Here is a 262,835-nt window from a genome sequence, read left to right as displayed (position 1 = left end):
CCCTTCGCCAAGTGGCAAAGGAGAGGCTGCGACAGAAGAGCAGGGACAGAGACTGATAATATAAAAGGCAAGGTGGAATGATCCATAGACAAAAAAAAATCTCTCTAATCATCTTTGCAGTGAAACTAGAAGGGAGGCCAAAACACTGGAGTGTCTTTCATCGGTTCATAAAGCAATTTCCTTGTCACAAAGATTTTTTAACACGGAGGGCAAGCGGAGGCAAGGCCGCAAGATTTTACATCAAAACCAAGGCCTGGGTACACTCTCACTATTGTGACTTTAATTCAGGTAGAAATCAGTGATTTGATTTAATTTAGAAAAGCTTTTACTCTGTAGCCTTGCGGATTACATTGGTCATGCATTCCGACTGTGGAAACAAACAAACAAAAAAAAACCCCCCGACAGATTTCAAACCTGATCTTTTACACTTCTTACATTATTAGGCATTAATACATACAAATGTGTGTATCAATGTTTAATGTTTTTAGAAAAGATGGAAATGTGCAAGCCTTACTTATTCAAAAACCACTTCCCTCTCTAGGCCAACATTTCGCAGGCTCTGAGCCACTTGATGGGATTTACATTTGCTCAGAAGCTGTCGCTTTTCTCCCGTTTTCCATGCCCGGCCTTGGAGTGAACGTCCTTTGTTTTTCAGATTAAATCTACTAGAGTGACCTAATGTCCCAGTGGCAGCGCGCTGGAACATTTAACGACAGCCCCTCTCCGTATCTTACTGATTGACACTAAGACACATAGGTGGCGGAACAGGAGAACGCACATTTCCCGGTCAGTTAGCCTCCCAAGGTTGCAGGGAGCCTGCAGCGGAGCGGCTGACCTTGGTGCAGCCGGAGCAGACGGAGAGAGACCTTGAGAGACAGCGGAGCGGCAGGATCAGTGCTCTCAAGGAGCTGGGAAAACATAATGTGTTCGTGTTTGACTATATATCACAGCACACTGCAGCCATGTGAATGTGGATGGCAGCAGGATGGGAAAAAATATAAATTTTATTCACATGGACCTTATTGAAAAAAAAAAACAAAACAAAAAAACAAAACCAAAACAAAACAAATAGTAATAATAAATATTTAAAAAATGACATATTTTATTAAAAACAAGCCTTCAGTCTTCATTGCAAAGTTTGAGTTGATTTTTATTATTTTATCTCTATTTATTTACTGCAAAAGAAACTCTCTGCAAATTGTATTGAAACAAAATAACAATGAATAACAACTCATGTAGATTTTCTTTTAGAATTAACTTCACTTTCAGTCAAAGCACACAAAAAGCCAATTCTCACTTACAGAGGAGGACAGGACCAGGGTTGAGAAACACTGATCTAGAAGTTACTCTATGTCTGGTGCCCTGGGCTTTCTGCTGTGCTTGAATTTCAAAGTACATGTAATTTCCCAAAATTCAATTCACACACACAATTGAATTGCGAAAGCTGCTCACTCTATGGCAATTAAGTTGTTAAAATAGTCTGCATTCTTCTGTAAAAATTCAAACATTTACATAGTTAAATAACCACAGTGTTTAATATTTCTGTTAATTGGAGTCAGTCAACTTGTTGCACCCGTCAACATGTATTAAATCCCAGGGCTAAAGATTTCACTACATTCCTCAATTTCTCTGGATTTCTTGGTTTTGCATCAATAAAAAATCTTTCTGCACTCATTCATGTCTTTTGTTAAGTTTTGGAGGGGGTGGAAAAAAAAATCAGACCAAAATGCAAAGACAGTGTGGGATAATAACTGAAAGAACATTGAACAGTCAGCACAATGGCAGGGGAAATGAATCATGTCACAGAAGGAGGCAGTACAAAAAAAACAACAACAAAAGAAACCACCGAATAACAGAATACTGTTAACAGAATACTGATGAATGACCCTGGACGCAGGTGAGGACATCAGGTGATTGGGAAAATCTGAGTAATTGAAGACACAGGCCGGATGAAGATGAAAACAGGCAGGAAATTGAAAAATAAAGGCTCAAACTAGAATCTCAAATAGAACAAAATCTAAAAGCAAAAGAACTGAACATAAAAATAAACGAGGAAACAGAATACAAAAGAATGAACCTATGTGGGAAGATCTTAAAAGTTACAATCATGAACTGAATGGTTAGAACTGATGATAGAAACATAAATGAAGCCCAAAGCTCAAACAACCACAGGCACTAAAACATTTTGGTTTGATTTCTAACACAAAGCATCTGGGATGCATTTAGCCACCTTTCATTCTGTGCACTTTACACATTTACAGTCAAATTGTTGTTTTGAACAATGTCTGGTGCAACTCATTTAAAGAAGGAGGGAAGGTCTGAGTCAGTATCAGATTGAAGTTGAAGGATATGTCTACACTTTACAGTTTGAATGTATTTAGCTATAAAATTGCATAGAGTTTATAGCTGATTTTTTTCAGAAATTATGGGTTGTTCTTTTCATTCAAGATGATCACAAAAAGCTCAATATTTCATAAGCAGTAGAAGACGTCAAAAGACCTCAGCACAAACTGCATAACCAGGTAAATAAAATCTGAAAATTAAGTTTCCCGTCGCTGCGTCAGCAGCAAACATATTTCCGTGAAAGTGGAAAGTTGGCTTTTGCGTTTGTTTGGCACGCAATAAACGTGTCGAGATTTGTTGCGTTGCTCAGTCACGTCAATTTACTCAATTCTTCCACTATTCTCTCCGGCTCCTTTGACATTCCACAGAAAGCAGCAGACAATGAGCCATGCCGACTGGAGTAAAAACTTATCCTCCACTGTGTGAAGTTCTGCACTCTGGTTAACAATACAACACTGCACGAAAAAAAGTTATTCAAAGAGAAAGACAGCAAAGAGAAGCTGGGATTCCAGATTCAGAAGTATCAAAGGAATTTTTTTTTTCCCCGCTTTGTTCGGTTAATTAAATCTAGTTTAAATCAATGAAGCAACACAAGGTCTGTCGTTGCTAGTACTTACCTTTTTTGAGTACCATAGTTGCCATGACTCATTAGGAAGAAAAGCCTTGTCTCCTAATTGAGTGTATTATGTGCGCAGTCCGTAAACAGTTTTTATTTACCTGATTTTTATTTTTTTTACAGAGAACTTATTCACTTTCAAAGATGCAAGCCTTATATAGAAGGAGAAATATTTTGTTAATTCAACTCAAATCAGTCCAATTCAGTCCAATTAAATTAAGAAATACTTTAGAAATTCCGAAGGTAAATTTAATACATCATATATATATATATATATATATATATATATATATATATATATATATATATATATATATATATATATATATATATATATATATATATAATTTTTTTTTTTTCTCGTCATTCTTTAACTTGCCTATCAATGCTTAAAAATGCTTGCAGAAGTATCCAGATGCCACATTTCGTCTAAGCCTTGAAGAAAACAGAGGGAGGGGTAATGAAGTCCAGTCTTTTTAGACCCTGCAGAGATCATGGCTGGTTTATTGAAGAGGCGATGCAGAAATGTATAAGAACAACGAAAATAATAAAAAACTCACATTCCTTTTTGCTTCTAATTGAAAGTCAAACAACAATGTAACAAGAAAAAAACAAAGTATCACACACACACACACACACACACACGCACGCACACGCACACACACACATTTGCAAACACTAAATCTGTGGGAGTCTCTTCTTTTATTTTCATTTATTTCACACACTTTAAATGATCATGTAAAATAAATAATTACTAAAGGAAAGTCACTAGCAGAAAAATATACTGAATGTTTTGATGTTGTGGTTCTTTTTACGTTTGATACAAAATAATTAAAAATTAACTTGATTTATTGTTCGGTTATATCATTAGTAGCACAAGACAAACTGTATTTATATTTTAGCTCTATAACTAAAGGACTCTGTCTGTCTGCAGGGTTTTAATTTCCAGGCTGATCTGTGCACAGTATGATGGGTTTCTTTTTTTAAGCGTCTTGAGTGAAAGATTTCTGCCAGTAAACAGAAACTACAACAACTTTTGCAGGCTTTTAATGAAGGTCTTGGCCTTGGCAACAGCAAACATGTATAGGAAAAGCACCCTGAAAAGAGAGAAAAAAGATTTACTGGTAAAAATGAATTGTGTGGAAGAGGCAGAATGATGTGCAGAAGATTTTTCTTTTAGTTAAGCAAGGTCAATGTATAAACTTGAAACGGTAAAAAAAAAAAAGTAGACGGCATAATTGGAAAGCAGTTCTTATTACAAAAGAATCAAGGATACCTTTAATAAAAGTGAAGTCTGACGTACTTTCAAATACAGTTTGTTGTTGTCGTAGACAACCCTCAGCTCTCCCATTTAGTCGAACAACACTGGTAAAAATGTCGCCCGAACTGGTCCGCACTGTCAATCGTCAAATCGCATGTATAGGTGTGATCCACTGCTCCAAATGTTCCCAACGCTAGTCGTGCTATTCACAAATGAAAAGAAATTATTCAAGGTTTGATGTGTGCTGTAATTACGGTAGGATCTTTTTTAAGCCTGCACAAGGAGCCTCGTGAGGCAGTTGTAGTTACTTTGGTGATTTAACCAGAAAATGCCAGGCAGAGATTTCAATCACCGAGCTCCAGACATGTGAAGCCAGGTCAGATTTGGGAAGTCCAAGGAGCTTACAGGAAAACCGCAGGAGTCTTAAAGTGAAGTTTACTTAAAAAAATAACATTTTAAATGCAGTAGATAACTCAACTATGGTGCCGGTTTGTCCAAATCCAGATTAGTGAGCCACCAATGATTTTCTTGTATGAAACATGAGCAGAGGATAGAATAGATAAAGCATTTGAAGCCTCTAAAATAAAAGTAAAAGTAAAGCAAAAACATAATAGCAGTTTAACTGAGTACTAATTGTCCTTGAACTGCCTTATTTTTGTATTTGTGGAGTCATCTGTCCAAAGATGCTTCCATGTTCAAATCTGTGTTTGTTTCACACAGGAAAATCATCGGTGGCGCACCACCTCCAACCTCCATTATGTGTATCAATAATTCATAATTACAGGCTTCTGTGAAGAAAACAGCCCAATCCAAACAGAGCAATGATTTAACCCATCATTAGATAAACTTCTATGATGTTTCAGAGACTGGAGTTGTTTCCACGTGTCTTTTTTGGCGTTAGCCTCCTTTGGACTTATGCAAAATACTGACGTCACTGCAAATAAGCTGAAAAAATGAAGAGGGCCACTGTATTTTTCTGACTGTCTGTCCATATTTTTGATTGAAATGGAGCTAAATGTGTTTTTTAAATATTTGTATTGCACTTATAAACATATTCTGTTTTAATATAGCCAGCAACATATGAATAATTTCCTCAAAATGTTTTTAAGTTACCAAAAACACACGTAATAATTATTTGACAGGTAATGCGCCTGTACATATTGACTTCACAGCAAAGAATAATGTGATAATAAACTTTTGCCAATGACAGTTTTAAAGTTTCTTTTTACTGCTTTTTTTTGGGTCAAAGTCTTGCATTTCCCTCTGAATTCGACTACGTTGTTGCAGATAAACATTTCTCAAGACGTTTATCTCTGCAGCCGACATCTCCTCCCCTACATTATCTGTTTCCCCTTCATGTTTGCTCTCTCCAGTTCCTCCTCCTTTTCCCTCCTCCCCACCATGCCGACATTGTTATGGGTGTCATAATTTACCTCCTTATGCAAACATGACCCTGTCCTCGATATGCTGTGAGGCAAAAATATTCATACTGTATTTATTGAGCGACCAACAAACAATGAGATCGGGGCAACATAAATTATATTTCCGCGCTCCGTGCATCGCGGTCTACCCGGCATGCATTAATGCATACGTGTCTTTGCTGTGTTTCCGGTGCAGGCCATACATACACAACAGGTGCACCGTCTGCGAATGGATCAGCGAGGACAGGCCAAGTTACCGCGAGATTACCGGAGTGAAGGAGCGCGTTGGTGAGCCGAGGCTCACAAACTGAACGCAGAGAAATCCTCGGGGTTTTGCTGAGGAGGGGAGTGATGCACTGGGTGTATTTGGTAGCACTTGTAGTCTCATGGATTTGACCTTGGTGAGCCTCTCCGTGCTTTCCGCCCTCCTACATGTCGCCCTCCCCCCCTCCTCCCTCACCCCTTCGGTCCCACTCAACCTTGGCTAATTAGCTCACATCCCAGTGGCACATGCTCACCACAACATATCCACAACAAGGACAGCACAACTCCAGAGTCCCACATCCGTGCTGCTCCTCTCATTTTTTAATTGTTATTTTGTTTACTGTTAATGGCGCTTTACATCTTGCGCTGCATTGTTCTGGAATAAATCTAGTCATTTTCTCTGAATTTCACTGCTGCGTTGCCGCAATATTGTGCTCGTATCTGAACCGCTTCGTGTCGCCGCCATTGCGTTCGCTACAAATCGGAGCAGCGCGGTGAGAAGCGGGTCATGCACAACGACGAGGAGGAGTCGTCCCTCTGACAAAGAGAGAGTTTTCAAGTTCAAGTTTAAGCGCTTTCACCTACGTTTAAATTTACCGAGAGAAAAAAATCCACTTTCGGAGTGATGTGAATAGAACTTAATAATCGTGTTAATTTAGGTTTTGGGGGCAGGGCCACACCTCATTTTAGCTTATGCAACATACTAAAATGAGCAAAAATGCTCATACTACCGTACGAGTACAGCTCAGGAAAACATGCTTCTGACTCCCCGCAGGTTATTGACTACACTGAAGCTTTCTTAAGCATGATTGCTAATTTTTACCATCGGAACGCTTTATTAAAAATCCGACGGCCACACTTTGGCATGCCCCTTTAAAATTTCTGCAGGAATTTTCTAGTTATACTCTGATCTCCTGTTGAGTGCTGTTTGTTGTGCTCTTTCTCTACCGTTCATTTTTCATGTTATCCCTCATCCCTACATCCTCAGTCATTCTCATCCCTACCTTTCCCCGTGTCCACTTCCTTTCAAGTGAAAAAAAAAACAACAACAAAAAACATGCAAACAATAACTGTGACCAATGCAGCAAGTATCTTCAGGCTTTGTGCAGATGGAGTAAGTAAAGTCAGCTGTCTGGATTTGTTCAGATTCAGCTGTTTTTGGGTGAAAACGTTTCTCAGTAAGAGCTCTGCAGGCCGAATCCACTTTCATAAATTTCTGTTGTCATGTTTCAGTGTATTACGAGTCTCAGGATTTCTTTAAGGTCTGTATTTAAAACATCACTTTTGATTTTGACACGAGTAAGAAAACAACATGGCTTTCTGCATGCTTTCTTTGTTAAAAATATCACAGTTAATGCACTATGAGTAACTTGAATAATTTGGGTTATGCTCTCTTAATATCCTGCTTGAATTGTAGATTTAACAATCAAATTACTTAGATCACAGCGAAAGCTGTCAGGTGAAGATTCAGAGGAGTTTTTATTTCTTGGAAATGAAATAAACTCAAATGTGTAACAAATAGGACAGCTATAGGTATGAAACATGGTTAAAACAAAACATACCTTGGCTAACTATTCGATTTGAATGAAATACTGAAGTCAAATGGAAACACAAGAAAAAGTGAATTTCTACTTTATATATTTGCAGGAATAAAAAAGAGAGGAGTTTTGCTGAGGGTTTTTCCAGTGGCAGCTGGTTGCCAGGAGGCCTGCAGCATCTCAACACTCCCATGCCTGAGCTCAGCCTGACGGAGCGGTTTCCAGGGCACCGTGCCCCAGAGGCATGTCACTGTGACTCAGCTCTCCTTGTATCCACCTAAACTGGAATTTACTTTATCATCTGTCCTAAGAAGGAGACAATCACTTGTTGCAAGATGAAAAGTATGCACTGTTCAGGTGTCAGACTCCTTATTTTTTCCTACATGCTATAATAAATTCCTCTTGTTGGTAAAACTCTTGCTAAGAATCTAATTAACTTGCATTTGTGATTACCTGTTTATTTTCATTAACTACTCTGGGACCTGAGTGAGTTGTTATTCTGCACAGAACTTTGCAATGGTTTTGTCTGTGAGGAGCGCTTATATAAAGAATACAATTTACTTATTTTCTTATTTCAAATTGAAGCACTAGCTTTAATCTAAAGTAAAAGCTCTTTTTCTTTGCACCAACAGCACAGGAAGAGAGTCCTTGATAACCAGAAGCTCCTGAAGGTGTGAGCTAAAAGGACTTATTGTGAGTGTTTAGTTTGAAAGTTTCTTGGTTTTGCAGACGGAATAATAATAATAATAATAATGAGGACGATGATAATAATTATCGCAGTTGCCAAGAAATCAGATGTGAAACGCCCTCCAGATTCCAAGGAAAGAATATCTCATTTATGAAGTTTACAAAATGCTGTGTCCTTGGCTTATTTTAGCTTATTGTCCTTGCTCAGTTTTGTTTTGGATGATTAAAGGGAAGTGGAGGTGATAATGGTGAGAGTTTTGTTGTATAACACAAATGTAAGCCTCAAGCTGACAAAATAAAATAAAACTGTGGAGTGTCAAATTGTAAATGTCTTCATTTACAAAGCAGTATCGAGCTTGACTGGTTTAATGAATATTTTTTAGAAGTAAGCATTTAAATGCAAAGATAAAAAATATGTAAACATATATTGTTAAGGAATTTCTTAATTTCAAACCAAAATAATCGAACAAACAAGAATCTAGCTCATGGCAGACCACTTTCAGATTTACTTTTGTGCCTTTTTTTGAGATCATCAAACAGAATTTAATATCAGACAAAGAAAACCCGAGTAAATACAAAAATCTATTTTGATGGAAAAAAAAGATTATTTCATTTTTTGGGTGGAGAAAAAGGATTCCAAACCACCCTTGCTCTTTGTGGAAAAAGTTATCAAAGAAAAGTGAAAAACCTCTTTTCTTTTATTCAGTTTCAGTCACTCACAGCCAGACCTAGTTTACCACCAGGCGTCTAGAATCAAGACATCACTTAAATTGACTTTCTCTGACAAACACAAAGCAGCATTGACGATTTCAAACACAACACATTCCTCGATCTAAAGAAATCAAAGAGCAGACGAGAAACAAAGTCATTGACCTCAGTCTATCTGAGCCTTCTCTGCGACTCCAGTGAAAGCCTTTATGCACAATGGAGAAAACATGGAACAATGGCAAAACTGGCTGGTTTAATCCAAGAGTCCAGGAACTTATCAAAGAAAAATGAACAAAAGTCAAACATTTTGAATAGTGTGTCTCCCGTTACGTTTGTTGTAAAGCTAACCCAGAATTTCAGAAAAGCTCCATCATTCTGACGGTGAAACACAGAACTGGAAGAAAACTAGGTGAAATTGACGGAAAAAGTCCACCGCTATAAAAAAGAAAAAAAGACATAAAACAAAATGACGTGCAAATTAAATTTATACCACAAAGAAGAGTCAAAATTCCTCTATAGCAGTGGTCCCCAAACTACGGCCCGTGGGCCGGATCCGGCCCGCCTCCACATTTGGTGCGGCCCCTTGAACAATACCAGAGAGCATTTAGATTTTTTTTCATATACCATATTTCCCGGACTATAAGCCTCTTCTTTTTTCCTGAGCTTTGAACCATGTGGCTTATATGTGGATTTTTCTTCAACCACCAGGGGGCTCTTTAGTAGGAAGTGAATCATTGGAAGTCAAAATTGGAAATAAAAGAAGAAAGCGCCCATTAAAACGGAATTAGGTTTTAATAGGGAATTGAAATTTGGGAATGTTGTTGATCAGTTAAATACCAGTATTTTTTTTAAATAATACTGGGATCATTATGAGAATTTGAGGCACAAATATTAGGATCCAATAGATGGCAGTAGTGCAACAATAATGGATGAAATCTAAAGAAGAAGAAAGGGCCCATCAGTTACTGTTCGGAAACTACCGTAATCAGTTCAGTTAAATCTAAACTTGGCAACTTTTTCTTTTTCAACCGTAGAAAATGTGATATTCGATTGACCTGTTATGACTCAAATGTTGGGTGTCCGCCCCCCTCTGCTGCTGCTGCATTGTTGTGGGAAACCTGGAGCGGCAGAGATATCTGCGGCTTATAGCCCGGTGCGGCTTATAGTCCAGAAAATACTGTATTTATTTAATAAATAGTGTTATTTCCTGGATTTTTTCTGCGAAGAACCCAGAGAGGGTTATTTGATTGTGCTTTCTGGAAAATAATACATTTTAACATTTAGGCACTCCTGCAATCGTCACACTTTTTCTGTTACAAACTGACTCCGGCCCCCCAGCAGAGAAGGGAAAAGTTATTTGGCCCTCACAGGAAAAAGTTTGGGGACCCCTGCTCTATAGCCTTTCAACATAAACACTTGATGCCAGAAGGGTGGCAGAATCAATTTAGGTGGCAATTAATTTTCACATGGGACCAGGCTGGTTCCTATGTCCATGTCCTCTTGCGGGGATAAAATAATTGAATCTGTGTGTCTGTGTCTAAAATCAAAGTTTGGTTGATGATCTAAAACATTTAAAGTGTGATTAGAAAAAAAGAGCAGAAGCAATCTGTCAGTGGTGTTGCCTTTTTCATTGCGCTCTAAATCCACGTATCCGGACACATTCCTGTCACTCCGGAACAGCAGCCTCCCTTGCATCTGACCTAAAAAGTTAGATATCTGTTATTTTGGTTTTTGTAATCAGGGTGACCTTGCGCGTATATAAACCAACCTTGAGCGGCGTAACGAGAGCAGAGACAAACAGATGCTGAACCGTCCTATCACAGGCGTGTATCGCATGTGCTGTTTACCCACACTCAGTGAGAGGATCACAGCTGAGGTAAACAATGAGCTCCACAGTGTTTGTTCACAGCGGAGCTGCGTGTCATTGAGCTGGTATTCAAACTGTGATTGGCTCACACCTGACACCCAGTGATGAAACTGTGCAGCCAGGATTCAACTATTGGATAAATACTGTCACAAATGATTAAAATGGATTTGGGTTTGGAAAACTGATGTTTTTTGTTTGTTTGTTTGTTTGTTTGTTTTTTCTAAATGTGCTGCCTAAAAGTGAAAAATGTGAGGGTAGAACTAGTCAACCAAAACATGACCAAAGGCAGTCATGTTGGCATGGCGCTGTTAAGGTAGGAAAACCAGAATAAAACAGAGGAAACTTTCGAGATGGCTCATGAAACAGACAGGAGAACCGGCTGGATATAGATGAGAAAAAATAAATAAATAAATGGGAACGCGTAACAGGGATGATGAAAGGAGATATCAGTAGAGGACAAATGAGAACCAATGAACTTATGTTCTGAGGGAGATGTGGGACTGACAATAACCAGAAGAATCAGTCAGAGGTGAATGGAAACAGCTGAGGGAGACTGCAGTGCAGAATTAGGTGGCAGCTAATTGGAGTTGGAAAAACTGAACGATAAACACCGGAGAAGAACAAGAACAGAACCCAAGTGCAAATAAATAATCAAACTGACATGCCACGATCTAAGGAACATAAATAAACAACAAGGAAATGATCAAAACAGGAAACCAAATAAAATGGCACATATTTACATCTTTAGATCAGCCAAGCATAAACGCCTGTCTTAGATCAGGAGTTTAACAAAAGTCACATTTTAATCCAATTACTGTTTTACTGTGATTCTTACACAACCAGAGCTACAGAGGAGTGGCTTACATCAAAACATATTCACATGTTAAAACGGCCCAGTTAAAGTCCAGTTCAGATACGGTGTAAACATCTTCAGACTGACCTTCACAGATGGTCTCCATCTCTGAGCGCAAACTACTTTTTCTCTAGTTTCTGTACAAATCTGGTAGAGACAAACCCAATCAGACTGAATACTTCACACAGAGAAATAAAAATCTGCACGATATTATTTCGTTGGCATCTTCTGAACATGACTTTGCATGTTTATCCCACATCTGGTGACTCAAACGCTGGTAGAGCTAACTCAGCCTTTTTCTGCTACGAACTGATTCATTTTACACCAACGTTACGGCTGATGGCAGCACATTTTATTTTTGTTTGTGCTGCGAGAACTTTGATTTTCATTTAAAAGATGCTGCAGACCACTGGCAAATCAGCTTCGATGAACATGTGAACATATGTATAAAAGATTGTGCTTTTTATGAAAATAAATCGCATTTACCCATTATTTGTGTTAGTGTCACGTCGGTCCGTCCCACATTATTCTCGAATGCCTCCTTTGTTTCCGTCTTTCATGCACTTTCATGCTACATCCTTCCACTGTGTTGCAGGTGATATTTGTATTTATTCTTTTACTTCCTGTGATTTATGAAAGGAGAACGTTCAAAAGCACTTTCCCTCTCATGCATCCTACACATTTTGCGGCGAAGTGAGCTTGTTTTCTGCTGCCCTTCAAGACACACAAACAACGGGCGCGCATACGCATAAACTTTCACTTTGGTGTAAGTTGGTGACATGAGTCCTTGGAAAGTGCAGTATTCAATTTGTAACTATTATGGAGACAAGGACGCAGTCCTTTATGTGAGCAGCCACAGAGAGAAAATGGAGGCAGTCACCATGGCAACCGCCAGAAGAGTGCCCAACAAATCAACAAACAATGCAGTACGAGACTTTTCCAGGGAAGCCATTTAATGTGAAGCCTTGAATCATACAAAGTTGTCCTCCTAAGTTTCTGAGACCCGTCTGTGGGTGTCTGAGCTCCAAGTGTTTTGTAAAAAAAAAAAAAAAAAAAAGACAGAAAAAACTTGAGTTTTTCTCCCCGAATGGGTTTCAAGGCCGAGGAGACTGAATGTGCCAAAGAGCTGCAGTGTTGGGTCACGGCAACCTCGGGGTTTCATTTGCCTGATCAGCCTTCAGAAAGTGCAAAAAAATAAATAAAAAGAGAAAGTGCTCACTGATGCAAAAGCACACAGCACCAGTCATCCACTAAAACCTTCTGCGTGTTTACACCAGCAACTGGCACATTTCTTTTTTTGTATATTTTGTATCAGTTGTACAGTGATAAAAAAGAGAGTTACTGAATAGCTCCCTTTGTCTTTAATCAGCCTGGTTGAGGAGGACGAAGGATAAGGGTTCAGGAGACTGAATTTTTTTTTTCTTCTTGAATATATTTTCATTTTTGCCTTTCTCGTTTAGAACATTTGAACACACACATGCACACACACGCACGCACACACACACACAAAACAAGAACGGGGGGCGGAAAAGCACTTTCATCTACATAACATTTAGCATTCCCTTGCAACGTAATCTCTGTATGTCACTCTCACTTTCCCAGGCCCCCCGTCTGAGTAAATATCCTCCTCGGTTCTGACCTTGCTCTAAATTTCACTGCTAGACACAAAACTGCAGCGCGGCTAATGCCGTCTGACACGGACTGTCTGGGTGCCACTGTAATTGCGGTTGTTTAAGAAGCACTGATGACAGCAGACGAGTGGGTGCTTGTGGGTGTGCATTCAAATACCAGCTGCTTTGTATCTTCGGATCTCATCATATATATTTAAATTAAATAACACACCAGCAACTGGTGGAGTGCCTGAGAAGGAATAACTTTATTTATATATATATATATATATATATAAAAGTAGCAGGAAAAGTATTAGCTTAGTATATTTGCTTATTGGCAGAAGCTAATACTCTGTTTAGGCACCTTTTTGAATTATTTTTGAGATTCTAACATTTTTTGGTGTCTTTCAACATGTCACATTTTAGTGTGGTAAACTTCTCTTACTCTGTCTAACGAAAGTTTTCCAAATGTATAAGTCTGTAAGGACATCTCTTGTCTACCTCTCTTTAAAGTGACCCTACAGACAGGTTCTGGACTCTGACTGGTTCTTTCTAAAAGTCCAATTTCCCTCCAATGAAGCGGCACCTGCAGGATTTCACTTAAACCTGACTCATGTAAGTGTTAAAAGTTTCATCCATCTTGACAAAAATCCCACTTCCACTCTTAAAAAGAAAACCCCACAGCATGAAGCTGCCACCGCCATGTTCTACTGTGAGCATGGTGTTCTTTAAATAAGCTTTTTTTTTGGAATAGTGACACCATTACTGATTTTATCCAGATTTTGTTGAATGTCTTCACTGTAAAATTTTCCTGACTTATATATTTGTACAATGAGATCATTTTTATCCTTTGTAGTCTCTCAGAAAACTACGGCTTTACACAAAAGACGTACATAAGCAAAAAGTAAAAAAATCTCAGAGAGCTGACCTTAATTTCTGATTGATGAGATTCCCAATAAGTGAGGATGACTGACTGATCTAATTGAATCAAAAGGTACAAAGTGTTAAACCATGAGCAATGTAATAAAGATTGAATACTCTGATGCAGAGAGACTGCTGCACCTTTTTGACTTCTGCATTTTTCACAACCACAATTACATATATTTGTAGAATTCTGTAATATTAATGGTGAGAAAAGCTATAAAATAATTTATTATGGCCTCACTTCTTTTATGTCTCAAAAACCTGGCATTTTAACAGGACTCTGTGCGCTTTTGGGATTTATTGTATGTGATGGGGCTGTGAGAGCTTTGGTAAACTGGGCTTCGGACCAGCAGGCACCAGGCCAGATAGAGAGTCTGCCGTGTATCAAAGAAATTTGACCTGTTAATGCTCAAACAAAAAAGGAAAGAGGGGAAAAAAAGAGAAGAGGCATGTTAGATATTTTATTTTTCATTAGAGTCCTCATCCCATAGATTTGCATCAAATAAAATGCATTATGACATCATTTATCAGCGCACCTTTTATTGAAGTGCAGGCCTTCCAAAGGGGATTTCAAACCAACTCAGTTGGGCAAAGTGCATTATGTTCAGAGTGATGAAAACAGAGATTTAAAACTTTAAACATTTTGGACGCCCTCAAGAGTAAAGAGAACAACTTTACAACCTCTGGACCGCTTTCATAAATAAACCGGTGGCCAGAACGACCTGATGATGTTATATTTGAGAACACACTCACAGCGTGGTTAGAGGATTTCCGTCTTGTTTAAATGACTGGTAAGCATAAAAACGGTTTGATGAATTCTTATATTGTCAAAGAAAAAATATATGATCTCGTGTTAAAAACATTTTTCTATTGTTTTGACCAAAACCTTTGGCCTTTGGTTTCATCCTGCGGAGCAACTAAAACTAATATGTGGTTTGTTCCTGTGGTTTCTTGGTCTCTCTGTCTGCAGGTGTAGAACTTCAAGGGTGTTTTCTTCTATTGTCTTTAAGTCTATATCATTCTTCATCTCCTCTATCTTTTCCTCCGTCTTTCCCTTTTAACCTTTTTCCCCACTTCTCCTCGTCTCTTTGTTCTCTTTTTCAATTTCTGTTCTTGCGTCTGCGTCCAGTGCATTTAAAATAAACCTAAGCTAATTTCAGATTAAGTTTTCAGAAAGATAATATGTGGAAACGGCTACATGAACATTTCAGAAATCACAAAAACCAAACGTGCGTTCATGACTCCCTCTGAGAAGCATTGAGATTTTGGCTCGGCAAACGAATGAACTTTTTTTCTTCACTATCTTTCCCACATCTTTACCTGCGCATACTGCTGTAATCACAGGTAAAAGTCTGCTTAACTTTTTTTTTTTTTACTCTTATTTAAGGCACAAATTTACCACCAAACATTTTAACATCTCAGTTGCATTGTTGAAAATGTTTCCTGCAGAATCAAATGGGCTTCGGTTGCACACTGTGTGCTGTGGATATGTGAGAGTTGACATAATACAGACTCCGTCCACGCTGTCTGAAGTAAAGATGGTGGAACGGAACGAAGATTAAAAAAAAAAGTAAATAAATTTAAAAAAAAAAACCTCTTGCACAAATCCGATAAATAAACAGCAAAATAAAAGAAGGAGCCAAGAGCGGAACAAAAGGAGAGACAAAGAGAGACAAAGGGTGACAGAGTGCTGTCTCTTCAGCTCTGTGCTTTTGCAACAAGACATAATGTAATCTCTCCTTGAGACGGAAAGATTTTTATAACCTGTGCAGGCTGGGCCTTGAGCAGGAGAAGAGACTAGCTGAGTGAAGGCTGTTTATCCCACAGTGTCCTTGATATAAACATGTGAAAAATCTCTCCTTTTATTCCCCACCCCACCCCCCTCTCTCTCAGCTAAATCAATACAAAGACATTTGGCCTCTGAACAATGTTACAGTGCTACAGCAAAAGTTTTTCATCTTGTCTGCATTCATAACTGTGTCCTTCAAAGCAACAGAGCAAGAGACACAGAAGTTGTACTTAATGCTCTTTCATGAAAGTAGAAATGTGCTCAATGGCAAAGAAAACCTTCTATGGAGAGCCTTACGTGACAGAACGAGGATGGGTCTGACGTGGCCCGCTCGCCACGGCAAGACAGGACATCTGCTCCAAACTTTAGCGTTCGCTTGCAGATACTTTCGCTGTTCGTGCCTGTTCTCAAACTCCTCCACAAACCCTTCGGTTTCACCTCTTCCTCCTCCTCTCAGACCTGTAATCCCTCTTAGGAGCAATTAAGATAAAACTTTAATTTATCGGCTTCACCCTAACTTGTCTTCCTGCGTCTCCTTCCTCCTTCCTCCAACCCGGCTCCTCTTCATCCTCCTTCGGCGACAGAGGCAAGCGGAGCACTGAGTCATGACATCATAATTCACAAGCTCCAGTTTTCACGGTTAAATCAATATCACCGTGTCCGAGTCAAGGATGGGGGCCGGCCTTCACAGCTCAGCTCTTCCTACTTCTTTCTCATAGAAAATCATATAAATTGTCCCTTAAATAATTATTCCTTCATATCCGACCGTGGTCTACGGGTCTATGTTTTTTTTTTTTTTTTTTTTATTGGTTCCAGTCTGATAAACAGGATTGCACAGAGATGCACCAAATTGAGAACAGTGGATGATTTCCAATCAGCTTTTTATTTCTGTGAAGATTATGAAATGCTATGCTGACTTTTCAATATAAATTCTAATTAATTGTTCAAATATTTTTTTGTAGATCATACCTTTATGAAGCTAAACATTTTACAGCATTGAGTAGCATAATTAGCGTGGCTAAGGAGGGCCCCCATGTATACAGAAAAGGTAGGTTTTTGTCTCTTAGAGAGACAGATGTTAAAAGCTCAAAAAGAAAGAACAGAGCAAGTTTGCTGTGCTCTGCTCAACCTTCTTGTCTGCTAAAGTCAGCTCCAGTTCAGTTCGTCCTTCATCAGTTTGACAAAGCGTCCCTAAGGGGTTTGTCCCTAAGGAGCCAACAAACTGAGGTCCAGTGGCAGGCAGCATGAGAACCAGCTGTGGTCGAGCTCTTCCCTGTCCCAGAACTTTCTATTTTAGTCTGGGCATGAATTGTGTTAAGAAGATGTTAAAGGCCTATTTATACTCAATGTTAAATATAAACACAGAATGCACACATTCTGTGTTTATATTGTGGATATTTCTTGTTTGCAGGTGCATATCCAAACGGAGCAGTACCTCTGGTAATTGAGGGGGGGGCGCTGTGGCGCAGAAAAGCTCATGTCCAAGTACAATCGAAGAAGAAGATGAAGGCGACGACAGGAACCTGTAGCTGTGTTTAACTGCCTCAGAGGCTAGTCAATCTACTGCGGTGCCTACTCTGGTCTTCATGTTTATTCTTTCTGAGAATATTAAGAGATTTTTTTTCCATGGTTGCCATGTTTGCTGTTGTCTGAACTTTCCTCTGCAAAGTTAGAACCGCCTTCCCTACCAACCATGCCAACTAGTAAACAGAAAGCATGACAGCAGTGACGCTCAACAATTTTGGAAACCAGGTGGACATATTTATGTGTGTGACCCTTGACCTCTTCAGATGAGTCTCGTAAATGTGTGCATACATTTGTATTACGATGGTAAACAACAATGAAATGTAAAGAGGGTTGTTGTAACTTTATGCGTACGCTCTATAAAATAAAAATAATGAATGATTTAATCTGAAAGAGAAAAAGTTAATATATACATAAAGATGAGCAAAGTCCCACCAAACCTTTAGGAAATGGGACATACATTTTGTGTCAGTGAGAAAGGAAACAAGTTCCAGTTGCCAAAATAATATTTTTGACTTTAAGCTAATAGTAAGAAAATGCTGTGATTTGTCAGCTAGTGAGATCACAGAACCTCATAAGTACAGCTAAAGAATACAGACTCTCCATAAGGCAGATTTGCCATAATTGCCCCAGTGTCATAATAGAGTAGAAACAATGGGGTAAATATATGGTCCAGAAAAACCTATAAGTTTTTCAAGGTTCAGGTTCCTGTTGCTTTAGTCACAACTTCCACACCGAACAGCGTTATTACATGGCAGAACTTCAGCGTGATAAGTTCACTGACTGGATAAAAGAGTGGATTTTTTTAAAAGTCAATTTGAAAATTATAAACTCCATACCTCTGTTGATTTCTGGTGCTAGTTACTCAAGACTTTTCCCCCATATATCATCTTTCTCAATCTTTCTTTCATCCCCAATTTAATTAAAAAATGAAAGCCAAGCTGTGACTGAAAGGCTGAGACTTTGAGGTCACATTTTTGTGTTTCGCGAACTTTTCTTTCCTTGACCTTTGAGCAGAGAGGTACAATTACATTTGTAAAAAGTAATTAATTAATTAATTTATTTCACACATACACACACTTCCCCCCCCCCATTTCTGACTAGTCTGTATCTGTGAAAGCTGTAGAGAGACAGAGAGAGAGAGACAGAGAGAGAGAGACAGAGAAAGAGAGAGAGAGAGAGAGAGAGAGAGAGAGGGAAAAGAGGAGGTGGGGAGAGAGGAGGTGCATAAGCCGGTGGAGGTGGAAATATGCAGCAACTCTGAGCAATCTCTCAAAGTGCGGGGACAGACGGGAGCTAATACAAACAGGCTGCCCTTCACTCGGGGCTATCAGGGGGTAAGGAAGCAGTTACCTCTGTCACTGACCCCCGGCGCTTCAAAGAGGCAGCTCCGGCCCATGTAGAGGTGGCCAGCGGTCATGGCCACGCTGGAGGGCTGTCGCTGTCGGAGTGCCAGCGCCCGAAACAACAGCAGCAGCATTCTCTACAGCATTCTGAAGAGCGATAGCCTTGTGACCGCCGAGGAGCCACAACAACACCAACAGCAGCATTCCCAACATCAAACCCTGCAGCATCTACTCCTCAAGGGCTCCTCCTCCTCCTCCTCCTCCTCATCCTCCTCCTCTTCCTCTTCCTCCTCCGGGCCGGGCTCGCTGCAGGAGCTCCGGCAGCAGGCGTGCTCCTGCGGATCGACGCGCCGCCGGGGCGTGCTGCGCTCCCCGCAGGTGACGTGCAAAGCCGCGTCGGCGGTGCTGGTGAAGACGCTGCGCTTCGTGAAAAACGTCCCCTGCTTCCGCGAGTTGCCGGAGGACGACCAGCTGATGCTGATCCGGAGCGGCTGGGCCCCGCTGCTGGTGCTCGGGCTTGCGCAGGACCGGGTGGACTTTGAGACGACGGAGACCGTGGAGCCCAGCATGCTGCAGCGCATCCTCACAGGTGTGCCGGACCGGCAGAGCGAGATCCTGGCCGGTCAGAGGGTGGCCGTCGGGGTGTCCGTGGTGGACATCGAGGCGATCAAAGCCTTCCTGAAGAAGTGCTGGAGTGTGGATATCAGCACGAAGGAGTACGCGTATCTCAAGGGAGCTGTGCTCTTTAATCCAGGTAAAAATCGGGAGCTTTTTAATCAGTGTGCATGGAATCAAATCTGCGAAACAGACTAGCTGTAACAGTATATGAAAGCGGATTCGGTCGATCGGAACACTGATGAGATTGACCCGGAGTGGTCTGCGTGTGAAAAACTCAACTTTTCTCTCTTCTTCTTCTCGCAGATCTGGAAGGTCTGCGCTGCCTCCACTACATCCAGGCGCTGCGTCGTGAGGCGCACCAGGCTCTCAACGAGCACGTCCGGCTGATCCACCGCGACGACTCGATGCGCTTTGCCAAGCTGCTCATCGCCCTGTCCATGCTGCGGGCCATCAGCCCGCTGGTGGTCGCACAGCTCTTCTTCAGACCCGTAATCGGGGCGGTGAACATCGAGGAGGTTCTCATGGAGATGTTCTATGGAAAGTAGGTCACAGAGCAAGGATGAATCCAGACTAAAAAGAAAAAAAAAGGATGCTCTCAACTTGTATTGTGTGGTTGGTGAAGCTGATATGGACTGGTAACAATGCATAAAAACTGAAGGACTGTGAGAACTGACCTGTGTCAAGCGCGCGCGCGTGCGTGTGTGTGTGTGTGTGTGTGTGCGTGTGCGTGTGTGTGTGTGTGTGTGTGTGTATGTGCATGTGTGTGCGTGTGTGTGTGTGTGTGTGTGTGTGTATGTGCATGTGAGAACGATAGCAACAGAGAATGTTGATGCGGAGAGATGTCATTACAAAGGAAACTTAAAGCAGCTGCTGGAATTCATAACTTATTTGTTTTTATATATATATATGTATATATATATAAAAAACTATTTTTCTAAAATAATAATAAAAAAAAAAACATTACCACATTACCTTGTGTGTGTGTGACTTTCTGGTCTCTCAAGACTGACACACTTTCAGCTGGAGAAAGTGTGTCAGGAAATCTTATGCAGGAGACAACACAAGATGACAGGTTTGTAGTCGTTAGAAATACGTCATCACACTGAACAATCAGAGTCACAGTGTTTCATGTCAGCTTCAGGTCACAGCAGAGACTGAAAGGCCTGCCACTGTCACATCAGCTGCAGATTAGCAGAGCTGTGGCCTAGAAAACATTTTGGGTGAAATGTCAAGTTGGGCCACCAGAGGGCGAAAGTGCACCACGCGCATTTCGGTTCCCATGCGAGGGATTGGTGAAAATGTTGAAGCACCAGCAGCACTTGTGGAGAAAAAAAAATCTCCTTGGACAGATGAGTCTAGTCTTTAGTTATCCAGATTACAGAGCAAAGAAGATTTTCCTCCTAAAGTAAATAGAGCATTAAAAGAAGGGAACTTCATGCCAACTTTGACGTGTCGGGGAGATGGTTTGGAGATGTTTTAAAGACGTCATCAGTCCATCATACCTCAGAGGATGCTTGAGAAAACTATCAATAACAAAAATGAAGCTGACCCCTGGACCCCGCCACCCCACAAAACAATGATCTAAAACATACCAGTAAGTCCACCATAGATTTACTGAGAATTAAAAAATAAAAGGAAAGTCCTGATTCCCCAGGCTTCCAAAACGAGGTTGAGAAAATCAAGACATCTACATATGAAGGATTTTTTTTATTTTATTTTTGTTAAAGAACTGAATATTTAATGGGTGTTGTACATTTTTCAGACAGTAGGTGTTAGGGAGTATCTAAAGAGAAAATTAGGTATGGAGAAGCTTCAAAATCTTCTCAAAGTTTAAGGACCTTTACACTGTTCAACCTAAAAAAACCCAAAACAATAGCAAATCTAATAAAAGGTATGATTTACTGAAATGAAGCATTAAATGTAAAAAAGAAAATAAAAAATGTACCAATCTTTCTGACTTCATCAGTAGAGTATTATTATCGTTCTGCCTCTCACTGTGAATAAAGTGAGACATCATCAAATCTGTTTAAATGAATATATATATTTTTTCATTTTAGCACATAATAGTTTATTTGGGTTGGATTGAAGTATTACATTGAAGAAAGTGGAAAGAGAAGCACAGACTCCTCAGATCAAACGTCTGAGCAATTCTCGTCTCGCTCCTTCTACTACAGCAACGAAAAGAGAAAGAAGCGAGAAGTAGAGCAAAAAACAGACGGATGTCAGGCTCCTTCTGCGGTCGACACAAAGTTAAAGAAGATTTTCTTTTTTTATCTAGGTCAGAGAACCAACGAACCATAAAATAGCGTCGTCTCTCCAGGTTGACCTCGAGAGAGAAATCATTTCCATCGGTTTCAGCTCAATAGCAGCAATAGTTTGTTGGGCTGCATGTATGCGTTTCGTCTGGCAGTGTATCTGTTTGTGTGTGTGTATATATATATATATATACACACATATCTAAAAGTGTGCAATCTAAAGGGGTTTTAAAATGAACCTATTTTGACACAAGTTAAAAACGACTGTTGAATTTTTTATAGGCAAGTATGATGTCTAATGAATATGGACAGATCCATCAACATGACAGGGCCAGTTTTCATCTTCGAGTACTGGGGTAGAATTTTAATGAGTTTAGACTTTTTCCACATTTTGGACATAACATTGAGCTCTTATAATGCGAGTAGCATTACATCTCTGTTGATTTCATATGTATGACAGAACATCCTGGAGATTGTTTTGTTCTTTGCTCCTGACTGATATCTTTATACAACACGATCATTTTTTATCCTTTGCAACTGGAGGCATTTGGCTGAAAGATGCAAATAATCAGACGTGATGAAAATTTAACTGGAAAAGGTGATCTTTGTTATAGATTAGATTCACATTGCAGACGAGAAATCAAGAACTGAATTAAAAGTAGCTTGAGCAAAGTCTTAGTTTAAGGGTTTTGCACACTTATACAACAAGATTATTGCATCCTTATTTTACATTTCCCCCAACAGATATTTGTTTGGTTGGATTGAGCAGGAGGTTTGTGTTTTTAAAGATTAAATATGTGAAATTATCTGTCAATGTCATATTTTTTGCATGGCAGCTACTTCAGCCGGAGTATGTAAACTTTAGAAATGCGCCGTAATCTCTGAACAATCATACATCTGAAGGCGTTTCATTTGGAAGTCTGGCAGAAATCATGTCCCCCTGTTATAGACATTTACTCATTTTTGTTTTCCTACAGAAACTTCCAGGCTTCGCAAAGTAGTTGTTTTAACAAAACAACATAAAAAATATAATCGCCTGCCATGGCTGCATTTTCTTTGTGTTTGTGCGACTGCAGTCCAATTTTCTAAGCATCCATCAGAACTGTAGGGGCTTTGTCCTTGTGTGTGTGTGTGTGTGTGTGTGTGTGTGTGTGTTTTATTCCTTCTCACAGAGGCGTGCGCTCAATCAAAACTGAACGCAACCTTCAAAGGAAGGAAGGTGATGTCAGTGATAAACTGGGATTTAAGTTCTGTTTGAAGTTCATGCGAACAACTCTCACGTACCTCCTGGTGGTCTGATAAGGCATTGCAGGATAAAAGAGATGAGGAAAAAAAAAACAACAAAAAAACGAGAGATTCATAAACTGGCAACACACACACGCACACACACACACACACACACACACACACACACACACACACGCACGCACGCACGCACGCACGCACACACACACACACACACACAGTCATTTGCACATATGCCGCCGTCTGCTTTGCTTTGATTTTGCTCTTGTTCATATCTATCTTCTTTGCATATTCGTTCTCAATAGGCCCTATTTTATCAGCAATTAAGTCCTTAATTGCTCTGGGTAATAAAGAGTCTATTAATCCTGTGACGGCTAATAAAGCTCCAGATGCCTGGCAGGAAGCGGCGAACTGGCAAGAGCCACCACGCTGTCTTGCTCTTGACAATATTTGCCTGTGTACTGGTCTATATCTATAGAAATGGTTAATTCTAGATTTTTATGATGGCAGATTTGTTTGTGCATTTCCACTGCTCAGTCTCGCCTTAACTGACAAACTCTACCTTCAACCCAGTTTCCTTATCTGTGTATTTTACTCTGTTTTCCTCGTTCTTTTTTTTCTTCCTCTGACCCAGTTATTTTTTCTTTCCGTTTTCTCCTGGGGTTGCCAGATATCAGTGGATCCGCTCTCAGCTCCTTTGTGAGCTTTCAAATACAAACGCTTGTAGTTAGAGTTTACTCCCAGGAGATGGCAGTGTTTGGCAGCGCTCACTCATCAGCTGTGAGCAGACGACGCCATAATGTTTCGAATTAGACCTTTAAGACAAAATCTTTCTTCCATCAGCACATTTCCTCTTTGTGTTTGGACACCAAAGCTGCGGTGAGAGGGGTAATGGATATTTAAAGGTACCGACACACAACAGAACATAAACAAAACCTTCACACAGTTATTCCAACCTTGGGACTTTGTTATCGTTATGTGATAATTGCACAAAATCACAAGGTTCCGTCATTAATTTTGTACATGTAAATTTAAAAGTGATCAAAGGGAAAGCGCTGTTATTTTTCAAGCTTGCTATTTGAGTCAGTGTTTATGCCAAACACGACGCCCATCCAAAGCAAAATCAGCGATAGTAATGTCTCCAGTTTCGAGGTCGTATTTGATGATTTGTCCAGTGAAGAGAAATCTATGATAATGTTGTGTAGAAGAGAGTACATTGGCGACTTAAATAACCAGCACCCTACCCAGAGATTTAAAAGCGCTCGGTCGAATCTCCACAGTGACAAAAAAACAGCTTTTAAAATGAAACATTTTGGCAGTATTCTGGTAGATGTAGTAAGATCTGCTTCATTTTGGTCGTACATCTCAAACTGTGCGATTTCAAGTTGTTTTCTAACATCAAAAAGTAATTCTGCTTATTTTCTACAATAATAGGAAATCATGATCTGCTTTTGTAGACAACACAATCACCGATATTTAGTTATTGTGTTTTACAGGGGTATTTTTTATTTTTGTTTAAACTAGTGACATAAAAATACTTTCAAAGTCAGATTGTGGTTTATTAATGTTTGATACTTTCAGAAATTTTAAGTTTTCTGCCTCTAATATATAATGACTCTTATCCTTTAACATATAACAAAATGCAAACATCTGGGACCCTGCAGTTAGTGTGCTTTGTATTTTAACAATCTATCGTAATTTTAAATAAATCTGTGGTAATGACGGCTCTCCGTTTCCTCATTCTGAGTCTTTTGTGGTCATTTGGAAACTTTCCTGCTGCACTTTTTGCTTCTCTTTGGTCATTTAACACAGTCTTTTGTAACTGTTAATGTTTGCACTTGCCTGAAATGTATTAGCGCTTTCATTCTTAGACACTGAAATTCGATTTTGTCCTTGTCTGGGTAAATGGACTGCATTTACATTCCATTTTTCTAATCTTTCCAGCCACTCAAACGGCTTTTACACCGAGTCACAGTCACCGATTCACACTCTCGAGCACAAAAACATCCATACACTGATGCACAGAATAAGTATGTAGCCTATGGTTCAATGTATTGCCCAAGGACAATATGCATAAAAGGGAAGAGGGAATTGAACTCACCCTCCTGATTGTCAGATACTTCACTCCACTGAGACACAGATGCCTTTTTTTTTATTGGAATACTTTAAAGTTGCACGACTGTGTCCCTGATATATTCATGGCACAGTTTTGTTAGTCATACCTATTTTTCATAATGTCTCCTTAGGAACATGGTGCTCATTGGTTGTTTTGAGTATTGTATTTCTGCTACAATTTTTTGTTGTGATCATTAATCATCCTCTTATGTCATGTATAGTTTTCCATCTCATTTCTTTTCTTTTACAGCAATATAATTTCTACTTCTGATACCAAAATAAACTTTGAAATGGTATCTGTATTTGCTCTGACTGGTAGGTACAGCAGCATATTTTAGATTTCCTGCCATTATTTACAGGTCTTTTATGTGAAGGGGATTTTGTCTCGTCAGGGAACCAAATAGCACAACAAATGCGGGGGGAGAGGGGGAGTGAAATATGATTCAAACCTGTCAGGAGAGCAGGTCAGGCATTACAGTGACCTTGAACCAAACTGCATTAGAGCAGATCAAAAACTAGTTCAGAGATATAATTCAATTATGCTTTATGAGGGACTTCCACATCAGGATTTACTTTTTTTTTAAAATCAATAAAAATTCAAGTCACAACTGATGCTCTGCGTTACAACTCCACTAAGGTGCAGTAAAATAATCCACTAGATTTCATCAGCATTACATGGTTCAGGTTAAAACTGTGTTCATGTCTCACTTAAACCACTCACTGTTGAGGTTTAGGACGCTCTAGTATCTCCAGTTCAACTTGATAGTGAAAGATATTTTGTCCCAAAAGGAGTTTTTGCAGGACACTCTTACTATGTTACTTCAACATAGAGTTATGGAAAGCTATTACAATGTTCTGTAAACATTGTCACAAATGTGTGATAAAGTGATGAAGCTACATCTGTGTAGCTTCATCACTTGCTTCTAAAGACATCCGACTCCATTAAGCTCCTGCTTTTCCTCTGGTGACGGCTGTTTTCAGCTAGCTTAACGCTAAGCTAATGCTTTAACTCCGTTTTTATCCAACATTGATAACTTGCCTTGTAAAATTATTTTGTTTGGTTTCAGGGAATTGTGTGTGAACATAACATTGGGAAAAATATGTAATAAAAACTTTTTTTGTTGACATTTTCTTAGAGCTACGGTAGCGTTAGCATGTTGTGACAATTCTGTAATAATTTAGCTTGTAGCATATCTCAGTGAAGTTACAATTAATAGTGTAAAGACTAGTGTATGTATCATAAATGTTTCTTAAAGAATTTACTTCATGTGACTAATGTGTTGGCTGCTCTCTGAACATCTCTCCTTCCTCCGCAGCAGAGAGCATGTCACATAACCCACAAAGACGGGGAGCAATGGCAAATACAGTCTCTTAACAATAATAACAATAATCAAATGGTTCTGGTCATGATTTCCCTGATTTTAATGCATCTCATCATAGCTTAGGAAAATATCAGCATAGAGACCATTTTGTTTTTCTATAAGCTGCAGTTTTGAAAAAGCCTTTTTGTCCTTGCCTCACACCTTACGTTTGTTTTGTATATTGAGTTGTATGTGTTAATCGGCAAGTGATCAGTTGAAGGCACAGACGTGAAACGACAAATCCATCTGGCACATTTTCCTGCAGCCTCACTGATTGAAATGCAGTAATGCTCGCAACAAGTGAAAACAAGTTATAGGAAAAACGTTTATGCCGTCTGTGAGGTTTGTAAATTGGGGGTATTATAGGCGTTATGAATTATTGGCAACAATTAGCTAAAGCTGAACACAAAAGGAAACCATCCAAAGGAAATCAATGCTTTTAATGTGCAGTGAGAAAGTAAGGGCAACTGATAATGATTGTGTTTCTATAAAGATAGACATTTCTTTCCAAGTGAAAATTGTGTTTATATATTTATATAAATATCTATATTATATATAGAATACATATCTATTTGCTATGCATACTTAAAAATCACACCTTCAAATATATTTAAAAAGTCTTTCAAAACACACCTGGTTTCTTTTTCTCTCATTAAAACGTGAACTATCTCTATGAACCAAATAAACCTGAATTTTTCCAAGATGGCAATAAAACGATGCATCAAAAACGAAAACATTTGGAAAAGTTTGTTTTTTTTCCCTCGCTTCTTTAGAACCTGGAGTAGTAAGAGGGTGTATTCGTCGGGTGGGATTCAAGAACACCGGCCTCGTCTCTCGGCGAGTCGGAAACCACTTTCACAAGAGTACAAAACCAACAGAATGCCGATACGTCGATCCCCTTTCTACATGGAAGATGATGAAATGCAAATAAGTATGACCTCTCAAGCAAACTCTTTTCTGTTATAAAAATAGAATTCTTTTCTTTTTTTTAAAATAATCTACAGATTTTCTTTTTAAGGTGAGGCATATCTCTATCAGTCTAAAACAGCCAGGCTGTTTGTTTCGATATAAAAAAAACAAAACAAAAAAAAAAAAAAACGCCGAAGCGTCGGAAAGAGATCTGCCAGTCTGTCGGTCTGATTGGAGGGGACCGGCGCTTCTCTCCAACCGCTTCCGTCATCTGTGCCCCACGCGGCTGGATGTTTCTAGCCAGCTCCTCAGTCTTTTTGCATATTCTATGATTTTTTTTTTCCCCCCAAAGGAGTTCTGTTTTAAAATAGATACACCTTGTACAGGCAAACAAAAAAAACAGGTTTCAGCTCTTCATATCTCCTGAAGATGTCCAGGTCTTTCAAAAAGTTTTTTTTTTTTCCCTTTCATAAAAAAAGTTTGCTTAAACTACAGAATGATTCAAAAAACAAACAAACAAACAAGATAAAACAAATAGAAAGAACACAACAGCGCAAGTACATGACATACTGGCTTTCCAATCAAGCGTGTTAAAGTAAGATATATAAAAAAAATACAACTGAAAGAGTAAAAAATATACAACTTTGTGTAACATTTTAAAGCAAAGTCCTACAGTAGAGAAGGCAACAGACATGATTGAATTAAACAGACTAGAGAACAAAACAGGAAAACACTGATGCTACTAATAAAATGCAAATATATGTACAGACCCTGTTTTCCTTTTGTTTGTATGTATGCACATTTCTTTTTGTGAGGATGTTGGAATTGTGTTTTGTCTTCCTTAAAGCGGAGTTCCTGCACTTTATTTGTCCGTGTAGAAAAAAAAAAAAAAAAAAAAAATCTTTTTTTTTAAATGTTTTCTTTAGTTCCACATAGAAAGTAAAATCGCTCGTTAGAAGAGACCGGTCCTCTTCAAAAACAGGGGAAATCGTCCCCCGCACCACCTCCTGCGTTTCCCCATCAAACGGCGACGCACGGACCCGAACAGATCCGACTTCTCCTTTTGGTTCTCGTCGTCTCCGACCCTGACCTCGGTTCTTCCCAAGGCCGACGTCGAGACCGCTCGTCACTACCAGATGACACTGGAGATGCTGGTTTCTCTGGGCAGCAGCGGGAGCATGGCGTTGTTGGCGTGAGCCTCTTCCAGGCTGTGCTCTCGGCTCTTCCCCGGAGGCCTCTGCCCGTTCAGCAGTGTCAACGGGATGTTGCAGTAGGTGTGCTGGTTCCCCAGAGTCGAGAGAGCTGGCAGGGTGCCCCCCGGGGGTATGTCGTACTCGTAGCTGCGGTAGTAGTGTTTCTGCCTCATGGTGGTGTGGTAGGTGTTGTGGAACGAGGAGCGCAGCTCCGGATGGGCGGTGGCCATGGCTGTGGAAGTGGCCGCCGCCATGGAGATGGCCGAGACGGTCTGCAGCTCCCCGAAGGGACCCTGCTCGCTGACGTCCAGCGCCGGCTCGTGCGTGAGCATGGGCTCCGTGCGCCTGAAGGGCATCTCGTACTGCAGCTGCTTCCAGAACTTTGAGTTGAGCTTGTTGCTTTTGGGGCCCCGCCACTTGATGACGGTGAGGGTTTTGATGGTGTGTTTGAGGGCCTCCACCTCCTGGTAGTTCATGATGCCGCGCAGCTCGGCGCACTCAATCAGGATGACTTTGATCTCGCCGCTCACCAGCATGTTGCGCAGTCGGGTCTCCAGCTCGAAGATGCTCCAGCCTCGCCGCACCACGTAGTTGGGCGTCATGACTATAATGAGGCGCTTGCTCTGGTCTACGCAACGCGCAACGTCCTCTATGTACGCTGCATGGAACAAGAGGGAAAGGTGAGTGAGAGCAGAAATTTCAAAGAAAGAAAAGATGCTTTAAGAGTTCATCCTTTCAAATCTAGAGTCCAGAACCGCAGAACTTAGTGATGGGTGAACATACAACAAAGACAGGACGATGACAGCTGACCTGTTTTGCCTGTTCAGTCTCATTTAATTTTTACTCAAAATGACTGGACTATTAGACTGACAAACAAACAACACACATGAATCTCCAAAACAGTTTTTCAAAAAGATTTTCTGCATCTGTTAGGCTACATGTGGTGCATAAGTTAAGTTTTTATCTCATCCACAAAGGCTTAAAATTATGCAGACTGGCTCAAATATATATATTAAAAAAACCCTCCACATGTTTGATTAACGAACCTTTTCAAATTGCACCCTGATCACTCACTTTTTGAAACTATTAATGAGCTCATAGCACAATTGTGGTTGAACTTTTCATCAATCTTCTTGATAGAATTGGTTGTTTATGTTACCTGATTTGTTTTTCTGGCGCAGACGAGGCTTTTAGACATATAAAAACCCATGACATTTAATTCAGGATGAGGTATGGACTTTAGACACATTGTTTGAAAACCTGAACGTACGCCTGTCTTATCAATGAAATCAGAAACAGAGACTGGAAAATTCAAAATGGGTTTCAAAGTTAAGAAAACTAAATTATCTGTAAAACTCTTGAGGACCATTGTCACCTCAAACCACCACATGAGTTGTTTTAGGTAAAACGGACAAACTACCTTGTTTAGTACCACTAATTCCCTTTTGATACACATTCAACACCAGTGACGTGCGGTGAGGTTCATTGCTGGTGAGGCATTGACTTATGACTTAGACACCATGCATGTTATTGGACCTACGGAAATTTTGCGCATGCATACAACGCTGGGGGGCAAAAAGACTAATCATTTACATTCATCCATAGCTGCGTTAACTCAGTGAAACTTAAAAATGTAGGTATTAATTTCGTGCTATGATCCACAGCAAAGTGATCTGTATTCGCCAAGCTACGCAGACTCGTTGCCATAGTAACTGACAACAATGCCACTTCATGTTTTAGGATTTAACACCAAAAAACATTCAAGAACGGTCGAGACTGGGGCCCGACTGGACGATGACCCAAAACATCCATCAACACTGGCTTTGAAATGAATACGGTAGCTTGGATGGCTCAGACTGCAAACCATTTGAAAATTAGCAGAACACAATTAAAAATCAGGCCTGTGCCCAAGAACAGCACATAAAACAGTCATTGAGAGTTATATCAGAGCTTTTAAAGGTTACTAAAATATGCAGCTAATTAATGTGCCACAAGATGCTTAAAAAGTCTAAGTTTTTTTTTTGGATATCTACTGATACGGGTGCATGTTTATATTTGAGAGTGTCTGTATAATGTTGACCCTGAGTGGGCAAGAAGAAAACAAATCAGAAGTAAAAGTTTGCACTTAATACTGTTGCTAAATGTAAATTAACTCCACCCTGAAAATGTGTTTCAGTTGAAGCTGACATGAGTGTAATGTAAACGTGAAAAAGGGGACGAATCCAGCAGTAGATGCTTTCAGTCTTTAAGGAATGATCTCTCAAAATTAAGACATTCTCTCTCAAAGTTTATTTCAGTTTTCCTGGCAGAAATGTTTAGACTCAGGCACATTAAGATGCAGAGTCTGACAGGAGACGCCTATAATATTTATAGATTTAGATTTCAACTAGGTCTGTGCAGGACTTCAGCTGAGTTTTAGTGAAGGTTGTTCCAGTTTCCTGTACGACTTCTGACTCCTCTCTCAGATGGCGCTGCTGAAAAATATCCCGACACCTCCGACACGCTCGTCAGCAGGGATGGTGTCAAATATTTCATTCACAACTCATTAAAAACTGACAGATTATTTCCTTTTTCTTTTTTGTTTAGGTTTTCTAATTAGCTGATCACATGTGAGAACTGCACAGACGTTCTGCAGAAAAGCCGGTTCTGTCACTACATTTGTCCTTCGTTTCTCTTTTCCAAAGTTTGGCTCGTTGGTTAATGGTCTGAACGAGGCCCATCGCCCCCGTCTGCTCAGTTTGACAGGTCAGACAAATGTAGAGGAGCCATCTGCCGTTTCTAAGGGTCTTTTATGTTACCAAGAGTGAGGCTTTCGGACATTTTAAACGATGTTATCCTTCCTAAAGGTTTTGTCTTGGACATAATACTACCTCCTGAGTCTAATGGAACTTCTCTCCATCTAATGGCTTAGTTTTCACTCTCAGAATCTCATTTAGCTGCAAGAGTTTGTTTTAGAAACTTGACTTCCATCTACAGTAGTTGTGTGCGCTAAACTCAGCTTGGCTCATGTGAGCTTCAATTGAAGACGTGAGATGCTAAAGGTTCAGAGCTGAATACTGGTGCAAGTTAGATGTTTTAATTAAAACAAATTCAGGATGGACTGATTTTTGGATTTTGATTTGTAACAGGTGCATCTCCGTTAATCAGAATATAAACAAAAAGTTAAATTTTTTCAGTAATTCAATTCAACAAGTAAAAACTCATATAGTACTGTTTTTTTATTAGTGTTATATTTTAAATCTGTTTTTTTTTTTTAATGTAGTTTCATTTAATGATTGTATTTCACGGCTGATAAAAACGTAAAATTCAGCTCTTCCGCCCACGTTCCTTCCGTCTCTCACCTTCCTCTCGACGGTATTTGACAGATTCTTCGCGCGGTTCAGGTCAGGAAAATTTGTCGACCAGTCAAGCCCAGAGCTATGGTAATAAAACCAAGTATTGGTACTTTTGGCAGTGTGGGCAGGTGCCAAGTCCTGCTGGAAAATGAAATCACCTTCTCCCATAAAGCTTGTCAGCAGAGGGAAGGCACACGGTGCTCTAAAACTGCCTAACAGATGGCTGCTCTGACCAAGGATATAGTTCCACAAATCACCACCAGCTGCGGACCTGCGAGTGACTGGGATTCTGAGCCTCTCCGCTCATCCTCCAGACCCTGGGATCTTGCAGCGGCCCAGTTCTGTTTCCGTTTAGCTCAGGTAAGACGACTTGGATGTTCTGGTTCAGGAGCGCATCAGCACGAGGAACTGCGACAGCTGCGGCGTCCGCGATACGTCTGTGTGTTTTCTTTCTTTAAAGCTCTGAGTCCAGCTGCAGGTCGCATACATGTGAGTCTCCCCTAAAGTCTCGCTTTGCTTCATAATCCACTGAAAGCTGGAGTTTTTCCTGTTGTTTGCGCACCTTTTTGGGCAATGCGTTTTTTTCTTCCAATCGACTTTCCTGTTTAAAAAATAAATAAATAAAATCGAGCTTGTTCAGCAGCTACTGTTTGTGGCTTTGCCTCCTTGTGCAGGGTGTCGGCGGCCATCTGCTGGAAAACCCTAACATGTCGACGTGGCCGTGACATGACTACTTTAAAATCAGTTTTTGTTTTGATTTTATATACTATTCTGCTTTTTTTGGGGGTTTTTTGAGAAAATTTATTTTTTTGGTGTTTCCCTCAGTTATATCACTCTGTGTCGTGAATCTATATAACATATGAGTTTCATTTTTTTAATAGAGTTACTGAAATAAATTAACCTTTCCATAGTAAGTACTATCAGTTGACTCAAACGGGACAAAAAAAGAAAAACATGAAACCGTTTTTGACCATAGAGTATATAGGGAACACATATTTTACTGACTCAATATAGGATATCATGTGTTACATTTACCTTTTCAGGTATGTTATATTTAACATGAATGTCTAACGCTGCATCGCAGCATCCAAAGGTAAATGAAAGCAGCTAAATGCAAGAGGAAAAGATTGAGGGCGAGTACCTCCAAAAAGTCGCGCGTCATCCTGGTAATGCTCATTGGTGAGACCTAAACATAGACATTTTAACATTCAGGTCACAGGCAGTACACAATGCAGACACAGACACACAACACGGCTGTAAAAAAAGTAAGCAGCGCTTCCTCACGCTCATCTTTTTACTTCACATGTAATTAATCACATAGCATGTTTCCCCCTGATTGGACATTCATCTGCAGCGATTCTGTTTGGCACTGATGCTGGCGGCAATTTCTTTTGATTAAAGGATAGAGGCGGCTCCGGCTCGGCGCGGCTCAGAGCCTCCCCACATTTCCCACTGATGTTTAATTCTTTCTGGACCAAGTAGGACGTGTGTTTGCGTTTCATCTGTTCCACATGAAGCCCACAGTACAAACACGCAGCATCGCTACAAAGTAGAGCACACTGTGTACCACTGGCACAAACGGACTGCTAAGCAGGCACGAGTTGGCGCGCATGAGAGTATGTTCACACAGAATTTTCGCGGATTTATTGCTGCATGGATGGAAACCAAAGGGGACGATCAATTTGCTCAATATGTCAGCGTCGAGTGCTCGCTGCATACTGTATTCCCCCCCTTCAGTAGTAGCTGGTTAGGGAAGAGCCACGGAGGAGAGCCGTGATCTCCAGCTTCAGTCCAAAGACATTTGGTACCATGCAAGAAAAAAAGATTCTTGCAGAGAGTTTTGAACTAAATATTTTGGATATTTGAAATAATAATGTACAATTAACTGAGATTAGCCATAATCTTATGACCACCGAACAGCTAAAACTGATTATTTTGTTGCAGAAGCATCTGGCTGTGGGCAGGACAAGCATGGAAACAAACAAACAAAAATAAATAAAAGTTTTTGACCTGCGAGTAGACGTGTTAGAAGAGAGTATACTGGAAACTTTATCAACACCGTTGAGGAAAAAATATGAGATGTAGTCGGCAGTGGTAAAGACTTACTCAGTAGTGAAAAGGTCACAAATGATCAAAGTTGACAGTGTAGGTCTACTCTAAAGAGTTAACAGGACCTGAATTAATAAATATTAATCTGCTAAACAGGGGTAAGCCAAACTTTGCAACTCCATTTAATTCACAAGGAGAGTCGGAATGATTATTTTTTCTTTAACTTGGGTATTATGTATGTTATTAGGAAAAAACCTGCAGATATTTGTGGATATTTATGCAACCTACAGACTGGGCAGAGAGCATCTGACCAGTGCTTTTTGTGACCCAGAGTAAACTATTATTGTCTACTTGAAGCAAATATGAATTGAAAAGTCAGGAGAAGGAAATGAAGAATGAAAGACCAGAGGATCGGGTCAGTCCTCCAGTCACTTTGTTGTTTTCTCAATCCACCACATTTGGGTCTTCTTAGCAGAATGTTGTCATATATCTGCACATTTTTAGAGGTTCTGCTCAAAAGGAAACGGTAGCTTTAAATACTGAGTGGTCATAATGTTACGGCTAAGTGGTGCAGTTGCGACAGCTTAGTTTAAATTTGTCTTAACAGCACAGAACATGAGACGGTGAAGAACACTGAAGACGAGCACAAACCAACAAGTGTAGACCAAGACGAAGCGCAAAGCAATGTGCTAAACAACAACATCATATATGCAGCACAAGCCAATGTTCTGCACACGCTACTGCAAGCTTTCAACCCACTGTCGACATGTGAGCACACACACACACACCTACACACACACACACAGTCGTACGCTACTATCCAACAGGGGACATTCCATTGACTTCCATTCATTTCTACAGCCTAACCCTAACCCTTTTCCTAACCCTAACCATCACATACCTAACCCTTTTCCTAACCCTAACCAAAAGTCAATTCACACCTTAGTCCTAACTGCAACCCCTGACCCTAAAACAGGGTCATTTCCAAGAGGGGACCTACAAAATGTCCCCTCTTCAACGGTGAGTCCCCTGTTGGTCAGTGTAAAATGACACGCATGTCCCCTGTTGGATAGTTACACATGTACACACCTACACACACACACACACACACACACACACACACAGCCAGAGCGCTTACTGCCTGTTGGAATGAGGTCTCGATCAGGGATGAAGAGCTTGTAGCCGTAATGTTTTTCCAGCACGTCGGGCAGTATTTCCAAGGCGAAGCGCTCCTCCTCCCTGGTCTCCTGACTCCACTGGTCAGGGTCCACTTTGGTGTATGAAAGGTATGCATCATAGTCTTTGTTCTCTGAAAGAGAGAGAGAAACAGACAGCGATTTGTGGAGAACGTGGAGCAGACAGCTCACGGTTGGAGTCATTTAAGGCCGCGCGAACGTACACAAGCATTCGGCCGAAACGTGCAGACATTTGGAGGGAATGTGTTTATTAAAAATGTCTGACCTTTAGAATAGTTTAAATTGTCAACATTTTCTTTCTCAGAGTTTGAGTGCTTTGGCTCATTTCATTGGAGTTTCACATTAAAACAGGCCAAAGCTGCAACGGTCTACAGAGCAAAATATAAGATCGTCTTGATTCTGACTCACAAATATGGAGGTATTGTTTTTTCTTTATTCCTGCATTTATCAGAAGATATGAAAAGAAATAGATTATGCCAGGAAAAAAAGTGGAACAGGTCACTTACAAAGTCCTCGCCTAAGCAGCTGGTATTTACATCCTGTTTGGTATGAATATGTTCTTATGCTAATACTTAGAAAAGATGTCGCTGCATACATGTTAAACTGACAATGTGAATTTTTTCATATGGAAATGACCTGTAACTTGGTGCAAACTTTCAAATCTAAGCCGACTTGTCAATCAAATTCTTAATATTTAACTAATCAGGTTGTAGAGAAGCTGCAAAAGTGGCATTTTTCTTTTATTTACTTCAACGCTTAATCAGTGTTGCAAATCTTTAGAGGACATAATCATCTGTCTCATCTCATTTTATCTTAATCACCACTTTCCATCGAACGTCAGCCGTCTTTTTTTCTCACTCCATCCATAAAACTCCACTGTGATTTTTCCCTCTTCCTTCCAGAATAGACTCTCCTTTCCCCACTTTTCTGCCTTGCTGTCCAGTCTGTCAGTCTTGAGACGTCACCCTTACATATTCATTTTGTCTCTGAATTGTACATCATAGTAGATCCAACTACCAAGCTGTAACCCGTTCCTTTCACTTGCAGATATCGTTCCATCACAAGCGGCCCACACACTCATCTCTTTCACGCCTCTCGTGTTTCTGTGGCTTTGGAGGATTGAACCTGAGTATTTAATCCCTACATCTTGCAGCTTCATTCCACCTTTCTTTCCCAGAATATTATAATCTTCCATCCTTCTACAGACTTTAATTCCTCTTCACTTCACTGCATACCTCCATCTCTTAAGCCTCTCCTTCACCTGTTTCCTGCTCTTACTGTGAATCATAATGTTGTCTGCAACATTAATACTTTCAAAGATATATATATATATATATATATATATATATATATAAAATGGAGCAGAGGTTGCTGTATGTATGCACAAAATGTAGTTTGTCTTTTTTTTTATGATGATGTGAATCTTGGCATCGAATTTGATGGCAGAGAAATTTTTGTTTGCTGTGTTTTACTTGCCGTAAGGTGAAGCGTTGACTTTATTTTGTATAAGTTTTTGCTTAAGCGTAAAAATAATGTATCAGTAAATTCTGGGCTGCTATTTAAATTTTTTTTAAATTTGTAATAGCCTATTTGCAGTAATGTCTTATTCATCGCTTTCATTGCAAGGAAGAGTTAGAAAAAATGTGTTAAATAATTTTTTTATCCTCCTGCATCTGATCAAAGAACTCGTATATCAACACTTATGATCACAAACATAACATTTTTCAAGTTATATTACTAAGTTTCTGCTGCTGTTGTCACCATGTAAATTTAACTTTAATCAAATCAGAGCACAAACAACTGAATTTGTTTGCATGATTGGATGAAGTTGATTCTGTACATCTGTATGTAATTTAGAGCCGTTTTTCTGATGTGTAAAATACCTACACTGATAAATCTGATTTTGATTAGTTCTATAAGGAAGATAAAATCATAAAAAACACTGTTTATCAAATTAGAAAATGTGAAAACACACAAAGAGGGATTTCAATTTAATTTTTTTAAACTATTTTAGGTTTGACTCTTTTTTTTTCTTATTTAACCAGGAATGAGATACAATATCTCGTCCAGCAACGTGTCCTGTTCAGGGTGAGCTGCAAACATTTCACTTTCTAAATAAAAGTTATCCATTTAATCGCAACAGATTTTCTGGTTTGTGATCTTAACTTTAACTAAAGCGTGCGAGGCTAAAACTTTCTGATAGTAAAGACAAGTCTCCTCGCACTGGACTAAGTTTAAGTGGATTTTGAACTGGAGCAACACTTCTCCAAAATAACACCTAACTATTTTCTGCTCAGCAGTTTTATTTGGAACAGAAGGGCTCGTCGTAAACAACAGAGTACAAACACTGATTCCCAGTGGCGTCACATCCATTAGGCCATGAAGTGCGCTTTGGAAAAAAAAAAAAAAAATGGGTTAGATATAAACACGACCAAATCAAGACTCAAGCAATGCACTGCTACACACCTCAAAATGATTTCTCAGAAGACAGTGAGAAGAACTGAAAAGGCAGAAAATAGAATAAAAGAAGCACAGTGGTGGCGACATGTTCAGCGAGTGCTAGTCATTATTCTCTGTAGAATGTGAATGTGGGACAGCCAAAAAAGGAGAAGAGGGGCTTTCTCAAAAAAAAAAAAAAACTCTTTGGAGAAGCAGGCGCAGCTTTGAGACTCCCTGGAAAGGGCCAGGCCCGCGCTCGATTGGATCCGAACTTCAAACACTGCCTTCAAATTAGCAACAGACGTCTCAAATTAACCACGAGCAAAGCTGGAGGAATCAAAACCGCTTGTATCAGCTGTCCCTGACAGTGTGACTTAATCATGTAGAAGTTTGAGTCAACAAAACTGCGTGTAATAGATAATTCATGTATGTGGAGGGGAGAAAAAAAAAAAAAGCAGCAAGTTTCTTGTTTCCAGAATTTTTAAGGACACAGAGAGAGAGAGAGACACTGGGACATAAACAGACAACTCTAGCTGAAGGAAAAGTTAACTATGTTGTGCAAAGAAAACAAGCCGCTGCTCCACAATTTTGGGCTAGTTTTAGCTCCTATTTGTCACTCAGGGAGGTTGTTTCTAGCCTGTCCAGTCCCCATGTGTTGCTACATGGCCTTCGTTGGTGCGGCGCGAGCATCCTTCCCTGACATATTGAGACTGATCTATTTTTAAATGGGCAACAAATTGAAAATCCTTCCCCGTCTTTCCCCCAATGGAGCCATGGTAGCAGTAGTCCCTGGCCACTTAGGAAAAAGTAGACGAAGGATTTAAAATCTGCCGTGGAGTCGGTTCAAGTCAAACACAATTGAATATATATATATATATATATATATATATATATATATATATATATATATATATATATATATATATATATATATATATATATATATAGGGACATCTTGATGGTAGAAAGCTGATGTTTTGTTTTTTCAGATGAGCTGGGTTGTCCTTACCTCCATCCACATCCTCGCTGCCGAAGTGCCTCCTATAGAAAAGCATCAGCTCAATCTTGTAGCATTTGTGCAGGGAGATGAGGAAGATGAGAAGCAGCAGAATCGCTCCCAGCCCTCCTGCCAGCTCCACTGTGTACATGAGCTCTGCTGAGGACAAGAAACACAGACCGAAAATATGAGGAAAAACTGCTGACACAGTCGCCGCTTCAGCTCCTTTCACAGTTTTGCATGTTAGCGTATTGTCTCTGCACCAAATCGGAGCCGGGGCCCGTCTCCCTTTTTGTTCGGTATTGAGCTGTTGAAGTCGGGGGATTCGATTCGGTTAGAGGGCACATTTACATTTGCCCAAAAAGCCGGACAATCCGCAGAAGTTTCGGAGCTCAACTCAGAACAAAGCAGAATCAATCTTCAAAGACACAGGGCTCATAACGAGTTTGAGAAAAATGAGAGAGCACATTGCAGAAAAAAAAAAAGAAAATCTAATGAGAAATGGGCTTCATTTCTTTTTCATGGCGCAGCAATGACACAGCTCTGCACTCTCGCCGTCATCCGTAGTGTAACAATCCCGGACATGGATGGCGGCATTTTCAAAACAACGGGTTTCAGATTACTCATCTTGCCGTCAGTCGCCTCTCCATCTGCGTTCGCTGCCGTTTTTCCTTCCCTTTTCAGTTCATTTCTCTTCTCTATTATCGCCTCCATGTCTCCCCTGAGACCTGGCTTGGGGGATGAGTTACGATGTGTATTAAAGCAGCATTTACCTGGTTGGCTCAGCTAGAACACGTTCACCTTTTATCTCTGTCACACTGTGGGCTTTAACAATGCGTGGCTGCCATGCCAGCTGCAATGCTCTCTCTATTTTATCAGACAGAGCAAAGACGCACATCTTCTCGTGCTGCAATAGAAACATTGCAAAGTAATTTTACGTTAAATCTCGTCTGCCCTCAGTTAGGCGTTCGCGTCTTGTTTAAAATGATCTAAATCCAAAGTTTATCTAAACGATATTATTTCAAGAATTTAAATAAATGTATTATTTTATGTTTTAATTTGAGATACATCATGTTTTCCAATTCTGTCAGTCTTAAAACGAGTAAAAACAAATGAGATAAGCGAGGTCTTACCAATTCATTTTATGCATCAATCACTTATTGTCACCCCTTGCAACTCTTAAAATAAATTCATCCAATATTGCTGTAGCAAAATGTCACTGATACATTGGAAATAAAACACACCTTTATGTTTCCTTCATTTCTGCAGCAAGGGAATGAGCAAATGGTTTACACAAAATGTCTCCTGCCAGATTTATTAAACCGCTGCTGTTGATAACATGTTCAGCCCACAGGTGCTCTGCAGGATGCATTTGTGGGACTGACACAAAAATAACAGACGGTTGATTTTGTATGTGATAAACCTTTTCCATGTTGCTTTGGGCATATGTTTTGGATCATCAATCTGCTATTTATTTGCTATATCTTCAGTTTACTAAGAGATTTACAGATTTTTGTATGAAAAATTCCTTTTATTTTAACACTTTCACCAAGGTCAAGTTGCAAGGAGTTTGGATAACAAAAAAAGTGTCAGATATTTATCTTTACCAACCTCAACGGCGTAAGGTGTGGGGTCGTTTGTCAATGATTCATTGTCTGTTTCATGCCAGACCCTCTTGAAGTGTTTACTGACCGAAGCGTAGAGTTCCACTTAAAGTCCAAATAGTTTTATCAAAACCCAAATGTTCGTCATGTTGGACGGAGAATTGTTTTTTCTAGTTTAACACCCAAACGACAAGTTGGCATGTAGAAAACATCCAATTGTAATGGAGACTTGGTGACTCTAATAAGGCACCATTTTAGGGAAGTTCTCCAACAGCAAGCTCACCATTTTACTCACTTTCTGTGGTGTCAAAATAAATGTGGATATTCTCATTATTTGTCACAGAGTTGCTTTAAAGCTGCAGTGTTATGTATTTTCTAGGCACGTAGAGCCATTTTATAAAACACTCAAGTAAGTATGCTACCTTAAGTTGTTATAAAAATGTTGCATGTATAAACACGACTTAAAAAAGAAATTTAACTTTGCAATTTGATTCTTTGAAATTGGCCTCTGTCTCTTTAAGAAGCTCTTACTCTTCCCAACTCGCTGCTTTCAGCACATCATCACAACAACGTTTTATTTTATTGTTAACATCCATTTGTAGGAGTTTTGGACTGAGAAGTAGTTCCTTTGGCGAGTTCAGCAGACTCACAGTTTGACCAGGTGTTTGTGGAAACAGGCTGTACAAGAGTTTATGTACCTTTTAAAAACTATTGCTCTGTATGTAAAATAGATAGTACACAAATAGTTTTCTTTGAGCTGACTTTTGGAGATGAATATTGGCTTTTTTTAAAGGCATGTTCTCTTGTGCTTTCCATTTTGTGCCATATTCCCCCAGTTGAACATTTTTTTTAGTATAAATAAAAATATTTATTAAAGGTGATTTAATAAGTGGAGAACCAGCAATTTTGTAAAAAAAAAAAGAAAAAAAGAAAAGCAAAACAAGTATTTCAAAGAAATAGGAAAAACTTTGTTAAAATTAAAGATTAGATTTGCCAAACATTTGCACAATACTGTGAAAAGCTTCTTACCCATCTTTACCATGGGTGCAATAGGTGCCCCATTGTGTTCAACAGCCCTATACACTCATGTGGTTAAAAAGTAAATCCTAGTGAAAGTATATTTAGCTATTTCTATGTGAAGATATTTTCCATATTTCTTGGAACTTTACATTTGAAAAGCAAAAATATTGTTGTTGGAAATGTGTTCAAATGTACATTCCATTGTCTTTTCCCATAATTGTAAAGCATCTGGCTGATTACCACCAATTATCTTTTCTCCTGGAGTTGTTAAAGTCCCACTGACCGACACTCGCTGTCAAATCCTTTTTAGATACACGGAAAGGCAGCCCGCCGTGTCGTTAGACCTGCTGCAGGGCTTGTAAGTGATATGCACTTCGAGAAAAAAAACAACAAAAAAACATGAAATAAACATCAAGATCTGGATGAGAGAGATGGAGAAAGCTCGACTTTGCATCCCTCTCCTTTCGCAAAGAGAGTTAAACGGAGCCGTCTGCGGTCCGCAAAGACCACTCAAACGAAACTGGGCCGTCTACAAAGGATGATCACAGAGAAAGAGATTAAAGCGGGGAAACAGACGTATAAAGACTTAAAATGTAATTGTATGCTGGATGTATTGGCCTGTTGGGAAAAGCTGCAGACCAATTTGCTGTTTAAACAGCCATCAAATTACCTCTCTTGTGGGGTGACAGCTAGAGCATGAAAACAGCTTCAGACAAGTCATGCAAGAGAGCCAAAATAGCTACAAAGCTGTTGGTGCAAACACAGAAGATAAGACTGTACCAAATGCAATCATGAAGTTTGGGTAAATATACACAGACCGATGGGGGGAAAAAAAGGAGAAAATGTTTGATGAAATGATGCAGCTGCCTTTGATTATTTTATTTATGATTCAGCTTAAAGAGAGCTGATGCAAAATATCTGGTGCAGTGAGACTGAGAGCAAAAAGAACCAGAATTGTTTGGGGGGAAAAAATTAGAAAGATATTAGTTTTTTAATTTGAAATGGGAAATAGCCAGTAGTTCTTACCCCGCCTGAAGATCTGAACGGTGGCGTTGATATGGCCGTGACTGTTTTCCACGTGACAGGAATAATTTCCTAAATCCTCCTCCTCCAAAGACTCGATAGTCAAGGAAATCGCCACTTCCTGCTCTCCGAGATGTTCCCTGACGAGCCTGCAAAAAAACACATACACAAACAGAGATCAACAATACGTCCTTCGCTTCACACTTTTGAAAACAGATGATAAAAGATTATTTAGGTAGTTTTGATTGATGGCTCAGCCTGGATGTTTAGTCCAAAGTTTACTGTAACCATGGAAGCAAAACGGAGGGGCCTCCAGATTATGAAACCTTGGGTTCATTTCCGAAGGGTGTCAAGTAAGTTTGCATGTGTTTTATACATCTGGAGGCAGCTCACAAATGTGTCCCCTCAGATATTTTTGAAGGAACTGCTGCAAGAGTATGGGACACCAGGTGTTGATAATATTGGCTGTATGAATCCAAAGTAAAAGGAGTGTCTGCAATCTTAGCATGAAGTTGCTCTTGTTCCCTGAGGTGTTAAGACTCGACCAGATCTGCCGCATGTGGCTTGTGTTGTTTGTGGTTTTCATGGGCAGGACCTCAAGATGTATTAGTTGAAAAGGCGGTCTGGTCTGGGAACCTCAGGCTCATGTCCCAAGGGTTTGAGGCTGATTTATTTATGCCTGGATCTTCAAGTCATGCATGACTTTCAGCCTGCATTGGAGCGGTAAGCAGAATGCCAAGTAACCAGAATGAGTTCGTCTAGTGCCGAGATTGAAGCAGAGCGGCCGGTCCTCGGCTCAAGTCAGCCGAGGAGGTTTTGGGGTTGGACCCCAACAGGTGAAGCCCCTGGGCAGACATAGAACCTGCTGAAGGGACTGTATGCCCCTTTCGGTCTGGGAGTGCCTCGGGATCCCATAGCTAGTGAGTGTTGCTTGGGAGAGCGACACCTTAGCATCCCTCCTCCACCTGTTGCCCATGTGACTTCAGACACTGATGGATGGATCAGTCCTGACCGCTACATGGATCTCAAGCTTTACATAATGTCTCAAGCTATGTGGCACGAAGGCATCCACTGGAAGACCCCCTTTCTGTTTTGTTTAGCACTTCATGGAATGTTAATTTCTTTCCTCTGCACTAAAAATATGTGAACAATGAAAATCAATAAGGGATCTTCCTGAGCTTGTGTGTGTGTGTGGGGGGGGTGGAATCAAATAATGGCGATGAGAAGAAATTCTTTTTATAGCGGCTGCCATGGTAACGGCAAGAAGGAGAGAAAGTAATATTCCATAAAGTAAATGAGTGCCCCACCATCCTACCCCCCTCTGCTCCCCCGCTGGGCTGCTTGAGCCTGATGGAGTAGAGAAAAGGGAGACGAAGCTCGCTCATACCTCAGACACACTACTTAGCCCACTTTTACAGCACCCTCAGCACAAATGATGCGACAAAGGAAACAAAGCACAAATGAGAAAGCGCGACTCCGCTGTTTGTGTGTGTGTGTGTGCGTGTGTACGTCTGCATCATTCGCCATGATGAGAAGGAGGAGCGGGATGAGGGCAGAGTGTTTGCGTGCCAGCTCGAGTGTATTTGGGAGGAACGGAGGGGAGAGAGGTAATGACTCTCAAGAATCTCACTTCTCTTGCCTTCGAGCCGATAAACCGCACACAAGGACGGCTTGTTGGAGAGATTTTGTCAACTGTAATTGAAAATGTATCACGGGTGAGGAGAGAGTTTAAGGCAGGGCTGCTGATCCTGAAGTTGTTGTGCTGCGGGAAGAAGGGTGGACTTAAGATGAAGACGTAGGAATAATTCATGTTTCTCTCCGGGGAGTGATGCCCACTTTGAAGCCTCTCATTTCACATAATCACACCGTGGGCCTGCAAAGGGAGTTTTCTGTTCTAGGAGCTGGTAGAAAATGACCACCTGGGCCTCAAATGGAGATCTTGTGGGGACTTGAGGTGGGAAATAGGGATGATGGACTCTGTTTATACAGAGGGGAGCTAAAACAAGTTTTGTTACTGCACAGGATGGTGGAGGCAACAGGTGCAAGTAGGATAACTAATTTGCTCTCAAATGTATTGGTCAAACCACTCTTAACTGGATAAAAGGTGTCAGAAAGTTTCAGAAACTTGCAAGAAAACATCAACCAAAGTATCAAAAAAGTCAAAGCAGGATGAAATAAACTTTGAAGCAATGATTGTAAAAATATTCAGAAGAATTTGATGAAATCAGAGATTTTATTCTGTCACACGCAGATGAGTTAAAAAAACAATAAGTTCTCCCAGAGAGGCTGAGATTCAGATTTATTCTCCTTTTTTAGTTTGGTAAACACTCTTTCTCTCATATTTCAAGGACTTCTTGGAACAGCAAATCCATAATGCTACATGAAGTGAAAGGTCCTTCCGCTGCCTCCTCCACAGCAGCAGGTGGCGAGAGCTTGAACTCCAGTGGTGGCTTTTGAATAACTTTAAATGGTTGTTGTTGTAGCAGATGTTCAAGTACCATTAGCAGCACAGACACTTTTTCACAGACGTTACCGTTGAGTCTGGGGATCTTGTCCTAATGCGACAAAAGAGTTAGAGAGCATTTCTATCAGTCTAAGCTGCAGAATTAACTGAATTGTAATAGTTACTTAAATGCAAGTTTAAATACATAATCCAAGTCATTTAGTCTTTTTTTAGAGGTAAGATAAGCTAGGGTAATTTTATTTACATAGCACATTTTTAGTGATAAGTGCTTAATATGAATTGGAAGGAAATACAGACAAAACAACAAACCCAAAATAGACAAACAGGTAAAAGTATAGAACTAAATATTGAGTTCTCCATATTTAGCAAGAATAAGAATAAGTAGGCTGTAATTTATAAACTAATAGGAGGTCCATTCTAAGTTTGTTTTAGATTTGTAATCAAAAAGGAGTTTCGATAGGTATTACAAGTTTAATGCTAAATATTGATCTAAGGTGGTTTCTCTAGATAAACTGATAGGAGTTTCTCTGGATTCTAAGTTTGCTCTGGGTTGAGTGAAGCATCCTCTGGATCTTTTTGTTCTAACTAATAGGTTTGATTCCTATTCCTTGATTACTTGTAAAAATATTCTATAGAGTACTCGATTACTAAAATATTCTTTTACAACAGCCCTATATGTTACTTTGATGTGTTGAAAATGCAGCATATTTAAAAAAATGACTAAATACATTTGACTTTGCTTCACAGCCATTTCTGAAACCTTGAAATTGGCTTCCGTCTTTTTAAAAAACTTCACCACTCACAACAACGTTTATCCTTTCTCACAACTATTTATTTCCATCCATCCAGAGGCTCATTTTCTTTATGTTGTGATTCATATCTTATAATCATAATTGAGGGCTGGAAAGTTTATGAAAACAGGTTGACTGATGCCGTAGCCTCAACAGGACGATTACATGACAAACATTTTGTCAACTTGAATTTCCTTTGTTCGAATCACAAACAATACCACAGTGCTCGCTCGCTTAGCGACGAATTTCCACTTCACCCGTTGCTTTCATGCGCTCACCTGCGAAACGCCAACACAACGTGCTCAATAATTTATCGACCACCTACTTCATTATGCTGAGCCAGATTTGTTTTGTTAATTTATTAATCTCTGCATGCTATGCTAATGTCCAGCCAACCGTGCCGCGATAACGGAGGCAGCCTTGTCCCCGTGGCACAAATGAGAATTTATGGGCTCAGGTTACCACAGAAATGAACTCCCGTCTCCAAAATCAATAGGCCCCGAGTTGGGTAAATAAACGCCTGCAGAAACCCGAAGCAGCTCAAGGTTTGACTGCTGACAAGTCAGCAATAAAACCCGACGTGTCAGACTGATGACAAGATGTTAACCCTTTAGAAAGAAACACGTTATCATATCAGGGGCACAGAGTTTAACCTCATGCAGTGTACAGATTAGTTCAGCTTTATCTTCTATCTTTTTTTTCTTCACCCCCTGTGGTTTTCCTGGCTTCATCTCTGGCTACGTGTGTATGGAAATAGAATCAAAGCAGGATCCGAGAAAGCCCAGGGTATCAGCTTCAACAACAGAGAACGGATGATTGAATATATTATTGATCTGCTGCATGAAGTCCGGGTATGAATTATTGAGCAGAGAAGCCCTCAGCCTTTGAGTGTAGGGGGGGGAGATCTTGTTGTCAGGTAGTAATAGAGGAAGAGAGAAGCAAAAGGTTCTGCTTAAACTGCAATTTGTTTCTCCTGCATGCGTGCATCAACGCAAGAGAAAACTCATCATTGCAGATGCGTCTTCGTTAACGTTGCTCCGCAGCGACTTGGAACATGTTTCCTGCATCCATCTACTTCTTCTGCTCTTAGTCTGCGTTCTCTCCTACCCTGCTGTCCTCCTCCTCAGGTCCTTAAGGCCTATCTGCAGCAATAGGTAGTGCAGAGAAGGAGAAAGTGTGTTGCGAAAAAAAAAAAAAAAGGTAGTAGCTAACAATCAGAAGGGGCTGCATCCTCTGCAAACAGCCCTGATGGGAAATATGCACCGGGACGATACACTATAGACTTCTTTACATGTTTTAAGGAGGAGGGATTGACATGAAGTTACTCTTGTGTTAAAGGAAAGAAAGTTTAGAGGCTGCACTAAAATAAAACCAAACTGTGTGAAGCTCATAAAGAGGAGCTCAGCATTATTTTTAAAGATGCGATATACCGCTAGTGGAGAGTAGCAAATGTGTTCTTGTTCTGCTTGTCAGAGAGAGACTTTATGACAAAACATTCATCAACGTATATGCTGTGGACCAAATTCACTACAAACTGCACAATGATTTTTTTTCCAGGTGAAAAAAAACACACCAAAACTTAAAATTTGGGATGATCTGCTTTCCAGTGTTATATTATGCCAAGGTTTAGAGAAATTATAGTTTCAAAACTGCCAAAATATCCCACCATATATTTCCTGCAGTTTAAAGTGTGAAGCATTTTCTCTGCAGTTTTGCCCCTCCCCCATTGCCCCTCCCCCACAATGCTAGTCAGCTGGCTTAAACGAGACAACAATATTCTGTCACTTATGAAAATGGAAGATTCGGCTGCCTTGAAATGCTTCTGGTCGCAAAAGCAAAAGAAAGTAGAAGAGTGATGAAGTAAAATCTTAAGAAAGAACATTCATCTTATTAAAGAAACACTGCTCAAAGCATCTTTGTTGAGCTGACTGCAGGGTTACACAAGCAGATAACCTGACTAATGAGCCATCTATTATCCATCTTGTTATACTAGAGCTACTATTTAAATAGAGGAATTGAAGAGACAAAATGTTCTGAACAATAAACCTGCCTGGCTTCTAATGTGCAACAAAAAATCTTGACTGCAACCATTTTATTCTTGATCATAATTCTTGCACTTTTTTTTCTGCAAAATTTCATTTATTTCTTTTTTTACTCCATGACATTGAGCTTTGGTCCCATATGCACAAAGAATCCTAAGACCAATATTATCTCTTAGTGACGTCATTTTAAGCGAGTTTCTGCAATTCTAAGATTTTTTTTCTGAATTTTACCTCAGTAGGATAAAAGTTATTCACAAAGAATCTTAAGAGAGATCCTAATGTGACAAAATGTTACGAGAAGTGACCTTTTCTGAGCCTAAGAGTTTCTTAAGCTTCCTGTAGACCCGGGGGAAAAGCAAGGTGGATATCACTGCAATGATGCAATGGGTGTTTCCCGTCAGCCTGTCAGTTCCTGAAAATACAAATAAATAAAATAATATAATAAATAAATAAAACTCGTAGAAGCGTAAGTGGAGTCAGTCCGACCCCTCCGGGACTCCTGAAGGGTTAACCGGGTGAGGTAGTGAAGAGTCTGACAGAAAGAAGAGATATTCTCTGTTACCTGGATAGAACTGAGACAACAGCAGGCTCTGCTCCTTATCCTGATTGGTTTTCATGTACTTGCCACTTTTTCTGTTGGCCGTTTCACCAGATAAACACAGTGAACTGCTGACAGATGAGTGTCACATGAATCAAATGGAAAAAAAACTGATTATGAAACAGATGATGTAGTAAAATGACCAGCATGGCGAAAAGCTGCGACAAATCACAATAATTATGAGGATATAAACAAGATGTGACCAAAAGTTTAAATGCTGTGTAGCAACTCATTTTATTTAAGTTTCACCATCATCATACTTTTCTTAGTCAACTCTATGATGGGTAAATTTCCATCTACTTTCTAATTAAAATTTAATTATTGAAAGAAAAAAAAAACACTAGTGTTAAGAAATAACTGTTTGGTTATTTCTTAGGGTAAAATTCACTCCCCACTGGAATTAAGGTTGGGATTTTCTGTGAGAAATTACGCCACATTTTAAGATGTTTGACACATTTTCATCAGGACTGCACTGCATGTGGCCTCAACGTGTAAGGATCTAAGCAGCATGTCGTCACATCAAACAGAAAGTAATTTTTCTTTCTCATTCACGACACTTTTTCAGTTGATAAAGAACCAAAAAAGAAAAAAAAGTGTCAAAACAAATGAATAATGATCCACAATGAGTTTCAAGTCTGTGCACAGGGTTCATAGCATAGAGAAACAAATTAAAAGCAGAAGCTGCTTTAAAGGAGGGGGAATAAATCTCTTGTCGGTTTACTTTGGTCTACGCAATTTAGAGCTAATGGGCTAAAACGTGCGAAAACTACCGGTATTGTCATTTAATCCTTTGTGGCAATTTTGTCCACATCTGCCTTTAATTCCTCATCACTGCTGAGCTGGGGGAGGGGGAGAGAAATGACTCGGAGCAAAGTTATGTGTTCCTTACTTGATGTCACTTTCCTGGACCCTCTCTTCGTCCAGGTCCTCTATGAACTTCTCGCCCTTCATCCAGTAGATAAGCGGGCTGGCGTCTCTGCTGTAGCCAAAAAATGCTCTGCATGTGAGGTTCAAAGCGCTTCCTGCGGAAAGAGGAGACAGGCTGTCACTTTTGAGAGTCCTGCTGTCTTGTTAAAGGTGACGTGTTTGTTGCGCAGCCTGAAAAAAAATCTAAGACAGTGCTACTAACACAGATGCTCATTGAGAGTAAGAGGTTTGACATGTTTTTTTTCTTGTTTACACCCACGCATGCTTCACAAAATTATTACACATGGAGACAAATTGGTGCACAAATGTCACACAACTTTCGGTGGAGACAATCTGTCTTTGCAAAATGTTTTGATTTTTCTGACGTAAAAAAACAAAACAAAAAACTAATAAACAGTATTGACCACACGGGGGCACTCAAGAGCCGCTCAAATTTTCCCCCTAGAGACCGGTGTCATACGAGAAAATAGGGATTTGAGAGAAGACAGACGATAACATTATTTTATTTGGAGCTGCTGCTGGGTGCGAGGGAAGGTCAAGAGTCAACAACTGCAGTTTGCAGAGAGCTGATCTGTGGAAGAGGGAGTAATTGTCTCTGGGGAGTCGATGGGATCTTTGCTCTATGAATGAACGGCTAAAAAGAGAGAGGGCAAGTATTCACGCGGACTGTCACTTCAGCTCCAATTAAAAAAGTTTCATGAAAACTCCTGGTATTGTCAAGTCATTCAGGGGAGAAGAGAGATGTTAAAATAAATAATGAGTCCAGGGTGAAGAAAATGTGATAAATTATAAAACCACATTTCACATGAAGCACCTCTGTGAGCTGATCAGAGCTGGCATTAGCAGGACTTTTTTTTTTTTTTTTTTTGCCTCCGCTCATGCTCGACTGTTAATGCACTTGAACTATGCACGGTTGAAACAGAGCATTCGCATGTTCGCCTTTTATTCCATGAAAGGGACCTGGGGTGCAGTCAGCACATGTTGCATGTAAACAGAGCATCGCCTTCTGTAACATTTTCAGTGTAACGTTTCCTGTACTCTCTCCTCTGGGAAAGAGTGAGGAATTTGAAATGCTTTTGAAAACATACGGTGCCTTGTAAATCTTGTAAAAATGAAACCATATGAGATTTCATATGGTAGACCAACACAAAACCAGCACAACTATTGCATTTTCAGACGCTGCTGTTCGCTTTTACACTGCAACATGTCAAATAAACCAAATCTTTTGTAAAGCCCGTTTACCTGCTCGCCTGGTACTGTACCAAGAACGCTAAGTGCAACTTCCTTCTTCACGAAATGTAAACATAAATGGAGTAACGTCAGTTTTGCTTTTGGCAAAAGACCACGAGCCGTTTCTCCTGCTAAACTCTAGACTGGCGTGTTTGTTTTAGTTGTGTTTTAGACGCTGCAGTCCTGCGTTTGGAGCGGTCTCTCCCGTCTTCATACGTGCATTGAAACCTCACCAGAGTTCACCTCAACCATACCAAGGCCAAGGATCCACACCTCCCCAAATTAACTTATTTCTTTTAAACGATGCCTACCTTTGTATAAATAAGCTTGCTCACACTTATCACAGGTGTTTGGATTCAGGTTTTTACAGATACACTCCATGCTGTGCTGCAATCGCCACAAAATGAATCTTGTATTGTGCTTTTCTGAAACGTACATTTGTAAGTTTGATTTCTCTGTCTTCCATTTTTTTTCTCTCTTTCTGTAAGTTTAGAAGCAGACTTGTCATATTCACTTTCATGCACTATATTCTTCCGTTTTTGCAATCATGCGCTACTTTGAGTTCAATCCCAGTACAAATACTTTAAATGTGACTAAATGTGAAGAACGTGAAGACTTGGGGAAACAATCATTTTGCAAGGCACTGAATAGACAGATTCGTTTTACTTTATTTGCTGTATGACTTAGAATCAGTCACATAAAACAATCTAGCGTGAAGACTTAATAATTATTTGCTTTTGTGTTTTATTTGAAGATCAATAGCAACACAAAGTGGAACAAAGAGGAGAGAGAAAAATAACTCAAACATTACAAAACTTAAGGAAACAGTCACAGCTTAGTTTGCAAATGTGCATATATAAATGCATAGGCATTTTCACTGTGCCGTTAATAGGGCTGCTGATTCATGATCAAGTCCAGTTGTACGTTTGCCAGAAAAAAATTTAATAAAATAGGAAGAATCGTATACCAACATCTGTAGACAACATATCAGTTTATACACAGTCTTGTGTAACAATAAAAATTGTTATGTAAACACGCCTGATGAATAATCAATAAATGTGTTCTTCAGGTCATATATTCCTTTTCATTAGTCAGTGCAGATAATCAGGCTGAATGCAGAGTCGTGTGTTCACTGAAACCTCAGGGCCCGCTGCTGTAACCTCCAAACAAAGGCAGAAACAAAGACCAGCCACCACAAGCACCGTGTGCCTGCCCTGCTCTTTGAGTTATGATCATTTCTCGACTACCGAGATTCATAAAAAAAACAAAAAAAACACGACACGCACAGTGACTGAACATGTGCACGTCATGTTACCCTTTGCTGCATAGGATATGATTTTTATTCATTTTGTTGTTCCGAGTCGTCGTAAATTAAACAACCAGAACCGCAGAGACCCCGGCCGAGATTCAAGTAAATAACACATCAGAGCGTATACCTGTGTTTAATTCGAATTATTTACACTGCAGTGAGGACTAAATGTTTAATTTCTTCATTACAAGACTGTTCCATGGCATTACATTACAAAAAGGGTCGGCACAGTGCTGACAGCAGCATCTTTTCCCCCTCACAGTGTACGCCGTGGCTGTATCGCTGGGTCAAACGCCTTCAGAGCAACACCACAGAGGTTAGTTAAAAAAAATAAATAAATAAGAGTGTTCATGTTTGAACCAAGGCCCCGTATCCTCTGAGCTTTTCCTGTCTGCGACCGGGAGGTAGCTTCAAACGACTTCAGGAGGTCACCGGCAGAGCGGGGAAAGTTTTAAGATGTGCACGGAGGACACTCAGGACCGAAGAGATAGTACTCTCTGCGAGGAGCAAGGACTGACATTTCCAAAGTTCAACAGCCACTCTCAGCTTGGTATTTGTGCACAGCCAGGCTCTACAAAGGCTACATGCAGTACCTACAGAGTAGAGGCTCCCTGCACATGAGCACAGCTGCCGAATTACTTAACCGGACAATTAAACTGCATAAAATGTCTGATGCACGAGTCGGGTCTAAAAAAACAAAAACAAAACAAAACACTGTGCATCCTCTTTGATAATAAATCTGTTTGGTTTATCGCAAATTAAGAATGTCACACTGCCAGCAGCTGCTGCCTGCAGAGGAAGTCTCCACTGAGCTGCCTGGGAATCACAGGAAGCAGCAGAAACCCTCCTGCTGCCTTATTCTAATCCATACACATCACTTTCTAAAATACCCTCATGTCAACCTGTGTTAATACCAGTGGATGGTGATCATCATTACCTCTCACGAAAAACACAATTACTGCCGGACGCTCTCTCTTCGAGAAGGTGGGTGTGCTTTCTCATACTCTCCTACTGATTCATTTCCTGTTATTCCAATTATACAGCCCAACACGAATGCCTTGTTCTTTGCATGAAGCATTTTATTAGATTTTTTTTTTACAGCATTTCAGAGCAAATGCCAACACGTTTTTCTTCAAGCTAATTGACAAAAAAAGTGCTTAGTTGTAGTTTAAGAACGGTGTGGAGAGAATACAAACTTTCATGCCTAACCATAGTGAAGACAGGAAAACAAATCACTGCGAGTGGAAACCAGTTGAAGTTGATGGCATGATTGTTAGTCCATACTACGAGACTGAAGAGAATAATTCAAGCTAAAAATGAGGAGTAAAAAAATCTCTATTGTGTCACACTGTCAAAGCCCTGCAGCGGTGTCTTTATTATCATGATCTATTTATAGCCTCAGAGCAGATTGTAACCTATAGTAACTCAGAAGAACGGAGTCTGCGTTTGCTTCGAGTGATTCTGAATTTTAATGGCTTCCTGAGACTATTGATTTTCAGACCCATAAAGTTTCAGAAAGTACGCTCGACTTTGCACAAAAAAAAAAAAAAGAAGTAAAACAGACAAGTTAGAAATGTCTACATTTGTTTCTACATAACAATCTGGAAAGGGCCTATAGTACTGGTCATGAATTTTAGTCTAAGTTTCACATGAAAAAATTTCTTGTGGTGTAAGAATAAAAAATAAAAAAAATAAAATATTTATGTTATGATTGTGTTCATCTGGATGCTTCTGTGAGCATGCTTGAGTCAAACTTTTCACAGTAATCTTCATTTTTTTTTCATTCTTGTCTTTATTTTAGGCTCACAGTCGACATCTTCTAGCCGTTTCCCTCACTGATGCTCAGAAAAATACTTGGCAGGAAAACATTGTGAAGAATTTAAATTTGTCAGCAGCTGACTAATATAGCACCCCAGCATGATTATGAGTTTTCAAGAGTTGGTTTTATTTTATTTATTTTTTTAGGTGAGTATCTTTGTGTTGTGTTTTTGCCCATCACATAAGCGGTGATGTCAAATCCAATTTGGACTTGGGGCAAAAAAAGAAAGACTTTGCTGAAAAGAAGCCATCAGACATCAGTTTGCCAAAAGGAACATGGTGGATGCAGCAAACATGAGGAGAGGCTGCTAGGATCAGATGATCAGATTTACTAAACACTAAAGATCAAAGGTGAGACGCCCTGAAAACAACATTTCCATCGCCTACATGCTGTAAGGAGCCGTTCCTACAAGAGGGACAGGAAAACTCGTCAAAGTTGATGGGAAGATCGACGAATCTAAGCTGCAATGAAATGGTTTTCTATACAATTATTTGCTACTTTGCAATAGCCTCTTGTATAAAATCCTGCTAAACACATTACAGTTTGTGTTTGCACCTTGACAATCTGCAAAAAAAAAGAAAAAAAAAAAGAAGCTATGAATACCTTTGCAGCATGAAACTATTCAAGTTATAACTAAAGCCCGAGTAAAAAAAAGTGCTTTCATGCTAAAAAATTACATTTTTATATTTGCACCTCATTCTTTCAAAAATGATAATGTTAAAAGCATTTTGCAGCATAACATTATGAGTCCCACAAGTGCGGTAAAAGCATGCCAGGATCTGATTTTACCATATGTAAAACAGAGTTAGCTTTGAGAAAAGCTTAAAGACGTCCACTTACTCACTTCCTAACAAAGTGAACAATATTAATAAGTTTCAGAACTGTAACTTTTTCCAGTCACACAATCATTGCACGGACGACTAACGAGCCTCACTCATGTTACCTGTACACATCCCCACCTGCTCCATGTTTGCAGGTATTTCAAAACGCTCTCGCACCCGATGCATCTGCAGGTGTCTTATTGCAATGAAGCTTGAAGGTTGTTTATCACAAAATAGTTTCTTTGGATAGAAAAGCTTGTTAACTGACAAGATGAAATGTAACGTTACTAAGCAACTGGCAGCGCTTTCAGGAAGTCACCTCAGCTTGCCAACAAATAATCCATCACATAACCTTTCACTGAAACAAATACAAAAAAAAGTTAGTTAATTTTTGAGTTGACAAGAAAAGATGGTACTGTTGTTTTTTTTCCCTCCTTTTTAAAAAAAAATTAAATTACAAACTATTTTACTGATAAACTGTCACATAAAATTCTTTCAGGTGACAAAACCTATTTTCTACTGGCAGTTGCTTTAGTGTAAAATCCATTAAATCGTGCCACATTTTATTTGGCAGAAGCGTATGTCTGAACGGATTTAAAAAAAGAAAAAAGGCCTGAATGAATGATGTAAACGAATTCACGGCAAACACAGACAATTTGGGCATTCATGCCAAATAAGAATCTAAACAGAGAGCCGCATTATGCGTTTTAAATAACCATAAAGACCCTTTCATCGGATGATCCACAAAGCAATGAATGCTGGTAGAAAACAAGTGACCTCTAATGTGGGGACAGGTCTTCCCTCGCTGGAAAATAAACTGATACATTCTGCTGCAGTAATTAGGGGAGCAGGCATCCCGATCAGGTTTAGAGGCACTTTAAAATGATCATCAGTTTGATATGCATGGACTCTTGCTGCATGTTCTGCTGATTTCCCTGTATTTTTGGGATAATTAGACCTCACAGAGCTGGCGCTCACATCCACACAGAGGAATACTTTGAGCCAAAGTGGAGAAAAACAAACCTTACATAGAAAAAAAGGCTCTGCAGATGCTGTCCAAACTCGGCACAGATGCACACAACACACAGTGAGATTGACAGAGAGAACACCGACAGAGAAGCAGATGAATGAACAGACTGGCAGAAAGTTAAAAAAAAATAAAATAAATCAATAAACAGTGGATAGACAAACATGAATGTAGAAGAGTCCCATGCTCACATACTGTCATTTCTTCTTTTTTTTTGGTTTTATCATTTTTTCAAAAACACTAAATAGATTTCCAGACACTTAGACTTCAGTGCTTGGAGAAGAGTTGGATTGTGTGTTGTTCTGTAGCTGCCATCGACATGTTCTTATTTGTAGACGTTTCAGCACTGAGGACATATTTTTTTTTATAAATCCTTGTACATCTAGAGTTGGACTCTGTCACTAGGGTCCAGAACTGTGTTATCCTGCAAAAAGTATAAGACATGTAGGCAAAAGTAACGCAGCTTGTCCTAGCATAGAAAACACTGAATTCCACACTGTTCATCCCAATGTACATGCATTATTCAGGACAGGAGTGTATCAAAAGCAACACACATATCTCAAAGTAGTGACAGGGTTTGATGTAGCACAAAATTCATCCAATTTCTTCAGGCTTGCTCACTTTTTAAATACAAAAACCCAGATGGCAATAGGGCTGTAGTGATACAATAATCTCACAATACGTTATTCTGCTCACGATACAATATATATTGCGATATTCAGCAAATGATACAATTCAATACACTTTTGCGATTTTCTGAAAGATTTTAGAGGGACAGAGTGATTTTGGTGACTGTTATAGAGTTGGATTTAATTAATTTAACTGAAAACTGATTAAAAGCACCGACTACACAATACCTGGCTCTGGTTGGACATGAAAACAGACTTAAAGTCGACAGCTGGACAAAATGAATCAAAGAAGTGGTGAGAAAACATGTTTATTTTAGTTGAAACAGTACAAACTGTAGCTTACATGCATTTGTAAAGTAAATAAAGTGCACCAAGTACCCTGCTCTGAATAGTTTGATACCTTTTTAACATTGACACTTAACATCAGAAGGAATCACTCTAAGCCTGATGACCTAATCACTCTCCCGGCGAAGCAAGCAGTGAGTGAGCAAGATGACAGTTGGATGTTACGATACTTGCGGATGAATATCGATTTTTTTCTAGGAAAGAAAATATCGATATATATCGCAAAATCAATATTATTACACAGCCCTAGATGGCAATACGGTGAGAAAACTGGTTAACAGTTCTGCTACTTGAGGTCCATTGAGAGCATAACAGGTTCATCAGGCAAATTTATAACCAAAAAGCCAAATCAAACTTTGTGTATTTTGTACAAAGTTATTGCTCATGTTTATTTTGTCTTTATATAGACCCAGACATGCATATTTTCTAGTTTATAGGTATCAAGAATCCCACAAGAATTTTGCATCGCCACATTCCTGCAGTTTAAACTTGTTTTTATAAGACGCCAGAGAATCCAGTGTTTTCCAGTTTAGAGACCCGAAGATTCAAACTGATTTTAAACGACTCTTGGATAAATATGTACTGTTAAAGTTGACATAAAATCACTCTAATGAACCTATGAAGTGTCGATACTTTCAAATTGTTTTGACAGTGACCGTAGCTGCATTTCTGTTTTTGAATAAGAGAGCTATTGTAAACAAAGTGGCGTGTCATATTAACCATATGGGCTTGTTTAGTCAGTGTACATAAATCCAGATGCATAATTTGAAGGAGCGTGTGTTTAATATGACCCGGTATAATCTTCTTACTTCTTACTGTTCAGTTTGATCTGTAAACTGAACAGATCAATTTTTTTTGATAATACAAAAACTAATAAAAATACTTGTGACGATTCTAACTTCCTTGTAACGTCAGACATTCAGTAGGAAAACCAGCACATGCACTGATCATTTTACATATATCAAATATAGTAATTTCATATATAATGTTTAGTTTTCACCTCAGTTGAGATATCATAAGCATGTATCCATTTGTGCATGTCCTCCCAGGTTTACAGTACCGACCTGCAGTGTGTAGACTGAATAAGATCTAAAAGAGGGAATGTAACAAGTGTTTTGGCTCTTATTTGAACTCTATATTAAAGTAAGGAATATATCAGCATTACTTTTATTACTGGATATGACTGGACCTTTCATCCTTTAGAAGGGAAACATACATTTTTAACTTCTGTTCTCATCGCAGTAATGTCAGACTACATAAAGCATGGGATATCATGTCCTTGTATCTGCAAATTGAGGACGTCTCTAATATTGTCTTTTGGAAAATGACGTGATGGCGTATGAGCGGGCCAGCCTGACCCGTAATCATAACGGTCCTCGCCGAGCTTGATAGCTGATCTTCATCAAGTCGAATAATGAACAGTGGGCCAGCAAGTTCTGTGTTCCTCATCATCAGGGAACAGATGTTGGAACAAAAATATAACATTTGTGACCATGAATACAGAGCAGTCGTAAACTGAGCGACACGGCCAGTAACAATACTCGGTTAGGTTGTGGTATAAAAGGTACTAAAAGGTCAAAATTATGCCACGCATCGCCCACGCCGTTACACCACCATTTTTTTTATCCCAAAATGTGACCCAGACATCTTAATTTTACAGCTGAAAGGAAGACTGAGTACACCAGACAACTTTTCCTAATTATTATCCTCCAAGTGTTTTTTTCTTCTTTTTTTGGTCAGCCTGGACAAATTATAACCTCAGTCTCCTGTTCTCAGCAACAACTAATTTATGCTGAAATATGAAATCAACTTTACTTCGCACTCACATGTGCAGTTTTAATTTCAGCAAGTCATCTTTGAAACGTTTATATGCACCGAATTGCTGCAACGCAATTGGCCGATTCGCTGGTTGAGTTACGGAGCCATTGAACGAGCGTTCCCAATAAAGTGACTGGTGAGCGCAGAGCTGTGGTCTGACGGAACAACCTGAGGTAAATATATGCTTCAAGAGAAAAGTAAATTTAGAGTCATATGAAGAAGACGGAGAGCACAGTGGATATATGGAGCCTCAGCAATCTGCTTTGCATAAGTGAAAGTACAGCAGCTTTGTTTGCAGGAAATTTCATAAACACCAACTCATTTCATTTTGTAGAAGACAAGCAGTCACCGGAGCTCACATCCTATGATCATCCAGTTTATTAAAGGGTTTCAGTCTACACAACCGACTTTAAGGCAAACATCAAAACAGGACGAGTTCTACTGCCGACTAGCACTGAGCTGAATCCAAAAACTCAAACACTCAATGTCCCTCAAATAAGCAGATCTCTTGATCCAAACACTTCTGTTTAAATTGTTGTTGATTTAATGCTCTGGAGAAAGAACTTAAATTGTTGGTAAAACACCAAAAGAAGGACTTAAATTTTGCCCACAGCAGAGCAACTCTCTTCAGGTAGCATGGAAAGTAGCCGGCTATGGGAGGCAGGATAGTCTTCACCTATTGTTGAATACTACCTCTGTTTGGTCAATTCTGACAAGATCATGCTGGCAAATATAATCTAGAGCTAGGATAGTGCCAGCAACTCCAGGTGATTGACTGGAAGCTTGGACTAAGCCATCATCCAATTCTCTCTTACCCCCATGCTATCGCACAAATCTCCCCCACCCCGTGAGGTAGGCATCTGTGGACGATACCTTCCAAAAAACACGCCTTCGGTTTAAGGGACTTTGTTCTGCAACAGGGCAGGTTTCACTCACAGACAGATGGATCATTTGAAGAACATGGTTATTGAAAGTTTTAAATGAAGGTGAAATAACATGTGAAGCTGGTAAGAGCAAGTTTGTAATGGTTCCTGCTGAACGGCGCTGTTAGATGATTGAGCCAATGATGGCCTTCATCTTTAAAATAATCAATTCATGAAATTTTCCTTCCAAACATGAACTCACTGAGCCAAGACTGAGTCACACCGAATCACACTGTGTTTTGTCCGGTCGACGGGCTCGACTCAAGAGCCCCCCAAAAAATACACTGAGCCCTTGAGAGAGAGAGAGAGAGAGAGAGAGAGAGAGATAGAGCGAGAGAGAGTGGGCTCTATTGTGACTGGCCAAGTAAAAGAAAAGGGACTCATGCTGTGCAACAACAGTCCATTTTAGCACCTCTCTGACAAGGTTGCACTCGTTTTTTCAAAGTTGAGTGTCAAGGCAGATGACAAAACAACAAGCCCTTGGCTCGGTCAATGTCCTGGTGAGGACAATCCCCAGACAGATGGAATGTACCCTGTTACTGGGTTGTCATAAACCATACGGTGAAGTCACTTTCTGTTGTAAAAAGGCAAAAGAAAAAAAAAGCCTTCTTCCTTTGCTTGTTTTAGCTTGGTGCTCGTTGTGAGAAACTAAGCTCGTCAGTAGAACAGAAATCTCAAAGTCAGCATCTTGAAAACAGACATGCAAACCTACTGAGGGAACAGCGACCAACATGTGCTACAAATGAGAGTGATGAACCAATGGAAGTGTAAGCAGTGGGTGATTTATGTGGCGAAGGATGGATTTACCTCTAGCATCGACCCGTCAATTATAATTAAAGATCAAACTTAAATGAGCAGTTAAAGATGGTTTTAGCAAGTACTTACAAGAGAGTGAAATCATACAAACCCTGAGCATAAGTCAGATCACTTGAGTTTTGCTTGGTGAAATTTTCACTGTCATTTTTATCTTAAGCTGTGCAAAGTACATAATTATTGCCTGCCATTGGAGATTCTTGGTAAACTATAAATTGTGTTTTCGTGTGCATCATTTAGAAAATATTTTGTTCTGGCGTTGGTGATACAGTATGGAATGAAATATGGTGCTGCCAATACAATGCAATCCAGAGAACACAAAGGGAGAAAAGTGACACAAGTGGGATAACTGCACTGCAATAATAATGGTTTAAAAAAGAATAAGAGTGGAGAAATTCAGGAGTTATAGCAGCAAGTTAAGGTAAGTGCATATTCACATCAAGGTAGCAATTATAGAAAAATAAGAATAAAAGACTGTGAAGTAAGGATGATTTTACAATAAGAAAACTAATACTGCGCTGAGCACACTCTGATTAAAAGTTATGTGCAGCTGAGTAGGTTAATTTAGAAAAGAAAAATGTACAATTTGTGCATGAATATATATGTGTGCTACAGTTACTCTACTAACTCTCTTATAATCTAGATAATTACAATCTTCTACTCTTCTTCACACAGGATGCCAAATTGTACAAACTGTGAAAGTTTTACTTAAAAAAAGAAATCCACAACTTTCGTGTCTGAGAAGACTTCGCCATTAGTTTTGGTATTTTAGTCTTTTGTTAAAACGGCCATGCAGGAAGCACTAACTCCTGCATCTATATATAAGACTGTGAGAGAGAGAAGAGAAGGAGAGTGTTTGTGAATATTTCCTGTGGATAACGCTGCAGGAGAATCAGATACAAGTCCTGTCAGTCATGATGCTTCCCCCACAAGGTGTGAAACAAGCATGAAAAAGTGCATGTTTCTGTGTAATCCTTTTTCTGCACACAGTTAGGCTCAGAGTGCGAACAAGACATGAAGCAAGCAGACATCTGTAGCAACGGAGAGAAGACTGAGGATATATTTTAAACCACAAATGGAAGTAAACCCATTTGGGTTTTTTTAGGGTATAAGATACATCAAAACAAAAAAAGGGCCAGAGACGAGAGTCCCAACGGTGCAAGTTGCTGCGTTTTTGTGTACTCCTCTACATGAAGCATGTAAAAATACACATGTGCACTGGCCAAGAGCAAGAAAGAGATGATCACTGAGGAGGCAGGAAAAGATGAAAATGGAGCAATACAAAAAAAAAAAAGAAAAAGGGGAGATGAATGACAGCTAGTTGGCATCTACAACACGAGATTCCTTGAAATTCTCATTCCCAATCCCATCGCTAAATATATTGAATCACGCTTCCTGTCCAAGCTCATCCCTCAGTGCAGGAGGAGGAATCTCCAGAGAGCCGTAAACCGTGCAGGTGTGTTTGGTGTTTTGTGGTCGTATAAGAAAGGGGGGCACTAGGCTCAGAAAAGTCCATGTCTGCCTTTTTTTTACTTTAGCTGCCTGCAGGTTACCATGACTACATCTACTGAACTGGCTAGCAGCAGCTCTGCAGGCTCTGTCAAGGCAGAAAGTGTAAAAAAACAAAACAAAAAAAAACCTATTACAGTAATAGATTAAAACAACGTTCATAAAACATAAATTGAAGCTAGCTATATGTAAAAAAAAACAAAAGGCAGAAAATCTTGTCCGAATGTACATCGTAGTTATTGTATTTTTTTTTAAATAAGAAAAGGATCCGCATACAGGTCTTGTCCCTGATACTCTTTTGTTCCCAAACTTAGAGCTGAGCTAGTGTGAAACAATGTCGACAGACGGGACTAATGAATTTCATTCTGCATTGCGGAAAAGTGCAGGTCAGGAGTGAGAGCCAGAAGGAAGGGTACAACGGCAACTGCAAAAAAAGAGAGAGTATTTGAGGATTTTCGGTATCATGGGCCAGAATGGAAGAAGAGAAAAAGGGGCAAAGAGAGCATAAAGGGAGTTGTGGACCACTCTTTCTACTATTCTAATAATGCCCCCCATTAAGAGGTAAGGTTTTAATTACCACTACAAACTAGAGAGCTTTTAACAGAGGAGAATCCTATGCGTTCTCTTTTTTGTGTGTTTTTCCTCTGTTGTTTCTTTTCCCTCATTTCATTCTGCGGCAGCTGATGATCAGACAGGGAAACGTAAGCCTTTAATTACCGGTAAAAATGATGGCCTTTGTGAACAGGTAGTTGGTGCCCTTGCTTTCATCACCCCTTTTTAGTGTGCTAATCGTTTCCTTTTGATGACATAATAGGTGCTCTGCCTTAGGCCATAGAAGACAGAGGCCTATTGTGCCACAGGATGTACTGTGGAGGCGTTATGATGATGTGATGGCGAACTTCATCTGCTTTTCTTTTTTGTTTTCTTTCTGAGGGATAAATGTAGCTTCGAGAACCAGAAACCTCATCTCTTTCTCAGCAATCATTCGTGGCTAAATACAGCGCCTTGCAAATGTACATTGAGTCACGAATTGATCCCATAATAATTGTTTTATTTAGCTCAAGTAGCTTGAGCTACTTTGTTGCAAAGTAGCTCAAGCTATTGAAAGGAGAGCATTCATATAGCACAGTATTGCTATTATTAATTAATCAGGGCTCTATTAGACATTCAAACCTCACACTGATTTAAGTTTATTATGAATACAGCATATTTCTCGGTCTTTGTTCACTGATTTTCTTGAACAAACCTCTGAAGAATTCAGAGAACATCTGGATTTAGGCTGAGATTAAAGTACACTCAGAATAACTATTGGCTTTTATTAATTATGGTGGTTCGAAAATCTGTTGTTTCCTCTTGTTTTTGGTCTTAATAGCAAACAACGCTTAATGCAAATGAATGCCACACTTACTAGTTTTTTGAAGTATTATGAAAACCATTTCACTTCACAGTTACAGTGTATTTTGCATTAATATGTCATATAAATCCCAGTTAAATACACGAGGTTTGTGTACAGCGTCACATTCCTGCCAAAAACCCAAAGAGTATGTTGAGCAAGCACAAGAGCACATAAAATAATCAAGAGAGCACCTCAATTAATCAAGAGACCACATAGCTCTGATCACGGCTGCGTTTCCATTTATTTGCAGGCCCATGAACGCCTCATGAGAAGCAGTAAAACACGGTCTGTCCACCCATCTGTGTGCTCCCGCCAGAAAACTGTACTGCCTCTCGGTTTTCAGTGGGCGTTTCAGCCAGTTGGAGTAGGTAACTCTTCTGATCTCATTGGCTGGATTTTAAGCTAATATCCGGTAAAAGCCTGCGCCGGTCTTGGTCTCACAGGGGAAGGAGAGGAGGAGCTGGAGGAAGAAGAGGAGGAGCTGGACAAAGGCAAGGAAAAGGAAAGGAATTACAAACCAGTTATTCTTTTCCTTCACCTTTTCTCCTTCCCATATTTGGACAATTACTGTGATGGTTGTTGCTGCATTTTAGCCGAAAGTCTGGTCAATTAGATTAATTAAAAAAGTTACGACCCCCAACAGACAAAGACGCCCACTAAATAAGTAGATCGTATGGGTGGAGGAGGCGTGTTTTACTGCTCACCTGTTGCATTCAGAAGCCAGCAGATAGATGAAAATATGGCCACAACCAGAGCTATACATTCTCTAAATTAATATATGCACTGCTGTGATCGTCTATACGCTCTTAATGTTTTTGGCAGTGATGTGAAGCCATAGTTGTGGGATGTGAAAACATTAAAAGCGTATTAGCACTTTTGCAGGGCACTGTATGTCACTGTGAATTAGAATTACTCAAAAATACTGCATCTCATCCATTTGCTCGACTTTCAGACAGACACTTTATAATTTACACTGCAAAAAAAAAGGTTGCATGTTCTCACCGAGTGTCTTTGTTGCTCATTTCATATCTGCTAAAAGCTCAACGCCCTGCTTTTCTTTTAAGCTTCTGTCATTTTGAAGCCCGAGGGTTTTGGGATCACTTTTCATGCTGTTCTATGGGTCCATGTAAAAATCTTCTTTTATGGCCAAAATGAGAGTACAGATAATGTAATTTTTTTCCTTATGTGCTGTGTGCTATCTGAAAGCTGCCTTTCAGGCAAAACTGACCTCTTTGAAAAGATTCGCCCCTCATTTTGAGTCCTTTGACAATCTCAATAAGCGTTCATTCAAATTACCACAAAGACAACAATGTGAAGAAAAGCGGAGGAAGTGCAACTGGCGAAGAACACGACGTAATAACATCATAACCGAAAGACAAGTGCAGGGTAAGCAAAGAAATACGGATTTGTAATTGGTTCCTGTCCAGGGGTCTGGAGGCTTATTAAATGGTGTGATCTGAACACTTGACAACAAACTCCACTTTAACAACAATTTAACAACCTAAGAGAAGCCTGGCTGCAGGCAGCAGCCAGCTGACCAGAATATCAACCCAGGTCAGACTAACGCAATAAAGACCAGTTCTGACCGCTCAGTGGATCCCAGCCATTACTACTAAATCCACATATCCCAGATGACTTCATCTAATCCTTTTCCACAACCTTGTATCGTTTAACTTGTTGAAACACATTCAATAGAGTGGTACAGTATCACACGTCTCAACTAAAATAAAGTACAGAGCTGCCAAAGATTTCTTAAACTAAGTCTATGAAAAACACTCAAATGTGGAAAAAGTTGGAAGAAATGGTAGCTCTCTTCTACAGTGTGAATTTACACTTGCCTCGTGCACACAATGCACTTATCAACATGTCAGTCACTTAAGCTCACACTTTGGGTCTCTTGAGTCTGTACTGGACTTTTGTAGAGAAATATTTTCTCCAGCTTTGCCAGTCAAATGAGCCCAATCAAGAAGTCCTAGCTGGTTTGAAAACCGCAAGTTTGCTCCAACTTGCATTAAAAATGCTGATAGTTTTACATGACCTGTGGAGTTTTACACAAACCCATAACTTACATAATGATCATTTCAGCTCATCTCCTCATGCAACATTTCCTTTTTCTCCATTACCAAAACACACGGCATGTTAGTGGGGAGGGCAGAAGTGAACTCAGCTTTGCTCCATTAGCAAACAATCAGTCTGATTATGCTTTCGGGAAGTTTAAGCATTTTAACCTATTCTGTTCCCATCGCACTGAACGTTTTATTCAACGTGCCTCTCTGAAGACGTGATGATCGGAAAAATGTCTTTATTCATTTTGATGTTTAACAGGTACAACGTTCGTTCACCTGTTAACGCTACAGTTCTCCGGTCACAGCTTGTACTGACCAGGGGCAAGAATTACATTTTGAGCTTCTACTGTTTTTTTTTTTTTTGTGTGAATTAATTATATAGATTTCTTCATGTTGGTACACATAAAAACACAGGACACTTCAATGGTTAAAACAAACATGAGTTGAAATCACATTTTCAGTAATTCACCCGGGTCAACTCACTCTGTCGGACTCAAACGTGAACACACACCCTCACTAATGGTGGCTTAAAGTTTCAGAGGAACGACACTTCTGGCATTGTTCTGGCTGAGCAGCAGAAATCATTCAAGCTGGTTGGTTTCTTGCCAAATAGCCAACGTTTAAACACAAGCCACGTAACTTCAACGAAAGCAGAGAAATATTGTTATAAAAGCAGTTTTGACACAAATGTATGTGAATGATCATACATGTGAGTTGCAACTAACTATTGTTTTAGTGACTGATTATTCTATTGATTATTTGGACGATTAGTTGAATAAAAAAATGCCACTTTCTGCAGATTTTTCATTTAACCAGTTAAGCCTTTTAAAAAAAACAAAAAAAAAAAAAAACAATATAGGATCAATAGGAAGTTATTGGGGTGAAATTTTTGGCATTTGTTTATAATGTCCTCTCAACTTTGCAACTAAAACTTTGTTTTTTGAATATGAAGCGATTTATGTTCCCCAACTAAAACTGCTGCCAAACCGTCGTTTTCACTTTTCTTCTTTTTATGTTGTCCTAAAAACAGATTTCTTCACATAAATGCCCACAGACATGAAATCTTTCATTCCTTTTGCCTTCCATCACACCACGAGACGCCCAGCCCTCTTCACCTTGACACCTCAGCCTCTTATCACACCTCGACCACTCTGTCCCCACTCACCCCTCGGTTTCAGAAGCCGACTCTCAGATCTCGGCGCACCTCTGCAGATCGACTGAAGTCTCTCAGCCCTTCTTCTCGTTTTCCTTTTTCTATGTGTTTTCCCCTTACACTTACCCTCACACATTTCAATTTCTGACACTCGCCGACGTGCGTTCAACCCTCTCTGCCCTCGTTGCAGGATCCACGGCGTGCAGGTCCGGTAAATTCTGGGCTCGTCGAGTGGGAGGGCAAGATTGAGCTCCCGCCACGGGGACTTGTATGTTGATAAATCTAAATCAAGGCTGACAAATGACTTGTGCCGGGGTGGGCTGGAGACACTGGGACGGGGTCACCAGGGAAAACAGCGATGTTTACACACTAACACAAGATGATGGCGTCCCCTGGCACTCGGCAAGCACCGGGATGATTTCACTCTCGCAAAAATACCTGTGGGAACGGCTCAGAAGCGATTCTTAGGATGAGTTTCAGCCAATCAGAGAGGTAACGAGGGAACACACTAGGATGTTAATTACCATGATGATTTCCTCTGAGATGGCAAGTGTGTTTGATTTGTGTGTGTGCGCGCGTCTCTCATGTGGTAGGTTAGCGCGAGGCATCAATCAGAGCCTCCTTGTCTCCAAAAGAGATTAAATAAGCTGCACTGCATAAATTCATGCCGGATCGACACATCCATCACTTTTCCCCAGTCGCTGTCACTTTTTGACCACAACCACAGCCTTTAATGTCCCCTAAATACAATGATGTCACATGCTCTCTCACAGAAATCTAACAGTGCCTTCGCCTGATGGTCCAATCCACAACTTCCTTGCCCAGTACTTACTTTTGAAGATATCAAAAAAGAGCATTGCATCATATACTATTTTCACTTCCCTCCTTTGCTCCCTGGGGATCATTACTTTAAAGAACACTACTGGGATCTGGTTTCTATAGAAACTGAATCATTCACTTCACATCTTATCGACAAAAAAAGAAGAAGAAGAAAAAAAAAGTATTTCAATTATCACCAGAAGATGAACGTTGCATGCTTGTGGAAGTGTGTCGTCTTGAACACACAGATGCATGCAAATTAGGTCAGGGGGGGTTAAGCAAAACAGACCGTGTTTATGCAGGTGTTGTTTTAGTGTGCACATCTACCCCAAGGTGCATTTCAACCAGGACAAAAACAAATGCAGTTAATATGCTTTCCTTTTTCACAACAATATGGAACATTTGAAGTCAGGTTTTTCTTCAGCGAGTTTTACATAAATCCGTGAATGATGGAGGTAATTACATCAATGTGCAACTGTCTGCAGTCTTTGTTTATAAAGCTCTCTCTTCTTTGTTTACCTAAAGATTTCACTGAGTGTGGAGATCGGCTTTGTGAATATGACATTTAAATAATCACACAGACATGCCTCGACACGCTGTAGCTTTAAACAGGGGTGTCGTGCAAAATCAACTTATTTAAGCTTTATAACATTATTCTCTCATCAAACATTCCCAGAGAGTCACTTTTACTCATTCATTAGATGTCGGAGAAATCTTTAAATCTCCTGTTGTAGCCTGAAAGCCCGGTCAAACAAAGCGCTGCTTATTTCCACAAAGCTCCTCCCTGTAGCTGCAGCCTCCAGCTGAGCTTCGGCCCCACAGAGCGCCTCCTCCTCGCTCTTTTCCCACACGGCTCCTTCAGACTAACACCAGCAAGACATGAACATGTTAAAGACAACTTAAGGTAACATTGTTACCTTACGGTGCCAAAAATTGACGTTATGTGCCAGGAAAATACACAGTACTGCCACTTTAATAAAAGCCATGACTTTGTGTATGAATGGTACTGATATGTTAAGTAGATAAGTGGCTTTTTAAAAAATGTACACACTATAATTTTTTGCCAAACATAGGTATCTAAAACTAACAAATAAATATGAACCTAAAGGCTGAGGCTCATGGTCAGATCTCTGCAAGCTGCAAAAGAACCTGCTGACCACAGACATTAAAACCTATCCCTAAATCTTTAATCTGTACAGTAAAAGCCTGGAAAGCCGGTCGGACTTAAAACCAGGACACATCAGCAAATTTCAGCAAATGTTTCAGAACTGTCTGCAATTTGGGCAGATAAAAGTGAAGCTGATGGGAATAACACCTGGGCAAGTTTCTGTGATAAAGGCCTGGCTGTTATGGTCAGAATATTTGTATATAATCTATTGTGGTTAGTTTATGTCTTCAGACTAAAATAAATAAAGGTAATTAGGAGGTGTTTTTAATTTCTTAAACAAATGTGGACACTTGATGTTGAATTTCTTTTTGAGCAGTCAGGAAAAATTGTAGCACAAGGTTTCTCAATAGTGACAAAATGCAAAGAAAAAAAATTTAAGTTATCCGTTTTCAATTTTGAGACTAGATTTAATGTCATAGATAGTGTTATAACTAAATGAATAAACATGTTAGAAATGTTAGAAGCTTATTGACAGCTAAAATTAAAGAATCAACAGAGTGAACTGATGTTATTGGTAAACTACAACACAAACTAATGGCTTCCAGGTTTATCTCACATTTTGTAAATGCTGAGCTCACTCACACAGGCATTACTAATCTTTACCACATAAGTAAAGATGGTCCTATTATTAGAATGTATGAACGATTGGCTCCGAATGCGAACAAATGTCTCTGCGTGACAACAGAGATTGAGCTTAATACTAGACTCCTTTTGATTGCACAAAAAAGCAGCTACCAGTGAGTCAGCTGGTAACTCATCTAAGAGACTCAGGGACACAAAGTCATCAAAAACTTCAGAGGGAATTTATGTTTAACTGAAATAAATCTTAAGATGAACACGCAGAAAAAAATGTTACCTTGGATTGAGTGGATATCGCCTTTGGTACTTTGTGTTTTCTACTTTTTCGGCCATTAATGGTCAGTACTTCTGTGGTATAAAACCATAGATCTGACAAGAGTGAATCAGCCGTTAAAGAACATATTGTGAATTTTCATGTTTCTGTTTGTTGTTCAGTATTTCTAATGAGTTCCATATGTTTTTATATTCTTACAATAATTAGAGAATAACTTTTCCCAACACAATTTACATGGGAGCTCCAGTTGTACTGTAGTTCTGATTAAAGATCAAATACATATGGTATATATATCAAATATTTTGTAATTCCTGTTAGATGTTATAACCTATTACGAGGCCATAGCCACAGTGTAACCTAAATCTAAAAGCAAGCTTGAGAAGGAAATGCAATAAAGACTTTTACTGCAGTAAGCTTCATTAGGAAACCGATAGAAATGCAGATGTGATTGTGTCAGAGGAGGATGCTAGGGGCAGGGTGGGATGAAAGCAGATGATTCGCTGAAGCAAACCCTGAAGGGAGAAGCTGAGCGAGGAATATCTGAAGTAAACAAGTTCGGTCCCTAAACCTTCGACGTCATCGTCTAAATCTGAGCGTGTTGGTCTTTAAACACGAAGAGGGAAAACAAAGAAAGTTGTTAGTTCTGTAATTACAGAAGCTGAGCTACAAATGAATCCATAACACACTGACAAGAGGGCTCGTCTTATGCCAGAAAGTGGTCATACAGCAGACATGGCACATGTATAAAAACAGACTTCTCCCCTCATATTATTGCATTTCTTCAACACACTCCATATTCTAGCTTCCCTTCTTCCTTCCCATGCACTCTGATGCAGCTTCTCGTCGGTAAGGAATGCTGCTGCGAGCCTGTCTTTAGAATGCTAATATGCTCGGCTGATGTAGGTCAGGACTTAATCCTGTAGAAATGATTATCGGCATACAACTGGAACTTCTGTTGCAGGATATCATTAACATTCAGCGCCTTTCCCACTGTACTCCGCAATCATCTTTGCCAAGACAAGAACATCACCGCAGAGGAACTGCAACAACCTAAATGAAAATTATATGTTGTGGCACCCAGCTAGGAAACATTTTTCACTCCGATTGTGTATTTATGGATGAAAAGGGTGTTTGCGTGTATGTGTGGGCGTGCCTCTGTTTCAACTCTTTAAGAATCAAGTTAAACTCACAGCAAATACTTAAAAAAAAAAAAAAAAAGCATTTATCCCAAAATAAGTCACATAAAACACATTAAACATATAGAACATTTATTCAACACAGAAAGTGTTGAATAAAATTAAGACAGAAATTGCTTTGTGTCGATTTCAGGGTGAGGTATAATTCAATCCAACCTTGATTGCTGCACTGTGAAACTGAGAAAAACAAACATATGTTTTGACATAAAATATATGCAAAAAATTGGTGAAGAAATGTTAAACTGGCGTAGGAACAATCATCTTTTTGTATCATGGGATATCGTTAAAAAGAAAATTACATTTTCAAGAATCTTTGAGAGTTAAATACAGGATTTAAATGCTGTAATGAGCCTCTGTATTTTGTTAACAGTAAATGTAGTACAGTTATAAAACGCTTTTCAAGTCAGAGGACTACAAAGCGTCTTAACACTACAGTCATTCGCCCATTCATCCACTGATGGCTGTTAAGCTACATTTTAGCCACAGCTGCCCTGACAGAAGTGGGGCTACCTGTCAGTCGGCGCCACCAAGCATCCAGACCTCCACCAGCAGGCAAAGTGGGTGAAGAGTTTCGCCCAAGAACATAAAGGCATCGTAACTGAGACGGTGGAGCAGGGGTTTGAACTGGCAACCCGTCGATTACAGGATGAACCCGTACCTCTGGAGGTACTTCAAAGAGAATCCACATCTTATGATGAACCAAAAGTTTTTCCATAGTACCTACATAAACCTTCCCCACAGAATTTAAAATAGAGTGTTTCAATGTACAAGTCTCCTGATAAGACACAAACCCAATCTTTGTTAGTATGAGTTTTTAAACCAGAGGTGGTTTTGCAACCTTTAAATGATTTATTTTCTCTGCCCTACAGACGCCCTGGAGAGTGTGGTGGTGTGGAGAAATGGTATGTTTAAAAAAAAAACCCACAAACATAAACCCTGTAATCAGGCAGTGAGTGTCTGCCAGCACACACATTGGCTTTCCTCTATGCTTACCAGCTTTTTTTTTTTTTTGCAGTCAAATAGGGGAAAAGCCAAGCTACCTGCAGAGCATGGGGAATCCTTACAGTAATGGAAAAGTTGAAGCCAAATGGCAGTAGTGTTGTTCTGTTGGAAATAACATGAGTGCAGAGGGAGCTTGGAGGGAAAAAAAAGAAACGACTAAACAGTGCAGACATGGTGGAAACTGCAATTTTCAATTCACCTGCTTAATGGAAACAGCACTCGTGAAGACTAGCCTTGCGCATATTAAAATACGTGCTTGCTTTCAACATGTTTTCAACGTAAGTGACTGTATGCAGCAGGAAGGGCAGATTCCTCTGTTAAATGCATTGAAATATTCACCTAAATTCACAAAGCTGTGAAAAAAACAACCTCTTAAACAGATTGGCTACGTGAATGGCAGCAACAACTGGTATCAAGAATTTACTGTAACTTGGAATTATCCTTGAAGAAATTTAACCCACTGTAACTTTGTGTGGATGTGAATCTTAACTCAATTTTAACTTATCCAGACATTCAGACGATATAAATGTCCATTTCATCTCCCTGCATATTAATTAACAGCCATTTATTTATACTTATTTTAATCATAACCGAATGAGTAAACATATTGGGAATTTCATAAGGTACTAAACTTTTACTCGTCAAATAAAAATCCATTAGAGCTGGTCTGCACTGGGAAATCTAAGTCTGATTTAATGGATTTACCTCGGTTAAGAAATGCTGCGTCCGTTTCCCTTTGCATGTTTGTGTGGGAGTGCATTTCTATTTGTCAGCTAAGTCCGTCAGACGTGAAGACGTCCCGGCGCTTTTCAGTAAACTAAAAACAGAAGGCCTACCCAGTGCAATCAGAGAAAGACTAGCAAAGTCTTCATCAGGATGGATGAAGTTCTGTTGGGAAAAAAAAAAGATGGTTTTTTTTGATAATGTTGTGAAAAAGCAACTCAGAGCTGAACTCAAAAAGGCAGAGCCAGCAACAAAGAACCCTTTCACATTTAGAGTTCGACAAACATAAAAGCAACAGCCTTTCTGTTGTGCTGAATAATTTGTCTCAGTTCAGGAAACAGACAGAAACAACTTTTTTTTTCCTCAAAGAGACTGTGCTCAGCGTAGTGAGAAACGTTCAGAGATCAGACTCTGAACGAAAAAAAAAAATACTTGAGACTTAAAACCACAACAAAAAGGACAGGAGCAATTTATATAATGATACCCCTGTAAAATATGCTTCAGAAAAAAAAAAAATCAGTGAAACAAATTCAAATACTTCACTTTAAATACAAAGCTGAAACCAAACATGTACACATAACACACTCCCACACTGTCTGACATTAAAATAACCTAAAGCTTTCCGTTTTAAGTCAGAATTACCACCACTAAAAGAGACCAAATAGAGAAATGCGGACCTCAAAGTGTTAGGATTATCATTGGGTATGACCTCCAGATACCTGGAGGAGGCCATTTCATCTGTTCAGACAGTAAAAAGACAATGGGGATGCCCAGCCATCAGATTGTTCAAGAACGAGTTCTGTGTCTCAGAGATTGAAGTGTTTTAGTGCAAAGTTTGCCCAGAATCAGCCCCAGAACAAAGATAGTGGCTGCGGCTGGTACGAGTGTCATCAAAGTCATCAAAAGGAGGCAGCTGTCTTAGTTATCAGACAGCCTCTCCTGTAGGAACTTGTTCAGCATTTAAGTCCGTGAGGTAGACATACATGCTTTGTCTGTTTAACATCGTCTATGTATTTTCATGTCGTTTTGCATGTTTGAAATGCCCGACTGCAAAACAAATTTCCCAACAATAAAGGAAGTGAACTGAGCCGACACTCTGTCTACTCTTAATGCTCAAGAATTTCCCTTTTCTTAATTATTATAGTTAAGAGCAGCTCAGGTTATCCTGACCTGTCTTTGTAATTATACTGTTGTAAGATTAGGCTGCTGGAGGACAAACTGACTGCTTCTTGCTTTGCTACATTGTTTTTCTTCTCTCCGATTTTGCATGGTCTGCTGTTATTTTGAATTTTAACATCATGTTCTCTTCATTATTTTACACTTCCCTGAAGCTACAGCTGGTCTAGAGGCATCAGCTGATATAAAGCTGCTGACAAATAAATGTACTTCTTCTATGGATGATGCACTTGGCCCTGTTTTTCAGTGTTTAACCCCATATCTCTCCGTCACACAAAGGTATAGAGTAATCTTTGGTTCTTTTAAAGAGCCTTGAGATGACGAATAGGTGCCATATAAATAAACTAAATTCAATTTAGCTTATGATTCAAAGTGAAACAAGACATGTACCAACATTATATAGTTATTAAAGAAATGAAGGTCAATTTTAAGAAATATTTGCTCTCTTTTTATTTTGTCATTTACCAAACAGAAATAAGCTTCAAAATGTAGCCTGATTTTTTTTTTATTATAAAATGTAAAGGAATAACTGCTTCAACTCTGCCCAGGTATCATTTTCTCAGTGATTAAAGTGCATTAAGAAAACTAAAATACATTTTCCCCTTCAAAATAAAACATAAAAGAAGAAATCAAGTCTGTTTGCCTGCACTGAAAGAAAGCTTGCAACTCTTCAATTTCAGTGGAGCGAAAAAAAAAATAAAAATTTAAAATTGACTTGACAGATTTACTTAGAAAAGTTGACTCTCTAAAGGAAGAGTGAAAAAAAAAAACTGGTGGAAGCAGTGAGAAAAAACCCGGAGGAGACCAAAGCTGACGATGGAAAAGGAAAGTGATGAGGATGAATACTAAGAACGAGCGAAAGTGACAGATTATTTGTGAAACACGACGCGATCTGGTCGGCCTGTTCCGGTGAACGGGACGACGGATGAAGTCAGAGGTGCTTGACTACACTTGCGTGTGCGTAAAGGTGACTAATCTTCTCATTTTCCAGCTCAGGACAAAATGTTGTAACGGCCCGCTCCGTCTGAGTCGGTGACGGGGACCACTTCAGCAACATATTAAACTCCACTCAAACCACATCTGTTCTCAGTCAGCGCCACTCTTAAAGGTCATGCAGGAAACTGCCAACACATAAAAGGTCACGTTATCTCTAATAGGGGAATGCATGCGATTAGAAAAGCCACTGGGTGGAAATCGGAATTAAACGAGAAGCCAGGCAGGAAATGCGTACAGTTGCAACTCAGCAAAGTTGAGCTTTGTGCTTGAAAGGTATAACGTACGTCAGCATTACCTAAAATTAAGCAGATGCTTGAAATAGAAGAGTGATACTCTGCCTTGTGGTACAAACACCGCGAGACATAGAAAGGGCTGCTCCTCCTCGGTTTAACACAAACACAGCGAGAATCAAAAGTTAATGAGTAAGTTATAAAATGATAAATAAATGTACTTTAAAGTGAGCTCCAAACTGCCTGAATTTATCTTAGTTTGTGCTTCTAAAACATACAGTACATGCTTTGGCAAAGGGCTGCAAACACATCAGTTTCAAATCGGTGCCACTGAATATCAGATGCTGTGCTTTAACACTTATTTTGAAAATCACTCGTGCCTCCTGAATCAGAGCAAACATGCTTAAAAATGATAGTTATCAAGGATTACTTTCTAGATTTCTTTTTACATGCAAGAAGACACCAAGAATCTAATCAGGATCTGAGGAAATAATATTTTTCATGAATTAAATATTTAAGATAGATGAACACTTTTGCAATTTTTTTAGACGTAGAAATTATGACTGCAACAGAAATAACCACAGAAATAATAAGTCAAAGTATGGTGTAAAATATTTATTTGTGGTTATCTGATGCAGGATTTGCTTAACTGGTGTGTTATTATCAGTGGTGGAGAAAATACTCAAAAAAATTACTTAAGTAAAAGTACAAATACACAGAAAAAAATGTACTCAAGTAAAAGTAAAACTACCACATTAACATTTGTACTTAAGTAAAAGTAAAAAAATAGTGGCTTTTAAAAATACTTAAGCATTAAAAGTAAAAGTACTTGCTGAATGCATTACCTAATCCCTAATACAATATCATTAAGTGAACCGATAATATTTAATTTGAATACATTATAAATGTGGCATTTTAATGAACAATGTCACAGATAAAGCATGTTTTATTGTGTTTACTCTGTAACATAGTTTAGACTTAGATATGTGATTCTATGCATCATAATTTCAGGGATGGAAACATTATCACCTGTCCTAACATAACATGAACTTCACTTTTTTTTGCCACAAGTGGCATTTATTTTGAAAGAAATCCAACAGAAAGGGGATGGAAAGAAGGTGGGTGGGGGAGGATATGCAACCAAGGAGCCATGTAGCAGAGTTGTAGTCAAGACCACCTAACCCAAGACCAAGACCAGCACCCCGTGCTACGTGACACACACAAAAAAAAGTTTTACCTATCAAAATTGCTTCTCAAATTGATCTGAAAGATCCACATTCCCATAAAACACCTAGATACTTAGAGCTGAAATAAATTTTATCAGTAAAGATCCATCCAGAAGAATTGGATTGTTCCTGAATGTCATATAAATGCAGACTTTGGTCACAGCGTTGTCCCATATTTGCGACACCTCAGTCAACACCTCCACACAATGCATGAGTGACAACTTTTTTTCATCACAGATGCAACATGTGTATCTCAGTCAGTACAGCTAGCTTTGCTAGCATCACGTCCACAGATCTTACCTTTCTTTAAGCTTTCCTTCCAAGTGACAGCTAAAAGTTGGACAAAGTCCCCACCGTCTGTGAAACGAAGCGCTGCTGATTTTACATGTCGCCATATCGATTTATGCAGCGCTATTATATTACTGACGATTAGACAGACATCTCCTCCTGCTCACAGAAAACCACTGCGCATGTCTGGAGCTCCGCGTGCGAGTAAAGGTGGAGGCGATGGGTGACAACAGACACGTAAATCACATTTATTGCTTGGATTTTACGGCGCCACCTTAAGTCCCTGAACTTCACATTTTAACGGACAAAAAGCGCAACGCGACTTGGATGTAACGAGTAACGCGACAGTTTTGTAGAAATGTAGTGAAGTAGAAAGTACAGATACTTACTGTAAAATGTAGTGGGGTAAAAGTAGAAAGTATCCATTGTTAAATCTACTTAAGTAAAGTACTGATACACGAAAATTGTACTTGTACTTCGTTACTTCCCACCACTGGTTATTATTGTTTATGGATGTTAGATTTTACAGATGTCTTTGGCTCCTATTTGTCTGTTGATGTCACACCAGGTAAAAACTGCAGAACAACCCATAAAATAAATCTATATTTTACAGCAGCAGCACAGCCGCATATCGAAAATGGTATATTATTCAGACTTTTCATTTCAATAAGTTTCTTCTTTAAGAGTAATATTATTTTTCCTTTTTACAAAATAGGTAAAACAGCTGGACGTGGTTGACCAGAATGCAGTTTTTCCAAAACATCTTCGTTTTTGAGGATTTTATGTGCAAGACTAAGCAAGGTTATCTGTTATCTGGGTTTCTTATCGTGTTTCCTGGAAGATCAGAAATATTTTCCACTGGGTCTTCTCCTAGTGGGATGTGACCAGAATACCTCAAAAAGGAGGCAACAGGGAGGCATCCTGGTGTTGTGGCAAATTTTATTTCAGTCTAGTGTCTTGTGACTTTGTTCCTGTATCAGGTTGTGATTTTTGTTTTAATGTTTATAAACTTTCCCAGAGGGAACTTGTCTGAGCCAACGCACTGAAGCTTATTCCTTGGAGAAATAACCTTCAGTAGAGCAAAGATCGAGACAGCCTCACAGTGTTTATGATTTCTTCCCCCTATACTCTTCCTATAAAATTGACGCGTTGCCTCGGCTTCTGTCAGAGCTTCTCGCTTTGCAGTGTATCATTTGTAAACTCTCGCATGAACAAGACAATATTTGAACTTTTCTGCTTGATGCAAAGGATGAACTCTGAGCCAGAAAGGGAAATCTACATTCTCGTGGTTGAGAACAGTGGCCTCAACCTTAAGGACCCCTGATGGTTGGGTCGACCTGCCGAAATCAGTTCTCATCGTCGCAGTTCCATGACAAAAATTGTGTCATTTTGTTCGCAGCCTCATTTAGTCCACCCGTTTTTGTAAGAAGTCCCCTGGTGAACTTTTCACACACCAATGTACATCTAAAGCTGTCATGTTATTGGTCCTGATTTCATGAGCATGTCTTGTGTACCTTGAAGGCTTTTTGCGTAACAAAAGTCCCGTAACCACGTGACCTGAAGTTGTTGACCGTTTAACTTCGGCCCGACCGTGCCGGGCCCTTCAGAAGAGCCGATTCTCATAATTCACCTCCAAACCTCTCCACTTCACACTGATTGTTTTAACATGACAAAAAAACCACATTGTCTGCAATGTGGTTTTGCAGACAAAACCACATTGTTTTGTCTGCAAAACAATTTTACTGCCAAAAAGGATCGGACCTTGAGGCCCCCAAACTCGACGTCCTCCTCATCTCAACTCCTCCTCATCTCAACCTGATATCTTGTTGTTCTTAGCGGCCCTGGAGGACTTCATCTTGCATTCGGCACAAGTTCAACTTTGCATCAAGAGATGTAGCTCTTGACTTGGCAATATAAGGAGATCAGATAGCCTATAAAACCAGTATGTGCTTTGTACTCCTGCAATACCCCAAACAATGTTCATCAGGGAATGCCATCATAAACCTTCTGTAGATTGACTAAACAGATGTGGACTGGATCAAGCTGCCAAAAACCTGTCAGGAAATCTGTGAGGGCTGAAATCTGGTCCTCTGCTCCATTGCCATGATGACGGCAGCACTTCGTCTCCTTAATTTTAGGTTCGATAATTGGTCTTAGTTCTGTTCCCAACACCCTGGAGTACAATTTCCATGGGAGGCTGAGAGGAGTGATCTGTAAATAGTTTGTATTTGGTTCATAAGTACTGGGATACGTTGTCTGCTACTCTTCAAATCAAGAAAAAAGGAAGCAAAAACATCAACTGCTAAATTACCAGATTAACTACATACATATAGGTAACATTAAATACACCCACACACACACATAACCCACTCAGGCACAGCTGCGTCCTCATTGCATGGTAATTCCAGAAGGGCTTTTTTCTTCTGTTTCAAAGGGGGGTAATTATTACAACAGAGGGTAGGTATTAAGGGACGTAAAGCTGGTACTTAAAATGCCCATTCCTCCATTGTTTAAAACTAATAACACATTGTAGAGGTTGAAGAGAGTAGTTAATGTAGGAAGGAAGAGGGTGGGAGTAAAAGACACTGACAAAGATAGAGGAAATTGGGAAGATTAGCCAAAATAGCAAAACGAGTTGTGACTTTCTTTCATTATTCTTATGAATAAACTGCAAATAAGTTCATACAGTTTTGCTTTTGGAGGAATTCACCCCAACTTAATCTTTATTACAGCAACAATCAATTTCAGCTGGACGTAAGGATAATAAAACATCCCATCAGACTAGTTTGAGCAGTGTGAAGGCATTAGGTTACTTGATAAAACTTGAATCAAAGTGATTGTTTTGTCTGTGACACTTAAAAAAATGGTTCACAAATCATATGTATGCTTTATCTGTTGTGCTCCTCGGCAGCATATTTAGACCCGTGTGCATGATTGTAGAAGCGTACAGCAAAGGCAAAGGACCAGTACAGGAAGGTAGTGGGGGGGAGCGGAGAACCGTGGAAACTAGTAAGACAAAGACAGAAAAAGTCCATTAACACACTTGTAAATGAGCTCTAGCTATTTGCCCCACGCTGGGCCTCTTGAATTACAGACTGCGCCCGGGATGCAGATTGCGGATGGCAATTAAAGATGAACCGTGCGCGCAGACACGGAGAGAGGCGCACGCGCGCTCTCTCTCCCCGAGGCAGCCGCGCGGAGCGGATCTACTGATCTCCATAGCAACATTCACTGCCGTGGGCGATGGTGGCATGAAGACTGATCGTCATCATAAAAAAAAAAAAAAGAAGCAAAAGTGGAGCGGTAAGAGAGCAGCGTTGATAAAGGTGTTTGCTAAAGTGCACCGGCGTTCCTCAGTGGGGAGAAGTCGTGGCCTGGAGCCAGGAGTCTTCTTTGGCTAATGAAGAACTGACATAACTGAAGGGCAACAGCTGGTCTCGTCTCGTCAGCGAGGATGGAAAGATCTGCTTATGTAACACGAGGAAAGTAAAGGCGAAAGAAGGACTGCAGATAGCTCTCTGGGGTTCCCTCCTCCTCTGTCTTATCTTTTTCTATCCGACCTCCTCCTCTCAACCCTTCTGTCGTCTTTTTCTGCACCAGTAACTCTTCCAACAGCCTCAACCCTCGCTGATCGCGGGAGTCTGATAAATTATGGCTGCTAAGTCCATCGTACATCCACAGTCACCCGCTTACCAGAGTTTAGAACTTCTTCCTTTCCTCCCTCCACCCTGCCTAGTTTTTTTTTTTTTGGCACTTGTTTTTCTTCATTTTTCTGTTATGTAAGGGAGACAGAAGTGGAGCAAGCTTCAAAGTGAATGGCAAAGCCGCCTTTTCCCCTGCTCACTTTGCTGTTCATGCATGTCATTCCAGTGCCAGCCGTTCCCCGCTCACACACCCCCAGTCTCTGCCTGTCCTTGTCATTATTTTATCACTTATTCATCCTTTCTCACTTCTCTTTCTTATTGCACACTCATATCTTTATGCGTAATGGGTCAATACCTAAATAGCCACTGCACCTTTTTAAATTTGGCATCTTTCTGAGTTAGCTCAGATCTTGCCATTGCCATGTTGACGATATAGAGGATTCCGTGACGGAAAAGAGTGTCAAAGAGCATGTTTTAGATTTTTTTTAAAAACCAGACACTTCTCATTATATTAGCCTCCTCCTCCTCCTCCTGTCTTCCTTTGTTGCATCAAATACAGAGTGATACAGTGATGAGCAGGGTGCTCCTTTTCTTTGATTACCTGTCAGAGAGCCTGAGCATCAGAGGCAGATGAGGTAAACGCTATCATCAACTAAATTGTCTCTTTAAAGACAGACATGGGCTCAAACATGGAGAAACTCTCATCAGCGTCTGATACAACATAAGAGCTGGCTGCATAACTGCTGAGTTAAAACCTGGGCAGACACCCGCACACACACACACACACGCACAACCACATGACTGACTGACTGCATACACACACTGACAGTAGGCATAAAGTTGAGCTCAGACCAGACAGACATGAAGCAGATCTGTTGGCCTCGTTACGGACCAGACACACCGAGTCGAAACAAAAAGCGACAGATGTGTCAGCTCGCATTGCCTCACATCCGCTAAGCAGCACTTCCACAGAGTGTGGCACATGATCACCTGCAAGTTTGTGCACACACACACGCACACACACACACGCACACCTACACCTACACACACACACGCACACACACACACAAACTGCATGTGTACATTAAAAGCGACTAGTTCGACTGATCTGCTGTGCATTTCAATAAGTTGGAATATTACCAAGAAGTGAATTCAAATTAGTTAGTCCATTCAAAAAGTGATTACATTTCGATTCATCACACATTTTGAACCAGATTCAGTTTCTCAGAAACTTATACAGCACGCAGTAGTTATTCTTGAGCAGCTTTTTTTACCACACCGTTTTCTGCCACTCAACTTTTTGTTGCTTTTCTTTGATACAACAAAATAAACAACCATCCTAGCAATGACTTGTTGACTTAAAATATAATTTACTATATAATTTAATGCATTAAATTGTGTTGATGATGGAGGAGTAACAAAATAATGTGAAGCTCAAAAGTTGATTTAACATAAAACTGCTCCTGGTCTTGGCCCTTTGTAATATATGTATAAAAAATATGATAAACTGATTGGTGTATGCTTTATTTTTAAAGCCCTTTCTATGTCTCGCGGTGTTTGTACCACAAGGCAGAGTATCACTTCTATTTCAAGCATCTGAAAAGAATACACCAATTATTTCAAAAATACACCAATTATTTCAAAATAAGCAGAAATAAACACTTAAAGATTGTGCTGTGTGTAGTAACATATAGCACGTAAGCTTCAGTTTTTAAACTGAACTATTGATATCAAGTAACTTCATTGTTGGGTCCAATCGCATTTTCAACAACAATATTTTAATTGTTTTATCAATATTTAAATTCTTTAATCATTATTCCACTTCTGCAGAATCTTAGATATTTTCTTTATAAAAGACCATTTAGAGACAAGTGTTGCAAATTAACTCGCGCTATCAGCACCATAACAAAAGAATAGGATTGCCGCTTTGCTCGGTTTGTCTTTTGAGTGCCTGCAGCAGTGTTTATTAAGGTATTTAAAAAAAAACACACACCGCTGAAATCATTGATGGTGCCACTTTTCAAAGAAATACAAAACAGAACCACAGTTATAAAACTTTTGCATTTTCCCATATTAACTCCTTATAACCCTCTGCATACAATGGAAAAACGTCACTCGGCCGTTCTGCTGCACGTTAAAGGGGTAATAGGCAATTCATCTTCAGGAAGATGCATGTACGCTGAAGGTTTAAATGTACTCAGCAAAGATTCTAAAGTTTTGAAGCTAATAGCTTATGCTCTGTGTATGCAGTGATTTTCTTGCCAAGCTGAGAAATGCTTTTACCTTAAAAGCTACACATTATAATACATGGCAGAATAGAAAACTTTTCAGTCCAAGTCATTTCGCAGATTATAATGCTCTTATTTCTCCATCATGTACACCAAACTCTTGGCTGCTTCATCTGAACAGACAGAGCGAGATTCGCTGTCGATGGCGAATGGTGGACGTCATGTCCACATCGGGGTTGAGCCCCAAAGAACAGAAGACACCAAGATTGTTTTAAAGTATATCACTAATTGTTTTTAAAATAAACTTTTTAAAGAGTCAGTGAATAATCATGAGTGTGATTGTAATAAATCAATTGTATATTTTTGCACCCAAATTTGATTTTGCTAGTTATGTATTGTGTCTTGAAATTACATTTGTTGTGAATATACGCTATATGGATAAACAAAATTTAGTTAAATTGTTCAAAAAAAAGGAGGAGAAAAACAAGTCAGCTCTAGTAAATCTGTGTTCTCTTCGTGTTCAAAAACATTTTTTTTTACAGTTCAGAATATTATTATAAATAACTCCACAATGATTTTTGGATTCAGGTCTTGCTTACAATATTAAGAGCATCAATGATAATACTTGACCTGCATATTTGCATAAATTCTTGCTCCCATATCTGCCAGTCATATATGGGAGGTCACAAAATCAACTCATGATGCACTTTGTTTCATCCCAGGCATAAAAATGGAGGTGAAAAAAGCTTTTTCGTTGTTGGCACTCAATCTGTTGAACAATTTGCTTTCGTCAAAGCTGTGCAAGCTGCTCACCTTTCTAAGCTTCTCTGAAGCATGTTTTAGGACAATTTGGGCAGAATATGTATGTTTTAATTGCACCAACTTGTCAAAATCATTCATTTTTAATAACGTATCTGTATGTATTTGAATTATTTTACTGTGTTTTATATTCTGCTTATAAAGCCAACAGATTTTATGCTTTGTGCTGTACATTGGTAAACTTTTATTTTGAATGGGCTTTGCAAAAAAGTTTGAACTTTTACTAAGATATTTTTTTAAATAAACATTTTCTAGACCATTTTTGATGAATGATTAGGTCTTTACATAATACTGATAACTAAAATGTATTAAACCCAACACAGTTTCACTCACCAGATATCTTATTTCCTCTACTCTTTTGTTTACTGCAAGTAATTTCATTACACCAGTACTCTCCATGACGAACAGCAGCTCATTGTGTTTGGCTCTTTATAGCATGCTACATTATGCGGCGCTGCTCCCATCTCTGCCGCTGTATTTCCTCTCATCTCTTCGCCTCCTTCCCTCTCTTTTATTTTTTTCTCCTGTTAGGCATGTGTACCAGCTGCAAGTTCATTCATCATTCTGCAGACTCCTGCCCTCAGCCCCAGACTCCGTGATTAATGACGACCGCTCACAGACTTAAACATTTAGCTTTGTTTCGCTGACACACTACTTACCATGCTGGTCACCATTGGTTACTTAAAGCTGGGTTACTGTGCGACTGCAGAAGCACAGTGACGTATCAGTGGAGTGACCTTTAAAGGCTCTCTGTGTGCGAATTTTATCTCCGTACGAGGATATAAACGTGTCATTCATCATAAAAAAAAAATTTGCATACAGCCAATAAGCCTGTCTTGTGGCCTTTCTCTCCATTTATTAATGCACATACATTTATTCACTGTACTTTAAAACAATTTAAAAACGTTTTCCCAATATTGTCCTGTTGCTACAAAGTTTTCCAAATATATTTAGAAACTTTAATCTTTTTTTCAGATTTTGTAGTTTTACAACCACAAACGTCAGTGTATTTTTGGTACTTTCCAGCCAGATAGTGTATTTTATAGCACAGTCAAGTACCGATGTTACCATTAATTGTTACAAAATTGCTAAAACTTAAAAACTAAAGTACGTTATTCTGGAAACAGACATTATACAATTAGATTTTCAACTTTAGAGAAATTCAGTGGGGAATATAATTCAAACCTTCACAAATATACTCACCCTGTGATTCATCTCTGAGCTGACAAAAAAGATGTGACACATACAGAGGTGAAAGGCAGTGAAAGGAACCGCAAAAGTGTGCGTGTGTGTCAGATACTGACTGACAGACAGACAGGAGGAGACAGAGAGTAATTTTTAATGAAGTGGCTCTGCGTTGACCTTTAGTAACTCTCTAGAGCAAAGTCAATTTCGCTTTCATCCTTCCCCGTGGAAAGGTGGCGTATCTGTTGTCACAGCTAGGTGTCGGAGCTTGAGATTGTCCTTGCTATTGTATAGATCTGTCGAATCCTCAAATCTCCAAGAGCACATGCAGAGGTCAGGAGGTGACATGCACAAGAGAGACGAGAGGCAAGGGATAAAAACGGATGTAGGGACAAAAGGAGGAAAAAAGGAGTACAACAAACAGATAAAAGGCCAGGCATAAAGGAGGAGCACAGAGGCATAGCACAGATAGTTAATAACTGTGGCATACCTGCAGATAAAGGCACCAATTATACAGAATATTTTCAGTAATTGGATGAATAATCAACTGAAAACAGTGTCTGGCTATTAAAAGCCCTGCATTGTTGTTGTTCCGCTTGGCAACATTGAGGTCGCAGTGTGACAGAAGTAGACTATAATCAGATATTATAAACATGATTTACATGTAAATCAAGCAGAAGGGCAGAGGCCATAGTGTCATGGCCCCTGTCGAAACAAGAGCAATATTTCTCCCATGCAATCAGCCCCAGTGACGGCTGATCAGTCCTGCTGCAAATGCGCTTCAGCTTGAAGGCAAAAGACGTTCTCCTTCAGGATTTTTCTGGTATAGAGAAATTGTATAGAGATGTTTTTTTTCCAGCCACAGCACGCCATCTATATCCTACAGCAGGAAACGCTGCGGGATATAGACCATCCCAGACCATCGCTGCCATCTCCACATTTTAATGGTTGATGTGATGTTTGTTTTTCCTGAGATGCAATGCAAGATTTACAGAACACAAATCTTTGCACTTTTGTCTTGAAGGTCAACACTTTGACCTACAAGACATCTTGAGATCATAAAGATGTTTTGTTGGCAAATGCGAGAGAGGCATTTTTTAAAATAATTTTTAATCAGAAGGGATTTTGGTCTAACCTAGATGCCATTTTACCCTGCGTTCAATCATAAACACTAAACTTGAGGAAAGTGAGGTCTGCAGTGTTTCAGAGGTGTTTCCTGGTTTTGTGTCCTCCTGAAAGAGTCATTGATGCATTCTCGGAGTAACTTTAGTCGACCAAACTCTCCTGGGAATGTTCACTGCAATTCCATGTTTTTTTAGCTTAAGACATGATGCGTTTCTGATATAGTTTTGCCTACTTCAGCTTCACAGACGGGTTTGTCTGGTAGATTTGAGTCACAAGTGTGACAAAGTGGAAATGAATTGATTGCAATTATCACGAACAATAAAAAGCAGCATAAACAAAAGGTATAGCAGTTTACAGTTTTGTTGCTAGATTTTTCTTTAGAAGACTGAAAAATACTTGGAATTAAATTTTGGCTTTCAATCTGAAGAGACATCCATCGTCTCATTTCTCTTAAGAATCAAAGAGCAGACACTGACGCAACAACCATGTGCTCTATTCACTGTAGACAGAAATCATGGCTGTCTCTGCACATAGGGTTATAGCAAAAAATAAGGTTACACTTTGGATGGGAAAAAAATAAAAGCATAATTAGCATCAATGCTGTGCGCTTAAGCGCATTTTTCTTTCGACGTCGTTGCGTCATCTAAACCACTTTTCCGCAGTCTTCACATTACACCCGGTGCTTTCTGCGTGCTTGCTCCAACAATGTACCGCACCAATAAACGAGCTTGTATTTTACCGTAATAGCCAACACTGTGTGTTTGTGGTAAGGCTTAAACTGTTGACCCTATCAGTAGATTGAAATGTGTAATGCTTATCACAGTGATCAACATAAATTTAACAGTGTGCGTAATACCTCTTTATGCTAATGCGGATCTACTGGAAGGCAATCCTCCAGGCGGATGGTGTAATATAAACCATTACAGATCCTTGGAGCCTGCAATTGTTTGCTTGAGCAGGACAGGAGGAAAATAAATGGGCCCAGAGAGGGGCGTCTGTCACACAAGCTGAGACAATTATCTATATTACAGATATTCGTGCCGGACTCAGATCAGACAGTTTATGCAGTGGCTAAATCAAAATAGCTGACTTCAATAATAAAAACAGTCCCACAAGAAGGTTATGGTATAAAACAATTTTGAGCATTAAACATATGTCATATAAGCCCCAAGCAAAAATAAAGAGGTTTTAAATCAAAGCATTTCCATAAATCATCTTTATTTTCCATCAACCACAATTATATACTACATAACAGTGTTGGTCTGACTCTCTAGTATTACATTGCAGTAAAATGGACTGTTTATCATAGTGGAAAACACGGAAATATTCAAGGGGTATTAATGGTTTTGCATGGGTCTGGTAGCTTTATAACCGTCACCAGTTTGTTGATCACAACTTTTGTCTTGCAACTTATTAATAAAGTTCCAGTGTATAACACGTCTCCTCAGGTGGGGAAGATGATGAAGAGGCCCATAGTCTGATCCTGAATAAAATACCTTCTAAACAGGTGAGCCTTCTACATACATACATACATACATCAGGCTCCACTGAGTTTATGTGTTCACTTAAACGTGAGAAAGTTTTGCACAGTTCAGGTTAGAGGCATAAAGAAATAGCCCTTCTACTGTTGCCCAGTGCATGTCTAGTCCTGCTTGCTGAAATAATGGATTTTAATTCATTTCCAGAAGAGTGCACCCATCTGGTGGCTTTGGGGGGCAGTAAAATCCACTATCAGTTACAATTATTCCAAAGGAGAGCAATGTGCTCCGAGCGTGAGTGTGACCCATCCACCCCGACCAGTGCAGGGCTGTGCAAATATCAGCTCGGGTGATTAAGAGGGAGAGCTGGCGAGATGCTCAGAGTGGTTGTGCTGCGTAAGCACGAACCGGATCCCTCAAGCACGCTTGCCGCACTGGTGCGTCCGTGACAAATCATCCCGAGGGAATCAACACCAAGCCAGTGACTCGATTTGCGTGCGATTCTGTTTTGAATTTGTCGCTGGAGTGTCTAACATTCCACTTAGTGTAAGGGTGTGTGTTTTGAGGGCTTCCATCAAATCTTCCACCCAGAGGTAGATTTCGACAGCCCGTCACTTGGGGGCAGTAGAAAAAATAAATAAAATCTAGAAAACGATAAAACTGGGGTTTTCTGGTCAAATTTCAGCCAACTCGCACAAAGGCAACCATGTTTCCTGTAGAAACAAGATTAAAAAAAATGTCAGGATGCCCTGCAAAAAAAGAGAGAGAAAAAAATAACTATTTGTGATAACAGCACATAGCCGATGATTCCTGTAACGCTCACACAGAGCACACACACAATACCTTGTTGGTGGCATTGGGGCTTGTTATGCAAAACAGAGAAAATCTTTTACTGCGGGAATTTGGCAAGACAAACATCCAAGGAGCCGAGGCTTCAGAACGGAAAGGGGGAAATCTGACAAAGTCCCTCTTAAAGGAAAGCAAACTCTGACAAACACAGCTTCAGTCTCTTTCTTTTCTAAAAAGCTCTTTAGCGATTCCCTCAAACGTCGCCCTCCTCGTGGTGCAGCTTTTTCTTTTCTACTTCACTCCTGTTTTTGTGGTCAAATCTTTGCGCCAACATCTCTGGGCTTTTATCCAGCACACCCCTGCTGAGAGTCTTCTGTGAGAGCTTATGTAACATAAGTGTTTGATTTACATCTGCCTGTGTGCGCGGACGACGCATGTGTGCGCGTTGTGTAAAGCCAAGATGGAGGCTGTCTGAGACCTGCACTGTTTGCAAGAGAAGAAGAGATAAAGTGGGTCTGTGTTTCCCGGCACTGTTGCAGATTTATCTCTCTGCTTATGGCCCTGATTTTATTGCCCATCAGTCGGCCTACGCTAGATACCATTTCTCCCTCTCTCGCTCTCTACTTTTCACTAACCATAAGGGACCGGCTTCTTTCTATGCACGTTCCGGCTCCTATAAATCTGCCACCTTGCTCCATAAAGCTGCTCAGGGCATGCCTCGACAAATATTAAGAAAGAGAGAATAAATAAATAACAGCTAAATAAATGAGAAGCTGCTGTTTAGAGGCAGAGTGCATTTCTGCACACAAAATGAAGCCCTACTGTAAAATATTTACCTCTGTCTTGGTGCTTTGGACCCTCTGTGAGGAGTCTGCGGGAGCTCACTGCACAACATCACAGACTTTCTCTTCCACTGTCCCTCATGTCTCGGCTGCTCTGCGTGCTCATCTTTTTGTTGTTGTTGTTGTTGTTGTTGACGTCGATGGGTGTGCCAATCCCTTTTACACCATATAAACAGATGAAGCTGTTCTGCTGTTCTTTTAGGATCACATAAATATAACCTTAACATGTCCAAACATTTTTATTGTCATTATAGTCAAACAGCGCAGTCTTCATCAGACCATAAACCATTTCCACACAAGGCCATTTCCTTGGTATTTTAGGGGGAAAAAAGGAGTTTCTGGGAGCTTCCTCTGAGTTCATGTTCACTATTCATGGATCCCTTCGCCGTGAATAGTGACACCAGCGTTTCAAGCAGTGTTCACTTCATAGTGTGCTTCATGCTGGATGGTTCTTGTGTTAAACTAGCTAAATCCTGTTTCCCTGTATTTGAGGGTCAGCGGAGCTTGGCTCAATCTTAGATTCATCTTCTAGTTCTTGTCTTGGCTCTTTCAGCCTTAAAGAGATTCTGGTCATCTTGCAGTCGGCCGTCCTTTCAACTCTAGCCAAGGATTTTTTTTTACTGATATTTAGGGTTCAGTCAACGTTCCTTCACTCCTGACTTTCCACATGATTTAGGATCATTATTTGGTTGTAGAAACCGACTGGTTTTATTTCTACAGCTAGTGATTTTTGCTTCCAAAGATTACCGGTGTTTAATTTAATCCATTCGTCCTTCTAACAGTGAAATGTTTCCATATTAAAAATCCCACTGTTTGACTGAGTAGGCCTATTGCTTAAGAGTTTAAAAGCTCTTCTTTTCAAAGGATACTCGAGTCTTTCTCCTACAACTTTTTCTGCTTTAAAAAGTCCTATTCTAATATCAGTCCAGAGGACTCGATAAAAAAAGATTACGTCAGATATTGATGGCTAAATGTGGTAAGGGAGTAATTACTGATTAAGAATACAAATTAATGTCACATGTAAATCTCAGAAGGACAGATGCTTAAGATAAAGAGATGTAATCACCAACTCATATAGTCACAGACAAATAAGGTTATTATTCTGCTCTCTGTTCTTTGCTTAAAGAGGAATAATATTTCATCGCAAACCAGAAACTGGTTTGTTTCCAAATGAAAACACTAAAACTTGAGAGAAGCAAAGAAAAAGTAAAACAAAAATGTTTTAGATCAAACACGCATGTACAACCACTTGGTTAATAGTTAAAAATGTTTTTTAGTTCAGTGACAGATTGAATCTTTTAGGTTTGCTTAGCTTTAACCTTTTATTTTTTTCCTAACAAGAATATAAAAAAAAAATTGACGTGAGAAGTAAAACACTTCAGTTGGAATTCTTTATGCTGTCTCTAATGAGAAGGTTACTTTTTGTCTGGGATTTTTTTTTTTAGCAATTTCTGTTCACTTAGCTTTTGCCAAAGGTCTTTTGGTATCAAACTTTTTAGATTTTTCCTTTTCAATCCAAGTTATGAAGTTGTATTTGTTTAAAACATGAGGATTTTTCCAAAAAGTTACTTATGAATTATAGTGAAACTCAGTGATCTGACAATATATTTTTGTCCACTGGGTCTTTATGCATTCTGCTAGTTTTGTTTTCCCAAAACAAATGGCTAAAGAAACTCATTACGTCTATGAAATGGGTCTAAAGAGTCAGGACTGCATGGGAGTTGGCATGCTGTGGTTTGACTTAATATTCATCAAGTTAAACCAAACAAAAAGTCTAGAACCCTTGGTAAAACTTGTGGACAAGCTCCAAAATGCTGAAAAGCGTGAAAGGTAATCCTTTGAGTTTTGAACAAACTAAACCTTTATAAAACACGTTTTTTAATTAAATGTTAAAATCATAATTATTAGTGGAAACTTTGACCTGCTGTAACCAAAAAAAGCTTCTACATGCAAGTTCACTTTGACCTCTACTACTGCTCTGTTTTCTCATTAAAAATAATTCCCAAAAAATACCCCAGTTTCACAAAAGCCCACAGCCATTTACTGCACACGTATGCAGAGCGGAACGAAAACAACACAAGCAAACAAAAACAGAGTCACGAAGCAAACAATGAGGATTTAAACAATTGTGAGACATTTTCATGGGAAAAGCCAAACCTTTCCTGAATCCCAGTGGAGTAAAGATAGAGACAAATGACACAAATAGCTTAAGGGCCCGCATTGTGCAACCTGTTCATGCATAGGTGCGAGTCGGCTGACATGTGAGGCTGTACCTGTCAGTTTATCAACAGCAGCAATTTTTCACCCTTGATCAGCCGACCATGGAGGCATTTCAAATGAACTACCTGCATTCCAGCAGCATCAGATTGAAGACAAAAGGCAGGCTCTCGGTGAATTATTGGACCTTCTTTGGGTTTTGTCTTCATACCTCCCCCTTTCTATCACAAACTCTTCCGATCCCTCTCCAATTCTCCAGACCTCTCAGTCTTGTCTGATTGGCTGCACTGTGACAGACACATTAGCCATTCACAGCGTGGCAAGCGCCATGTGGACAGAGGACTGTGCCCAGAAATCAAGCAATATGCTGTCACAGGGAAAAAAAAAAGAAAAAAGAAAAACAACAAACAAACCACTTGCACACACTCGCTCTTGCATGCGTGCCCACATGGTAGTCCCATTGTGACCTCACGTCAAAAAAGACAAACAACGGCGACAGAAAGCGGCCGCCTCTCAATGTGGCGAGCCCGAGTACGGAACCTCGGTACCATATGGGCTCTTCATTGTTGACAAAACAGCCCTAGGGATGGTAGCACCCACAATTAGCATATACAGAAACCACTTTTTCATTTTCACCCTCTCCCCAACAAATAAGTGCCATCACCGATCTGCATGTATTGCCCAGAGATGCGTGGAAGACGATTTGTAAAGTCATCAATTTCCTTTAATTTGTGAACAATAGTGACAGCAGCAGGGAAAAAAAAGAAAGAAAGAAGAAAAATAAAACATCCTAAGATGGTCTTACCGAGTTGTGTCTCCATGTTTGTCGTCTTATTTTCTGCCGGAAACAGGATCTTTGGCGGGTCGACGGTTATAGGAGCTGAAAAATAAGGAAACAGATACAAACTGAGGCCAAAAGTAAAAAATAAAAAAAACACGTTTGTCTTTCAAAACATAGCCGTGGGCATCTTTATTGCAACAGTTCAAGCTTCTGCAGGTATAATGTTTCATTCACCTGACCTACTTGTAATTAATGCATCAGCACTTTACTAAAAACATGGCAGCATTTATTCTGTCTAAGTGTTATGTACGTGAAGAGCCCTCGTAGAGTGTGCCTCGGAGAGAGGGAGCAGCTGATGCTCTAATGATGCTAATCATCCATACGGTGGATGTCAGACCTGCTGCTTAAGTCTCTACTCTGGGGAATGCCAGAGCACGCTGCAGTTTTATGGTTTGTACAGAGGTGGCGGCACTCTTTAGGGTTAAAAGGATTTAAACATTGTCTTGTATTTACAAAGAGGAAGATAAATAAGAAAAGGGGAGGCCATGATTTGACACAACACAATTAGGATTAATATTGTGAATATTTCTGAACATTGTGATCCAGATGCCAATTAGAATCAATATTTTGATTCTAATCAAATATTGATTAGAATATTCACCATTAACTTTAACATCTTAGTCACTGAAATCTATTTCAACTGTAAGCATCACAGTTACTGTAGAACATCTTGAAGTGCTTTTGTAGAACTTTGAGTAGTTATGGAAGAAACAACATTTATTCTCAGCATCATTATTATCAAGGGCAGTGAGTCCATACAACTCAATAAATATGCAATTGGCAAACAAAGTGGCACTTAAAATGTAACACCAAATACTGGATTCAAGTCCTTTGCAATTGCAAAATTGCACAAACTGATACATGTTTAATGACTACAATATCGTGCAGAGAGCAGCTTTATTCATGCAGGTACACAATTTGTCACTTAAAACCACAAAAACAGTAAGTCACAGGTTTGGAACCGAGTTACACCATTTCCCATTTGATAGCTAATTACCATGTCTGCAACACCAAGATTCAGTGTTTACAAGTCAGGGACACTTTCACGTTCATGTAGTGTTTATACATTCACTTCAGGACGCAGTGCTGGATGTTTTAAAACCTTGAGTTTGAAATCATGAATCGTAATTATTATCATAATAATCATGTTTTGTGTGTGTGCACAATAGTCATAGTAAATAGAGTGTAGTAAATTAATTGAGGAATGCTAAACTTTTCCTCAGCATTCTGGAGGAGTATTAACTCCATTTCCTGTTATACTACAATTAATACTTCCCATTGTTCACCAAACACAAGACACACTCTTTACATCACTAATAGAACTAAATTAATTAATATGTGTTAGGTAATAACATCATGTTTTTAAATACATCATCAGAAGCTACAATGAGCGAATGATTGAATATAGCTTTAATGCTGAAAATCAGAGTTTTTTTGTTTTTTTTTGAGACCTTCCGCGTAGTTTTTGGAAGTTAGATGATAATTATAGCTGAAGAACTGATACAGGTCTTTGTTTATGTTACACTTAAGCTCCCTTGGGTAAAGTATCTTGCCCAAGCTGCACCTTAAATTCAATTCAATCAGTCTGATCTCTAGCTGGTGAAGTAACTGAGCACATCTGGAAGCAAGACAAACTGTATGATGATGTTCTTATTTCTTATAAGCAATGGTATTTCAACATAGGGCCACAGTGTGGACCAGTGGCACACAGGCAAGTTTCAAATTTTTGAAGTGTGGGCACCAACGACCAGCATATTAGCCTAAAACTCCCAAAAAGCCATTTAAATTTGATCAAGCATTTTTAATAACAAATGTAGCAACTTAAAAAAAAAAAAAATCCATTTTATTTTCTGCATTTCTGCAAAACAAACTATTCCAAATATGTTAAATCTTTATGAATAGGAAAGCTCTTGTCTTAGCACTTCCCTAAAACATAATTCACTGCAACCAGAGATGATTTTCTGAAAACCTTTTCATCCATCCATTTTCTGTACACCCTTGTCCATCAGTGGGGTCGTGAGGATTGCTGGTGCCTATCTCCAGCTAACGTTCCGGGCGAGAGGCAGGGTCACCCTGGACAGGTCGCCAGTCTGTCGCAGGGCAACACAGAGACACACAGGACACACAACCATGCACACACACTCACACCTAGGGACAATTTGGAGAGGCCAATTAACCTGACAGTCATGTTTTTGGACTATGGGAGGAAACCAGAGTACCCAGAGAAAACCCATGCATGCACAGGAAGAACATGCAAACTCCATGCAGAAAGACCGGGGCCGGGAATCGAACCCAGAACCTTCTTGCTGCAAGGCAGCAGCTCTACCAACTGCGCCACTGTGCAGCCCGAAAACCTTTTCAGTTTCATAATATCAGATCGATAAGATGTCACAACTGCTGGTATGTAAATAGTGACTGAAGCTCAGTGATATCTGTGAGAGGGGCGGTCACGGGTGTTTAGTCACGACTGTTTGCACCGTTAATAGGTAATCAGCACAAATTACACTAGATACGGAGGCAATTTTAATTACATATCAAACTGCTATACATAATTACACAATGGGTGATCCTATAGCTAATTATGAACCAGGCAAACAAATGAGGGCAATCTGTGTATGCAACACAAGAGGGGAAGCAGACGTGGTAAAGAGATGGACGATAGGAAAAAGTTGAAATTCTTCTAAAGATCAAATTAACAAGCTGCAAGAGCATAACCCACATTCCCTTGCCCTACTTTTGACATACTGTGGTTACTTTAGAAAGTCTCATCATCTCAATTATCACTCTTTTATGAAGGATACATCAATTATCCTGGTTGGGAGGGACCACCATTTAAAAAGTGACGGACTCGAATCTGCTCTAGACAAAAAGACTCTGCTTACATTGATAAGCACCCATTGACTATAAATGCAATTAAATATGCAAATATACCTGGGAAAGTGTAATAAAATGGTTTAGTGCCTCACAAGAAAATAATGGTAACCTCATGCGTCTTGTATTTATACTGGATTTTATGATTGTGTGTTATGTTTGTAAGGTAGAACTTAACCATGAACACGATCTAGCATTTTTAACAAGTAAATTTAAGTAAAAATAAAGCATTAAATCAGCACAAGCTTTTGGAAAAGTTTCTGCTACTCAGAAAATGTTTTTGCATTCCAATTTAATGCTACAGAAAATCCCATCTTATCTGACAGTTCTGTGGGTGAAATGTGGGAATTATTTAAGCTTCACAATTCTGATGGCGTCCTGGATTTGCATCTTTTGAGGGATCTGATTGGCTCATTTGGGATATCTAGGCACATTTTAAGCTTTTAGATCACTTTAAACATCACTGTAAAACACAGTTTTTTAGTAGCCTAAGGGCAGAGAGATGCTGTATTCTCTGTGCTGAAAAAGCAGAATACATTTCAAGAGCTGATACAAAAAATAAACTATTCCGCTTCATAATAAAATACAGTGTATTCAACCCTTCAAAGCACAACCTTTTGAGTAACACAAGAGCTAAAAACAGACAAACTAGAGTCACCGAGCCAGAGCTTTCATGCCCTGTTATTTTTCTGTGTAAACCAGAGAACATACATAATCATATTTTTTTCCCTTAACAGTTTTTTTTTCTAACTCCAGCTAGACAAAAATGTATCTCCTGTTTATACTATTTTGCTATTTTTCACTTGTAAAAAGTAAAAACATGTCATACAAGTACATTTACCAAGTATAATTTGATTTATGATTTGATTGATTCATTTCATATAAAAGCCCCTATATATATATATATATATATATATATATATATAACCTATAAAAGCTGGGACAGTTTTAGAGGTAGTTTTACCACATTAACCTGGTAGTTTTCTTCACTGCAGCATGGTGTAGGTATTTTACTTCAACCACTGTCACGCATTTGAACAATTCCATTCATATTAAACTATCCATATGTGACCAGAATACAGGCCCAGTTACACATATTTTAAATAAACTGCTTTTATGCTCCAGTTACTAAAAGGTCTCAGCCAATTTCCAAATTCTGCATCTAAGCACTTAAGAAACTTGTGAATGACCAGTTAAAGAAATAGTTTGAATTAAAAGTATTTCAACTGTAATTTATTTCTCTAAAGCAGCTGACCTGTTTATAGCCTTATTGTAATTATTTGACGATGACATATTCTGCCACAGCCTTTCGGATATCATTTAGAACAAGTTATCAAAATAATTTTTTAAATCTTAATTTCATTTTGCCTGTTTGTGACAAAATGTGTTTCTCAGGGAGTGGGATTTCCTTGTAGCAGAAATTTGAGGTCTGCTCCAGTTTGATGTGGCGAAGAGTAAAAAAAAAACAACAAAAAAAACAACAAAGCTCTATCTGATAATCTGTCATAATCTGACAGACAGTGTCGCCTGAACATACATTTTAATTGCACTCAGCATATCTTGCAATAAAGTACAACAGGACCTTATGTTGTCCAGTTAAATTCAACTGAAGCATTTTATATATATTTCAATCACAAATGTTTATTTTCTTATTTGATAAATTGTATTGTTTTCCATTTGTTGTTTTCAATTGAAAACCATGTAATGAATACAGTCTGATTTGATACATTATCTGTTTAAAGGAGGCCCATTTTCAAACTGATATTATGCCTCTCAAAGATTTTCTCTTAAATTAAGGTATGATAATAATTCAACAGACGTTAAGGGCTTATGTTTGTGCTAAAAAAAAAAAAAAGTAAAATCCAGTGATTTCATTGCATTTAAGTAGGTTTTAAGTGAGACTAAAGAGCAGCTAGCTTGTGCTCTGTATGTTTGGATGTGTGCGAACTGGACTACATGTCGGACATATGAACAGAGCGTGGGACTGTGTGGGCGTAAGCTTTGTGATCAGTCATCCAGAATCCCAATTCTGCTTGGTGGCAAAGCTCAGTGGACTTTCCAGATGGATTATTCCGGGTGACCGACTAGGCAAACAGCAAATTAATGAATTAAGGATAGAGCTAAGATACTTGGATCACTGGGGTTTTTCTGTCACTGTTCTCATTTGCGGGGCTGCTGTCTGGGATTTGCATTAAAGATGTTAGAAAATTGGTTATAAAGGTGAAAGTGAGAACAAATCGGATGAATGAACTACTCTAGCAGACACATCAACACACGCATAAAGCATTTAGACTCACTACAGATTTTTAAAAAATGTATTTTTAACCACGAAAGGGAGTTAAGCTTGAGAAATAAAGAAAGAAAAAATAGGGGAAAGGAGACGTGAGCAAATATAAAGTCCTTGTATGTCCCTAAAGACGACTTCTCCTCTATGGCTGATAGACTCCTGTACTATACTGAAGGAGATCTCCATATATTAAGAGTGACCTTCCTTTGTTTTATACTCACCTTTCAGCCAGTTTCATTTCAAACCTGATGGCGCAATAACCTCCCTGTATGATTTTCTTATAAAGTCACCTTATTGCATAGAGAATTTCGTTGCAGACCAAACTATTTCCCGCATGAAAGCAGCTGAGCAGTGAATTTGTTGGTGTCATCTGTGGGGAAGATAATAACAGCACTTATATTCATTCTTAACCATATCACACAGCATCACTGTTCAGCTCTGTTGCTCTCTCAAAAAGCCATGGAAGAGCCAAAACATTTCAACATATAAAAAGAGAGTGAAATTCACTCCCCCAGAACAGCTTTGACAAGTTTTTGCATCAATATCAGAAAAAAACAAACACAAAAAACATATCTATTGTCACAAAAAGAGAGAGAAACTACCCACTTTTGAACCAAATGGTCATTTTAGGTTTTATTACCGCGCTCAGATTGTCTAAAGATGAAATATGTCAATAATCAAGCTGCTCAAAGTGGAGTTCCAGCTGTGGGACTTTAATAATACACACTTTTGTGAAACACGAATAAAAAAGAAAATTAAATGTCTCCCCGTCAGCTCACTGCTCATTTCGAGGCTACGCTAACAAACGACTAGAAGCTACATTCAAGAATTCATTACCTAATAACTACGACAGAGAGAGCAATTAAAAATATATCTGTTGATGGATGAAAGTGACAGAAAAGCCAGAAGATAAAAGACCAATGAGAAGTGACAAAGACAGGAAGGCTGGGAAAATGTAGGATTGATTACAGCGTTACTGTTACTGCTGTCTTCTCTGCATGCGAGTGTGAGCGTGTGTATGCGTGTGCGTGTGTGTGTGTGTGTGTGTGTGTGTGTGTGTGTGTGTGTGCGTGTGTGTGTGTGTGTGTGTGTTTGTGCACCACAGGTTCTTTGGTTGAGTCATGTATCTAAATTCTGCATGTAAAACTCAATTGGAGACTCTAAGCCCTGGAGTTGGGGAGGAAACAAGGATCGTCATATAAAATGTGAAAAGAAAAGCTCCTTTTTGTGCAGCCACACAATCAGCGCCACCGGGTCCTCTGACCACCACCAGCAGCAGGCAAGGCGGGTAAAGGACACAACAGAGGCAGATGGAGCACATCAGGAGTAGAGATAGGGATGATGGTATTTTAATAATATTCCAAATCATGGAATATGACTGTACATTTTATGCTATAGCCATGAAAAGGGTGGACAGTCGCTTTTTTCTTCTTCTGTTCATCATTTCAATCCCTTTTTTGATGTATGTTGGGGTCACCGTTTGAACGTGATATTAATTATTTCACACCTCGAGTGCATTGAGAAACGTCTGGACTGAGCAGAGACGCTCACAAGAAGTTCCTGGAGATCTGTAACTTGACACAGCCAGACATGTAGAATGTTAAAATGATAGACAAGTGCAATATCTCTGGTAACTCTCCTGTCTGCAGGCTTACGCCCTGTCCATACTTAAATAAAGAAAAAAAGAAAAAAAAAAAGAAAAAGAAATCTTAAAACATGAAATTACTTGGCTTGTACAGTCAGTAAATGGCTAATGATATAAATGTTTTCAATGTCACTTAATACATAAGAAAAATCTTATAACCTAAAAGTAGTTCAAAAGGCAACCTCATTCAGTCAGCTTTTCAACCTTCAAAAATAATTACATTTTATGAATAATGATGCAACACCTTGTATTCAGTCTAAGCAGTTCAATAAACGCACATCAAAATGTGAACATTGTCTTTAAAAAGAAATGAGCACAAAGTATCTTTCATCTGCAAAAGAGTTAAGAGTAAACAGGGAAGGAAAACAGAGAAAAATAAAGATTCATGGGAAATCTCTGCAGAATTTAATGGACTCCCTTGTGTGTCATAGCTGAGCAGATAAATGAAAACATTACAAACTCACTTGCATATTAGCACATAAGACTATGTCGAAACTCTGATTCGAATTAGATGAAAAGATACAAACATTGTTTTTTCTCTTTTCAAGTGGCAATAATGAACTGAAATCTAGACTTTCAAAAGTGAGAAAAAAACCCAAACATTAAATAGTTAGTGTGCATACAACTGATGTTACAACTGCAGTTGCCGTTTTTCTGATCTCATTCGCCCGCACAGCCAAATACAAAGCTACTACACAGCACACATGCCAAAGACTTCAATCATCTTTTCTTTTGGTCCATACTGCTGTGGTGTGCGTGACGTACAATATGCAGCACTCAGATGTGGTACAGTTAACACATGCTTTACGCCAAGTAATTTACCTTTTAAGCAAAGACCAAGAGTAAAATGAATGAGACTTTAAATTGTTTTCAGGAGCTTTGATTGCAGAGTGTTTATACTACAATAATATCCAATATAAACGGTCCACTTTTCTGAATTCAAGAGGGAATTCTTTGCTGCCAGACTTGTGAGAGTGAATTCAAAAGAAAGAACATATCACAATGTTATGGAGAAAGACTGTGAACCTATATATGTAAAATACGACTAAAGGTGGGAGAGAAATAACTAGCAAGACAGGATAATGTCCATAAAGGGTTACATGAGAGTAAATCGAACATAGAACTAGGGCAGAATTTGAACTTGAAATATGTCTAAATAATGGTAGAGCTTATTGTGAGTCAGTCTTCAGATTCCATTCATGTTTTTCTTTGCATATTTTAAGTGCAACTAGACCCCAAATCAATGTTTTTTGTCATTTTGTCTGTGTTGATAATCTATCTAAATAAGTTATTTGTGGTTCTATTTTTATGGTTCAGTGCAAATTTGTTTACTTCAGCCAAAGTTTCCCAAAAACTGCCTCAGCGCATTAATTCACCATCACAGACTTTGTAATTCCTCCTTATGTCGAACGGTGGCTACTGAAGTTGAATTCTTCCTTTGTTTACAACAATACAGCTTTACACCGCAGCTCAGTTTGGGTATAAAAGCGTCTTTCTCAGACGCATGGCCCCACATGGTGGCAAGTCAGGAGTGGGAATGTGGTAGCGGCACTTTGCACATGTGATTTATTTGCAATGTGGTGAGTTGAGCAGGTCTTCTCTGCTCTGACTGCAGGTGATGGCATGCTGCAGGATGGATGCCTGTCGTAAGACTGTTTGCTGTGGTTAGGATGCAAAAGGGGCACACACAAATTTACCGTTTGTCAATTTCATACAGATTTAACCCCTCAAAAGTCTAATTTAGTCAAGATGAAGGACTGTAGCCTCTCTTGCAATGAATAAAATCTGCTAGTCTTTGTTTTTTTTGTTTTTTTTAACTCGGTGTCTTTGTTTTAAACCACTGTCCATGCAATTGTCTTTACAGAAGTGGACAGGTGGCAAACACAATCCCAGAGTGCTCTACGGTGCGACGTCTGGGCATTCCTTGCTGTCACATTTCTGTAATTCCCTCCGTGTTTTCAACATCACAGAAACCATTTGGCAGTAACTTTGGTCAGGCACGGAGAAGAAGAAACAGAACACAAAAAGTGAAGAGGTGGATTTAATATCACTTCCTCGCTTGCACCTTGCAATCAAAGTCTGTCTAGACGATGATGAGTTCAGCTCGGTTTTTGATGAAATATAAACACACGGGGTGTGAAGTGTGTTTGGCACCCTTTTTGAGGTAAACCTCTAACTTGATCATTTTCACTGCTCACTGTATTTTCTTTTTGGTTTCCGTGAGAAAATGTTTTCTTCTCACACCGTCATTTTTTCCTCATCTTTGGCCCTGGCACTTTCACTTTTACATCTCAGTGAGCTTGGCCTTTCTCAGCTTCTCTTTGCCTCCACTGAACCCAGCCGGTGCCCTCAGCCCTCCTTGGCAGCGTGCACAATGCAGTCCGTGTACCTGTGGGGTGCATCTCGGAAAATATCAGTCTTGAACTTTAATGTTTTATAATGGTTAGAGATTGCGCTACAGTGTTCTTCCATTACGGCACAGCTTACAGACAGAGCGCTCAGATTCAATAATGCAGGTCAGTGCTCTTGTACGACTGCCAGACTGTAACCTTAGTGCAAACCCGAGTATAACACATGCTTCCCGAACACACACACAAACATCTGCACATCCCGGGAATCCACGCATACACCGCAGAGAAACATGTTGTCTTGCAGGCCGGCATGCCACACACCCAAGCAGCGCAAAACACCTTCCTGTTAGCCTCAGATAAGAAAACCCAGTGGGGTTAGCAGTGAGAAAGGAGACATTTCTACTAAATAAAAGACCAAAATGTTAAATTGATCCCCACATGGAGTTTATGCAGATAAGCGAGCAAAAAACAAGGGAAACGTGACACAGGCATTAAAGAAAAAAGAAAAAAAAAAACAACTGACCACTAAAGCGTCCAGTAGCTACTCTTACAGAGGATTAGCTCGTAATCAGCTCTGATCTCAATGGGTGATTCAGAGGAAAACCCTAGTGACCTGGTATCCATTCTGTCACTCTGTTGGAGCAGTAGCATAAGGCCAACCCAGTCAACTGCAGCCGAGAGCCAAGGCAGGTGATACAAACCTGAGGGACGGGATTAACACAATCTTGGCACATTACAGCCAGAATGCCCCGTGCAAAATCCCTCTGGAAGGTTACATTTATTTGTCCTTTTTTTCCCTCTCCTTTGTTGCTATTCTGCCCACCAGCCTCAGGTCTGTCCAGGTGTGTAAACACAGTGGCAGTGCCAGTGGGCTACCTGAATATGAGGCAGAGCTTTCCATGAAGCAGCAGAGGAACAGACACTCAGGCTGCGGGGTCACCTCACCACCATCTGCTCCCTCGGCTCCCTTTGACCCGTCTCCACAACAACCTCAGCAGCTCAACTGCACCTCCCAGCCCCCCTTCCCTCAGCTGTACACATTAACGCTGCAATAAAAAAGTACAAAATTGCCTCGGATATGAAAAAAATAACCCTGAATTTTAAATTCATTGAATTATTGTCTAATGCAATTTCAGTCCTGGAGTAACTGGAATACGAAAAGGAGATTATCTAAATTGCTCTTCTGGAAAACCAGTGCTGCATGTGTGTGTGTTTTAAGAATCTCCACTAACACATCTAATTTGTCTACATTTCTACCCATTCGGCTATTAAAGTGTCCATAAAAAGTAACATTTTTCATTCAGTTTCAGATTTACCGTCTACAAATTATTTCTATTCAGTGTCTGTTATTATACAGTAACATTTAAATCTTACCATAATGTCTGCAACAATGATTTTATTGGGAATTTAGAGGGAGGCAATGTCTTTGTCTCTTTTTTATAGCCCATTTAATAAAGAAATAACAGTTTTCAAGCAAAACCAAACATAAATTAGGCTTTGCTATAGTACTTCAGATTTTAGCAGCTATGCACCAAAAATAACGAGACAAAAAAGTACAAACCAACAAATGAGAAACTACACAGATAATAAAATATCTGCAGGGAAGTTTGTGGTTGTTTTATATTTTTCTGTTTGAAATTATGATCACTGATTTACCTGAAACTCCTCTTTTAATTATGTATTTGACTGCACTGCACACTGATTGAGTTTTTCTATGAACAGCATTTCCCGCTGTCCGTTTAAATAGTAGATTTAAAGTTAAGGGCTCTACAGCTACATATTTTTATATTTATACATGCCTGTATTTTAGGTGCTTGCTATAACTCTAGGGAGTGGCTTGGCAAGAAAAAAATCATGTTGCTTTGAATGAATGTGGGCAGTTCATTACATTGATGACGAATTATACTAATTTGGTAATATTTCATCACTTAAAAAAACTGTGAACTAAGTTTATATTTCCAACTTGAGCAAGTTGGCATTCAGTGTTGACTGAAAATCAGACAGGACATATTTCCAATAAAGTTGCTTGTATTCAAATATATTTCTGCCAATAGGGACAGAGAGCAAGAAAAGTTTGAATTTCAGACACAACAGACTTATTTTAAGTCACTTTCAAAGCATGTGATAACTTTATGCTCCAATTCAATATAATCTTGACTTTATTTACATATAATGTCAGAACCTAAGCATAAATTTCACCTGGATACAATGTATCCAGCAGTCTGCTAGGATCATTTCAAGCTTCCCAGTTTAAAAACAAAATCCTTAATGCTAAAGTTCACAGAAAATGTTTTTTTTTTTTTTTCTGGTAACCCATTTCCACAGAAAATTCTTTCTTCTGAAAGTTAGCGTTGTTGCACTCAAACAGCAAAGGTAAGAAAAAAATAAATAAATAAAGCAGCTGAAAACTTTAGTTGGAGAAAGGCAAAGAGAAGACATTAAACACATACCGAGTTCTGGCATGAGAAGTCCCACTAATGCTACAGCACGTCTGGCCTGTGCCAAATTCTAATTAAAGATTCATTAGTCTTATCTGTGAATATGCCCACAAGATGTTCACATACATGCTCGCTCATAACACTCCAAGTTATAAATACACAGTCACACTTACATAGACAAACGCATACTAAAACATATAATATGCTCTGGTATTTAGACAGTGTAATTGCGTACCGTTTCACAAACACTGGATGGGGAGAAGCGATCATTAGGGTGACACTTCTAATGGACTAAGCTGACCTTGAGAGATGTTTCACCAGCTGCCTTAAGTGAAGCTCTTCACGTAACACACAGTGCCCGACAAAGGTCTGCGAATCATGTGTTTGTTTTCTGCCCCTTATTCAAAAGCCTAACAATGTTCTTCTGTCTCAGCCTTCAAAGATAGATGGAGATCATTAGCTTTTCTCTCCCCTCTCCGCGCTACGATCTGTCAAGTCTAAACCACCGGTGCTCTTCATCTTGCCTTTTCATTCATCCACCTTCCAAGTTCGTCCCTCACTCACCGTCTCTGTCCATCCTGCTCTGCACAGATTTATATCCAGAGGTTTCAAACTCCGCCGGAATCTTACAAGTTTAACAAGTACTTCATCACTCTTGTCAGAAGTAGTTACAGGAGTCATGACACACACTTCTCCAGACAGCAGGAATTGATGAGAAGCCATTAGACTCTGCTGATCCCACAGTGAATGAGGAGGCCTCCATCAAGGCTTTGCTCTGTGCCGTGACATCGAACCTCTGAGGCTAACCAGATTTTCCATCTCTACAATATTTTTTCATGTATTTTTACTTGTAAGCCAAGAGAAAGTATGTTAATTTCTTCTGACCAAAAACGGTTCAGTCTGATCACATTTCCTAAGGTACTGAGTCTGTCAATGTCTGTTAATGAATCTCTGTCCTTGTTTATAAAATTAGGAGGCACAAGAAACAAGAACTATATCATGTCATCGGTGTGAGTACTTGATCAACAGTGTCCCATCTGCATCACACAGACCTCTGTGTGTTTGCCAAATGTCATACTGATTGGTTGTGGTTGGTTCATTGTTTCTACATATTTTAGATTTAATTTCAGTGTGCTCTGTTTTCCGTACCGGTCCTCATTACTGAAAACACAACAGAACGTAGCTTCCTGTAGCGATAAAAACAACATCCTGTTGTCACTGCTCAAAAATGGGAGCATTTTATTATATAAATTGTGCAAATATCTTCCTCATATATTATCATGTGTATGCAGACAACGAAGTGCACACATCTACTAGACCCCACACTTGACTGCATTATTTGAGCAGCTAAAAGTAGAAGAGTTGATTTAGTGCTTTGACCTCCCTGCGGTGGATGAGGTTAAACGAGAGCAGAGCTCGGTTCTCTTTCTTTGCTTTTAAAAACTTCGCTTGCTCCCTGGAGGATGTCTAATCCTCTCAGACCACAAATCAAGTGGCAATTACATCCCTGTAAAAACCTACAGACGTACACTTTTAGAAAATAAACCTATATAAGCTATACAGCGCTGCTGTACTCTCTGAGAAAGCTGCGATATGAACCAGAAATGAGGAAAAAGTAAACAGAATTTTCTTCAGGGTGTGAAGAAAGTGTGATATGAGGAAAATCTAAACAAGGCATGGCTAGTAGGGGGAATAACAGAGATGAAGCATACTTATGTGCAATTTTTTAAATTTTCTTATGCAATAAATAGTCTGTTCCAACTGGAGTTCATCCCTCAATATGCTGCTGGTTAACTATGTTAAGAGAAACTAATATTTAGTTTTAGTTTTTTTATTTTTATTTGACAGATTGTTTCATTTTCCACAAGTACCATCAGATAAATAGTAGAATCCATCGCAATGACAGTGAGTTTTCTGAGCTTTTCTTCATTAAAACATTGCTAAACCATGACACTTCCACCTCCAGACTTCTCATAGGCTGTCCACGTTTTTCCTCATGACTGTATGTTTTTCACATTTGGTTCAACTCTAATCACTCTAAACCATGTTTAATAGGCATTTAGCCCATTATGCAAGTTTTAGATATTCAAACTGATTTAAAAAAACAAACAGGAATTCAAGCAAATTTCATTCTAACAACGTCATACCTTTGATTTCCTAATAAGCGTCTTAAAGAGATTTTAGGCTCACATTTTCCGAAAATTTCTAATAACCACATTATCTATTTAAGTATAAAATATTCATCAAAAGCCTCATATAAAGACCTTCGGCTCGAATAAAAGAGAATCGGCTGACAGGTAATTCGTTCAAAAGCGTCTCAAACCGGACAACTGGCACCGTACTTTCACATTCCCTTGGAATGCTAGAGGATGTACGGCTATCGTGAATATTTGCATTTCGGATTCAACCACCTGTTCGTTTGAAAGCATAGCAGCAGAAGGAAACACAGAGGCTTTGACAGTAATGACTAATCATGGACCAGTGATACAAAGCGAGTCTCTGCACAGGGAGTGCTTGCTGCAGGTGAGTCACATCCTAAATGCACTTATTAGCAGGAGTGAGGGAGGAGAGTGTGGGAGACAGGGTGAAGAAAGAGGGGGGGGAGAGAAATTTGTTCCGCACGTTAGCTGGCATGCTTGGGTGCACGACAACAGAAGGCTGGCATAATGAATTTTGGCACGCAAACGGCTGTTAATGAAATAAAGAACCCCACCCCGACAGAGGTGCGAATGTGTGTGTAACATTTATGTGCAAAAAGACAGAGGAGGGAGAAGACAGAAAAAGTTGAGGTGTCATGCCAGAGCACTGTTACTGTAGACAGAAAAAAAACTTAATCATTCATTATGATTAGGTTTTGCCTTGTATAAAACAATACAAGGCAAAAAGACTGCAGTTAAGTTTGCCTCTCCTCGCAACAGTGTCTGAACTCACGATGACTTGTAGAAACAAGAGCTTAAAATGCCATCAAATTATAGCTCCAGAAGAGTGAAAACACTGTAAACTTAAGGAATAAAGATTGGACTCATAAAAGCTGTATTTTCTTTTTCAGTGATATTACAGTAACTCTTGAACTAAGCGGCTCTTATACATCTGCTTTCCTGGAAATGAACAATGTGTAGAGAGCACCATATGTATAGAAGATGGGGTGCCAGAGGGGCAATCAAATAAATGACTTCTCCTCTGGGAAATATGGCCTTAGAAGATAGTAAGTCTAAAAACCTGACTAGAAAAAATGTATCATAAGTCAAGAGAGATTGTTTCCAACTGGTTCTGCTGGAGAAGGTCATTGCTGCGCCTGAACTGTGCTAGCTGCAGTCGATTTTGTCACATGGTTGTGTTACTTATTGGAGGCAACAGTTGATGCAGTTCTGCAGCCAAACTTGTGCTCAAGGGAGTCGGCGAAAAGCCCCTGAGGTAAGAGAGTCATAGCAGCTCTGGACTGAAACAACAAACATCTCAGAAATCACAACCGGAGAGAAGAAGAAAACCACAACGTTTTGACATTCACTATAACAAGCAAAAAGTATCACAACTCAAAAAGAATTAGAAAACTTAGAAATGGAGGCCAGCATTACATCATACTGTTTTGATTTTCTCTTTTCTTCCATTTGCATACTTTTCAAGGAATTTTAAAATACTACATTAAGTAAAGATGAACTATTTCATACTTGCGTACTAAATCGTTGTGCTCCTTTTTTTTGTTAGTTAAGTACACGGAAAACTTATTCAAATAATCCCGGCGGTGGAGGAAAAAGCGATGCATTGTTGCATATGGCTCCTTTTTGGTCTCAAGACAATCCAAAAATACAAAATGGTTGCAGAAGGGCAAAATGAGCATCCATCCATCTTCTATACCCATTTATCCCTGTAGAGCCACAGGGGGTTGGTGCCAGCGGTAATTGGGCAAGAGGCAGGGGACACCCTAGACAGGACGTCAGTCCATCACAGAGCAACACAGGCGCACAGGACAACACTCACAGAAACGATCATTCGAATAGACAATTTAAAGAGACAAATTAATCTAGCATGCATGTATTTTGGACTGGAGGGGAAGTAAGTATACCTGGAGAGAAGCTGAAAAGCAGCACAAAAGAAAACAAAATTACCAAAAAACTATAACAAAAAGTGTTAGAGATGAATAATTCTCAGCATAAATGTTTTTAGTAGTAAAATATTAATATCCATTTAGATTAATTGCATGCGTTAAGATGTAAAAGTTGACTGCTTTAGTTTATACCCAAACCAAGTCCACATAAGTGACGTTTTTGCATCTGTCTTTTTAATGAGTTCTTAGCTTGCGCTGTCCACCATGCTGCTTCCAGCTTGTTCTGCTTTTATGCTAGCCGATCACATTGTCAAGAAGCATTACTGCAGTTAGCCAACAGACTGCAGATCTCTGTCACAGGCCAAATTTCTATCATTTCAACAGTGTACCATATATATTGTGTATTACAAGTAACCAATGAAAAAGCCGACTATATACAGCAAGAAAAATAAGTATTTAACTTATGAAAATTTTTTCTCAGAGAAGAAAAAACAAAACACACAAGTTAAAATTGTGTAATGCTAAATAGGCTATAAAAAGGTTTCTCATTATTAGTCTTTAGCAGAAGAAACATTGATAGACATATTATCCAGTGAACCCCCAATTGGGTCATGATCTGGAATTGGAAAGAACATTTAGTCATTAAACAACATCAATCACAAGATTTCTGACAGAGGAGTCAAAAAAATAATCTTGAGTTGTCAAAGAACCAAGGTTCACTTAAAGAAAGATGTGGAATTAGCAGGTACAGTTTTTACAAAATGAAGCAATCAACTCAGCAACAATAAATGTTTACCTCGTAAAACTCCACTGACGAAGAAAAAGAATGTTAAAGCTTGCATAAAATGTGTAGCAGAAAATTTGGACAAGGCAATTAGAAACATAGTCTGGTAACAAAAGAAATGTGTATTTTTTCTTTTTTAATCATTGCTCACAAAACAGTACATCACCAGCAAAGTAGGAAGATCATAAAGCAGGGTTATACATCAGCCTATGCTAACAGCAGAGTTCATCTCCACTTTTTGTTACCCACAACTTAATTTAGACCCTCAATTTGGATTTGAATTCCTTTGTGTGTCTGGATTGTTTGAGTTGTTACCAACATCTGGTGTGGATTTCATGTCAAGAGTCCCATTAGAAATATATTTAATGACAAAATATTAAAGCTCGTTTTTCACTTTGTAAATATTCAGGATTTTGGAAATTTTATGATCTAATTAGATTTTATGCAGTTTACATAAACTGTGTTCTCAGCAGAACAGGTGGTGGATGTGGCTCTGATGTGATTTATAAATCCTCTAAAGATAAGTCTACCCTCACCCTCTCAACACGAAATGCCTAATTGACTGTTAATTTGGTGCTAATTATGTAACATGTTATCCCAGTGAGACATCCCAGATGCCACGAGACGAAGGTGTTTAGAAGAGTGTTCAGGGCTGCAACGCAAAGGAGGGCTTTATGGAAACACTTTACGTGGGAGCCATCCTGCATCCGTCTCCTCAAGTTAGTATAGAATGAGTTGGAAAACATGCAAACCAAGAAATGATCACGCTACGATAAAGTTAAATAGGAAAACTTTTAACAGATATGAATGGCACAAAAATGACCTGCAACTTAGTTAGAAAAATATGCTAATTTTCTTTTTCTTACATCAAGACTTTGTATAAATCATTCAACAATTTGCAGAGAAACTTGGCATATTAAAAATTAAGCACCTATTTTTTTATTATTACTGGGAAAACGATAAACATCGAAACCCTGACTGTGCCTTTGAGTGGTTGAGCCAGGGGCATTTTTGTGGAGTTAAGCTCTCTTCTTTATCTGTTGTCACTGTGCTTTTGTATCGACTCTAAAATTGTAGGTTAGATGTTTACCTATTGATAATATTCCCTGCATCAAGGAACTGGGAGTGGAATTCAAAACAAATGATCCTGTAGTAAATCAAGTGCAGCATATTTTAGAAGTAATTTGCAAAAAACAGAATTTTCTTGTACAACCTGAAAATGGTGAGCGGCTTTGCATTCAGAAAAAAAAAAATCTTATTTCTGACAGTTGGGCATTAATATTTATTATGTGCTTTGTAAAAATGCTCGTTTTAACATTGAAAATCAAAGTGAAAACAATAACAAAAACGATAAAAAAAATTTTTGTTTTTGGACCATCTTTGGCTTTTATTGCAAAATGCATCAGCTTCTCCACATGGATTCTCGATAAGCTCAAAAGTGGAATAACTTCCTTGCTTTTGAATGTTTGAGACTGATTGATCTTTAGCTTGATGACATATTCCAAATAGTTCAAAAATACTCAGGGGAAAAAAACCCGGAAATATTGACAGACAGACTTCATAGCGTGATGTAACCTTAAGATGTTTATTCTATCCATATAAACATTAGAACTCCAAATACGTAAAGCTGCGATCAGGTCATGGGGTTGACAGGTTCATCCTGGAGGATGCCAAGGCATTACCAGAAGAAATATCTACACAGTGATGCTGTTGGTAGCACTTTTGCCAAACACCAAGAAGGTTTTTGAGAAGCAGTTTCTTTTCCTTGTATCAGTGAAAAGCAACACGCACACATCTGCCTCACCTGACTGTCTTTTCTTTGCTCGTCTGAAAAGGCTGAGAGAAATCAGCCTCCAGTGTTTACTCAGAGCTGATTGTGAGCTAGCTTGTTCAACACTTGCAGAACTTTTCAATTCCTTGTTCAACTGTGAGCCTCGACTGAACCCACTAATAGATTTCCTATTCTTGTCTAATTAAAAAGGGAAGCCTTTTCCCCCTGAAAGGCTCCCAGAGCTATATTGGGAGTGGGGGGCGAGAGGAGGGTCATCAGATGTGATGCAGTTAATCAGCATAATGCCTGCTTCAGTGGACTGCTAAATAACAACTGCAAGAATGAACCTAGAGCTTACAGTGAGTCACATACTTGCCCTGTGAGAAAACTTTAGGGAAATCACAACAGATAGACCAGTTTTCTTTTCCCAACTGGTTCATTAGACAGGACAGTTTCACACTTCCACGCAAAAGTATTCACATCCCTAAAACTTTCTCATATTTTGTAACATTATAATAACACACTTCGACGTGTTTCTGGGGAAATTATGAACGTGTAGCTGCTTTGTGTTGGCTTTATTGTGAAGTTATGGGCAAAATGAGACATTCTTTTTAATAATAGAAATCTGAAAATCCTGTCAAAAGTAAATGCATCTGTCCAACTGTGTTCAATCTCTAAGTTGTTCTGCAAAGACGGCTGAGACTTTATGGAGAACATTAATGAACACTCATCAAGGAGCTCAAGGAGGTCAGTGATAAAGCTAAAACCAAGTTTACATTTATGAATTGTTCATACAACAATATCCAAAGGTTTGAACATCCCACTGAGTGGTGTTCAATCCATCATCCTAAATTGAGCATCACTAGTCTACAGATTCTTGTAGACAAAACCAGTACAAGGTCTAAACTTCACCAATTTGAAACTTGTGGAAAAGTGACAAAAAGCCAGTTTACCACAGGCCATGTAGGAAACAAAGCAAAGAGGTGAAAAGTAAGGCGTTCTAGTGAAAGGAGACTTAAACTGAACAGCTTGGCCTGTTTGTAAAACACATTGTGTGAGGACAAAACTAACAGCAATCCACCCAGAAGACACCACCTGCCACATAAATAAACATAGTGGTAGGATGAAGGGTGAGGGTGTTTTTCTTCAGCAGGAACAAGAAACTTGGACTGAGTTGATAGGAAGCTGGGTGGAGCTGATAACAGGTCAATCCTGGAGAAAAAGATGTTTAAAGGCTACAAAAGTCTTCAGATTTGGATTGAGATTCACCTTTCAGCAAAACAACCACCTCACATTCTGGATAAAAGTTTGATTCTGTTATATTTTACAAACAGCACTGCAGACACAAACTAAAGCCTCACCAAATGTTATTACTCAACATTTTGAGAAACTCTGAAGTTGAATTTCTGTAATATTATAAGAACTATGCATACAGGACTTGTTAGCCTAAGAGAATCCATGAAAAAAGTTTAGAGGGAGAAAAACATTAAACAAGTGGGGAGGAGAAACATGTCTAAAGAATGGCAATAATTACAGAAAACCACCAAGAATTATAACCCTGTACCAAATGTTTCATGACTGGATTAATGACGTTTACTATGACTGCATAAAAGTATCGTCTGAGCATAACATCCAGTCTATAAAACATCTCAGGAAAACACAGGACCTTCCAAAGGAAGCAACGAAGGTGCCAAAAACCTAAAAAAAACCAAAAAACAAACAAAAAAAAAAAACTAAACATTTTCAACAGTCTATATTTCTGTCAAGAAGCTTCACAGCAGCAAAAGCGCTGAGACACTTCCAGGACACGGTGCTAAAAGGTGTGCAAAGATTGGTGAGGAGTGTGGAAAAATACCACACAAGACATCCAACTAGCTTCAGGGTATAAAGCTAAGGCAAACAGAATAGGTCGAGGTTTCATTCTGCATCATCTGCTGCTCTCTAAAACAAGGAAAGGGTAAGATACTAACACTTCCAAATATTTATATCCATCTGTTAATGCAAAACGGATGGAAAATTACCAAATAAGACCTTACGTTAAAAACTGCATCACTACACCAAGGATCTCTTACTTGCGTACTCTTATAAGATCTTTGCTAACCAATGTATTACATTTTATTTACCATAAATATATTCTGATGATGTATTTGTGGTGCATTTTGAATACTTGAGATACCCAAATTCAGAACAATTTTATCTGACAACTATTGGAGGGAAGAAAATATAAAACTGGATGGAAATGGCCTGCAAATCAATCATTAACCTTTAAATCCTGCCTGTTTTGCTCAAAGCAAATGAATGGATAAAAAAAATAAATAAATAAACAGTGGAAAGAGAAATAATGGAATCCAAAAAAGTGGAAACAAAAAGGTGGGAAGAAGCAGAATACTGGTGGGCATTTCCTGAGAGGAAGAAAGGAAATGACATTTCTCACACCCCCGTCTTTTTAAAAGCAAGCTAGAAGTCAGTTAACAGAATGACCTCGTCTCCATCAGTTCACATTTCTTCTGGGGCTTTCCTTTTTCCATGCACCTTTGATTACAGCAGACAAGGTATCCGACAGGAGCAAAAACTCTCTGAAGATGAATCATCGCGATGGAAATCTGAGTTAAAGCTCACTAAGGTGAACGTGTCAATCAGAGACAATAATTAGCATAATCTCACCCACATTTGTCAGCCTACATATCCACCAGCCACCTGTGTCTTGGCCATCTGTAATTGCAGCAAATAACACTGGTATGTGGGTGCCGCTGACAAACCCCGGCAATCATCAGCCTTGTTGGCGTACTGCCTGTGTCAGGGAAATCAGCTTGGCAAACAGGAGACCTTCACCTGTTTCGCCAGACTTTTTAGAGGAGCAAGAGGAAGGCAAGCAACTTCACGTATCAAAAGCTCAACGGTACAGTGGATGTAGCTCACGCAATGAGACTTTGTCAAATGAAGGACCAGGCAGTGCAGATGAGGTAAAGGTTGCCATCAAAACAACCTGGGCTTCCTCAGCTGTGCCACAGGTCGATCATTTCCAGGCCTTCCTGCTTTGATTTTATATTGCAAAAGGATCTGTGTCTAAGTGTTGATTCCATACTGTACAGTGGATGGACAGCATTAAAAATCATTTTTAATTTTATGGTGATATTCATGCTTTTTGAGAACCAGAATATTGGGTTTTCATTATCCGCAAGTTTTATTTGTCAAATCAGCAGAATCGATGGCTTGTGTGTGTGTGAAATGAATCCATATATACGATATAAACTTTTCATTACTCTCAAAATTGCTTGAAATTCACCTGTAAATGTTCGTACAGTTTCGCTTTAGGAGAAGCGCAGGACACACTTTATTTTCCCCCTTCACCTTACACGCACACACACACACACACACACACACACACACACACACACACACACACACACACACACACACGCACGCACACACACACACTCCCTGTATATGCTGACTCTGGCTTCTTGGATAGCTTTCTATAACTGTGCAGCAATGCCAGCGGAGGAGGATGAAGAGGGAAGAGAGAGAGAGAGTGCAATGGAAGCCGAGATGCTGCTGTAAAGACATCATTTTCATTGTGTACCATGGAAAGTGGTGGCAAAGCAAAATGGTAATGACAGTTAAGGCGTTTAGTCACGGACTTACTGAAAGGTACTGAAAGAAAACACCATCAATTTGATACATTCAACATTCTGTGAGGCACTGCCATTGGGCCTATAAGAACAATATAAGACAGCACAAAACTCAGTGCACCTGATGTGTGTGGGCAACATAATGCAATCTGCACAGGCATAAAAATAGTCCAACACAGAGACACACTGATGTAATTAGGAATGCAATTCTACGTCGAGCTGTCATAGCTCTATTTGTGTTTCCACCGCAGACCGGAGATGCAATGATTACATGCTAAATGTATGATTAAGAGTATTGATTGACAAGGAAAGGGCAAGGGTTGTTTTAACCATATGAGGATCAATAACTCCTGGGAGGAAAAGAGCCAACAGTGGGAGTATGGAGAGAAACAAACATGGAGGGAGAAAAACAAAACAAAGCGAGAGGACCTCGCTGTAATTGAGGCTCGTGTACGGATGCATGTCTAATCTCTGCTTGTGCTACACTGACGAGAAAACAATTTCCCCCTGCTGCAAGAGGAGAAAAATATCAAGCATTTTATTTTCCCCATTCCGCCAAAGATCCTATAAAAACTACTATATTTTTACACCATAGGTATGCACAGGCATATAGAAAGTGAGCAGTCACAACACTAACATTTCCAATATGTTGCTAAATGATTGAACTTGCAATATCTCCAGATATCTGAAAGCATGAAGCCAGTATGAAATGAAAAATATAACTCTTATTAGAGGTAATGAGAATGACACCATTAAGTCTCTAATTAACACCTACAAAACCAAATATAAAGCACATCAAAACACCCAAAGGATATATAACAGTTAACCATTATGATTAAACAAAACCAAGACAATCTGTGAAGAAGGAAATGAGATGCACATATCTGAAACAAAGCAAAAATAAAAGAAACCAAGCTGATGCAAAACTCAAACAGGTGCATGGCAACCAAACAGAGACCAGGTGAAAGACACAGACTATTAGCTTTACTGTTAGCATCAACAGCTAATTAGGCTATTGATATTTTCAGACTCGTTGAAAATGCCAGGTAATTCCCCTGACCACCGTCAAGTGGTTTGTCTCCTTCTCATCCTGACTGGAGGGTTCGAGACATTACTGGAATTTAGGTTTTGAAAGCGTAATAAGAAACATTTGTTTCTTTGCCTCTGTCAAAGAAAGGCCCTGGAATCATGTTTTTGTAATTACAAGCAAAACGAAGGAAGAGAAAACACCAAAGGCAGCTTAAGGTTTGTCATGCAATTTTACCATATTCCTCGAGAAACAAATAATTTCAGGTTTTAAGGGTTCAACATCATCAGCCTCCAGTGAGCGATGTGCAAACCACACACTGATGTTCTGGATTCCTTCTGACTGTAACAAGGTTCAAACTGACCGTTTGTTTTCAGATATCAGTAAAATTGTGGTGTCCTTTGTCTATTTTGCCATTCTACTGTGCTCTGATTGTGTCTATTGATGTGACACATAAGTGGGAATAGTTAGAGATGAAGGCAGTGCTTGAAATGCAAAAACATAAACAAAATTGGCACATGCCATCTATCTTTTGCTTTGCATCCATACAGCAAATTCCTTAAACACATTTTATGCTCCTACCCCTTTAATTTGGATACACGAGGACATGCTCAAGAGTATGTCCGTCATTCCTCTGTGGCTGAAATCAAAAGTGTTAGAATCTCATTTTTTTTTATAATCAGCATCCCCTGTGGTTGTTAATGGTCACATCCTTATCTTTTAATTGGACAGATGGCTTTCTTGAATTTCTTTTCTTAAGGACACTGTTTAATGAGGGTGTTATTTAGAGCTTCCCAGCTGACCTTCAGACAGTCAAGTCACGATAATACTCTGCAGCTAGCTGTGCTCAGATTGAGGAAAGGAAAGCGAAGAAATAGGTATTGGACATGCCAATATTAGACATGCCAATATTGGACGTGCTGTCAACTAACTTGCGTTAGTTGACAGCACCAAGTCGAGGAGTCTAACATATAATAGTATACTGTATGTAATAAACAAATATAATATCCATCTTGTGGGGACAAAAGTACACACACACGCACGCAGCCTCCCCCCCCCCCCCCCCCCCACACACACACATATATATGTAGAAATATAATTTTTTTCCTGCAACATTTCATATGTTGAAGGTTCTGAGAATCTCTGTCCTCTGATCTTAAGCTGTTTACATCCATTTCCAGTTGAGTTCAAGTTTTCATATTGGCTGTATAATTTATTTTCTTTGAAACCAGAAGGTTTTCATGCCTGTGTGTTATATATCACAAGCCCTTTCAAAAGACGCTTCCAGGTAAGAGTTAGGCATCTTTTTTGATTGTGTGACTTCCAAGCGTAAACAAGACTCAGAAGTTATTTCTGATGAGAAGAGTCTGAAGGTAAGATAAATTATCCAACCTGCAGCATTTGTGCAACCAACAACAGGGTTCTTACTGTGAATTTGTTTGTCATTATTGTCTTTAGAAGAACAGCAAGATAAGACATGCGACTCAGATTTTAAGCATAGTTGCTGAGGCAGAACACCTGCGGTCCAACACTGCTGGCTATGTATTTTTTAAGTCACAGCTGTGCAGAAACTTATTATTTATGAATGAGAGATTTCAGAGATGGTTTATTTTGCAGGCTTTTTGACAAAGGCTACTGTCTTGTGATGAGTCAACCATTTCATCTTTCGATCACTATTAAGAATACCTGACTACATTTACCTGTTCATCCTCCCTTCAGTTGTACGAAAACTGACAGTTTCAATGCAGAAAATACCAAGAAAATACGTGATATTTTCATTTCTGAGTTTCTGAGTTTCACTGTTGGTATGTGTTTTTGGGATGATGTGCAGTGTTTTCTCCTTCAAACATGTTGTGTGCAATAACAGAGAACAGAGAAGAGTTTCTTTTTTTACCCTTACAGATTATATAGCAACAATGATACTCATCAGAACATTGAGAAATTTAGGAATCCATCTAGAAGCAATGCCATCAAAGTGTTTTGCAAAAAAACATTGCAAAAGATCTTGAGACAGCTTCTTATTTTCCACAACATAACATGCTATTTTTGAAGCATCTTGGTAATGAGAAACCTTTTTAAAGGCCATCAGTTAGAACTAACTCAGGTGATATTTGCACTGATAGGGACAGGATTTAATTTTTAAATACTGCCAGATATTAGTAATTTACTTGAGTTTCCCTGAAGTTTTGAATTTCCTGTTTTTAATGCTTTCAAGACTTATTCATCCTGCCATTCACCTTTAATTAATTCATTAATGGACATATGATTACATGTATTTGTGGCTTGATTGGTGTGTTGGTGTAAATCCGCTGCAAATTCCCATTAGTAACACACAAGCCAAGAAAAAAATATTACATGTTCAAAATTTGAGCTCACATCTTTATGGTGATACTTACAAATCAGACAAAAAACTGACTCATAATCTGTGCAGAAACAATCAACATGGCCAACATGGTATTTACTGATGAAGACAAAAATAAGGACGTGGGCACAGAGAAAATGGGATTCAAAACAATTATTTGAAGTACATTGTGTAAATTCCTCATTATTTGCTCAAATTAAGGCTCATCCTGTGACTACCAGAGTTCAGAAAAGAGACAACTAAACAAACAAAAAAACAACTTGTTATTCAAGGACAGAAACTACTCAAAACCGGAGGCTAAATTTCAGCTTTGCAGAGGCAGTTCAGGTTTACATGGTGAGGCAAAACTCAGCATACTGTACATAGAGAGACAAAATGATCCACGGAGAAAAGACCCAGATTTTACCTCTCCAAAGACAAGATTGAAAGCACTTACATGAGTGAGTTACATCAGTCGGAGTGCAAAGGACGACACAGCTTTGTTTTCCTACTTGCAATGAATGGTTTGCAGCAGCAAGCGTTGCTTAAGGGGGAACATATTTCAGAGCATTTTTTGAGCATTTGTGTGGTCTGTTTTGCGGCATATAATTGTGAGAAGCTAAGATTTTGTGTAATTTTTTTAAATAATTATTAGCAATATACAGGTTTATGTACATTTGGGGACAGCACAGCCTGTCATTGACACCAACATGAAAGAACCCACTCAACAAAGCTTTATCTCTTTTTAAAAAGAAACGCACTCGTACAAAACATGATTTGTGGCCCTTTATACTGCATTCTATTTTCTGCCATGCATCTTTTTTATGATTCATGTGTAAAATCAGCAATAAATTGAAATAAACAGCCTCTCTCTCTCTCTTTTTCCTTACCACGCTCCAAGCCTTGTGACACACATGGTGCTTCTGTTTTGTCTGTTATTTTTTCTTTATTTTTTAACGAAGAGTTTTATGTTTTAATCAGGCCATCTCTGAATACGGACAACATTCTTTTGTGAGTCAGGAGAATGGAGAAGATATGGACAGCACAACATTCCTAGTGATTTAAGTACTGTGAAGAAAGAAGATTTATCCCTCCAAAAACATGTTATTTATTTAACCTGTTTGTTTGTTTTTTATTAATTAGAGCCTCACTTCAAAGTGTGCATGAAAAGATGTGTGAAAATGGCTCCTTCTGGCTGTGCTTTTCTACTGGGAGACTAATGCCATCATTCATTCACTAGACCAGTGCATGAGTTAGAAAAGCAATTTTAAGACTCTGTTCAACTGTTCAACTGTTCAAAATAATAGCTCCTCTGACTTGCACTAGATTCACTGAAAAGAAAGTATGAGCTGTGAAGAACCAGGCCACTGTTTTCTGCTTTTAACAGGGGGATTGTGGGCAGTAGTGGTTCTCCAGCCCCCTTTGCCGCCACAAATTAAAACAAAATCCACTGCAACAACTAATCTAGATGTTCTTTCAGTGCAAAATTGACAAAAATTGTTTGACTTTTAAAACTTTTCATGTTGTTTGACCCCTTGTCCATTATAACCTGGGCAGAAAGCTTTGTAGCCCATATCAAAAATCAACACTGATTGTTTTGATTATTATGTTGTTTGACTGCAAATAATTAAAAACACTTTTTATTAATATGACATGTATTGAAGGCATGTCAACTTCGGGGTAGTAGGCTACCGAAAATGCAGGTTTGCTTCAATTTATAACCAAAAATATAACTCTTATGAATGGAGCGATTGTTCCAGATGAGGATCAATAATTGTGAGAACTTTGAGGCATATGCCGGAGTATATTAGTCATCCAGCTCAACTGTGAGTCTCCAGGATTGACAGTTATTCCTCGACAGGTGTTGAAACGTCTTCAGAGAAAAATTAGCAAAAGTCCAGCTGACTGTTGTCATAATTTAAGTTACAGTTTTCTCAAATACCACCAGTGATGTATTGGACTTCAATGCACTTTAAATTATTAGAAAGCACATTATGAAATGAGAAGCCCAACTTTGTTTTTTTTCCAAGGGTTTGACCTGCTTGAAAACTCGGTTTTAATATGCATTTAATAAAAGCAATCATTCATTTAATTTTGAACATAGTTTTCCTGCGATGTAAAACTATAGTGTCGAACCTATATCATCTGGAGTTACGTTGTTAGAGGAAAATCTGAGCATTTAGCGGATGAAAAACGAGCCTTTTGTTACCTTTGGACCGAGCCAGACAAACTGTTTATGTATGCTGTTCAGTGCAGAAGCCATTACACTCAATCATTATCACCACCGTTAAAGTTCAAATTAATTTTTAGACAAAATCAAAGTGCAATCTTCTTTGAATGAGCTCTTGAAGGAGACAGCAGGCTAATGGATTTATAAACCGCAAACATGCCTGACGAATAAACTGAGATCAGGCACTTGTGAGCATTTAAAGGTCAGGCAAAGTCATTCCTATAATGAGCAAGCGGGGAGTGGTAGCCAAGATGCAAAAGAGCTGAGACCAATAAATAGTCTTTAAATCTCACCGAGAGGGAAAGCAAGATTTTTTTGGGAAAAAACCTAAGTAGACTTGGATCTCTGTGCTTCTGCTGGTGTTTCCAGAGGAATTCAAATCTCCATAAATTATGCTCCCGCCCCCCTCTCGATCCCCATGCTTATCACTCGATTTTCCTTTCTCTTTCCATTCCATATGCAGGAGGGTTATAGAAACGTAGACCAGTGACTTTCAAGCAATTTGGCAGGCGTAGCTGTTGGATATGTCATCTCAAATACAGAGCTTAGTTTCACTAAACTCACAGGACTCCTAAATACAGCAGGAGTTTTTCTCCAGTCGTACACTTTCAGCTTCAGAGAAACACTGTTTAATTATTAAGTCTCACTTCAAAAGGCTTGAAAGAGGCAGACTTATAATTTTATTTCAATCATGCCCTCGTACAAGGACCGCTCGGCATAGATAATGATAATCACCGAAGACCGAGGGTGAGTATGTGGGTGGAGTCGGGTAGGTTGGGAAAGATTAATTGCAGAGTATGTAAATTTGGATTCGTCACATGCAGATTGATGTCACTTTTAATTGAATTTAAACAACATGAACTCTGGGCCCGCTTCGAGTCTGAAGGGACAGCTGGTGGTGAATGGCGATGAGGTGAGCTGGGAAGACCACGGACAAGAGGGGAGTGGGAGGAAGAGAGGTTACAGATGAGGGAAACACTTGAGATTATTTAAGGGTGAAAATGGTAGTGGATAGAGGCGTAATGCAATAATTAAAGTGAACATATCAGCCTTTGAAATCCTTCCTTTTCACATGTAAATCATTCACTTGTGGTCTACATAAAGTAAAACTGCAAGGCTTTGGTTTGAACTCCTCTTTATTGTAGCTCCACAGACCCGCTCATTTATCCCTGTTCTGAGATTAATTTTAGAGCAACTCATTTTGCTGTGAAACATTTCACACTTTTTTTTTCCCCATGTGTTTGACACCATTGGAAAACGTAGAATCCACACTTTCAGAATCTGTAAAAAAAAACTGAAAACACCCCAGAGGGAGATTTCTTCCAGGTTTTGTCCTGGCCCGTCATGAATATCTAACATCCTGAGGTTACGGAACAGAACTTACATATGTTGACTTTCTAAAGCATCCACAACTGAGAAACCCTGAGGTATCTCATTTGGTGCAGTTTGATGGGACACTCATACATTATACATATAAACATTTTATAATGATGCACACATTGTAACCAATGCATTTGCATTCCGCTTCTATGCTCTGGAACAAACCCTGACTCCCTTTGAATCTAGACTAAAAACCATCTGTTTAGAGTTATCTTTGAAACATTGACCAACATTTCTGATGTAATATTGACTGGTTTTTCTCAATTGTTGACTGTGTGGCATCTTCTATGACTTTGTATTTTTGTGTTTTTATGATGTAACAAACTTTGAACTGCTTTGTTGCTGAAATGTGCTACACAAATAAACGTGGTTGATTAATTGATTTGTATCTTTGAATTAACTATTTTAAAGAAAACGTTCCTCTGTAAATCTGCAGCATCACTTACTGATTCATGAGTCTTCTGGTCAGATGTAGTTCTTAAAGTTTTGATGATTCCTTTGACAAGACAGAACCCACAGTTCTTTATTAATTACAATATTTATTGAGAAAAAAGGTTTATATTACTTATTTGATCACTTCTGCATCTGTTGTCTCTCTCACTAGAGAGGCGAGAGCTGCAACCTGACACAAAGTTGGGTGGAAATTTCTGACATCTGCTGCACTTGCTTTGCTGCATTTGCTCCTGTATGTATTCAGTGCAGCCTGCTATTTAGATCCAGGACAGAAATTAGGTAACAGCGGGGCCACTGCGTTTGAAAGCTTTTCACTCAGAACAGTCAAACCTGAACTGTTTGATTCAAGATAATCCTAAAAACTTTATTAGAGTCCCTCCCTGTCTCGAGAACTCAATATTGTGTATCGTATTTTCTGGGGAGATTGTTGTGTTAGAATATTTGACCTGAAACTAATGAGTCATTAGAATCCTGGTCTTCAACGTAAAGGCTTTATGTGAGCATTCCCCAAGGCTGTTCTCATACCCAATGTTTTTTTTACACACTAGATGAGTATGACACTGACAGACAGTAGGCTATGCTACTCCGCCGAAGCATCAAATATTTTACAGTGTGCAGCAGCCTCCCATGGGTGTGATGTGCACAAGCAGGATGTGCATGCCACACTTGTACACATACATGTCGATGCAGACAAGAAAAGTCAACTGCCTGAGTAACACTCATCTCAGGTGAGATTTCACCGTCTCCTCTCTGAGGACCTTTGCAGAACGCGGAGCGGTGTGTAAGAGATCACGACTGGGCGGCACGCTGCTCAACGGCATACGTGCAGCATGTTTACTCATTTCGGAAATGGAAAGGAATTCAGCTAAGAGCGAATCCATCTCTTTTTCTCTCATCTCTTATCTTTACCCACTTTCTCCTCTTCCATCCCTTCACTTGTGCACCACAAGTGCTGATCGCCACCTCTCTATCCAGCTGTCCATCCTTCTTTAGCCTGAAATATAAGGAGGTACAACAGATGGACGACGTGTGGATGCCACAGCTCTCTTTCCCTGTGTTTCTTTTGACTGACTCTGCCTCTTTCTACAACATCGCCTGAGATTACATCCAGCTGCCTCGGTAAAAATCGAGTTTTCACTTTAATAAAAAATAAATAAAGTAAGATGAAGAAAGAAACACATCATATCCTCATGCTCACATAAGCGGACACAGGCAGCAATGTTTTATAAGGGTAGGAAGTGGTCATGTTTCTGAAGGTGACCCTCAGAAAGAGAAACGGTAAGGAACCTTATACAGCAAGGAGATCACAACTCTACTCCCTAACTCCACTCAAATCCGTAGACACAATATCTAAATTTAACACAGATACTCTTAGCACATGCAGTATGCATGCTGTTCATTTGGAAATAAAAGATACAAAGCAATCGATACCAGCCGTTTCTGCAGAGGAAGTTGAATTCATCCACAACACAACCTTGTACAGCGAGTTAAGAATAAAGCGCAAACCCCACCATAAATATACATTTATAAATAAACTGTCAGTTATTTTATTTTCATGCATTAATATGTTTATGCACAACACATAAAGCCAGGTTCCCGAGGGTCACCCCACTCGATGCAGATGCTCCGTGAGCAGTAATGTGTGGCAGACAATTTCTTTCCCCGAGCCCGATTCCTCCTGCCCTCTCCACCTCCGATTCACTGTGCCAAACGGTACATTTACATTGGCCATAACCTCAATAACCACGCTCGCGGGCGATGCTGAATGTGCATGCAGACGTTTCTGCTGTGAGGGGATTCAGACAGAGGTATAATGGGAGCAACGGATAGAAGCGTACGCCCGAGGCATCCATCAAACCGAACGACTCCATTACAGTAAGTCCGACAGAGGCAAACGGTAATGTGCACTGTGATAAACACTGGGATAATAGTCTGTTTATGGTCGCGGACACACCGTTTCTGCTGGGAAACACTGGCAGCGAATGCAGATAACAGGAGTACCAACCTCTATCTTTTTTTGCTATTTCTATCTCTTCTCCTTTTGCCGTTATCGGTTACTTTCACTCCGTTGTTCTCTTTATCCTCATTCCCATTCTCACTGTATTATATTTTGCTTCCCAGAGAACGCGTAGGGGACCTGCATACATCAGCGTAACTGGGCTTTTATCTGCTGTTACACTGTTGTGGCGTGGTCATCACAGCTGGAACGAGGCCTGAGAGAACCATAAAAATGAGCAAAGAATGATTCAGACACGCAATAAACAACAGACATATAAACCCCCAAGTTACGTATGAAAAGGAAAAACGAAATTGCGCAAAAGTATTTAGAAATATGGTGGTTCGTAAGCTAATTTACAACTCCTAGAAAGAAAGAAAACTTTTATGTGAAGTAGGGGAATATACCTGCATTAATAAATACATGTTTTTAACGCAATCAGTAGTGGCACAAATATTAATACGACTAAAAATACTTTAAAAAAATAATCATAACTGAAACATTTTCGAGTTTCTAGACACTTTTTGTTTACATTCACAACTTTCCATATACCTAGGGAATTATTATAATGTTGTACTCTGACTCTCTGGACAAACCACAAAACCATTAGAATAAAACTGAACTTTTCAGAAAGAAACACTCAAACTGGGTCTGGTGTGAAACAAAGATGCAACATGTGGAAAACCAACTCATGCTGATTGGTAAGTTTGATTTTAAGTTGAATTCACCAAACAAGCCAAAACTTGATGTGGGATGAAACTGAACGGTGAAAGAACGCATGTACACAGAAAGGTACATGCGTATCTGTGATTTCAAGTCCCTAAAAGGACGAAGGAGTAAAATAAATGTGAACTAATCTATGAGAAACAAAAGTAAGAAAGTCGCTCACTGTATACAAGAGAATACACAATAAGGCAATAACTTCAGAGGTGGAAGGTAAATGTGAAAATATATGTACAGAGAAAGCAAGGTGAAACAGTTTTACTAAATACTGACTTCATAAAAGTTTGCGTCGACTAAACCTTCCAGTGTACTGGTAAGAGCATTTTAAATGCACCATGATGAAAACATAAAATAAAGCAATGAGGCGTGGCTCCCCATTGGCTTTAAATTTCTATTAACCTGAGTCGCTTCAGTTCTTGATTGAAGAGGTTCTGGATCAGCCTGATCAGCGTGATCCTTTGTTTATGCCCATAGTTAACCTCTATTACAAGGCTGACCTCGTCTCAGATATAGCAGCCCTGTCTCCTCTTTTATATAGTCGAGCAAAATGAGAACAGCAAACACACACATACATATACACACACATGCACACACACACACATATATATGTATACCTCACTCAATCTGGGGCAAGACAGGGTCGGAGTAAAGGCTAGTGTTTATTGCACAAAATTCAGGATCAGTTAAACTTAATGACCTCCTTTATCCTCCTGGCCTATGGAGGAAGGAAAAAAAACAGTAAAACATTAGTACCTAGATCTTAAACATAGTTCGGCCTTTTATACTTGCTGTCTAGGCAACGGTGGTTTAACAGGATGTGATAAAATGTGGGTAATCGCACGCCCACTTGAGGGGATGATGGTGTGGGTTTATTAAAAGAAATGAGTCCATGGTGAGGATGAGCTAATCTGATTCTATCTGGATACCAGAGCTGTAAAGAGGAGGTAGCACACTGTTGTAATAAGGTAAAATGCTATATAATAAGACAAAATGGTAACAAATAGTGTATTTACAGAGTAAACAAGACTGCAGCTGTATGTGGTATGGTACAAGTTTTTATATATTTGAAAAAAGTGCTGGTTTTAGTTCAGATGCTCTTTATTTACACTTTGCCTACTTTTATATTGCGCTGCTTTAGTAATAAAACCTTTACATACATTTTTATTAGCTGCCACGTAGACCAAGATTTCAAAGAACTGATTTTAATCAACCAAACCTGAGTAAACAAAAAGATCTAATTCAACAGTTAGCAAACCAAGGCCACATAACAAGCGCCAAAAGGTTAAGCTGAGAATATTAAAAGCTAACTCAATACGGCTGTTTTCTTCTTATTTCTCTCTCATGTTTATCAAAGTAGCCACTCTCCCATAGTACTTTCCATATCTTGCATTTTACATTAGATTTCCCTCCCCTCTTTTTCCACTGTTTTTGTTGCATCACATAGAGCTAATAAAGAGTGGAAATGAGAAGGTTCTTTTCCTTTTACATCCTCTTTTTCTACCTCCTTGTATTAAAAATGTAGAAAGCATATTTATACTTGTATAACTTTTATGACCATCCTCATAATAAAAACTAAGGTCATTCCACCAAAGCCAGTGAACATACAGCAGAACAGCCAAAGGAAGCATAATATACTGTTGGGGCATATTAACAACTCATCATGTAATTGAAAAGGTAATTCAATTGAAAACGTGCAATTCTTTATGCACAGTGATATATTTCAAGAGTGAATTTCTTTAAGTTTTAATTATTATGGCTTGGAGCTATTGAAAATTAAAGCTTTAGTTTCTAAGAAATAAAAGAAATAAAAAATATTTTTATTACACAATCATGGAGGAGAAGGTCAAGCTGATTCGACACATGAGTGACAGACAGTCACTGACACCTGAAGGGCAACAAACCAGAAAAGATAACTGCAAGATAATCTGGCTGTCTATAGACAGTTTTATGCAAACACAATCGAGTAAAATTGAGTGAAAATGCATGATAGAAAAAGGTGATCAATACAAGAAATCAGGAGAACCATAGAGTCCCAACAAAATCATGACAAAACGAAGTGAAGGGATGGAAAGACACAGAGTACAAGCTGCTTGACATCTGGTGCAAAATGTCTATATTTGTCGACCAAGAAGTTTTACAGAACATCATGTTTCCACTCTGTTGACAACCCTAATAGATTTGCTGACTTCTTTTTTTTCCCCTGCAGGACTTGTTACCCTGCCATCAACCTCCCAAAAGTACCAGTACCTGCTTTAATGAGCATGAAATCACTGTGCTGGATTGATCATTATACTTTGGCTAAAACTGAAAGTTGAGAGGTACCAGACCCAATAGCCACTGGTTGATCTACTCTATGCAGCTCTGGTGTAAAGATTTGTGCAGAAGGAGACCCAGTACATATTCTGCACATTACACACAGACATACTATAAAGTGTGCCAACATTTCAGCATTTAAATTCTTTTTTATTGGTCTCATGCAATATTCAAATTTTCTCAGGCATTCTTTTGAGTTTTCATTAGCCGTAAGCCTTAATCCTGAAACTATTTACGTATTCTAATTTATTAACACTGCCAGCCACTGCCAAAAAGTTTACATTTCCACATTTACAATGAAAGCGTTTAATCCACATTTAATCATTCACAATCATCTACCATTTGGTGTATCCGGAGTGTAATTTCTGTAAATTACAGGGTCCGTGAATTATTTTTGAACAAAACTTTCATTGTGGCGATGACTGCTAAGTTCTGGTAAATGCAAATCTTTACCAGTAATGTAGCAAAATTAAAGACACACACCACATGGGGCAGGAAGGACAATAATTCCCTGGTGAAATATAAGTGTAGCGACCTTTAAGCTGCAACTAACAGACCTTGACGTGTGATAAAATTCTGTTCTCCCAGGTATGAATATATGTCTGGATATGTTTGCTGCTCCTATGGAAGCACTGATCACTTTGCCAACTTTGGCATGATAGTAAAAAGACCAAAACTAGTATGTCTGCCCAGATTTAGCCATCCTTGGTGTAAGTAAAATTCAGGTACTTGAGGTAAGCATTTTGATCCAATAGTATCAGCTTGCATAGATGAGATGTCATTTAATCACAAAAGAGTAATAATCAATAATAGGATGAAGAAACATTCAAAAATTCTGGGTTACTAAATAAAATATTTAAAAAAAATCTGAAATAACTTTAGAAGTCTGTACATTTTCACAGGATCTGGCATCTTTATTGCTGATTAATTCTCTCTTCTAGCTTTGTTTTTTATAGACTAGCCAACCACGATAATTGGACAAAAGCTGTGTTGTGATTTATTCTGTGACTGTAGAGTCACCCAGCCTCTGCATTAAAATACAACAGCTGTGTGTAAGTAGAGATGCACAGAGAAATCAGCTCGTAATTGAAGTCGGTTTTCCACTTGGTCATATCAACTAGTGACGAGCTGATGGAAAATACATAATGTGATCTTTTTCCAATCAGTAAACACACCGTCGTGTTGCTCGTACAACAACAATCTTTGGGGCAGCGGTTATTACTGCAAGACGACTGGAAGAGGTTCCAGTGTGAGTAATGTTTTTAAAAAATGAAATCAATGAAAACACAAATTGTAAAAAGCTGCCAAAAGCACGGCCATCTATCTTATGTTGTAAATTCATGCCTAAGGTGCAAACTTACTCCATGTTAACTTCAATGGATGTTAAAGTTCTCCAAAGGATACACACAGATGTTTACGCGTGAGAATGTTAACTGTGCTATAATATCCTGAAGACAATTAGAAATTCTCATCTCTGGGGGCAGGCTGCAAAGTGGCGCAGTTGGTAGAGCTGTTGCCTTGCAGCAAGAAGGTCCTGGGTTCGATTCCCAGCCTGGGGTCTTTCTGCATGGAGTTTGCATGTTGGGTTCTCTCATGACTGTCGGGTTAATTGGTTTCTCTAAATTCTCCGTAATGTGTGTGTGCATGGTTGTTTGTCCTGTCTGTCTCTGTGTTGCCCTGCGATGGACTGGCGACCTGTCCAAGGTGTACCCCGCCTCTTGCCCGAAACGTTCGCTGCAGATTGACACCAGCAACCCTCCCGACCCCAATAGGTGTTAAGAAAATGGATGGATGGAGCTCTGGGGGTGGCACATGGTGCAGAGGCGTACAGCAGGCCCCTCATGTTCAGAGGTTATTAGGCCTTGAAGATGCAATCTAGAGTTCGATTTCCAACTTTTGGACCACAGCTGCACGTCCTCTCCACTTGCCTTGCCCATTTCTTGTCTAACTACTAAGAATAAAGGTCACTAGTGCCACAAAATTTTTTTTTTAATTAAACTGCAATAATTCTGTATCTGTTTTAAAGCAGACTGCCATGTTTCAACACATGTAACTACCACCACCTGACTTATGGATGTATCTATTAGTTGCATCTCCTCCTTGCACCTGTACAAGTAATGAGGGAAAGAGAAAGAGATAGACGGCCACGCTTAGAGAGTAAATCTCTTGACCTTGTGCCTGGCTCTTTAGCGCTCTGCGTGAAGGGCTGTAGCTTATAGCCTTAAATATTTCAGCACTGCTCGGCTGTCTGGAAATTGCTGAGCTAGAAGGAGAAATGGGGGCCAGGTAACAGCGTTCAGCCTCCCCCAACAATTAACACAGCAGCAGGGCATCATTGCTTTACACAGTGGTAAGTCTGCAGGTGTGTGTGTGCGTGTGTGTGTGCATATATATGTATATATTTTTTTACACCACTTTGTTTTCCTTGAAGTGTTTAATTTTAATTCTGTGAACAAATATTATGACCAGTAGATTGTGCGTCTTCATACCAGTCACTGTGAGTTCCGTCGTCCTCCTGACAACAAAGCCGCCAAACTGGATTTCGCAGGTGTAATTCCCAATGTCGTCCTCCTTAACTTCTTGAAAGAACAACTTGTCTCCCCGCTGGAAGATAGTGGCCCGCCACTTTTTTGGACGGCACTCCTACGTAACGGAGAAGGACAGCCAGGTTAAAGTGTCTCACATTATCTTTAAACAATGATAATACCTCACTTGGAAACTGGCAATAAAGCGATAGAGAAGTACATCGAACCGCAAATGGCAAAAACAATTCTTGTTATCAGTTTGAAATATTAGACCTAAACACTGTTTGCAAACTCCTGAAAAAGTATTGATGCCAAACACTTTTTCCTCGTTTTGTCACATCACAACTCCCGACTTCAATGCACGTTATTGATATTTTATGTCCTAGATCGCCACAAAGTAGTGTGTAATTTTAAGATGGAAGGAAAATGATGTATGGTTTTCTAAAACCTAAAGAGCTAAAAATCTGTAACATGTGGCGTGCATTTGTATTCAGGTGTCCTGAGTCAATAATTGGTAGAGCCACTTTTCACTGCAATTAAAGCTGAAGGCTGTGCAAAACAGTTCAAGCTCAGTCAGATTGAGTAAAAAGCTTCTGCGAAAGTCAATTTTCAAGCCTGGCCTCACATCCTCGATTTGATATAAACTTAGATGTGGACTTTAACTGGGCCACTGTAACACAAAAATCGAATTTGATTTAAACTACTCTATTGTATAGCTGGCTGCATACTGTTTATGCAGACCCTCCTGCTGCCAGTGACCCCAGGCCTCAGTCTCAATGAAGTATTTGTTTTCTGGCCCACACAGTCATTTGCATGAAGACCAGAAAGTTCACCCTTTACCTCCTTTAAACGGATATTCTTATCACATACGTGTACCGTGTCCTGTGTATGACTTAAGGCAAACTGCAGACAGACTTGTTAGGGTTTTCATTAAAAATAGTTTTCTGTATTGCCACTCTCACATTAAAGCAAGATCTGCCAACAGATTCGCCTACCTCAACAGTGGATCTATTCAGCTTCTTGACTGCTTCACTGGTTAATCTCATCTTTAGAAGAGCTGTATTGTACTGAGATTAATGTAGACATAAGTCTATTTACAGATTAGGTTCTCGCCTGAATTTTATTTAAGGAAATCAGAGTAAAGGGGACTGAATCCACATGCACACCACACGCTTTTAAAATGCCTGAATATCAAGTACGCAATACTTTGTGCTGGTCTACCAAATAACGCACCCCCCCAAAACACAACACCACATTTGATTTAACGTGACCAAATGTGAACAAATGTGAACAAGTTCAAAGAGTGTGAATAAGTTTGTAAGGCACAGCAAAGCAGAGTTTCATCTTCATCACTGGTCGTTTTTCAAGCTCAACACAAAGTCTTTGGAAACGGCATGCAGCTCTAAGCCACTGGATAAACTGTTGCAGATGCATGGATTGACACTGACAAAATAATTCCATATTGTAAAATGATCGGGCTTTGCCATTATCCTTCTTATCTGATTATGATTTATTGCACTGAACTGAATATTCTCCTTTCAATATTCTACTAAAGCCACAGAGGAAGGAGAATTTTATTTACAGAAGTCTCTTCTGGCACAATAAGTGTGTTTGTTCTGCTTCTGTGCAAATGCGAGCGTATCCGTGTGCAAGCACAATGAGTGACTATACGACACGATCCGCTCTCCAGCTCCTTGACGCTCTGTCGGGAAGGACGACGATTCTATTCTATCCTTGCTCCCGGCAGCTTCTGAATTCAATCACACAGGCTCCACCGAGGTCCAAATAACTCTGGGTCCCAGCACTCCCAGTCATTACCCAGATTGTAATTGAATTTTTGAGAGAACTTGAGGTCAAGCCTGGCCAGTTAATCTACTGCTGATCTGCCTGTGATTAGTTTGGCCTCCACCCCTTGGTTGGGATGCACTTTGTTGTCCGCAGGCCGTGCCTGACCTGGGAGAGACAAGGACCCACGAGGGAAGGAGGGGGGGAGAGTCAGGGTGCAGGAGCGTTTGTAGGGCATCGAGTCTTTCCACGGGGCACAAAGTGACATTGCACAATTTTATTCTCATAGAAGTTTTGTGCTCATTATGAAAGTCACTGCTGTGGCTGCCATCTGCACAGTGCTTATTCTCTCATCGTCTCAGAGGGCTGTGTGGACCACTGCAAATATAGCTCAAGTAATTGCCCACATACATAATCTGCCTAAGTGATTTGGAACTGCATTTGCGACAAGGCTTTTAAATTTAAATGGCAAATAAATGAGATGGAAAAAAAAAGAAAGCCTTTAAAAATATCTTCTAGTTGTATGATCACAAACACGGAAACCTGCTGTTGCTCGTTTCAAAAAAGCATCGATATCCATAAAAAATTCAACCAATCTTGAAAGATTAAACATATAATACACTCTCTTTCATTCACCAAAGCCTACCTTGTACCACGTGATTTCAGGCTCCTTCCCAGGTTCAACGTAGTCATCTATTTCTGGACATAGGATGTGGAACCTCTTGCTGAGCTCAGCCTTCTCAGTTATTCTCATGTTGGAGTTGTAGCAGAGGTCTGTGTCATTTTCAGCCACAGCCAGAGCCATGGAGACCTTCATGCAGTACGTAGAGTTCCTGTTGGTAGAGAAAAAAAACACCAATTGAAGCATAAACGTCAGAAAAATGATCATCAGTGACTGCTTCTTATTTAATGGATAGGACCTCTACACTGCCAGTCACATCGGTTGGTATGTAGCCAAATCAACAAAGACACAAAATCAACCTTCTTCCATTGCCGTCTATCAAATTTTACAAAAACCTGAAGAGTCAGAAGAGTGAGGAACAGAGACTGTAGGAAAGGACTCAGAAGTCTGGATGATCCAGGGAGGTTATGCAAACAGCAATGGTGAAAAATCCCTTTCTAGAATGTGAAATGTTAGAAGACAACCAGTGATTACATCTGTTTTCAGTGTTAAGCTATGCTACATCAGAAAAAGATGTATTTAATAATTTTTAATATTCAGATCTTTACCAGGCGTCCAAATAAATGCGTCCAGTACTATACCTCGCATTACATCACCATGGCTACAGTTACATTCTGAAATAAAAAATAAAAAAAAACACTGTCTTTGATGTCTTTTTAACCATCTGTAATGCTTCAGTTTATTTGTTTTTTTTTCAATCTCCCTCTTTTAACCGTGCGAGTGTGAGCTTAGAGATAATGACGCATTCAGCAGCCTTGTACAGTCAATGCCCAACGCTCGCGAATACTGTTGGATTTATGGAGAGAGCCGGGGAATGCTAATCAGAGAAGTGAAAAATGCAGAGACGGCCCCGCGTAGAAGGGAAAGCTGCTTGGTCATCACAATGAGTCAGTCTTCACTGCTTGTCATCCCCTTTTTGTTTCCCAGCAACCATCAACACTCAACCCAGCTATCTAGCTTTGCTATCTAGGAAAGAATAATGACTCTCTCCCTCTCGTTGCTGTTAATGTCGTCGGTGTGTGTCACCAGTGACACAGTGCGATTCCAGAGCTCCTACTTTCCCCAGCAGTGCCGCAAGATTTAAACTACAAGGCTGAAGGCATGCAAACTGCTTTGCTGCCATAATGCTTTCCGTTTTTCTGGAAGCATTTCCGCAAAATTTTGAAGCATTAATTCGGGCAAAGGTTCCTGTTCGGCTTTACGATGTGAAGCAGTTATAGTTTTCAGATTACAATTCATGCTAGACTTTGTTTATTGTAATAAAACATGGGTGATTCCCTTTTATAGTAAGAGAGTGCTAATCACAGAAAAACAAGGAGATGGAGCTTATAAAAAAGCTTGATTTTCTTGGTAAGACAACTTTCTATTTTTCAGATTTAAGATGTTGAAAGAAACATTTAAAAAAAAAATAGTTTCACCAAACGGCAGCAAATCTCCCAAGGTATGCATTTGCAAACTGGATTTTTTTATTATTATTATTTTACTTTTGAAGCAATGGCTTCGTCCTTGCTGAACAGCTTTTCTGCCTATTGTAGTTCAGACTTCCTTTTGCTGTGGATTATAAAACCGTCTTACCAATCAGAATCTTCACATCTTTAAAAGGACATTTGCTTTTGGTTGAGGGGGAGATATCCACATTTCACACAAACATGCAACCATCTCTGGGACACAGAACCCATTAGTTGCCTGAACAAAAAGTTGGATGGTCTGGAAATTGAACCCTAAGATTGACTGGATCTGTAGAGGTCCAACATTATCTTCTAGATATATTGCCATATTTCTTTTAAAGCATTTTTTTGCACTTATAAAATACAGCCACAGAAGTGCATCAAAGTAAGTCAAACACTGTCAAGTGATCTATTGAAATTTCACAAAGCCAAAGCATTGGGCTTTCCCAACATTTCCAAAAATATACTAACTTTAGTCCATGCAAACTTTAGACTTTAAAGAAAGTAATAAATAATCTCTAAACTATGTTTCTCTGCTTCAGAAAATGTAAATAAGGGTTAGGGTTGTTTACCCCGACTGACAAAACAGCAAAGTTAAGCCTAGTGTAATTCTAAGAGGACATGAATATATTTTTATAAACTGTACATAAACATCTGTTTTCATATTTATATTGGGCTCCTGCTCTTGATTCTGACTCTGAGGGTCAGAAGGTTGATGGCACATAAAACGGGAAAATAGGAAAGAGCATGTTCATGGATAAGATAATCGATATGGAAGGTAGCCTGGTTAAAGATGCCCGAGTTATGGATGTTCTGGAGTATATCTTTGACTTTCTTCTCAAAAGATGCTATTGAGACTGGAGGTGATGCAATACTGGAGCAGAGTGTCAGTAGCAGTATCTGGCTCCATATTATGAAGAATGGATCAACCCTCAAAACAGCCCATACTTTGCCTCCGTCGTCTGCCCAGACTGGCTGTGATGTGACTCGGTCAGTCTCTTGGTCGTAGGACTGTGAGAACAGCCATGCAGGCTTTCGTTTCATTTCATTAGATTACATTTACAGCTGACCAGATGCTCCCATTCACTGTAAATGACATGGTTTCATATGATATACTCAGGTTATAGAAGCAATAAGGGAGTCACCTCTCCCATATAAACACCTCTGACCCCCCCAGGGCCATAAAATACAGAGACACACACACACACAACGATTCACGCAAACGCACTCACACTCAAAAGACAAATGTAGCTTTTGTGTAGCTATGGAAGATTGGTTTGAGATAGCAGTGAGGGGGAACAGAGGGAGAATAGCTACTTGAATGAGGAGAGGAGATACTGTGTACCTCCACACAGGAGATGACTAAAAGGGCATCTGGAAAATGTAGGAAGAAAAGTAAGATGGAAGATATTGCAAAAGAGCACTGCCCTCATAGAGTTGAATTTGAACATTACTGACTCAATACCTTCTATCTAGGGAGGAGAGAGTGGGAAGTTGCAATGTAGGCTTGCAGAGTACTCTTGGATGATATAGAAGAGAACCAGGGAACAGAACTTTGTTAATACACACTAACATAACATAAACCTTGACACCTACATACAGTTAAGTGGAAAAAAGAGACAAGAAAATGTCTTATTTAGGTGTTGGGTCACCAAATGTTCCCATGCAAGTAGTGCCTAAGCACTGATTAGACAATATTTGCCCCCCCTGCTGGGCGCTGAAGTGCAAACAACCTTGGCATAAATTGAGAGAATAATTAAGTTGAGTAAAAGTATATATTTTTTAAACATAATAGGCACATAAGAGGTTAAAAAAAACCTGCAACGAACATTTTTCACCACTTTTTTTAACCTACACACATGCCATAGCTCCAGTCTACGAATCTGAAACATTTATCACAGTTTCTTTATATTGGAGGGGAAAAAATACACAGATTTAATAAGCAGCGAAGTCCTGAATCTTATCCAACAGGTGCCATTTTAAATCTCTGAATAATTACAAGGCATTCATACGTTTTAAAAGTGTTATCTGAGAGAAGAAAAATAATTAGGGCTCTGCCGGAGAACCATTACTCTCACAATTTACTTTGTCTTTAGAAGCTGGGGGAAAATTTAGTATCTTCGTCTAATCCATTTCTTTCTTAAGTTTTTGTTATTCTGGTGTTCTTACACCAAAAAAAAAACTGATAAAGAAAATTAAAGCCCAGTATAACAGTTTTCATCACGAGCTAAAAGCATCCTGAAAAACTATTTGCCCAATTGCAGATTTCTTTTTTTTTCCTCACTAAATTTTTATATCAAGCAAATCTTGAAATCACACAAAAAGAAGTCAAATAACAACAAAGAGTTGTTCTTAAAGTGTAATTTAAATTATTAATGAAAAAGAAAAATACAAACCAATCTCGCCAGGTGTGAAAATAGTAACTACCTCCAAGTCATAATCACTATTTGTTTTGTTATTGGTGATAACTGTCACTAATAGTTTATGATAACAGGTAATGAGGGATCTTCATACTTTCAGAAATGTTTAAATTCAAGCCTAAAAGCAGCCTCAGACCATTACAATACAACCACTTTTGACTAAATATAATATTTTACTCTGAATTGTTGCAGTAGTTTTTCACCTGATACAACAGGACACAGAGTTTCCAACACAATCAATTTTTGTTTTCAGTAGTCTACACAAAATAAATATGCATTTTTTTGTTTTTTTTTGTTTTAATATTCATCACAGGGCTGCACAGTGGCGCAGTTGGTAGAGCTGTTGCCTTGCAGCAAGAAGGTTCTGGGTTCAATTCCCGGCCTGGGATCTTTCTGCATGGAGTTTGCATGTTCTCCCTGTGCATGCGTGGGCTTTCTCCGGGTACTCCGGTTTCCTCCCACAATCCAAAAACATGAGTGTTAGGTTAATTGGTCGGTCTAAATTGCCCGTATGTGTGAGAGTGTGTGTGCATGGTTGTTTGTCCTGTGTGTCTCTGTGTTGCCCTGCGACAGACTGGCGACCTGTCCAGGGTGTACCCCGCCTCTCGCCCGGAACGATAGCTGGAGATAGGCACCAGCACCTCCCGACCCGACTGAGGGACAAGGGTGAAAGAAAATGGATGGATGGATGGATATTCATCAGTGTTTTTGGCAAGCTGGAAACATAGTTTTAGTTGTCCTTTTTGGTCGAAAAGATGCATCAAACTCTTATTCACAGCACTGTAAATTAATTCAGACAAATCTAGATAGTCTACAAGAAGATATCTGGCCTAGATCTCTTTGCTTTTTTTTTAAAGTCTGTCCAGATAGTTCAGATTATTCCTAATATACATCAGAATTTTTCAGATTTTCTCACTGCCGCTTCACAAAAGCCCAATTTAAACTGCTTTGGTCTAAAAATAAAAATAAAAAGCTCACCAAGGAAATTAATATATGAAAAGATTTGAATTAAGGAAAAAAAATATATAATGAATAGAACACATTTGACCTTTTTGCAAAAGTGTTAATACAATCAACCTTTTCCAGAGAGGAAATATGAATTCATGCTCTCCAGACCATGCAATCCTTTGCTCTTAATAACGAACTGAATTTGTCATGCTTTCTCTAATGCACTTCTTGACTTGGAAGTGGTTTTCTAATGTTGACCTTTTCTTCCTCCTTTTCACCATTTGTCAGTTAATTGAGCAGTGTAATATTTTAGAGATATTTATTCTATTGCCGTGTTTTTGCACCGTGTTTTCCTTGGAGCTTCTCTGCTCTTACATGTCTGAAGTGTGGACTGCACACCGGGATGCTGATTATCTCTGTTATTTCATGCCTGCTTTATTTTTGCTCCCCATGCAGATGTAGATTTCATCCGAGTGCTTTTTTCACTACAGCCTAAAATCATGCATGTTAAAGCAATTGATGAAACCTAATAACTTGGAGTGTGAGTGTGCCTCTGTGTTGGCCCCAGGATGGACTGAAGCTCAGTCCATAGTGTACTTCACTGTTAACTTCAATAACAGGCTCCACCACCCCTAAACATGAGCAAGCACCTATTTTTGCCATGCAATTATATACCTTACTAAAAGTTTACACTTATATGTAGGGCACTTGCCCACTGAGATCAGTGGTTTGGGATCTTAAGTGTTCAACTTTTCCAAGAAGGAGTATGTTGCTTTTGCTGTGATATCATCTCATTTAATTATGCTTTTTGCATTAAAACTCATATGGTTGAATTCTTAGAGAAGACCCAGAACCATTGGTGGCAGCCCCGCTTGTGTGGTGATCAAACTATGTATCTTAAGATGTTAGATCTGTATAATAGCGATATAGGAGTAATATTTTGCTTCGGCTTTGCATCTTCCAATGTTTTTTCAAATTAAAGCAGATACACAACAGTGTAAAACAGAGGTATGAAGATTGAAGTACAAGTCACATCACTGACTTGCTTCAACCACACCAATCCTAAACCATACCTCTTATTATGCTCTCATGTCTGAACATTAAGGCATTGTAACACCAGGACTGCATCCAGTCCACATTTTGGTAACCAAATTGCGCCAGAAGGGGCAACAATGCTCTCAGTCAGAGGTAGCGCCAAACATGGAGCCAATGAAGGGGGCAGGGGGAGAGGGGGTGGTCAGATCAAATGAGGAGAAAAAGAAAAACACCAACAAAGCTTGTGGACAACTCTGCTGTTTCCCCAGTGTAGATAATTTATTGTTCGGGAACAACATGGACACAAGGAAAAACTGCATTTATGTTCTTGTGACAATTATTTAATTATTTCTTCTCATCTTCTGAATAGACTTTTTTTTAAAACCAGCAAACCACATTATTGCCCCATAACTAGCCCATACTGCATTCACCCATTCACACACCGATGGTGGTGAGCTATATTGTATCCACAGCTGCCCGGAGGCGAGGCTGCTGTACGATCCGCACAGCTGGGCCCTTTGACCACCACCAGCAGGTAAGATGGGTGAAGTGTTTGGCCCAAGGGCACAACGGCTGAGACCGACAGAGAAGGGTTTGAGGGCGTAGTGAAAGTTGAACATAGCTAAGAGGAGGACCAAATGCTTGTCCACAAGGTTGAAGCAGTTCACATACTTAGATACAGAGAGGCATGCAAAGACTTTGAGAGGCACTTGATTCCCCTCACACTAAAAACAAAAATGTCCAACTTCTTGTTCAGTTTGTGACCTGTCTGGACATGAAGCTGTACGGAAAATTAATACAAATTATTAACAGTGTGGAGATGATCGGAAAAAAATAAATGTACCTGCACCGATAAACAGGAGATGCATCTATGCTTTAAATATGTACAGCATGGCTCCCTGTAGCATTGTGGGAAGGTGTCGGTGGTGCCGCTTGATTGACAGCCAGCTGGGGGTTTGATGCTCGGTCCTGTGGTGTCTTTCACATCTGTCACATTCTATTTGAGTGTGCCTGCTTTGGATATTTGTTAGCTCTTCATGGTGGCTGTAATTCTTCACACATTATTACCCAACATGTGGGATAATGTAATCATAGGAAGGAATTACGCATGGTTTCACCCACTCTGAAACACTGACTCATTAGCGGAATTATTATAAAATAATCTATCAGGTGAAGCAAAGAGAGACTGTAATAATGACAAAGGAAGTGAGGAGGAAAGACGGATGAATCTGAAGAAATGCTACAGACCCTAATGTGTGATACGCCGAGGGAAAAAAAACGAGGCAGAGAAATAAAGGAGATTCATGGTGAGCACACGGAGATTGCTATGCAAATGAAGTCACCTTCACGTAAAAACTCACAATTAGACTTCAATTTCAGAGAAGGCAGACAGAGAAGGACAAAGATAACCATTCACACAAAAGCACAAATACCACACGCACAACACAAACATTTCAGTAAATCAGTTTGCTTTCTAGTCTTTTAAAAGAGAAAAATGAAAATTTGGAGACCTTCAGTGAAAAGATTACTTAAATCCAACATTACTGCCACAGGCAGTACATTACACACGTATAGCTAAAGGTAAATGGCACAATTTATCATTAAATCTTCTGTATTGAAAGGAATACAATAAATACTGCTGTTTTACAAATTTAAGTAGAAGTTAGGAGATTAAAAAGCACTTGGCAGTCAAGAGCTACCTGACATCTCTTGATGCACAAGCAGCAGGAAAAACGTCTTACGTCAGCAATGACTCTCCACGAGCCAACGTCTACAAAAGAACTGAACACATGCAGAAAGCAAGTTACATCCAGCTCCATTAGCTATGGCTTATGTACCGACATGAATACACAAAAACAACTTGGACAAACTGCTAAAACTTTGTGAAAATCCAAATATGCTTTTTTTTGTGAAAAACTGACATCTCCTGTCACTGGATATCAGATGAAATCTGCATTAAAGTATATCAACTGCCAAAATGACTAGTACACATTCAGAGACAGTGCTATGGAGTCGGTCAAAAACACAGCAGTCTGTTATCTTATCTTGCATGTGTTTTTCAAGTGTAAATAATCCATCCTGTTTTCAGAAGGATGAACATTACCATAAAAATGCAATGATGCACTTATTTCAATCAGGTCAGATCTAAGCTGGGCTAACAACGCTGCTGCACAGTCTCCATCTCTGAGTGTTTTGCAATCCATGCAAAAAGCTTGGTCAGCTTCCTTGGCAATTGGCCACAGAGGTTCCTATACAAAGATTAAAGGTCGTCTTAATCTGTCTAAAATAAAAAATAAAATAAAAAATTTAAACGAATGAGGTCAAAAATAAGCTCTCTTTTTCTGAAGCAAACGGCTAAAACAGATATAATAGAAAAATGTAGTTTATCTTAGCATTTGTAAAATAAACAACACCCATGACATTAAAGTAAATCTGCTCCATTTTATATGTTTTGCTCACATTAAAAGTTGGGCTATAATATATGATCCAAACAGTTAACAAATTTTAGATTCTCGATTAATGATTTCTTAGATTAGAATTAGATCCATTTGATTAACTAACTAATTAACTAATATATCTGCTTAGACCAGAGCATCCTGCACATTTTAGTTCTCTCCCTGGTGGTAGTAAGAACCTTTTCAGCAAGTCAAGGTTCTCCTTAGTCCTTCTAATGAGCCATCATTGGATCCAGGTGCGTTAAAAAAGAGAGAGAACTAAAACATGCAGGATGCCGGCCCTCGAGGACCGACTTTGGGCACCACTGGCTTAGACCTTCTTTCAGTGTTGCAGTGTGAACGCTTTCCAGCAGAGGGCGGTGCTGGTCATCATTAAATGGAGCCAGTTGAGACTGGGATAAAGATGGAGGGGCCATACCAGACTGAACTGACAGCAAAGAGCTAGGATACAGATACTGTTCATGTTGCTGCAATGGAATCAGCAGAGTGTAAGAAAAATTTAAACTCTTTATGTTATGGAATAGACAGTCGATCTTCTTGATAAAAGAGAAAGCTCAAATTTTAAAGAAAATGATTATCAATTAATTGTTAGTCAACTGATGAGATCAATCAACTTTAAAGAAACTCTTTGATTGATAACTTGCATTACTACTTGTAATACAGAAAGCGATATTACATGGATTGTCACTTCTATGGTATGCCAACAACATCTAAATAAACTTTTAAGTAAAACTCAAGGGACAGAACCAAGAAAAAGTGGAAATATTAAATACAAACTTTTCATAAAACTGACACAGGAAATCACTACAAATAATGACAGATGTAACATTTTCAAAATTTCTCCGCTTGCCTCAATTACAAATAATCTCACTTGATTTTGTATAAAACTCAATTGCTGTTTCATTTTGGTTGGTATTTTTGCAACACAAATTATATCTCTGCCTGTCTGGCAAAGCCCTCCGATTTATTTCTGTAAATTTAATATAAAAGGCTCAGTTCTGTCAAATCTGTGTTCAGCCCTGTGTGTTTTGGTTGCCTACTTTCTTTCAATTCCTCTCAATTTTGGACAGATCTCATTTGCAGTTTGGCCATCACCACACTGATCCAATGGAAATCCCATCGTTGCTGTCCAAGCAAATCCATCTCTGATCTCAGTTCTTTGAAATTCATTGCTTTTGTATTTTTTTTTTTGTATTTTGAATTATTCCATCTCAAGCATCCTCAAACACATCACCACTCCTGGCTTGTTTTGTCTGAAAAGGGGCACTAAAATCAAATTCTACATCAATCATCTGCAAAAGTAACTCCATCACTGCTCACATTTAAGCATGATATCATGATTGCTAAAAATCCTGTTTTTCTAAGCACTTATTGATAGAAAGAATTGTGCACCAAAAAATTGGTCTGTCACTTAAACAATAAATCTACAAGCCATTGGGTTTGCAAAAAGCAGGTATGTCTAAAATTGTCAGCAGTGGGCATGTAAGGTGAAGTTATGAATGGTAAGATATGATGTTGAGGCAGGGCGTTTAACAGAGGTTGGATTGTGGATTTTCTTGAGAACAGGTGAAAATATTGTGCAACTATATGGAATAAATGCCTCCCTGTAGGTTCCCCAGCAAACCAGTTCTAGTCCTAAACTGGTATTTATGCTTATTGTTGCAGGCTCTGACTCTATAACCAATAAACCGGTGCCATCCTGGCTCCAACTTTGAGTTGAACATAAGGACAAATTTACTTTGTCCCCAGCTGGAGAGAGAATCACCAACAATCATTCAAAAGGTTAAGTGTGCCTTTTTAAAACTCTGGAGCTAATTTCATTTTTGGTCTTTTTAAGTTGAGACAAAAATGGGAAAGCATAGCAACTTAACATTTTGAAAGAGTCTGATTAGCTGGTGAGATTACACAGTCTGACTAAATCATGCATCACAGAGTTTAGAAAAGTTAATTTGCTGTTATTTACAGCCATCCTGCTATAAATAATATATTTGTGGCGACCTGTGATCTTGTACGCATTGTAAAAAATTGAAAAACCTATTATTTTTAAAACATCCATCCACTCTTTATACCTGGTGCCTATCTCCAGCGATCATTGGGAGAAGGATAGTATGCACCCTCGACAGGATGCCAGTCCATCACTGTGCTACACAGAGACACATAGGACTATTCATGCACACACTCACATCCAAAGGACTATTTTAGATTCACCACTTAGCCAACAGTCATATTTTTGGACTGCAGAAGAAAGGAGAGAGCGGCTGCATGGAGGGAGAGAGCATTCAAAGTCCATGCAGAAAGACACCAGAATTTGAATCCAGGACCTTTTGTTGCAAGCCCATAGTATAAGCAACTGCCCCACCTTGCTCGTCATGTGTTTAAATTGGTGTTAAATTAAAATGGGAATATAAGGACTTCTATTTATTTTTTTTTTTTTTTACAGAAATCCGGTATAGTTGAAAACCAAAGAATGTATTAAAAACTGACTCGAGGACTGGAACTGGTTGTGTGGAAAATAATAACAGTGGGTTGATGATGGAAATTACATAAGACAACATGTGTGGGTAACTTTACATAGCTGCTCTATGTTTTTATGTGAGTTTTGACATTTTTGTGCAATTCTTTTAGTTTGGCATTATTTTGTCCAAAATTGTCTCACTGCTGACCTCTCCTGTCAAATGGTTCTTAGACAGATGAATTGTCCTATTGGCTGCCACGATACAACTTGGTACAACTTCATAACTTTGGTTATATGAATGTGAATGGTTCTGACCATTAGTGAAGGTATGGTGTTCAATGGGTGACTGTGTGAGACTGGCTGCAGTGCTGAGTAAGCGAGACAAGCTAATGACGGCTAATGGCCTCTGCTGCTCATCAGGACAGACAGCTTCAGCCGAGCTGCAAAGCACTGTCGCCATAAAAGCCTCCAACAACACAGAAAAAGTCACTAGATTTGTCACCAGTTGTTTTGAAAATCAAAAAAGTCACTAGTAAAGTCTGAAAAATCGACAAAGTGGACAAATGAACAGGGCTTCTTTCTGCTCATCCACACAGTGCTCTGCCGACTTTTCTATAATTTCTCAAAATTAGCCAGTGGTGAGGTTTAGTTTTCAGACAGGGTCAGTTCCCTTTTAATAAGTCAAGTTGAGCGCCGTCAGTGCTGATAAGACATCCTGTGAGTGTATGTTGGATGCTCTGGAAACTGCCGGATGTCACTTTGTCTGCATGCATAACTCATTTCTAGATTCCTAATACACCATTCTTTTAGGGTGTTCAATTTGACATTTTAGATTTTGGTTGGGATTATGTGAATTAAATATTGTATATTTCCTGGTTGGGTAGGGTTATGCTTAGAGCCGTAGCAGTTTATCAGACTCAGATTTGGGAGGTTTACTCCTATTGAGGTTATTGTGTGAAAACCAAACACTCCCCTTTTGCACACTTGTAACTGAAATGTCAAGTCAGTGAATGCCACAGGCTGGCTGATGCAATCACTGCCCAGTCAGGGTAAAATAGGAAGGAAATGGAGCATTTTACATAATGCTCAGTTCATTTAAATAAGCAATTGTGAAACAAACATTAAAAAACACCACTGACAATACTGAGCAGGATCCATTTACGATGAAACAGCAAAGGAACACACATTCAGTTAAAGAAATGCCTCAGTTTCAGTAATGTGCTTTGTACAGGGTTGAACAATCCCTGATCACAAATTCAGAAAATAATACCACTGTCATTCAGTGAGCATGTTAGATTTGAAAGAGATTAATGTGCCTGCCTCCAGCTAAAAAGAGAAGAAATTCAGCCTCCTGGTGTTTACTTCATCTCAGTCTAACTTGAATTATTCTGCATTTACTGTACCTTGAAAATGGTAAGGTTAAATTATGTTTTGTTTTTTCTCACTGTTGTTTTTGTATATCTCAAAAATAATAAAAAGAAAAGTTATAAATCCTTTAATGGATTATTTACTTTGATTCTAGCCTTTGATTCTGGGTTGATGCATCTTAATCTGACTCCAGCCAAAATGAACTATTAATGGAAGTGAAGATAAAATTGGAAGAAATTGTACTTTGAAATTAGTTCTTAACTTTAGCCTGCATAAACATGAAGGATCTGAATGCATCAGGCCATGGTGAGGTCTATATGTAAACAAAATTTGTAACAGATGGCTCAATTATGACAAGTGCAAATGATAAAAGTAAAAGGTGTTTGGCTGAAATAGTTCTTATCTTTATCTTGCATAAAAATAAAAAACAATACAAAGAAAATCTGGATAATAATGTCACACAGAAATGTAACAAACCCAGTCCAGACTTTATAAAACACCAAGTTCAACGCTACTGATCTCAGTGTACATGTGCTATTTAGAATCAAAGCCCATCATAAGTCACACACATAGCATGTGATAAGACTCGAAGTTGAAAAACACAGATAGGAAATAATATAACACAGGTTCTCATTGAAATAATTGTTGACCTAAATACCAAAGGTTCTCTTCAGGCTGAGTCAGTGTGTTGGTTAAACCCTTCGCCAAAAATAAATGTAATAATTTCCTTGGAGTCAAAGGTTCCCAGCATTGTGGCATTCCCTATTAAAGACTAATGCATTATTATGTAAAGTACTCATGTATGGAAGTGTGATTTCCCACCTCTCCAACCCCCATTTTCCTAATACAAACTGGACATCTTTATTTAAATGATTTTGTGCCGTTTATAAAAAGCGGTCTAAAATGTGTGTTCTGTTTGGCTGTGGTTTTGAGGGAGAATTTTTACTTATGTGCCTCAATGTGTAACTCAAATGTGTCTTCTCAAACAGAGTAATTTATTTCAGCTGGGAGGTAAATGTCTCAGAGTTCTGATTAGGGTATCTGAGCGAAATCCCTCTAGCTCAACAAATGCAGATGGAGAAACACAGAGCTGGAGGCACTTTTTACAAGTGCAGCTATGCACAGAACGATGGGATTCCCTGAGTTTTACACCCAACATTTGAATAAGGCTGAATATTTGTTTAATAAACTGTAAAATTTTTAATTTAGCATTAGGCACTACCAAAAAGTATTTGCTTTTATGTCGTATCACGTGAAATCGCAATAAAATAAAATGAAGTTTGTGGTTGTAACATGAAATGGGAAAAGATTATCTCCACTGCTGTTTGTATTTCACTTTATTATTAACAATGGACGTGTCTAAGTTACTACCACTGGTTTACTGTCACACACTAGGCCAAAGACATAAGAATAAAGTTTTTTTTTTGTCTGGCAGTGTTAAGAGTTTTTGCATAGGTAAACTGTCAGAGGACAAAAATGGTTATCATTTTACACAGGCCATTCAACTTTTAACTATCCTACACATTGGGTTATTGCAAACAGTTTTAGGTATTCTTCTGAGACTGGCAGTCCTTAATGCTTTCACTTTAACTGTTCACCTTACATGAAGTTTCTAAGGTCAACAAAAAAAATCTAATAAATGTAAATATTTTTAAACAAACATTTGTTATGCTTCGATAATGGGTATTTGAAATTCTTCAGCTCACTTGACCTGACTTGTAATATCTTACTAAATCATCTCATTTTTTGTTTCAATGTAAAAAAAAAAAAAAAAAACATTCTTGCAATAAAAGTCAAACATTTTCATTTTCCTATTGACACCCATATTTGGAGAAGGAGTCTGGTTGTCGTATTTTATTGTACTTTTTACTTTCACTTTTTATCCCATGTATACAACTTACAGCATATGTTCTTTAATCCTGCTCGAGTCTGCTTCTTGTGAACATGGGGTTGATGCTTACCAAGAGCCCAATAGGAGAAGTAATCAAAATTAAAACAAAGCAGTATATCTAAAAAACAAAAAAATAAAAATGTCTTACTCTTACCGTAAAACACATGAGTAGAGTCCCACGTCTTGAAGGTCAGCAGGTCTGAACCAGATGGCATCCTCCTCCTTGCTCATGCGCACTCCATCGAAAGAGATTGGTTCTTCAAAGTCGGTGTGGCCGAGGCCGGAGCTGCGGTACCACATGAGGCTCAGGCCCCCGCTCTGGGCCTGGCTGTAGTTGCTCCGGATGTAACCATAGAACAGAGCGCACTTCAGACGCACTGTCTCACCCTGAAGCACCTGATACTTCTTGTAATCCACTGACCAATCTGTGCAGCCGTCCACTGAAAAAGACAATACAAAAAAAAAACATATGGAAGACTTTCAATAGCAGGTTATAAATGTGAAAAAAATAAAGTGAAATAAGAGACCAAAGTCCTGTGAACTCCAAAAAAATGTTTAAAGAATATAGAAAAGACCACATTGTCCTTTGTCTAAAAGACACAAAATGTGAAAGTTAAAAAAGTAGAAGATAATTATATAAAAATATCTATTAATGTCTAAAAACTGTGTGAAGAAGTTGCTATGGTTACTTGAATTGCCTTACAAAATCTGGCTTTCAAAATGTATGTTTAGACTAAATTTAGAGAAGCAATATTACCTAAAAGTGTGGCAAGTTTTGCTAATTAATCACCGTGTGTTTAAAACATACTTTTCTGTCATTTTTGTCTTAATTAAAAATAACAGCAACAGAACAAGACGAGTCTGTTTGCTTGTTATTCTGTAAAAGAAAATGTATACACTGACATACACAGAGTCAGTTCTCCTTTGTGCCTATTTGTAGCATGTTATTCACTTCACTTTTTTACTCTCTAATAAACCAGTTCATATCACTGTTAAATAGTGGATGTTTATTTATTTACTATGGAGTATTTTTGATGAATTATGATAATAAGTAAGCATAAAATGTGAAATTAGCTGTGTTATTTTATTTAATCACATATTATTTCATAATACAACTGAATTGCGTTAAGGTATGGTAAGGTGAGGGATGGGGTACAGGTAGAGCTCCTACTGGTAAATGTTATTTATGAGTTGATTACATGTAATTGCTTTGAATCATCAATATCCATAGCAGATATGAAATTGCATAATAAGTTTGCTAAGAAAACATCAGACTTCAGCACTGCAAAAGTACAGAGTTGAAAAACAAACAACGGAATAAAATAAGTTAAAAACAATGTTTAACCATTGTTGAGCAAAAGTTTAGCAAAAAATTGCAGCACTTTTTGATTGCATTGTTGATTGTAGGTTTATTTCTATTGAATTAGTTTTTTGTGTGTGTTTATGTGTTTAGGATTTTGCGTCATTTATGTAGTTGTGCCTGTTTCCAGAACGTTTCACCATTTGCTGCACATTTGCATCTATCTGCTACCGTAGTTTAGCGCCAGCTAAGGCTGTTGTTAGACAGAAATGCTGCCCCTGATGGGTAAGCTGTTTAAATCAAACACAGGCCTCTCCTCCTCAAACTCCAAACCCTCGACTGTGGCTTGTGGGTTAATCAATTATACATGCCACTTGGAAGTTACTAATTTCTTTCCAAAAATAGCAATAAAGTGTTTGGAGGCAACTGTCACATTTCCCAAACTATTCAGTATTTTCTTGTTTATTTGTTATTGATTAATTCTCTGAAACAACTGTCTCAGTAACAAACTGCAAAGCTAAATAATGTATCCTTTTCAAAGCATGTCATATCATGACATTTTGAGATAAATATCCCTTTATGTTACATAGATATATTGCATTGACACTTTGAGAGGATTGCAGTTTTACTGTGTAATGATGTGCAAGACACATTTTATCCCCTCACCTTCAATCTCAACTTTTCCAGCACACTCGGAGCATAAGATATCTTTACCTCTGCAGAGAAAGCTTACGCACTCGCATGCAATATTCAAACATGCAAGCGCTGTGACACTTGGGATTTAACTGTACAATATCCTCAAAAATGGTGCCAGCCACATTTAACTGCTGTGGATATAAATCAGATTCGAGCGGGGTACAAAACAACCTCGGTAAATGGGAATATGCCACGACGTCTCTCAAGCAAGATGTCTACAGCTTGGTGTTCACCAGCTCAGCAATTATGCATAAGAGAGTTTGCCCAACATGTTTTGGTTGGAGCACTGCTGCAATGAAAGAAGAGTAGCTGATGCAACTCAAATGGAAAAAAAAACACAACTTATGTGACACTTTCGCTACAACAGCATAACAAAATGCATAAGAAACGGCTACAGTGGCTAAACAGACCCCGACGCCATCATAATGACAAAATTACCCACTCTTTTTCATGCAAACATGGCTCCTTCACATCCCGAGCGACTGGATTTTAACCCACAGCCAGCTATCACTCTCCAACTAATTAGCTAACATTTGTTTATCCAGCAGGTGTGTATCAGAAAGCGTGTATAACCAGAGACTAGGAGAGGGAGACAGAAGAGGCGATGCTGTGGCGAGATAAAGTAATAAGAACCCCACTGCGTGCCGTCTGTGAGTGATACAGAGCCTCACAGGGACAGCTATGCTAGTAATTAATACTGTTAATTACCAGGGAGGTATAATATGTGTGTGTGAGGGAGAGATAGAGTGTGTGTGTGTGTGTGTGTGCGTGTGTGTGTGTGTGTGTATGGGGGTGTGTGCGTGCGTGTGTGTGTGTGTGTGTGTGCGTGCGTGCGTGCATGTCTATTTGCATGAGCGTGCATTCCCTATATGAATGGTTGTCTGCCTAATCATGTCAGTAATTACTATCGACTTTGCCACAAGTGTTTGTGTGTGTGGGTGCGTGCACTTACACACACAAGAATGTGAAAGAAACTGAAAGCAGGTGTGTGTGTGTGTCTGGGTGTGTGTGTGTGTGTGTGTCATAATGAGAAACACTAATTATTCTCCCTTACATCAAAGTAGATGCAAACATACATGTGTCATGTGTTCACCTTATACAGTTTCAATAATTATGTTTTGATTAACTGTCGTGTGTCCTGCTGGTGAACACCATCAGCTATATGGAAAGGCCATTATTTCCAATCATTTAGCTCATGAGACAAGATGTTTCACTTGGTCAGGTTCAAGGTTTTAGAAATACTTTTGGAAAAAACTAAATGCTCATCTTTGTGTTTGTTTTTACAAGTAGAATACAAGCTTCTTCACAAATCTCATCTGATGTAGGATAAGTCAGTTTTGGGTTGATGGTTAACCAGTGGAGGAACTCTCAACATTTAAAAAAATGTTCACATTTTCTCTGCGGTTCGTTTTTTTTTTGGAAACCCAAAATACTGCTGAATAGACAATTTATTGACTGTCAACACTACAGGGCAACTCAAAACCTACTTCCTTACAGACTACAAAACAGCATTCAAGCATCGATAAAGCAGAGAGATGACGATTTAGCTCCACCTTCATATCTATGGTGAATTATAATAGTTACAGGACATCACGCATTGGTGGAGTAACATGTACTTCTAAAAATACACCTCTGTTTGCAACTCAGACTGGTGGCTTTTGATGGTTGCAGACTCTCCAAAGTGCTCAGCTCCAAAGGCTATGAAGGCATCTCCGGTTCTGATAGAACGACTGAAGTCTCGTGGTCTGTTCCGTCTTTGCGCTCTTACAAAAGACGCAGATGGTTCTTAAAGCAACGTTTTAAGTTCTCGAATGAACTAGATGCACCATGGTGCTCCTGATATACATTCCCCATTAAATTTGCATCACAGGAACTAGACAGAGCTTCGAAAGAGACTTAACTGTGACAGAAATAAATAAATCTTGCCTTTAAATATCACAAAATCTCTTAACATAATTATTACTATTATAGAAGAAAAATGAGATTCTTCTCATAGAGACACTGAACTGAGGACTATCATTTCTTCTCTGACATTGTGGTGAACTTCCTCTAAAGACAGCAGGTAATTCCTCTGTTCTCTCTGCATACCAATCTTTTAATCAGCAGAGGGAGCAGAGACTTCATTCATTCTTTCCTTTATTCACTTTCTATTCCATTAATGGATATGACCTCTGCGTCAAGTTTACTGATCTTCATTTTTGCTCTCAGTGGCAAGCAAACCTGTTTATCCAAAGAAGCTTCCCTGCTAATTCAAAACTAAAGAAAACACTTCATTCACTGGCAAGCAAGTCGGGCATTTGCTTCCACCGGAAGACAAAACAACTCGGCATGCACTGAAGGTAGGTACATGTTAATGCACACACAAATAAGGAGACCTTTCATTTCTTATGGCCATCCCAAGTGGAGTTGTGTAATGCAATGGCATTTTGCGTGTGCGTGTATGTGCGGGGGAGAGGGAGGGCATATTTACGTCTGAGACTCAAAACGGTTTTATCAACTCAATTAGAGGCTGACATTTCCCACATCCCCATGCTAGGCAAGAAAATCAATGCTTCCCGCTGCAGGAATACTGCAGTCCCCACCTTTCACTCTCTCTGCTGCTGACAGCTTGCATAAAACTACACACAAATACAGGATCTCATGCTATTCCACCCTGGATTCCTGGGACGTTAAGGATTTGTAGCAATTCTGCTCAGACGTCCAACAAGCCCATAGTGTGAAAAAATGTTTCCATATGGACATGTTCCCCTATGGCTGTCAGTCTTCAGATTTGTACTGCAGCGTTGTTGGCTGCAATGCTCCTTTACCTGTGATTGCTACGTCCCATGATATATAAGGTATAGGTGGAGTGCAGTTGGTGCTCAAAAACTCCAAGGTGGGAACGTCATAATTCAGAAAAATGTGCAGGCGCGTGAGCGCCGCAGAAACCTTATTACATTCAGCGGCAGGACAGACCTGTCCGTCACTGTGTGACACTAAACCAAGCCAATAAATACATACCCTAGAGCTTGAATAAATTTAGTCCCACACACACTCAAGGAGTCGCACAAAGAAAATGTGAACCCACCACAGCCAGAACTCCAATCACAAACTGAGTTTTGTGTCTCTTCGGTCAAGTCCAGCTTTCTCATGATTGTTATTTTTAACATTATATTACTTATGCAATGTTCCCTGAAACTCTGATGATGTCCTCAATAGAAATTCTCTCTTCTCATTCTTGCTCTTCGGATAAAGTTGAAATATCAGATGTTTGGTAGGCGATTGGGCTTTTCAATTATCAATCCAATCCAGAGAATTATTTTCTGTGTCATTCCTTGCATGTTCTATTCAGTGTATGTACTCTACCACACAGACTTAGAGTCTGATGTTTACATACACTCATCATTGACAGGAATTTGGGGTTATAGCGATGCATTTATAATTCAGTGATGAATGATTAAATAAACAACTCAAGATCATAATTATCTGAGCTTAATGTGTGCATATACAACCCCACTAATATTTTTAAATACATAGCTTACCAAGCCTTTTGTAGCCAACAGGAAGTTCCTGCATAATTTGGCTTAGATATTTGAGCACTGTTATTCATGGAAAGAGTTTTAAAATTGTTAGCTTTTTTCCATTCATAGGCCTAAATTTTTAATAGTTGATAAACTTCCAACAAGGTTTAAGCCAATGCTCTCCAAAACCTTAACGTTAGCCTACTTCATCTGACCTAAACCCATTTTGAGCTGTATTTGGAATCACAGCAGTCATTCAAGCAAGTTAATAGGAAATTAACCACCCATGGCGAAACTTGCAATGAACAGGAAGCTGCTACAATACTAGTATTACTGCCCACAGTCTCATCATGCATCATATATATCATGCAATGATCAGAGGATTCTGACGAAGACTTTGAAACCTAAGAACAAACATTGTTCAGCCTGAGCAACACTTAAGAGAAACACCTCAGAGAAACGCTGAACTGTGTCTCCTTGACGGTAGTACTGCTACGTTTCATAACGCAGATGCAATAATGAAAGTGGTTGACTGTTTCCAAATGCATCGCCTTTTCCTCAAAGCAACAGCTAGACGTTGGAAACTTAGGACACAATAAAAAAGGCTGGCATAAAACCTCTGAAATGGCCTTTCCAAAACCCCTCTGTTTTAACCCCTTTGAATATATGGAATATGGTTCTCTGCCAGAAAACCAAACAAATTAAATATAGCCAAAAACAGAAGTCAAATATTAAACCAGAACAAGCACCAGGTCCTTGCTGAAGGCTACAAAAATAGGTTTTCTCAGCAATTTGCAGCAATGGACATTTGACTGCAAATTAGTGGGAGTGCATACATGTAAGCCTGAAAGGTAGACTTTGCAGATTAGAGAAAATTAACAATACATTCGAACTCATTTAGTTCTTTTCAAAGATCACTAAAGTTGTACTTTCACTGAAGAACAGCTTGATTAACTGTAGATGAGAGTATGTACAGTTCTTTTCCAATCGTTCGCTTTACATCGTGAGTGTTTTGTTGTGGTGAGACATTCTTAGGGATTTTTGAAAAACTAATCTTTAGAATAACAAGTCTTTTTTTTGTCGTTTTTGACGAATTAATTTCCATGAAAATGAGAACATTATTTTATAAAATAAACATCTTACATAAGCAGCTGCAGAAATGGCAAAAAAAAAAAAAAAGACCATTGTTATTCGCTAAAGAAATTCAAGTCTTGGCAATGGCTAATTATGAACAATAGAACTCAATTATACTCTTCCTCCACAAGTGTTGGCATGAAACATGACCACCACTGAAGGTAATTGTGCAGAACTTAAGGTAAATGACTCGCAGAATTAGTAAGCCTGGGGATAAGGTGAAAACCTCTACAATAATCTTTCTGCAAATTACTTGATTCTCCAGCGTTGTCCAAATTCACACGGAGTTCTTTGCACAGACAATGTGACAATGTGCATTCCCACATTAGTCTTTAAAACAGGCTTAGCTTCCAATCACACTTTGCTGAATTAGGCTTGATATCGTCTCTTTGTCTTGCTCTTCTTACTTAATCCTGAAGATTACTTAATCACAGATCAATAGAGGTGATAAAAACCGGGGCCTAAACTTGCAGAATCCCAGCTGCCTTTGTGAATCACAAGCTCTAGGCTTTATCTCAACAGGTCCTCTGTGTGCCCTGCCAAGTTGAATCTGAATGTCAAGTTGAATCTGAATGCGTCTTTGTGGCTTCTTGACCTTCAAATGAAGGTAAAAGAAATGGTAGAAGAATAAAACATGGGCATTAATATAATGGTATAAAAATAAGATTTGGACTCCATTCTTTAAACCTTTAAAGTGAACTATAAATAGCAGATTACTCTATGTTAATCTCACCTAAACAGAGTTTAGTATTGTTACCTGATTAATGTTTCCTAAATTGAACACGTAAACATCAATGTGGAAATAAGGTCACATAGATGTGGCCTTATTTCCACATTTTACAATCATTACTTGTTCACAGACAGCTGGGAGAGACAAATGCATGGATATGCATTTTACGTTCTATTACATTCATTTGAAAAATGCTTTTATCCAAAGTGACTTAGACACTAAAAATAATTTTATGCTGGACTGATGTGGAACAAACAGGGAACAACTGTAAACTGTGACAAAGTGCCCAGGACAGAAACTATAAATAAATCAAGACTTACAGATACGGAAAGTGCAAATAATTAAAACAAGATATTTGCTCATTGTGAAGTCGGCCCTCTTTGCATCTACATGGTTACAAAGATACACAATTACATACCAGGCATCAGAATGTGAAAAGTGATCTGACTTCTAGTACCAGGCATGCAGTGATATATCCAGCTAATGGAAGGAGACAACTGGATTTACTAGAAAGACACGAGCTGAAAATTTTGCAATATTTTGGGAATCTCTCTCTCACGGTTTTCTCAAACTGAGGTTTTTTAAATTACAAACTGCCAAGTCCAGGTTTCACAACTTTATATCCCTTTGTTTCACCACCTGAATTTCACTTATGAAGACAGCAGAGCTTAATTATATTCTCGTATTCTACTCTCTTCAGTTTTTAAGAATGTTAACTACAGAGGATAAACCTGCAAAAAATAAAAATAAAAAATCCAGAATAATAAAATCAATTCACCCAAATCTAAGTTCACAATTTGCTTCTTCTTCAGTTTTGGATGTTTGTTTATTCATTTCATTTGCAGTTTAAAATTGACATGTCAAATGTTAATATGAACAACATTTTTGAATGAAAAGGAGAAGACAAATATGACAAATCTCATAATCTACTCCTCTCAATAGTCCATAATAAGCAACACAAATCCAGTTCCATCCCAATTTTCATATTCCCACTAAATTAATGAACACAGCAAAAATCTTGGATTAGGGACCTCTCTCTCGTCTTGCTACTTTATAATTTTCTGGGTAAAGAAAATCATCTTCTTTCACAGTTTACCACGGTTCATTTATATGCAAATGGGAATAGTAGCCTACAGATAATTTCACTCCAAAGACCATAAGCGACCTTTGCTCTTTATCCACAAAATACAGGTAGATTAGCAACATTAAAATACTTAGAATATATTTTATATTATATATATATATATATATATCTTGGTCTTTTATTCCAAGTGAATGACAATTATGGTGATTAAAATATATATGGAAATTTAAATGATATTCCTAAAACCATATCTAATACCACTCGATTATTGAGAGATAGAGGATTTCTTTAAAAACCAAATCCGTTAAGATAGGGTCAAATAAGCATGGTCAAGATACAAACTACATGAAGGTACCGCAAACAGTAATAGTTTCCAAACTGCAACATTTTTGTAAAGCTTAAAACTATTTAAAATTACATCTTAATCCCCACTAACCTACATAACTGTTGCCAGTTAGATCACAGTATACATTTTTGCTTATATATTTCATGCAAATACCATGATACAATGAAACCTTGTCATTTTAACTCAAGGTAATCACACAAGAACTTCATAAAGGCCAATACCTAAAAACATGGATAGAAAAATCAAATAGACAAACCAATCACATTTGTGTACACACTGCTCATATCCTCCCCCTCGCTCTCTGCTGAGCTACAGCTTCTTTTTAAAAAGTAAATATAGTCCATAATTCATAATCACTGTAATAAGAAGTGAAACGGGTCAAATAATTCTATTAACTTGCAAATGCTTGTTAAAAACATTTTATTTGATCTTGTTCCCCCCTTTATCGTGTTTACAACACACTCAAAATGCGCACATATGGATAAACAGAAGGGTAATTAAATAATTAACTATCCCGTATACATCTTGAAGCTCAGCTAGCATCATCTACCAACTGCAGGTCAGCAAAAGTGCCAAGCAACAATTGGCATCAGTTTTCTGGTTTCATCCATTGGTGTAACATTATCCTCCTGTGTTTACAGTCCAAGACTGAAGCTAGCGTCTCTTGACTTCCTCTAAACTGTCTTTCACAGATAGTTTAGCTGAAAACTTGACAGCAATAAAGTTAAAATTGTGTTTGGTTTCTCACTGCTTCTCTTCCCTCTTTTGACTGAATCTGTGTTGTTCTTCACTCTATTATCTCCTCTATCCCGCTTATTATTCTGAGATACGTTTCAAGTTCCAAACAGAGAAAATGTCACTTATTAATTAGTTGAAAATAAAGAATAAAAACCTAAAATTTTCTCATAGAACATTTACGTACTTTGCTGAAAAAACAAAGACTTTGTCTATGTTAAGACAAGAAAAAAAAACCCCATCTAAATATCATGTATGTGCTCATCGCCACATTAGTCAAATCTCCATCCAATGCTCTGATACACGACATAAATCAAATCTTCAATTTCTCTTCAAGCCTGCTCTGTTATTTTCTTCCCTGGTAATATTTGTTGCACTCGCAATCTAAATTGTGCTGTAATGCAAAACAATGCTGCATTAAACCACCGAGCCTGCACCTGAGGACCATAGGAAAGATATCAGAGAAGTACGGGGAATTGCTGTAAATCTAATTTCTGTTGGTGGATGTTGACATTTGCATACATATTGGCAGAATAATTTTCAAATGCAACGTGGAGTTTTAAGGGATAAACCAAAAAGAAATAATACCTAAACTGAAGCAAATCCTCAGCTATGAGCTTGAGCCCAGGGAATCTGAGCAGGTGCACCGAAAAGCATCGGCAGGGAGATGCGTTTGTTGCTAAAACAATGACAGAAGTGCAGCCTAGAATTGCACACTGGTCAATTTATTAGGTACACCTTTCTATTAAAAATAATGGACCCTTTCTGTCTTCAGACAGATAGTCGGTAACATAGTTTTAAGAAGAGTTGAAGAAGTTTAATTTCTTCCTTGTGGTGAGTCTGTAGGGCTAGCTTCCTGTTTTAAGCTTACAGGAATGTGGGATTTTGCTGCTGGAGTCCATCTGACTGGTTGATTGATTGTGTGTTCAGTGAGGGTATTTTGCATACTCTGCTTGTAATGAGTGCATACAAGAGTGATTGTTGAATGTCTATCAGACCACACCAGTTCGTCCCATTTTATTTGAGCTCAGGTGACAATAAGGCAATTTTGTAGCTGAATATTTTCTCCTTTCTGGACCATTCTTAGCAAAAACATCACAGAAGATTCAAGCTTTGTGAGTGCCATACAGCACCAATAACTATGCTACATTCAAAGTCGCTTAAATCACATTTCTTCCCCGTTCTGATGCTCTGTTTGACTTCCAAAAACGTCACTTTGATTTAACAAGCAGTTGAAGAACAGGTGTACCAAATAAAGTGGACTCTGAGAGTGTGAAGAGAATTGGAAGCAAAAGTGGTTTTGTGAAAGATCAAAAAAAAAAAAAAAGAAATCCTCCAAGTTTGCATGAAGGTGACAAGCATGCCTCTAATGTTCCATGCAGAAACCAGGGTGAGTTTGCTGCCCTTGACCAAGTTCAGTGCAGCTCATTCAGATCCCTTTTAATAACTCTCCAATTGACTTCAAATTAACCAGAACCCGTTATAGTACAGAAATTCTCCCTGTTGTGCGCTGAAAGGGTGTCACTGTGATATTAGCTTTTTGACTTCCCCCTCTCTCTCACTCTCTCTCTCTGTCTCTCCCTCGTTCTCTCCCTGGCTCATCTTTTCTTTCTTTTTCTTGGTGATAAAAGGTTTCTTTTTTTAAAAAGGAGAACAGAAAGCTTGTCAGGATTTGGCCAGCCGGAGAAAGTCATTTGAGGCCCAAATTGATGTGCTCAGGACTCTCAATAGTATCTCTCCGACAGTGGGGGCAGGAAGGCGGGAGATGCGACGGTCCGGATATTGTTCCTCGTAAATGGTTCTTTATTTCATCGGGCGAAGTCGGAAAATGAGCAGTGCCGCTCATGGTCTCTGCTGTGCAGAGAAGGACGGCCATGCGTAAAATGGAACGCTAAGAAACGGGATCCCCTAATATTTTAACAACTGAAAGGCCTACTGCTCTCCTACATCATGTGGAGTTTTACTGGCAATGAGAACGTATGCAAATAAGGTCTCAATAAGTTATAGAGTGAAGGCTGTGCATGAACACAATCTATCATGTTGACAGGGTGTGGGCAGACTACATGGACATGAATCCATGCACGGGCTTGACTGGCTGAGACTGCAGGGGCCCCCTGGACCACAAGCAGGGAGGAGGGATCCAGGAAGAAAGCCATTTCATACTAAAGCGTCTTCAAATACAAAGTGTGTGTGGTTGCTTGCACTATTCTGCGGGGAAATCTTTGTGTTTGTTTATGCAGGTGTCAGTGTGGAGTTTTGTATTAAAATGCCAGTAATTTGTTCTCTCCGAGTGGAATGTGTGCGTGTGCGTGTGCGTGTGTGTGTGTGTGTGTGTGTGTGCGCCAGCGCCTCTCCATTGTGCAGCTGTGATCCATGAGATTCAGGCTGAGCTGTCACTCCGCTAATCTCCCCCAGTAGAAATACAGCTTGGAAAATGTCATCTGAACATCCTGAATTGTGTTTACACTCGCTGCAGGTTCCGTCGCTTCTAATTTGACAAGTCATTATCACCCTTGCTTCTCTGCCTCTCCCCTCTTGTGGCCAGAGAAGCACAAAAATAAAGGGGGAAGAGACAGAGCAAGACAAGGGCATTAACTTCACTTTGTACAAACACACAAATGTGCACATCATTGTGTGTTATTTCGACATCCCGAGTTACAACTGCAAAGATTATTGTTATTTTTTCGTAAAATTTTACAAATGCCATGCCATGTAAACTTCATGTCTTTCAAAAACTTGTTCCCTGAAGCCTTGTTATGGTCTTAGAGTTAACACCCGAAGTAAAAGCCGCCGCAAAGAAGTTTTTTTGGCTGTCTGACGGAAAGCTGCAGCTGGTGGCTACCTTGTGGGTTTTGGAAAATGCACACAACATTTTCAAACCCTCTGGCCCGAAGCAAAGTCAGAAGCAACTTTTGCAAAACAGGAATAATGAATATAAGAAATTGCCTCGCATATAGACCCCTTATGATGCACAACAACCTTGGATCTAGCGTTCCCTTGCCCGGACGTGGGTCACCGGGGCCCCACTCTGGAGCCAGGCCTGGAGGTAGGGCACGATGGCGAACGCCTGGTGGCCGGGCTTTTACCCATGGAGCCCGGCCAGGCTCAGCCCGAAGAGGAGACGTGGGTCCCCCTTCCAATGGGCTCACCACCTGTCGGAGGGGCCAAAGGGGTCAGGTGCAGTGTGTAATGGGCAGCAGCCGAGGGAGGGGACCCTGGCGGTCTGATCCTCGGCTGCAGAAGCTGGCTCTTGGGACGTGGAATGTCACCTCTCTGCTGGGGAAGGAACCGGAGGTAGTGTGCAAGGTTGAGAGGTTCCGGCTAGAAATAGTCGGCCTCATCTCGACGCATGGCTCTTGTTCTGGAACCAGTCTCCTTGAGAGGAGCTGGACGTACTTCCACTCTGGAGTTGCCCACGGTGAGAGGCGCCGGGAAGAGTGGGCATACTTGTTGCCCCCCATCTCGGCGCCTGTACGTTGGGGTTTACCCTGGTGAACAAGAGGGTAGCCTCCCTACGCCTATGAGTGGGGGGACGGGTTCTGACTGTTGTCTGTGCTTACGGGCCGAACAACAGTTCAGATTACCCACCCTTTTTGGAGTCCTTAGAGGGGGTACTGGAGAGAGCCCCTCCTGGGGACTCCCTTGTTCTACTGGGGGACTTCAACGCTCACATGGGCAATGACAGTGAGACCTGGAGGGGCGTGGTTGGGAGGAACGGCCCCCCCGATCTGAACTCCAGTGGTGTTCTGTTGTTGGACTTCTGTGCTCGTCATGGATTGTCCATCACGAACACCATGTTCAAGCATAAGGGTGTCCATATGTGCACTTGGCACCAGGACACCCTAGGCCACAGTTCGATGATCGATTTTGTCATCATTTCATCGGATCTGCGGCCGTATGTCTTGGACACTGGGGTGAAGAGAGGTGTGGAGCTGTCCACTTCCCACTACCTGGTGGCAAGTTGGCTCAGGTGGTCGGGGAGGAAGCTGGTCAGACCTGGCAGGCCCAAACGTGTAGTGAGGGTCTGCTGGGAACGTATGGCGGAGTCCCTTGTGAGACGGAGCTTTAACTCCCATCTCCGGCAGAACGTTCCGGAGGTTGGGGACATCGAGTCTGAGTGGACCATGTTCCGTGCCTCCATTGCCGAGGCAGCTTATCGGAGCTGTGGCTGCAAGGTTGTTGGTGCCTGTCGCGGCGGAAACCCTCAAACCCGTTGGGGGACACCTTAGGTGAGGGATGCTTTCAAGCTGAAGAAGGAGTCCTATCGGACCTTTTTGGCCTGTGGGACTCCTGAAGCAGCTGATGGGTACCGGCGGGTGAAGCGACATGCGGCTCCGGTGGTCGCTGAGGCAAAAACTCGGGCGAGGGAGGAGTTTGGAGAGGCCATGGAGAAAGACTTCCATACGGCTTTGAGGCGATTCTGGTCCACCATCCGGCGTCTCAGGAGGGGGAAGCAGTGCAGCACCAACACTGTTTATAGTGGGGATGGTGTGCTGCTGACTTCAACTTGGGATGTTGTGGGCCGGTGGGTGGAATACTTTGAAGACCTCAATCCCACCAACATGCCTTCTGTTGAGGAAGCTGAGCCTGGGGACTCTGGGTTGGGCTCTCCAGTCTCTGGGGACGAGGTCGCCGAGGTGGTCAAAAAGCTCCTCGGTGGCAGGGCCCCGGGGGTGGATGAGATCCGCCCGGAGTTCCTTAAGGCTCTGGATGTTGTAGGGTTGTGTTGGCTCACGCGAGTCTGCAATATCGCATGGACATCGGGGGCAGTTCCCCTGGATTGGTAAACTGGGGTGGTGGTCCCCCTATTTAAAAAGGGGGACCGGAAGGTGTGCTCCAATTACAGGGGGTCACACTCCTAAGCCTCCCTGGTAAGGTCTATTCAGGGGTCCTGGAGAGGAGGGTCCGTCGGATAGTCGAACCTCAGATTCAGGAAGAGCAGTGTGGTTTTCGTCCTGGTCGTGGAACACTGGACCAGCTCTACACCCTCAGCAGGGTCCTGGAGGGTGCATGGGAGTTCGCCCAACCAGTCTACATGTGTTTTGTGGACTTGGAGAAGGCATTCGACCGTGTCCCTCGGGGGGCCCTGTGGGGGGTTCTCCGGGAGTATGGGGTACTGGGCCCTTTGATACGGGCTCTCAGGTCCCTGTATGACCGGTGTCAGAGTCTGGTCCGCATTGCCGGCAGTAAGTCGGGCTCCGCCAAGGCTGCCCTTTGTCACAGATTCTGTTCATTACTTTCATGGACAGAATTTCTAGGCGCAGCCGAGGTGTTGAGGGGATCCGTTTTGGTGGCCTTAGGATCGCATCTCTGCTTTTTGCAGATGATGTGGTCCTGTTGGCTTCATCAGATCGTGATCTGCAGCTCTCACTGGAGCGGTTCGCGGCCGAGTATGAAGCGGCCGGGATGAGGCTCAGTGCCTCCAAATCTGAGGCCATGGTCTTGAGCCGGAAAAGGGTAGAGTGCCTTCTCCGGGTCGGGGGGGTCGTCCTGCCTCAAGTGGAGGAGTTTAAGTATCTGGGGATCTTGTTCACGAATGAGGGAAGAAGGGAGCAGGAGATCGACAGGCGGATTGGGGCAGCGTCTGCCATGAAGCGGGCGCTGTACCGGTCCGTCGTGGTGAAAAGAGAGCTGAGTCAAAAAGCGAAGCTCTCGATTTACCAGTCGATCTACGTTCCCACCCTCATCTATGGTCATGAGCTTTGGGTCATGACCGAAAGAACGAGATCACGGATACAAGCGGCCGAAATTGGTTTCCTCCGCAGGGTGGCTGGGCTCTCCCTTAGAGATAGGGTGAGAAGCTCGGTCATCCGGGAGGGACTCAGAGTAGAGCCGCTGCTCCTCCACGTCGAGAGGACCCAGATGAGGTGGCTCGGGCATCTGGTTAGGATGCCTCCTGGACGCCTCCCTGGTGAGGTGTTCCGGGCACATCCCACCGGGAGGAGGCCTCGGGAAAAACCCAGGACACGCTGGAGGGACTATGTCTCTCGGCTGGCCTGGGAACGCCTAGGATTCCCCCGGAATGGATGGATGGATGGATGGATGGATATTAGTTTAGGAATAATTACACAACCTCCTGTTTTCAACTGGACAAAGAAACATTGATTATGAATGCACAAACAGCACATCCTCACATAATAAGATCATTCAGATCTTTTTTTTTAACACGAGGTTCTTTGAAGTCGTCATCATAGTCTCCCTTTTTGATAAGAAAGTGTCATACTGTTCTTAGCTTGGCAGAAAATTACACAAATTCTTGGAAATGTAATGTGAGGTTAACAGTTAAAGTCAGACCAGGGCCGCTCTTTAAACTGACTAGCAACTTCAACCTACTCATACTTTATGTACCTTGTATACTCAAGTTTTTCTCATCATTGTTACTGAACCAAGTCTGTCTGCTGCATCAATGCACCTAATAAACTGATTACTAGTGATACATGTCTGGGATCATTTGTGAACAACTACAAGACTGGGAAACGCAAAGGAACACGCCATCTTTGGTGCTATTGCACATTTGACAGCCTGTTGTAAAATCCATGTTTAGTCCTTCATTGGTGGGCTTAAAGTAGACTGATGAATCACTGCTGTTCAGAGGATTCATGCAGCTGAGCAACACAGACACAGTTCAACTAAAAAACAACAATGATCTCTGATGAAAGTGTAAACATTTAATATCCACTAATATGGTGCTGTATCCAATAAGACAGATCGTTTTCAGTTTGATTTGTTTTATATTACAGAAATCTGTTTAATTAGCATTTAGCTTTTCATCACTCTCGAGAGTTATTCAGTTTTTTATAAACTTATGACAAAATGACATCTGTCTACTAAAAATAAAAGAACCATGACTGAAAAAAAACTTCACAGAGTCTCACAACCATATAAACTATTTGTCTTTACAGCCTTTGGTGAAGCAATTTTTGTTGTTTGCCGACTTCATTTCATAGTCGAACAGGTTCTCTAAAATCATCTAGAATTAAACATTGTTCATAACCTGTTATGCTTCCTTTGACTCAAAAACACGGGAGACAACCTTGCACACAGACGCACACACGCACACACACACACACACACACACACGCGCACACACACATACACACACACACACTATTGCCTCAGGGACATTAAGCCATTAACCCAATATCTACCTTGTTGGAATGTGGAAGAAAAGCATTATGCAAGGAAAAAACCCACAGCATTCACAGGCACACAGAAACACCCCTGCTGAGATTTGAACATGCTGCCTACTAGCTGTTAGGGAACAGGGCTCTCAAAAATATATTCAAATTTTATTGTGCTGCGCTGTTCTTGTGTGGGATACTAGATGGATTACAGAAAATGTGTGAAAGTGAACCTAAATAAGGAAAAATTACATAGCCATTGTTGGATGTATTTGCAAATCACAGTGATCCATCCATCTTAACGATGTCTCCCATGTCTCTTGCACTCCCAATGCACTATATGCTTAATCCATGCACTATTCGCATGGGAAATAAAAACTGACACAATGCCATTACGGTCTCACAATGTGGCAGGAAGATCTATTCATCATCTTTCATGACCGTCTGCGGAAAGCAAGTGACTTATTACGTGAAACGTGTAACTGAGACAACCTTCTGCTGAGGAATTGCCCATTTTCATTGACCTGCATCTCCTTAAATGTTTCCCCTTGTTTCATCTCATCTTCTTCCTTTACTCTGTAGCATCAGTCCAGTCAATACAGCCTGGTAAATATTAAGGTTTCTTGAACCAATCAGTCATTTACTTCAGTTCTTTCTGTCATGGTTTTCAATTGTCCAGAGTTTAAAGTATTTTCCAATGGCGTTCCTTCTCTTAATTCCTTCCATCCGTCCATATTTATTGCTTGACTGAATATGTTTTATAGTTTTCTCTCAAAATATGGATATAGATGCACTACTCTTTCTGTACATTTATTCTGGGAAAAAATATGGAATTTTGAAATAAAAACTACGTATGAAGCATGCTTATTTTCAATCCAAGGTTATAATTAGTAATTGTAATATTTGCAAATATCTATGCACATAATTTTACAGGAGTGGGATAGACCAACACCACAACATGTCATGACAAATTATTTCATCCAAGCCCCATCCATCCACATGCCGCCTAAAACCCCACCATCAAAAATCCTGTACAATCGTGTAGCAAGACTGAGAACTGAAATGAAAATGGACAAAGCACAGGCTGCTATCTGCAGTTTGTGTTGTAACACTCGTGTTAAAGGAAGGGATAATGAGCATGTGCTGAAGATAAAAGAACTTTTCAATTAAGGGGAGTATGCTGCCGCTTCATTAATAATGCAGAAATTATTACCCCATTTATTATTGCGTCCCAGTTTAGAGCCACTTTATATGTGCATGAGTTTTTGCTTGGCAGCTACTGCATGCACGGTTTTCTACCGAACATTAGCAAAAAGGATCAGTCAGTTGTATTATGTTCTCAAAATTATACATGTTAATGGCCAAAGGAAGGAAGACAAGCAATACAGCAACTGAAAACCACGGACAGCTTATCGTGTGGTGGAGTATACAAGCGTAGCAAGCAAGAGAAAGCAAGCGGAGATTTGAAAGGGACAAAAAAAGACAGAAACAGAACAAGATTGTGCAGCGCTGTTGAATGCTTTCCCTCTAAAATATTTATGCAGCTGGAGATTTTTGCTCCTGATTCTGTGCCCAATTAAAGCATTTCTCTAAATGAGCGTGCTTGTGCAGGAGATAGCGGAGGGAAGCTGTAGCAGGAGTGGAGAGCAAGCAGCGATTTTGTGAAACGGGAATAAGCTCACAAACGCAGCACATTTGCCCTTGATGTGACACTTCCTAACAACGGAAAATAATACCCTCATTTGCAGCTCACATTGACTGCACCGACATTATGAATTAATGCGCACATTTAATAAAACAACGGACTCTAAACATTAACCTGCTGGCCACAAATGAAAGCAATCCTCTTTAAGTCTGAGGCTTCAGAGTAATTCAGTGCAAAGCCAATAAGGTGCAATAAGGAGGGTACATTTGCGTGGGTATTTTCCAAGACAAATGACACAGATGCTACCGTGTGCTGCTCTCCAGCGGCAAGCGCGTCGGACTCATGAAGCAACCTCATAAACATCCATAAAAACAAACGGGAGACGAGAGGTTTTAATAGAGATGAAATCAGCAGGAGGAATTAGCAGAAATTATACCGACTAACAAAACATAGATTCCTCCTCCCGCCTTTCGCTCTGCGCCTCCTGCTCTCCCTCCGGCCCTGAGGGTAGGGAGGGCAGTGCCTGTGCGGCAGCTTTAAATAGGAATTAGCAGCATTTCATTGTGATAGTGATTGAGTATGGGTCCCAGGGGTGGGTCTGCTTATTGTTAGCACGACTTGTAAATCTACAGTAATCCTCCTAGTGCCGTCCAGACACACACACGTTGCACAAATATCATAGGCCCACACATACATGAATAAATTCATGCAACATTAAAACAGACGAATCATAAAAATCCACATCGCACCATCTAGTGAAACACACGATTCAGGAGAGAGCATGAGACTTTTGCATTTGCAGTGCAGCTCACGGTGGTTCAAGCGTACTCTAGATAGACTGCACAGACTCTTGATCTTTCCATCGACGACGGTCCATCCTGGTTATTCCTTAACATTTGGCCTCCACCCACTCATCTTCCCACATGAGCACACGCATGGGAAGACACTGCAAGAGTGCAAAATATAATTCTCTTGCAGGCTCTCTCCTCCCACAGTTAGGGTTCACCTGTTGCACTCTGCACTTTGATATTTACGAGCAGCAGTGTGTGAACTTCACGCGAAAGGTCAACAAAAAAGCCTGATCAGCTGAGGAATGTTAAGCACTTCAAAGAGGAGAGAGGAAACTGCTACACGGACCCTTTTTTTTTCCTAAACGGAGCATGACAAAACTTCAGAAGCATAAAAAAAACCACATCGATTAATCCCCAGCTGCCACGGCATACGGTTGTGGACACATAATTAGTATGCTGAGCTTATGTATTGAATTTCCCAAGTGTCCAACTTAAACATATTCTAAAGCTTGTGATAAAAAGGGTCAAGATGAAAGATGGCCATATTGAATTTTGACATTTTAAGTTCCTGCTTTGAAAATGTCCCCTGAGAGTATTATATTAGCTTACAAACACAAAACAGATGGATAACAGTAGAGGCGTGTTATCTTGGAAGGACAAAATAGTGCTTAAAACAATTTCTTCATTGCAATTAGTAATGCAGATCGTCCAAGCTATAAAACTACTAAATATTTAACATCAGTGTAGAGAAGTTAGGTAAAGAGATATTCCTGGATTGCTCGACAATCCTAACCAAAATCCGATCACTTAAGGGTGACCTTTTACATCACCTTAGAAAACACTGGATGTTTGGACAGGACAATAACAAATCGCACATCAATCTATTTTGCAACGGCTATGGAAAGCTTACTTCAAGTTTTTGAAAGAAAACTCTAACCCTATTGAAAATGTGCGGACTGTTCTTACAAATAGAGTCTGCGCCAGGAAATTTATAAATGTAAATAAGCTCTAATTCTGTCAAGACGAGTGTTCAAATATTCAGCCAGGATTATGCCAACACCTCTTTTGTTGGCCCCAAAACCATTTGGTTTCTCTGTAACTTGCTAGGGGACAATTGACCAAAATATTTCTGGGTGTATGTTCATATATTCAAGCCTGTATGTATGTGAACTTGTGTGGAACAAGATCAAAACTTTAGGGGAAAAAAAAGCTATTGTGTGCAATTCTTCTTCTGCAAATTATCTTTGTGTTGCATAATATTTACATATTTCAAAAGGAAAGCCTGACTCCGTTCTCCCAAATTATAACATCCATGACCATGCTAAGTGAATACAAACATCTTAATCTATCCAGTAATTCTGTTTGAATAACAATGGTTTATGTAAAGCAGACAGAACATACTCAGGTTGGAGAAACTGTTTTTTTTTTTTTTTTTACTTAATGATCTTCCCTTACAGCATAAAAATATCTTACAGGGCAGTAATTTAATGCCTTCCAGTGTTGTGCATTGGTATACTTTAACTCTGCTCAACTTTAAAATAAACATCCAAAAGTACACCTGTGGTGTATGAAAACAAATGATAATTTGTTCATTTTAAATATATAAAAGTGTAGCATAATTTGCAGTCATGCACTGGCCTCATTTTTATGTGCGTGGACTCATCTGTGCCCACAAACACAAGCTCACGCTGAGAAATTGTATCTCCTGCTCTCTCAGGCAAGAGCTTTATATACTATTTTCATATTTAAGGCCACAGTGGATAAAGGCCCCTCTGGTGCACTGTAGGTGTTGTGGAAATAAATATTTTATAGGAAAATCTAATTGCATTTTGTGGCCCTGAGCACCCTACAAGACAATTGACACAGCTGGTTTAATGGGCTCTTGCTGTATGTTTGGGAAGCAAAAGGCACGCACTGACACACACATAAACACTAAAACACATGACGAATATCGCCTTGTGGTCCACTTTATGAAATCACTTTTTGAAAAGGGTTAGATATTTATTTTACTCTCCTTGATAATTTATCATAGGAAAAATGTTCCAATTATACATCTATATGTGTTTGCATGTATTTGCATTAGTTTATGATTCGAGACTCTGTGAATGAAAAGGCGTTTTCACGAGGGACTGGGTATCATCTTTCTTTTCTGACCTGAAAGGAATCATATTTTAGGCATAAAAGTGCACATTCATCAATATTCTAGTAAATCATACTTAAACTTAATTTTACAAATGTTTCTCCAGACTGGAAACACTAGTAGGACTTTAAAGCAATTCATTTTTATAGATTCAGGATAGATTTTTTTTATTATTGATCATTGAGAAAGGTATACATAAATTCATATTTTTAAACAACATGTAATAGAGCAATTCAAAGTTGACTCTGCTGTTTTCTTACCTTTTGAGAGATGCTCATCTAATTTCTAATTGAAAACAAATTAACGTTTGCATCTAAATACTCCAGGAAATTGAGTAATTATGAGCTAGACTGTGGGAATATTTAATCTTAGGAGGAAGCGGCATCATTTTTCTCCAAGCCTGTGAAGGAGAAAAATGTGCAGCTACAAAAACTGTTTTTTTCTTTTGTGAAAAGTTAAATATAACAAATAGTACAGTTAAATATATAAATACATATCCAGGTAAGGGTCCAAAAATATCCTTACCTGTTAGAAAACAATAAAACAGCATTTTAAGAAGATTTTAACAGCAAGGAAACAATATTTTTATAATATTGTTAAGTAAAGTAAGACTTACTTTTTCTTTAAATTATTTAATTATATTTTAACATAATTTGATAATAGGAATGCAAAAATAGCTTCCTTTAATGCCAACTGCATTATTTCACTATTGGCAGTAATATAAAGACATAATTAATTTATAATGGTCTAATTCATATGTTGATTGTTAAATGCAGAAATAGATTGATTAACTTTCACCCAGATATTATTTGTTTAGCAATAGAAGTTATCGTAGAATACTTTGTTACTTTAAATACATAAAAAAATAAAGTTTAGTCACTTTAGCCTAAGCTTTGGGGGTTGAAAGTGTAACAAAGTTTATTTGGTCAAATCTTTACCTGGACTTTGTGTTAAATAAATCTAAACCGATTCAGGCATGGGTTTGCAAAATGGCCCACATTACGTTGTTTTTATACTCAGTATATTTTAGCGTTAGGGAACATGTTATATTTAGTTTCAAGAAGTCAAACCAGCAGACATGGAAAGCTAGACATAATGAAATCCCTCCTCGGTTTAAAGCCGCAGAGCACAGCCGCTGTCCTTCGCTGATGGCCTCATTAAAAACCAACAGTGCCAAAGTTGTATAATCCGAAAGTAAGACCAAATCAATATCCTCCACAGGATCTAACAACTACCACTCAAATGAAGGTTTAACCTGCTCAAAGAAAATCCTGGGAATGCTCTAATAGCTACCAAACATTTAGCCAACTCCTCACTTTAATAAGGGACAGAACAGTAATCAGGCTGTTCTGTCAGCTGCGTTTTTTGTCTTTCAATATGAGCTGACATATACGCCAGGCAAGCATCTCTTTAGTTCACGGTGAGAGGACACTAACAGCTAGTCACCTTGTCAAATGTTATATTTTAAAGGTTGAGCTGTTAAATGGCTCAGAAACTAAACACAGCAGTAAATAGCGGAAGCAAAAGGGCTGCCTGTGTCCCAGCCGACAGCAGCAGGGATGCTGAGGTCCACAGAAATCCTTTAAGGATTACCCAGGATGGCAATGTACATTGGCGATGCGCAGTCACAGGGTGGGCTCAGCGCAGCACACCGCTTCCAATATGGTTTTCTGCCTGTGCATAGCCAGCATTTACATATGAATAAATAAGAAGGAAAAATAAATAAATAAATAAAAGGGAGAGCGTGGAAAAATAATCCTGTTAAAGATCAAAAAGCAAGCGCCTTTTCCATTCCTCAAACCATTCTTTCACAGTGCCATTTTTCTCCAATTTAACGTATATTCCTCAGTTCATCTTTACTCTAACCATCGGCATCATCCTCACTTTTATCATCCATCTTCCAGGCAACCACACATTCACTTTCAGTGCTAATTTCTGCTTCCCACCGTCCCCTCTCTCGCCATCTTTTCTCACTTTTACCCCTTTCTCCGTCTCATTTTTGATTTCATGGCCAGTCGTATCTTTAATCTCACTTCTCTTCCTTCAACTCTGTCCGGCGCTCACTCGCTGGGCTCTCTCCCTTCATCTCCATCCCACTTCCCCACCGTGAACAACAAAATGGAGATTAATGAAGGGAAAACGATACGTCTGTCACACAGTCTGATGCAGTCACCACGGCCTGTAAAGTACTGTGATCATTTTAAAAACACACCAGAGAAAGCTACAGCTGGCGCCGTGCAAACACAAATCATGCCACTGACACATGCTTCCTTTTCAGCACTGATATGAAGTATTTTCAGTCACTTTTCTTTCCCTTCCCTCTCATTTATATGCCATCATTGTAGAGCTATTCAGAAGACACCCCGATGTCTCATTTCCTGCCTAAGTTTAAATCCTTGAAACCGATGGCCGCTCGCACGCCGGTGAAATAGCTCCGATAAGCACAGCAGGAAATTGACTTATATTTTAGATCTCCCCCATCAAATTCTTCCACCAACCATCACGCCCTTGGTTAGAGGTCAGGCTTCTCCCACTAATCTCACATGTAAATTTGTGCATGTTACAGCGTGAATGTGAAGATGATGTATGAACCATATCCATAATTCATGGTCCATTACCAGTGACAAGTTAGAGATGTCTGAGGGAAACTTTGCGCTGATACTGGCTTTCTTGGTGCAGTGTGTCCTGGGCCAGAGGATGAAATATGGCCTAAAAGTAAGATGATAATTGAATGTACAGAGGCCGCTTTTATGTGTGTGTGGATGTGTTCATTGAAACTAGAATGAAGAAGCTTCATGGTTGTTTACATTTAACAGTTTTTTCTCCTCTATATCACAATATTGCGATATTTAAATGATGATATTGGCTTGCAAAAATATTCATAACTCCTTTAACTTTTTTTTTCTGTTTTGACAGGTCACAGCAACATATTTTATTAGGATTTTATGTGACAGACCAATGCAAAGTTTTATGTAATTCGGAAGTGGAAGAAAATTCATACAAAGGTTTGAACATTATTTTTAGAAATAAGTGTGGCATGCTTTGACATTCAACCACACTGAATCTATCAAGTTATGTTGGTGAACACTAGTGAACAAACAGCATCATAAATACCAAGAAATCAATAGACCAGTCAAGGATAAAATTGGGAATCATGGTTAGGTTAGAAAACAATTTCCAAAGCTTTAAACATTTCACAGAGGTCTGTTTTGTTTGTCATCTTGAAAGTGTATGTGGCACAAACAAACCTACCAAGACTTGTCAGTCTACATAAACTGACAGGCGGGGCAAGGGGGGCATTACTCTAAGCAGTCAGCAGACCCTTGTAGTCAGGCAGCGGTCATCAGTAGTGCATTCCACTGTTTTATGGTAATCAGAATAAGAAAGTTATTATTTAAACAGAGGCATAAGTTCCGTTTAAAGATGGTGAAACGCTCTGGTCAAGCGAGACCAAAATGAAACTTTTTGGTCTGCATGCAAAATGCTGTGTCGTATAAAATTAATATCGCACGTCACCCTCAACAGAGGAACCTTCATTCTGTGAGGAGGGTTGTATTCAGTGAGTATGTGGTAGTTAGTTGGAGTTGATTGAATGATTAATGGAGCTAAATGCAAGGCAATCTTGAAAGAAGACATACTGAAAGAGAACGTAAGTGACTCGACACGCCGGCAGGACAGCAACCCTAAGCATACAGCCAGACCTTCAAAACACATTCATGTTGTAGAACAGACCAAAGTCCAAAACTAAATCCAATTAATCTGAGGCAAGAATCGAAATATGCTTACAGACAATCTTGGTTCAATGAGTTAATTTGCTAAGAATGCATGAAAATGGTTAGTGTAGAGCTGGTTGAGACATATCTAAAAAGATCTGGAGCCGTTATTGCAGTCAAAGGTCGTTCAACATAGTGGGTTGAATATAAATAAAGGCCAGTTTTTGTGTTTTTAATATGCAAAAATAATCGTATATGCTTTTACATTCACTTCCAAACTATGCAACACTTTGCAATGGTCTGTTATCTAAAATACTAATAAAAATAGTAATACTAATAAAAAACAAATCCATCCATCCATCCATCCATCCATCCATCCATCCATCCATCCATCCATCCATCCATCCATCCATCCATCCATCCATCCAAAGTTATAGGAATCTATTAAGGTACATGGTGTTTAATAGAAAATTTATTTGAAAAGCTACTTGAACACACACATGCACAAGTGCACGCTCGGTGGGGTGGTGCTTTCGAATCATAGACACTTCCCCTTGAGTTTTTCTGCAGCGGTGCGCACAGCAGCCAGGGGAGCACAGCAGGAGGAAGGTGCTCATGTGCCTCCTTTTTACCGGTGAGAAAGAGGCAGAAAACTGACAGCCAGGCACACACAGACAGGATTCCTGTAAAGTTGACAGGAAGACTCCTGTGAGGCCATTGCAGATATGCTTGGAGGAGTTAGATTAAATGACAACATGTGCTCAGTTGAAACGGATTCTGTTTGTGATGAAAAGTAAAAAAAAAAAACAAAAGCTGATTAAAAATAAGTGGCACAATTAGAGACAGTCACTAACTGATCTTAGCCAAAAGGCATCAACAAATAGGACACACCAGGCACCAGTATGGAAACAAAAAAAATTGATGAATTTGTCTAACATTTCAGCTGTAATCTGAAATTAACTGATTACTACTGGTCTTGACCTTCTTCACTTGCCCCATAAATAAAAAAAAATAAAAAAAACACTTCATCTGGCACCTTCCATTACACACTCGAATGCAGGTATGCACACACTCATAAATCCATAAATCCTCCTCATTGCTGTTGTTGGCTTATCAGTAATTTTTGCATAACAAGATCTTTGAAATCGGAATCTAACACAGATATAGAGAGAAAGATCAACGACACCATTACACCGCCCTCACCAAACTGGTTAGCTGATATAATGTGAAATGGAGCCATGCCTTCATGTTGTTTACATCAAATTTTCCAATCTGTTCCTGTGCAAAGGTGGTGTGCTTGTGCGTTTCCTGTTGATAGCTGCTGTGCTGCTCAACTCTGCTTAATCATGTCAACCACATAATTATGTCCATTATCCTTTAATTTAATGTTAAAAATAATTTGGGTGCAACAGTTTTTATCCTGGTTGCTAATGCAGGGGAGTGTTATCCAGAAAGATGCCATTATTTAATTTAAAGCCTTGAAAGCAGATTAAATCCATCTGCAAGTCAGAAGAAAGCCTTGGCCTTACTTTTACTGACAAAAGTGAACAGAAGTGAGGTTGAAGCTTCATAACGCCTCGAGAGAAGGTCAGAGCGTTTGGTTTATTTACAGTTGTTGCACTTATTTGATAGCTTCAAGGCCCTCTTCAGGGTAAATAGTGAGCCAGTTGACAGAATGCTGTAGCACTCTACACCAAAACTCACAAAAACTAAACTTTCTTTACAAAAGTCAATACAGTAAAAAATATGTCTACACAAACATAAACTCTAAAATATTTTCCAGTGTGTGCATGTTTCCCCAGACAAATGCATTTGTGAGCATAATGCAAAATGTGCGCAATAGTTTGTTGTGATGCAACAAAGACAGCGTGAACCGGGAAGCACAGCAGCTGCTGTATCCTATATACTTTACCTCAGAGTTCAAATGTGTCTTGTCACTACAACCCAAGTTTGTTGAGTTTGGACTGGGGTTAAATTTAAACAAAATAAATCTGACGAATACCCATATTTTTCCAAATTTGCTACATTATTTTACAATGCAACTTGGCAACCATTGACCAACTAATAGCTTTCAAGCTATTTTAGCTATTTTTTGCAATGGAAAGTATCTTTTCAAATATATAATTTATGGATTACAAAAATAAGCAGCTCTCATATTTTTGCGCATAGCTTCAAGTAACTGCCTATTAAAGTTTGAGTTGGATAAACGTGTCTGTTTATTCTCAAACATAAAAAATAATTTTATTAATTATCTGTTCCTTTCATGGATATTTCTTCATATAACGAGTCAGACATTTAATTGGTGTTTCAGCTCAATCTCTAATTGTTTCATCATGATGAAGTGTGCTAGAAATTATTCGTGTGGTTCAGTTACATTTGCGTACAGAGGCTGCAAGATAAAGCAGTTTTAGGATGTGATCTGGATCGGGCTGCACCTGAGAACATTAACATATTAACATCCTATCATCCCCAAGATAAACATTCTATTGATACCTTTATCACAATAATGTTAACCATAAATGTAATGCCAACATTATTACAATAGCACCAGCATAATAATGTTAAAAGTAATCATTGTAAAAGTTAACATTATCAGCTACCTTTATGACTAAGCATCAATGAAAATGCTCCACAATAATTGCCTCGCTGCTTAACAGCTCGTCTCATCAAGATTTAAAAATGTAACATGGCCATCAACATACGAGATTCACATTTTCCCTTTATAAAAATGTTACCTTCGTGTTGAATCTATTCTTTATGCACGTTTAATTTTTTTGGTGCTCTACGCACAGTGTGACATGAGCGTCGGCGGAGCTACAGAACTGAAATACACCATTCAAGTTGAGCAAAAACGATAGCGACCATCCTCCGCTTCTTCGGCCTTTGCATCGCAAGCATGGCAAACAAGTAATCTTTGAAGACATACCTAATGTTTGGCAAGATTGCTTAGAATTAGAGGCTGACAGAAATAGCAGAAGTGTCGCTCAATATGTCATTAACAAAAGAGAATTGAATCTTAAGGGCAAACAGAAATTCGGAGGGAATTTTAGACTAAATTAGAGAAAGAACAGGGCAGCAGGTTAATGATGGAATGTTTTCTGATTACCAAAGAAGCCTTGAGAGCAAATCTTAAAATCACTTTAGCTGGACTGTTTTTTTCTGTGCTCAATCCTACCGCTTTTGGTCTGTCATTTTCTGCATCACAATGCAGCCTAATTTTCTTTCATTCACTTCACATACTCTCCTGCCTCTGTCCCATTTTAATCCGTTATTGCCCTTCCTTTTACTAGAGAATTCATTTCTTTTCTTCACTATGTTAACATTGGCATTTCTCCTATCCTTCTTTGTCTAGTCTTCCCCTCCTCTTTTCATCTAGAAGCTGAATTATTCAATCTTACAGTGGCTTTTAATTCTCTTGATTGAGCAAATTACCTTCTGGCTGGATCAATGTTGGTAAGGTAATGATTTAAATGGCTGCCGCATAAAACCACATAACTACTTCAAGTGGTGCAAAAAGAAAAAGGCGGAGAAGGGGAGGTGGAGGAGGAGGGAAAAGCAAAAGGAAGACAGTTTAACAGCGGTCGGGAAATGAATATCCTCTCTTTAACACGACCATGGATGATTCAGCTTGTACATTTAAGTGCTTCATTTTGTGTCTCTGGCTCTACCTGCTGTACACCACAATGTAAAACCATGCAGGGGAGGCAGACTGTGAAAACCCAGTTTCCTCAGGGATTATCTAAAATGTATGGGTTCTGTGGAAACTGGGTCAGTCTGATGTGAAATGGTGCCATCGTAGCAGAAACGCGCTATGTCGATATCCCTCCGTATTCCTCTGTCTTCCACACGCCTATCGTCTTATCTTTCACACGCACGTCTAGTTCATGCCGCGTGCACAATGCCATGCACGCAGTCACAAACTGCCTGTGTGCACAAACAACCAACAATTCTTTCCCCTCATCATGCATACTTGTTATCTTCTGTTGAGTGAACTGTCCAATCCTATTTGGCTTTCCTCCTTCATCCTACTATCCATTATTGATGTAATGGAGCATTGTATCTAAATGCAGCAATGCCTGTGACAAGCACTTCAGCCTGGAGGCAAGCAGCAAAGCAGGCCATTGGCTTTGAGCGCCCATTCGACTGTCTGAAAGGACTGGTCAGGTGGTTAACTTGGGCTTCAACTTTGCCTTGCAGATGTCTGTCGCAAGTACTTTTCTTTATTAGTGTCATTCAATGACAACTGCATTAATTAAACGTTACAGAGCTCTCATCATAAATATCTAATGAAAAGGAGAATTTATTTAAGATGCACTTATGTTAATGTCTCATTTGATTGTTTGTTAAAGGTGTGCATAGCACAAAAATGGAACAGGGTCATTGCAACGTTGGTACTCTTATGGACATCACCTTCGAAATTATTCTCCACTTAAATCGTATAGAAGTAACAAGGTTCAACTAACAACAGTCCATCTAAGGATGGGTTTGGATATTAGTCTTTGGCAAGAAAGCTTTTGTACAATACAACTGCTTTGTTTTATCATGTAACATTGTCTTTTATTGAATACATTTATCTGCGTTTTTCCACACACAGCCTGTCCAATATGACTGTTTCCACTTAAAAGTAACTGCAGTATGAAACCTGTAGTGCATTTCTCTGCACCTGAGATTATCATAAAACCTGGTAACGCAAACGAATGCTTTTTAATATTCACTAAAACATAAAACACCAGAATTAAGAGAGAGGGTACAGTACCCTGTTTTTTACTTTGCATAACCTAACCATACACTAGAATCATGTCTGCAAATGTACCCTCAATTTTGCTAGGTCTCCATCTTGATCCCTTTTCCTCGTTGATAATGAGAGGCACAACTTTGTGGGCCATCTAAAGTTCAAAGTTCATCAGAGCTGGGCCACTTCACTGAAGAGGAGACCAACAAAAGATTTGGTTGCCGCAGCAACTAGAGAGGGATTCTGTTGGATGGTTTAGTGCTAATCGGTTCCCTTCAAGTGAGATGATGCTTGAAGAGAGACCGGAGAATCGGGATCAGACTGTGTATAACAGCCTCTGAAGGCACTTCCTCCTCTCCCTCTGTAGAGCAATACTCATAGCTTTATATCCAGAAATGTAGATGCCGTTTTTAGGACTCAACGTCTTCTTTTTTTTCTTTACTTCTCTCTCTACAGTAGCCATATCATCATAATTTTAATAGGTTTTGCTAAAAACTGCAGACATTTTTATCTTCATCTTTGTGTTACATAATATTTGTACTATTACTAAAATTGGTTGAAAATCAGAAAATTTGAATATTTTAACAAAAAAAAAGCAAACAAGTAAGCAGCATAGACTTAGAGATAGGGCTGTAGTGATACAATAATCTCACAATGATACATGATATTCTGCTCACGATACAATATATATTGCGATATTCAGAAAACGATACAATTCGATACAATTCGATATTATTACACAGTCCTACTTAGAGAATAATTATGTTACAGCTGTTGAGGAAATTATACCATTTATTGCTGAAAGAATGCTCACCAAGATATGTAGTCAAGATCTGGACCAAGATAGCCCAACTACTTGATTTAACTAAATCTATGTTTTATTACAGAGTAGAAAATAAAGCAAATTGCTTACTAATAAATTACAGTTACACATAAATTAAAATATCAAAAAGCCAATTCATTTCTGTATCTAATTCATGTCAGTAACTCAATTAAAATAGTGAAATACGCACATTATGTTGAATCATTACCCATAGAGTGGTGTAGTTCAAGCAGTTATTTCTGCTCATTTTAATGATTGTGGGTTACAATGATCATGAGTTGAAAGAAAATCTGTTCTAGCAGCATAAATAACAAACCTTTACATAATTACAAAGCGTTAATTACCGAAAGGTGTGGACGGTGGAAGTATGTGTGTGTGCTTTGAGAGCCACAACACACTGATGTGCCCAGGTCAGGGCCTGCAACTGTCATCGTGTTCATTAACTTCACCTTCTCCCCAAGTAAGAAGCATCTTACCTGGGTTCAGGAGAAAGAACAGATGCTCAATGGTCCAAAGACGTCATTTCAGAGGAAAGTACATTTAGCATTTCATTTGGAAACCAAGGTCCCAACGTAGAGGAAGTGAGGAGAGGCAAAGCAGCGATCCTGAAGTCCAGCGAAAAGCTTTGACATTCAGGGATGATTTGGGCTGTCTTATCATCTGATAGTGTTAACTACACTTGGATATATCAAGTCTAAAATTAGAGTGGCCAACTACTAGGTGATTTTAGAGCACTTCATTCTTCCCTCTGCTCTCAAGCTTGTTGTATGAGGATGTTATTTTCCCAGCAGAACTTGGTACCTGCCATCATGCTTGCTTTAATGACAATGGCATTACTGTGCTTTTTGGCCCGAAAACTCCCAGTGACCAAAACCCGCATGAAGAATAAATTTAGTATTTCATCAAGTGGAGCACGAGAGACAGCAGATCAGATGAACTGAAGGCTGGCATTAAAGTAGCCTAGGTTTCTATTAAACCTCAGCTATGCTACACTGACATGGATATTCATGTAAAGAAGCTCCAGCCAATTATTGAGCACATATACTATACAGTAGACATAATTTACAGCAAGTTAAAATTCCTTTTCTACAAACATATATATTTTTTTCTTTTATTATTGGATATTTTTTTATTATTTCCAGACAGAATTTAAGTATGCCTCAATTTCCCAAAGAGTAAATCAATAATTGTATTTAATTCTGTTGAGATCCACCTGTATACCAAGCATGGGTCATTTTTCAGTAAGTCTAATTGTCACATCAAAGTCGAGTGAGAATGTGTTTTCTTTGTCTTAACATTGCAATGTATAACACTTTTTCTCAGCAGAAACTAATTGGTGTCCAAAAAAATGCTATCTTATTTTTCTTGCTAAAAATATTTAATGGATGTATCAAGTCATTTGTGAAACTAATAATTACAACTGGCAGCTTTGATGAGAAAGGATGCTCTAATGCAGATAAACATTAAATAGCAAAGCCTATTTGAAGCAAATTATAAGGTCTATCCATTAACTAGTGTTTTTTTAAAACAAATCAACAGTTCATCATCAAACACTACCTTTCCTTAATGTATGCATTGTTTAATTACATTAATTAAAGATTTTTCCTTTGTGTGGATAATCTTATTTTTTCTCTCACTTTGTTTGGTCTTTTTTTTTGTCCACTCTGCAATTTTCAGCTTATTAACTTCTTCCCTCTGTTCAGCATCAAATAATCCCACACCCCCCCCACATAACATTTCCCTTTTTAAACCGTCTGCCTGCCAGGTTTGAATTTACCCCAATTCCCAGCTTCCCCCTGTCTTGCTGTCAGCTCCTCAGAAGGCATAATCCGTGTCATATTGTCCCATTACAGGAGTTCAGATGCTAATGGCCACACTGCTAATCCAGCTGCTGGCAAGGCTGGACCTGAGCCCGAATTTGCTCTATCCAGCAACAGCTGCGCCTTGCTCAGTCATGCCATGCCAATGAGGCACGCGGGATCATTCATATGCGACAGACAGGCTGGTGGTGGGATGACTTGGTGTTGAAGCGAGCATTGCAGGGAAAGAAAAGACCACGAGGTATTGTTGGGAACGGTGTGCAAAAATGCTCAAAGCTAGAAAAATGATGGAAAGAGTAAGGTTGGTGTGTATTCGGTCTCTGTGTCAAGTTACTTCTGCAGAGAGGAGAAGCAAAGAGCAATTTTTAAAAGGCTCTTTACAGTGTTTAAACAAAAAAAAATTGTGTGTTGCTGTTGCTGTATTCTCAAGAGAGAAGCGCAGATACAGCAAGTAGGGTATTGAGTTGTGGATGTGAATGGGCCCTGTCAGGCAATTATGGTCATTACTGTCTCTTTCAATCTTACAGAAACAGAAATGTCCTATTCTGTGGGAAATAAGGGATGTACTTAAACCCCAGAGCATTTGGTGTTGGCTGTGAAGTTGCTCCAACAAGGCACCGCCATCCCCTCCCTGTCCATTAGGCTGGGGGAAACCGGTTTGCCCATAATCCAAGTATAACACTACTTATCAAAAATTTAAAGTGAATTAAAACCTCTTCCTTTTCAATAAAACATCTGCCCAAAAGCACCATTCCATTAGTGAAAAGTAGGCGTTCGGCTACTTCAAAATAATTCAGCTAATTTGACTGAAACCTCTGGGTTAAATTATTGATGGTGAGAGCAGGGCATGGGCTGGGATAAAAAAAAGTGAACTGAATACATGATCAGGGATATAAGGGCTCTTTGGAAGTCGTGATATGCATCTGTGGAGAGGTGCAGTCCTTCATACTTTCACCTCCGACGTTAAACATTGCTTTTACACCCATTCTCTTCTGCCCGTCTTTCACTCAAACAATGAAAATACAGGTGAGCTTAGAAAGCGTTGATGAAAAGCATCTTTAAAAGGAATAATGTGCTGATGTGTTGATATTTTCTGCACTGAATATGTGTGGGTGAAAAGCGGCACCAAGCAAATACCCTCTAAATCACACAAACATTAACTCATAATTACACTAAGCTAATTGCTGAGCTTTATTTGCCGTTGATTTGATTGCTCTGACCCGATGTGGCGTTTTATTTCAAAGCCAAAACCTACAATTGCAACAGAATTATTTGGATAGCATTAAATTTTAATTTCACACTCAAGACTCTCATCGCAATATTCTAATGGGTAAGGAGGGATACCTTTGACCATCCTAATCAAACAGAGCTGAGTGGACGCACAGCTTGTGTAAAGTACTCAGCTTTTGTGCACACAATGATCTGCCTGCTATTTGTGTTCTCATGGTGTGTACCTTCCATCAGACAGGGATTTGTGTCACACTACAACCGAGCTCAGTCACGGCAATGTGCATGTCCTATCATTTAATTCAGATTCACAAGATTTAAAAATATGCACAGCTAAACTTATAGACATCAAGACTTTAGGCAGGCAACATTTCTACTGTCAAAATGTCACTTTATTAGCTACTACTAATGGGTTTGACCTTATTCTGCCCTAAGAACACCATTAAATCTTCATGGCACTCTGTGGATTCAACATTCCTTTAATATTTTGGCCTAATTTGACATTATGGCATTCTACATTTGCTGCCGATTTTCTTGGCTGCAAGATGCAAATCTCTTATTTCACCGCTTCTCATCAAAGGTCTTTAAGATTGATATATTGGATTTGGTGGCTGTTGAGGTCATTTGTGTACAGTGAACTAATTGTCATGCTCAGGAGAACAGCTTGCATCCTGGTGTTTTTCAATGTTTTAAAAGTTACACATTCAGAGACGGTATGTGGCATACCTTGGTTATAATGAGTGGTACTTCGAGCTACTGTTGGCTTTCTATAATTTTGTTCTTTCCTCTCCGATATCAACGAGGCCTTTTTGTCCTCACCAACACAATATTTTCTACTTTTTTAAATCATTCTTTCCTTGGAAACTCAGGAGATGGTTATTTGCAAAAATTTCAGCAAGCCACGGTTTCAACAATAAGCTGAACAGTCTCTCTGACATCCATAACCGTTAACGTGATTTACAGATACGCCTAAAAAAATTCAGTAATTTTTGTCACTCGTTTCAGAAAGCAATGCTTGTGTATTATTTGAATACCTTACACAAACTGTAAAATTTCAAGTCTATTTCTTATTATTTTGATGATTATGGGGTATTGTCAACAGGAAGATGAGAGACATCGGAACAAACAATGCAGATGACCTGGAGGTTGTCATCAAAGCAACCTGGGCTTCCAAAACAACTCAACAGAAACACAAGTTTATCACCTCTATCCACATTGCACTGATGCAGTAATAAACATGGAAGGAGCAACAACCAAGTATTTAATCTACAGAAACTTTCTTAATCCTGAAAATGTTGTCTCAAATAACCTTTTTAGTTCAATCCATTGTCATATTTTGATTTTCTAAGACATTGAACCTTTGAATTTCATAATCTGTAAGTCATAACTATGAGTTTCACTTACTAAGATGAGTTAGAAAAGATATTGAACATTTTCACAATGTTCATTCTTGAGGTGTATTGGGAAATTGATTCCTTTTCCCAATTTTATGATAAGTTCAGCAAATCAGTTTTACATCTCATAGCTGCATTGAGCTGATGTCCTTGGATTGGTGGGTTAGCTATCTATGCTTACAAACAGCTGAACAGCTGTATCTAATAAAGACCGGTGAGTGTATTTGTGCAAGTCGTAACATACAAACCTAAAGATGCAAACCAATTTCTTGGTATCATCATAGTTCAATGAAACAGTTTTTAATTAAAATTTTCTACATGTGTAATAGAGTAGATTAATTCAAATCAATTCAGCTTATTTACATAGCACCAATTCACAATGAATGTTGTCTCAAGGCATTTAACAAAAAGATAATTTAAAGTACAAGGCAGAAACCCTCCAGCATTAAAATGGTAAAATTTGAGCAGCACTCCAAAGTCAAGATAAACAAATCCTGTTTCTGACCTACCACGCCTTATTGGAATAAAAGGAAAAATGGCTAGGAAAACACACAAAAAGAAATGGAGCGATCTTTAAAAGTAAATGTTGACAAGCATCAAGGTTTCTGGAAGAACATCAATTTTCGACTGTTGAGACAAATTTGAACTTTTTCAGTCAGGCCCATTAGTCTTACATTCAAGAAGAAAAAATTTAATCTGTCAAAGACCAGAGCACCATCCTCTGTTTGGCAAGATAACTAAAAAAAAATGTAAATCCATAAATATGATTAATATATCACGGTACCCAACTATATTTATCATTGTATTACAAGTCTGTCATTACACTGACAGAAAGCATGTGCTCTGTAGTATCGTGCAGTTGGTAAAAAAAACAAAAACAACAAAAAGGTTACACATGTTCTTAGAAAGTGTTCTCGTAAAGCTTACTGAGCCTCTTTTTCTTTTGAACAGTTTTCTCCAAGTTCACTTTGGGCTGCTGAGAGAGCCCCAAGCTCACAAGTAATGAATTCACCCAGCACACAAAACCAACGAGTTTCTCAGCAGGATTTTAAATGGGAAATTCCTGAGAAAATTTTACTGAAGAGACTGAGGCCAAACAGAACTCTTTTCCTTTTCTTGGTGAGCCTTTCTTCCTGTTTTGAAGAGAAGGTCCCAAGGTCAAAGTGGTTGTAAAAAGTGTACTCAGAAAGGACTGAAAGAGGGAAATCCATGGCCGTAATTGGCCAAGGACAAATGTTGACCTTAAAAGAACCTTCTAAAGCTAATCTGTCATTAGCATTCCAGGGAAATTACAGGAAATGGAAAAGAAAAACACAAATCGGAGCTCTTACTAGTTTGAGAACAAACATTTCTACATTTGTGAAACATTTTTATTTTTCATGTAATTATAAAAAAAATGACAATCCTTGGCTGCTAGTAAGTTTTCTTATTAATCTAAAGAACACACTGCAATAGAAATAAAGAATAGTTTAAAAGGTGTTCAAGCCAGGAAAACAAAAATTACAGTGTAATCCATTTTTGTGCTGCTTCCACTTCTGACATTTGAAAAGATAGAAAGTTTTCAGCAGTGTTAGTTGTGGCAGGATCTATAAAACCAAAAGTTGTGTCAAAGAAGATCCAAAACAGACTAAACTGAATAAGAAGAGAAACTGATAGAAGGCAACACAGAAAATTGTTTGCCTCACTTTAAGCTGCAGATAAAGAAAAATTTCTTACTATTTTATTTACTCTTTTAGTTTAAACATCCCCAAGTCTGATCTATTCATATAATAATCTTAGCAAGTCAACATGCCGACTTCACCTAATCAGTTATGTAAGATTATTGGAGCATAATCCAGTATTGTAAGTATAAAAGAGAAAGAGTCCTCTAAAATCAACAAAATACAAAAAAACCTTGGCTCAACAGTGATTATTGAAAAGTACTGATTACATGAGGCAAGTAAACAAACCTCAACAAAATAATTTGCTAGTTCATATTCATTTTACAGTACTTAGTTGTCTTTTTCCCCCTTAAGGCTGCAATACTAATTTGCCTTGACACATTTAAAATCAGAGGTTATGAGCTGGAATAGTAAAGAGTTTCTCAAATCGGAGAACAGTCTATTAATGTCACAACAATTATTTTTCTAGTTTTTGTTTTCTGATGCAAACCCATTAGTGTTGTGGTTCATCTTGATTAATGTGCAATATGAATGTTAGATTAGACTAGTTGCACAGCATGAAGAAAAAACTTCAAACACTTATGACTTGACAAAGAATGGGACGCTTTAACAAGCTAAATTATGAAGGAATTAAACTAAAATTCCACATGAATGCAGGTATTCAACTTTTTCCCACCATTAACTTGTCAAAAAGGAGAGGTTTTAATTGGGATTAGAACATTAAAAACCAATTGCTGCATATTTTTTTCACAGCCACTTAAGGAAATGGCAGAATACATAATGTGAAAAAGTTTAGTTTAAGTACAAGCTGCATCCAATCCTGATTACTGACCTGTGGAATTGGGAAATCAACTGCATAAAGCATGACTGACAGCATGGAGTTGGTTGTACATTTTAGAAAAGTCACAAAACATTCTTCATTTTAAAGAAATTCAAGAACAAATAGGAAACAAAGTTAGTGACATCAGATGGAAATGTTCATTTTAGTGAATCTTCCCAAGAGTGGCCACACTTCCAACATTATACAGACAACAGGGTTTCCCCCAGTGTATTATAAGCCTGGCGGGCCACGAGGCTTTACCTGTGCCCCCACCAGGCTCAGCATTGCTTATTTATTTAAGTCTTTTTGAAATGTTTGCGTTTTTTAAGACTTTATAGTTGGTATTCAGGTATTAATCTTCCTGTCTTTCAATAGCACATAAATATCAAGTGATATTTTCAAATTTCAACTCTAAACATTTTTTTTTTACTCAAAAACACGGCGGGCCGCTGGATGAATGACGCTGGACGAGCGCCCATCCACTGGGCTTAGCAGGTTTGGCCAACTTATCGAGGACGACGCAAAAAAAGGCCAAAAGGCATCTAAATCACTTGACTAAGTGATTTAGTCTTGTGATTTATTCAATCACAAGAAAGAAATCAGTTACCAGACCAGAAACACTGGTGACCAGAACAAGCACAAAACCTCCATAACTTTCGGGAAAATATTCCACATGCTGATGAGACAAAAGCAGAGCCTTTTGGAAGGTGCACATCCTGTTACATCTTAGGTACCATTGTTGCATCATGCCTTATTATGATACAGATTTGTTACTATTGCAAATGCCTTTGAAATGAAAGACGGTGAAATTATAGCAGGTGGTCTAAAATGTCACTTTTGTAATAATATTAAATGCCAAATAAATAAAACTGGGGGAGGGGGAACAAATGAGTGGGAATAGAAAAATTAAAGAAGCGATGAGATTACCATCCACTCGCACACATACCAACGAGCGGCTTGATTCCAGTTCCCTACGTTATGGTAAGCACAATGAGATCTAAGCCGGTAATGAGGGAAGCCAGAGCTGTATTGATTACATGCAGTGGATCAGAGGACCTCTGTCAGTCCCTCAGAGCCCACTTTAAACAGCCAGAGAACGAGCAGCAATGTTCTCTGGTTTACAACTTTCTGTTCCTTTTTCCTCGCCGATGTCACCTGAGTATTTTCAAGGTTCTCACTCCTTTTGTGCTTTTTTTTACCTCATCTTTTGTTGTCTCCTCTGTCTCTCCCTTTGCAATGTATCAGCCTCCTTATTTATGTAAATCCACTTGCTGTGAGAATGAAGCTTGTCTAATGTACTGAACACTGCTGGATTTCATGCCATTTCTTCCTGGTAGCAGTAGAATAATGAAAATGTAAATAGCGTTAAGCTGGGTAGCTTAAGACAACCTCTATGTGAAGGCAGAAGAGGAAAGGGAAAGAGAGGAGAGGGGTAGGCATTTTTAACCTCGACAACACAGGCTGCAGCAGAGCCGGCTCTAGGCCTTTTGGTGCCTCAGACAAGATTGTGGTTTGCCCCCCCCCTTGAACACAAAATGTTGGGGCATTCAACTGCTCTTTATATTCAAGGTTTAATTATGAGAAGCTAATTGATTTTTACTATGTTATGTAAGGAACTGGAATAAATACTGTTGATTGCCTTTGAAAATTACTTTATAATAAATAAAAAAAAACGCATTTGATTTAGCAACATTTAGCTTGGTAATAGAAGGTTATAATACTGTTTGTAATAGCAAATAGTGTTTATTTTTGAAAACCGAGTTCTTTGGAGATAATCAAATCTCTGTGAATACACTGCTTTCCATCTCTACTTGGGCATTAGAGAAGGTTTTTCAAATTTATTGGCATACTAAAACATTTATTATAATCAATTGTGTGAAGTCAAGTATGGCACATTTCAGCAACAAGACAGATCAAATGTTTTTGCGTGATACTTAAATGAAGCAATGTTATCAGTGCACCTGTTCAGGACAGATGCAGATGGATCTGTTGCTACGCGGTAAAAACAAAACATGCAGATGCAGCAGACTACTTGATGTGCTCGACGTAACATCATTTAAGATTACGGATATTTTCAATAAAGGACATTGCAACATATTGCACACATATAGTTTCTTACTGCATCATTATTAGGCAACCAGTCATTTACCAACTATTTTCTGAATAATGCATACATAGCATTCACTCCCAGGTATACTACAAATGTATTTGAGCACAAAATGTGTTACCATTTAAAAATGTCTTTACCTTATCAGATGGCTGTCGCACAATGGTAGGTAGATTTTATTTAGCTTTTGGGGGAATTTGATTGGCAGTGGTGGGCGGTCCATCAGAATGAGGAACAACAAAGCACAAGGGGGAGGATTTTTAATTTTAATACAAAGAAAGGTTCATCAGTCAGAACTGAACGTTAATGCTATTCATTTGATTATGGTTCTTTTTTTATGAGTTGTTGCAGCAGCGCCCCCTTCAGGAGCTGGTGCTCTAGACAACTGTCTATGTGGCCTATGCCAAGAGCAGGAACCTCACCTACTGTAAGCCAGGTATGTTTCAGCAAGACAAAAGCATGTGATAGGAATGAAAAATGTGGGGTAAAAGCTTAACTTAAAAGTCTTACGTCAGAAGTCATTTTAACTGGTATACTCCATTTCTTTATCACTTTGTGTTTAGCTTTGATGTGCTGCCAGTCAAACACAATGTGGCTGTCCCAACTTTTCATCTGAGAGGACAGTAATCAAGCTTTCAGCTGTCAGCAATAAGGATGAAAGCAATATTTTGTGTAAATCAATGATATCAACTCTCCTCCCACCTTAACACTCACGTTGTGTTTTGCACATGCACATATCCAGGAGAGCGAGTGGGTGGTAGTTACATAAGAGGGCCCCAGGAGGGCTTCCCTTGAGCTTTGGATAGAGGATGAGTGGAAAGAGCAAAGGAGACGAATGTAGTGAACAAAGAAACATGATGGGAAATGCAGCAGAGGTAAGCAATGTTGACCTCACATGCAACAACTGCTTGGTTAAAAAAACACCTAATATCTAATCCCAGCTTTGGTTGATATAATAAACCTTACTGAGTTTTACAGCACACTGGGTTTACCTAAAAATGGGTCAAAGTGTGCAAAGTCTAAAGTTATAACTATCAAAGATAACCTAAAACTACTAAACAATTATTGAAGTTAAATTGATTATATTTTCTATTTTAAAAATCTGCACTGAGAAAAAAAAATATCCCCAAATATGAACATTGCTCTCCACATCAAAATAATATGGACTGACTGGTCTTGACCATGTGAACTTATGAGCTCACCAAACGTGGTAAATCACTGAGTAAACTAGTCAGTACAGGGAAAATAATAATAATACTAAAAAATGATTGCAAGAAAATCTGAACTACAACAATTTTTCTTTGCCTGTTTTTACTGACTTTATGGCCAGTGGTCAAAGAGCTGAACTCAGCTGGCAGTAGTAACTTGGGGTTGCTGACATTCCTACATGGAGCTGCACGACTGAGTCACATCAGCTTTACAGTAAAATGAAGAAAGTTCCTTCTACTGCAGCTTGAAAATAAGTTCTTATTATGTACAGTATTACTTTAGCCTAAAATCAACTGGAAAAGAGTTCCTTAAGAGAGTAATGTTGGTCCTAAAAGAGTGTTCAGGCGCATGTTATTTTGCTTTGAATGCCAGCGCTTTCCTCCTTTAGAGGGATTCTCTGGTCATTTGCATAAGAAATAGAGCAAAATATTGAATCTTACTCCTAAAGAATAAGAACTGGCAACCCTGGCTAACTACTTAGCAAGTACAAGCCTAATGTTTTCTTTTAAAAAAAGAAGAAAACGACTAAAATCAATAGCACAGCCCACTTTCCTTACATAGGGTTACAGTATTGATTACTGATTAAAGCTTGGGTCTCATTCAAAAACAATGAGAGTTTGCAACATTGAAGGCAAAACTCCAGCAAACTTGTTGTATAGTGTGAACTAAATTCGACACAGCTCAGTGGAAATTAAGATTATTATTTAATAAAATAATTTATAATGTTTCTATTTATTAATTCATCCTGTGGCAGAAATCCAGTGACGTTTCACCAGGTGAGAATGCAGATCAAAATTATGGTCTGTGAAGAACCAGGACTCTCTTTCTAGCCTCTCCTTTATCCCAACAAACTGGGTCACAACTTGAGACCCAATGTCTCAAAACTATTCAATTTCAGTCTCAACAGCATAAATTAATCTGGGTTAATTGTGTGTGCAGTTGGTGAAACGATTAAGTTTCCCTTTACATCACAATATAGATTCTCAGCATAAACTATGAAACAGCTTGTGAGTCCTTGCTACCCTGCTCAACCTTGGGATAACTCTGAATTAGCACATCCGGCTGTTGAGTCAATCCCAGAGCAACTCAGCCAAACAGACCATCGGCTCGGTCTTTGATTGTAAAAGCCTGCCAGGCCGGGCAAGTTAATCCCTGAGCATAGTAGCCCAATCAAGTCATCAGGCCAGGCCCACTGTCAATAACACATTCAGGTCGAACACAAAGACTTGAATCTTTTCAAGACAAACCTCCATTCAAGATCACATCGATCTTGACAAGACTCAAGTATGCAAAGGATGCTTTTGGAAAGTATTTTTAAGCTTATATCTTTTTAAAGTATTAAGTCAATGTAAGGTTTAGGGACTTTTCTGGATAACTTGTTCGAGCTGCTTTTTGTATTGATCGTCGTTTGAACTCAGGCACTTGACAATGTGAGGCAGCCGAAAGGGTATATTGTGCAGTCAGAACCACCCACATCTGCAGTGGGATGAGCTCTGAACCGTACGACACAAAAAAATGGAAGAAATGGTGGCAAAGAAAGATGACGGCAGTGATGTGACAACAAGATGAGTGGAAAGAGACTCGAGGAAAAAAATTGAATGAAGCAAAGGGTGATAGAGAGAGAGGTGGAGAGAAAGAAAGAATGTGACATGGCAGACAGGGAGGAAGCACTATTTACGGTAGATTAGTTGTTATGGTGATAAGCAGAAGGCAAAGGAAGGGATGTAGTTGTCAGGGTGATGGGGTTGCACTGCATGGCTACTAATGATATGTAAAAGAAAAAAATACTGCTAACCTAGAAATCACCCTACATTTGCCAAAAAAAAAAAACTTACTAAAATACAGCACAACCAGGCTAGGAAGAACACACAAACAAACACAGCAGTGTAGAGGCAGAGGCTCCTATAATTTGCATACGAAGTCATACTCTCTGCATGCAGTTCACTTTTTTTGCAAGTTTTTTGCCTAATGAGGGATACAGAGAGACGCACATAACAACTGAGGATGTGCGTTTGTGTACTTATTGGAAGCATCTGCTTCTAAAGGTCTAATAACAGCAACCTTTACCAGAGGAAGATGACAGAGGACTGTGAGTAATTCTACTTTAGAGCCTGGAGGGGTTCCTAACATTCTGGTCTTTGTTGTTTTGCTGCCTGCGGTGTAACCTCTGGGCTTTCCAAAGTCATATAATGTAATTACCGTCAAATAACAATCTAACATTACTCCACATTTCAAGTGACAACAAATTGAATCTTTAGAAGATGGTGGAAATAGAGAAATCCTAAGTAATAATCAAATCCAATACAACAACTTTTCTTAAAATAGCTCTTTTTTACAGACTTTCCCTTACATTTGAAGGAGGATCATCTTTGCCTCTTAATCACCTGAAAAACACTTACTTATGTACCCAATAAATCTTTGTGAGGGTTTCAATGGGGCTCTTGTAGATGCATGCATTTTACTTTTTGCACAGCAAAATTGACCTTGGTTCATAACAAAGGTGGCAAACGGAGTCGATGGTTTTAACGTTCAACTCTAACTGCCCAGTAAAACCTCACAAGTGTTGCCTTTAGACAGTTTTTATGTAACATTTTGCAAGGCACCATCTTTTAGTAACTTTATCTATGCGAATGACTAAAATGAAATTTCTTTCAAACATTAGAATATTATTTAAAAATTACAATGTAGAGGCTAACTTTGTCTTAATTCTTGCTTACTGACTGCATCGCTCTCACTTGGTTCAAACTCAGTTTCCATTAAATTCTACATGTAAGATGAAGCAATTCTTGACATTAAATGGGTAAATGATGTAAAAGAAGTCAGAGCTACAATTCATTATTATCTTTAGCCTAGTACAGCTTTAGCCATGCTCAGAATTATCTTTTCATTTCGATTTTATTGCCATCGTTAGCATGACGCACTTATGGAGTATAGGCATTGCAGCTTCTTCCACAACAAATCTAAAGAATGTCCAGTTTAGTGTAGCTAAGGCTTTAGACTTGAATCCCAATCCCCCATCAAATCATCAGGTCCTTATTTTTAATTGTCTTAACTTAGCTTGTTTAGCCAGCTTAACAGTTAAAGATTAGCTTAAATCCCACGGAAACATCTCTTTGAAAAAGTAGGCCACATCAGTGTTTGAACAAAAATTACATATCACACAAGCCTTTCCCAATCCCACGCAATGCGCTTGTAAAACAGGTATGTAATGCAGAATAAGTTGCCTTGATGTCGCGGGCAGTCTTCATTCATCATTATTTAATTACCTGACAGAATATTTCTGCAGGAGATTTAAACCCACTCATCTAGGCATTCACATTCACTTCCATAGAATATTCTAAAGGCTATATTTTATTCTTACATGGACCCAACATGATTTATTGCCAAGGAAAATTGCATCATTATCAGCAGAGACCAGAACAAACATGTGATTAGTGCATCTCACTAATCACATGTTCATTTAGGAATAAGCAGCCTTCAACCACACGCGAGCACACACACAAACACACACACGCACACACACACAAACACACGCACACGCACGCACACACACACACACACACACACGCACACACACACAAACACTGCTTCTCCTGACCACAGATTAATTGAGGAAAAATAATTACTAGACTGTGGTGGTCTTAAATTGGGAGATGTACCATAAAAATAACTGCAGAGTATTTCATTTAATATATCTAATGCTTCAAAGCAGATTTACTTTATGTGTGCATCACTAAAATGTGGTCTTGCCAACATAAGTAAAACAAGAAGTTCACAGCCATGCTTTACTTATTGGACTCATCAAATATGTTATGAAAGCAAAGAATTTTGGACCAGTAACCAAAAATTATGCATCTTGCCACAGGCTGAGGTAAAAGCACCATTGTTTTCATTGAAAGACTAGAGATTTAACAAGCTCTTTGGTCAAAGCCCAACAGTTTTTCTACATTTTAGGCCAGCCTTAACAATCTTTCTGTACCATCCTAAATCCCCCCAAAATCACCTGAAAACACCAAGAAGTGGATAAATCCCAAAGTAGTACAAGAAGCAGTAAAACACAGAATAGAAACAACAGAACTGCCCTGAAATCAAAGTAATTTCTGCCTTTCCAAACTTTTTTTTTTTTTGTCTTTTTGTCATAATGCCTCAGGTGAACACATTTTCTACACGTTGCTTTGTACAGATTGAATTTTCAACAAGTATTAACCAGAGGCTTTTTGTAGAATGGCTCACATGGCCATGGTGTTGTTTTTTCATGTTGTAGGAAGAGTACTCACAGGGGAAAACCTATCTGCAGACAAGTGTTCAGTGCTTCATTATCATGTTCTGTAAAAGGAGTGTGGGCGTCTCCTGTACTTGACTAATGATGGTGATGTTGGTGTCTGATTTGTCTAACAGTGAACACTTGATTTTAAAAATGGAGATTTAAGAAACCCTTATTCTACTTGTGGATAACACATCAAATGAAACAGAGCATTTTCAAAGCTTTTTGGACTTAGGACCACCCTGGTTTGAGACATATACAGACATAATCAACATATACATCATATACAAATGAACACCAACTACCAAAACTGATGTTTTGAACTGATGTTAAAACTACTTGAATTACTTGAATGGCAGTTCAAGTAATTCATGAACTGCCATTTTAAAGCATCATGTTCATTATTTAACTTGAGAGATTGGCCTCTGATCATTCTCACTATTGAATTTTAGATGTACCCCAGTCATGATTATCAAGAATAAATCAATGGTGGGGAGCATAAATATATTCACCACAATTCCCTTGTTTTCAAGGTCTGAAATAAACAGAATCAGTTCCGCCTGCCAATCAATATTTTTACCCTGGCATCAATACTGACGAGACAATCAAAAATGTTTTGTAACATTAATATAAGGATATGTCAAGCTGATTTTTAGTATTTATAATGAAATTGAAAGGCCAAACCTACTTGGGCTGAGCTACGTAACAACTTACATGAATAATCATAGATTTAACTTCAGATTCGGTTTACACTCAATTAGGGTTGTTGCAAACCAATATTTTAGTAATCTGAGTAATCTGTCTTTTACTCTTACGATTAATCAAGTAATCAGATTAAAAAAAATTGATGAAATAAAATATGGGTAAATCTAGCATAACACTAGTGTTACTATTGGATATCAACATCAGTCCAATTTTTTATATTTGAGTATCTATAACAGTTACTTTTCTGTAGCTTAGAAAATTTATTTGCAACAATAATAGTTCACTTTCTACGTTAACCTGAAGAAAAGTTATACAAAAATCAGAAATTATATACAATTTAATGATAAAGAGGCAGGCTCACAAATACGCTTATGAAAAATGTCTATACTCCAGCTTTTGTATTCATCTTCAGTGAGTTTAACAGATGAACTCTCACCTTGCCCAGACATTTACAGCTCTTGTGTTCATGTTAACGACGGGATTTGACGCCTTCGTTTGTCACACACACAAACATCTACCAGGTATGTAACGTCACGATGCGCTTCGCCACCCATTTGTTGAGACCGGGATGATATGAAATTTATTTTCCGGTCAGTCAGTAAAGCTAAGCATCTAAAGCGCAGCCGCCCGCAGTGTTCAGTGTATCCGCTCACCTGTATGAATAATCCCACAGTGCTCGTCCCCGCCGTTCGCTCTGAACCATCAGTTCCGGGAGGAGAAAAGCTGCCGTACTCCAAGCATCGCTCCAGTCAACTTTATGATGCTTATTGGATCCCCGAAAAACGATAAAAACCCGGACATTATCATGAATCAATAAAATCCAAACTTGAAAATAGAAAGTTATGAGGCTAACCACTTAGCTTTCGTCAATAACTCAGGCGGAAGTGAGGGCGCTGCGTGCGCATTAAATAATAAAACATAAATTAACGAAGCTTGGAGGCAGATCAATTTTCCTCGGGGAATTTTAATAATCGAGGTATTCGAATCACTCCAGGAATCGCTTCAGCCCTACACTATAAGCATCAACTACTCAGCCGCCAGCCATGTTCAGCCTATTCCACTTACCTGTATAAATACTCCCGCATTGCTCTTCCCGCCGTTCGTTTTGAACCAACAGCTCCCGGAGGAGAAAAATTGCTGTTCTCCAGGCATGGCTCCAGTCAGATGCTTATCGGTCCCCCCGCCCCCCCAAAAAACCAAAAAACCCGGACATTATCATTAATCAATAAAATCCCCCTGGGCTGAACTTGAAAATTGGACTAAATGCTGCTAACACTTAAGCTTAGCAGCGCGGAAGTGAGAGCGCTGCCCAGCAAATAATGTCCCGGCCGGAACACGGTGCGTTAAATAATAAAACATAATGTAACGAAGCTTTGAGGTAGGTAAATTTTCCTCGAGGAATTTTAATAATCGAGGTACTCGAATAATTCCAGGAATAATTTTAGCCCTACACTCAATGCTTAGTCTTGTGAAAGCAAACTGTTGCTCAACTAAATATTACTTAAATATTCATGTTACTATTTCACAAGGTGAACGCCTCAAAATCTTCTCGTCTTTATTTATTAAATAAATAACTGACCAATGAATCAAAAACTAACTGGTACTTTATCATTACCCAGTGATGAACCCCTTGTGACATTTTTGTAAATGGCTAATGGTTAGGTGATGATTAATTAAAAGTCAATCTGATATGAACAAGGAATAAATGAGGGACAAATTGGCAAATTATCCACCAATAAACTCCATCAGATTACAATTAGTTAAATAACTATACAATGATAGTAATTAATCAGTGGTTAGGGCATCTGCATTAAAAAAGACTGCAAAAATATAATGTGTGCTTCTCTGACTCCGTTTTGTTCTTGGCTCTACTGTAACGATGCTAATTTCATGGCCCTCATTGAAAGGTGCTACAAATCTGTCTTTTGCAGGGTTCACTGAAGACTTTTAGAGACAGTCATAACTCTCTTCTGTGAGGTATGTCTTTTTAGGGGAATATGTGTATGAAGTAAAAAGAACCCTCACTATTCCCTCGACACCTTGTAAGAGCAACCACAGCAGACCAACACTGCTGAGTGTTAGTCTGCTGAGGTATACACTAGTATACCTCTAAAAATTTTTATATAGCATAAAAGTGCAATATTTCTTGCCAATCATCTCAGGAAGTGACACTTATAGAGTCATGCGAAATATTCCAAAAAAAAAATTTCTTGCATCTTACATGATTATGGCTTACAGATGAGCCATAATTTTCAGTTTCAGACAATTAAATTTTTTTAGATGTAGAAGTAAACCAGTAATACAGTTGATTTGAACACTCCTAAATATCCCTTTTCAAACAGCACACTTACTCCAAGTAATCCAATAAATGAGCCCAAGTTATATATATTTATATTTTAAAAAAACAGAGGGTTCTTCATAATTTTTTGATTTTCTACTTTAAGTTAAATAAGAACTGAATCACAGTTTCTAGCAAAAAAGAAAAAGAAATAGCTAAAAACATTCAGAATTTGTGAAACACACTGAAAGCAGCATGATTTCATTAGGGAGACAATAAACAAGAAAAGAGCCTGATGATATCTTCTGAGTTGAAAAGGGGACTTACTTTAGCACAATCTGAAGATCTAGCTGAATAAAACATGTTGAAACCTAGTAGGCCAAAACAAAGAAATAAAGTTGTGTTTTCATTTTTATTTGAGCTTGCCTTTTCTTGTCATCTAGAAATCTAAGCTGTCAGAAAAAGTGATATTGTGGGTAAAAACATCCCATTGAAGAAGCTGATTTTTAGTCCTTCAACTTCTCCTGAATACACAAATGTTCCTCTTCTGAGCATTTTCCGTGAATCAGGGAAGAGAAACGGCTTCCTTTTTCACAACACATCGTCCAGATGCGCTCAGGCTTTTTACAAAAAAAAAAAAAAAAAGCCACTCGATCTCAAGTAGTCTGCATGTGATCAATCTACTGGCACTGTGTTACTGCACTGCAGGTCATTTCTCATCATTTAGAGAGAGAGGTATTGACCAGGCCAGAACTGCCTCTGTAGTGAATTGGTGTGGGTAGTGAACAAACAGGAAACAACAAAAAAATCTAAAATGCATTCCTTTTGGATTTTATTTTATCATTGTACATATCAGTACAATCCCTGATATGTACCATTTTAATATGCCTATGTAAGGATAAACCAGCATGGACATTTCCTTTCATTTTCACAAGTCTTTCCCTCTGTTGCTTTCTTTTATGATTGATGCCTTGCACAATAGCAAAGGTGACTCTACCTGTCGATACATTCTTGATTTGTTATTTCTGCTTAGAGGAGAGACATGCAAAAATGATGAGCTTGGAATTCTTAAGTCACTGTGACACAGTTTCCAATCTTGTGTATCAAAAAATGCATTACTTGGAACTAAATGGAAAGAAATGAGTACATTTTGAGAAAAGTAATCTCCTGTCAAATCTTTGAAGTGTTTCTTTTAACACACCTACACGGTTTTAAAGTGCGTCTTCTGTGGGATGAATAATTATAAGCCTAACTAATCAGAAACGAGGCTGTGCTGACAAGTCAAAAGTTCCACATAAAGACAAATTTGACATTAAGCCACTGTCTTCTCCATCAAAAGAACACATTAGCTTTTAGGGCACAAATAGGCTAAACAACGAGGTTCTTGGTACAAAATAAGCCAACTGATGTTATTTTTTTTATTTTAGGTATCGAGTATCATGACAGACATGTCAAATATCTATATGCTGTAGATACTGGTCTGTATTTAAGAATATTATGAATTTTGAATGACAGTAAAGTTTGAAGTAAACGGACTAATGTCTGTCACTGCCTTCGTTGAAGTTAATGAAAAAACCCCAGCAAGAAAACCTCAGGCCCCAATATCTGGATAAAAAAACAACCTAATGAAACTGACGTGGTCTACAATTACTTAATGTCCATTTAATATGCAACTTCTTTCTCATATAAAATAGTGAGTCCACCTCATAAAATTAAATGCATCAAGTTTAGTGCAGGACTTGAATAATGCACCAATGGTCAACTACTGGTAACATAGGTTCCATTATGTAAAAAATAAAATAAAATCTCTTAGCTTGCTTTTAGAAACATCAGCAAAAAGCAAGCGAACCCACAAATAAATAAATATAGAAAAATTCTGAAAATTCTAAGGAAATCAACAGAAAATTATTATAATATTATGATTTAAAATAAAAAAATGGTTTGATGAAGTAAAAAAAAAAAACTTTGGACACATTTCTTTAAACTTCTCTAAATACTGCAGAATTACATCAGCTACTGTTATTAGTTTGTTATCGCAGCGACATTTAAGCAGTGTTAAAGTAAATTTTGTAGGAATCCACCATATGTGAATGACGGAGATGTTTAGGTGTGATTCTTCTAAAGTTGCTTTTTTTTTCTATACCAGATATGGAACAGTGTTAGAGGGCTGTTAGTGAAAATGAAACACAACCAGTTTGGCTCTCTGTTGCAAACAACAAGAATGGAAAGCAGCTGAATCTAGGATGCTGTTTAATTTTAGGCGTATTGAGTTAAAAGGTTCAGCGTGATCAGTCATTTTGCTTGCGATTGACTGCAGCCATAAATTTGTGTGTTTGGATGTCAAAGTAGACAGTTGATCCGTCAATAAACTATTAGGCTCATGTCCTGCCCTAGAAATGAGGGGAATGAATGTTCAATACAAGCATCTCGGAGGCCTCTGGGGAATGAGATGAGCATGACAAGCAGAGACAACGTCTCTCTACATCTTATTTGTGTATGTCATTTAGCTCATCTACTTGACAGAGGAAATGTATAGAGAAGCACATTTCAGTTTTCAAGTGTCAGAGAAATTGCTGCAGCGTGATTTGTGGAATGAATCGTGAGAACCTTGACAAATAAATTAACTGACTGACAGACGGGGCAGGATTTTTGCATTCCTTTCCTCGTGCTTATCGAGTGGTTACTCAAGCATCCTCTCCATGGACTTCATCTCCCACATTGCCTTGGGGCCATGTCAGATTCACTGTTATCTATGGCACTCTCTTATCAGAGATTTGGAACGAGACTTTGCAGAGTCATTTAGAATATTGGCCGCATCGTTTTTTTTTTTTTAATCCCTGCTTTGAGAAACAACGAGGGGACCAAGGTCTGGATGTTATGGCTTGTATGAATTTGAAATCTTACAGACAGTGAATACACACATACAAACACACAAATGTCCCTGATGTCTTCTGCTGCCAGCACTGTGTAGCAATAAGCTGTCATAACAGAGTGCGGAGACAGCTGACTGCAGTGGCTTTTGCCACAGTCACAGCTAGTAGCACTTTGTGAGCATCCATAATTGTTTCGTTATTATGGCATTTAGTGTTTTTAAAACAGAAAATTTAATTAAACAGCTGTTTAAATTAGATCTTTTTACAACTATTGACTGTGCAAATACGCCAGGCACTTTCCCCCTCATCTGTTTTAAGTTTTTTTTGTTGTTGTTGTTTACAAAAGGCTCTACTTACTTACTAAACGATTTCTCTTTAAACTTAAGTTAAAGAAGATCCAAGGCCCTGGCAGATTTAGATTAAGGGCAACTGAAATATTTTGAGAGACCCAGCAAAAGTTCAGATTGAAACTGGGAAAGAATCATTGAAGAGAGCTAAAGCTTAGGGTGAAGGCAACATTCAATGTTGAAGATGGTATGTATTTTTTATTTTTATTTTTTCAAAATATAAGTTTTCAGTGTCGGATTCAGATTACAGGTCTTGTTCAGTGTGATGATGTTCCACGGACAAATTAGTTGCACATTTGAAAAATCTTCCTAACGACGTGGTTTCTCTTTTGTGACTTTTTACCGACTTCTGCTTTTGTGAGGTAGCAAGGAGCTGCATCCGTGTATAGCCCATAATGAGAGCTATTGCCTAGAAAGCCTGGGGTAAAAGCACAAACCGTTTCCCAGGCACCATCCTCATGGCACAGCACTAAAATTCCCCTTTCAATGAGGCGACTTTGATTGATAGACAGTTATGTGCTGTGGTCATAGAACAGATTTTGTCTTTGCCAAGCAATTTGACTCGTCACAGCAAGAGAAGTACAAGTTTATTACTGTTGGCTCAGTTTCAGTTTGAGAAGTTCCTGCTTGCTACTGTGGAATCAGATCGATTCTCCTTTCTTGACGATATTTCATTATTCATTCAAAATGCTTATTCAGTTCTGAACATTGGTTATCTTCAACAAATAAGAGAAATCCTTTTGCTTCCTACTGACGCACTTCAAAATGGGAACAGTGAAGAACATGAAGTCACAAAGAATGAAAGTATTTTAAATATTTTTTTGTTTATAAATATGATTGAAATAGTTCCCTCAACACTTCTTTTTTTACACTTATTTTACTTGAACAGACATCTTGTTAGACCACAAGATCCTTCCACAATATTAAAGCTCCAGGTGCGTTTTGATGCAATAGATTCATCATCATAGTAATTTATCTGGAGTAAAAACACACACTCAAATTGGAAGGGGGAAAAAAAATCAAGTAGCTTCAAAAGGTGCAGTGAGCATTTGTAGCTAACTACATTTACCGTGATGCACCTAATAACTAAAATTAAAACAAACTGCTTTCAAAAGTCACCAAATCATTGAAGTCTATGTGTGTGTAAATTAATCCTAGTATAAAAGCAGTATTTCTGTGAAGACCTTAGAGATTTGTTAGAGAACATTAGAGAACAAACAGCATCATGAACACACACACACACACACACACACACAGTAGACAAGTCTCAGATAAAGTTGTGAAGAGGATAAAAGCAGAGCAAGGTTATAAAACAATATTCCAGGCCAGCTATGTTTCCATCGAATAGTCATGAGAATTTTGTGCATTTCTTTTTAAAATGTCACAAGAAAGAAAAATAAAATAGAAAATGTGAATTAGACATGTTTCCATCTTATTGTTTGGAGCGCATCAACCAAGCTACGCAAAGCGTAAGTTTGTCAAATGTTAACGCAACACGACTGCAGTAAAAAAAAGAAGTAAAAGTTGCATCTCCCTTTTAACACATTAATTCTAAATTCAATTGAGTGTCTGCAGTGATGCTTGAAAATTGCTTTTTACAGACTCTCTTCAGCCAACCTGACAGGCTTTGAGACATTTTACAAACAAAAATAGGCAAATATGTTAGCCTCTTGCAGCTAAAACTGCAGCAAAAAAAGTAATTTTTTTTATTATGCAGCAAAACAATAAATACCAATTTCTGAATTAATAAAAACAGCATCTGCAGCACCTGTCTCCAGTTTATCAGGTTATTGTTAAGTCATGTCAAATTTATTTGTATATTGCATTTCAGCAACAAGGCAGTTCAAAGTGCCTCATTAACCACTGTCACATTATCCTGAATTACTGACAGTTTTTCTACAGAAAAGAGATCAGTACAAACCGATCTGAATAAATATTTGCCTTTTTGTTCAGTTTCAGCATAAAGCAGACCATCAACAAAGTGTAAAAGTTGTGTTTTTTTACCAAATACCAGACGACTGGTCGAGAATGTCACTCACTCCATCCATCTTTCAGCACCATTTACACAACACATGCGAGCCTTGTTATCACCCCCTCTCTGACGCCAAATGTCTAACGTGTTGTGGTGTGAGCACCACTGGAACAACTGGATGCTGATGGATGAACACTGACAGTCCATCTCTGTCAGAGGGCTGCTCCCAGTCCCTGGGAGTGAATCTCAAGCAGTGTCAGCATGGCCGTGGTCAGTCCACTGAACAATCACGCAGGGCACTTGCAGCAGAAACCCTCATTTGCAGCAGCGCAGCATATGCACACAAGGATGTGGGTCAAACGCAGGAGGTTGATACACACATCCCCTTTTCTGTGTGCAGAGACAGCAACTTTGAGAAACCCGGAACAATAGTTCAACCCAACTGATATCCAATTCCAATGAGATTCCCTGGCCATTAAAGATTTCAGCCGCACCAAGAATGAGACAAAGAAAACGAGAATGAAAGGCATATGAAGTCTGCACACCTTAGGGAAAGTCATTATTGCAGGCAGTGCAAACCCACACAGACTCAACATTGAATAATTACTGGATTTTTTGGGGGTATTACAATGCAGGGAATGCCACTCTTACATTAAGAGTAGAAATCAATGGAACAGTTGCTCCATCCAGGGTCCCTTGAGGGCTAATAAAGCCTTTATAGGTGATTTCTCATTGGTATCCATCAACACAATGTTGTGGAGTCAAATTCCAAACTCTTTCCTTCAGTCCAGAAACAATAGAGTATTCCCATCTGAAACACAATGCCCCACAAAAACACCTCGTTAAAACAGTTATCCAAGCAATGGTCCACATCTCTGTCTAACTTTTGGTTTTCAGTTGTTCAAATTAAGCTAGGTTAAGAAAAGGCAACAGCAGTCAGGGGAGGCCTTTCACAGCGCTTTTTTCTGCACCACTCATGAAGACGAATGGCCAAAATCTAAGAACCAAACACCAAGCATCCACTAAGGGTATAATCAGCCATTTAATCTCCTTTACTTAATGAATCTTATCCATTTCAGCCAATTTTTTGTTCAGTTTAGTGAAAGAAAAAACGGGGGACATGGGGAGGGAAAAAATAAGTGTGTTTGAGAAAACTCATTTATTGAAAAATTATTTTTTCACATTTCAAATACATATTTCTGTAAGAAATGAACACGTTTTATTTCACTTGAAAAAACTAAGGCAATAAGAGGCAATTCTGCTGCTTCAAAATAAATAAAACAGCAATATGCTGTGGCAAAGGTAATGTTTGACACTGTATATCGTTTTACCACTTTGTATTCTTGTGCTTTTATGATGTAAAGCTCTTCGAAGCGTCTTGTTGCTAAAAAGTGATCCACAAATAAAATGTATTGATTCACTGATTCCAATTCAAAGTAATTTTGTAACTCAGGGAGGTGAAAACTATACTACACTTACTTTTGATTTCAGACAGACGCCCAGGTAACATGGCAGTCATTTTGGAACCTGTAATTCTTTTGTGCTATATTGCAGGTTCTATGTTTCTGTGTCATTTAAAAACTAAACTAGTGCAAATAATACTAGAAATGAAACTATTAATACAGTGCATTCAAATAAATAACCCTGATTTTTTGCAGCTGAAGTTAAGGGAAGTTTTAAGTGTCTAAACATTTCAAATGCTTTAGTCCGATTCTGGACTCAGAATCGGACCAAACTAAAGCACACAATAATTTCACTCTGTAACCACTTCACCTCTGACCTGTGCTCATCAGGCAATATTGACTTCTTCCTATCAATACTTGACCAAACGGACCCAAAAGAGCCACCTAATTCATCTGCTTTTCTGGAGTATCTGGAAACACTCCACTGAACCAAACAATCCAACAACGAGGGTAGTTGCATGTTGACAAGTGCAATAAAACGCACAATCGAACGTGACCACTACAACAACCGCTTGCGTCGGCATATGCATGGATTCAGAGTCCCAGTTAATTGTAATGACGCTACAAAAACGCCAATATGCCTAATGTGAAAGAGTCATTTAGTTATTAAATATGGCTCTGCTCATAAATACCATATATTGTATTTAATTAGTCTCGCAATGAGTTACTGTATTCAGTCCATAAAGCTAACAGCTTGTTAGTGAGCAACTGTTGTCAATTTATTATTTGATGTAGACTGTAATTATGCATTTGGTTTTCAGCAAAACTGATAATCAGTTATATCTCGCTGCTCTTTTCACAGTATTCATGAAAGTCTGAGCAAACACCCGACTGAATCATCTTTTTGATTTACTTCAAGATATAATAGCTTAGCCACTTACACATCACCGTTCAGTTTCTACTACTTTTGCACAATTATAGTTAAAATAAAAATATTAATTTACACTTCAAGCACCATTTTGTGACCGTTTTCTTTTGGCATATACATTTCCCCCCATCTCACTGGTGAAACCTGGCAGAAGGAAAACAATAGGCAGTGAAAGTGAAACTCTAAAATCTGAATTTTCTTCGATTTAGTTGTCCTTTTTTTCCTCCACTCGTCTTCAAGATCAACTTTTCAACTGTTTTGATCATAAGATGATCATATTACTTTTTATACAAATACAAAAAATGAGGCAGCGTTCTAAAAATATTACCAAATAATGAAATGAAACTGGCAAACTGACCAAGACAGCATAGCAGTGGATAGTAGTATAAGAGTTAACTACAATTAAATGGTGCAGTCAGCAAACTTGACAATAATGCTGTTATGTATAATTGTGTCTGTGATGGACTCGCCACATGTCCAGGGTCAACGTCTGGCCAGTTGACTGCTGGGAAACGTCCCACCCTCCTGTCGCACTGAATGGGACTGAGTGGGTAAAAAGTGGATAAAGATTCCTTCATTCTTTGTTTGTAACATCCCATAAGTTACTGAATAGTTCCCTCCCTGTTCTTGGTCTTCAGCTCGCCTTTTTTTTTGCCATTGAAAACACTAATGCTTGGATAAAAGTCACCCTTTAAAGAGCTAAGTAAGTCCAACTATGTCTGCAATACAACTATACCAAGACATACAGAAATGCGTGTTTGCAAAACGAACACACATAATTTAAAAAAATAAAAAATTAATGTGAGGTTACGTCCTACTAGAGATGTGCTTTGAAGATCATCATAAAAAAATTTTAAAAATCGGTTGTTTTTCAATAATTCACCCCTACCGCTGCACTATTATGAAAACAGTGTGAGTAAATTAAGAATACTCCCTTTTACTCTGACTGGCAGCTTGGATTCACGTTGGTGGTTCCATCGACATGAATACACCAGTATTCATGTCATGAAAAGTTTCAACTCCAAGTCTTTTTGCACTCTATTTTCGTTTTTGACCTGTGCATTTGTTCAGAATTGATGTTCAATTTTCTGGCATTTAGAACCAAAATGAGTTTCACATTAACCCTTGGCAACCCCTCTCACTGAGAAATTGGATCATTCGGGAGCTGCCACTCTCTGTGCGCATTGAGTTAGGGTGGGCAAGTTTAAAGATGTACACTGTATATCCTTTCATTAAGTTATGTACTCTTCACTCAAGACACAATTAAGGAGATGAAACTGCAATTATATCCAAATTGCAAAACGGCGCTTCTATTGTGGAGACGGTAACAGTCTTTGCAATTACCTGTCAGCTTTCTAAGCATGTGATGCATGATGACTATTTTTAACCTCAATTGCAGAATCAAAAGATGGTTTTTCCATTGTCAAGTCTCACTCTAACTGGTTAATATCTGGTTCGGCTCTACCCCAGTTTGGAGAGTCTCTATTACAGTCTGTTCTTCACTATTGTGGGCGTGAACATGGGCAGCAGGGTGGGCAGAGCCGGGTTTTGCTCTCCGATGATTTTGTTTACGATGGCACTCAGCAATGGAGAACCTCCAGGCTGTGGTTTTGATTGACTCAACTAATCCCAGGTATTTTTATTGTGTTTGATAGAACTTGATTGCTTGCCCAAACATAATAAAAATAGTTCAGGTTCAGATTATTGTATCCATGTAATTATCTACATGACACTTTTTTTTTTTTTAAATGAGCGATTGTTTGGATTCAGTCAAAATGTGTAATGCAAAGCAATATTCATGCATGAATTTTAATTAAAGGAAAGTTTCAAATAAAGATTAAAAAGCACATCACAACAAATTAATACTACGTACTCCGGTTGGGGTGTTTACATGACAATTGTTTTTTCTGATTGGTTGTTTATCCTGATTATTCATTTGTCCTTGAACACAACTTCCACTCAGTGGATATTTTTATCATTCTCTGTAGATTAGAGAGACATGAGACAAGTCTTAACCACAGTTGGCTGTTTCACTACATAACTTCATAAGTAATAGAATAAGTGTACCTGGAGACGTTTTCTGGGAATATAAAGGAACTACTAAATTCATTGGGACATGAAACACTTTGATTGTAAAAAACAGTGAAGCAAAAACAACTTGCCCAGAATGAGGTAATTTCAGGTGAGCCTCCACACATGGCATCCTGTAACTATTAGAAAATTAACTAATATTTACCATTTCAGGACTTGATTGGTACTGCTCGACTTCTTGCCAACAAGAAGACAACTACGAAGCTCATTTTACACTTTTGACATTAAGCAACACTCCTCTAATTTCATTTTAATTGAAAGGATTAAATAAAGTTGTGGCATTGTTTTTATTTTTCATTTCTTGATCCTCTTAACACCTTCTCTGAACACCTTGAAGGCTTCGATGAGAAGCGTTATATGGTAATTTATAAAGCGTCACCAGTATAATCTTGCAACTGTGACAGATGTAACAGATTATAACGTAGCATCATCAATATCAAGACATGCGACAATCAATGCACTCATGCAAAGGCTTTAGTTAAGGCTCATTAAATACCTGAGCCCCTCTTTGAGACCACTTTCACACTCTTGGACAGGGTGAAGTACAGCAGGATCAGGAGAGGGCTGGGAGGTCTCATCTTCCTCCCCCGTCCTCAAAGCCTGAAAAGAGAATAGTAAAAGAGGAAAGGGAGAAGGGAGAAGGGAGAAGGGAGAAGGGGTGAGGCGTTGGCAGAAGAGAGAGAGAAACAAGAGCCGTCAGTCACGTGCCAATGTATGTGATCAAGGCACTCTCTACACACACACACACACACACTTGTACAAATATTTGCACAACCACTTGTCAACACACGAACCTGAACATTCACCCAACACCGTTTTCCGACGCTGCCCTGAGGGGTCTTTTGTGTAACGATTTTCTTTCACCACTGTAATTGAGACAAGCGATGATTACACGGATATTTTTCCATCGAAAGCCGTTTCTGGGAATGCTGACAAATCAATAAAGAAATAATTACATGTGTGAGAAACGTAGCTTTTAATCACCACTTCCGTTACAAAATTTTAAAAAAAGAGGCGAGTGGTGGGACACTTCACACGGAATTTCACATCATCACCTCGTGACTTACAGAGATCAAGCAAATATCCCGCCTATTCCCCCGATCGACTTATCTTACATCAATTGACGGCGGTGGCTCATTTTCTACTCCTCATCTTCCCTGAGTAAATGACATAATCTAACATGAAGTAATTACCCTGTAATAGCTGGCTCCTGAAATAGAGCCTGTGCTGCTGTATAAATTTGATGTTAAATGAAATAAGAATTCACTCATCAAAGTAGTCGTTTATTGACTGATGGCATTACCTTTCAACAACCCCCATTTACCTGCAGTAAAACAACACTAAAGAGTAGTCAGTCGCATGTAACAGGTTTACACAGTGTTAAACGTTTTACTGGTCAAAATTAAATTACTTACATTTTTTTAACACTTTAATTTTTATACTTTTGATTCACATGTATTTTTTTAGCGCTACAAGGAAAAACACTCATTTGTTCTCAATCAGAACTGAAACAGTTAACAGATTCATCACGATGAGTCGATTATTATACCAATCCTCCGCTAATTTAGTAATCAAGTAATGAGTGGAATCCTAAAATGCCATAAAATAACATATATAGTGTTCCTTTAGTGAACGCTTGATCATTTGCAGCAAAGGCAGAGCAGGGTTAGTCTTGGTTATTTTATTTAGTTACTTAAAATTAAAATTGTTTAGTAAAAACACCTTATTTGGAGATTCTTTTTTTTTACAATCTGAAAGAAATACAATTAATCACCAATTTTATTAAAATATATTTCAATGTGTTAAATATCTTGTTCTTACTAAATGTACCGTCTTTATTAAAAAGAGAAAACTGTTCTGCCTTTCTAAGGTGTCTAAAATTATGGTGTGACACAATCAGTGTTCTTTACAGGAGGTGGTATGATGTAAAAAAGATAAATTCTTAATCTTCGAGAACAATTATCAAAAATTGAGTAGAACTGATATTTTCAAGTGACTGTAAAGAAAAACTCGACTACAACAGAAAATTCAGATCATGAACTAGGAGGGAGAAAATGGAGCTCTGGTCTTTGAGGACTGAAACTAGGAGCGACTGAGCCAGAGGGGACCTTGGAATATGCAGAAAGTCACGTGCTCTCTAGATTTGCATACTTGATGAAAAGAGCCTCAGTGTGTGTTTCCGAGGTACTCACAACCCTCCGCTTAAAAAAAAAAGACACCTTTCTCTCCTGGCTGTGTGCTTGAGAACAACTTTTGGTTGGTAAAATACCACGTTGCCAATAACATTCTGTTAAATGACGCTGGATTTGTGCCTCTTTGTATGGGAGAAAAAATAAAAGGTCTGAAAATTTGGCAATGAACTTGTTGAGACTTGAATTGATGCTTCCATTCTCTGGATCTAGGGTTATCTCAATTATGTACACATAAATAACACTTCTAAATAAGTCCTCAGTCCTCTTAAAACATCTGCAACTGGTCCTTCTTTATGTCTAAAATACCAGAATGTCTATAAAAAAAATAGGCTTACAAGAAAAAATTAAATCAATGATCTAGAAACATTTCCACAAATCAAAAACATTGGAGAAAATTAACTGGGAAGATCACCACATGTCGCAGCAACATGTTTAAAATCTCTTGATACAGATAAAGGCTCTGTGGTCCTAACAGGGTCCCTATTGTACACCATCACCAAAGCATTACAATACAATGGTCATCAAACCAGATACTGGTGCTACAAATCTGGCTTAAAAATTTAATTAAATCAGAATCAGCACAAAGCTCGTTAGCAGAGAGAAGCATGACGTGCCCTTAATTTCCTGACTGTGCTTACTTTGCACTTGATTGTACGCAGTGGAAAAACACCAGCAGATGACATGGTTCACAAAATCATCAGTGCCTGTGAAAAGTTCACACTGGATCACTAGAGGCTTGGATTCTGCGTCTCTTCACTCCTCCTTCAAATTTTTGATTTCCAAATGAAATGCAAATTTTACTTTCATTTCGAGCAATGGCCCAATCCATTTACCTATTTGCCCAAAGAAAATGCTTCTGACAAGAGCGACTTAATACAGTGAGCGTAAAAACTTGTATCCTATGTCGTGGATGTCCGTGCGTAGTCACCCTTGAAACATCAACTCGAACCATAGACCATGCTTTCCGTCCTCCTTTGTGCACCTTTTCACATCAACACCCTCAGATACAGCCTTTTGAAAAGCAATGATCTTTTCTGATTTTCACTCCTTGTAGCTGTCAAGGCAGCAGTCTTCCCTGTGTCTGTATAGATCATAACAACGCTGTAACATCGCATTTCTGTATCAAAAATTCTTTACACCCGGGATGACCAAGTCAGTCCTGAAGGGCTGGTGTCCTGCATGTTGTAGTTCTGGTACGACACACCCAGGAGATCAAATCATGGCTCATTAGAAGTCAGAGAACATCGACATGCCGAGGAGGCAGCGACCACCACCAGGGAGAGAACCGAAACACGAGGGCCGACTTTGGACTCCTCTGTTCCACATCGTCCTTATGTAATGAAAAAATAAGATCTCTTGGGAAACTGAATTTGAGGTTTTCTGTAACATAATCATTTTTAAAATTAACAGACAAAATAACTTTTAATAAGTATCAGTAAGATAGATGAGTTAGTTTTTTTTTTTTATTAAATCGTAAAAATAAATTAACTTTTTCAATGATATTCCAACTGACTATACATTTAATTTGCTAATTAATGTCATTCTCTCACCACTGAAGCATCACTCCAGCAAAGCAGTCTTGGGTACATCGCCTGTGGGGAAATCCAATTTGAGTTTATTCTGGCGCTGAGTGGTTTTGTGAAAATACAAATACGACAACGACGTGGAATGAAATAGACAAAATAAACCGAGATCATTTCACTTCAGCGCAGCATCAAGTCAGGACGGGCAACATGAACTTAACTTTTTTTTATATCCTATTTTTCCACAATACAGGAAAAAAAAACAACATTTTACAGGATACAATAGAGTCTGCTGACACAAATGGATGACAAGTGTAAAGTCTGTAGATGATTGTTCGAAGCTCTCCCTGCCTGTCCCTTAGTTTACACATTTTAAGCAGTCTGACGCAGCATAGCAATGTCAGTGACTCATTCTCTTTGTTCAGACGATTTCTTCATGCCTTCATGAGCTCGGAGTATTTATGTCCCGCCAACCATGACCTCTGTCACGTCCTGCACAGAGAGGGCATCGTGTATGTCACAGGACCACCATGAACACAAACTCTTTTGGCCATCCACCTCCCTTCACCGCCTCGCTTTCCAAGACTTTCTGCAATCTCACCACAAAGCAGCTGCTGCTGAAAGACATGAGTGCTAAAAGGCAGCTTGTAAGAGGTAAAGCCAAAATGGTCATCACGTCAGGGAAACAGACTGTTTCTTGATGTACCAAGTTGTGGAAAAAGCATCAAGAGACATTAAAACAGCAGTTTTTGGACTCCATAAAGCAGCGGTTTCAGCTACTCATTATTTGCAGCAACAATTGAAGATTCGTGCTGTTTTCTCTTTCCTCTGTCACTCAACTTGTAAAGGTGCTTTTAATATTATACGACGCTTAAACAAAACCCACACAGCAGTTGGATGGCATGCAAATCGCCTTTGCAACGGCAGAAAGCTTTCCTCCAGCACCTTTACACAGCAGGTTTCTATGCAGGACCGGCACGTATTGTACATAAACGTGACTTTAGCTTTGGTGAACATATGTCATTGTTTGACAAAAGACCTGCAGGCTTTTTAAAACTATGACATGTTAATTTTACTGATTGTTTTCCATATGGTGTCATTCGAAATTTAGCTAATTATTATGCAAGCCCATGTAATGTCATGCAGCCATTTAGGACAAAGGCGATAGTTTGCAACTCTAAGTGTTAAATTCATTTTTTTTTAAACTTCTCTCATTTAAAAGATTTGTATTATAACTTCAGTACAATAAGATTTTGAACAGAAATTTACTTGAGAGCTGAAGTACCAGTTCATTTCAATTACCTCAAACAATTCAACATGAGATGTAATGTAGAATTAATAAATTTAAAAAAAACACATATAATAGTTTATAATACATAATAAATGTATAGCATAACATATCCTTGAATGCTGGACACTCCAATTTCTTTCAAACTGAAATATTCCAAATTAAAAATTATTTGTGTATCTTACACACCAGCAAATAAGATGATGTTAATTAACTATAAGAATAAAACCTAAAATTTAGGTTTTATTCGAGTCAATCCTTCTGTTCAATGACCAATGGATAAAACCTGCAGAACCTGGTGCTGGTTTAGCAGAAAGCAGTAAAGGTTTAAGTTTTAGCACAGTAGTAAAAAAGGTAATGTTTTCTACAAAGCTGTATTATGATCACAATCAAAATGTGATATTTAACATTATAACCTTGTATATTCTGTAAATCAACCTGTTCAGCTGCACACTGATTTTAATCTGAGCATGCTATTTTCTTAATGGCTGCACAGTATTAATTTTACGTTGTAAATGTATCGTTTACATATATATTTATCTATTTTTTTTACCTATGTGTGGAAATGCATGTCTCCACTTATCTTCCTGCTATAACACTTGCCTTTGCCTGCTGTGTGACAATTATATTTCTATTAATCAAGAAAAATGTGTTTAAATTCTAGATCAAGTTTTGTTAAAGAGGCTTTAAACTAGCAAAGAGGTTTTGTGTGTTTAAAACGTCACAATATTTGAAGGTCAATTAAATTAATTAAACAGTCATACGGTAAAAACTAAGGAAAAGGCGTGTAAACATTCAGAGCAACGAATACAGAAAGTGATTAAAATAGTAATCATTTCTTTGGCAACCAACATAAAATTTCAGATAAAATGTAAAACAGGGCAAACGGAAGAACAATAGCATTTCCATTTACTGCACTAAAAAATGAGCAGTAGACATAAAACATTTAGATAAAAATAACTCAATTTATCGTCCAAGCTAAAACAAAAAATGAAATAAAAAATTAAAGTCTGTCAACCAGATTGCATAGAACCAAAATGTAAAAAAAGAAGTCTGTCCAGGGAATAACCCTACCCTAACAGAATATGGATTAAGTTCTATAAAATTACTGGAGCTGTGAAAACTGAAACCATGAGTTTCAGTTTTTAGTCCTTTCTCAGGACACCAGAGGGGTCAGAAGGACTGAAAACATTAGTTTAGTTGTTAAAGATTCAGATCTTTAACAACACGCTGCACAGTGAGCCAGTTGTTAGCAATGTTGCTTCATGGTAGTAAAGTCTCATCTTTTAATTCCTCCCAGTTCCTTTTTTGAGTCTGCATGTTTTACCCATGATGTTTGACGTTTTGTTTTGCAGATTTGTGCTACACTGGAGATTCTAAATCGCCCTCCGTTCTGGGAGTGAATGCTTGTCTAATCCATCTGCGGGTTATAGAGAGGCAGTCTGTCCAGGGAATACACCCTGCCTTTCACCCTTTGACCACATGGACACAGGCAGCCGCTCTAATGAGTAGAGCAATGCAGGTAAAAACAGGAACTTGATCAATCTCTCCAAACCCACGTCTCACCAACCTCCGCATTGACTGAACCATAAAGATATGCGACTTGGAAAAAAAAAATAAAAAATCAAGTACAGCGCAAACAGCACATAGCACAGTCCCACATAGACATGGCATCGCCTGTGTTGTGAACCACGTGCCAAACTCCTTCTCTGAGGCTTCAGGAGCAGGTGTGTTTGAGAAGACACACACAGGGGCGTTGCGTGATATCAACGACTCAGCGATGCATGAAGCATGCACACATCATCACACACAGCAGCACCCATGCAGTTCGCCTGCTGCTTGTAAACCAGAAAACGAGGGGCACGGCCCAACCACGCCTGCTGGCTTCCTCTGACAAAGAAGTGGAGGAATGTACCTCGTGTTGCAGCAGAATATTCGACTGTATCTCCAAGAATATCTGGATCTTTCCCCAAACTCAATTACCACATTGTGCATTTTGTTAGGAATGCACGTTTCCTGCATGTCTTATCCAGGTATGTTCGTCTCGCAGAGCATTTTTTTCCCCCCTCATTCATCTCTCCAGAGACAAAAGATTCACACTAGATTAAGATCCAAGGTCTGTCACAGTTTCTACAGCGTTCCGCTGTGCCTCCTTGAGAAACTGAAGGATTGTTCCACAATTTTGCTCTGTGAGGCAGTGGACGGCTGATCATTTAGTGGATTTAATCCAATTTCAAGGTAGTCTCCACTGCAGTTTTAAGCAAAGCACCTCTTCATAGTGAGATTTGGCTCTCTGCCTTACCTGGACACAAACGACCTCAGCATTCAGTAAACAGTCATGATGTACGTTTTCTCTTTTGCAAAAAAAGAATGAACCTCGTGTACATTATGTCTTGTGTTCACTTCACACATTTACTAAATGTGACACGCAAAATATTCCTTTTCTTTTTTTTAAGAAAAGCTTGTGCATTACAGTACAGGTCAAATGTTAGAAGCAAAACTGCGCATAAGGTTTGCATGTTCTTTTGTCATGCTGCAGCATAAGGTTTAGCATTAAAGGTGTTTAACGTAATAGGTAAAATAATTATGACTAAACACAGGAGCAAAAATATATGGTGAAAATGGTTGTCTCTCATAAACAGACCAATACTCCTTTTGTCATCAAAATTGCATGAGAGAAAAATTAATGTGGAATGAAAGGTTGTCAGGTTAAAATACTTCCCTCAGTTCTTCCAATCATAAGCTGGTGTCATGTCATATGTATTCATGGTATTTTTCCCATAATGCTTTATTCTAGGACTATAATGTTACTTTTTTAAAGTCGTCTAGAGACATATTCTTTGACAAGTTAACAATATACAGATGAAACCAGATATTTGCATATACTGTAGGGTAAAAAAAAAATTCTCACTGCATTAAATCTGAATAATGTTTTCCTGTAATGAGTCAGGTAGGACCGTTAATTATATTACTTTCTATGCTTCTTTTGTAAACATTTAGAGACATGGACATTATACTTTCTCTGCTCACAGAGCAGCAGATGTTGAAGCCTGATCTTCTCTCGCCCTAAAACTCTCACAGGCAGCATGGAAATCTCACAGCAGTCCCACCCAGCTGCAGTCACAGTGGACAATGTTAACCCCTCCACTTCCAATATCATGTATAAATCGTGATACTGGCTGAATTGCTGTTGATGTGGGGCAGAAAAATGTACCATAAAGTAGCAAAACTAACCAGGTTTAAATGAATAAATACTAAAAAACATTGAACATATAATGTTAATTCTGTCTCTCTCTTTTGGGTGCTTTTGCTGGTCACAAGTTCAGACAAAAGGAGAAGGGTTGGAATTGTGACACTTAATCTGAAAATAGTTCCAAACTTTTTAAACTTTTCTTTTTATGTGATTTGAAGCGTTTGATGCACTAAGTGCATTTCATTATCTCTAAAATATTCCAGTTGTTCAAAGCTTAATTGAGTAATTAAATGCTTCACAGTAAGTCTATAAAACAGTTTGGGATCAAGAAAACCAGTGAGATCCAAAATTTAAAAATGAGCATTTTGATGTTTTTAACATCATTGGGAACATCTGAGAATAAAACATGCAAAAAAAAAAAATAAAAAAATTGCCAAAGCTTTAGGGGAATTTTCTATGCTGGCTACAGGCTACAGATTTGTAAAATCAAAAAGATCAAAAATAAAAAAAAATGTGTTGCAATCTTGTCTTGTGAGCCCACTATCAATACTGCCTTCTATTGTGAGCTGTATTGTTACATTGTTAATACAATGGGGTAAAAAAAAAATAAAAAAATCTTAACAGCTAATATGTGCACAAATGCATCTCACTGTCAGCTCTGAAGGTTTAGCTTCAACAATATCAAAGGCAACAAGTAAGAGGCAGAGAGAGGATAAAGAAAGAAGGAACAAGAATCACTGGAACGCACACAATAAATGAATGAGTCATAGGTGTTTTGCTTGTGTCACTGTCAGACTTTCATGCTGAGAGCTAGCACACTGCTACAATCCTTACTGGACGTCTACCTGAGCTGATGTCTCATCAATGTAGCATCTGCGTATTCATAGGCTCAGCTGTTTGTCAGATGTGTCAGGTTGTGCCTCACGTCCTGAGGATTGTTGTGCAGCAGTATGGTGAATCTTTGCCTCAGAAAAAAACAAAAAACACATCGTGCCTGGTGGTGGGCTGAATGTGCTTTTGCTAAAATGCATTTGACCGCATTTGACCGTGGCAGGACCTGGTTAACTCTCCAGGGGCCGGCCATAGGTGGTTAGACTTAACGAGCAAGGTGCTGTGAGCTATGCCCTGCCTCAGTCCCAACATGCACCTCTTCACTGAGTGAGATTAATTACCGCACAATTCTGAGCCAATCTGCCGCAGCGCCGTTCTAAAAAACACACACATGCATGAAGAACACGTTCGGGCTTATAAAAAGCAACACTGTGTAAGTAATTAACTGAAACAGCTTCGGGGCAAACTAAATCCATTTGCTCATGATCGGTCATGAGCGGAGAGCTTAAGCTGTTGCAGAGGTCTGGGTTGAGAAACTTTCCACCAGCAGTGAGGCATTTTCCTCCAGTTGTTGTTGATTGCTCTCAGCTTCGTCCCCAGTGCTCGGGCCATTGTCAGCCGTCCAAGGATGACTGGCTGCAGAGACGCTCTCGTGCTCCCAGTCAATGCAGCCTTTGATGGAGAGCAGGGGCCAACGCTCTCCTCGACCATTTAGTGCACACTCCCCACTGGGGGCAGCTGGAAGACTACCGACACACAGGAAGACTAAAGACACTGTCAGCCATCCAGTCCCACATCCCACGGGACATTTAACATTTAACGTTCATTCATTGAAGTCTTTTTTAAGGATCACATTTTAAGCTGGTTTTGTCATGTCTCTGCATCTTGTTTTTCTTTAAATACATGGTATCTATCTTTAGCGTCAAGTACATTTGGATTGCTGTTACTTTTATTGCTGTAGTGCAAGAGACAGCTGGAGATACCATGGTATTATTCTTCGACTTGCTAATTGAAGAGTCATTGAGGAAATGGCAGCAGACGTGCTGGTCTATTCTAGACAATTACAAACTTAATTGTAAGATATTTGACATAATAACTGTATTTCAGTCTGTGCATAACTGAAAATATTGAATAGCTACAAATTTAAATTCACTCATCTCTTCTATATTTTAAGACATGAATATGAGCATGGATCATCCACATCGATTGCTCTACATCTACTTGCATGTCTATAGCAGCAGCTTAAATGGACAACGCCTTGCAAAAAAGCAAAACATATTTGTCCTTTAGTGTTTTTGTTTTTTCATGTTGCAACCACAACTCTGCATGTGTTTTTGAGGACTAAATGCAGTCACTCTGAAGCTGGAGCTACATGGTTTATTTGACACACAGTCCCAAAGAAAAAATCTTCAGAATTTGCATACAGCACAGCAGTGTCAGTACTTTATTAAGCTGCCTTTCAATTGCAGTTAAAACTGAAATCTTCAGAGATATGTTTCCACATTTTGCATCTAGAAATTTTATATTTTGTCCACAACTTTTGCACAAACTCAATTACATGCCTTATTGGATGGAGTTTTCTCTGAACATCAATTTATTTTCAGATTTTGGAAAACATTCTAAATTGAATTTAAGCCTAAACTTTGACTAGGTCATTTCCTACTGAAGAAAAGCCTTAATTCAGGGTTATACTGCCACCACCATGTTTGACTGTTCAGATGGTGTGTTTTTGGCTTTACTGCAGCAATAGTTATTGAGTTTAGCTCGTATGGAAATGCGATGCACATGCAGTGATAGTGGACTGGTGACGTGTCCAGATTGTATCACGTCTCTGACCAGATGACCTCTGGAGATTCGTACCAGCCCCTTCATGACCTGGCAAGGATCAGCATGTTTAGAAAATGGGTGGGTGGATGTAGAGATAGTCACTTTTTAACTTCTGAATATAGCTTAAAAAAACAATACATCATTCCAGAAAAATAGGATACTTTTAAGAAATAGCTTTAGCTATTTTATGACCTTGCCGAGAGTAGTCTAGCCAGTATGTAGAGACTACAGCATTAATAAAGATAAGAAATTGTCAGTGATTCGGCTTGTGTTCATGACATTGTATCGCTTTGAATCGTTTGAAGTGTGTCTATCTGAAGTTGGAGTGGATTAGCTTTGAGAGCAACAGAGCATACCAACACAACAGCTTTCTTGGTTTGTTTTTGATGGGCACTTTTAGTCCACTTCCATTAATCAAACCCCTGCCTCCAATCACAGACACTTGAAGCTGAAAGAACATTCAGTCTCTTTAGGCTTTTATATACGTCAGATCTGCTGAGGTAGAAGAACTAAGGAACGTAGCTATTGAATGGTATGCTGCAATACAAGAATAAAAGATTAATTATTACTTTAATTTCCATTTCCAAACCTTTGAGAACAATAGTATTACCAGCCCAGTTATGACAAGGTTATCCTACTGCCGCATTATAATTTCCATGAACTTCTAAATGTGATGGTTTATGTTATTACTTGTAGAATAAGTTGAAACAGAAAGCTGATGGGTGACCTTTTTTAAGTTGACCTTTTAGTTTTGATCAAATGCAGCTGATTTACATGTACTCTAATGAATACATCTGCTCTACCAGGTAAGAACTGATGTTGCAGTCACAGGGTCCAGAGGTTTTATGATTTTATTGAAGTGGAAGTGAAAAAAGAACAACCTTAGAGTCAAATATCATAAAACAGTTTCAAAACAAACATGAGCGTTAATAGAAAAATTGTGCCATGTTGAAATTACTCGGAAATAATCCTACTTTGTATGTTTTAATTTTTCAAAGTAAAACCTAGAGCAACTAAATATACAGTTTTGTATGTGGAAATATTAAAGTGAAGGAGCCTAATTGGCCACTCTAGGTTTTAGAGTGACTGCTTGATTATTTCCAATATGTTTATCTATATGAATGTACAGAAAAATGTCCTAATATTGGTTTGACTTTATACCAAATGACAATTTTATTTCTTATGGGGAAAAAATATATCCAAACTATCTTGAACATAATTAAAAGAGTAAACATCTTGTTAAATGATAAATTCATCAACTTAAATTTACAAGTAAAAATTTGCATTAATAGAACCAGCCTTGCAATGTGGAAAAGCTAAAAGATCTCAAAAAAACAAAACATCATCCTTTTATATAAAGAATTTAACAGTTAAATTCATTAACATTCTTCAGTCAGGAAAGGATTACAGAGTTATTTCTTAAGCTCTGACACTCCTTTGAACAAGTGTGCCAATATACACAAATAAAAAAAAAATACATGGGACAAGGGAACCTTCCCAGGAAGCCCCTGATTTGAACAAAGAAGAACCCAGAACAAATTAAAACCACTGCAGGTCACATTTGTCCCATGATTCAACAAGCACAAAAATAGGCAACAGTAGCATCCATGGAAAGGATTCAGCCTCTGTTTACCAAGATCAACACAAAGGACACGACTTGCATTTGCTGAAAAATGTCTTACTGATTCCCCAAAATCTTGAAGGAAAAATATTCTGAAAACTTATAAAAGAAAAACAGAATCTATATTTTACTGCCATGCAGACAATGAAGCTCGGTGGGGGGTAGTCTGATCTCTACTTCAGACATCAGAAATCACACAGTATCATTATCCATGCAGTAAGTTTTGCTCACCCCAGGTCAAGTGTTGACTCTACCTAGAGTGATGTGTCTGAAGCATCACGACAATCTTGCGACTCTGAAACGTACCAACTTCTACATGTAAAATCTGTATTTCCAGAAGGTTTGATAGTTTACATGAACTCAGTAATAAGGTTTAGGTTTCATTTAGCTTCTGTTTTATTCTCACTGTTGAAAAGGCGTCATCTAACAGTCATTTTGCCTGCACACAGCTGCGTAGGCAAAATGATTTATTAGGATTTTCAGGGTAGTCCAGAACCGCATACCAATTTGTTCTGTGTCGTTTCATTTTCAGTCTAAAAAACACACTCCTATAGGAAAATGTGTGATCTCTGAGCTTATACTCTGAAATAAAAGCAGCCTTTTTGAGTGAATCTTGCACGCTGGCAACGGGGCTTTGCATCGTTATTGATTGCTAAATAATATCTTCTCATCAGCTTAAGTGAATAAAAATAACCACCAAATAGTTATTGATTACGTACAATGGATTATTTTCTTTATCAAAGTGAGGGCATAATGTCCCTCATTTACAAAACTGCCGTTTGATATTGACACGTCTTGTTAGAGCACATCCATATATTCAGTCCACTGCTCACACAATTTTCTAAATCAGTGGTTGCTGTTGTATCAGGAAGCCTCCAAAATAAAATATTTTGGCTACAAGAGGTTAATATGACAGGCATTTACATTATTTTTTGCTGCAATTCCTCTGCCTCAATAAAAACAATGCAAATCTGGATTTCTCATCTTAAGTCCTTTTAGAAATCTTAGGATTCCTAGGAACTTTTAATCCTAGATAGAACAACGTAGCTGAGTTTGGCTCTGCATGTGTGAGCTGTCAGATAGCCGTACAGCTGCTATAGAGGAGCTCAGGTCCCAGATGAGGTCTCAGCAGTTGCTGTTTACAGTAGAGAAGCCCTACCATATGTTGCATACTTTACAAAAAAAAAAAATATATATATATATATATATATATATATATATCGGAGAAGCAGAAGAGAGAAAAGCTGCGCACAGAAATTAGCATGCAAAAATAAAACCATACATTAGCTATATCCTCATTTCTCGCTTGCGACTGTGAAATAGATAGCCGCATTACTGGTGTGCGGAGAAGCGGCGCTATGGTCACTTTAAATAAAATAAATAAATAAATAAAGCTCTAAGATCAGGAAATGCTGGCTTGAGCGGTTTTCAGTTGGAATGTGCATTTACGCTTTGGTGTCCATGACAGACTCTATCCTATTGTCTTGAGAAGCCATCGCAGTGGCAATGGAGCCTAAATGAGGCCAGTAATGGTTCTCTGCTCGGTCCCTAGAGCCTTGCCTGTTTAAAAATCGATTCTCTGCTTGACTAGGGACAGCCTGGAAATAGAGAGAAGCGGAAGAAATTGAGAGGAAAGTGGGGGCAAAGAAGGAAGAGAGTTTGGGATTGGTAACAACAGATATGAGAGAAACTGATGATTAAACAAATTCCCACTGGTTTCATCAGAAAATACGTCGGTATATAAATGTGTTATTGTGCATTATCTTAATGGGACTATTTAGATTTAAATGTCAGTCCAGTTCTGCCATCACTAAACATGGTCTTACCTATAAGCAGATGTTTGTTTGAAAAACTTCAGAGTGGACAGAGAAGCTTTTAAAAGATTAAACAAGTTGTAAGATTTAAAGGACTTTCCAGTGTCCATTTTTGTTATCTTAATATAACTCAAATCTCCACAATTTCATGCAAGTGTTATTTTTCTAGACGTTTACACCAGTTCACTTTTCAAAATTCCACTAGACGCTAATTTAAATGCAATCCTTTTATTAATCTTACCTAAAATTTAGGTTTGATATGAGTTTTAAAAAGTGAAAGTAATGTAAAATGTGAAACGGTTTTATTGATTTATATCGTTTTAATCTTGCATTAGTTTTGCATGCATCCTAAACATACTTGGCATTAGAATGTCAAACAGAAGATGGTTTAAAACTGTCTTCTGTTTAAAGCTGAATTACAAGGTCCCAGTGCGACTCCTGTCCACGCAACTGGACAGGAAAACAATATGGGCTAAGTTAGTCCTGATTTTAGTAAGTTAGCATGACTATAATGTGACCCAAGCCAACTAATTTAAAATCATCTTTCTACACAACCTTCATCCAAACGTTCCTACTGTTTCAATAATTACTACTCCACTAATGGAGCCTTTTTCTAGGGTAAATATATAATATAATTCATTAAATATGCGGGGGGGGTGAAGCTACCCTGGCACCTGAAAAACATACCGATGGTGAAGGTGTAATTGAAAATATTCCTGTAGAAATATTCTGATACATGATTTAGCTAAACATTTTCATATAAAGCAGAATTGATACTGACATTAATTTATACAATTACACTTTTGCATTAACCATTATGAAAATTAATTCATTTCAAGTTATATTAAGAGAAGAAAAACACATTTTGGAACTGGATTTGACAAGCTATTAGCTCAACTCTGTTTCTGTCATGTTTGGTATTTAGTTGGACCCAAATGCAGGCAAACCATTGAAAAATTAAAAGATTGAATAAAGACTTACAATCATGGCACAAAGAGAATAGGATATGCAACATGTAAGCTTAACGGAGGAATACGGCACTAAACAAAGGAGGACAGGGAGCTAAATACTGAAGCGAGGGCGGAGAAATGGCCTTGGAACCAGATGAGCTCAATCAGAGGGAATGTGGAACAGCTGCATTCGAATGAGAGCAAGGAAACCGAGAGAGAAAACTAATTAACACAGAGGAAGCAGAACACTGATCTAAGAGAATAACTCAAGATGCACAGAGCGCAAGAGAGGACAAAAACTCAAGACAAAAAAAGTTATATGGAGAGACCTTGCAATGACCAAAAAGTTAAAACAAAACCAAAGCAGTAGAGAATCATGACAATTTATCCAGAGACTTTTTACAGAAACCTACTGTGACTTAAACTATCGCCACAGCCTAGCAAGTACATTTTCCGTGCTACTTAGGGGACTGCTCCATTGTTTAGGTGTGTTTAGTTTGTTTTGAGTTATTAACCAGATTTTGTGCAGCTTGTTCATTAATTACATGTCAGTACAATGATGGTACCTGGCATTGATATTGCAAGCTGAAGACAACTAAAGAGGATAAACGTACTAACCAGTAATCTTTAATGCTATTTTAAGTGTGAATAATAATATTTTCTGAACTTGATTGTCTATACAAAGATAATTACTAAATATTTTGCTGTCAAGATATTTAAGCCAGATGTTCAGATTCTAGACGGCGATTCATTTCTCATTTGAACTGTATTGTTATCCGCATGCATCTATATAAAACAGATATAGGAACTTTTGAATTATCCTGCAAGAACATTGAGACGGACAAATTTTGGTGATTGATTACGTCGTTGAACTCAATAAAACTTTAACAACTGAAAATATGAAGTCACAGGGTTGCATAAAACATTGGACGTTACGACTGAGCAAGCAGTAGAGGAAACATTGAGAATATGTAATAAACTCGAACAATTTAAAGTCGAGACGTCATCCGTGATGTACATTCTAGGCGTCGTGAAGCACTTTGTTCAAATGGGAGAGGAAAATAAATCAAACAATGTAGTTTGCAGAAAACTCATCAAAGTGTGGGTGAGCCAGTTGTACTGAAAGCATATTGCAGACCTGAAAAGAGGTGAAAACATCTTCTTTCATAAAACAAAGATGCACACAAAGTAATGGACGGATACGCGAGCGATTGGTTTTACAAACTCAGCAGGGACGGACGCATGGATTGCAGATGCGTTGGGAATGTTTAATTAACTGAGCATGTGCTGCTCTTATTTGCACTAAGCCGTAGTACTCCAGCCCCCCTGTGTGTGAATTACACTCCATGAGCACATCCCGATGACCTTCACTCCTGTCTCCTCCGGCCTCGTCTCTACAGGCCTTCCCGTTTGCCTCGGTACATTACAAGTTTAATTATCTATGGTGTCTTGGAAGGCTTTACATATTCTTTAAACTTTTCCCATTTTTTGTTATGTTATAGCCACAATCGTCAGTGCATTTCATGTTATTTGACAGGCAAGCACAATGCAGTGCATTAGTGTGGAATGGACAGAAATGTGTGAGTGGTGTACAACATTTTGAACAAAGTAAAACCATGAATCTTCATGCAGACCAATTCAATGCGTCAGAATTGCAAAGTTCATTTACCATTTTATTCACTAGGTAAAACACACTGTGCAGAATATTGTGTAGTTTTATACAGTCTGATGTTTTCAAGGCTGTTGATTATAACAGTTTTCCAGCTAATGAAAACAAAATTTAAGATTGGAATATTATAGAAAGCCAATAAAAAAAGTTAAAAAAAATAAATAATCAATGTAGTACAGAAATGTGGGTTTAGTAGAATATATGTGTAATATTTTCTTAAAGGTTATTTTCTAAAGGTACTTTTTAAATCAGAGAACCAAGTTTAGTTTATTGAAAGTCAGTACTCTGTTGCTTCATTTACATGGACCTTTCTGATTCTCTTTCCATTTTCGGTTGATGGTTTGACTTTGAACAGCACTCAGATTTTCAAAACTTACAGTATAATGTTATAACTTAACCCTGCTTTAAATACTTCTAAAACTTAATTTATGATCTCTCTGCTGTGTTTCTAATTCATGATATAGTTTGCTCACTGATATTCTTCTCACATTGCATATGCAATTTATTATAGTACAAGTACATGCGCTAACTCTACTTTCTAATTACGGCTTCTAACGGCATGCATATGCCAAGCAATTTACTTCAGCGTATCAGTGAAAGGAATAGAAATGATCACATTATTTTAGATTTGTATTTGTAAAAAAAAAAAAAAAAGTAGGATAAGGGTGTATGATAATGTATGTATAAATGCATATTTTCATTTCATAGCACAATTACGCAATATTTATGTTTTACCGTCACATAAAATCCCATTAAAACTCACTGAAGTTTATTGGTTGCAATGTCACAAAATGTTTTCAAGTGGTGTAAAGCATCGCAAACAGTTATTACAAACATAGATTGTTGCCTTAGAGTTTTTCTTTCATTGGTGGGTTTAGATTTTAAAGTACTTTTACTTTTGTTTTTGTCAGTTTTTTTTATACTTTGCCCTTTTCCCCAGACAAAATCTGTATACCACACACCATGTACTCGGTTGTACTGTAAATTTATAAATGCAACATTCATTGTAAAAACTGTGGTAAAAAAAAAAAAAGTCTGCTTCAAAACAATCAAAGGAAAAATGTTTGGCCATTTCAAATCTCAGAAGGGCTGTTGAGGTTTAATATAAAGTATCCACTTCATCTAGTTGTTTCAGATGTAATACCTAAAACGCTGGATAAAAACACACACACAAACACCCCCCCACACACACACAGTCAGTATCATTGATTGTTCTCCAACCATAATGCAGCTGCTGTGGGCCTCAGAGTAGCATAAAGGCCCTGCAGGGAGTTGTCCAGTTATCTCAGATGGGATCTAATTACCGGATTTTTGTGAACAAACAGACAGTGCTGCGTTGGGTACGCATGGCTGAACGTGCGCGTCCCTGCTGCGAGGTTGCTCAAGGTGTTCAAGGTTCGATTGCTGGTCCATCATGTAAATGGCAACAGCTCTTTTCAGCAGGTGTGTACAGCTACATCTTTTTTCCCATTTTACTGACATAGTGTCAAAATCACTCATAAAGTGGAGGGGACGCTTGGGTTAAACCCGTCATCTCTCTTTTGTTTCTTAAAAACGAGAAAAAAATATCTGCACCAGTTTAAGGAAGGATGGGTAAAAAAAACAGGATAGCAGGAGGTGAAGGAAGAGAAGGAAAAGAGGCAGCAGGAAAGAAAGAGAGAGAGGGAGGGAGGGAGCGATGCATTGCAGGAGCTGCAGGACTAGGAGAAGTGCCAGATCACTGCTGGAGCCAAGAACAGGACTGACTGGGCTTGTGTGTCAAATTAGTGAACACAGACACACGCACACACACACACACACACATGCACAAGCATATGTAAGATAAACAGACACATTGATGTCACTGACCTTCGGCAAACATGCACCAAAGTCACAGCCTCAACAAACTGAGACATCAGCGGTCATACATCATTAAACCTCCTTACAGACGATCTGCTTTCATCCTTTAAAGAAATCTGCCCATCTGAGCGTTTTGACTCCAACATATCCTCCAACACGGAGGCTTTCTGTTGTTGCCATTGTTGCCATGTGTCTCGGTCTGTGTGAGCTCGATTGGAAGAGTGTTTAAAGACCTTTAACAGTTGGCTGGGACTTGGTTCCCACTCATTACCGGCCAATGGCGCTAATAGCCAGCATCCTGTACACAATCGGCTCCCAACATCAGAGACGGCTGTTCAAAAACAGTGCAATATTTATGGCAGTCCCCACTCCCTAGAGACTTGCTGCTCCATAACACAGACCACTGCAGCTGACAACATAAGAGGGTGGAGTGTTAGAGCTTAAGAAATTGTAGAAATGCTTCTATCTCTCTTTTCCTCCCACTGCAGCTTTTCGCTCCGTCTCTCTGTTGCCAATTCTTCCATGACCTTGTCTATGATTTAGTCTTTCCTTCTCTTAAATCTGTGTCATCTCACTGGATTTCGGCAGCATGTGGACAATTCAGGGTGCGAAAAAAAAAATGGAGATAAAGTTTTTTGTGTGTGTCCTGTCTGTTCCTTTTATGAACCGGCTGTCTTTAAAACAGATCCTAGCTCGCAATTTCATTACTGTGACCAAATCAAATACCTAAAACTGTAACAATTTTCCGGCATGTCACTGCCAGCTCTGGGATTCTCAGCATTCAATGTCTCCAAGGAATCCTACCCACAGTGATTCACTTTCTGCACCAATTCTACAAAAAAAAAAGAAAAGAAAAGAGATGATTAAATTACACCTTTAAATACGATCTCATCTTGTATGACAAGGCAATTTTCCAGAGCTAGTCTTGTGTGCAAAAAGTGTTATGTGTCAGGGAGGAAGACAGAAGAGTGTTTCTCCGTTCCACATTCCTGTGCGTGAGTTGAGCGTGCGCACGAGTTGCGACAGTTCATATTTTATCTCTCGTCCCATGGGACGTTGCTGAGATTTGCCCAGAACCAATGAAAAGTGACAGCTGAGAGAATGACTCCATTAGAACTGGTGTGGTCCAGCCTCCGCGTTTTATAGCCAGCATGTGATCAGGGCTGGAGAGATTAATAACAGCAGGGTCAAAAATGAGATCTGTTGAAGCTTGGTGTCACGTCTGACACAATCACATTAGGAAAAAAAGCAAAATTGTCCTTGATGGGACTGGAATGCGTATGCACGGAGTACCTGGAAGGGCAAAGTGTCTTTCAAACAAAATGACTCTCTCTCTATATATATATATATATATATATATTAAATATACTGTATATATATATATATATCTGGGGAAAATCTGAAAAGCCCGTATATGACCTTGATTTTATCTTACAGTTTTCTTTGTCCCGACTGCAACACCTCGCCAGATTTCTGACTTGTTAAAAAAATGGTTTACATAAAAGACACTTGCAGTGTATTTTTTGTCTACAGTCACAGTGGTGTTATCTGCCCACATAACCTCTAAGTTTCAGAAAAGCCTCTTAGTCAACCTCAGTTTATTTCAATCAAGGGACTTAAGAACTTGATTGTTGGCATTGAACGTCAATTACATTCAAGAAGACTAAAAAAAAAAGTTTTTATAGAAGAACCTAATAAGCAAGTTGATGATGGAAAACAACCACAAAGATTTGCTAACCTTCCCAGAGAAGGGAGACCGACACACGCTCATGAAGGAAGGTTTGGTGGGTGCCTGCAGATTAAGCCTTGGCGTTCAGGATTTGACTGGGTTCAACCTGAAAAACTATTAGGCTGCCCACATTTCACAGGTCCACCAACTGTTGGGAGGTGCATTAAGGTCAGATGCAATTTGAGGGATCGTTTGAGTAAAGCCAGGGGCCTGGCCATAAATGTTGATTGCCAATGTCATAATCTGGGTCAAGGGACAATAAATGTCCCCTCATTGGAGGGAAAGAAGCCAGAGATGCAGTTTAAGAGCTACCAACTAGAATAGTTGGATTTACCTCCACACACAGCTTGGGCTCTGGAACCCATCACATAGACTGGAAGAGCAACGTTGGACGAACGTGTGTTTATTCATTAGCATCCAGCTGAGCACCTGAGTGTTGGATTCTGACCTGGTGAAGCTGTTCGTCTCTCTGAGTTGCGAGGTGGACGGTTTTGAGTGTTGTGTGTGCTCATGCACTAACAGTTCAGATTGCCCCACCCTCAACCCTGCTTGATTTCTGCGTTTGTCGTTGGATGTCCATAACACTGTGATGAAGCACAAGGTTGTTCACAGATGTAATTGTGTTTTTTCTCTTAGATAAAGCCTTTTTGGCATAATAACTTGACAATCAGGACAAATTCTTCAAGGTAAAATAGTCTCTCTTGCAACTGAGAAAATGTTTGAGGAAAAAAAATACAAATAAAAAAATTGAGGAGAAAGACATTTTTGCAGATGCTGAGTTCCATTGAGGTAATGAAATGCCAGATTATATTGTGCGAGGATAATGTTTGTGATCAATCTCATTAAAGATGTGCTCACAGTTTTCACCCAACAATAAAGGCTATAATCCCAGAACTGAAAATGATGAAAAGCCCGTCTGAAACAATGTAACAGGGACACATGAAACTGGTTTTACGTTTGTCAGCTGTCTGCAGTGGGTATTTGGCAAGCTTTTCCGGACTATTGTAACATTAAATATATAGAGCACTAATTTAACTTGGCTAATAAACATTAAAAAAAAATCAATGAATACTTGATCTATTGATCTTAGAAGGATTGCTAATGATTATAAGATCTGAGCTCGTAAACATGCTGCAGTCTAGGTATTATATCTTTTCAGCCTTTTGTGTTACATCTTAGCAGAAAGTATTGCTCGTCTATCTTATAACAATGTTTGAATACAGAAATTTATATTTTAAAGCCTATTTATTTTTGGTTGAACCATCTGATAAAATATATTTATGATTTAACCTGGATTAAGTGTTCTGTCAGATTAAGAGTAAAAGTAAATCCCTCACACACACAAAAAAAAATTATTCAAGTTAGAGGCTCTATAAATATTCTCAAACTGCTGTCATACTTCAAATCTTTCCATGTGTATGTGCATAACAAAACAACTTATTACTGGTAAAATTGTAAGGAGATTATACATTATTTGGAAACTTTGATTCTCTGGCGTCATTCAAGTATTTGCTTGCCTTGTTTGGTGTTTGTATTGTGATGAAGAGTGCTCCATAAGTGCCTTGAAGAGGTCAGATAATGACTGGCTAGATTTATCAGAATGTAGGTAGGGGTGCCATCAGCTGGAGCCACTTGAATTGAAATCTTCTGCATGGAGTGTCATTAGTGTTGTTAGTGACTCACTGTTGCACTTGTATCTCTAACACTTGCTTAAATTCTACAGTAGTGAAACATATTTACAATAAATAAAGCATATTTAGAGTTTATACAACATAAGTTTAGGACATGTGGACAACCTGGCTGACCTGATGACTGAATTGCATAAGCTGCAGTGTCAGAAGTATTGGAAGGCGAAGGAAGAGTATTATTTACTTTATTGAAATAAGGCAGATGTACAACACCATAATGGGAGCATGATGGTTATTTGTAGATGTGATTTACAGGATCACATTCTGCTTCTTTCAAGTCTCATATACCACAGATTTTTTTTTTTTAAATGGCTGTCCAGATAAATTATATAGATAGGACTCTAAATTTCTGCTTGTGCATACTCTTTTCCTGCACTCGCCTAGTTTAATCCATTTTTACACACTAAATCAAAAGTCACAACAGGTTCATTGGTTTCAACTACTACAATGGTCAATAAAAGTATAAGGAAAACTTAAATGTTTCACCGTCATGTTCAAACCTGACTATCCATTTTCTTACACCCTTATCTCCAGCAAGACACATTGCGACCTGTCCCCACCCTGGACAGGTCGCAGGGCAACACAGAGACAGACAGAACAAACAACTGTGCACTCACACCTAAGGAGAATTTACCTGACAGTCATGTTTTTGGACAGTGGGAGGAAGCCGGAGAACCCGGAGAGAACCCACAGGGAGAACATGTAAACTCCATGCAGAAAGACAGGGGCCGGGAATTGAACCCAGAACCTTCTTGCTGCAAGGCAACAGCTCTACCAACTGCACCGCTGTGCAGCCCCAAACCTGACCAATGCCATGATAATAAATTGTTTGATCTTCAAAACAAACAGAATGAACTAGTTGTCGGACTGATTTAGTAATCCTAAATGAGTGTCTGGCCTCATTTCCAGCAACCCTGTTTCACCTTTTTGACCTATATTTCTCCATATTGCCCTCTCATCCTAGTCTTTCACTTATAGGTGAGATTTGACATTTTGCTTCGATCCTCAGTAGATCCTCAACTGAATTAGTTCACTTGTAAACTGAATTGGATATAAATATATTCAAAGTGAGTGTGATGTTATATTCCTGTACCCAAAATAAAAAAACCAACAAATTGTATACTTTGTACTTTCCTTCATTGACAATTACTTCAAAGCAGAACAATACAATGATATGTACTTCAAACACTAACATTTGAATATAAATGAATTGTTTAGGTGAAGATGTTACAGTTCACATTATTTTAGTTCATTTTAATGTAGTAGTTTAGTTGAACATTACTAGTTTAATTAAAAAGTTATTGACTGAAGTTTTTAACTGAAAGTTGAAGGATTAAATTAAGTTCTTGTACTTTGGAGAAAGGATGTTTTTATATTGTGTGTGGGTGTGTGTGTGTGGGGGGGAGGGGTTGTGTGTGTGAGGGTTGCTCGGTGAGAATTTAGCCTATCTATTATTTTATAGTACCACACACATATTCAGAATACAATGACTGAGATAGAGAGATGTTTGGCTATTAATTTCTGATAATCAGGTGAATTCTGATTACAGATACAAACTTTATTAATAATTGCCCTTAGCACTCAAGTTATTCACAGTCAAACCAAAGCCATTGTTGCACGATACTGTAGTTAATCAAGCAGCGTTTTGTATTCACTTTATATTCTTGTCTTGATGTCAATCAACGAAACAAAAAGGAGGAAAAAACAACTCTGTTCCAGATGCATGCGATTGTGTGTGTGTGTGTGTGTGCGCGCGTGTGCGTGTGCGTGTGCGTGTGTGTGCGTCTGGATGCTGGTAATTAATGAATTTGTACTCAACCCATCCCATAACCTCTTCTGCAGCATGGCCACAAATCACTGACCTGCTCCCGCTGCTCTGATCTTTTGCTCTCAGGAACTTCCCTCCCATTCACTCTGCACTCCACACACGTGTGTTATTAAAACATGCTCAGTTGTGTTGGTGTGTAATTGAAGATTTTTTAAACTTGGAGCCAATTTGCCTGAAATAGCTCCCCGGCTCCCGCATCACAATGATTATTTCTAAACAAACCATGTTTAATCGACTGCATGCCTCTGCAGCTCTCTCCATCTGGAGGATGCTGTGTGACAGCTTCCCTTAAATTACAAATATCAATCTGCCACAGTGGGAGCTCAGCTGCCAGTGGCCTCAAGGGGGTCCACGTCAAAGCAACCAGCCTTCAAAACAAAGCCATCAAAAAAAAAAAAAAAAGAAGAAGAAACAATCCTTGGCTTTCAAGATGCTTTGGCTCCTAATCTGTTGTCATCTGATCACAGTTCTGCTAAAAACTGACCAAATACAAAAGCGTGAAATTATGATTTAATGGCATAAAAAAAAAAAATCTACCAATAAAAATGTTCACAGCACAGCTACACAGATCAGGTTTCTGTATGAAGACTAACCTGAAGTTGGCCCAGAGTGTGCTTCTGGGTCAGCTCTGTGTGGCTCCACCCAGTTCTTCCCCTGCGGCACGGACCGACAGACGTTAGCACCAAGGGCTCCCAATCTGCCGTGTGATCAGGGACTCTCCCTGAGCGAGTTCTTTCCTCATCACCGGCTGTCTGCCCACGGGGAATACCAGCCCTTACACTCCAACCACCCGCTTATTGATAAACCTCACTGCAGGATTGCTTTCTCCTCCTTGAGAAAGCAATGGGTCTGCAGGGTGGCCTAATTCAATCAATGTTAGTAGGGGGGAAACCCACGTTGTCCGTCAATTTGGTAGGTCTAGCTCTGGGCACATCTGCCGCATATTCTATGAAATGAAATGACCAACAACAATGGGCCCCGCTTAGCATCGGCAGTCCCCAGTTACCCTCTGCGAGCTCCAGCACGCTAACCAGTTAAAGGCATTTTGATATACACTCAGGATCATGCACATTCGGAGATATTGTGCAACAGTAATCACAGAAAAGCATTGGAGTCAATTATTGGGTTCACAGAAGCTGTCACAGCTCCCCCAGAGTTAATTTGATTTCCTCTTGGGCGGTGTATCAGTTCCCCAGCTGTGTTTATAGCAGATACGGTGAGCAGTCTGCACACACTATCAGACATTATGTCTTTAACCCTGTGGAATCCACACTGCATCACAAAAAAACTAAATGCTTTAATTGAAGAAAGTTGTGAGAAGCGGGAGGGAGGCATTCAGGTCTGGAAATGGTGCCAGTATGGCTTTTATTGATGCAATGATGTCTACTCTTCTTAATATACAGCAGTCGCATATTACACTATGCTTATTGTGCTGTTTAACAGAATGCAGATGCCCATTTGGTGCCAAAACAGCCATAACCCATTCAGGCATGGACTCCACTAGAGCTCAGAAAGTGTGTTGTGGAATCGGGCACCAAATGTTTACAGCAGATCCTTTCAGAGTAGTAAGCTGTGGTTGAGTTGAGGCCTCCATGGATGAGACTCGTTTACCCATCACATTCTACAGATGGTTGATGGGATTGAGCTCTAAAAGAGTTGGACTTCCTCTTGTGCTCCTTAAAGGAGAGGGGGGTATCATCTAAAACTGTGTTGTCATGTTATTCCCTCGTCGAAACCATGCCTGGAATGTTGTTTGATTCTTTCATGCATGTTTGAGAAAACCTTGAATCTCCCATCCGGAGTGCCTAAACACTTGCTCATACAAAGCGCCACCAGTTTCCACACAGCTCCTCCTTGAAGGGGCAATCTCCAGCTGAGCTTCTGCCCCACAGACCACCCCTTCCCCATGCTTTCCCCCACTTAGCTCCTCCAGACTAGCGGCAGCAGCAATTAGCAAACACCTGGTGGTACTGCTAGTCTGCTGGGTTTACTATACAAACTACTCAGACCAAGGCTCCTAAGAACGGTTGTAAAGTACATAATAGAGCAGCCCAATTCTGACGCTGTGCTGAAAGCGAAGTGTCGGAAAGATCAATAGATTCTTAAAGAGACAGAGGCCAATTTCAAGGTGTCAAATTTGTTATAAGTGAACAAAAGGTTTTGTGCTATAAATTTTGTGCTGAAAAATATACATAGTACCGCCCCTTTAAAACCATCGCTGAACTATTTTTTGCTTTGTGGCATCAAGTGTCCAACTGCAGTGTTGCAGTCAAGCCTTGATGTTTTCATGCCTCTCAATGCTCAGTCTTTTTCCAGCTCAGAAACTATTTTGTCTCATGCGCCAATCTCTAAAATTAAGCTTATTCTTCAACCCAAATTTGCTGATAAGTCATAAAACTACACACAGCTCATTATCCTATGTGCAATATTGAATGGGAAGAGAACTTGGAAAGTTTTTCCTTTGTGAATGAGCCAATGGGAGATTATGTCACGTGAAACTATGGGTCTGTAAGAATTATACGATTAATCAGGATTAACTTCTGCAATTAGGGGAACACCAGTAACTAGAGGACAATTCAACCCTTTCTAAGAAAAGTAACAATTTAGATGTTGCTTCCTTGTTTGGTAAAACTTTTTGCAAACTAACAGTACAAGTGTTACAATCATTTGTGGAAGTATGAACGGTTGATTCGTTCGTGCAGCTATTTTATTTTTTATAATTGCTAATCTGTGACCCACCTTGTGCTTCCATTTCCCTGTTAACTTTATGTTGATTCTCCTGAGGGGCAAATAAAGAATCAATCCATGCTAAAATAAATTATGTTTCATAACAAACATGCATGTGGTGCATACAAAACATACTTTTACAGAGTGAAAAAAAAACACTGGTCCATGTAAATGAATTCCTGTACAATTTCTGTCTTTCTGCTAATTTTGCTTAATATTTTTCTCAAGTGATCAACCACAACAGCAAGGTAGGTTGCCATGGGTTCCTTTTCTTCTGCTCCAATTGTCAGCTTCAGTCTGGCTCCACCATGTACCTTTGCTATTATTTGCCACATTAATCTCCAATGCCTTTACAACTAAATAGTGGAGTAATTGAGGGGGTACACTGGTTTGTTTTGTTGCTTCACTAATTAGTAGCCAACTGAGCCAACAGGGGATTAACGTCATCCTGGTTCAATTTGTACCACAGCAGAAAGGAGCCTTGCTTGGTTTGGGACTTTGGTACAGAACGCAGTCATTGGCTGAACACATCTGTGAAGCAAATATTTACAAAAGCTTTAGTCCATCTTGTTGTGGAGGTTTACCGTTTCACTGTTGTAGCTTTTCTGACCTTCTTACATTGCTCCCAAACATGCTTCATAGCATTAGCGCATACCTATCAAGTCTCTCGTATTGGCCGGGAAACTAACATATTTTAACCCTCTTTCCTGACCTCCTACTGTATTATTATTTTCATGTAAAGCTCCAATATAATAATAATGATTAACATTTCTGTCCTTGTTCATACTGAAATCTTTCACTAGCCTCATGAAAACTGCCACCTGGGTTGCAGCAGGAGCCGACAGTGGGAAAAACAAGGTTTTCCACAAAAATTGGTGGTCTGAAAAACACTGACCGGGTGAGAATGTGTGCCCAGGACCACAATCAACCAGCAAGAGTGCGTCATAGAGTCGTTTTTGATGTTTTTCAGTTTTTTAAGACAAATTATGTTAACACTAATAAATTCACATAGCTTCATGTCCAAGGTTACAATAAAGGTTAAATCACATGCAAGTTTTGCATGAACGACTTTGTTTCACTCAAGGGAATGGATATGGTTGAATATGTAAATTAAATAAATGTTTTCTACTGTTCCCTTTTGTGTTTTCACTTAGGCTCTGTTATGGAGCTTGTGTAATTAAGAATATCCACAACATTTCAGTGTTAACTCAGGTAGGCCTTTCAGAGTATGAGCACCTAATTGTAGTTTGTAAGTGGTTGACATGTAGTTATGCAAAATTTCTTCTAAACCCGTCTTAAAATGTAAAAGATACTGGACCTTGTTCGGGCTGGTGGAACGGCGGGAAAACTCCCTTTATTTTTAAATCCAAAACTTGTATGTGGCATCAACTGGCAATCATTTTTCCCTCTCTGTCTGCCTCATAGGTAAAGTACCTCTGAAGATCTTTTTTGCTTGGCAAAAGACAGTCGCGTATGCATTTTTCTCTCGATGTTATCATGTTAGCATAGTTTATAGCTTCCAGCTGTAGGTCATTATTTTGGTCAGGTGAGCGGCTGCAGGGACAGGAGGAGGAGTGTCTGTTATTGCAGTGCTGCTACTGGAAGAAGAAGTGATACATTTTGGAAAATGAGAATGGGTCAGTTTGTATCAGCTTCGACACAAAACGGTACCCTTGAATAATGAACTGTTTCAAGTATCCATTGTATTGAAATGTTGAGTAATTTCACAACTGCAGCATGTTGTACATAATTTACAGCAAGAGGAATGTATGTTGTGATATGACATTCAGCTATGAGCATTAAAGACATCACAGTGAGCCCTCTGTGTAATCATAAGTCCCCTAAATTAGATTACAAGCTCACATTTTAAGGGTTTAGCCATTTTATTTTTAGAGAATCAACATCATTTCTTCCATAAAGTCCGTTTTCACAAATGACCCGTCAGCGAATTCTGATTACACAATGTCATAACAGTGAAAAAAAAAACGCAATCTTGTACCAAAAACAGTGATGTACACAAGTCAGGCCTCACATCAAGACCTCCAACATGTGAAGCAAATAGAAACTGTCATTTCATTATGACATATTTTGCATCAAGCAAACGGTTAGTCCTCAAAGTTGACGTAAGAAGCAGGTGAAACAGGAATTGTGGGGACCACATATACTGTGTTTCATATGGACTGCTCAGTCAGTGGTGTTCAGTGTCCATCAACATAGTCCAACAACGAGTTTCAACTCCTTCCCTCAGGACACAAAAGCACATTAGTGAAAAACAATAGGATAAAAAATAAATAAAAATTTCCTATACAACTGGGTTTTTAAATCAAGGATATGTGATTGTTATTTTCCTGAGTTCACTGAAAAGTTAACTTTGACATTTTGGATGAAACCTAGTTCTAAACAAAGTTTTCCAGTAAGGGTCAATAAACAGTCCAAGAAGAAATTTTATTCACTGGTAAATATCCAGTGGAAAAAATAGTCTTTTTTCCACTGAATATTGTCTGCCACAGAGGAAGAAAACGGTTCAACAGATTCCCCACATCTCGATTCAATCACACCTGTAGAGGATGGCTAATAAACACTCAGGACTGAAGAGACCCAACATGATGCTGCTAAACCCTCCAGGTCACTTTCAGGGCTCTAATGAAGTTCAACCCTCTACAGGTCGGGCCTTCCTAGCAGCCAAAATGGGACAAAACACACTAATAAACAGGTAGTCATGACAATATGTTACTCTCTCAAAAAAAGGAACACATTGGCGATCAGCATCAGATACCCGCATGTTTTAATCTTAGTCTTGCAGCTCAAGCATTTTAGAGACGGATTCACGGCAGAGTTACCGCAGCACCAACTCCACAAAATGAGGCCAGACTCGAACAAAGGAGCTGTCTGTTTGAGCACCACGGACAGTTCCTGTCATCTTCCTTCTGACTAGGCGCTGCCGGCGGGAGCGACGGGCTGCCAGTTATCTGCCGCACTTTGCAACATCAGACACAAGCGACTTTGCGAATTCATTAACGACGGGCTCTGTGCTCCAAGCAAAGAAAAGAAAAGAAGGGGAGGAAAAAAACCCCGCACTGATCATGTTTTAGAGAAAGAAGACATTTTTCACTCATGATTTTTGTTTTTAAAGCTGTTAAAGCCAGATGAAGACGTGGCTCACCTCTCAGTGGCCCCTGAAAGCGCAATTAGATGTAGGCCTATGACAAGCTTATAAGACGGGGGGTGGGGAGGGGCTGTCAGGTACGATTAACCGGGTTTATGCCCGAGCTGGGTGTCTGCTAACATTCACAGTTTTGGTTGAGTTTGACTTTTAAACAATGTGAACGGCCTTGGCAAACCAATGGAAGGGAGAGGCAGCGAGAGACTTAACTCGTGCGTGTTGGCTCGGTCAAAGCACATGCTCGCTGACGGACAGACCACCCGCAATTTCCCTGAACCGGGATCGAAACGCAGCCTTAGAAACTACGATAAATGCGGGACATCAGCAGAAATCACACCATTCCTGTCCATCGCTCCGATTCCTGCGTCATGCGTCGGTATCCCTACGGTTCCACCCAACGCTCGCTCGCTGTCATCCTCGGGGGACTGGTACAGTAGATCGGAATAAGCCTGATCGGTTGCTCCGACATGGTCACATTTCTGTTGTCCCTTTCATTCCCTACAGGACACAAATCCGTACTTTTTTTTTTTTTTGGGTTATTTGTAACAAGTGACGCAAAGCCTCATCCAGTCATTTCAAACTGCATCACAAACACACACACACACACACACGCACATACACACACGCGCGCGCACACACAGCATAAGTTTTAATGCGTGTGTGTGTTTTTAAGAGACTGCTTTGTTGCTGAACCTGCAGCTCATATAAAAGAATGGATTGTGTGTGTGTGTGTGTGTGTGTGTGTGTGTGTGTGTGTGTGTGTGTGTGTATAATAAGGCTTGCCTTCGGGAAGAGCTTTCGTTTCGCTTCCACCTTTATCTAAATCCTCTCCTGACTGAGCTCCAGTGAGCCCGGCGGCTCGGTGCATGTACGAGACACTGCACTGCAGAGGGCTCCTCCGGAATCTCCATGATTGAGCTCGGGAAGCTCCAAACAGTCGCTGAAATTTCACTCGAAAAATAATCCCAATTCTCGGAACATTTGTAACAACCTACAGATTATTGGCGCCGATATCATCTGCCAGAGTTCTCCTCTCCGAAGCGTCAGACCGATTGCGTTCCCTGCACCTCCATCACCGTTTTGTTTTCATACCAACTTCAATTGTCCGAGAGAACCCCAGAGTGAGACAGGAGAAATGCGTCGTGGAAAATAATCATAGAATCGTTTTATTTTATTTATTTATCATTTATTTATTTATTTATTTATTTATTTTAATGACGTTTGAAAACTTTGCCAAATTGCGCCATAATAAGTAAGCAAGACCAGAAGAGGAAGAAGCAAAAAAAACTGGCCTACCTTCAGTTCGGTTCCAAAATGGTTCGACGCCGAGTGTCAGTCAGCGGGGAAGGCTCTGGACATCACAATTCCCGGTCAGTAGAGGAAAAAAACCGTGCGCGTACAGTGGCTGCAAGCTGGAGGTGATCTGCGTTTCTGCGAGGTCACCCATTCAGTCAATCGTCCGACTGTAATTCAAACAAGAATGAAGATTTGTATGTGCTTCTGTCCCCCTTTTCTTTTCTTCTCTTTTTTTTCTTTGAGGAAAAGAAAAGTGCACTGGGCGCTTTCTAGCGCAGATGTCACTTTGCGCTCTTGGAGATAAACGTAAAGACCGATGAGGGGGGGAAAAAAAAAAGAGAAGATTTTTCTAGAACCTAAAAAAAAAAGATTATATGACAACCTCTCCCCCTTTCTTTTTTCAGAAGACAACAAAAAATATCTAATAGCTGACTTTTACGCTTTCTCGCCGAATTAGAAATCCACTCTTGTGTGCTTCATGAACACACTCGTTGGTGCGATCCCCGTGGACGCGAGAGAGGTGGTGGGGTGGGTGGGGGGAGAAAAAGAGAAATGTATGGATATAATCGCCAGATCCAACGTGTGTGTGGGGGGGTTTCCCTCTACAGCTCCAATGCTCACGATGAGAGTAGTCTCTCCCCGGTCCTAGTGCACCACACACCGTCCCTGCTGGTTCTAACGCGCGCCGCCGCTGCACCTGCAATCTGTCATCCCCATCGATTAAGCAGTGAAATGGACGAGGGGAAAAGAAATTCCAGTGGACATCTATAACTCAACTCAAAGCCCCGACGCTGAACAGAGAGCGGATGGACGGGCAGAGATGGTCCTCACTTGTTGTTGGTAGGACGGAGACGATTGAAAAGCGAGAGAACGAGGGAAGAGGGGGGAGAGAGAGAGAGAGAGAGAGAGAGCGCAAAACGGAGAAAGAAGGGGTTTAAAACAGGGGCGGAGCTAGATATAAAGCAAGACTGATTTTTTTTTTCTTTCGTATATTTTTATTTTCAAAATGCATCTCAGAGTGGCATTCAGTGGCAGTTTACGTATTTTGGAAAAAAAACTCGTTTTATTCAGTGAACTCTTTTAATTTGTCTGATTAGGACTTGCAGCTAATGAGCACACAAGTCTGATTCTCATAATGTTAACTATGTTACACAAATAAAAAGGGATTTTAATAATAAAAAAAAGTCCAATGTTGTGGTCATGTCAGGTTTTTTCTTTTTTTTAAAGCTGGATGTTCGTAAAGTGATTCGTCCAAGCATAGGGAAGATGAGTTGAAAGGAAAAAGTATAAGAAAATATAGGTAACAGGATGGAATAAGCCTCGAGAAAATAAACAATTCAAGCTAAAAAAAAAAAAGATTTGGGGGAAATTACAAGGCATGGATTTAGGCTGAATTTGAAGCTACGAGTGTCATATTTGTTGTTGGCAAAAACCCAAATCTAGAGCAAACATTGGTTGAAAAATGAAAACTTTAATAAAATAATAAGCTTACAGAGACGGAGGAAGCATGAATCACGGAAACGCGTAGACAGGTTAAACCGATGCGCACATATACTGAGGCAGGGGTGGAAATGACAAAGCAATCAGGAGAATTAATCAGGGCCAAATGGGGAACAGCGGAGAGGACAATCAGCTGGTAAGGAGCAGCTGTGAAGGGGAGCATACTGGCAGGCTGAGGGAAAGTGAATGAAAAATACCAGAGAGGATCCAAGACACACGGAAACGAATAACACCAGGGGGAAAAAAATCAATTAAGTACAAAAACCCGGAATAAATAAATTAACTCAAAGGTATGGACATATGTGGCAAGACCTAAGGAGTATAAATAAATAACTAGGAAATTATTCAAGAACAGAACAGAAAAATATCGCTAAGAAACTTAACAATAAGAAAAGAGACGATCAGTCAAGACATTAATGACAATAGTAAAGAAACTTAAATGATCAAAATACAAACATCGATAACTAAAAACACAAACACCTCACTGATCATGACTATTCTCTATATCCAAAGTATTGTCAATATGAAATTCAAGTAAAGTGAATGTTGATTCGATCAGTCAATATTTATTTGTAAAGTCAATTATTGTGATATTTTCCATCTGAGATTACTTAGTTGTAAATTACTAAAATAGTTAGATTGTTATAGGACAATCATTTAAAGATGGGTGATATTATCGATTTTTAGTTTAGCTGTGTTGATTGAATTCAGTTTTGGATCCCAACAGTCTTTGCGATTTTAGGCACATTTTGATGTGGAAAAGCCTACATATCACTTTGAGTTCATGTTTTTTTATTCATGAACACCAGAACAGTGAGTTACACACAGTTGCAATTACACACAAAGTATGTTCAACTGAAACTAAAAGACTGCTGTGTTTCGGACCGACTACACAGGACATCTGGATTTGTGGAGAAAATACCTCCAGTCATTAGGCACTACAGAAGTCAGTTACCATGGAGACTCTGGTTGCAGGCTGGTGGGCAGTAACCAAAGAGTTACTCTGATTTTTTGGGGCGGCGGGGGCCAGGGGTGATTCCCATTTTCATTTTGCACTTTATGGGTTGTAGACAGCATTGCTGCCCTCCCAAGTGTTGTTTAAACTCCTGATGTAAAAAACGAGGCACTGCTTAATCAATCATGTCTTAACATGGAAATTATCTAAAAGCTCTAAGTTATAGCTAAAGGTCATGTCTATCATCTGTGGGTAATTACACAGTTTCCCATCTTAGGCAAAGATACCGATACGAATTTTATTTAGGGATGTCAGAGTAAATGGGATGAATTTAAACACAGATAATAACCCTCAGATTATAATTCCTTCCTCTTCACAGTACAACTTTGTGCTCTTCTGTGATGGAAAATTAAAAAAGAAAAAAAAATACGCTGAATTTATTCTGGCAACACCTTACGGAGGTAGATCAGGTTTTTTTTCTTCTTCTTATCTGTAATGCTTCAACCTTATTGGTGCGTTTATTATGTGTCACCATGAGGACACATGCCTTACCTTGTCAAATCTTATCAGAATCTGTGTCCTCTATAATATAGATGAGGAAGTTGAGCGCTTCCTTGTATAACCACTCTCGCCAAGGGCCCAGGAAACTAGTCACAGACGTTTCTGCCTCCACAGTTTTTCTTTCAGAGCGTGAGTGGGTACCTGACCATCATCCCGCCTGCAGAAAATATACAGGCTGACTGATATGACACAAATCCTCCTCTTCGTGCGTCCTAGGAAAAATAAATAAAAATAACTCCCTCACTCACTCACTCACTCACTCACTCACTCACTCACTCACTCACTCACTCACTCACTCACTCACTCACTCACTCACTCACTCACTCACTCACTCACTCACTCACTCACTCACTCACTCACTCACTTCTTTCGTATTAGGTGGATAAATGGTCCACGAATGATGCCATAGAAACTAAGAGGAGATCACATGACTCAATCACATCTCACTCCCACACTTCTTCTTCTCTCTTATTTATTTTATTACCAGCAGCTGCATTGTTCAGTCTCTCTCTCTCTCTCTCTCTCTCTCTCTCTCTCTCTCTCTCTCTATCTTTTTCTCTCTCTCTATCTTTTTCTCTCTCTCTGTCTGTGACAAAATGCTCGCTGCTACATTCGGAAATGTTTTATGATTTCAAACCGGGATAATCTCCACTTTAATAAGCAATATCTTGATTTAGAATCATTTCCCAATTTCTACATCCGTAAGAGGAAAAACTCTGCAGTTAGATGTGATCAGATAAAGAAACAATTATGCATTAGCTTAAATTGAAAACTGTAGGGCAAAATTAGCTGTAGGCCACACAAGAACAATTGCAGCAGTTGATCTGTGAGTTCGCTCCACTGATGGTGTTTATAAATGGATTCTATCTGAAATGTTGTTTTTCTTTTTTTTCTTTTTTAAGGGAACATGAAATGTTTCGCTGCACATATCTTTGAGTTCAGACGGTGTGAACCTGCCAGCGATTCTTCAAAGAACTAAGTGTACTTGCACTGATGATTTATCGGTGGAAAGTGTGAATCCTTGTGTCGACATCAGAGCCTTACACTTCCATTTACATGTGGATCTCTAATATATTCGGCTATCAAAACTCATACAAAGCCACTTGATTAAAGTTTTGTCATTGATATGACTGAATTTTGCGGTTTTATGTTAGCTGTAATAACAGAAGTATTTTAACAGTGCGGTGTGTGTGGCGAAGCCTTGACTTCAGCCTCAGTCCAGGTCTCGTGCTTCTCTCTCAAACCTTTAAATTGGCTTTGCTTTACAATCCTCTCATGGTTGCAATTACCCATATTGCTCACACACCCTTTTCAAACACACTTTTTCTTTTCACAGGATTTTCTAATAATTTGCTAGGATGCATCACACTGTGAACAGCCAGTTTCTTTAGGAATAATCTTTTGTTTTCCTCCTTGTGGACGGTGCAATGACTGTCTGTTGGACGTCTGTCAAATCAGAATTATTCTCTGTGGTTGCTGTAACAATTACATAGCATTTTCTTTTCTTTAAAAAAATGTAATGTTTCAAATTTCCTAATAATCATGAATTTGAGGTTTTTATCAGCTGTCAGATGCAAACACATAAACAAATAAAATAAACTCCTTAAACATAAAAACTGGAATAAACAGTCTCGTCATAACACTTTTGTCACTTTTAGTCCTAACAAGATTCAGCCTCCATCTGCAGGATCTTTCCACCTGTTTAAAGGAAGTTGTTCCTCTCCACTGTTGCCACATCCTTGTCCAGGAGGAAGCATGCCTGCAGTATCAGTCACTTACTTGTGCTATTTTAGACAGATTACCCGTTCGACACAAGCTGTCGGTACTGCACCAGTAGGATTGAACTGGGCTATGTGTAATGCAAACACGTCTCATGTTTCATCACATATACATGTGAAGAATAAGTGATAAAGGAAGCCTGTCTTTTCACCTGATTTCCTCCAGTGAGGGTTCACAGAGGGCGAAACATAAAAGACGGCCTCACCCAAAACCCCCAAATAAATAACTCTGGTGGAAAGGGAGGCTGGTGCTGCTGCTGCCTAGCAGCCAAAGAAAATATCACAAGAATCAATTTCTAACTTGATTCTTTCTTTGTGGAGTTCCCATGGAGTTTGTTCTCTTTGTACAAGAGGGGGTTTGTTTCTCCAGGTGAAACGGCTTCCTTTGCAGTAACGTGCAATTATTTGATGATGTTTTGTTTAATTTTCAATGTAAATAACTGGTGTGTGTAGGCTGTGCCCCACCTCCGGTCACCCTATACAAACTTGAATGGCATAAAAAGGGTATAAGAAACAGGAACCCGACACCTTTCTTCTTTATTGAAACTCACAGTTAAGTAGCTGATTTTGGTTTGCTGACGAAAATCCAACACTTCCAACCTGAAGGGCAATGGTCTAAAGCTAACTGGGTAAGGATACAGAAACATTAAAATCCAAACTCACTATCCTTATACACAACCATTTACTTGTTGTGTACAGTGATTTGTTTTGTGAGCTTCTATGGGCAATAGTGCTGTTTTATAACACAATAGTGCTGTTTTATAACACACTGTTTTATAACACATACTGTTCATGTTCAAGGAACATGAACAGTATTCATGTTCCTTGAACTTTATTATTGTAAATTTAGAAAGTTAAATACAGGCGCATCTCTGTAAATTGGAATGTTTCGAAATATCTTTCTAGTTGTTAAACAGCTGCATGTAGTCCCATAGGGTGCACCAAACCCTGATCTTGTGTCATCAGATGAAAACATGCGTTTTTGCTGAGAAAACAAAAAGATCAGCAAGTATTCCAATTGTTACATAAAAAAACAATCTACTTTTATGATGACCAACTTTGTATACATGGAGCAGATTTCCAATCAGACTTGCTGTTTTGAGCAAATTTTTTCTCGTGGATTGTAATTTTGCCTCCCGGCAAACACACACACATTGGAGATGGACAAACGTACACACACACAAGCAGATGTTTCGCAGAGTGTGCTGACTGATACATGCCCGGTGCCTAATTGCAGGTTTATGAAATCTGCAGGTTTCGGGTGCCAAGCAGCTTCCAAATAGATGCCAAGCGGTTGCCGTGACAGCAGGTCGTGACCTTCTTGTAATTGTAGAGATGAAACCATTTTCCCTTGCTCATCTGGTATGTAGATTTGTGCCAGCACAAACCACTGGCAGCACGGAAAAAAGAAACACAGTCAAATTAAACAAAAACAGTATAAAGGGAAAAGACAGAATATTGATTTTGTTTTTATCAGGGTTTTTTTTCTTTTTGCCTGGGCAATGTAGTCAACTAATACTGATGCTGTCAAAACACACTACCAATCTCTATCCTTGAAAAATAATAATTTCCCAGTCAATGTGAAGAAAAAGATATTTCTCTGGTATTAAAAAATCCTGAACTTGTGCATCCTTGTCATTATTTAGACAGTTTCTCATGCGGATGCTGTGATAAGCTCCGAGGGTGACTGGAAGCAAGCCATCTTGATCAAAGCAGCATATTTCCACACTACAGTGCCATGACCTTTGAAGCTGACTGGCTAGCTCTGATGTCATAATCTGAAAAGGCATCAGTGTCAGATTTTCACTTGATCAGCTGGTAAAAGTTGACATCGGTCAAATTGTGTGTGTTTTTTTTTTCTTTCCCCCTTTTGCCAAACAAGGCAGTAAAGACTATGTTGGAACAGAAAGTGGACTCAGATTGTTTGGTGCTGTTTCTTTTGCGAAAAAGGGCAACATTGTGAACATTTTTCAACGTCTCAATGACCCCAGTGCAGAGAGCTGCTTTCATAAAGTACTTTGTGGTCAAAGAAGTGAATGCTTGTTGAAATAGTTTTGTTTCAGAAGGAGAAACTGTTTGAAATCTCGGACAGATCCAGAAAGCAAAACTTGGTTTCAAACAAACATTCACAAATCAGCAAATGTAAAACTACTGGATGTGCTGAACAAAGCAACATGTCGAAAAAGAAGAAAAAACACGAAAAAACTTTAGAAAAATGCTTTATATTTTTATATATACATTTTCTAATTGTATTGAAAAAACACCAATAACAATCTCACTTAAACGTATTCTTTGTTTTGCATTAAAATGAATATCATGTCTTGGTGCAACACACAGAGTTTATACCTGTATGGGAAGGATAACTATTTTTATCGTATCGTCTTTATGGCATGATGATGTCGCTTTTTAAATGACTTTTGAATCGCAGTGTTTGTGTGTTCTTCCGTCAGCTCAGAGACATGTTAGCACCATTTGTTAGTCTCATTAGGTGTTCCCATTTCATCTGAATTATACATCAAGCAGCCAATCGAGAGCCTGCATCTGGAGCCGCATGGGAACGTCACTGACAATTCCCAGTCGAGGCTTTTCCTTTTAATCAGAGAACTGAGGCAGGATCTGCATTTTTCTATGTAAAGGATGGAAAGATGGAGGAGTATAGAAAGACAGCGAGATATGAGGAAGTCTCATAGGTGGGACAATGTTAAAAGTTTACACGTTTGCAACATGCGGCGTGTTTGATGCAAAGCGTGGCACTAAAGAAAATTCATCCGTCTGTGTTTTTACAAATGCAGCTTTTAAGGTTAGCTGTTGATTCATGTGTATTTGGAGACTTCATATTTGGAATGTAGCCTTCAGGCAAAACACTGAAAAAGAAAATTGTTAACTGTTCTGAAAAAGCATTTGAACAAAATATTGTAAGTATATATATTATTTGGGTTTCATAATAGTGCATTTGTTTTCACTGTTACCTTGCAGCAAGAAGGTTCAAACTTCCTTCTTCCTGAAGGAAGTTTGCATGTTCTGCAGCAGGACAATAATTTGTAACACACAGGCAAATCAAAATTTATTTAAAAAAAAAATTAAGTGGGAAATTGGACGGCCTACTCAAAGTCTTTTCCTAAGCTTGATTGAGATACTATGAAATGAACGAAAGCAGGCTATGCAGAAATGAAAGCAAAAATTCCTCCAGTGATGTTAATCTCTACTTCCTAATCATTATCTGTAATGCCAAAGGTTTGATAGCTGATGTTGTTGCCACAGTAACCTATTTGAACCCATTTTTATTTATTTTTTTTATCTTTGAGTGATGTTAACATTTGTTTTAGGATCTGCATCATTTATGAATGAAAACAAGCAATTCTTACATGGCTAATTCTTTACATGGCAAATTATTTCCCACTGCTCTGGACAACCTAAGAAAACATTGCACTGTGCTTGTATGTTTGAGCACTGAAAACCCTGCACAGATCAAGCCACATTCACCCAGCTGCACAGAGATTCAAACTGAGATTTTTTTTTCTATACACTGACACGCATTTCCACACTTTCTCACTCTGAGCAGTACAGCAGGTGTGTCAGGGGTGGTTAGTGTCTGTCTAGCCCAAGGACACTTGGTTGAGCCACTCAAACGCCTGCTCTTTGGAGACAACAAGGATGTTTCCTGAGTTACAGCTACTGGTTTTGTCCTTGGGGGCCCACGGAAGACGTGTCTTCTCTCATACAGATTTATTTCTATCTCTTCTAATTCAAACTTAAGCCTGGAGGTCTTTTATGACAAGATTTTCTTGGTATAGAATTTAAACTGAAAGCCCAACACGTTACAAATTGCCATTAAATGTTTTTTTTTTGTTACAAAATTAAAGCAGGATTTATTTTTTTATTTTTGTCACTGGACGTTGTCATTATACCCTCAAAATGTTCCAAGTCCTACGACCAAACAAGTCTTCTTTTTTTTTTACATTTTCTAGTTGGTCTTTTTTCCAAGTTTACTTGCAGATGTTTCAAAGATTAATGCGACACATTTATGCATTGGAAAAAAGAACTTTTGTGCTGAAAATTTCATTATAAGTGGGAAAGAATTAACAGTTAATATAGTAACGTTTAGCATGAGTTATGATTCCACATAATGCATGTTACGTATGTTAAAGATATATGTTCCTATTTTCTACTAATATTTTGGGAAAGACAGCGTGTATTTAACCAAATTCCGATATTAAGTTTTATATCTTGCACCTGCTTGTTCGTTGTAGCAACAAGCTAAAAATAATAAGCTTGTTACTGTACAGTTTTAAAGTTGCATGCGTTAAAACCAGATGTAACAATCCAAAACATTGCACCTCCACTCCTCTGCTTGGATATTTGTTTGAAGAATGAAGAATGTAAATGTGCTACAGTGTTACTCCATCAGGACAGAGTATGTTTTTTTCAATGACATTTGAGAAACACTTGCATAAATTATAAGCAGTGGAGCGTAATTCTGGTAAGAATAAATCATGTTCCAGCATTGTCTTAGCAATGACCTGTAAATGGCCTCACTTCTTTTCTTACTACTACTTTAAGTGAGCACTCTGTCTAAACTGATGAATATTCACTAACATCGGCATGCTTAATGCTTGAAATTGTTCACACACTAGGGAGTCTTTTTAATCTTGGATTAATTTTCTACTAAATAATATTTTACCAGTCTGGAACATTCAAACTGTCAACAGAGAAAGGAAAAGTTTTTTTTTTGTTAACAAAAGTCCAATTTTTAACTCTTTTTTAAAAATTGGTGACCTCGTTATTCGTCTTTACGCATTTGTCAACACACTTCTCTTGTGCTTTACAAATTCTCTTTCAACACAAGGTTACATAACACAATTGTCCTCTTTAAAACATCCTCTTTGTCAGAAAACAATTATCCCCTCCTCACGCCTATAGTGTTTCATTTACATAGAAATTGACGAGCCACAATTGATGCTTTAAAGCTACGTTCGGGCAGCAAGGTTAGCCAGGAGTCAGTAATTAAGGAGGTCCTCTAAGTGTGTCAGTTTTGCAGGCAAATATTCATCCACTCAGAACTGAAAATGTAAATAAAATCTAATTCATTCCAGAAGATGCCTGCAGGATTTTAATATGTAAAATTGTTGCAGACAGCAACGCTTGGTGCAAGGGGTTGAACGTGGACCAGGTCTCCTTGCCTCTAACTGCTTCTGTCTCTCTGAAGACAAAGTAGGAAAAAAGAACTTGCATTTAATTTTGCAGAGATGCTCCAAAGAGGCTACCGACTCGCAGTAACAAGGACAAGTTCTAGTTGCAAATCCACCAACTTAGCTGACTAGCATTTCAATCCTAATTCAAACCATCGGATACAAACCAAAACGAAAGATTTTCCGTGAACTTTTCTATAATTATGAACAGCTTTCAAAAAGGAAATCTATTGTTTGAGTCATTTGAAAGGCAGAAATGGTAGCAGATAGAGTCAATATGTTTAAACCCAAGTTTTAAATCCTGTAGGGCTGAACACCATCAGCCTTTGCCCTCTTTCTTTCTCTTTTCTTGCGTCTGTCGCAGCAGTCGTCCACAACGTCTTCATGATATTGACACAAGGACATAACTGGAGATTTTCACGCTATAGGTCTTCATTAAATTAGGTTTTAATCCCAGGGAGTCTCACTTGCCCAGCTCTCCTGCTGAAATAGACTGCTGCACGGACCAATTTAATCCACTCTGACCCCCTTTGAATATATATATAAAAGGAGCATAAAGACTGAATTATGCTGCTGAGATTTGGAATTCATACCGAGAAAGTTAAAAAAAAGATTTTGGTCCCATGAAATTCAAGGTATTTGCAAGTACATGTCTTCACTTTAGCTCAGACGTGAAGTGTTATACAAGATAAAGAAATGGCTAGTCTTTATCAAAAGCTTAATACATTGTCAAAAGCGTTAGAAATAGAACCACAGCACAACCATCACCATCGTCTACTGGTATCGGCCTGTCGGGTCAAATCTGTGGCATTTATAGTTTCCTTGAGAGCTTTATGTGAGCTTTAGTTTATCCAACAAATTCTAAAGTCTACGATTCCTCCCCAAGCCTTTCAGTCAAGAAACAAAGAGCGGTCTGATCGAGGGAATACAGCGTTTCAAAATCTGGGATGATTGTGGAAGTCTTGTAGTTTGTCCCCAGCTTTAAACGCTAAAATAAAGTGTTTAGTGAGTGTATATGAATATATACTGTATGTAGAATGAAAGGCAGTTTTGAAGCACTCATTAAATATTCTGTTGTACATTACTTCCACCATATAGAGCGTTACAAATCGGTCCACATTAAATATTCTGTTGTACATTACTTCCACCATATAGAACGTTACAAATCGGTCACGGGGCATTGCAAATATAAATGCAGGAGCAACTCTGCAGCAGCTGGCACCAGCTATCTCACACTGAGGGCCTGTCTCTCTGTCAACAGATGCCCTCAGACACTGTGATAAAAGCTCTCATAAGAAAACTATATCTGAGACTTAAATTGGTCCGAACCGGCCACTTAATGCTTGCCATTAATCTGTGGAATCCCAAGGCTAGCTGTCCTGACTATCTGCCAGGTTTCCTTCTTGTAGTTGGGGCTCATGTCTTTTCATCTTCTTGCTTCTCTTTGATACGAATTAAACTGCACTTATCCAGTCAGAATGACATACCAGTTTTTGAAGCTGTGTCCTGATGAGGGGGATCAGTCATTTGATGTCTCACTCGGCTCTGGCATGCAGTTTGATGTCATCTACGTTGGAAAAATGACTGTGCCTAAGAATGCTCTACTTTGATACATTGCAGAGATATGATGCTTAAAAAGAAAAAGAGCACCCGAGCATAATGCTTTTTCCCATCCTTTGAAACCTACAGAACATCTCATGATATTGTTTATGTACACACTAACACCTAAAGGCAAATTTACTTTCCAGGTGATCAAACGTGCAAGCTTTAGGACTGCAAGACATTTCCTTTAAGGAAACAGGCTGCTCCCACATGCAGTCTCTGTCCACTTTAATCCTCTTGCAAAACATCAGAGAAATTCTGATAGTTTCCGATCCAATGTGTGCAGAAATGTCCAAGATTTCAAAGTGTACACAAACTTTTATGTACAGTAGTGCTTGAAAGGAAAGAAAAAATATCAGTGGAATTGATGGAAGTAATTTCTACTTCCATCATCTACAAAAACAAGTGCATGCGCGCGCAAAACTCCGCAAACCCAGCAAGGTTTTAAAAGACACATGGAAGGATAAGCAGAGAGCACTATTAGCCTAGAGTGACATAAAGGAGTGTTAGATGTTTGTTAATCATCATTGCAATGAATGACTTTACATTAATTTGTATAATAATTCATGATATGCTCCGACTGATTTGCTCTGCAGCATAATGCCTGTAATTAGTTGCTGCAAGTCAGAAAAGTCTTAAAAACTGATCATGTGGATGACTTTCTTTAAAAGTTATAATAGTTTGTTGGTCATCCTTCTTTTAGATATTTTAATCTAAGTCAGTGTGCCAATACAAACATCTTAACATGTATAACAATTCCTAAATACCAGGAGTCTTGTCCTCTTACCTAATTGTGGGTCTTAAAATTGCCCTGATTGGTCAAAGTAAGGACTCCACTCGTCTCCTTTAGGTGTGTTGTGGTACCTGGTTACAAGAAGTCAACAGAATATCTACAAAAACAGGCAACCAGACTTTTGCTGATCTAAGCCTGGTATACAATTTGGATGATTGGGAATTTACAAGCATGTTAGCAGAAGATCCTTTAGATCCTGCACGCTTTAAAGCGGCACATCTACATGGATCTGACTTGTTTCTCCAGTACTTTCCACAATGCTTGATTTGACTTAGATCTGAGGAACTCAGAGGCCTTTTTGTACTCCTCAAGCTGTTCCTGAATCAGTTTTATCATTGGAGGATGATTTAACTTGGTGAAAGTGGTCACAGCAATTGGAGAAAACTGTTTCATAAAAGGATGTAAATAACCTGTACCACTGATTAGGTGGTTGGTGCATGTCAAAGCTACATCCACATGGAACAATTCAAAATTTCCAAGCAAAATATTATCAAATGCATCACAATGACTCCATTTGTTCCTGAGGTAAGTGAGGCACACACAGCCATCCACGCATACATGTAATTCAAGAAAAGGTGATTCATGAGTCCTCTTTCTTCAATTGAGCCACAACCTGAGAGTCACAGTTTCATTTGACACCTGTCTATCAGAAGTTATAATCAATGCTTCACCAATTTAGAAAAATACTTGCTGGTCTGTCAGATAAATGCAAATTAGTAAATTAATCCAAATTTAAGTGTCCCTTATGTCCATCAGGTGATTGGTATGAAGGATGTTCTTCATTTAGTAAAAGCTGATCCTAATCAAATCTGTTAATTTTATGATGCAACACTCCATCACACATTGGGCAACGTTGCCCAATTCTTCAGAAGAGCTAAGCTTGAGTTGTTAATGGTAACAAGCTTTTTATGAATTTGCGATCACAAAAAAAAAAAATCTATTTTGGTCATGCATCTTTTATTCGGGAGCTGCATACAACATTCACAAATGTTCGTCCTGAACATTTGTTTCACTAAATGAAATAAATGTAAACACTTTCACCAGCATCAGAATTGGTCTCACCACTGGCTGCCGTAATACAAGTCATTCCCACTGATATGTCCAGGCTGTGTCCACACTGCTTGACCTTTTCTGCATCTTGTAAGATTACAACGTCATACCTCAATTAAATACTTGGTTGAGATTTTAGGTGGTTAAGTAACACAAAGTTGAGCATAATAGTACTTCTGCCAGCTTTGTGCATCAAGAGAAAAGATACATTTTTGCCTTAATTAAAACTGAGTCAGGTTTGAAGGAGATGCTCTTTAAATTCTTTGTCACAAAATGTCTTGGGACTAAATTACGAAACACTATAAATACTTTTGCAAAACACTGTATATATATATATATATATATATATATATATATATATATATATATATATATTCTCAGTCCAAGTTAAAAGTCCAGACATCCTTTAAATCACCCATATTTCATTATGATCAAATTGGCCAAATGATTTTGAAATATGTCAGCCCTGAACATAAAAATGTGAGGATATTTACTTCCCTTAATGTTTGACTGATAAAACTGTTGTTCTCTGAAATGCACTGAAATAGAGTGCTTTCCAGTATTTTTAGTAAGCAAACAACATAATCAGACATGAAGGTCAATGGTGTTTGCTTGGTGCTCTCTAGTTCACAATTAAAAACATTTCACCTGCAAGGCCTTAAGTTCAGGTAGGAGCTGCTTTTACAAATTAAGATAAATAGACTAAATGATATCCACACAGATCCATTTGCTCTAATCTATTTGCACTTTAAAAGTGCTGTTATTTCGATTATCGAGAGCTCTGAGACATTATGCTGTTCCAAACACAAACTTTATTATAGTCAACGGCCAGTTTCTGCTTTTGCTAAAGTATTTTATGTCATTGAACCATATCAGATCCAACAAGTTAAAATGCACTGCATCTGACGTCACTGATTAGCATCCATCCATCCATCCATCCATCCATCCATCCATCCATCCATCCATCCATCCATCCATCCATCCATCCATCCATCCATCCATCCATCCATCCCTGGATAGATGGAAGATTCCTGGCCAAAAGAGAAATAAATAATCAACTATATATATATATATATATATATATATATATATATATATATATATATATATATATATATATATATATATATAAAAGGCCTTTATATATATATATATATATATATAAAAGGCCTTTATCTCTTGTAAATACTGCAAAATCTTTCAGTTTTGCAGTATCTGATATGTTTCTCCCGACTTTATATTTCACCAGCCTGCTTTAAAACATAATGGTACGGCATCGGATCATCAAATCATCTTGTCTATCCCCAGGCTATTTCACACAGGCCATCAGGTTTCAAGTTATTATGCTACTCTGAGAAATAAGTATAATACCCACTACGGAGCCATAGGTCTGCGGAAAACTTTAGATTCGTTTTTTTTTTTTTTTTTTAATAACAAAAGGAATATTTCTTGCAGGAATATTTGAAAAGAAATAAGTAATATTTCTGACTACAAGGTATGAAAAACCCACAGTCATGTACACTTTGTTTGGGGTTTGCAAGTTATACAGCATCTCAGTGAATAATCCCCCAGTTTTCCTAGATAAACTACCAAAACCAGCTTGGAGAACAACTAATGCAGCATCCTTTCTCAATTTCAACTCCAAATCCCCAAATGAACTAATTCTTTTACTGATCTGGGAATTCAAGTCCTATTTTCCTAATTTGTTGTCCTATTTTCTTTACTTTTGCAGTTTTTACAACAATTGGCTTAAATGTTCATTTTCATCTCAACACCAGCCTTCGATAATTTAAAATCAACTAACCGTTCCAAAGTCTAATGCACAAAATCAGTCAAGCCCAAAACCAAAACACAGGAAATCTGACTGAATGAAATCATTCTGTTAAACAATGTTTTTATACAGCCAATCAATGTACATCGATCTTCAAAGTACTGGAAACTGTTTCCACTAAAACATTTATATGACTTTTATGTTTCAGTTTTACAGCTGCCTGCAAGCAAACACACCACAACCATCTGCATGATTCAGTTTTCTTATTGTTCAGAACATTCATTGTTTGGGAGTGGCACGTCATCGGATGTCTGTCTGTTCTTCTGCTTCGTTTTTTTTTTCTTTACTATTAACAGTAGGAGGTACGGTAAAAACAAATTTACAGAAGGAGTACAAATGTACACACAAAAGCAAAAATACAAGCAAATATCTCGAAAAATCTTCAGAATGCATCTGATGTCACACTGCAGATATGACCGCCTGGAGTGTCAGATCCACTCTTGGTAGTCAGGGACTATGAGACAGACATAGCACGTGAGACAAATAGTAAAATGCATCACTTACCTGTTGGTTTAGTTAAATACATGATCATGAGCATTAATCAGCCTTTATAGATTTAACTGTGTTGTGTGTCACTAGCCTCTTCTCCTTTTGTGACAGATCAAATATAGCACAACCTTAAACCCTAAATTTTATGTCAAAATTCAGACTGCAGCTACCAAAAATAGATCAACTTTAAGTCAGTTATGTTTCCATAGGGTCAGGTTGTTTTGAATAGACTTTTATCCTCAATTAATGAAATCATCATTTAAAAAAATGATGATTTCTGGCTTTTTAAATATTCTTGATCATTTATGATATTACATTTTTATATATCTGAAATAACCTTTCAATGCAAACATTCCTACCTCTTATTCTATCACTAACAGCACTTTTTATTTGTCAGCTGTGTCCGCTATTTCAGTTTTTTGTATTTGCCACAAAAAGAGGCACATATTACAGCTATTATTCACAGATGGAAATGATAGACTTCCTGTGCAGTATCAAAACTCAGACTTGTGCTTTTCAGATGCTGAAACAGAACTGGTGAGATATTTTAAATGTATCCCTTTGGTAATTCCCAAACAGCTTCAGTAACAGTAGACCAACAACTGCACATTGAGAAACAGCATTGTAGAAACTATGCAGTTTCATAATGGCATGAAGCTAAATTGCGATTCTCCATTAGTTCAAAATATTCATGTTAATCAACGCTTACACAATAAAGGGTCCGTGTTCATGTGCAAACCAGTGGAAATGGGATCATAAATAACCCTTTTGTTCCAATACACCTAACTGGCTGAGGAGTTTGAACGACTTCTGACCTTGGAAACTCCTTCCTGAATGAAAGTTTATAAAATGGAGATGTCCACCTCCACGCTGCAGCCCACACAGCCAAACCTTTGCAGCAATTTATGTAACCAGACAAGGAACGGAAGAAAGGCAGAAACACAGAGAGGTTGCAAGAAAGAAGAAAGATCATATATGGCAAGAATTGGCGTATATGAATCCAGGAAGAATTGGATTCAAACTCTTATTAACTCTCATAGTGCTGTGTAATCTCATGATTAAAATGATGACAATTAGGGTCGTATCAGAGGATGAAGTGGACAGATTTGTAAATTCATCTTGTTTGCCTCCAAGCATTAAAATGAGCCGTCAGAAAAAGGATTTATAATAGGTAGAAGGTAGGTAGAAGACGGATTGACTAACATTTAAGAGAAATGCAGTCTAGTTTTAGACAAACATGACTCAAAACAGAAATAAAGAGCACATCCGGGTGGAACTATTTTCAACTGTGGATACGCATATTTGTTACACAATTGAGTAAATACACAATCATACAGCGCATGTAGAATTGATTTCAAATATGCTCAAGTGTCTGTAGGCCACATTTCACCGAGTGGTACGTAATGGCCAATTAATGTCATTAGTGTGTCTGACGGACGACTGCATGAAAGAGAAATCCATATCTGGCTCTAACTAAGCAGGAAACACAAGTGCTTTGTTGACGGAAAATTCTAAGAGGAAAAATACTATTGTCCACTCCACTCAAACTTGTTCAAAACAGACTGAGAAGAGATGACCCCAAGGCTTTCCAAAGTTTAAGATAATTTCCTGTCACACATTTAGTAGGCTCCTACACAAACCTATTTTAACTCACACTCTGAACAGTGACAGGGGTGTTGGGATATGGGCTAAATGCCAGACCTATCTCTGCCTGAGGAGATAAACTCAGTCTCTACACTCATGGTCTCTTCACTTACTCCTCAAACACTCCTAATGATCCCACTGCGGATGAAGTGAGGTAGTGTGTGTGTGCAGCAGAAGTGTATGTCGCTTTTCAAGAGTGGAATACACCTAAACTTTTCTACTGTACTTGGAAGCTCTTCTTTTACCAAAAATACTTATTTTTGAGCAAATAACAATTTAATCCCAATCTATTTTGTACGTTTGTCTAGACAATGAAATGTACAACTTAAGAAGACATTGGAGAATGATAAAAATATTAATATGAAAAGAATCACAGGCAAGTTGTTGAGATAAATAGGTTTAAGCCCATAAGTATAGGCTCCAAAACATCTAACCCTGGCAGATTTAGTTAAAAAAGATTTTTTTTATTCATGAAATAATGTGAAAGGAGTATGAATTTAGAAAAAAAATGTGTATAATTTAATGAAATTGTTTGAAAATAGGTTATGCTTCATGGATGGCCAAACATTTTTTTTTGTTTTGATTTGAATCTCTTCTAGCAATCTTTCTTAACAAAAAAAATATCAATTTCCAAAATTAACCTCACAAACTCTAATAAATAACATGCCAATTGAAGTGTGTAGCATGTACTATGTCTCTGAGTACAATGTAGTTTGATAACTAGAACATTTTTGAAGAAATTTAAACAGGGCCTGCTAAATTGTGCCCGTCGGTTGGAACTCAGCGATCTGATGCTAAAAATTAGCATCAGTGCTAAAGTAAGCTATAATGTACTCAATACCATGTAGAGTGCAACAAGCATGTTGAGTAACATGAACTTACTCCATTTAGTATGTAAAAATTAGTGCATAAGCTAAAATTAGCCAAAGTGCTAATGTTAGCCTAAATCCTGCCAGTGACATGTGGGGTATAACTAGCATGTTGTCTCACATTTTGACATCCTCCATCCAGTCTGCTAAACATTGTTAATACATTTAAAAAAGTAGCTAAACAGCTTATTTTAGGTAAAAGGCTACTGCTAAAAAAAATCAGATTTTTACTTTGTGGCACTGGGTTACCAGAAAATAGGCTCATCTCTTAGCAACAGATTTACAACAAATATTGTTGTTGTTCAAAAAACATAAGATTACCTCTGTTCTTTTGGAATACTACTTAACGTATACTACTTATCAAGAATTGTGCAGTTGGCGAATTTGGTAAAAAAGTCAAGTTGGTTTTTTTTGTGTGTGTCATCGGTGGAAAATATATTATAAAACAGACATTTCTACTTCGTGGCACTTGGTTACCAGAAAACACGCTCATCTCTTAGCAACAGATTTACAACAAACATTATTGTTCAAAAAACATAAGATGGAATACTACTTCACGTATACTACTTGTGCAGTTGGTGAATTTGGCAGAAGAATGAAAATGTTTTTAGTTCTTTTTTTGTCATTGGTGGTAAATATATTATAAAACAGACATTCAACACAAAAGTAAAAATATGATTTATACTTCGTGGCAGTTTGTTACCAGAAAAAAAAAACGTTAATCTCTTAACACCAAATTAATAACAAATAATATTTATGTTTATAAAACATAAGTTCTTTTGAAATACTGCTTATCTTCTTAGACAAAAGAAATCTACAGTTGGTAAATTTAGCAAAAGTAAAAATCAGATGTTTACTTCGTGGCACTTGGTTACCAGGAAACACAATTATCTCTTAGCAACAGATTTACAACAAATATTGTTATTGTTCAAAAAACATAAGATTTCTTCTGCCATTTTGAAATACTGCTTATGAAGAATTGTGCAGTTGGTGGATCTGGTAGAAAAGTCAAAATGTTTAGTTTTTTTTGTGTGTCATTAGTGGAAAATATATTATAAAACAGACATTTATACTCCGTGTCAGTTCGTTGCCAGAAAAAAAAACCCGCTCATCACTTAACACCAAATTAATAACAAGTAATATTGTTTATAAAACATAAGCTCTTTTGAAATACTGTTTATCTGCTTAGACACAAGAAATTTACAGTTGGTAAATTTTGCAAAAGTAAAAATCAGATGTTTACTTTGTGGCACTTGGTTACCAGGAAACACGCTTGTCTCTTAGCAACAGATTAACAACAAATGTTATTGTTAAAAAAAACATAAGATTTCTTGTGCCCCTTTGAAATACTACTTATTTTACACTACTTACTACTGAACAAGAATTGTGCAGTTGGTGATTTTCCAGAAAAATTATGTTTTTGTCAAATATATTATAATACTGTCATGGGGTATGGTTGGTGGTGGTGGTGAGGATGAACGCCGAGACCCAGACGATGATAATGATGATGATTATTTAATAAGGAGAAGCTCAAAACAGTCCAATGCACGCGGCACGGCAGAGAGAATAGCACACAGCTAATTGCCGGTAGCAACAGATAGAGGACTGAAAAAACGAAAGCCGACGCCGACACAGGACTTAACCAGTTCTACACGACTGACAGACTGACGCTGACAAAGACAAGGACCCGACAAGAGACAAAGACAACAGGTGGGACTAAATACACAAAGAGGGTATTCAAGGAATTGGACACACATGGGAAGCAATCACCGGGGAAGATGCAGAAACAGAGACTCAGGACAGAAACTAAACACAGAAAAACCTTAAAATAAATACACAGAAACACGGATCATGACAAATACATATGTACTATGCTCTCCTATGCTTTGCTATGGCAATTCCCCTATAAGTAAATTTGTTGGGACATCTGATCTGGGAAGATTGGCTGTTGTGAAACATTTTTTCCGCACGTGAATATTCAATCTAAAATGAAAACCATTAATTTGGTTGGAAACTATGTTTATAATGGTCTTAAATATACCAGAACTAGAACATTTGAAAATAAAATAATTTTATATCTTTTGATTTTCCATGCAGTACATAAAAAAAATGTAACATACTACTGACTGGTTAGATACTTTTGATGCATTTGAATATACTATGCATACATCTACATATATGGCATTAGTACCTCCAGTGAAGTGAGGGAGAAACTTTAAGTGATTACTTTCAGATTCACTACCTCACCCAGGAGCCCCTTGGCACACGGACGGGAGTTGACACGAGTTTAATCCAGTGTCAAACGGTGAATTACCATTTTATATCTTGCATGCAGACACCTATAGTAAACAATTCACGAGTTTCTAGATGCTTTCAAGCCGATGTCTTTTCACAACCTTGAAGAGAGGTGAAGTGGCAACTCTCTGCGTTTCACTCTTCCAAAGCACTTCAAGATTTTTAAAAGCGGATTTTGAAGTGCAGGAATCATAGTTTCCAGTACATGGAACAGAAATATTGTCTCCACGGAGCCCCAAAAATAGGTCATGCTCTGCTCTCTGATCTACTTCATAGTGTTACATAAAATATACTCTGCCTTCCATCAACTCCCCACTTCATTCGCTCACTCTCACACAGGCATACAAAAAAAACATTTGTAGCCATTTTTTTGCTATAAATATAAATGTAAAACATTTAAAGCAGGACCTTCAAAATGTGAAAATTCAAAGTATCTATTGTCTTGTTAGGGTGGTTTGGGGAATTGTAGCGTAGCAGTAAATGTGCTGCAAGACTTTTTTTTTTATTTCATCTAATAAATTAAACCTGAAAAGCTTGTCACAGTGAATCATGCTGATATCTAACAGGATCATGACGTGAAGTATCTTTGGCCTTTTATCGACCACAACAAAGACAATGTTGCCAACGGAGTGGCAGACGCGTGCTTTTCATGATTCTGTCCCTCCTGATTTGCGCTTTGATTTTATAATCAATTCAGATTTGTTTTTCAGCAACTTGCTTCAGACAAGTTCCATCTGGTAGTCAAAGCCGTTATTACTGATTATGACTTTGTCTCCTTTTACATGAAAGTCAGTGAAGTGAATGTTGGCATTGTCAAAGGATCATCTAGACCTTTTGACATTTGCTTTTGATTTCATACCAACCCAGGTGAAAAAAAGTATACTTTAGTATACTTCAAACATACTTAAATTTGTGAAAGTACACTTTAAGTATACTAATTATTAAGTGTACTATCTATAAGTATATCTGAAGTATACTAAAAATACACTTGTACCAATTTCAAAATTAGTACTTTAAACACACTTAAACATAATTGTACCAAAATACACTTTTAATATATTAAATAAAAGTATACTTTAAGTGAACAAAATATGAATGAATATGTATGAATTTTTAAGTGCCTTAATAATATTTTACTATTTATTAAAATTGGATACAATAAAAAAAGGATAATCATGATGTAATTTTTAAGAAAGTATCCAATCAATTCTCAAGTGTGTGATGTAAAACCTTATAATAAACGGCATTAGCTCTAGTTCATACTCCAGACCAGATGGTGGCGGTATTGCACACTTTCATTTATTTAAAAAACGCCACAAAGAGAAGAAAAAACTTGAACACGGGAGACTGTTATCTGTTATGGCTGTTCAAATTCGCCATTTTTATTCGCACAATATTGCCTTAAAAGTCGAGAAGGCCTTGACAATAGTTACTCATTTTGGTAAATTCAAGCAGGTGACATCCTAATCCGAGTTAGACGACAACACAATGGGACAACAACCGATGGAAATGAAATGTGTGTCACAAAAGGAGCCCGGAGGGACGAAGGCTGCTAAGTGTTGCTAGCTGGTGGTAAGTTTGCTTATTAATTATCTTCATTTAATTATAAACAGTGCGGTAAAGATATATAACTTACGTGGGTTTCATAAATAATTATTTTTATACATTTTATTGTGACTTGTATGATTATTATAACAGGAATCATTCAGCTTCATGTTATAACTGCATGGAGGCTGTTTGTTGGGACTTATACTTTAATTCATAAACTTAACCTGGTTTTAATTAAGCTCCATAAGACAAAGAGACTTTGATATTGTGAGGTGGTTGTTGTTCTAGCTCGTTCATCAATGATTTTATCTTCAACATATGTTTGCAGTCTAACTAAGCAAATGAAGATGAAAGAGGAAGCCAGAGAAATCAGGTGTTATGAAACCTAAAGACTAAGAAATAATATTTCTCTTCTTGTTAATCTAACATTTATCTTTCTTTTTTTTTATTTGTTGTTGACTTTCAGGGCCCTGTGATGGACTGGTGACCTGTCCAGGGTGAACCCTCCCTCTCATCTGATGGCTGCTGGAGATGGGCACCACCAGCCCCCCTCACCACCCTGCAAGGATCACTGTCTTCAGATCATGGATGGAAAGATTTTAAGTTAGTTTGTCTCCTTAAGTCCACACTTAAAACAGCTTCCTAATTATTGCCAACATCAACTGACTCTATGACATTGCTGACAATTTTTTTCTACTTCTAACATAAACATAAAATATTTGCCATTTTTCTGTTCCCTTTAAAATACAAATGTTTTCTCTGTTTAAATGCTCTATTGTTCTTTTTTGTAGGTTTCTGTAAGGTCCAGTGAACGGGAATGTTCTGTCGTTGATCCTCACTTTCATGTTTTATTGTCGCACTTAAATTTTCATGTTCATGTGTTCACTTTTGATGTGTAAACTGATACTTTATGTAAAGTTCATAAAGTTGTGAAAAAAATTGGACAATTTTAAAATATCGGTAATAAAACAAAATATTTGAATTACCTTGGGCATTTTGTGTAATTAATCTTTCCATGTAATTGTAGCCTAGAACAATCTACTGTAGTGTACATAGGCATGTCATTTACAAAATAGGAAAGTAGGAATAAAGACAAATTATGAGTAATTAAAATTGTAGTTTATTATCAATAGCAGGAAATCAAAAAGAAAAATTAAGTGTAATTTAAATACATTACTAATATATTAATAGTATATTTAAAATATTTGAAGTATATTAAATATATATATTTAATATAATTCTGAGACAGAATTATTACACTCAAAATATAATAATTATATCAAAATATAATAATAAAGCTCTGAAATGTGATATTTGAAAAGTATACTTTAAGTACACTTGAAGTTGTTCCAAAAAAGTACGTATAGTATACTAAAATATACTATTAGTTGTAATTTAATACTATTTAAATACTACTAAAGTATACTAAGCACAAAATTTGTTCCAAAATAGTAGTTTAAGTACATCGATAAAAGTATACTAAAGTATGTTAAAATTTAGTATACTAAAGTATACTTTTTTTTCACCTGGGAATATGATGCCATTGACTATCAGCGCTTCGATAAACAAACACAGCATATCATGGCAATGCACTACAAAGAAATGAGGCAACTAATATTGATGTATTATGATGCAAGATCAATTACATTGACTTAGATTTTATTGCATAGGATCTAATTAGGGGAAATGTAATTTTCTTTCTTTGCTAAAAAGTGTCTGCACATTTTAATTTTTAATATCTTAAAATGTTTCCATGATTCTCTGTGTTTTGTCTGATCAGCAATTTTCTTCTCCCATGTAGACAACTTTTTTATTACCTAAAAAAAAAAAAACCACATCTTCTTTCAGCAAGCTGATCTGCAGTCACAGCAACTGGTTTGGAAACATCAAATTAGTCTTTGTCTATACTCAATACATGATTAACGATACTTTAAAGTATAGGAGTGATATAAAGGGACATTTAGGTTTGAAAAAAAATGTTTAAGGCATTGGTAAACTGTCCCATGCTTAACTGCGTTGTTCAAAGCTTTTCAAAAAGATTTTGTTTCATGTTGGGACCATTTTATGTTGATGAGAAGAAATCCATCCCTGAAGGCCAAGGATGATTTCCACATGGGAAAGGAGTCTTTCCTAAAGCTCCTTTGGGAAAGTAAGGCTCCTCATTTCATTCATTCATTTCTGCGCTGCCAGTGATACATTTCATACCTCCATTCGGCTTAGTCCTGTTGGAAAGCTCTTTTTCTTGTCAGGAACAAAAATGTTTATGTGTCATAGTCAGCACCCCTCTATGCTTTCACATGACAAGTGATCCATATGGTCTCGCTCTTCTGTTATAAAACCATTTGGCTCCATATAGGACACATTTAAATCATTTTTTTTAATAATTGAAATCTAAATGACAAACTAATCTCTGCACATTGATTTTCTCATCTCATGCTGTAAGTTAGCTGTGTGATGGATTCCATATTGAGAGTTTTGGTTTGTTAAATAATTCCCATCCCACTTTTACACACTGTGTTACGTCATCCTACTGAGGAAGAATCGGCATCATGTGTTGGCATTTTTAATGGCCGCCATCTTGAGCCTCTTCACATGGCCAACTCCAAGAGACGCCTCCCCTTTCCCCTTTCCCTCACTTTTAGACACAAGTTTGATTAAAAGTGTTCGCTTTGTTCTGGTCCCCTGGGGTTAGTGCTATCGCTCAGCACCTTTCTGTGTGTGTGTGTGTGTGTGTGTGTGTGTGTGTGTGTGTGTGCGTGTGTGTGTGTGTGTGTGTGCGCGCGCGCGTGCGTGCGTGCGTGCGTGTGTGCGTGTGCGTGGGTGTGAGTGTACACACTGTATATGACAGAGAGTGAGTGGAGTGAGGCCCGAGTAGAGTAGAGAGTCTTTGAAGAGCGAGAAGAGGGAGGAAGGGTGCCAGAAGCAGATAAACATGAAAATACCAAGGGACAAAATAAACCAGTGAAGTTGAAGTTATTTTACTTAGAATAAGGGGATAGTGAAGAGATTAGGAAAGATAAAACTTTTTCATGCAGTAGTGATCAGAAGTTTAAATAGACTGACCTTTGACATGAATATTGTTAATTTCAGATTTTTAATATATATATTTTAAGAGTTTTTCAGAGTGGTACGATTGAGCAACATATAATTTCAAGGGATTTTTACAACTACAATTTTGTGCACAGGTTTAAATTTGCTGCACATTTACTGTAATCCACAGAGCTTCAAAGTTATACCCACAGGCTCAAACATCGCCTGATATTACTGTGTCCAACTAGCAGTTCATTTGCCATTAACAACCTTTGTCATAACTATGGTTTGATATTAGCCACTCTAAGTATCAAAAATGATAGAACACACTTAAAGTCAGGGCATTATGTGAAACAGACTTTTTTTTTATATTAAAACATATCTGGAGTGTTGCTTTGCTTTGAATCTTTCACGCATGTTTGAGAAATTGTCAGATTTCCCTTGGCAACCATTCAGGATTGCCTAAACTCTTGCTGTCACAAAGTGCCTCCCTTTTACCCAAATCTCCTCCTTGGAGCTGCAGTTCTTGATCTGAATTAGCAGAACACCCCTCACCTGCACATTCTTTACTCGGCTCCTTCAGACTACAGCAGCAGCAATTAACAAGCATCTGGTGTAAGTGTGTGTCTGTTGAGCTCATCATACGAACTACTTCTCAGTCCAATTCTCCTAAGAATGGCTGTAAATGGTAAAATAAAGAAGCATCATTGTGATAAGGTGCTAAAGTGTCTGAATGAAAAAGGCTTTGAACATCCGCATGGCATGCTATTTCTGACAAATCTCGCTTTGCAATCACAAACTGGACACAAACTCTCATCATTGATGTTCTTTGGCATGCAATTAAATTTTGAGCTGAGCAAGTCTGAAGGTATTATCATGTTAAGTCCTTCTAAATTTCTGTCTAGCATCCTCTTCTGTTGGACGTCATGAGTTCAGTATTTGTCCCCACGCTGATCTAGAGATGGGTTGATGTAAAATTGTGCAATGCTATTCACATTAAGACAAATTACCAGCTTCATTTGTGTCTCCTGTAAAAAACTGAACTTTTTGGTGACTAAAAACAGATTTCTAAAAACACTCTCTAAAGTGTAGCTTTGTTTAAATGTCTGTTGTTCTGAAAAAGGATTAGGTCACTAAAAAAAATTAAAAAAAATAAGAATCATTTTGACTTGTTTCTCAGAGGGCCCAGCTCATTTGTTATTTCCTTCAAACTTGTGAACTTGCAATAGTGGTTCTGTTCACACACACACACACACACACCCACACACACACGCATATATATATATATATATATATATATAGGTTCTCTTCACTGAAGTGTACCTTAAAAATGTCCTCCTCTGTAACATCACTGTATCACTTTTCTGATTTTGTATTTGACCAAATTGTGCTACGGCGCGCCTGGTATCAGTGGGCTTGGAAAATCCAGGGTTGTGAGACAATGTGGGAAAAAAAAAGAATTGAAAGGAGTTGAAATAAAAGCACAAAAGAAATGAGTTTTTTGGAGGCAGAATGTGTTTGTCCTTGGTTCAATACAATCCCAACGCAGGGAGCTTCACACTCAGAACATCTTCTTTTGTTAGTGTGTGGCCTTTATGTAACTTAATGCACAACCTACATTTGGATCAGCTGAATCATTCTACTCATTTACATGTTCCCAGTGACCTTCCTTGCTCTCAGCAATCCCACGCATTCCTAAATCCAGAGTACCGTGTCCACACATGAGAAAGGTGGTGCTGAATCGTGCACAATCACAGGCAGAAAGCAACGTTGTGCTAAACAAGACGTGATGTACTCAAACGCTGATCCTATGCTGCAGCTGTATGAATTCCCTCAGTATCCCAGCTCAAAGCGTGCATTAGAGGCTGCTCATGCATCCCTGGGAATGCCTGTGCATAATTCCTGCCGACACACTGGTCCTGTGTTGCATATGTGTGTTATCACAGCTGGGCCAGCCTGGTAGAGCCTTGTCATAGGCTGACATTGTGTGGGGATAGAAGAAGTAATCCCTGATTGTGTCAGCGCGGATAAGTTCAAAAAACTGTTTTTCTCCTCAGCCTCAAACATGGGGTGATATAAGACTGCTAAGCCATCTCATGTGGGGTGTATTTCCCTTTTTGTGTCCCTTTGGCTTTTCACATTCTACCTTTTCGTCCCCTCCTACCTCTTTTCTTGGCTTCTCTCGCTCAGGCCTATATGCTTCCTGACATATATACTTGGCTCTTTGGTGTTCTCTTTGAGCTTTTCCTCCTCTGTGTTATACTGTACCTTCTCTTTCTGTGGACTCTCTAACTTCGTATTAGGGCTTTATTTCACCAGAAGGACTCAGCCGAATACTTTCCATTAGAATCTGTGACAGGGAGATTAGTGTTGTATGAGTGAATATGTGTGTGTGTGCGTGTGTGTGTGTGTGTGTGTGTGTGTGTGTGTGTGTGTGTGCGTGTGTGTGTGTGTGTGTGTGTGTGTGTGTGTGTGTGTGTGTGTGTGTGTGTGTGTGTGTGTGTGTGTGTGTGTGTTTTGAGGGAAGTAGGGCCCAGAAATAGGATTTCCAAAGCATTCTTGGTAACGGTAAGAAGACAAGCAGGAATGTCATTTTTCTCTAGAGGGGATTGAGTCAGATGTGGAAAAAGCCCATGATTTTCTTCATATATTTAAAGACGTTATATCTATTTCATGTTAGTTCTGTCACAGATTACCTTCTGCTGTCTGTTTTTCTTCCGTTAAATGATTCATGCAGGTTTCTGTATAGACTTGTACGGCCTATAGAGGCCATCAGCCCAGGGACATGTGTGTTACTCAGAGACCAAGAGGTCAACCCCAGAACAGAGATCACACAAACTAGGTGTGACATCTGGTTCAGTGCTTTGGCCACTTCCAGCACCGGAGTCCTGCATGCATGCAGCATGCAAATGTAGAACAGATGTTCAACAAAAAAACAAAAAAAAGCTCAATAGCAAATTGGTTTGTAATTAGCAAATATTTTTTTAAGCATTACTGCTTTTACTCCCACTTCACAAATCATTGATATTCAAGCTTAACTAAATCTGCTGTACCTTGTCTGAGTGAAATTTCTCTGCGAACTAACAAACAGCTGCTGTATTTGGATATTTACAACAGGGCTGCTGTAACATTGTGCTCCAATATTTTTACTCAGTCCTCATCCATTCATTACTTTCACAAAAGTAAACTGTCTATAGATGTCTCACAGTTCAAAAGCAACAATTGAAGCATTTTTTAAATATACTTATCAGATCTTTTCCCCAGCTTCCAAAGGCAAATACAGAACATTTTGAGTGTGAAGACACTTTGACTTTTCAGACGGACGCATTTGTTGTTTTTTTTTGTTTTGTTTTTTTTTTTTCGTACAAAAAGTTGGGCTTTCATTTCATAAGAATGGTGAGCTACAAAGTAAAAACTAATGCACTTGTTGTTGCACCTAAATATCTAAACTATTTTGACAATAGAGAGATTACTGATAACCTCAGAGGACAATTTATGTTCAAAAAAGTGATGAAACATTTGGTTCCATTTAAAGAAATAAATTCATATAATCATCTCAACAATTAAATGAAATAATGTCAAACGTTTACGCACCGTCACTAACACAAATAATTTACTGTTGTTTTTGTTGAAGATTTTGTGCATAAATCTTGGTGTGTCAAGATTGGATTCGTGTTTGTGTCTGAATTTTTAATCTCCAGTCCAAAATAAGTAAATGAAAAAGAGAACATGAATTACTACCTTAAAGTTAATAAAGAATCTTTAAAAATAAAGATGGAATTAAAAAGGCCTCAGTTAAGTTTTTTCTGATAATTGATAGAAATGCACAATTCTACAACACTAGAGACTTTGTAAAACAATGTTTTAGATAAGGGACATATTTATCACACTAAATCAAAGTACTTAAGTTAAAGCTATTTAAAAAAAAAAGGTTTGATGTATGATTATTCTGCTGTAGTGTTTGTAATAATTTGTGAGATGATTTAGCCGTAAAGGTAAAAGAAAAGAGCAGGAGCACATTAACATGCTTGACTTTCCACTTCATGGTTACAGTTAATGCACCATGATTTGAAATTAATGTGCAGAGAAATAAAGATGAGGAGGCAGAATATTTTTGACTCTGAGCTGCCGAGATTCAGCCTAAAACTCAGAAAATGTGACATTTTTCATAATGCATGCCCTCTCAAACTTTTCAACTCATCAGGCACAGTGCTACATCGTCTGGCTTAGCTTAGCTTTCATCTGCCGCACATCACCAGCCGCAGCTCTGCTAACGGCTCAGATGTACTTCGCCCTCCCCATTCTACTTTCCATCAACGCTGTGACTGTGCATGAACTGAACCGAACATGTTAGCAGTTTGCACGGCTTCATATCTGAGGATCATTAATATTAATGATTACATAATGCAGCGGTTTTCATCAGCAGTTTGAGTTAACATGCAGATTTGTAGCGAGCTGTTTTAGTGTGCTTGTTAAGGAGAGCAGACATGGATAACCACTGCACAAATTTAATACTAAGAAGTGAAATTTTGTGCTCTTGTTAAAAACTTGAATAAGCCGGTCTCTCTTTAGTTAATCATGTTTATGTCTTTGAGCATTTGCAAAAATACTGGAAAAAAGGCTTTATTTTCCTTTAATTCACTGGTTGAAGTGAGATAGTTTGCAAAGCAAACAAACAAAAAAAAGAATCCTCCCTCCCTAAAGTTAGGTAAATATCAGTGGCAGTCTATAATTGCATTTAGCACCTGCTTGAGTTGCTGAATTGGCATGATCACTGAAGCATTTGAGAGACATACGTCTGCAGCGGCTCTCCGGAGCAGCAGAGTGAGACTGCAGTGACAAACTTGCTGTCATACAATGGGTAACTTGTAGGGAAAAAAAAAAAAGCACAATACAGACACTTACATAACTCAAACTCACAGATGTGGCCTCTCAAACATTTGTTCTAATGCATGCTTTCGCTCACTCCTCGTCTTCTTGTTCAACAACTCGCTCGACA

General features: G+C 38.8%; 2 protein-coding genes and 1 long non-coding RNA gene across 6 annotated transcripts; 2 read left to right on the top strand and 1 right to left on the bottom strand.

Annotated features, from left to right (window-relative positions):
- The first annotated feature begins 15,833 nt into the window (after positions 1-15,833).
- On the top strand, positions 15,834-21,239 carry nr0b1 (nuclear receptor subfamily 0, group B, member 1). Its single transcript, XM_008434172.3, has 2 exons — positions 15,834-19,505; positions 19,673-21,239. Exons 1-2 carry the CDS (start codon positions 18,824-18,826, stop codon positions 19,912-19,914), a joined length of 924 nt encoding a protein of 307 aa, XP_008432394.1. The 5' UTR covers positions 15,834-18,823; the 3' UTR covers positions 19,915-21,239.
- Positions 21,240-26,766: 5,527 nt separating this feature from the next.
- il1rapl1a (interleukin 1 receptor accessory protein-like 1a) lies at positions 26,767-233,579 on the bottom strand. 4 transcript variants are annotated; one of them, XM_081601649.1, is made up of 12 exons: positions 232,703-233,579; positions 202,021-202,124; positions 144,090-144,375; positions 129,879-130,065; positions 127,412-127,565; positions 90,600-90,674; positions 48,895-49,027; positions 42,114-42,259; positions 38,476-38,622; positions 34,970-35,140; positions 32,924-32,968; positions 26,767-29,105 (listed from the first exon to the last, which is right to left on the bottom strand). In XM_081601649.1, the coding sequence occupies exons 2-12, from the start codon at positions 202,100-202,102 to the stop codon at positions 28,384-28,386; spliced, it is 2,148 nt and encodes a 715-aa protein (XP_081457775.1). In that variant the 5' UTR covers positions 202,103-202,124; positions 232,703-233,579; the 3' UTR covers positions 26,767-28,383. The 4 variants fall into 4 exon arrangements, with proteins under 4 accessions (XP_081457775.1, XP_081457776.1, XP_081457784.1 ...); XM_081601650.1 differs by having other exon boundaries at positions 38,476-38,619; XM_081601658.1 differs by lacking the exon at positions 32,924-32,968 and having other exon boundaries at positions 38,476-38,619.
- Positions 233,580-254,564: 20,985 nt separating this feature from the next.
- On the top strand, positions 254,565-255,791 carry LOC145554189 (uncharacterized). Its single transcript, XR_014090229.1, has 3 exons — positions 254,565-254,830; positions 255,273-255,409; positions 255,598-255,791. It is a non-coding gene; the product is annotated as an uncharacterized LOC145554189 (long non-coding RNA).
- Positions 255,792-262,835: the final 7,044 nt, after the last annotated feature.

This window comes from Poecilia reticulata, chromosome 2 (genome assembly GCF_904066995.2).
Source record: "Poecilia reticulata chromosome 2, P_reticulata-male-v2, whole genome shotgun sequence".
Lineage (NCBI taxonomy): Eukaryota > Metazoa > Chordata > Actinopteri > Cyprinodontiformes > Poeciliidae > Poecilia > Poecilia reticulata.
The sequence above is the reverse complement of the archived record's forward strand: the minus strand, read 5'-3'. Positions and strand labels throughout refer to the sequence as shown.

Coding starts and splice junctions, on each gene's coding strand:
- nr0b1 (XM_008434172.3), top strand. CDS start 18,824: ATGGCCACGCTGGAGGGCTGTCGCTGTCGGAGTGCCAGCGCCCGAAAC. Junction 19,506..19,672: donor AGCTGTGCTCTTTAATCCAG/GTAAAAATCGGG, acceptor TTCTTCTCGCAG/ATCTGGAAGGTCTGCGCTGC.
- il1rapl1a (XM_081601649.1), bottom strand. CDS start 202,102: ATGAGACCTCCCAGCCCTCTCCTGATCCTGCTGTACTTCACCCTGTCC. Junction 127,566..129,878: donor CTGAAATCACGTGGTACAAG/GTAGGCTTTGGT, acceptor TCCGTTACGTAG/GAGTGCCGTCCAAAAAAGTG. Junction 35,141..38,475: donor CAGCGAGGATGTGGATGGAG/GTAAGGACAACC, acceptor TCTCTCTTTCAG/AGAACAAAGACTATGATGCA.